At 39.5% G+C, this 228,914-nt stretch overlaps 4 protein-coding genes, 4 long non-coding RNA genes and 3 other non-coding genes across 18 annotated transcripts; 3 read left to right on the top strand and 8 right to left on the bottom strand.

Annotated features, from left to right (window-relative positions):
* Positions 1–19,280: 19,280 nt before the first annotated feature.
* Positions 19,281–66,239, bottom strand: WDR43 (WD repeat domain 43). 2 transcript variants are annotated; one of them, XM_047746085.1, is made up of 18 exons: positions 65,975–66,239; positions 57,076–57,213; positions 54,250–54,371; positions 49,733–49,853; positions 48,833–48,972; positions 43,676–43,778; positions 43,059–43,123; positions 40,908–41,079; positions 38,912–38,998; positions 37,899–38,030; positions 36,209–36,340; positions 29,155–29,241; positions 28,310–28,341; positions 26,866–26,929; positions 24,542–24,655; positions 23,919–23,988; positions 21,017–21,066; positions 19,281–20,913 (listed from the first exon to the last, which is right to left on the bottom strand). In XM_047746085.1, the coding sequence occupies exons 1-18, from the start codon at positions 66,197–66,199 to the stop codon at positions 20,719–20,721; spliced, it is 2,049 nt and encodes a 682-aa protein (XP_047602041.1). In that variant the 5' UTR covers positions 66,200–66,239; the 3' UTR covers positions 19,281–20,718. The 2 variants fall into 2 exon arrangements, with proteins under 2 accessions (XP_047602041.1, XP_047602042.1); XM_047746086.1 differs by lacking the exon at positions 65,975–66,239 and adding an exon at positions 62,419–62,460.
* Positions 37,522–37,597, bottom strand: LOC125110181 (small nucleolar RNA SNORD53/SNORD92). The gene has a single exon (XR_007130503.1). It is a non-coding gene; the product is annotated as a small nucleolar RNA SNORD53/SNORD92 (small nucleolar RNA).
* LOC125110180 (small nucleolar RNA SNORD53/SNORD92) lies at positions 38,353–38,432 on the bottom strand. Its single transcript, XR_007130502.1, has one exon. It is a non-coding gene; the product is annotated as a small nucleolar RNA SNORD53/SNORD92 (small nucleolar RNA).
* On the bottom strand, positions 49,280–49,364 carry LOC125110182 (small nucleolar RNA SNORD53/SNORD92). The gene has a single exon (XR_007130504.1). It is a non-coding gene; the product is annotated as a small nucleolar RNA SNORD53/SNORD92 (small nucleolar RNA).
* Positions 66,240–66,370: 131 nt separating the features above from the next.
* LOC125109270 (uncharacterized) lies at positions 66,371–76,611 on the bottom strand. The gene is made up of 3 exons (XR_007130170.1): positions 75,823–76,611; positions 73,056–73,150; positions 66,371–66,450 (listed from the first exon to the last, which is right to left on the bottom strand). It is a non-coding gene; the product is annotated as an uncharacterized LOC125109270 (long non-coding RNA).
* A 123-nt stretch (positions 76,612–76,734) lies between these two features.
* Positions 76,735–92,373, top strand: TRMT61B (tRNA methyltransferase 61B). The gene is given in 9 exon segments (XM_047746087.1): positions 76,735–77,407; positions 77,410–77,573; positions 82,941–83,043; positions 85,694–85,750; positions 85,753–85,883; positions 90,319–90,410; positions 90,863–91,089; positions 91,796–91,873; positions 91,956–92,373. Coding segments are annotated over 9 exon segments (1,440 nt in total). The 5' UTR covers positions 76,735–76,863; the 3' UTR covers positions 92,000–92,373.
* Positions 92,207–125,408, bottom strand: SPDYA (speedy/RINGO cell cycle regulator family member A). Of its 6 annotated transcripts, none has more exons than XM_047746092.1 (8): positions 125,270–125,400; positions 124,302–124,654; positions 119,201–119,453; positions 116,971–117,029; positions 114,737–114,822; positions 109,817–109,988; positions 99,745–100,039; positions 92,207–92,340 (listed from the first exon to the last, which is right to left on the bottom strand). In XM_047746092.1, the coding sequence occupies exons 3-8, from the start codon at positions 119,433–119,435 to the stop codon at positions 92,252–92,254; spliced, it is 936 nt and encodes a 311-aa protein (XP_047602048.1). In that variant the 5' UTR covers positions 119,436–119,453; positions 124,302–124,654; positions 125,270–125,400; the 3' UTR covers positions 92,207–92,251. The 6 variants fall into 6 exon arrangements, with proteins under 6 accessions (XP_047602048.1, XP_047602049.1, XP_047602046.1 ...); XM_047746093.1 differs by lacking the exon at positions 125,270–125,400 and adding an exon at positions 125,118–125,247; XM_047746090.1 differs by lacking the exon at positions 124,302–124,654 and having other exon boundaries at positions 125,270–125,408.
* Positions 125,409–131,350: 5,942 nt separating this feature from the next.
* PPP1CB (protein phosphatase 1 catalytic subunit beta) lies at positions 131,351–175,302 on the bottom strand. Of its 2 annotated transcripts, none has more exons than XM_047746095.1 (9): positions 175,150–175,302; positions 174,788–174,927; positions 153,376–153,507; positions 151,015–151,245; positions 148,795–148,899; positions 146,141–146,212; positions 140,977–141,128; positions 137,775–137,909; positions 131,351–133,215 (listed from the first exon to the last, which is right to left on the bottom strand). In XM_047746095.1, the coding sequence occupies exons 2-9, from the start codon at positions 174,837–174,839 to the stop codon at positions 133,111–133,113; spliced, it is 984 nt and encodes a 327-aa protein (XP_047602051.1). In that variant the 5' UTR covers positions 174,840–174,927; positions 175,150–175,302; the 3' UTR covers positions 131,351–133,110. The 2 variants fall into 2 exon arrangements, with proteins under 2 accessions (XP_047602051.1, XP_047602052.1); XM_047746096.1 differs by having other exon boundaries at positions 175,079–175,207.
* Positions 175,303–191,781: 16,479 nt separating this feature from the next.
* Positions 191,782–194,791, top strand: LOC125109269 (uncharacterized). Its single transcript, XR_007130169.1, has 3 exons — positions 191,782–191,843; positions 192,009–192,078; positions 194,715–194,791. It is a non-coding gene; the product is annotated as an uncharacterized LOC125109269 (long non-coding RNA).
* Positions 194,792–212,061: 17,270 nt separating this feature from the next.
* LOC125109608 (uncharacterized) lies at positions 212,062–213,887 on the bottom strand. The gene is made up of 3 exons (XR_007130298.1): positions 213,735–213,887; positions 213,406–213,550; positions 212,062–213,083 (listed from the first exon to the last, which is right to left on the bottom strand). It is a non-coding gene; the product is annotated as an uncharacterized LOC125109608 (long non-coding RNA).
* A 6,592-nt stretch (positions 213,888–220,479) lies between these two features.
* On the top strand, positions 220,480–222,201 carry LOC125109097 (uncharacterized). Its single transcript, XR_007130111.1, has 3 exons — positions 220,480–220,534; positions 221,853–221,909; positions 222,134–222,201. It is a non-coding gene; the product is annotated as an uncharacterized LOC125109097 (long non-coding RNA).
* Positions 222,202–228,914: the final 6,713 nt, after the last annotated feature.

Below are 228,914 nucleotides of genomic sequence, written 5' to 3'. Positions count from 1 at the left end.
GAAAGAAGAAGGAAAATATGGGTAAATGCTTATTCTCCCTGGGGCAGGGCAAATACATGGGGTGCAACAGAGTGTCCCAAAGCCTTGAAAATCCTCACACATGCTCACACAATTGGACACCATTAAGGGACAAAGTGAAAGGGTATGTTTGAGGCACTTTAAGCTATGGGTCAAGAAGCCACAAGCCTTACTACCAAATGCCAACTAGTGTGTGTGTGAAGTTCTTTTGTTAAGACATTTTGAGGAGGGTTTTCTCTTACTTGAAGCTGACAGTTTCCTAAATGACAAGGCAACTTGCTTGCTGAGACTTTCTATCCAAAGACTCTTGTGCTAAGAACATAAGTCTTCCTCATCAAGGTGACACCTAATTTAACCCATATGACCACAGATCTCATCTGTGGTGTGGACCTGTGTGGCATGGACAGTCTAATCAAAGATCCAACACCAAAAAGTTGCTGCCCTAGGAGAAAGGCAAGCAGGTGAGAGCTTGACCTCTTCCAGACCAGAGACTAGGGGCAGGCACAGCTCCAGGCTCTGAAGGGAATTTTTCAGTCTGTGTTCAGATCTGCTTCTCCTTACACACTGTGGGAAGGATATCAGCAAAACACACTCCATCCACATGACGTGTGAGTGAACATGAACATGACAGTGAAGCTATGACGTCATATAAGGAACTGTGAAGACATAGGAAAAATGAACACGGGGGAATATGAGGGCTCTGTTGAGCCACTGAAGGGATAACAGGTCATAGTAAACTGGGCTTGGCTGCATAGCCCCAGAGACCAGAGGGCTACTTACTGGACCCTCTACCAAATGGCTTCCCAGGAAGCAGTGAACTCTCTATCCTTAGAGATGTGTGAGGAGAAGTCAGACTGCATCCTTTCAGGATGCTCAGTAGGGATCTAGCCTCCCCACGACCTGGCCTCCCATACCCCAACCCCACTAAGAACACTTATAGCTCCATCACTCTGGAATGTGGGGGAAATGGGAGACACAGCCCCCCTGCATTTCAGGTGAACTCTGTGTTTCATTCTAGCTACATTCTGGAATATAGAATGAGCCTGAAATGTATAAGGAATTCCAGCCTATCTATACCCCAGTTGTGTTTTGTGGAACAAATGTGAATACCCAAAAAAAAAAAAAAAAAAAAAAAAATTTTTTTTTTTTTTTTAAATCCCAGTAAAGGAAGTTTGGGAAATATGAATTCAAATAATGCCAAACTCGTTTCTTAACTAGACTATGTCTCAGAACTTGTCATGTGTTCTATGTATTGTAATGTTCCAATAAGGGGTAGAGTATGTGATTTTTAAATATATATGACCATAGACTTGTATGAAGCAATTTCTAGATCTATGTGAACTTATATCTATTTACTTATGAAATATTTCTTAGGACCAGCATTTTGAAGAACACATGTTACAAACAACGTTCTAATCTGTCTCAAAGTTTCCAGGGCAACTAGCCCAGAACTTGAACCCAACTGAATAACAAATTTGTAATTCAATACGAATCATATTTTACCCCTCGGGACCATCAAGACACATGAGAGCTGCAGAAAGTTGTTCAGATCAGTCAAGGCGTGTATCTCCCTCGCCAGCTGGTACCAGAACACCTATACTCCCCTCCAGAAAAGTCACCAGAAGCCAAAGAGGAGGAAAAACCTTCAGAGAAAAAGATACCTCAGAGCAGATATGAAAGAGAGCTAGGATGTGCCTTCCTACCATCATAAAGTCAATTGAGGGTCTCCCCCACAATCACCACCAACCTCCTCTCAAGACTCTAAAGTACCACAAATGCAAGCTTTTTTGGGTAATCTCGGCCCACCGAAGACCACGACTGACAAACACTTCCCTAAGCCTCCCACCCATTACCTGGAGTGCCAGGCTTCAGGGGTGTTTTCAAAGGCAGGAAGTCCCAGGCCCCGTCCTGCAGTGTCCAGGCCTGGTCCCCAGCAGCCTCAAGCAGTCAGCCAGGGCGCCCTGGTAGGGAGAGAAGAGGAGGAGACACCCACATCCTCTTCCAAGTGTGGAGCCAGCACCGGCTGGAGGGAGAACCAGGCCTGCTGGTCTCTGGGCACCGGCTCCGTCTGATGAGGATGGAAAGAAAAGCCTCTTGTTTCTCACTGTTCCCCTGGGTGACGGTTACCATGGATATGAATCAATTTGGGGCGCCTGTCAGTTGCCCGTTGACTCTAAAGAACGAATTCGCCCTGAACCACAGTCACGCAGGGACACATCCGCCGGACAGTGTGACGCGAGCTCGGGTCCACAGATGGAGGGGGCGCCCGCGGCAGCTGCTCGGGGAGCGCAACCCAGGGCCTGACACGGTGCCCATACGTGCACCCGGGCCCTCGCGGAGAAGCACTGAGCCACCCAGGCGCCCCCGTAATGGTGCATTTAATAACCACAGCCAGCCCTCAGTCACCAGCCCAAGGGCTTTATAGACTCTAGCTCCTTTATCCCCACAACAGTCCTTGGGGGTAAGTACTCTAGGCACCTCCACTTTGTAGACAAGGGAACTAAGGCCCAGAGGCATCACCCAGCAAGGAGCAGAAGGGCCAGGATCAAAAACCAGCTTTTGGGGGGTGCCTGGGTGGCTCAGTGGGTTAAAGCCTCTGCTTTCAGCTCAGGTCATGATCCCAGGGTCCTAGGATTGAGCCCAGCATCAGGGTCCCTGGTTGGCAGAGAGTCTGCTTCTTCCTCTCTCACTCCCCCTGCTTGTGTTCCCTCTTACTGTGTCTCTCTCTGTCAAATAAATAAATAAAATCTTAAAAAAAAAAAAAAAAAAAGGAACCCATTAGCATTAATAATCCAAGTACCCTTGGGACTCTAGTCTTCTAGAATCCTCATCTGCCCCATGTCCTGCCTCACCAGCCACAGAAAGGCTACAGCTTCCAACTTCTGCAGTTGGGACAGGTGCCCACCCTAGCCCAAGACCCTCCGCCTCCAAGTCATCTGTAGCACCCACTGCTCTGTCCCACATCCATCCAGGCAATCAGACCCAACCTACTCAGCTTTCAGGGGGCTAAAACCAGAACTGGAGCATGCCTGGCAAATCTCAAGGCCTGAACGTAGAATGCCGTGCACTGCAAACCTTACAAAACTCCTCAAGTCCAGTTAGACTCCTCCTGAGGCCTCTCTGTACACAGAGTATCCTGATGCTTCATGAAACCCAGATAGTCACTTGTCATTCTTGCTGCATACAGGAATGGCACATTCTTTTGCTAAGATCAAAGAGCAAAGAGCCTGCGTGCTGGTCTTGTTGGAGCTCCCCCAACCACCAGGAGTTGGCCTCATCCACCCCAGAGGCAGGGTGAGCCTGTTGGGGGAACTTTTAAATGCTGCCCAGGACCACTGCTGAAGCCATAACTCTCCAAGGACCCTGCGGGTCACCGGGGCGGTGGGGAGGCAGGGGGGTGGGGAGTTTCCTAGGAAACACATCCAGTGGGCACACTTTCCTTGGGATGTGTGCCACTTAGAGGAGGAGGGCAAAGGTAAACAGGACAAAGATGGCCTCATCTCCACCAGATAGACCCACTGAGAAAAAGGGAGACTCCCGGGTTGGGGGGTGGGGGGCTGTGGGGGAAGACAGTCAACAAGTGACGGAGAGAGCCAGAAAGAGAATGTCTATGACAGCCCAGCATGTCTCGGAGTATGGATGCCAAGTGACCACATAGGACATTTGCAGCCTTATGGGCAAAAATAACAATTTAACTCTTTGAAAAGAGAGTCTCTAATTGGACCACAGATGAAGATGGGGGAACAAACGTACCCTGGGTCAGAAGAAGTGATGTGGTACTTGACGCCCTGCCTCTCTATGGTCTGAAGAGTTTTATAACCTCCCTGAGGGTTTACTGAACACGGGGCCATGGGACACACTAGCAACTTTATTTTACTACATCTTCTCTGCCACCTTCGGAACTGCACTAACCTTCCCATTGTGGATGAGGACACGATACTCGGGGAAGGTAAGGGCTTGCCAGGGGCCTGGGTACTCTGCACTACTCCAGAGCTTTTGCTGGACTCGATTTCTCTAGAGGAAAAGGCATGCCGGGCCAGGCAATGGCTGCCTCGGAGACGGCCAGCATAGGCCACAGAGAGTTCATGCATACAGTTCTTAAGCAGCAGGAACTGTTTGCTTCTTTCTTTCTAACTTTAAAAGATCTACGTTGAGGTAGGAGTGGAAATGCCCTCCACTAGATGAATGGACAAAGAAGATGCGGCCCATAAATACAATAGAATATTACGCAGCCATCAGAAAGGAGGAATACCCACCATTTGCATCAACATGGATGGGACTGGAGGGGATTATGCTGAGTGTAGAAGTCAAGCAGAGAAAGTTAATTATCATATGGTTTCACTTACTTGTGGACCATAAGGAAAAGTTCGGAGCACCACAGGGGAAGGGAGGGAAAACTGAAGGAGAAGAAATCAGGGAGGGAGAAAAACCATGAGAGACTCTGGACTCCGGGAACCAAACTGAGGGTTACAGAAGGGAGGGGGTGAGGGGATGGGGTAACTGGGTCATGGGTACTAAGGAGGGTGTGTGTGGTGATGAGCACTGGGTGTTGTATACAACTAATGAATCATTGAACACTACATCACAAAATAATGATGTACTATAAAAATAAATAAATAATCCAGATTGATAAACAGTCCAGACTTGGACAAATTTCTTGAAATCTGACAATCCCTAAAAAATTGTTCTCTGCCTTTGCCCACTCAAACAATACATTTGAGGACAAGCCCCGTGGGGGCCTAACAGTGCAACATCAAACCTACGACTTCTCTCCCCCAGCTCCATTAAATAAGTCTTCCTCTTGTAAAATTTTACATTTGCAAACTTGCAGACTTTAAAAAACAAAGATGGTTTTCTTCTACACGTGAAATTTCTCAAGTCCAGAGTCTTGCAAATGCCTCCGAGATGCAGTAGGGCTCTCCTGTGAAACTCATGAGCTGTCATAACGCGGACGAAAAATGGACGCCATTTCTCTGGCGCTCTTGGGGAGTAAGTAGCTGTTATAAACCATCGCTGTGGTGGGGATAGTAGGGTCTTATTTTTATTTTTATAGATACATATGCACATAGAAAAGTCTGGAAGGATATATGCTAAACATTACTTCTGCTTCCTCCATGATGGAGGGATTATGGATGATTTTTACTTCAATTGGTATTTCAAGGTTTTCTACAAATGAACACAGATTATTTATATGCATTTTTAAATTACTATAATAAAGACTATGTAGCCACATAAAAAAGATCAATAATCAAAGGTTAAATAAGACTTCTCTTTCTAACATGATGGACTAATATAGACCAGATTTATCCTCCCACAGTAAATAATTAGAAAAACAGATAAAATATATGAAACAATTATTTTCAGACACTGGACAACAGGCAGCACTGTGAATCCTCCGGGAAAGGAAATGGAAGTAGGCAGGCCTGAAGGAAACCTAGCTTTCTGCTTGGAGGCACCTTGAGACCACAGAGTGGGGAAAGGGAACCCCAATCTGGCCGTGTTATGGTTATGGAGATGGGGGTTCAGAGAAGATGAGGCAGCCGGAAGTTGCAAGACAGAGTTCTGGTGGAGAGAGATGTAGGTAGAAAAGCAGCTTCAAACTCTGCCCAGGCATGCCCTTGAGTCTATTGAATACCAAGAGGCTCAGGTGTAGAGTGCAATCCCAGGAGGTCAGACAGAGAGCTACCAAGAAACAGCGAGCAGAGCAGGTCCCAGAACTTACACAGCATTTAAGTTCCACCTCGTCAACAAGGAGAGTCTTTGTTGGTAACTCAGGAGCATTCAGTTGGGAATCCTAAAGGTCACACAATTGTGATGCATATGGAAACCTTGAGCCATCAGTAAAGAAAACAAAGAAAGAAGTAGAGCAGATGAAGTGTTATTTTTAAAACTATTCAACCAAAAGTCATAAAAGGGGGAGAAAGAGAGAACAAAGAGCAAAGAAAATAAATAGAAAACTACTAGCAAAATGGTACACTTAACCCCGGTCATACGGATTACCATGGTAAATGGGCATCATCTAAACACTGAGATCAAAAGGAAGAGAGAGACTGGGCAAAAACAAGACCCAACTACACGCTGCCTTGAAGACATACATTTTCAAATTTAAAGCACAGATAGTTGTGGGGCTCCAGGGTGGCTCAGTTGGTTAAGTGGCTGGCTCTTTGTTTCAGCTCAGGTCATGATCTCAGGGTCCTGAGTTGGAGCCAAGTTGGGCTGTGCACTCCGCAGGGAGTCTGCTTCGGGAGTATCTCACTCCCTCTCCCTTTGCCCCTCCCCCTGCTTGCTCTGTCTGTCTAAAATAAATAAATGAATCTTTTAGAAAAATTCTTCAAGACATAGGTAGGTGAAAAGTAAAAGGATGAGAAAAGTTTTCTATCATGCACAGAATAAGCATAAGGAAACGGGAGGGGCCATGTTAAAATCAGACAAAATAGACATTAGGACAAGAAATGTCACCAGCTGTATGGAGAGACATTTCACAATGACAAAGCAGTCCATTCGTCCAGAAGATATAGCAATCTTAAATGTGTATGTACCCAATAACAAAGCTCAAAATACATGAAGCAAAAACTGGGAGAACATAATCACATTTATAGTTAAATACTTAGTTGAATAGACTTCTTTCAATAATTGATAGGATAAGTAGACTCAAAAAGTAGAAAACCTGAACAATACCATCAAACAACTTGACCTAATATATTTTTTAAAGATTTATTTATTTATTTGGAAGAGAGGGTGCATCAGTGGGAGGGGCAGAGGGAGAGGGAGAATCTCAAGCAGCCTCCATGCTGAGTGGGGAGACTGATGCAGGGTTCAATCTCACGACCTTGACTTCATGAACTTGAGATCATGACCTGAGCTGAGTTTGGAGCTTAACTGACTGCGCCACTGAGGTGTCCCAGCCTAACTGATATTTACAGAACACTCTACCCAAGAATAGCAAACACCCATTCTTTTCAAATGCATAAGAAAGTTTCACTGAGATAGATAAATTTTGTACTGGGCCATAAAATAAGCCTCAGTAAGTGTTCTCTTACCACAACAGAATTAAATCAGAAAGTAATAGTAGAGAGGTGCCTGGGTGGCTCAGTGGGTTAAAGCCTCTGCCTTTGGCTCAGGTCATGATCCCAGGATCCTGGGATCAAGCCCTGCATCGGGCTCTCTGCTCAGCAGGGAGCCTTGCTTCCCTTCATCTCTCTGCCTGCCGTTCTGCCTACTCGTGATCTCTGTCAAATAAATAAATAAAATCCTAAAAAAAAAAAAAAAAAAAAAAAGAGAAAGCAATAGTTGAAAGATCCTCAGGAAAGCCCCAAATATATGGAAATTAAAAATCACACATCTAAATTATCCATGAGTCAAAGGAGAACTCACAAGAAAAAAGAAAAATTAGAGAATGTTTTATACTGAATAAAAATGAAAACACAGCCTACCAAAATTTGTGGGTTACAGTAAAGGGAAAGTTTGGCTTTTAATGCTAAACCAGAAACAACCCAAATCTCTATTAACAGAAGAGAAAAACAAATTGTCATGTACCCATGCAATGGCACAGCACTCAGCAATAAAGGAAACAAACTATAGATAAGTGCAACATCAATGAATCTCAAAAACATTGTGTTGAGTAGCCTTCATTGGTAGACTCAGAACCGAAAGAGAACATTTATATGATTTTACTTACATGAAGCTCTTTGGAAAGGTATCTATTCCACAGTGACACAGAGCCTGTCACTGGTGGCCTCAGATTTACAGGGAGGGAGACATTTGGGATTAACTAAGAAGATGCACCAGGGAAATTTTTGGGCTGATGGAAATTTCCTCTATCTGGATCATGCCGCAGTTATACACGTGTAAATACCTGTTGAAACCCATTGACCTATATGCTTAAAATGTATGCTTTTATAGATTGTAAATTATACCTCAATAAAGGTTTGGTTTTCCTTTTTTTTTTTTTTAAGCTAGCATCACTACTTGTAAGACCATGTGTCATTATCTCACCTCCTGATATGTTACAGTGTGAAGTATACAGTGTCATCTTTGATGTCTAATCAAAACTAGGAAACCCAGGGGCGCCTGGGTGGCTCAGGGTTAAAGCTTCTGCCTTCGGCTCAGGTCATGATCCCAGGGTCCTGGGATTGAGTCCCGCATCGGGCTGTCTGTTCGGCAGGGAGCCTGCTTCCCCCTCTCTCTCTGCCTGCTTCTCTGCCTACTTGTGATCTCTGTCAAATAAATAAATAAAATCTTAAAAAAAAAAAAACCTAGGAAACCCAAATCTGACTTAGTCTTAAGATCTGTGCTGTTCCATACCATAGCCACTAGCCACATGTAGCTATTTCAAATAAATGAATGAATGAATATTAAATAAAATGTAAAATTCAATTATTCAACCATGCTGAATAAATTCTAATTGTTTGATGACCCCATCTGCCTAGTGACAACCCTACTGGGTATTGCAGAGAACATTTCCATCATCACAGAAAATTCTATTGGATAGTACCAAGATGTAACATCCAGATTATAGAAAAAACAGAGTTTAGAAGAATGAGTTATACCCACAACAGAGAAACAATCAAATCCAGTGTGTGGCTCATTCTACAAGACAACTGGCCTGGTTGCTTCAATGCGTTGATATCAGAGAAAAACTAAAGAGGGAAAGGGAAAGAGACTGTTCTAGAGCAAGAGTAACCAAAGAGGACTTAACCAGATCCAATGAGCTAAACTTGACTAGATCCTGGCTTGAGAAAAAAGACAGCTATTAAAAAAAAGTAAAAGGAAATAAGTAAAAGGCATTGAGGGGACAGTTGGAAAAAATTGAATATCAACCAGACATCAGACAACATGAGGGAATTACTGTTCGATTTTTTGGGGTGTAATATTGGTGTTGTGATTATGTTGGCAGTCACAATTTTTAGGAACTTCACAATGAAGTATTTAGAACTGTTGTGACGTCTCCAGTTTACTTTCTGAAAGATGGGCAAAACTAAACATGCCCACAAATATAGAGGATGCAAAATATAATATTAACAATGGTTTAATGTAACCGGTGTACACACAGATAATTATACTATTCTTTCAGCTTTTCTGTATATTTGAAATTTTTATAAGTTGGAAAAAGAAGTGGGAAAAAACTCTATGCCCCTTCCATCACTGCCATAGTGTAAAATCATGGCTTCCATGGACAAGGTTCTGTAGGGCAGACGAATGCTGTTGGTGTATGTATGTGTGATTTTTCTGACTGTGGCTTTATCATTATTACTTTGTGAGGGAATGGAGAAAGGGAAACATCCATTCGAACTTCCTAAGCTGAGCGACTCCCACAGATTGCTGCTTTTCCTGGCAGCTGGCCATTTTGTCAGGCAGGCGCTTGTGGTCCCATAGGGGGCCTGGCGGGGGGTGGGTTGAGGTGGCAGGCAGCAGGCAGATCTGAGAGGCGAGTTGACAGACCAGCTGCCTACTCCATGGCCACTGTCAGGAGGGCCAACCAGCTAGAGACTCAACCTCTTCTAAATTCGGGTTCACATCTGGGTCCCTCTAACAATGCACGTTGCTGGGTTTGAGACCCTCGTGCTCTGTTTCTGGACCTGGACCCCAGAAAAAGAGAGCTGGGCAATTTGCACAAAGCAAGGATGGCACCTAGTGGTTGTTTTTATACTGATGTTGTCCTTCTAAGCTGAGAATGTACCCGGGCAACCGGACAAGGCCTGATGAGGATGGGAGAAAATGCAATGCTCTGGTTCTAAATGCACTCACTGGGCTCAGCAGAGTCAAGCCAGGGCAATAAGCAACACACGTGTGCACTGGACACGGAATGTCGGGTGGGGGACAAGGACCATGTGGGGCTACCTGAGAAAATTTTGCCATAGGCTCTCTGGTCATCAAAACTCATTTTGGTTTCTTAAAGGTGGATAGTCTCCCACACTTCACTGATCAAGGATCTCAGGCCTAAGGTGTTCATGTTGGAAGTTTCTAGAACGCACCTAGTAAGCATCTATTTGCTGCTCGCTTTCGTTGTTCTTGCTTCCTAAAAGACCCTCCCTCAGGCCAGGGTCAGTGTAGTAAAGTCTGATTCTGATTCCTGGTTGGGACAAGTTTATCTCCCCTTTTTCATGACTTCCATGGCACCTCTCTTGTGAAAGGAAATGACACTTACTTTATTCCACTTGTTTTCTCGTTAGTTGTCCCATGGTCTCTCCCTACTCATCCCCACCCCTAAATTATAAGTGCAGGAAGCAGCAATCCCAGGGAACTTCAACGCCGCGTGTCAAATGCAATCAACTGTTTGCAAAGCACTAAGCACCCAGCTAGGGAAGAAGAGAGACACAAAAACAAACCAAAACCAAACCAAACCAAAACAAAACAAAAAATAACCCTTCCCATTGAAGACACTCACCTGTGCAGAAGCCCAGTCCCTCCCTAGCCTATTGGAGTCCTAAACAAACACACAAAGTAATAGCCTAGCAAATATTTTGTGCAAGAATCTTGTTTACTTTGCCCAAACTGGGATGTTCAGCGACACACACTCCTTAAGGAGCAATTAGGTCATTTCTTCCAATGCAATGACCCCAGCCTAAGCAGATAGAAGCAAGAACCACCATTTCCCAATTTTAAAAAAAATCACAATCATCATGTGATATTCCTTTCAAATGGGAAAAATAAATTTTAATGTTAGAATCTTTCAAAATGAAATCAGTTCTCTTAATGTACTGGTCTATTCCAAGCCCCACCAGCTGGTCCTGATGCAGTTTGAAGGCATGTGGTAGTTCTCTCTTACTAACTTGGAAAGTCTTCCAAGATACGCTGGCTAATAAGAGGGAGTTCAAGTTGCAGAATACAGTATGATTCCATTTACATGAGAAAAGAAGAAACTATTTATTTCCTAAGAGCACACCTGAATGTACCCAAAAGCACAGGAAAAGGCTTGGGTGCCTAGGTGGCTCAGTGGGTTAAGCAACTGACTCTTGGTTTCAGCTTAGGTCATGATCTCAGGGTCTTGAGATCAAGGCCCGCAAGGGCTCTGCTCTCACTGGGGATCCTGCTCCAGATTCTCTTCCTCTGCCCCTCCCCCTGCTTGTGTGCCCCTCTGCCCACTGATGCATGCTCACACTCTCTCTCACTCTAAAATAAATACATTATTTAAAAAAAAAACTTGGAGGAACCCAAGTTTCTTTTAACCTAAAATAACCACGCTCCCCTCTGCACGTAACCATTGCAAGTGGCGAGAGGGAGCCAAGGTGGTGGGCACATTCAGTTTAGCCTTATACCTAATGTTTTCATCCTTTCTTATAAGAATGCATTTGTGTTACTTGTCTAATTAAGATTTATTTTTTAATGAGGTGCCTAGAGTAATCAAACTCAAAGGCTGAAGGGAGAACAGTGGTTGCCAGGGGCTACGGGGAAGGGGAGATGAGTCCGTGTTTAATGCGTGAAGAGTGTCAATTTGAGAAGATGAAATGGTTCTGGAGACTGATGGTGACGGTGATGGTCGCACAGTGTGAATGTACTTCCTGACACCGTACTGTGTACTTAAATGGTTCAAGTGGTAAATTTCATACTCTGTATATCCTACCCCAACTTAAAACTTGTTAAGTATATTTTTTAAATGCTCAAACTCTCATGAGCAAGACAACAGCTCAGCTCACAATGAACCTGGCTTTGGGCAGAAGACTGCCCCCCCACCCGCCTTGACTGAGGTGGGCTCCTGGAAGGCACCCATGTGGCGCTGGGCAGTTGGATGTGACCCGGCAATCCTGACCAGCTCAGGCTCCCTGCGGAAAACAGGGGCACACTCCGAGAGTGTCTGAAGAGTTTCATCACGGGGCTGCTTACAATATTGTGGCCCGAGTTAGGAGAAATTGGCCAGGGAGAGGGAGGCATTCTAAGACAAGGCAAAGAAAGCAAATCGAACTTTAAACTGCAGCCAGCAGAGGAGCAAAGAAAGGCGACTGTCACTGGCCTCCGGCTAGAGCTAAGCCCTTGCTACCCCAGAGCGAGGTGCGGAGCTCGCCAGCCCCAGACAAATCAACATCACCCTCCTGGCCCAGACGCCCATCGCCGATGCCAACCAGCTGCCCGCCCAGGAGCCAGGCTGATGCAGTGTGTAAGACTCAGCCTCCCAGGGCACAGAGCAGATGGAGAAAGCTGGAGAGTAGGGCTGGGGAGGCGGAGAATATCCAGCTCTCCTGAAGGTCAGCAGTGGCTGGATTGTAACATCACAACGTGGGCACTGTCAGGCAGCCAAACGACGGAGACTCTGAGGCAGCAGAGGGCGGCAGGTAAGGGACCTCACGAAGACCCTGGCGGCTCTTGCCCCTGCCACCTGCATTCCCTCCCCGAGGTCCAGCCGGCTCTGCCTGTGTGCAGAGATGCTTTGGGCTTTTAATACACCTGTTTTGCTCAAGCTGCCTCTGGTTAAATGTTTGTTTCTTACAACAAAAGAATCCTTTCTTAATAATATGGAAGAATGAAAAGGCAAACAAAGATTTAGGAAATATGTAGGAATAAAGATACCAAAAATAAAATGAAATTAACTATAAAGCTACAATAGTTCAAACTATTGAGTCCTGACCCGAGAGGGGAGTGGACTGAGTGGATGGCACTGAGACTGACGGCTGGAGCACGGGTCTACGGGAGAGAGTGTTAGTGCGTTCGGGCTGCTGTAGTAAACTACCACAGTCTGGGGGGGCTTAGATGACAAATGACACTCACGGTTCTGAAGGCTGAGAAGTCCATGATGAAGGTGCCGGTAGATCTGGTGCATGCTGAGGACCCGATTCCCGGCCTGCGGGTGGCCATCCTCCGTGTGTCCTCACATGGAGAAAGCAGAGAGAGGAAGCAAGCTCTCTTGGGTCTTCTCTATAAAGGCACTAATCCCACCACAAGGGCTTCACTCTCCCGACTTGATTAGCTCGCAAAGGCCCCACCTCCAAATACCATCACATCAGGAATTAGGGTTTCGACACAGGAATTTCAGGACACAAATTCGGTCCATAGGAGACAGTATTCAACAGTGTAGGGAAAACTGATGTGTGTAGGGGGAAAACTAAATTAGAGCCTCATCTCACAGATACACTGAAAAAGAATTCCAAATGGATTACCTGCAGAAACACATTTTACATAGCAACCTAACATATATATACCCCTGAACAATTATTCTCAACTACATGCAACGTACTGATAGATTTTATAGTAATTATTTTTTCTACTTTTAAAAGTGATAGTTGCAACCAACTTTATTTCCACAAGCATGATAAATCACAACCAGTGCCTAGAGAGGTAAATGTGAGGGCGGTGGGGGAGATATAAAAGGACTAAAACAAAATACAAGGAATATTTTCCTAGGGGAAAGTTTTTTTTTTTAACTTAAAAATAAGAAAACTATAAAGGAAAATAGTATCACACAAAAAAGGAAAAGGCAAACTGGGGAAAATATTTGTGGTATAAGTTTGGCAAGGGTTGAGTATCTTTAATATATATAAAAAGCCTTTACAGGTAAATAAGACAAATCTTTTGAGGCAAAGGTAAGAACCTGAACTTGCAATACACTATGGAAATACAAGCAGCTATGAACAAAGCAGGTGAACAGAGATTCATAATAAAGCAGAAACACGAGCATTGCTTGTGGAGCTAAAAAATAAATACAACCTTTTTGGAAAATGATTTAGCAAATTTCTCAAGTCTGAAGAGACTATTCATGTGGAAAGTAACACTATTCCTATACATTTAAAAAGAAATATAAAATGTGAATAAAAATGTTCATTGTAGCATTACTTATAACAGGTTCAGTTCAAGTATAACATGGCGGGATACTAAAACCACAGACAGCATTATTTCAAAGGATAACTAATGATATTATGCAACAAAGAGTAAAACAAACAGATATTAGGATTCCAGGTTCATAAGAAAACTGTGTGCACTCAGGCAAAGAGAAAAAGATTAAAAGTAGGTACACCAACAGTATAAATGGTTATGTTTTATTTTCCTTCTATATGCTTTTTGCTATTTTCCAAATCTCACTCAATGGACGGCACTAGTTTAAAAAAAAAGAGAGAGAGATTTTAAAAATATATTAAAGAGGGGCACTTGGGGTGGCTCAGTGGTTTAAAGCCTCTGCCTTCACCTCAGGTCATGAACCCAGAGTCCTGGGATTGAGCCCCCGGCATTGGGCTCTCTGCTCAGCGGGGAGCCTGCTTCCTTTCCTCACTCTCTGCCTGCTTCTCTGCCTACTTGTGATCTCTCTCTGTCAAATAAATAAATAAAATCTTTAAAATACATACATATATATATGTATATATGAAAGAAAGGAGAAACGATTCATTATACTTTTCACCTGTGGAAGTGGGGAGAGATGTGTTCACCCATAAGGCTGTGTGAATTTCTTTAAAATGCCAGACACAGGGGCACCTGGGTGGCTTGGTGGGTTAAAGCCTCTTCCTTCAGCTCAGGTCATGATCCCAGGGTCTTGGGATCGAGCCCCGCATCGGGCTCTCTGCTTAGCAGGAAGCCTGCTTCCTCCTCCCTCTCTGCCTGCTTGTGATCTCTATCAAATAAATAAATAAATAAAATCTTTAAAAAAAAATTCTCTCTCTCCCTTTCCCCTGCTCTCTCTTTAAAAAAAAAAAAAAATAAATAAATAAATAAATAAATAAATAAAATAAAATAAAATAAAATAAAATGCCAGACACAAAAAGGAGGTTGCCTTAGAACTCGCACCCCATCTCCCTCTCTGTTAGAAAAATGTCTGACAATTGTTCTAAAAACTAGCTCCTCACCAAGTCCCGTGCCTTGGTGTTTGGTGTTCAGTGTCCCCCAGACACTGTTCCATTTGCTTCTCACGGCATTCTTGTCACAGACAGCACGGTTGTTACCCTCCTGTCACACACCAAAAAAGAAAAAATTACGTAGATTTATCATTGCGTCCTGCAGTGTGGGCCCAGAACTGAAGCTTCTGGCCCTAAATTGGGCCCCTCCACAGCATAGCAACTGTATTCACATTTGCCCTCTTTCATTTCCTGGACCTGACCCTATGACAAATTTCACCAACTGACTTTGCCAGTTGCACAACAATGTAAATGTAACGAATGCCACAGAACCGTACACTTAAAAATCTGTTAAAATGCTGCATTTTATGTATATTTTACCACAATAAAAGGGGGAGAGCCACATTTTTGCTAGCATAAATATAATGAACAAGGTCAAAGTTGGGCTGAAAATGGCAAGTTTCTTTCTTAGGTGTAACCGTGTGGTGATGATACCATGGTCAGGAGGAAGCTGTCCCCTAAATGATTAGAATACCCTAATCAGGTGCCCTAAGTGGGTGTCTGAGAAGACCCCAAACACCAGCACTGCAACCACAGTGACTGTCCTGTTAAAAGAAGGATTACTATGAAGTGAGAAGACCCAGAGCGGTATAAAAGGAAGCCAAGTGGGGCGCCTGGGTGGCTCAGTAGGTTAAAGCCTCTGCCTTCAGCTCAGGTCATGATCTCAGTCAGGGTCCTGGGATCCCCCCCCACCCCCGCATCGGGCTCTCTGCTCAGCGGGGAGCCTGTTTCCCTTCCTCTCTCTGCCTGCCTGTCTACTTGAGATCTCTGTCTTATTTAAATAAATAAATAAAATCTTAAAAAAAAAAAAAAAAAAAAAAGGAAGCCAAGATCTCAACGCTACCCATAACACCAGCCGGTAAGACCATCTAATTCACTTCTCTTATTCCAATTCCACCCTCTGGTGCAAAGACAGCCTTCCAGTTATAAAGGCAGCTTCCTCTGCGGCGCTGTGGCTTCCCTGAGCAGAAAGAAGACATGTCACCACCCAGCAAGAACACTCCGCTCCGCTGGAGACATAGAATTCTCATGGTAAATACACCAGATACCAAATTTTTCTTAGAAGGCTGGTTAATGACTTCACTCTATGAAACTGCATCAACTCCAAGGACAAAGATAAAACAAACTTTCCGAACTTGAGAAGCTTTGGCCCAGTTTCAGAGCATCGTGACCACACGGGGCCAGCTAAGGCAGTAGCCAGGTGGCCTCAGACTTCAGGGACCGCACTGGCAGACCACCATGCCCCTTCCCTTCCTTCTAACTAGAAAACACCCATGGTGGGGCCACGATAGAATGGAATGCTTTCATACCTACTTATCCCATCAGGAAATCCTTTACCTTCAGCAGCCAATAAGTAGAATATTTCCTCCCTCTTTGAGCCTCTTACTACCTGCAAACAATATGCCCGGCAATTTTTAAAGTGGTGATTTTCAACTTCCAGGTTTAAGGGTTTGTTTTTTGTCAGAGAGAGAAAGGAGAGCACGCAGAGAGAGGAGTAGATTCCCCACCCAACAGGGAGCCCGATGTAGGACTCGATCCCAGGACGCTGAGATCATGACCTGAGTCAAAGACAGACAATTAACCGACTGAGCTGGCCAGGCAACTCAACTTTTGGGTTTTTCATTTGACCTTCCTCACCATAAGTGTGTTTATAATCGCCCTGTTCGTCTCTGAATGACCTTACTAAAAATTATCCACATATTTATGACAATCTGATCAGAGTACTGCCATGTACAGCCCACCTGGTTTTCTCACAGCAAGGCAGCCAGTACGGTACAGAAGAGTGAACCGCCCCCCTTGCCCTGGGGCTCTGCCAGACTGTGTTCTGATTTGAATGATGCCTGCTCATCTGTCCACACAGCTGTGGCCTCTCGTTCTGCATCCTCTGATGCAGTATACAATTTGGACACATAATGGGTTGGCACAAGGGATGGTGCTGAGGGGCCATAAAAGTGAAGACCACAACATCGGATTAAAGAAACAGATCGTGGGGCGCCTGGGTGGCTCAGTGGGTTAAGCCGCTGCCTTCGGCTCAGGTCATGATCTCAGAGTCCTGGGATCGAGTCCCGCATCGGGCTCTCTGCTCAGCAGGGAGCCTGCTTCCTCCTCTCTCTCTGCCTGCCTCTCTGCCTGCTTGTGATCTCTCTCTGTCAAATAAATAAAATCTTTAAAAAAAAAAAATAAAATAAAGAAACAGATCGTATGCCCGAGTTCCTTCAAAGAAGGGATCAACGAATAGTCATTTATGAAGGACGGACATCATGTCCCCTGCAGCCCGGGAGGACTGACCAGGAACATCACTTACAGTTTAAAGAAATCAGGGCTGAGGGTTGTCACGAATCCAGATTTGAAGAGAATGAAGAGTAAATGAACGCCAATCCTTCCTACCTTATGGACACGCTCTCTTGGATGTGTCTCTCGCAGCTTCTCTTCTCCAATGCTGGGGCACCAGGCCTGGGTGCTCTGCCTCTGTGCCTTCACTCCACGGGAAGCTCATACAGTCTTGTGGCTTTACTGTCACATACATGTCAATACCAAATCTCTGCCTCCCTCTCAACCTTTCTCCAAGTCAACCGGGTATGTATACACATTCCCAATTTGGTATCTATAATTCAGCATGTCTGAAACTCAATTCCTCATCTACTTTTCTAAAACCTGTTCCACCCACAGCATCATCCAGGTGCTCTAAAAACAAAACAAAAAACACCTGGTAGTCTTATTGGAATCCTCTGCCTCTCTCATACCCCATAGGAAATCCCATTAGCTCTAACTTTAAAACAATCCCAGAAACCAACCGAACTCCATGACCATCACCCTGACCTAAGTCACCAACATCTCGTTTGGATTACTGCAAAAGCATCCTACTGGCTTCTGACTGGTAGGATGCAGTCCTTCGATTTCTCAACATAGCACCAGGGTGATCACAGAAGCCAGAGCACAGAGCACTCCTCTGCTCAAACGCTACAACCGTGTTTCACTGAGAGCATGGCTAGTCCCTACAGTGGCCTGAAAGGCCTTATGCAACCTGACTGCTCATTATCTCTGCTAACCTCTTGATGCACTCTTTCTCCCTCTGTTCGTCTCACTGACCTCTCTCTACAACACAATTGCAGGCATGTGCTAGCCACAGGGCCTTTGCTGTTTTCTCACTCCGAACACTCTTCCCCAGATATGCACTTGCTAATTCCCTCATCCCTCCCTATGATCAAATCTTATCATCTCAATAAACTCTAATCTGATGTGTACTTAATTCTGCAACCTACATCCCCCCACACAGACTACCCATTTCCGTACTCCACTCCCCAACCCCAAGTTACCACCCTCTAAAATACTACACAGAATCTACTTACTCTTTATACATTGTTTTTGCATAGATCTCTCCGGTAGAACGTCAGCTCCTCGGGACATAATTGTGACGTATACCAAGCAACTACAAAATCCCTGGTAGGGTTGGCAATCAGTCAATATTTGTTAAATGAACAAAATGTAAAATGGCTAACTTCCACAGGAAACAGCCTTATATAGCATCAATATACCCAGTGTTCGCACTACCAAGATCCTGTTTCTGACCCTCAAACACCCCTGTGCACTAAAACTTCGAAAGTCCCAAACCTAAAAGCTTGACATTTACTTATGTCAAAACATATTTATACTCTATATTCACCTATACCCAAAAAACTACTTCTTACAAATTAATCTCAAATACCATTACCTATTTAGTATTCTTGCTAAAAAAAATTTTTAAGCCAGAATCTAATCATAACAGACAAATGCAGACTGTAAAACATTCTCCAACACAGCTTAATTTACATGGAATCATTTAAACATCAAAATCATCACACACACACACACACACACACACACACACTTAAGAGAATTCTGGATTAACAGAGCAAGAACACAACCAAATACAATAGATAACCCTTGATGTTGATGGAAGGTTAACTTCCCAAAACAAAAGGTTGGGAAGAAAAATTAATCTCAGAAAAGATGACCCCACCCACAAAGAATGTTGCCTGGATTAGGAATGGGAAATATAGTGAAAAATACCCTGAAACCAGCAATGTCTTTGGAACAAACCTAATTAAGCCCTGGATTAGTCGAACCCAAAAAATACTGAGTAAGCAATCACTACACACTGTAGTCCGTGGCTCCCTCATCAGAGTTGGGAAGTGAGACGCAGACAAGGCGGAACCAGGTGGATGAGCACTCTCGTCCTGGCCCGGCGATGCCACTGCAGCCTGGGGCAGTGGAAGCACCATCCAGCCACACGGGGCTGCATCTAAACTCAAAGTTCCTGGTTCTTTCACTGCTTTGCAAATTCTAGGTTTTCCAACAAAACCTGAGAGTGATTTTTAACCTTTTAATGCTAGTGGAGTAAGATCACTTTGACACCTGCACATGAGCCCAAACATGGCTATTTTCCTCTACATACACCACAAGACGAGCACCGGGTAAAGATGAATATTTATTCACTTTACAAAGAGAATGGTATTAAATTGCCATAAACAGTTCCATTTATAGACAAATATAACTGTACATTACACCAGTAGCGGCTCAAACTTGTCTTCCCAAGATGCTTGTGTGGCTCCAGCTCTGTGAGCTGAGCACAGAAATCTCTGTTCTGCCATTAAGCTTAAAAAGTCCCTCAGAGATAATGGTTTTGTGTTTTACATATTCACAGGTGGTAAAAATAAACCTATCTCCCCAGCCCTCCCTTAGAGTTGAGCTTCCATCTGCATGTTCCCTAGAGAGCACTAAACAAATACTGGCTCATTCATTTAAAAAAAAAAAAAAAATTACTGATAATTTGAAAAGGCTTTTGTAGCACACCAAAATACTTATTTATACATACATAAAAAGTCTCGAGTCAGATTTATTATTTTAAAGGTAAACAGATACCCTAACACTGCCAAGAGTGGGTAATGAAAAGGAAGGAAAACATTAAATTACTGAATTACAAAAATATTTTCTTTGGAAAAAAATTCCAACAAGGTTATCATTAATATCTAAAACCAAAGAGAAAAAATAAACAGTTGTTCTTTGATCCATTAGTAATTTAAATAAAAATGAAAACCTCTTCAAAAGCAGCTATAACTGAATTTTTTAAAAAGTTGCAGATAATGAGTATTTCTAAATCTATACACTGATGATTCTTTACAGGCAACTTGCAGTCAAGAAAAATCCTTAATATGGCTAATTCTTTAGTTTTTTAATTACCATAATTTTTTGTGTTTTAAAAAAATATTCCACATGACAGCTTAAAAAATAAGTGGCTGTTTGGGGGAAGCACTCCAAATAGTCAACCTGACTCAAATCAGATCACCATCAGTAATAGACAAGCTAGGGATACTGGTATTTAAGTTTTTAAATCCCAACCGTTTTTACTCTGAATCTTTAGTTACCCCTTCATATTTTATGAAAATGTACCAAATTAAAAATTGTTTTTACTAGTGCCGCTTCGTGTCTGGATCTGATGAAAGATACCAACCTGAGATAAGAGCTGACTCCTTCACAAAGTCCAGGTCTTGAAACCTTACATGGGAAATGTCTGCGTCTTCACTTACGTCAATTCTTGCTATGACCAACCATACTGGGATATTATATTATAAAAATATACCATATATCGGACACTTATGTCAGTACATTGCAGAAAATGTGTCTATTTGCTGTGTAAAGTTTATTAACATTTGAAGGAAACACTCTTATTTACACAGTGAAGTCTGGGGTGCTCAGGACAGCGAGATGGCATGGGAACCACCACGAGGATCTGGAAATGTGCAACGGTCCTTGGCGCCTTTCCCAGAGACAACCCTTCCCAGGAGAACTTGGCAGCACTGGGGAAGGCGCACCAGAGGTGACAGCTCCATCAGCTTGTTCTCCATCCTCATTCTTCTTCACTTTCATTTTCAGGATCTAAGTCAGAATCTCCATTTAATTCTTTCTCACTGGCCACATCCCTGTCCTCCTCCCCGTTCTCCTCATCTTTCTCTTCGGCATCTTCCTCTTCCTCTTCGTTCTCTTCATCAACATCCTCGTCTTTTTCACTTTCTTTCTCTTCCTCATCTTCATCCCAGTTATCCTGGTACGAACAGATGAAGCACGGAAAGCACTCATTAAGGACTCACTTGTAAGAGCGCAAGGGCATAAAGGCAGATTTATGCACCAGGAAACAAGGTACTCACATCAGAGTCCTTCTCTGCAATTTCATCATCTGACTCCTCTTCAGAAGATTCTGCAAGGGGAAAAGCCCAGCCTTAAGTTGGTAATCAACAAGCAGAGGGCAGAGCCCTAACAACTAAACAGTCAGATTCCTGAATTTACTTTTAGAAATACTGCATTCAGCTATCATCCATCTAAGCAGTAACATTAATATTCTTATCCGCATAAAAGTTTGTCTATTATGTTCTTCTATCAAGATCTCACTGATTAGGACAAAGTACCAAAAACCTAACAAAATCCATCTTAAAAAAAACTAAGCCGAGGATGTGGAGAAAAGGGAACCCTTGTGGTAATGCTGGTAGAAATATAAGTTGGCCAATCACTATTGCAAACAGTACGGACGCTCCCCAAGAAATTACAAAGAAAGCTACCAGGTGTTCCACCAATTCCACTACTGGGTATATGTCAAAGGAAACAAAATCAGGATCTCAAAGGGATACACACACCCCATGTTCACCGCAGTATCACTTACAACAGCCAAGACATGGGAACAACTTAAAAGTCCACCCATGGACTGGATGGATGGTTAAAGAAAATGTGATAACTACATTCAGCCATTAAATTCCATTCAGCTATTAAAAAAAGGAAATCCTCCCATCTGTGACAACACGGATTGGCCTTGAGGGCACTGTGTCAGGTGTGTAAGTCTGACAGAGAACAGTTAGTACTGCATGATCGTACTCAGATGTGCAACCTAAAAACAACAAACCAACAGACACAGAGAACAGACTGATGGTTGCAAGAGGTGTGGCGAGTGGGGGAAATGATGAAAAATCAAAAGGTACAAACTTCCAATTATAAGAGAAGTCAGTCCTGGGAATTTAACGTACTTAACAGTATCATACTATATATTTGAAAGCTGTTAAGAGATGGGCGCCTGGGTGGCTCAGTGGGTTAAGCCTCTGCCTTTGGCTCAGGTCATAGTCTCAGGGTCCTGGGATTGAGTCCCACATCGGGCTCTCTGCTCAGCAGGGAGCCTGCTTCCCCCCCACCCCACCCCCCGCCTGCTGCTCTGCCTACTTGTGATCTCTGTCAAATAAATAAATAAAATCTTTAAAAAAAAAAAAAAAAAAAAAAAAGAGAAGAATCTTTTGAAAGCTGTTAAGAGAGTAAAAAAAGTTCTCTGAGCAACTATGTGTGGTGATGGACGTTAATTAAACATATAATGGTGATCAGCTCACAATATATACATAGATCATCAAATCGTTAAGTTGTACACCTAAAAAAATGTTGTATGTAATTATAACCCAAATTATATCTCAGTAAAACTGGAAAACAAATGAGGTCTAAGTAATAACCCAGACATGCTTTTACGTCCTTCAGTTATGTTTTATTATTTTCTCTATAAAGGTTTTATTTCATTTTTTAGATATTAGGTATATATCTAGGTACTTCATAGTTTTGACTACTGGTGTGAATGAAATCTTTTTTTCCTAATACATTTTCTGACCAGGACACACATCAGTAGACACACAATACATTACTGAGACAATCATGCTATTGATTCCTTTCTGGTGATCTTGGTGTCCAGTAAACTTACTTATGTCCGTATCTCATTAACTGTAGATTCTCCTACATTTTCTAAGTTGAAAAGGATAGCAACCGCCAGGGCCAAGGTTCTAGAATTCACTTCTTTCATATAATACTAGGCAGACTATCCAGAAGCAATAAAAGGTACATTATTGTCTACTTGCTGACTTTATGGGAATGCTTCTCAACTTTTGTCTGATAGAGATTAAGGAAACTCCTTTAAATTTGTAGGTTACTCATATTATCAATAATGAGATGAAGACTGAATTTTACTGAATTCTTTTTCTGCATCTATTAATATATATTGTTCTACATTAATCTGTTTATGGTAATTAAACAGATTTCTTGATGCTAAATCACCTTACAATCTTTAAATAAATTCTACTTGGTAATGACATATTATCCTACTTAAGTACTTCTGTAATATTAACTTGCTACTCAGGATATTTAAAGACATTCCTAAATGTTGTTTTCTTAACTGTCCTTATCTGGTTTTGACTCATAAAATGCCTGAACTGCTGGGGCACCTGGGTGGCTCAGTGGGTTAAAGCCTCTGCCTTTGGCCCGGGTCATGGTCCCGGGATCCTGGGATCAAGCCCCACATCGGGCTGTCTGCTCCGCAGGGAGCCTGCTTCCTCTTCTCTCTCTCTCTGCCTGCCTCTCTGCCTACTTGTGATCTCTGTCTGTCAAATAAATAAATAAAATCTTAAAAAAACAAACAAAAAAAAAAACCTCTGTGCCTGGTATCTCTGAGCAAAGGTTTTGATTAAATCAATTCAAAGCCACTGGCTTATTCAAGGTTTCTATTTCTATTTTTTTTAAATTAAAGATTTTATTTATTTATTTGACAGAAAGAGAGAGCAGGAGCAGGGAGAAGGGCAGAGGGAGAGGGAGAAGCCAGGCCCCCCACTGAGCAGAGAGCCTGATGCCAGGGCTCAATCCCAGGACCTGGGGATCATGACCTGAGCCAAAGGCAGATGCGTTTAACCAACTGAGCCACCCAGGTGCCCCTCTAGGTCACTTTTGGTCAATCATGTTTCCTAAGATATTATCTCTTATTATCTAGGGTTTTAATGTGCTGGCATAAAAGTTTGTTCACAGTGTTCTCCTACTTAAATCTCTTCCATACCTAGTGCCCTTTCTCATTTAACTGTACGGTATTTGCACCTTCTCTTTTCTTACTGGATCATATTTTTGCCATGGCTTGCCCACTTTAATAGAAAATCTGACGTGCTATAGTATGATCTTAGTCATGTTCTACAAAATAAGGTAACAGAACTCTTTGTTAAAAAATGAATATTCCAATTCTAGATCTATAGAAATCTCAAGCCTTACCTTCCTCGTACACCAATTTTGCCTTTTGTGCAGGACAAGTCATTCCCTTTGTTTTTTCTGATGCTGTAACCTAAAAGATAACCAAATATTTTCATGAAGCGGAGTACAAGGTTATCTCAAGTATGTAGCCACCACTGTGCTCCACCTTCCCCAACAGTAAACTCATCCTCAACCAGTATGATGGATGACCTCAATACGATACAGATCAAATACAGGGCAAAAAACAAACTTGTCAAATACAAGAATAGTTACTCTGTAAAAGCTGAAAACCTTTTAAGGTGATCAGAACTTATTTCCAAAACTGCAACAATATCCTATATTAAGTTATAATATATATAAGCTCTTATATGTATGTTATAATATATATAAGTTATAAATATCCTGTGACTTGCTATTCTTAGTAGCACAGCCATCCTAACTGTAATAACAACTGAAACAGGACAGTGAGAACCTTTGAGGAAAAGCTGAATCACAAGGAAGTTTACTTCCAGTTAAAGACTGGACCCTGATTTATCAATTTCTTGCTGAAACATGGGGCTTTCGTTGTTCAGGTAAACAATCCTTATTCTTCTCCATTCCTATCACATCCAAAGCTTAGCACAAAACAATCTTGATTTACTCACTTGAGTGATTAGAAGAATAAGCTTTCCATGAAGGTGGGAGAGTTTCTGAAAAGTTTTTACTCTGCTTTCCATTAACTGATACAGTGTTCCCAGCTGGGGTACCAGATCAGGCAACTAGGGGGGAAAAAAGATTATCTCACACTATCATGACAAAGTATAGATAACAGACATATATACAAAGTACAGACAACAGACATACAAATCATGCTCAGATACAACCAAGTATCCAGCCACCACACCACAAACATCTGCTTACACCTCCTGTGGCAGTGGCTGCTTGGGACACACCCCAGTAACATCTTAAACTTTCACAAGCTGACCTTTAATGTCCTAATGGCAAAAAATAGTGTGCTTTTTTAAAATAATGATACAGGCGGGAGGAAGAGGCCTGGGTGGCTCAGTCAGTTAAGCATCTGACTCTTGATCTCAGCTCAGGTCTTGATCTCAGGGTAGAGAGTTCAAGACCTGAACCTACTAAAAAAAGTAAATAATAAAAAAAAATTTTTAAATAAAATATTGAGAGGTCAATGTAATTGAAACACTAAATTAAAAATACCATCACCACATATCTCCCGGCTAAAGAGGGTTTCTTCTGAAACTTAATCTTTGATAGTATCACATGATCTACCTCTACCATAAGCAACCTAAAGAAAGCTTTGCACAGCTTCCAGAGACCAGAAAACAGAGCGACAGAGTACAAAGCTGACCTTACAGTATTTCAAACATACATCCTGTTAAAGAACTCTCTGAACCATACTTAAGGAAGTAAAGCCTCAAATTTGTCCCTCCAGGGGGGGAAAAAAAAAAGAACCCCCCCCTTTGCCCTTTAGCCTTTACTTGCCCTCTGACTACTGACAATTTAGCATAAATAAGAGTTTCATTCAAATGTTAAACTTTAAACAGCAAACACACAAAAATGCATAAAACAAAGTTTAAGGTGATCACATATCAATTGCCATCATCTCTTTTTTTATCTGTCCGTATTCACACAGTAAGCTCCAGGAACAGGGGGACCACAGTATCTTGTCCATTCCTTAAGCCCCGTGCCTAGCAGTCCCTCAGCTTGGAGAAGGTAAGGACACCTGATAAGGAGGAGGAACCAAAGGAAGGTGAAGGAAAAAGCACTGCTCTCTGAGGAGAGAATTCCCGGAGGCCATGGAATCCTCTCCACACCATCTTTCTTTGGTCTACTGTGCCATGACTGTGAACTTTACACAAGTGCTACCTCAGTAGTTCACCCTTGGCTCCAGAAGGGATTTCTCTACAAGGCCTCCTAGGGCTCTTTTCACTTCTAAGCAAATGAATGAGGTTATAAAATAAGTGCTTTCCTGTTCACCCCAAGTCCTGATGCTTGTGGGAATCTTCTAGTGCCCATCGCCCACCACTCAGCCGTTCCACTTACCACCGCCCTCAACTGATCCCAAGATTCCAAACCTAGGAAACCCCACAGCCACTCTTAGTGTCTTGTACCTCCTCTCATTCTATCATCCTGGCAGAGTTCTCCCCAGACACAGAAAGATCAAACTGCTGGCCTCAAAGCAGGTTATCCACTTGTTTCCCCTATTTCAAACTACTCAAAGCACAATGAGCCTGAGACAGAACAAGGGACAGCGACCAGGCAGAGCTGGGTGAAACTGTGTTAACAAAGAAGAGCAATTACTAATTTTCTTCAACTATCCATTATAACCTTTTAAAAAAATCTATTATAAGGTGCTAGGTATTAAAATTAAAGAAAAAGAAAAAAGGGAATTTCTAGCTTAAAATGTAACTGATTTAATGAGCAAAGAACCTAATTCACATTATGAAATGTATGTAAATATGTGTATTATAAAATTTGTGTTTTCTGGTATTGATTAAAATTTGATGTTTCCTCTCTTCCATTTGTAACAGAGCTGACAGCAGCCCCACAAAATGACAACCATTTAATATTTAATTTCATTTTTACCACAAGCTATCTTCTATTGTCCTGGGACAAGGCAGAACAATGGAGAGGTACATACATTGTAAAAATAATTTTGCTAAACAGGTTATACACATAAAAAACACCTAAAGGCTAACATGACAGTATGTTACTTCTCTCCTTTATTTCTCAAAGTTCTCTATAAAATGTATATTACACTTTTAAAATCCAGGGCAAAAAAAGGGCCAGTTTTCAAAAGGCAACAATGATGACATTATTACATTGCACCTGGGATAAAATAAAATCTTTAAAAGCGAGCAGCTGATGGTTGAAGGGCAGGTAGGAGGAGGATGGTTTCATTAACACATCGGTTTATAATCCTTATTAAAGCCAAACTATTCAGCAACTATAGCTGAAGACTTACTGTGGATAAGTAGGATGCATGGACAGTTAACACACATTTTAGCCACTGAACCATTAAAACGGCACTGAAAAAAAAAATCCAAGTAAATGAATATTCATGATTTCAAAATTAAATACAATGGAGTGATAATATTAGATAAATTCAGACCAAGATCTATAAATTGTGCCCTGTAAAAAACAACCCTACTAAATAACCACTGACTTTGATGATCTTCTCGTCCTCCGTGAGTCTATCTGAGATCTGTGAAACAGAATCATCTCTTGGGGAGGAGGGGAGAGTAACATCAACTGAACTGAACAAAACTCTCTTCCTCTAAAACAATTCAAGAATAAAGCCCATGCTTTACTCCAACTGATACCAGGGCAGTAAACTGGGCTCAACTGACTATATTTTTACACCTATCATCTACTCACCATCAAGTACAAATAGCATAAGATTTCCATGCCACATTCAAAGACAAATACAGACCAAGAATGTGGAAGCTGGGCTTAATCAATGAATTCGTTGACTTTTCTTTGTGAGCTCCAAACACGAATGCAGTCTATCAGGGGAAAAACTTGGAAAAGGGGACACCTGGGTGGCTCAGTTGGTTAAGCATCTGCCTTTGAAGCTCAGGTCATGATCTCAGGATCCTGAGATCCAGTCCTGAGTTGAGCTCCCTGCTCAGCAGGGAGTCTGCTTCTCCCTCTGGACTCCAACACCACCCCACCCCGCTCATACTCTCTCTCTCTCAAATAAGTAACATCTTAAAAAAAAACAAAAACAGGGGCGCCTGGGTGGCTCAGTGGTTAAAGCCTCTGCCTTCGGCTCAGGTCATGATCTCGGGGTCCTGGGATCGAGTCCCGCATCGGGCTCTCTGCTCAGCAGGGAGCCTGCCTCTCTGCCTACTTGTGATCTGTCAAATTAAAAAAAAAAAATCTAAAAAAAAAAACAAAAACAAAAACCAACTACATACTGTAGCACTGAGAATACTATACTGTCAGTTTAGGATCTCTGAGATACCAACTCCCTATTCAAATGCTTAATCATCAAATTATTAACAAAAAAGACTCACAAAAATTCAGTCCTACAAAATATTTCCTTAGAGTGTCTTACCAACTACCAGAGGTTTGGGGAGTTTGACAAATGGCAATTTTACATCTGATCAGGACGAGATCATTACATAAGACTAATTCATTACAAGACCTGACAATAAAGCTAGAAAAACTACACAGGATTTTACTAAAAGAAAGGGAAAAACTGTACTAAAATCTTAGGAATAAAAGTCATTCAATTTACAGTAAGAGGGAAGAGCAGTATCTGACCTTACAGATACACAGTCTTACCAATTAAGAATGTGGAGCTGCCCACTATGTAATTTCAAGCCAAAAACTGGTTTTTTTTAAACAATCGCCTCTAAAATATTGATAAAATCAAACCAATTTAAGTCACCTAAATATCTTACCTATTAGGATGTCCCTGCAATCTCTTTGTAAGCTGAGGGAGGGAAAAAACTGTATTAGTGACCGCACTTCAGAGGCAACCCATATGCACCAATTCCCACGATACACACATCCAGGAGAACAAAGAAAATACAGAAAAAATATTTAAAGGGGCGCCTAGGTGGCTCAGTTGGTTAAGTACCCAACTCTTGATTTCGGCGTAGGTCATAACCTCAGGGTCCTCAAGGTCATCAAATCAAGTCCCAAACTGGGGCTCCGCGCTGGGTGGGAAAGCTGCTTAAGATTCTCTCTCTCTCCTCCTCCCTCTGCCCCTCTCCCCAAAAAGGACTTAGGAAATCACTATTCCTAAAGGATCACTAATCCTAAAGGATTCCTAAATTTCCTAATTCCTCAATGTTCAACCAATGTATCATAATCTAGGAACACATTCCCACATGAAGAATAATTACCTGATAAAAATCTAGGTTATAATTTATATGAATGAAAATTTAGAACAGGCAAATCCAGGGACAGAAAATAATCTCTGGTTGCCAGAAACTGGGTAAAGAAGAATGGGGAGTAGCTAACTGGTACATGATTTTTTTTGGTGTGACAACTGCACAGCCTGTGAATATATGAAAAAATGCTGAATTATATGCATTTAAACAGAGTGTATTTTATGGTATGTGAATTTCATCTCAATAAAAAAATACACTAAAAAATGAGGACTAGGTAAATTTTTAGTATATCTATTATCTACTGTGAATACCTTGCTTGCTTACACATTGCAAATCTGCTTCTCTAAACAAGAGATTTTCTCTTTAACTCACAGTGTTAGGACCTTAAAAAGAAAAGAGTATTCAGTTACCTCTTGCAACAATGGAATAACAGCATGCAGGGGCATCCTTAATACAGTCCTCTTAATTAGGTTTAAATTCCTAGTTTGAAGTACTTTCTGTGAGAAAATAAAGGAAACATGAAGATAAGCATATGCAGAAGCTAGACACTAGAGTAAAAACAGTAAAAAATGATTTTTTATTAATTTAAAATCTATTTAGTCAACATACGACGTATTACTAGTTTCAGGGGGAGAAGTCAACGATTCATTAGTTGCCTATAACACCCAGTGCTCACTCCATCAAGTACCCTCCTTAATGCCCATCACCTGATTACCTCATCCCTCTTCCCACCTCCTTTCCAGAAACCCAAATTTATTTCCCATAGTTAGGGAGTCTCTTATGGTTTGTCTCCCTATTTTATCTTATTTTATTATCCCTCCCTCCCCCCATGTTCATCTGTTTTGTTTCTTAAATTCCACACAGGACTGAAATCATAGTATCTGTCTTTCTCTGATTTATTTCACTTAGCATAATAGCTCTAGTTCCCTTCACGTCATTGCAAATGGCAAGATTTCATTCTTTTTGACAGCTGAGTAATATTCCCGTGTGTGTGTGTGTGTGTGTGTGTGTGTCTGTGTCTGTGTATGTACACACATCATCTTTATCCATTCATGTTATCAATGGACATTTGGAATTTTGTATTTTGGCTATTGTGGATATTGCTGCTAAAAAACATTGGGGTGCCCCTTCAAATCACTATGTTTGCATCCTCTGGATAAATACCTAGTAGTGTAATTGCTGGGTCATAGGGTAATTCTATTTTTAACTTTTGAGGAACCTCCATACTGTTTTCCAGAGTGGCTGCACCAGCTTGCATTCCCAACAATAGTGTAGGAGGGATCTCCTTTCTCTGCATCCTTGCCAACATCTGTTGTTTTCTGACTTAATTTTAGCCATTCTGACAGGTGTGAGGTGATATCTCATTGTGGTTTTGATTTGTACTTCCCTGATGCTGAGTGATGCTGAGCATTTTTTCACACGTCTGTTTTAAAAAACCAAACAATAAACTACCAACTGAATTTTAGGTTGGAGGGACTAACTAGACAATGTTATGTTAATGTCTTTGGCTATAAGGAAAGTATTATCTTCAGGAATCAGGACATTTACTTTGATAAACGGGTTACTTTCCTACAGATTCTAATCTTTATGAACAAATTTTTATATAAAATACCTCTAGACACTTAAATACAGTATATGCCACTGTAGAGAAGCTGTCAAAACTGTTATTTTAAGAAATCAGAGACATATCCATATGAGAATGAGCAAAACACACTAATACCACACTTAGCAACGAATCTTTCAAAATTGACAACTTTTGATAAAACTTCAAGCCAATCAAAAGATCATATATAATGAGTGCTTGAGTCAAAATCCTGGGAGGGTGCATCAACTAGAGAAACCCAGTCTCCACCACAGAGGACAGAAAAGGAGAGAGGAGTCCTAATCCTGGCAGGCCTTTCCATGTCTCAAACCCCAAATGCTTCATCTACAGGAAAGGATGAGAAATACAAGGCTTTTCAGGTCTCAAAACCTTGATCTCCCCATTCCTCTTGAATACTTCTATATATTTATTCTTTCCAAAGGGCTTAATTCCCAGAGTAACTTCCCTGATGATGGGCGCATACGGTTTTGGAGGTGGTTGGTACTACAAAAGTTATGCCTAAGATACAAAGAGTGGAAGTACCAAAGAACAAACAAAATATAGAAAACTGGTTTACAGCCTATTTTAACAGTATCCTTTCAGAATTCCCTATGAATTTCATTTGCTTATAAAAATATCTTTACACGAAGCCCTTCTAATAAATCTATCAGGAACTATATAAAAAAACTACCACTAGCATAACTACATAGTTTCTCATGCAAAAGAAATAAAACTTTTTATACACAATCACCAAAGAAATGAGGGATGGAATGTCCTTATTTAACAGTCCCAATTAACCTAAATTTATATTTTCAAATAATCAGAATACAGGACTCAAAGCAAAATATGTTGATTAGAACTTCTACAGTAATTCAGAAGGTATGTGACGATACTAAACATTCCTCAAATCAGCTCATTTATTGTAGCTATTAGTTATCACAAAGTTCCAACAATGTACAGGTTATAGGGAACAATGTGTCTGAACTAGTCTACAAAGTAAGTATTTGAGGTAAGATATGCTCTTAAGATCCTGAATTTCCGCAGGATGTCCACCAACCCATCAGGTTTCACTGACTTAACTGGCTAAGTCGGGCAACTGCCTTTCAGGTCAAGGAATACTAACTTGAACCTGCTGCCGCACATTATGTCTACGAAGCTTAGTTATAAAACAATGTAGGAATGAGGGTTTAAAAAATATCTCCTGGTACCCTAAATACAAAGTGATCATGAAATCTGTTGTCTGAACTGGGACATCTGTAACAACAAAAGAAGTCACTAGTAATTACTGTATCAAGAAAAAAGGTATAAACCAGAACTATCAAAGGCAAACAAGAGTACCTATAGCCTAGGACGCTTGGGTGGAGTTGGTTAAGGGTCCAACTCTTGATTTCAGGTCAGGTCATGGTCTCACCAGGTTGTGAGATCGAGGCCTGCCAGCATTGGCTCCGCACTGGACAAGAAGCCTGCTTAAGATTCTTTCTCTCCTTTTCCCTCTGCCCATCCCCATCTTCCCTCCCTTGCTCTTTAAAAAAAAAAGAGAGAGAGAGAGAGAAAGAACCTCTGGCCTAGCTATTCGGAAGTTAAATCAAGCTGCAAGGCAGAAGAGTTTTTAACAACCTCTCAAGAAATTCTCATGCCAACTAACAACAGCCTCTATGATAATTTTCAAATTTAAAATAAACAAGTAAAAATAAGTTATCCCAAAACAAAGTGAAGTGTTAATGGATACAGAAGTTAACATTAACTTCCACTGAAAATATATTTAAAGAACAACCATATAAACCACAGTTGTAACTAGCAAGAAGATACTAAAGGTTTGGTTTTTTTTTTTTTTACAAGTCTACACTATAAACAAAGCATAATAAACTGTACATGCTTGAAGTACACTATTTAATCAGTCTGACATAAACATTTGTCCATGAAACACTGTAATAAACATTCCATCACCCTCAAGTCTCCTTGGGTCCCTCCACCCCGCCCTCAGGCAACCACTGAACTACATATTGGTCTGCAAGTCCTAGTGCTGTACATAAGCAGAATCGCAGAGGGCACGCACTCTTCGTCTAGCTTCTTTCTCACAGCGTTAAGTGTGAGATTCATCCATGTTGTTGATGTATCAATAATACATTCCTTACACTGCCAGATAAAGAATTTGTTTATCCGTTCATAAGAGGAGGGTCACATGGGTGCTCTCCAGGTTCTGGCTATTAAAAAAATAAAGTTGCTATGACCATTCATGTACCAGTCTTTATATGAATATGTTTCTGATTCTCCCAGGTAAATACGTAGCAGGAAAAAGGCTGCGTCTTAAAGCAGATGAATCCTTAACTTTAAAGAAACTGCCAAATTGTTTCCCAAACTAGCTGTACCATTTTATTTTCTCAACCAACAAGATAGGAGGTTCCAGTTGCACCACAGTCTCACCAACAGATGGAATAGTCTTTTAAATTTTAATCAATCCATACTGGGAATATAGTGTTAGCTCACTGTCATTTTAATTTGCATTTGTGATGATCAATGATGTATAATACCTTTACATGCACTTATTGGCCATTTGAATTCTATTATGAAGTATCTGTTCACACCTTTACCAACTGCTTTTTATTTGAGTCTCATTCTTAAAAGTTTTTTGTATCTTCTGGATATGAATCCTTTGTCTGATGTAGAAATTAAAAAATATTCTCCCAGCCTGCAGCTTGCCTTTCCACTCTCTTAACAGTGTTGTTTCTTTTATCTTTTTTTTTTTTAAGTGACAGAAATTTATTGAGAATTCCTGGGATGGTGGTTTTCACCTCCCCACCTGCAAGGAGGAACCAACACTGCAGGAAATCACTCAGAAATCACAAACACTATCATTTCAAGAGCAAAAGATTTCAACTTTCATTAAGTCCAAATGACCACTTTTTTTCCTATAGTGTTTAATACTTTTTGTGATGCCATCTAAGAAGACTTCATCCGCTAGCGTTTGCATAGATTTTATCCTGTTTTCTTCTAGAAGTTTTGTAGGTTTGGGTTTTACATTTATCTATTTTTGGTCAACTTTTGTGAAGGGCTGAGATGCATTTTCTTCCAAATGGATATGTGGTTAGTTCACAACTAACTGTTGGTAATAAGATTTTACTTTCTCCATTAACTCAATTAAGTACTTTTACTAAAGACCAATTGTGAGTGGCCTATTTCTGGACTCTCGATTTTGGTTCCTTAATCTGTATTTTTTTCCTCACTAATATCAAACTACTTTGATTACTAAAACTTTACCTTGAAATCAAGTAGGCTAAACCCTCCAATTTAACTTGGAGATGCTACTGAAATTTAATTGGGAATGTGCTGAATATACAGATAAATAAGGGGAGAATTCTTCATTTTAGCAGTACTGAATCTTTCAACACATAAAGGTGGTCTACATCACTATATACTCAATCTTTGTTAATTTCTTATAATTTTTTGTAATTATCAATGTAGAGGGAGAGGCATCTTTTATAGATTTACCCTAACTTTTTGGTACTACTATAAATGGCACAGAAATTCTTTAAATAAATTTTTTAAAATCTTAAAGTATTTCTCTTCTGTAGATGCCATAAATTACATAAATGACTAGGCCTCTCTTCCCTTCTTCTCATAAGCTATAGACATTTTCTTTGAGTCAAATTTCCACCTTCTTAACACCACAAATTTAATGTCAAGTTTCTATGTAGGGATTCTTATCCTCACTTCTAGTAGTATGGTGTATCTCTGCCACTGCTCACGTCCTTCATTCTTGTTGTCCTCCTACTAAATTTCATGTATCCCCATAAGGTAATTTTTGGGAATGGGGAAGACTGTTTTTAGGAGGAAAAAAATATGTATTTTTTTTAACCTGTCCCTCTCTCTCTTTTTTTAAGAGAGATGTACAGAATATGAGTGCATCATCTCCTAGGTAAAATACTATGGGAAAATCTCCACACTTATTTTTTTATAGGATTATTTGAAACCCTTCACTATAACTTTTACAGGTTTTTTCCAGGATTCTAGTTTCCAATTACTTCTACTGAAATAAAACAATATATCACCTAAAGATCCTTAATAATGAAAAAATCTTATGTGTAGAATACTTTACAATTTAAGAAGTGCTTCCATAAAGATCATTTCATTTTTCTTCCAACAACTCTATGACACCTGATGACACACGGTCACCTTTGAAGTGCGAAAAGATTTCAACTTGAATCTCTACAAGCTTCTAGAGCCAACTACCAGTGTATAAGAAATATATCAGAGGAACATGTTAAATGATACCATTTATCAGATTAAATTAAATGACCCAACAAAATGGAGTTTTGTGGGAAGCAAAATCCAGAATGTGAGAATCTCTATAGGGCAAATAAATTAGCTTCTCCAAAAAATTAACTACAAGAGGCAGAAGAGACCTCTCTCTCCCATACTGTGTGGACTTCATGGAGATTATGTTTTGAAGAAAGCAAACATAAAAACTTAAGTTTATGAGACAATCAGGGAAATGTAAACACACTAACTGGGTATTTGATGATTCTGAGGAATTACTGTTTATTTTTAGGTGTGATAATGGATTGCGGTTGTTTTCAGAAGGGGTTGTTAATGTGAGAGTTAAACAGAGATGTATTTATGGATAAAATGAGTGTCCCTATGCTTCATTATAACCTGAGGAAGCCTGTGGGCAGATAAATGACACAAGGACAGAAAGATATGGCTAGTGTTGATAATTTCTGAAACTGAGTGATGAGTTCATGGGGGTCCACTCTAGTAATTTTTAAATGTTTTGAAATGATTCTTTAAAAAAAAAAATTGGTAGCTAATTTAGTTGTACTACTGAGAAAGGTTTCAAAGGACAGTTAAGGAGATAATGGCAGATAAGTCATATTACATTTTAAAAACATTGTCCATTATTTTCCATAGCTTATTTTTCACCTAGGTTTCTATGCCATGTTAACCAAAAACCACTTTCCAAATTACATACACTCACAAACTACAAGTAATTTTAAAAGTAATTTTAGAATGTACTGATTTCCCCTCTCATTTTGAAAAAATCACCTTAGACACAAATGATATTCCATTTAGATCAAAATATAAATCAGAAAGACACTATTCATAGGTTACCTGAATAAAGTAACGTATGAATAAAGTCACATCAATACTAAGTGGCACCATAATATCACTGAATCACTGAGAATAAATGCACTTAAGAAAATGTAAACTGTTTTAATCTAATCAGGAAATGCTTAAATCTAATTTTTACACTTATTTTTTTTCTACAGACCACTATTAAATTCTGGAGTCTAAGAGGACTAATTAAGTAACTTCATACAAGCAGTCACCAACTTACAAACACAGAAATAATAAACGCCTCCTTTATACAAATTTCTAGTATTTTTAACCTCTAAATACTTCACAACATAACCCCCAACCCTCTTGAATTTTTCCCCCAAACCTCCTACCCATTGCCAAGGTTCCACCTCACCGCCCCCTCTCACGGCCAGGGGGACATAAGTTTCTGGAATCCAGAGTAAAAACTCAGGAACGCATTTTCCTACAGAAAAAAATATAAATTGTGATCTAGAATGCTGAGTATTATAGTTCAGCTACACTATGTTTATAAAGGCTTTTGTGAACTAAAGCCTAAAACCTAATAACAATTCATAACAGTATTTCTATGAGAAAATGCATTCCAGGTTCAAAATAATTTAATACAATGCCTTTGTAGGTTGGTGACTGTCTGTATAGTGCCACCAAGTGATAAATGTTTGACTAGACTCACAAAATATTAAATTCAAAACAGCTACATCACGTGACTATCACTCTGAGTATGCTATGTCACTTTCTAAGAAAAATTAACTGTGTTAATTCATTTTCAAAACTGCCAGAATACTTACATTTAGCATTTCGAAATCATTACTTTCTAAACCCTGTGTGAGAAGAACTGGAAAGCTATTTGTCTGTGGAAGGTCATCCTTTTCTTTCTTTGTATCTATATCCAGTGCTCCCAAGCGCTCTTCAATGCTAATCTGCGAAACAGAAACGATCTATTAATGTTAAACCAGACAAGGCCTAAAGTTGTTTAGTCAAGGGGTAACTGGGTAGTTCCCAGATCGGTGATTCCCAATCCGTTTCTAGATTCTAGTGAAAAAAACAACTGCCCAAGAAACCATGATTTAAAAACATAATTCATAAACATAGCTATATAAGATTCAAATAAGGCAAGCACCTGGCATCTATTACTAAAACACAAGAAAAGACCTATTATGGAAGAAGCTTTGTCATCAGCGTCAGATCTGCAAAAAGGAAACAAGTATTATCAAAAGGAAATTAAAAATAAAGACAACTATGTTGTTTTATTAGTCAGTTCCAAATGGTGGTTTATTTTCTAGAAGATGCTCTACTACAACTAAGTTTCCTTCATAAATACCTAAAATTTAAGTATAAATAAACATGATTCAATTTGCTACACAAAAACTCAATTGTAGGGGTGCCAGGGTGGCGAAGTCACTTAAGCATCTGACATTTGGTTTCAGCTCAGGTGCTGATCTCAGGGTCGTGAGACTGAGCCCAGCATCAGATTCTGCAGTCAGTGCAGTCTGCTTAAGACTCCTTCTCCCTTCCCTCTACCCCTTCTCTGCCACCCCATGCGCACATGCATGTGTGGGCTCTTTAATAATTAAAATCTTAAAAAAAAAAAAAAAAACCTTCAAATATAGAGAACTGATCTCTTATTAAAACAAAATAACCATGTTCTGCCAGCCTCTTAGATTAAAATACAAATGTTCTACAACTACCAAACCAAATAGATAGGCTTTGCCAAAGCTTCCTATTTGGGTTATCTTATCAAAAAAGGCAGGAGGAAATTAAAGAATTGGATCTAGGCCAAGCTAAAAAAAGTTGGCACATTATTTTTAAATACAGGTACCATGCTATTGAGAAATAATTTTTATGAATACCTATTCAGCCCCAACCCCCCAGCCAATAAAGACATTTAAAATCGCATAAAGAAATAGAACACTCTTTCTCTAAAGATAGAACAGTTAAAGCTCTAGATCATTTAGGGTGACACACATGAAGGGCTACAGAGACAAGTACAGTAACCACAGGAAGGAAGGTTTAGGGAGTTGAGAAAAAATGAAATTTATATGCACTTTAAGAGGTTATAATGACCACTTCTAAAGACCAACTATCACTAAACTAGCCAGGATTGCTCAGACAGCCAAGAGAAGAGGCATCACTGATAGTCAGCGACATGCGAAACCCAATGGAAATCATCACAGCAAGTCCTGGCTTCTTGTATTCAATTATGTGGTCCAGCTGACCACTGACAATGGCCAAACAGCACCCTCTGTAGTTAGTGCCAATCTGTCTTCTCCCTTAGCCTTAGAAGCGACCAAGTAAACGTCTCACAGACTACAATCTGGAATTTCAGAACCTATGCCGCTGGGGATGAGAAAGAGGATAACAGCAGCAATCTCAGTGAGTTCCTTAAGTTCCAAGTTTGGCTCTATCCAATATATGTGCTAGGGTCTCACAAGTCATCTTAAATTTCAAACTCAAAAACTGTAAAAGTGATTGCATTACCTCATTCTCCCCCAATTTCCTCTTGCTCTCTACTTCCTCAATTTGTGGAGGAGCAGGCTTGATAGCTGCATGATGACCAGGTACCCCTGGCACCAGAACTTTTGCTTCAGAATTCACCACTGGTGTTCTCACCTGTTGAACACGAACAGCGGGGGTGTGACAAAAAAATGTCTTGGTCCTGGCAAAATTGAGCCCCAACGAGAAAACAGCAGCTAAAAGGTTTTTCTACTGGAAAAATCTAATATAACTTAGTATGTTATGAATTAAAGATAAATTTTAACTGAATGTTGGCAAGTAAGTTTTTAAATTATAATCTGAAAGTTCATAATTTTAAAGTTTTCAATACCAAGTAAGAGTAAAAACCAGGAACATTTACAGATTACAGATTACTTAAAAATGTTAGAGTGAAGTTGTATGTTTTATGACCACCTCCAGGAATCCAGCTGGGCCAGAAATGCTCAGACAGCCAAGAGAAAGGTGTCATCTCTGGAATTCAGCCAGAAGCGAAACCATATATGGATGTCATCATGGCATGTCTTGGCTTTCCTTTTCTCATTAAACTGCCGAACATATGATATCTACATGTAGATACCATGTTACATTCAAAATAAAGTATCAAGATAATAATCTTATACAGTATTCAATTTCAGACCACTAATTCTAGGCTTTATTCCACCCTTAAATATAAGATTCCTCTCAAAGCTATGCTCCTTTAAATAGTGACATCAGTAAAATAATTTATCGATAAAGGTGATATTTATTTAATGATCATACATGGGGGGAGGGGCTAACTCCAAGGCCTTAAACTTCTACTCATTGTCTATTCATTCATGTATTCAATATATCAAGAGCACAGAAACAAAGTGATTTTATAATCTCGTTACCTGAAAATGATTCCCACCAATTTGTCAAGATTATAAAGAGGATATTAAACAGTCTAAACATAATGTTATATTATAATTCAATTTACCCAAATCTCTCTTTTCTCAACTTCTAATATGAAATGCACTCACCTTTGTTACAGCTGTTTCTACTTTGGGGGCCCAGCAGTTTGAAATATCTCTTACTAAACACATATGAGATTCTTTGGAATTTAAAGCCTGGGAATATAATTTCAAAGGGGGGGGGGGTAACAAGGGAGGAAAAAAAAAAGGAATGTCAAACAAAGCAACTGGGAGTAACATGAAAAGCAAATTCCTACTCATGCATTTTTATAAAAATACAAAAAAGTGCAGAAAGGTTTCCCCAAAACTGAGCCACTCAGTCTGACCACCATTCAGACTGCTGATGGCAGCAGAGAAAAGTGGAAAAACTCTGAAGATATTAAGCATAATGTGTACTTTCTTCAGTTATGAGCTGCTCAAATTTTTCACATGTATAGCTTTAAAAAGATCAACAGTCTTTTAAAATGTGACACATTTTAGGGGTGCCTGGTGGCTCAGTTGGTTGAGTGACTGCCTTTGGCTTAAGTCATTAACCCCGGGGTCCTGGGATCGAGCCCCACACTGGGCTCCCTGCTCAGTGGGGAGCCTGCTTCTCCCTCTCACTCTGCTGCTCTGCCTCCTGTGCTCTCTCTCACTCTGTCAAATAAATAAATAAATAAATAAAGTCTTTAAAAAAAAAAAAGGTAACAGATTTTAAAGAAAACATTCCCATCTGTCACCCTTGTAAAGAACAGTCTAGGCTACAGGATGCCTGTAGTGCCTGGGTGCTCAGTGGGTTAAAGCCTCTGCCTTCAGCTCGGGTCATGATCTCAGGGTCCTAGGATCGAGCCCCGCATAGGGCTCTCTGCTCAGCAGGGAGCCTACTTTACCCCCTCTCTCTGCCTGCTTCTCTGCCTGCTTTTGATCTCTGTCAAATAAATAAGTAAAATCTTTAAAAAAAAAAAAAAAAAGGCAGTCTAGGCTAAAAAAGAATGGCCCTACCCTAAAACTTCCTACTGCTATACTTTTCACAAGCAGGTCAAACACAGCACTGCTAAAGAAGAAAAATGCTCTAGGGTGGACCTCTACATCCTGATGTGGTACTGAACGGGGGACAATCAGACACAGCAAAGTACATGATACCCATACCCCTGAGGCTTTAAGGTTATATGTAATTCTCTGTAACCATATAACAAATCCATATCCGGAAGGACACAAAACAAGCAGAAAACAATGGCTTTATGGGCAGAGGAGGCTTAGGGAATCCACATATGGCAAAAGGACTTAGGTGTACAGCTTAACAAGCCTGTCTCTTTTTTTTAATTAAACCATAACCATGTGTTAAATTTCCTAAATGCAAACAGTTAAACTCAACAAGAGCTTAAATTTAAGTTTTAATTAAATGCGAGTTTAAATTAAACTCAACAGGAGTTTGCTTGGGCATGTACTATTCCACTCATCATCTCCCAGAGGGCCTTACTGAGTAAAAGCAGTACAAACACAAGCTGAAGAAATCATCTATTGGACATGCTCAAACTCACTGGAAGTCTTCAAAGAAAATTTCTGTAATCAAAAAGTTAAGTGACTAAAATGACCCATTACATTTCCACAGAGAAAATTCAATGAGTACTGTTACTAAGGGCTCTTTCATTAAGATTTAGCTTTTGGGTAACTGGGCAAAATCCACTCATACCTATGCTGATCAGAGTATTTGCCACTAGGGACGTGGAGCTACTGAGCACTTGAAATGAGGCTATTCCAAACTGAAATGTGCTTGTTAGTGAAAATATACACCCAGTATCAAAGACATAATACCAAATAAAGGAGAGAAATAAAATATCTCAAATAATTTTTCATACTGACTCAGGATTAAAATATTTTGGATAGGCTGGGCTAAGTAAAATTAAATACATAGCTCTCACAAACTAAAATAAACCACTCAATGGAAGGTCCTTCAGTTAAGGGAAAATACAGGACTTCTTTTTAAGGATTCCAATAAGCAGACCAATGAATCGTTTTGAAATCATTTTTTTCCCATGGCCTTGCCGATGCTGCATTGCTCTGCGCCAGAGTAGCATTTACGTACCACTCGCTCAATGACGGGCTGAAACCAATTGCCATATACGAGCAACAGTGACATTTTGTCTGAGCAAAAACCAGCTGCTAGAATAGGGATGGGTTTTGGTGTTGATTTCTTGCCTTTCCCAGGTGTTGCTATCTGAATTGTGCAGTTTGAAGTCAAAGGCTTTTTGCAGTATCTACAAGTGAAAAAAAATTAATTAGAAAATTTGAAGTAACACCTCACAAGAATGCTTTGAAGTTGGCATCAAGTCAGGAAATGTAACCTTCCTGTGGCCTCCACACTATAACCGTGACCAGGGTCACCACAGCAGCAGTGTTGCTGTCAAGACCTCACTATCATATCTGCCTGGAGACCACATAACCTTCTATCCCACTGTCAAGCCCCAAAAGGGGCCCAAGCTCCAAGTGCTCTCTTGCTGCCTTGAGCTTGAACCCTAGATGACTCTCTACATGTGTTCCAATCAGCCCCATCCCCAATTGTTTCCAACCCCCAGAAGCCTCTCTATGATCTCTGCAATACAGTTCGGGGAGCATCCCCAATTGTTTCCAACCCCCAGAAGCCTCTCTATGATCTCTGCAATACAGTTCGGGGAGCAAAATTATCAGCAAAGTGTAATCAACAGAATCTCATCCTCAATTTCTTCTCTAAGGGTTTTCTTCACCTTCTCGCTCTACGCTATCTCATCAGGGCAAATCTCCCAAGTTGCAGCTGTTTTCCCTCCATACTCTTTGTGTCAGAAACCTTGGACATGATTTAAGTGTGTTCCTTGTTCTTCACGAATATTTTAAGACAAGCAGTCTCCCTCTTTCACCTCTATAACCTTGGAAAGTGTTGTCACCAGATACCAGCTATCCCCCTCTCCTGCTGTCACCCAGTGATTTCTGGGTCACTCCCCCCCTTATTTCTTAGAGATTCTAGTGGCTCCACTGTCATTCCGTCCAACATTTTAAGTGGTCTCCATATCCACCACACAGGTTGATTATCTTTCTGACATACCTTCCTCCCAGTTCCGAACCCTTCCCACCTCCAACAACCATGGCCACTCACACCATACACATCTTATCACCATTACGTACACCGCACTACCCCTATCTTTCCAACTCACTCCCCTTAATTAAGCGGACCCCACAATCATCTCTATCCAGGACTTCTGGCCTCTGCTTTGGCCTTTGATCCCTCTGTAGTCTATTCTCAACACATCAGACAGGAAGACTTAAACCCTAATGTCTTAACACTTAGGTTAAACCTCATCAATCTTCTGCATAAAAGCAACGGCTTACTACTATTGCCCAAGGAGAGGGGTCCAAGTCCTCACTGCAGCCCACTACTTCTGGGCCCAAGTATATATTCCACATACACGTAACTATGTAATTAAATGCCTCAAGTGTTACACACAAACTGTTCACAGTAACCTCTACTGAGCATAATTCAATGGAGGGAGAATTAGGCTTTATAATCAACTGCCTATACAACCAAATGTTTTAAAATAATGTTTTATGTTTTCGTAACTATTTTATATTTAAATAAATTGCTACACTAGGATTGTAAAAGGAAGGATACCAACTTCACAAAAAGTTGAAACCATTTTAAAATTTACATGACTGAGTCTTAGATCATGTTTATAGAGTAAAGCAAAGATTGGAAAACTTTCTATAGAGAGCAGATATTTTAATTTTGGGGGGCCACATATGGTCAGACTGATTTCACCCACAGATCAAAATTTACTGAGCCCTGGTCTATGACTACTACACATCCCAGCAGCAACATTCCCTTCTATTCACCAAAATACTAGCATTACCGTGCTTCACTGATCCACATATGTATTACCAAAGTTAGAAACTAAGGTCTTACCAAGATCACAAGCTAAGTTTTCCAAATGAACCACTTTCTTTTTAAAATGTATTATTAGAATGGCCAACATTTACGAAAGCATGTATTGTAAAACTACTTTACTAACCACAAACATGAAGAAATGGTCCATGACTCCAAAAATTCGAGTTCTTACTGGGAATGTATGTACTCATACGGATAAAGAATAATGCTTTCAAAATAATCTAACTGAAAAGGAATATAATGCAAAAAATATTGAGGTGGGAATAAAAAGGAGTAACAAATTAGAAAAAGAAAATAAACTTGACTTGAGAAATTTCTTACCCATTTAGTATGTGTTCAAAAAGATGAACTTGACCATCTCTGCAAACAACAGCTAACTTGACAGGCTAAAAGAAAAATTTAACTGATTACTCTAATGGGTTAATATACTTCAACCTACTCGAACGGATAACTGTTTTAGTAACTTACCAAACTTCAACTATTCTTCCCCCCTCCTTTAAATAACCATAGAGAAAGTTAGAACACCAAGGTTGCACAACTCCTGCATTTAAAAATCAGACTGTCATCAAAATGACAACTGGAGTTGTTGTTGTAAAGCTTAGAAATAAAAGTTTAGGGGAAGAAGAGAATAGCCTGCAAGTCAGAGGAGCAAAGTCACTACTACCAAGTGCGGAGACTGACAAAAGGGACTTGGCAGGTCCTGCACAGCAGAGCAGTCAGGATCGCTGAAAATGCCTCTGCACGCTGACCCCTCCCCTCACAAGTGCACCCTGACGATTGAACGCTCACTCTGGACAGTCTAAGATTTTTGTTATATTTTCTTCTCCCTCCCTCATGTCCCCTTCTTTCCCAAATCATTAAATCATCAAAACACTAATTTTATAATAATACAATTTGTGAAATCCAAAAAACAAATTCTCAAAAATCAAGCCATTTACCTCTTCCTTATTTTCTGACAAAGTCAGATCAATATAGACAGGTTCGTCTGTAACTGTAAAAGACATCACTGCATTCTTTTCTTTGTTTTCTGACCGGACCTGCCTAGATAACAAAACCAATGATTAGATAAAAAGAAATTAAAAAAAAAAAAAAAAAAAAAAAAAAAAAGATGAGCGCCTATGGGGAGTCACAGCATTAGATTCACCACAGCTTTTGCATCTTGAAAGCCAAGTAAGGGGACTACAGATCAAACTTAGTGACCCATCTGTGTCACTGCCATTTAACACGGCTGTAGGGAAAAGAAAAAGCACTAATGCATTTATGCAGATTTAAACAATGAGTAATGTTCTCTATTCTTTTTCATTAATCTATTTGCCTATCTTTTTTTTTTTTAAGATTTTATTTATTTATTTGTCAGAGAGAGAGGGAGAGAGAGCGAGCACAGGCAGACAGAATGGCAGGCAGAGGCAGAGGGAGAAGCAGGTTCCCTGCCGAGCAAGGAGCCCGATGTGGGACTCGATCCGAGGATGCTGGGATCTTGACCTGAGCCGAAGGCAGCTGCTTAACAACTGAGCCGCCCAGGCGTCCCTCTATTTGCCTACCTTGATGCCAATACCATACTATATTGTTTATTGTAGCTTGTTAAGTCAGGAAATCAGGCAATGTGAGCCCTCCAGCTTTTTTCTGCTTTTTCAATGTTGTTTTGGTTCCTCTAGGTTCTCTGCATTTCCATCTGAATTTTAAAATTAGACTGTCAATGCCTACAAGAGTCTTCGAAGATTTTGACTGTTCACACTGAATCTATAGATTAATCTGAGGAGAATTTATATCATAGCACACGAAGAAAAGAGTCCAGAAATAGACCCACAAATACATTTACCCAAATGATCCTCATTATTTGTTGATTCCTTGTTTGAGAATTTGTCTACTTGCTGAAATTTATTTGTACACCCCCAAAGCAGTATTTGTGGAACTTCCAAGGTCTTTAACAAGTATGTTCAGAGCAGTGAAATTAAGAGTTGCCAACAATGTTAAACAAGGCTATATGCTCTTATTTCAGCTCTCATACTATATAGTAGTATTATAAGTATTACTTAGAATACTTAAAAGATTCTTTCTAGTGCCAGTTTTTTTGCTTTTATTTTTTTGTTGATTTCACTGTTTAAAATATCCCCCAAGTATAGTGCTGAAGTGCTATCTAGCGTACTTAAGAGAAAAAGCTGATATTCCTTATGGAAAACAGCTAGGTAAACTCTGTTCTGACATGAATTAATGAACTATAGATATATATATATATATATATATATATATACATATAAAATTATTGTGTTGTGTATATGTATATTATAGTATGTGTACATAGTTATAACACAGCAAGTTTTGTATGTTTGTGTGTGTGTATAAAATGAAGTATTTTTAAACAGAAACACATAAAACAAAGTTACGTATTGATTAGATGACAAAGATGTGACCGACGCTTGCAGAAACCTAACCCTGTATTTCCCAGATGAATAAATAGTTCAGTATCACCAACTCAGTGCTCATGAGGATTTTATACAACATAACTACTGCAAATAATGAGGACTGTATGTGAATACCCATGTATATATGCAAAACCAGTTCACTGTAAATAGTCTTTTCAAAAAATGGCACTGGACCACTGGATAGTTTCAATACCAAAACACACATTTCCTTTCATTCCTTGGGAATGCAAATTTGTGCAGCCATACTGGAAAACAGCATGCAGGTTCCTCAAAAAGTGATCCCAGCAATCGCACTACAAGGTATTTACCCAAAGAATACAAAAATATGAATTCAAAGGGATACATGCACCCTGATGTTGTTATAATAACAAGTATCTACAGTAGCCAAATTATGCAAACAGCCCAAAGGTCCATCGATTGATCAATGGACAAAGATGTGATACACACACACACACTACATTCAATACGGAGTATTACTCAGCCATAAAAAAGAATGAAATCTTGCCATTTGCAATGACATGGGTGGAGCCTGCTTAAGATTCTCTCTCTGCCCTGCACCCACCCCCTGCCACACACTGCTCTCTCTCAGGAAAAAAAAAAAAAAAAAAAGGAGTACACTTGTGATGAGCACCAGGTGCCATATGGAAGTGTTGAGTCAGAATATTGTACACCAGATTAGTATTACACTGCATGTTAACTACATACACACTGGAATTTAGATAAAACTTCAAAAAAAAAAAAAAAGAGCCATGCATCCTTACACCATCTACAGAAAATAAAACAGACCACAAAATCAAATTTAGGGCTTAAAACTAAAACTTTCAAGAGAAAACCTTTGTGACCTTGGATTAAGCAAAGATCTCTAAACATGATCTGGACTTCATCAAAATTAAAAAACTTCTTCTCTTCAAAAAGATACGCTATATACTAGGAGAAAATATTTGCAAAGTGCATACCTGATTAATGGGTTTATATTCAGAATATACACACAATTCTCAAAACTCAGTAAGAAAATAAACCCAATAACAGACCAAAATATTTGAATAGACACTTCATCAAAAAACATATCCAGACAGCAAATAGGCACATAAAGATTCTCAACATCAGTGGTCATTAGGGAAATACAAATTAAAACCACACTAGGGTACACACCTATTAAAATGGCTAAAATTAAATGAGTACATCAAGTATTGGTGAGAGTATGAATTCACACTCTTAAACACAGCTAGTTAGAATATAAAATGGTATTATCACTTTGAAAAACCTTGACAATTTCTTTTTTCATAGGCCCTATGCTCAAAGTGGGGCTTGAAGTCACAACCCTAAAATCAAGAGTCATGTGCTCTGACAGAGACAGCCGGGCACCCAAATTTGGCAATTTCTTAAAAAGTTAAATATACACCTATCATATGATCCCCCCCCACTGCACTCCTATGTATTTATTTACCCAAGAAAAGCGAATCCTATGTCTATACAAAGATTTCTACACAAATGTCCATTTATTTGTAATGTCCCAAACATGTCAGTAAGCCTGGTGACCAGAGTGGGGATGAGGATTGTAAAGGGATATGAAGAAACTCTTAGGAGCAATGCACCTGGTCACTGTCAATTGTGATAACAATTTATGAATATATACATATGTTAAACTTCATCAGATTGTATACTTTGAATATGTGCTATTTATTCATAACCCCTAGAAACAGGAGAATGGTGGACCCCAGGTCCTGCAGAACAAGAGAAATGGAGAGAGGCTGTTGGTACAGCCTTTCATGTACAAACCTTTCATGGTACAAACTTTCAATTATAAAATGAGTAAGGTCTGGAGATCTAATGTACAACATGGCGATTATAGTTAACAATACTGTATTATATACTTCAAAGTTACTAAGAAAATAGATATTAAAACATTCTTGCCAGGGTCTGGGGACTGAGCCCCACAATGGGCTCCCTTGCTCAGCAGGGAGTTTGCTTCTCCCTCTCCCTCTGTCCACCCCTGACTTGTGTGCATGTACATACGCACTCTAATAAATGAAAAATAAAATTTAAAAGAATAAAAGACTGAAACACCTGAGTAATATCAGGAGGCAATGGTGGTGTATTTTAACTTTCTGGCTTTACTAATACATAGAACTAAAAGGAATTATCCCAATAGGCACATCTCAAAATCCAAACCCAGGACAGAAAACCAACACAATGTGATTATCAGAGGCGTAATTAGGAACTACGGCTCAGATGATAATTCGAAGGTGAACAGAGGTCCACACTGGGCCTCATGAACCTGTCCCCACCCAACTATGTCAGGATTATGTATCTGATGAGGCCCACTTCTATTTGAATATAATTTGGTGCAAATTCATAATAACTTTATATGGTCAAGAACATCCTCAAATGATTACTAAGATGAGAAACTGCATGTTGTTTAAATCTCCATTATTAAAAAAAAAAAAAAAACCTTTACCATCAGATCTCATAAAATCTAAGAAAACTCTTATTTTTCTTAAAATTAAAAACTTTCTGATAGCTGTTTAATACTAAGTTAATTTTTACTTTTAAAAGTAGTGTCAGGGGCGCCTGGGTGGCTCAGTGGATTAAAGCCTCTGCCTTCGGCTCAGGTCATGATCCCAGGGTCCTGGGATCGAGCCCCGCATCGGGCTCTCTGCTTAGCAGGGAGCCTGCTTCCTCCTCTCTCCTCTTTCTCTGCCTGCCTCTCTGCCTACCTGTGATCTCTCTCTGTCAAATAAATAAATAAAATCTTTTAAAAAAAAAAAAGTAGTGTCAGGTTTCACTCATAGGTGGAATATAAGGAACAGAGCAGAGGACAACAGGGGAAGGGAGGGAAAACTAAATGGGAAGAAATCAGAGAGGGAGACAAACCATGAGAGACACTTAATTCCAGGAAACAAAAGGTTGTGGAAAGGGAGGTGTGAGGGGTATGGGGCAACTGGGTGAGGGGCACTAAGGAGGGCATGTGATGTAATGAGTATTGGGTATTATTACACAACTAATAAATCTTATCAAAAACAAAGTACTATAAGTTGGCTAACTGAATTCAAATAAGTAAGTAAATAAATAAGTAGTGCCAAGGGTGCCTGGCTGACTCAGTCAATAGAGCACATGACTCTTGATTTTGGGGTTGTAAATTCAAGCCCCACATTGGTTGTCAACTGCTTAAAATCTCAAAAAAAAAAAAATTTTTTTTTAAAAAAGGGAGTTCCAAGGAAAATCAGGAACAGCAACCATTGCAAAAAGCAAAAAAAAAAGGGGGAGGGGGCGCGAACTGGGGATTTTCATACAAAGCCAAGGAATTAAATGTCCTCAGTAAAACATCAGTAAGTAGACATTACTGCTAACCCAGAAGTCCTATCTTCTTCAACAAAATCAGAGATTATCCCAAATTTTTTAAAGAAGGTTATTTATAATTTGCCCAGTCACAAAAATATTCAGACTGTTCTACCTCTAAACAAGCAAAGAGGAGGTTCTATCATATAATGATCCTAAATTTTTCTCATAAAGATCGGTTTTTTAGGCAGGCTCAATTCTTCATTACCAGTCAAGGTAAATCTAACACTAAATACAATAAAGTAAGACTCACATTCATCACTTGTATTAACCATACAAGTTGACACATTCTTTCAAGGCAATGCTACCTCCCAGATCCAAAAGACTACATACCAGACATTGAGTAACCGGTCATGTACTGCTCCAGACAAGAAATAAAGACCAGTGATTCCATCAAAGGGCTGGCTCTCATTAGGAGGTCTGACAGTAGTGAAGATGAGTGTCGAAACTGGTGTTGCATGGCCTGTGAAGTGCTGGAGAAAGTTAAATCTCATTTAGGAGAGGGCACATTGCAGCAAAAAAATTAAAGAGTCCATGTGGACCATAAGCAATATGTATGATCCATATCCGAAATCAGAACTCCAGATAAAGGTAACAGCTAAATTTAATTCTGAACAACTGAGGCTATTTGTGCTACATTCTCTCACTTTTAAAAATTCCATCTGAAAATACTGAAAAATCACAATGTCTTTCTCTTATGGTCCTACCCACAATCTTTCTTCCTTCCATTTTTGCATTAAAGATCCACTTAATTCCATCCATATTTAAAGGGGCGCCTGGGTGCTCAGACACAGCCAAGGAATTGTAGGTCCTCATTTTACTCTCAGTGAGTCGAAACCACAATTTTAGGGCATCATCACAGCACCAAAAGTACACCCCTGAGCACACTCAAAACATAACACTACATCTCCGCAGTCAAATACTATAAATGTACTACATGCTGAAGGTAAGCTAGAAACCAAAACTATTATCATTACACAGCAGAATAAAAGATTTTTAATTCAAATTCTACTTATTTGTTCTACTCAAATGCACGTGAAATGAACACATCTAACTTATTTAGTACCAACAAACCAGGTTTGGAAACTAACTTTTATCTACTGATTCTATTACTTGATATGCCTGAAAACAAATCTGTATTCTTAAAACATTATGCTACAGTTCAGACTTACTGCCCTGCTCCATACTTACTCTAGATGACTGTTAGGTTTACAACTAATTTGATTCACTCACTCTGTAGATTTCTTTGGTCTCCAAAACCCACAGTTTGATTGTTCGACCAGCTGAAAGCAACATCTTTCCATCTGGGCTGATACACAGGGAGCTGACACTGCTATTGTCGCCTTTCCATTTGCTGTTTCGTGAAGAGAAACAAAAACGTCTCAATGAATAGGGAGAAAACTTTACTGAGAGCAAAAGTATAGCAAAAAGCAAATCAGGCATTAAAAATATCACTTAAGGTTCTATGCCACATTGCATTCCTTAAAAGCCTGTGTCAAGTGACTAACTGTGGGCACTAAGGTAAAGCCTGCCCAATAAAACAGAGATTCTCAAGAGGTTCCAGAAAATGGAAGAGTAAGAGTTTTAAGAATGTAAAATGGGCAGTTGTGTGTCCTGTGAGGTATACATATATCTATCTTCTACATATGAGGTAGATTTTAATACCCCGGGAACTATCCGGCTGTGTACCAGGACCACCACAAGTCCATTGCATCCCTTGGAAAGGACTTCCAAAGCAGTTACAAACCACAAATCATAATGGCAAAAATAACCTGATTTAAATAAATAAAACTTCTGTACCACAAAGTAAGTCATAAATTTAAAAGCAAAAGGCTAAGGGCACCTGCGTGGCTCAGTTGGTTTAGTGTCTGCCTTTGGCTCAGTTCATGATCTCAGGGTCCTGGTATCAAGCCCCGCATCAGGCTCCCTGATCAGCAGGAAATATGCTTCTCTCTCTCCCTCTCCCGCTCCTGCTCTACCCCCTTGAGTTCTCTATCTCAAATAAATAAAATCTTTAAGTCAGTAAATAAAAACAAAAAACTTTCTAGCAAAAGGCTAGAAAATATCAAAAATATATACTTTGCGAAAAGGATTAATATTCAGAACACATAAGCTCTATATTCAAGAACTAGCTCAAGTTAAAAAAAAAACTCAAAATAAAAAAACACAAAAGATATAAACAGGTAATTCATACAAGAAATTCAAATTGTCAATAAACATGAAAACACTCAACCTCACTAGTAATCAAGGAGATGCAGCAATAGCGTAGACCTTTTCCCTTACCCTTTCCAGCTCCTAACACTTTGACAATTTCTCATCAATTCCCAGAGCTTCTACATTTTATAGTCCCTATTCCACACCTATTCACTTAACATATATATTAAAAAGAAAAAAAGACAGGATCACCACCTGACAAGCTTCCCTGAATCCACCTCCCCAGTCAGCACTAAAAGGCCGGGACAGAACTAACACCACTGCCACAGCTCCCTCCTATCCCCCATTAAGAACTGTGCAATTTACAGTGTAACCTCCTACACTGGCATCACCTGGAGACTTACTAGGCTTCCAATTCCCAAACCCCAACTGGACCTACTGAATCAGCTCTATCTGCACAAGTAATTCACATGCACACCAGAGCATGAGAAGCTCTAGATTAAAAGATTCCTCTCTAGGAAATATGACTGGTGCCAAAGTAAAAACCCACACATACTGACATTTGAAGGCGTCCCCATCACTCTACAAATGAAGCTCAGCAACTGAGCCACCCACCCACACGAGCCTTCCAATCAGCTTTTTTTTTTCCCCAATCAGCTTTTTAATGTTTCATTTTCAAATAGTGACAGGCAGCCATCCTCAGTCATTCGAAGAATGCCTTAAACAAAAGACAGAGGCTAAAATCAAATAAAAATCAAAACACAAAAACAAAAACAAAAAACAAGAGGGAGATGATATAAGGAATAAAAGAAAAATACTTTAAATCCTATAATTATCTTCAGAAAGTTAGAAAATATTATATCCATGAAAGAAACATGGTGCAATAAAAAGAAAACGGAGAACAAAAACAAAGCTCCCAGAAGTTAAAAATATGGTTAGAGAAATTTAAAAATTCCCTAGATTTGGAAGATGAAACTGAGGCCATCTTCCCAGTAACAAAAGAAAAGGACAATAGGGAAAATAGGAGGGCATAAACTTAAGGGATTAGCCCAGGATAAAACATCTAAGTAACAACAGGTTGCACTTAGAGAAAGATCAAAGACAACAGAGGGGTGAAATGGTCAAACACATACTAAAATAAAAAGAACACAAACTCCCAGGCTAAATGGTCCCTTGAGCGCCAATGTAACTCACTGACTAAACATAAGGACAACTAGTACTGACAGCTAAAAACCAATGAACCAAAAACAAATAAAAAAATAAAAATAAACCAATAAACCAATGCTTCAAAATCCTGAGGGAGAATTATTTCCAACCTATAATTATCTTCAAACTATAAATCAACCATGAGGATACAATAACGGTGCTGGTAGACAAGCAAAATCTCACGAAATTTACCATCTGCATACTTTTCTTAGGAAACTACCCATTGGTGTGTCTTACAAAAAAGAGGAGAGTAACCTAACAAAGAGAAAAATGGGATCCAAGTAATAGAGGCTCCATCTGACAAGAGAATTTTCAGGATGATAATGAAAGAATGTCCCAGGATAATCGCTGTTCAGCAGATCCTGGAGGAAAGCGGAGAAGTCCTCCAAGAAACAGATGAAACTGGAGGGAAGCTGTCAAAAAACAAATGTAACTGATTAATGGATGTGCCCCAAAATAACATGTTACTGTGAGAGTGGAGCTAATGATAAGTATATAGGAAACTAAGCAATGAACAAAAGGTAATTATACACCCCCAAGAAAATAAGAGTTTTATGCCCAGAAATAATATAAACCTGGTAGAGTACAAGGCTCATCTATAATAATATTTAATGTAAACAATGACTAGCCTGTCATCAAAAACTGTAATGTACCAATACTTGGAGAACAGAGAGGGGAGAGGCTAGAGGCCGAGAGCTAAATCCTCATCTTCCACAGCAGGAAGTCAACACATAGTACCTAAGATGGAACACAGACTCCATTAACAGCAGCACAAGAGTAACAAGAATGAAGCTGGGAACACAATACCATATGGGACCGTACTGTGGATGAGAGCTCAGGCTCGGATCCAACCTATTTCTCAACTACAGAGCACACCACACAGCAGGACAATTAAATCCAACACTGTGTACAAAGTGAACAGAGCCTTGAACACTGGTAGCCCCTATGTGAAGGACCTGACATTATGAACTCTCATCCAGACAGCATTTTAAAAATACAGTTCCAAGGGCCCCACCCCAGACCGAGTGGGGGAGAATCTGCACAGGTGTCTCTGACAGTCATCAGTGGGAAACTACTGCCACAGGTAAACGGAGAATCACACACTTACTCTAGGCAGATGACCTGCTCATCCACACTTCCTGCCCCAAACCCCCTTCAAATTCTGAGCCTCTATCACCACCCCATCTGCTGGGTCTTGCCTTTCATGTATTATTTCAAATTCAACTTCTCTGAAAACTCAAAACCATTTTGTTCTGAACTGTAACTCTATTCACCTAGGAAGTTCACAAAGCTGAAAATGAAGAGCTACATTTAACCTATTTCTGTTACTTAATACCCCCTTCCATGCTACCCAAATGTTCTTAGTTGGTATCTTCATTCTCACTTTCTACTCTTATCATCCCACACTTGAACTACTACAACAACCTGGAACCTGGCCTCTGTGCCTTGTTTTGTTTTGTTTAATGACTTCTCTGCCTTTGAATCAGCTCCTTTCCATTTACTGTACACAATACTGGCAGAGCACCTTTTCCTAAAGCATTATCTTGGTGACTTTATTCCCAAGACATTACCTTCAGTGGTGCTCTCCTGCTTATGACATAGAATCTAAAACTCCAAGAAAACAGTTTTAATGCAGTAGAAAAACACTGTACCAGAATTCAAGATAGTATGAAAGAACTTCTTCCCTGCCACTTATTAGCTTTAAGACCGTGAGTATCATTATCCTTCCTAGTATCATTATCCTATCCTTCCTATCCATCCTCATCTGCCTAAGTTGAACCAATTCAACATTCACTGAACAACTACTATAAAGCTTATCACAGGATTAAGTGCTTGAACCAGAAAAGTAGTCTGAGATTTTTATCTATGACAGTTAAGGCCAGACTCTTAAAATATTTTGGCCCATATCCTCTACCAGCCATTATTCCCTAGTATGTAAATCCTCTAAATATTTTACTTCCCTTTCTCCTAGCCTTTAGTCTTGTCATCTCCCCACCACCCTTCCCCCCACTCAAAAGGATTCTCCCACCCTCTTTATCCAAATCTTACCTCTCCTAGAAGGCCCAACTGAAATCTCTTTTCTTCCACCAGGCCTCACCAATGCTATCCAACTCATTCGACCAGTACTCGCATGCCATCTTACGGTATCTCTTGTGCAATTATTTTACTCTTGTATCATTACTTAACATTCATGTATTAAAATCTTGCATGCCTGATTTGATTAACAATTCCTTGAAAAGTCTATAACCTCTTTAGTATCTACGTTCCTCTCCATGTCCAGTATCAAACTTGACCTACCGCCAAGAACAGTCGATTGGTCCAACTCTAATGTGTTTCCAACAATAACCAAGTTACCCCTCCAGTACCATGGAACCCTCAATATTACTCACCACTTTACTTTGCATGTCTGTGTATTCCATTCCACAATATATTTATCATCTGAACAACTATACAAACAGCCATTGTCTTGATGCCACTGTATGCAATTAACCTTGTTGTCATGTCCACCACTCTACAGATTTAAAAAAAAAAAAAAAAGATTAAAAGAAAAAAAAAACAGCCTGATATAACATAATTACACATCCCAGAATCATTACTAACAGTTAACAAAAAAGTCAGGCTTTAACCTAACTAAAACCACCCTAACCTACATCTATCCATTTTTAATATCAAAACTGAAATAAATCATCCATAAATTCATCAAATGTTAACTTTCTCTTCTCTGCCGAAAAAATACACTTCCACATTACAAGTCAAAGGATGCTAGTTTTGTTTGTTTTTTAATGATTTTATTTATTTATTTGACAGAGAGAGAGTGAGACAGTGAGGGAGGGAACATAGGCGGGGGACTGGGAGAGAAGCAGGCCTCCCACTGAGCAGGGAGCCCAGTGTGGAGCTCTATCCCAGAGGACTTGAACCAAAGGCAGCCTCTTATCAACTGAACCACCCAGGTGCCCCAAAGGATGCTAATTCTAAATGCCACTTGCTTTTGACAGGTATGCCAGCACTAAGATAAGACAGTGGCCAAAGTCTGTGATTTACAATATACTATTACATCTAAATCCCAAAAAAGCATGCAAGGTAGGTTATAGAATACCCATTCAAGAAATGAGAAGTTCAGCTACTTAACCATGACCACATAACTAGAAGAAGTCAACCTCAGGATAGAACCTCGGTTCCAAAGCCTGATCCCCTTCTACTTCACCAATCATAATCCCAACATCCCTTATTCTGATCTTCTTGCTTATTTTTTAATACACTCATTCCCTATTAAAGATTTATGTATAATCCCATGAAGTACCAAAATCTAAAAAGGAGTTCTAGGGGCGCCTGGGTGGCTCAGTAACTAAGTGTCCGCCTTTGGCTCGGGTCATGATCCAAGGATCCTAAGGTCGAGCCCCATATCAGGCTCTCTGCTCCACAGGAAGCCTGCTTCTCCCTCTACCATGCCCCCTGCTTCTGTTCCCTCTCTTGCCATCTGTCAAATTAAAACAAACAAACAAAAAACTTTAAAAAGGAGTTCTAGGTTTCATTAGCATTATGTCCACATCCACAGTAGTTCAGTAAAGCACCTATCACATTGCATGGATTGTAGGCACCTGTTCACCACAAAAGATTGATCAAATCAAAGGATGGGCTCCCAGCTACAGTGGGGTAAAAGCCTGCATGAGGACAACACTTGACTTGGAGAGGAGGGAGGAAATAAGAGAAATTCCCTTACTATCTATACCTCTAAATGCTTTAATTCGCTTTACAGTTGTATTTTTATAATATTTAACATGAAAATAACATACTCTGAAATGCAGATTTAAAATCAGATAAAATTTTTCATATATCAAATCAACGGGGCTTTTGTTAACGTTATTGCTGTTTTAATGGGTATATCCAATGGCGGAAATAATGCTATTGGAATACAGGTACTCTTTCCATTAGTGACACATAAAATTAGGAAAACTTTCAGAAACTATTTGAATACCATGCATAAAAAGTGTTACTCATTAATTACAGGTCAGTAATTTTGGGAATCCATGTAAACAGCAAACAAAATGTGTAACAACAAAAAACTGGAAGGCTCCTTAATGGTCAATAATAGCTAAATCACCAAGGGACTATCCAATTTAGTGGACTTTAGGCAGTCATTGAAAATGTTTGTAACTAGTTCTTGACAAATACGAAAACTGCTCATGTTGTAATTTAATGGAAAACATCAGGATACAAAATAGATGAGAATTCAATTAAACATATGCACAATGAAATACACACTCTATTAAACATCTCTTGGTGATATAAGAATAATTTTTCCCCTTTTCAACATTAATGTACTTTCAAACTATCTATGGAAAATGTTACTTAAAACAGAAAACATTGATTCATATATACAGAAACATTCCTATACAAAGACAGAAGTTCAGTGAACACCAAACAAGTAATATAACAGACAATGTCCGAAACAAATTATGCTAAGTTAAGTCACTGCCCTGGAGTGCCAAGCTCTCACTCTGCTCTGTGATGCTGGGGCTAGACTCCACAGATCACACTCCTGCTTTGCCAGCTAGATGGCCAGTAGGCACCGCCAATAAGTGGTGCTAGAGACAGACAAGGCTGGAAGAGGAACGAGGGACTTGTTCCATCCTGTCTCCGAGTGTGCATCAGCCCAGCGTTTCTTCATCCCAGCAGAGCAATCCTTTTGGTAGAAGCTGAACTCAATATGCAACTGTTCCAACACCTGAGGAACAAGACTCCCCTTCCTTCCAGGACACCAGCAGTCAGTTAAGAGCTCTGTCCTCAGAGGTCTGGCCCCCAAGCCCATGGGGCCACTCTTCCACAAGGGACCGCAAGCAAAGAGAACAACATCTGCTCCTCAAAGGTTTGCATTTCAGCAGTAATTCCACCTCCCTCATTTGTTCCCTAGAGGTGGTGAGCTCTTTCCTGCAGTCAGTTTGTGGTACTTAGAACGCTTTCTACCCTTTATTTTAAATCTAGCCAACAGTTCTTCATATTCTCACCTGTAACAAGGATTATGTTACCTATTATATTAACAAATATTACTGTTCACAATTTTAAATGTGGGGGCAGAAAAATGCCCTGTAATAAAGATCCTACAACACTATTCTATTTTGTTTTTAAATCTCTAATGATCAGTTTCCCCATTTCTTTTATATACAATACACACACACACACACACACACACACACACACACTTTATCTATACTTACTATCAATTTACTGTGTAATTCTCCTTTTACTGTACTGTATAATAAAATACTACCAACTGCTGTACCAATAGCCAACAAGTCAATCTGGTTACTCGTTCCTATAGCTTCTGATTTCCTTTTTTTCCTCTGGGGACTTTCCTGGGGGGGAAAAAAAAAGGTTCATTTTGTATTTCAAACACAAGACATCATTAATGCATAAATACAAATGCCCACTAACCCACAAATGAAATGTGACTGCTACCAAAAGACATTTAACTTAAAGATGGGGGGGCGGGGACAGATAACTCACTCTCAAATGCTTTCTTTTTCACTATTTGGGGGGGGGAGAATCACCCCAATGGAAAAGAAGAGCTTATAATTCTCTGCCCCTGTGCCCTACCTCTCTGGAAGGAACGGGACAAACAGGACATGCTCCTGGTATTCTCTTAAAAGGTCCAAGCAGCCTCACTGCTGCTTCTACCTCTCAAAAATGAGCCACTTGTGACAGGGCCAAGTGAAGTCTCCATTCCCAAGCAGAGACTACAGATCCATAGCCAAAACCAATATTTCCCCTTTTTCCTCCTCATCTCTCCTGTGTTCTAGCTTCGTTCTCAGGAAAGGGAACTCAAAACTTGTTTTTATAAACACACATTTATTTCAGTCTCAGTCAAAAAACAGTTGTAACTAGTGGAGCACAGTAGAAGTTGCCCTAGTGTGTGAGAATTACGGGTTAGTCCGAAAGTTCCATGCGGTCTTAAGTGATCCTAATCACTTACGAGGCACAAGTTCCAACCTAGTGTCGAATGCCACAAGACTGCTTTGATTTGCTTCAAAAACGGTACTGAAGCTTACAGTCCAAAGACAATCAATGATCACGACTTCAGGGTATTACATCAAAGTTTACAATACTGAAAACATAGAATTTAAGAATTTCTTTACCACATGATGTTTTTTAAATTAAAGCTTGCCAGCCTGTGCTTTAGCATAAAGCTCTGAGATATCCATTCTTTTAACATAAAATTGACCATTACCACAGGAAAAAGAACATTTTCTCATTTGTGCAAGATCTTTGCTCTACAGCACAAAGCAGAAGCCCAGGATATCTAAAACTTTGCCTAATCCAAAACACACCAGTGAATTTATGATGTTACAAGTGTATAAAGAGTATCAAGGAGTAGAGATGCCTGGGTGGCTCAGTCTGTTAAGCATCTGCCTTTGGCTCAGCATCCTGAGCCGGAGTGTCCCGCACTGGCTGGCTCCCTGCTCAGCGGGGAGCCTGCTTCTCCCACTGCCTGCTGCTCCCCCTGCTTATGTGTGCTCTCTGACAAATAAATAAAATCTTTAAAAAATATATATATTTAAAAAAAAAAAAGAATATCGGGGTGCCTGGGGGGGCTCAGTGGGTTAAAGCCTCTGCTTTCAGCTCAGGCCATGATCCCAGGGTCCTGGGATCGAGCCCCGCATCGGGCTCTCTGCTCAATGGGGAGCCTCCTCTCTCTCTGCCTGCCTCTCTGCCTGCTTGTGATCTCTATCTGTCAAATAAATAAATAAATAAAATATTTTTAAAAATAAAAGAGAAAGAATATCAACAAGTAGATTTAGAAAGCATTTTCCATTTTGTTTTCATTTATTAATCTTATGGAGATGTTACATTTGAAAAATTTTATTCACTTGACACATTAAGGTCAACAAAAAGTGAAAATATTTAACAAAAAAAGTAACTTTCATACAAAGAAAATTACACATTTTGTAAGTCTTAAGAAATACATCTACATTAATAAACCCCAAAAAGAAGTTATGATTAAAAGCCAAAGTATGAGAGGCACCTGGATGGCTCAGTCAGTTAAGTGTCTGCCTTCAGCTCAGGTCATGATTTCAGGGTCCTGGGTTCGAGCCCCACATTGGGCTCTCTGCTCAGCAGGGAGCCTGCTTCCCTTCCTCTCTCTGCCTGCCTCTCTGCCTACTTGTGATCTCTATCTGTGTCAAATAAATAAATAAAATCTTAAAAAAAAAAGTATAAAAAAATCCGATGGTCTTATCAGTAACCCTTAATTTCCCTGAACCAGTGAAACCTTAGCACAAGCAATGTCCTAGGTCCCACCTTCAGTTCAATGAATTTCTAATGCCACCTCTGAATGACCCCGCAAGGCAGATATGGTTTCAGCACAAGGTTATGAACACAAACGCCCATCTCAGGCAAGGGCAGTGGGGGAATGTATACCAACCTCTTACTACATTTCAGCAGAAAACTCTTCTCTGAAAGATTCTAGAAATTATTTCTCCAACTCCTGGTTTTACCAAATCAAGTTAAAATCATTTCACACTGACGTTTCTAACGTGTGAAACATAGGCTGGTCCAAATATGTGTATGCTTTTCTGCAGATACAAATGCATCTGTCTTTGGCTCAGGTCATGACCCCGGTCCTGGGATCGAGTCTCTCATCGGGCTCCCTGCTCAGAAGGGAGCACGCTTCTCCCTTTGCCTGTTGCTCCCCCTGCTTATGTGCTCTCTCTCTCTCTCTCTGACAAATAAATAAATGAAATCTTTAAAAAAAAAAAAAAAAAAAAGGAGCACAAAAAGGGGCACTTGACTGGCTCAGTGGGAAAAGCACCAACTCTTGATCTTGGGTTATCAGTTCAAGCCCCACACTGGCTATGGAGATTTCTTAACAAAATTTTGAAAAATTAAAAAATAAAAAGCACTAAAAAACTTCACATATTAATCATTAATATATTCAAACCCTAATTTCCCTATCAACAAGATCTGTGTATTTTGGGAGAAGCAAGCAGAGGCAAGTGGAGGAGCATCCACAGAACTTATGCCCAATTTTGAGGATCAGTGGTCCAAGCCTAAATAATAACACAATTAATGCAACTCAAATAACTACTGACTCAAGCATATTTTTGCAGAGCTGGACCATCTTTTTAAAAATCACTCCCCAGTGAGTAGGATGAGCATGTCTGAACAGGTCACCCAGATTAGTTTATATAAGCAATGTGCATTTTAGTAAAATCTGTTTTAAATATTACCCCTTACCAAGTATTTCTGAAACCAAGAATTTAGTGCTGATATTTACAGATTATGACAGACCTTTGTCAGCATTTTCTTTCAGAATCTGTTGCTCCTGTGATCACAAACTTCAATGACTCCCCAGGGAAGAATAAATCATTGTACTGGCATCTGCAATTTGCCTCCAGACCACCTTTCTCAACTTTATTTCCAATTTCCATCTTTATATTACATTCCCTAATCACTAACATCTTCCCATTTTGCTTCTGCTTTTCCCTCAATTTGGGAACTGCTTATCCCTCAACTTCCTTTTGGTTAAAAATCTATCCATGCTTCAAGGTCCACCCCAACTCTCATCTCTCTACAAAAACCTCTTCTATATTTTTATGTAAAGACTTTATTTTAGAGAGTGCACGATACGGAATGGGATTGGCAGAGAAGGAAGCAGACCCCCACTTAGCAGGGAGATCAATGCAGGGCTCTATCCCAGGCCCCTAGGATTATGACCTGAGCTGAAGGCAGATGCTCAACCAACTGAGCCACCCAGCCCCGCCCCCCCCTCCGCTTTCTCTTAAGGCACACATCATACTGTGCTCTGTATTATAGACACGGTATATCTGAACTGTCCACTTCTTCTTTGATGTGTCTCAATCACACTGTTTTACTTCCTCTGAAGTACCTAGCACAAGGTTATGTGCACACTCATTATACATATCATGTAAATACACCAAATAATGAAAAGGGTAGGCTAAAACTTTAGTTCGTATCTGTGACTAAAAAACTGGAGTTCCTAGAGGTACCAGGAGTGAAGACCCAAAAAAATGTGATTTTTTTTTTTAAAGATTTTATTTATTTATTTGACAGAGAGAGAGAGATCACAAGCAGGCAGAGAGGCAGGCAGAGAGAGGGGAGGAAGCAGGCTCCCCGCAGAGCAGAGAGCCCGATGCGGGGCTCGATCCCAGGACCCTGAGATCATGACCTGAGCCGAAGGCAGCGGCTCAACCACTGAGCCACCCAGGCGCCCCAAAAATGTGATTTCTTTCAAGAGTTTTTTCAGTGTGAAAGTTGGACTAGGCTAAGCAATAAAGAGCAGCACCATGGGGCACCTGGGTGGGTCAGTCGTTAACCAGCTGCCTTTGGTTCAGGTCATGATCCCAGGGTCCTGGGATGAAGCCCCGCATCGGGCTCGGCTCCCTGCTTGGTGGGAATATTGCTTCTCCCTCTCCCACTACACTCCCTCTCTCGCTGTATCTCTCTCAAATAAATAAATAAAATCTTAAAAGAAAAAAAAAAAAGTAGCACCAGTATGAAAAAAGTTTATCAGAATTTGATCCAGAAGGCAATCAGAAGGCTGAGTGAATCTCAAGGGGTTAAGTGCATGATTTACAAAAGCAAGACATAGGGCAGATGTGGTGAAAACAAAGAGGAAAAAGGGAAAGTGCTGAAAAGTCTGAATCTGATCAAGTAAGCAATGACTTTTTAGACTAAGATCCCAAGGAAGAAAAGTTTACATTGAGAGCCAGTACATACACTCATAAATATATATATACATATAACTGAAACCAGCTCCACAAAAAACTTATCCTTTCCATGCAAAATATACTCATTTTTTTTACACTCATTTTTTTAACTCTATCACAATCCACTAAATCTGTTTCATAATGATCAAAACCTAATTTTGAAAAATCCTGACCTCTAGACACTGAAAATTATGCCCAAGTTTCAAGTTTCATTCTGCAAGTTAGTCTCCTATGCCTTTTCTTGGCCCACCTTACTGTCACTTCTCTGGCAAATGTTTAAGTCATGGGTAACAATGAACAAAATGTGTGCATTTTACATGTAATTACATAATATTTATTATCAAAAACAAATTCTAATAACCAGGACCTTCTATTCCTGCTAATAGGATCTAATCTGCATACTTTTCCTTGTTTTGAAGTCTATATACTGGAGAGACCCTAAGATACAGCAGCGTACATTCAGGAATACAAAGAGACTGCACCGTATCTCCAAGGGACAGGAATGGGGATACTCAACTTAGATTCTTCCAAGAAACATTCTTAATGCTACTGGCTTGCCTTGTCTTGTGTCTGAAATGCCATGTGCTTCGTTTAACAAGAACTAAGCTGTGTGAGATCATTTTAATTGCAGTGACAGCAAAGCAGCATGGTAGCTGAGAGGAGACAAAGTCTGTTTCTTCAGGGCTATACACCAGCTAGGGAAGGAAAGTAGAAAAGTTTTGAGAGATTTTAGGGGGCAACGAAATAGGGTCAGTTACTAGGTGGGGCTCAGGCACTTATTTTGTGGCTTTGGCATATCATTTAACAGCTCAGCTTCAGTTTACACACACACACCTGAGAAGCTTTAAAAACAGCATCCATCTATAGTCCACCCATGTGTCTCCTTGCACTTTTCTTATTATTTGAGGTCCTCTTCCCCCGCAGGCTCCATCAACCAAATGAAATACTCAGCTATTTAATATGTACAAAAACCCTCCAAAAACTACTGTGGCATAAATGTGAGGTATTATGATCATTCTTGGCCAAGAAAACAATATGATTTTTCTAAACATCCAGGAACCTCTACTTTAACTCTTATTACCCAAGTAACCAAGCACTAATTCATTTTATTCCACTCACAAAGTAATGTTCACCAAACTTTGCCCTTGGGTGACAAATTGCCAATTACTGAAGCAGATACAGAATACTCTTACAAAACGATTTACGCTGAGGAATGTAGTAGTAAATTATAAAAAGAGCCCAAAGAGAATGCTCACGGTATCATTCAATAATAACACCTAACATTTACTACGCACTTACCACACCAGTCATATATACTGCCTCTCTTAATTCTCAAAGGACCATGAAAGGTGGGTAGCATAATCTCTACTTCATGTTTGAGTAACAAAAATCTTAAATTGTTGGGAACACAGGGAACACAGGAATAACATCCTTACCAAGACTCATACTCTAATCCTCAAAGATTTAAAATAAATAAATTTAGGGGCGCCTGGGTGGCTCAGTGGGTTAAGCCGCTGCCTTCGGCTCAGGTCATGATCCCAGGTCCTGGGTTCGAGCCCCACATCGGGCTTTCTGCTCAGCAGGGAGCCTGCTTCCTCCTCTCTCTCTGCCTGCCTCTCTGCTTACTTGTGATTTCTCTCTGTCAAATAAATAAATAAAATCTTTTAAATAAATAAATAAATAAATAAATAAGTAAATAAAGTTAATAAAATGAGGGCATCTTAAAACTTCAGTGGCAAGGATCCCAACCCAGGGACCTGGGACCAGAGACTGAAGCAGCTGCTACACATCGCTCTTCATTTTCTAGCTTTTAAAAAAAAATCACGTGACTTTATAATTTTATCCTGTAATAAATGTGCACATTTAAGAGAACCACTTCTCTGGGGCGCCTGGGTGGCTCAGTGGGTTAATCCGCTGCCTTCGGCTCAGGTCGTGATCCCAGGGTCCTGGGATTGAGTCCCACATCGGGCTCTCTGCTTTGGCGGGGAGCCTGCTTCCCGCCGCCCTCCCCCCTGCCTGCCTCTCTGCCTACTAGTGCTCTCTGTCAAAAAAAAAAAAGAGAACCACTTCTCCCTCTAATCTTCAAGTAAAATTGATGTTCTAGAAGGATATATCCCCAATATGATGAGGATCAAATGTCCTCTCTACATTCCTCCCAGCTCTCAATTCTGTGACTCAAGATCTAGGGTTACAGTGTAAGAACAGTGGACCAGGAGTCAGAGGACCTTGATTCTAATGGTCCCAGTCTCTTTACTGGTTACTAAAGATTTGGTGAAGTCACCTGGAACTTCCTTAGCTCTGACTCTCAGTTTTTAAACACTTTATTTCAGGACATTTCATAGAGCTGTGTGGCTAAAATGAAAACATGCAGCTAAAAGAATACTGAAACCTATACAAACTTTTTTTAAGTAGCCAAATTCTCATTTTTCAATGAGGCCCTCTAAATTAGTAACTTGCTCATTGTGACAAAAGCAAGTTTGAGTTGAGTCCTGGATATGAAACCAAATCCAGATATTTTTCTACTATTTCAGATTGGTATACAAAATCCAAAACTCTGACTTTCAACAGGAAATTTAAGATTAGGTCAAAGTTTTATTCCTGAGGCATATCATGTGACTTAAGTCAACAGAAAAGCAAAGGGGGAGGGGGCAACAAATTTTTACTATCCCAATATTAATTATTATTTGTTGTAGATAACGGAACACAAAGCTCTAAATACTTGAGTTCTAGTCCTGGTTCTATTTCTGGTTTTTATGCATGCTGACTAATTTTCCAGAGTCTCAGTTTCTTCTTCACAAACAAGGCAAGAAGATAGCCTTTATCTACCTGCAAGGACTAACCATACAAATCTGAGATACTAATAACAACACTTGCAGCACTTACATACACTAATAAATGTTCCGACGTTACTAACCACGTTCACCTTCACAACCACTCTGAGGTGGGTACTATCCCCCCTCCCTGTTCTACAAACCAGAAACTAGAAGTACAATCACCACTATGAAGCCAAACCTAGATTCAAATGGAAACAGCAGAGCTTGGATCGATGCATCTAATCTTTGCTCCACGTATTCCCCCAGCATCAGTCTTAACATCTCTTTACAGGACTGTTAAATAGAAACACAGAAAATTTTAAAAAAGAAAAATACGCAGACTGCTGTAACTTTAACAATGGCTATGGTTTTGTTTTTTCCCCCGAAGTCCAAGTTCGCCTTGACTTAAGAGCCCTGATAAAGGTTTCTTCTATTAACTAAAGTCACTTCATCTAGAAACTAAGAAACTCTATCTTAAGATCTGAAAAATACCTAAACATACTCACCCAAAGCATAGTTAGATGTACCCCTACTTTCAACCTAAAAATTTAGCACACATTTACCGCACACTAGTCGGATGGGAGTTAAAAATCTGTCTTGAATAGCTTTTGAAGTTTTACACATAGTGTCAGCTAAACACTCAGGATACCTGTTCTTCCAAATCACATTAGACTGATTCGATTGCCTACCCTATACCTGTAGTACCACGTGCAACTGCGTTAGAGCAGACGTGGTCGAGTGACTCCACAGTGAATGACATCTTACCTGAGATGGGGCCCTAACAGAAAAGCCTTCCCTAACACGGCAATGTCCTGTCTCAGAGAAACTTCACCTGAATTCACATTCATTACATTAAACCGGCTACTTCACTTTACCTCCACATCCTAATGCAGACTTCAGACTTGGCTAAAAGGGGGTGTATAAAAGGGAGAGGTTTAAAAAAAAAAAAAAAGCATAAAGTTTCAAACGACTGAGAATGGAAACGAGCCTGAGAAAGTCAAGAGTTTCAAGAGTGAGAATACCACACACTGGACGTGGAAGAGAACACGTGGTGAGCCTGCACCCAAGGGTTCGGGGGTGGGGGGGGTTGTCCGGAAACAAGGAAACAGACTTATTGATTCCAATCTCCTAAGGCAAAGCCGATGAGCTAGAGAAATCGGAATAGAGTACTCCAGCCCCAAGAAGGGGCTCTGTCAAAATCCAGGACGCTGAAAAGCACATGTTGCTGCGCGAGGCTTCGCAGAAAGAAGCCGCCCTAGGGAAGCTGGGGGCCTACGCGAACATGGCGGCCCCGGCGACAGCGGGGCGCGGGGCGCAGACCGCATGGAGCCAGTCAGGAGGGCTCCAGCCTACGGCCCGTCCAATAGGGCCGCGCCCTCTTTCGCTACTCTGCGGGCAGGCCGCACGCGGGACTGGGGAAGTGGACCGAGTCCGCGCCGCCGCCGCCGCACTCCGTGCCTCCTCACCCGGGGCCTCGGAGGGCCGCGCGAGATGCCGGGCCACGCGCCGTCTGACCGGGGATGCGCTGAGTCCCAGTCCCGGCGCACGCCCGCCCCCCGCCGTCCCTCCTGCTTTACCTTGGCCTGCAGTCGCGCTGGCGCCCAGGCCAGGCAGGTGCAGGTACCGCTGAGGTGTGCGGAAGGCACGTACTCTTGGTGCAGCCTATTGTTGGCGGTCTCCCACACTCGCAACTGACCGTCGGCAGACGCCAAAGCGAAGTAGGCCTGGTTCAGCGGGGAGAAGGCGCACGGAACCCCTGCCGGGGACAGGGGGTCGGCAACACCACGGCCACCCGCCGCCATTGCTGCCCTGGCTCCGCGGCAGCCACGTGTTCGTCTGTGCGCATGCGCACCGGCGTGGGGCGGGGCCTAGAGGAAGGAAGTGGGGCGGAGGGAGAGCAGAGACCCGAAGGAGTGGCTCGTCGCTTCTCTAGCGGGCGTCGGGTAGGCCCAACCTGTGGACGGTGGCCTGGAGGGCTCAGTGCTAATTTGTACTGGTTGGAGGAGGAGACGTGTGGAGGGATGTGACTGCAGACTGGAGAGCAGGCCCGTTACTTTGAAAAAAAAAAAAAAAGAAAAAGAAGAGAAATAAAGAAAGAAAGAAAAAGGTTGGGTTTTGTTTTGTTTTTTTAATAACATGACTGAACTAAATGTTTAAGAGACAATCACTTATAGCGCCGTGATTGTGGCAACTGTTTACATTTTTCTTAACCACTTCCAGGCTGTAATCATGTATACATATAACAATTTATCCAGTCATAGTAGTGTGAAAGTAACGGTGGGATCTACTGTCCTCCCACCCCCCATTTCGTCAGGATTAATCCCGTTACTACATCAAATAGATAATTTGTACGCCATATTTCACCAAATCTATGCATTGTGATTCAAGAAGTGTCAGATTAATAATATTCTGCCCACAGTTTATTGCCCAGCAAGAAAGACAAAAAAAATCCACCCTCAGGGATATGGGGAGACTAGAAACTTTTATAGCCAGGGAGTGCCACGGTAACATTTGTGTTTTAGATTATTTGTAATGACAAACATGTACATGTTTAAAAGGCCTCCTGGACTCCACGGAGATGGTAAAGAGGCAAGAAGGAAAACTGACACAATATAGGACAGTGCTGGTTCAGACTCAGATGAAAGCAGTAAAGGTGGGGAGAAGCACCCAGATTTCAGATAGAATCTGAAGTTAAAAGTCAACAGGGTTTGCTAAATGATTGCAAAGGGTGAGAAAAAGACAAGTGAAGGATGACTCCAAGGCCTGAGCAAACTCATGAATGGTGATACCATCAGCTAGATTGGGGAAATGGGTTTGGTTGGAGTGGAAATCAAGAATACTGTTTTGGACAGTTAAGTATGAGTATGCTGAAATCCATGTCAAGTGAGGGAGCTGGGGGCAGCCTGTGCAACCACCCCTCCCTCAGGACCCTCACTGGCCCCTACTGGCTATGGGCTCCCTTGCTCCCCAGAATGGTGGGGGCTGGGACCGTGAAGGGAGGGGGCAGGTGACAGTGAGGTCCTGGGGGACTGGAGTTGGCTACAGAAGAAGATCACAAAGATGTAAATTTGGATGCACTAGCATACAGATGCTATTTGAAATTACGGGACTAGCCAGATCATGTTGGATGCAGGTATAGACAGAAAAGAAAGCTTAGCCCCAAACTGTGCAATCTTTAGAGGTCAGAAGGAGGGGAAGATCCAGCAAAGAAGATTAAAAATGGGTAGGATGAAAGCCCAGGAAAGTGAGATGTCCTGGAAACCAAATCTTTATAAGGATTCAGGAAGGAAAACTTGATCAAAGCCATGTCAAATGCTGTAAGATGAAGACTGAGCATGAACCAGGATTTGGCAACATCAAGGTCATTGGTGACCCTTCAAAAGCACTTTAGGGCACCTGACTGGCTCAGAAGGCAGAGCATACAACTCTTAAACTCGGGTTATAAATTCAAGCCCCACGCTGGGTATGGAGATTATTTAAAAATAAAATCTTAACACACACAAAAAGCAAAACAAAAGCATTGGGGTGGGGGACTTATTATGGAAAGTGGAAGAGAAAAGGGGATGTGAGAAAGTACAGAAAAGGGATTTTCAGAAAAGTTTTCAAGGATTTCTGTTACAATGGAGCATATATGAGTCTGTATGAGGAAAGTCGGAGCTAGAGTATAAGTAGCCATAAATAAAATAAAAGCTTATTGCACTCACAGTGTGTCCAGTACTGTTCTCTGTTTTATGTCCATTAATCCATTTAGTCCTCACAATAGCCCTGGGATGTAGAAACTATGACTATCTCCGTTCTTCAGATCACAAAACTGAGGTATAGAGCTGAGCAGTGGAGGAGGAGCTGGATTTCTAACCGAAGTCATCTCTGGGTATGAACAACTTGACCCAATGAAACTATATAGAGTTCACGTAGATGACCTTCAATACCCAGAATGTCATTCCTTGACCTCCTTCCTTTCAATGATCTTGGCCTCTACCCTACACCAGCCACTTATTCCCATGGTCCTATCTCAGACCTTATCATTACAATAGCTGCACTCCTGTCATAGTCTCAGTTTTCCCACACCACTATAACCACGGACTCCTGGCTTTCCAGCTTGCTCCCTTTGCCAACTTCCAGGCTCCAGGCAATCCTTCTATCCCACCCAACTGTCAAACCATTGATCCTAGTCTTTTCTCCTACCCTCCCCCCTCCTCCTTGATGGCTGCTCTTGCCTCTAAATTTATCTTAATCTCGATCATTGCAACCCTCAAATCCCTTGCCTCTTTCCCACATCATTGTCCTTCTGTGGTAAAAGTGCAAGCCAGGTCAAATCTCTCTGCCCAGAAGCAGCTGAAAGCAATGAGAGAAAAGTCACAGCTTCCTATTATGACTCTTACCTACTCTAAATTCATGGTCACAAACTTCATGTGGAAGTCAATGCTGCCAAGTTATCAGTTGTTTCCTGGCCCATTCATACTTCCATTCTTCTCCTAGATACTGATTCATATCTCTCTTCCTACCACTTCAAACCTATCCCTCTCTCCCTGCTCTCAGTGAATGACTGTGCTTCCTATTTCTTGAGAAAATAGAAGCCATCACAAGAGAACTTCCACAAGCTTCCAGTACCATGAACTCTAACCAAACTGTACTCCATCACTCCTGCCACTCCAGATGGATTTTCCATGCCCCTAGAAAAGGCGACGCTTCCACATAAGTTCTAGATCCCATTATTCCAAAAAGTCTTTCCTCTATCTACAAGCATCAATTTTACTTCTCAGCTTAATCCTTCTCATTAACATATAAATATACTGGTTTTTTTCTTTCTTCCTAAAAAATAATATTTCCTTTATCTTACTTCCCCCTTTAGTCACTCTCCCAATCTTTTCCTTCCTTAAAAAAAAAAAGGTAGTCTAATTTCCTTTTTTTAAAAGATTTTATTTCTTTATTTGACAGAGAAGAGAGAGCACATGCGTAAGTAGGCAGAGCAGTAGGCAGAGGGAGAAGGAGAAGCAGGCTCCCCACTGAGCAGAGAGTCCAAACCTAGGCTTGATCCCAGGACCCTGTCATGACCTGAGCTGAAGACAGACACATGACCCACTGAGCCACCCTGGCACCCCAGTAGTCTAATTTTCTTAATCTCTCTCCTCCAATGGGACTTTCATCCCAACCCACCACTACCCCAAAATTCCCAATAGGGCCACCTCTAACCTCCATATTGCTAAATAGGTGTCCATTCTAAGTCTGCCTCTCATGTGACTTGTCATTAGCATGCCTGCCTTCCATGACTTCACACCTTTCTGGCTTGCCTCTTATTTCTCTGGCTCTTCTTCTCAGGTCTTCTCTCTTGGTTCTTCCTTATCTCTTACTCTCTAACATCAGAGTGCCTTAGGTAACTTCTTTACTTGGGCAAGGGACTTTCCAGAATGAAGACTATACATTTTTCAGCTTTCTCTACAAATTGTGAGGCCATATGACTAGCAGCCAGTACAAAAATGTCTTTTTTAAAGGTATGCTATTCTTCATTGCTTTTTTCTTCTTAATTCCTGGAACTCATATGTTATGGCCAATAGCTAGAGCATCCATGATGGATTTTGAGGAGAAAACAACATGGTGAGAATAACAGAGCAGCAAGACAGAAGGAACTAGAGACCCTGAAACATGATATAAGTCCTGCACCAATGCCTCGGACCTCTTTTATACAAGAGAAAATAAACATCCCTGTTGTTTAAACTACAGTATTTTGGGTGATCTTACATACAGCTGAACCAAATTGTGCTCATTATTTTATATCCTTTGCCTCAGTTGGTGATTCCACCAGTCATCCAGTTAGCCCCTTGAAAAAGCCAGAAATAAGCCCTGTTTATTAACCAATTCCATATCTCACTTCTGCCCAAACACATCTGATCAATCACCAGATTTTGTTTTTATCTCTTAAATAATTCTCTATTCAATTTCCTCACCTCCATCCAATTCTAACCACGTCTGTTCTTATTGTGCCTTGTCACTCTCACTGGAACTGCCACCAACGCTTGTATTGGTCTCTCTTTCTCCATGCCAGTCTGGTGGTATGATCTTTGTAAATATTAATCTAACCACTCCACTTCTCTACTTAAAATCCTTCACAGGGGCACCTAGCTGGTGCAGTTGGTTAAGTGTATAACTCTTGGTTTCAGCTCAGGTCCTGACCTCAGGGTCCTGAGATCATGCCCACATTGGACTCCATGCTCAGCGAGGAGTCTGCTTAAGACTGTCTCTCCCTCTGCCCCTCCCTGCCATACTCTCACTCTCTCTCTAAAATAAATAAGTGTTTAAAAAAAATACTTCACAATCTTGCTGGCACCTATAAAAGAAACTCTATGCTGTTTAATATATTTGGATTACAACTACTTAAAATCCTTCACAGGGGCACCTAGCTGGTGCAGTTGGTTAAGTGTATAACTCTTGGTTTCAGCTCAGGTCCTGACCTCAGGGTCCTGAGATCATGCCCACATTGGACTCCATGCTCAGCGAGGAGTCTGCTTAAGACTGTCTCTCCCTCTGCCCCTCCCTGCCATACTCTCACTCTCTCTCTAAAATAAATAAGTGTTTAAAAAAAATACTTCACAATCTTGCTGGCACCTATAAAAGAAACTCTATGCTGTTTAATATATTTGGATTACAAAACAATCTGTAAGCTGGTGCCTGTCAGCTCCCCAACAACATCACTCATTAGACCCTCAACTGCTTCTGGTTTCCTGCCCTTATCATACCTGTCATGGGTCCTGCTCTTTTGCATAATTTAGGCTCACCCAGGTCCCTCTCTGCCCCAATTCCAGCTCTCATCAAACTTACTAACAATTCAACTTTTTATTGTTGTAGATAAAATTGTAGAAAAACCAATGATTTTTATCCTAAAAGGTGTTAGATACTACGATCTCTAATCCTTAACAAAATATTTGCAAATCAAGTCAACAATATACAAAAAAAAAAAAAAAAAAGATTAAATACCATGATCGATTGGGATTTATCCCAGGAATGCAAGGTTGGTTTTACATTCAAAATTCAAAAACTATAATGTACCATGTTAAGGGAATAAAGGACTACAAATGCATGATAATCTTGAAAGATAAAGAAAAAGATTTTAACAAAATCCAACACCCATTCATAATTAAAAACAAACAAACAAATTTTGGGGGTGCCTAAGTGGCTCAGGTCCTGATCTCAGAGTCCTGAGCTCAAGCCCCGTCAAGTTCCAGGCTCAGCCCAGAGTATGCCTGAGAATGCTCTCCCCTCCTTCCCCTCCAGCACCCCCCATTCCTCCTCTGACTCATACTTTCCCTCTCCCTCAAATAAACAAACAAACAAACTTTTAACAAAGCAGGGACAAAAGGGAATATCTTCAACCAGATAAAGGGAATCTACAAAAAAACCACAGCTCACTTCATACTTAATGGTGAAAGATTGATGCTTTCCTCCTAAGATTGAAAATTAATGTCGCATCAATTCTATTCAATATTGTACTGAAGGTTTCAGTTAGTGCAATAAAGTAAATAATGATGATGATGATGGTGGTGATAGCATCCAAATTGGGGAGAAAGGAGTAAAAGTATTTGATTCACAGACGATTATAGAAAACTTCAAGAAATCCACAAAAATCTAAACCTAATAATTAATGTACCAAGATCTCAAGATACAAGATAATATATAAAACCAGTGATATTTCTTCATTCTATTGGTGGACAATCAAAATTAAATTGAGAATGACTCCATCTCCAGTAGCACCAGAAAAAATAAAATACTTGGGGAAAAAAATTAACAAACGTTCAAGACATATATTCTAAAAAGTATAAAACATTGCGGAGAAAACTTAAAGGAGACCTAAATAAATGAAAAGACATTGCATGTTCATGAATTGATAACTCAATATTGTCAAGGACAGTGATTTCTACTCAGTTTGTTCTACAAATTCAAAACAATTCCTATCAGAATCTTAGCAGGACTTTTTGTGGAAACTGGTAATTCTTTTTTTTTTTTTAAAGGAAATTCCAGAAGTTAGTTTTTTTTTTTTAGATTTTATTTATTTATATGACAGAGAGAGAGAGAGATCACAAGCAGGCAGAGAGGCAGGGGGAAGCAGGCTCCCGCTGAGCAGAGAGCCCAACGTGGGGCTCGATCCCAAGACCCCTGAGATCATGACCTGAGCCAAAGGCAGTGGCTTAACCCACTGAGCCACCCAGGTGCCCCTGGTAAATTAATTCTTATGCGAAGTGAAATGATTATCTAAAGAAGAACAAAGTTGGCGTCCTCATACTACCTGATTTCAAAACTAACAATTAAGCTACAGTATCGAGGCAGTGTAAGAACTTTTAAGATGTACTCTCTTAGCAACTTTCAAACATGCAACACAATATTAATAATTGTTGGGGCACCTGGGTGGTTCAGTTGGTTGAGCACCTGCCTTCAGCTCAGATCATGATCTGGGAGTCCTGGAAATGAGCCCTTTTCAGGCTCCCTGCTCAGCAGGCAGTCTGCTTCTCCCTTTGCCCCCCCGCCCCCACTCATATTCTCTCTCTCTCTAATAAATAAATAAATAAATAAATAAGTAAATCTTTAAAAAACAATATTATAACTATTGTTACCACATTATACATTACATCCTCAGGCCTTACTTATTTTATAACTAGAAATTTGTACCTTTTGACCTCCTTCAATTGATTTCTTCCGTTTCTAATATACAACAGTAAGTCCTGGAGGAGTTCTACAGAAGCCAGATTCGAGCTCAGCAGTGACTGGGAAAACAAGTGAAAAAGCAAGAGAAAAGCAGTTATATTTTCAGATTTAAATACTTATCTTTCACTAAAGTGTAAAAAAATTACGGGGCGCCTGGGTGGCTCAGTCATTAAGTGTCATGACTTAATGACTTAATGACTTCAGCTCAGGTCATGATCTCGGGTCCTGGGATGGAGCACTGCATGGGGCTCCCTGCTCAGCAGGAAGTGGACTTCTTCCTCTTTCCTCTGTCCCTCCACCCTGCTTGTGTGTGCTCTCTCTCTCTTTCAAATAAACTAAATCTTTTAAAAAATAAAATAAAATTTAGATACATGTAAAGATATACAATGAATACACAAGTATTAAATATATTTGGGTCATATTTGCATGCTGAATTATTCAGTATAGTCACTTAGGTATCAGGACTACTGGTTTTCTCATTCCCTACTTTCTTCATTTGTTTATTAATATTACAAATATTTATTTGTTATTTAATATTACAAATATTTATCGAGGGCACATTTTGTTCCAGGCACTATGACGGGCAATGGAATTACAATAATGAATTAGACACAGCCCTCTCCACAATCTTATCCTCCAACTTGGGAAAATGGTAAATAAAGTGATTTCATTTAATCTGACATGTACTGTGGAGGGTTGGTCTGAAGACAGGATATACCAGGAGAGGCACTTCTCCCAGTGATTTGGACTTACGGTAAGCTCTCATTCTGGTGAGGCTGATAGCTGAAGGATGAGGGAAAAATTACACAAAACACAAGAAAGAAGCACACATAAAGAGGTAGAGGAGCACATCCGTGGAATTAGAAGTAATGATCTAATTTGAATGGAGATTTTAAAATGTCAGTCATTAGCCAGAGTACTTCTTGACAACTATTTGGGTTTTAAAGTAATTGCTCAGCTAAATGCCACTGGAAGACAGTGTCTTTCTGACCTTATAACATAAACATGATGAGTTGATGCTGCCTCATATTGTCAGATAACAGTTTCAGAGTGCAGGCTGATTGTTTCATAGGGAAGACAGAAGGAAAAGGAAAAGTATAGCCAAAAATAGAAAGGCACATATAGTGACCTTTTTCTAAGAGCTTAAATGCTCTGAAGGATCATGAATAAATAAGGAATAATTATGTTTTTCAACATATGTTGAACATTTTTCAACATATTTCGTTAGATGTGTATAGGATAAAACATAACATCCTGTCTTATTCAAACAATATAATGGGATGCCATTTACTGTTTATAGTTTATCTTAGAAATCAAGAGATGTAAGTTTTTTCCCATTTTGTCAATATATCGTCTTCTTTCCAAGTCCTACTCCTTCTGAAATAATAGCCAAATATCATTTAATCATCTTTAAGAGATAATAAAGTAGGAATGATAAATTTGAAAACCATTAATAGGGCTTAGGATTCAGAAAGTTCAACTCAGGCCTTCATTTGACAGTAAAATAAAAAGATTGGTCATAAAAACTTTCTTTAAAAAAATCAAAACCAGAAATGAGACCTACAGGTGGAATGGCGGCAAGAACAGTTTCTTTATTCATTTTTAGGACTGAAAAGAGAGAAACCCTGATAATGGATTTTTGTGATGGCTGATGTTTTAGAGAGCACAGTTTAAATCTTTTTTTTTTTTTTTAAGATTTTATTTATTTATTTTTTGAGAGAGAGCATGAGCGAGGAGAAGGTCAGAGGGAGAAGCAGATCCCCCATGGAGCTGGGAGCCCGATGCGGGACTTGATCCCGGGACTCCAGGATCATGACCTGAGCCAAAGGCAGTCATCCAACCAACTGAGCCACCCAGGCGTCCCTAGAGAGCACAGTTTAGAAAGTACTAACTTGTGTCTTCAAAAGTGATAACAAAACTTATTTTATTAAATTTAAACTGAGCCCATAGCCCTTTGAGCATATTTTGACTTTAACTCTAAATTCAGTGGTACTGTTGGACTGGCCTTTGAGAGGGGGTGTTGTAGTACAAAGAGCATGGGCTGCTGAACCAGACTGACCTAGATCAGAAACCCTGTCATGCCATTTGTCAGCTATGGGATGTTGCCAAAATCATTTAATCTCCCTGGGTCAGTTTTCTTATGCACAAAGCAGGAATACTTATTTCTACCACAGGGTTGTTGTAAATTTAAGTGAAGTTAAGTATCTACTGTGCTTGGTATTGTCAAACCCTCAATAAACTTTTGCCAAGTGAATTAATATTAAACAGGTAGTGATATTAATGTCAAATTAGACTTTGGACTCTAAAGATAACTTTTTCTGGCTTTGTTTATTTTAGGATTAAATCAATTTGTTTTTGTTTAACTCTTTTGGGTGGGATGCCAAAACCTGGAATAAGTGATTTAAAAAAAAAAAAAATATATATATATATATATATATATATATATATATATTAGTATTTATTTATTTATTTATTATTATATTTATAGAGAGAGAGATAGCAGGGGGAGGAGCAGAAAGAGAGGGAAGGGGAGGCGAGGGAGACTGATAAGGGGCTCAATCCCCAAGACCCTGAGATCAGGACCTAAGCTGAAAGCAACAGTCAGGTGCTTCACCGACTGAGCCACCCAAGCATCCCTGGAATAAATGATTTTTAAACAGATTTAATTTAAAAAAAATTAGAAAATGCAGATAATCTTTTTTTTTCTTACACAACAAATTAATTTTCTCACAGTTTTGGAGCATGTTAAGTCGAAAATCAAGTTGTCTGCAGGTTTGGTTTCTTCTGAGGCCTGTCTCGGTTTGTAGATGGACGTCTGCTGCCTGTCTTTAGCCGATCTTCCAAGCGTGCCTGTGTTCTAAACCCCTTTTCTTATAAGGACACCACTCATAGTGAATTAGGTCCCACATAATGACTTCACTTTAACTTAATTACCTCTTTAACCCTATTCCCAATACAGTCACATTCTGAGATACTGGGACTTCAATGCTGAATTTTGAGGGGATTAAATTTAGCAATACCCTTCTGCCCTATAACCCTGTTTTAGCAACGGCTTTTCCCCTCCTTAAAGAAGATTCTGTTGAGTTTTAGGGGTAGTAAAAGAATTAACTGCTATATTTTAATTATTAGAAACAGTTCTGCTAAATAAGAACCCAGTGAGTAACTTCAGTCGGCCCTCCTCGACTCCCTAAGCCTGGGGTGGCAAGCAGACAGTCAGAGCCCAGTCGAAGGGACTTGCTAAGGCTGGCGGGGGAAGAACTTCGCAGTCAGTTGGAAAGGAACGGGGATCAGCGGGTGGCCCTTCCAAAAGGCGACAGTCCAACCCATCTCTGGGCTTTTCAACTCCTACATCTTGGGGTGACCATGTGACGTTCCTCTTTCTGATGGCCAGCGAGCCGACCCTGGTCCAGGACTTCAGTTTACACAGCACTTTGACAGGCTTTGTCTCTCTTAATCCTCCTGTCCCCAGCGTGAGGCTGGTGGGGATTTGTCAGCGGCCAACTGTTTACTCTGCACACATTCCGAAGGAGAAAATGTGCCCCTGCCCCGGAGTGTGACTCACTCCTGGGACAGTTACTCCAGCGACACCCCGCAGCCCTTGCGCCCCGCCACCCATTAGGACTACCCCGCCCCCTGAACGCATGCGCAGTTTGCGGAGCTCTTCCTGAGAAAAAGCGGCGGATACCCTGACGGCTGCGTCAGTACGTCCAGCGGGGGAGGGCCTCGCCCGGCTCTACGCCACTTGTGTGCGACGGCGCCTGCGCCGGACACCATGCTGTCAGCCGGCCGGCGAGGTCTGGTCCTCCTCCGGCTGCGGCGCCCCAGGAGGTGGCTAGGGCTCGGAGCTTCTACGTTCCTGCGGGGCCTTGAGCGAGAGCTCTTGGAGACAGCCCGGTCACTGTGTTGCGAATCCTGTCCTAGAGACGCACGAGACGGAGAGGGACGACGCGAAGCGTCACGGAGGAAAGCCCCCAGCACAGAGCCTCCATCTCTCCCTCTGCGCGTCCAAGGCACTGGGATCAGATGTCTTTCCTCACTGGAGGTCCTCAGACAGACGACGTCGCAAGAGGAGTCACCCTCTCAAGAGCGCGAAGACTCGAGCGGACACCAGGGCCAGCCCGGTCCCGTCCACCAGGGTTCCGGGGGTCCCTTGCCCGCCTCCATGGCCCAGTCCGTGACTGGGGTAGAAGAGCTTCCTGGCTCCTCTTCCTACCCAGCTTCCAGGGAGGGGTCCTTTCGCGCTGGGGAGCTGATCTTAGCTGAGACTGGGAAGAGAGAAACACAATTTAAAAAGTTATTTAGGTTGAGTAACGCCGGACACTAAATAGTAGCTGGGGGAGAGTCCCATTCTGCGAGATCGTGGGAAAGTTTCCCGGCCAGATACTGACGACGACTTCTGGTAAGCAGCTCATGCTGAGGAGGCCGGCACTGGAAGACTATGTATTACTGATGAAAAGAGGGCCTGCCATAACGTATCCTAAGGTAATGCGGTGGGAGTTAGGTGCGTAGTGGTTCCAGAAAGAGCCCAGCTACAGTCCTGATAAATGTGCTTAAAGCACATTTCAGAACATTTAAAGTTTTTATTCTCAGATTAAAACAACAACAACAACAACAACAATGGATGGGACTTACATATGTTATGATTGCGAATATTAGGAGGAAACAGCCACCTTTTACTTTTATTCTGGGAGTGTTGACTCATCCGTAAAGTGAAAAGAATATTGACCTAACGTATAGAGTTATGTTATGTGACCTAATCAGGCACTTATGTTTGTCCCCCATGACCCTTAAGTTTGCAAATTCAGGATTCGAGAATGTTTAACCCTTTGGTACCATTACGGAAATATTTTAATCATCATTTAATTAAATAAAGCGTGTTACTAGGTGTATGTTTCATCAATGGTAGATATGTTACTGTGCATTTCTCTTTAGGGAAAAAATAGTTTTCTATTAAAACAGCTAACATTAGGGGCGCCTGGGTGGCTCAGTGAGTTAAGCTGCTGCCTTCGGCTCAGGTCATGATCCCAGGTCCTGGGTTCGAGCCCCACATCGGGCTTTCTGCTCAGCGGGGAGCCTGCTTCCTCCTCTCTCTCTGCCTGCCTCTCTGCCTACTTGTGATTTCTCTCTGTCAAATAAATAAATAAAATCTTTAAAAAAAAATAAAATAAAACAGCTAACATTAAACACTGAACATACAAGCAATATTCTGTATAATAAATTAACTGCCTAGTTTCTTGTTACAACTTCATATGAATCATCCATTGCTAGGTTTATTTCAGTTTTTTAATCACAGTCACAGTCCTTGGATAGAATATTCCTTTGTAATAATTCCTATCCCCAGATGAAGAGACATTCATCATTTATTCAGCAAATAATTATCTATCTTTTGTAATCAGGGTACTATTATAGGGGAGGTATGGTGATGAGCCCCAGTCCTGCTCTCAACCTGGATGTTACATCCTAGAAGGGGTGACAGAGAATACACAAGTAAATGAAAGGATGAGATAATTTCAGGTAGTGCTAAGTGCCATGAAGACAAATAGATTAACAATGACATGCTGGGTGATCTGGGGGAAGAGAATACTTTGTCAGATGGTTAAGAGAAGCTCTCAAAAGAGGTATGTTAGATAAGAAACCTTATATAAGGAGTACGCAGCCATGCAAAGATCTTGGAGCCCAGTGTTCTCACAAAGGGAAGAGTAGTGCAGAGATGCTATAATGGCTTGAGTGAGTTAGGTGAGGGGGAGAGTGGTATGACATGTGGTTATCCCATGTGCATTGGGTACTACTGGAATGTTCTAAGTAGGAATCCAATTTATGGTTTTTTTTTTTTAAAGATTTTTATTTATTTATTTGACAGACAGAGATCACAAGTAGGCAGAGAGGGGGAAGCAGGCTCTCTGCTGAGCAGATCCCAGGACCCTGGGATCATGACCTGAGCCGAAGGCAGAGGCTTTAACCCATTGAGCCACCCAGGTGCCCCTCCAATTTATGTTTTAAAAGATCTACCAAGGGACTAAGAAAATCTTTTTTTGAGGCTTTAGGCCAGGGGGGGTACCATAAACTCTTGACAGAAACTGTCTTTTTCTTATTTTCTTTTTCCTCTTCTGACTGTTCAATCTAGCTCCCAAAAAAAACCCCAAAAAACTTTCATTTTATCTTGCTTCCCCACATCTTTTTTCCTCCTCACTAGACAAAACTGAGAGAATAGTTGTATTTTATAAAGTTATAAAGCTGAATCTTTAGTGCACTTTCTGCCTTTCCATTTGTTACAGATAAAAGTCACAGTGCTCCATTCTAAGGAGGAATTTACGTATGTAGGTATGCATGTATGTATGTATTTACTTATTTAAAGATTTATTTCTTTGAGATAGCACAAGTGGAGAGGGAGAAGCAGGCTCCCCGCTGAGCAAGGAGCCTGATGCGGGGGCTCCACCTGAGCTGAAGGTAGATGCTTAACTGACCACCCACGTACCCCCTCCATCCTAAACAGGACTTTAAATACTAGATATTCTAGGTGTTGACTTCTCTTTTTATTTCCCAAGTGGTGGCTATAGGAAATTTGACTTCAACCTTTACAACTTTGAAATGCTTTTTAAGAGAGTACCTCAGTAGGGGTGCTTGCATGGCTCAGTGGGTTCAAGCCTCTGCCTTTGGCTCAGGTCATGATCCCAGGGTCCTGTGATCGAGCCTGGCATCGGGCTTTCTGCTAAGTGGGGAGCCTGCTTCCCCCTCTCTCTGCCTGCCTCTCTGCCTTCTTGTGATCTCTCTCTCTCTGTCAAATAAATCTTTAAAAAAAAAAGAGAGTACCTCAATTGACTTGAAAGCTGGTCTCTGTGTTAGAATTACATAGTTTTGTCTTAATAGTAAAAGTAGATCTGTGGAGTAATTTATTTTTTGTGGGAGTAATTTCAAATAAACTTCCTAACAGATACTTGTGAAATGTCAACATTTCACATTGGTCAGTATCAAGCACTTTTAGGTTTGGAGTAGAAATATAAATGGAAACATTCCCCAAATTTTATTTTTATTTTTTTAAATTTTAAATACTTATTATTTGAGAGAGAGAGTGCACGTGTGGGAAGGGCAGAGGAAGAGGGAGAAAATCTCAAGTAGACTTAGTGCTGAATGCAGACCCTGACATGGGGCCTGATCTCAGGAATCTGAGATCATGACCTGGTGGGAAACCAAGAGTCAAGACGGTTACCTGACGGAAGCACCCAGACGCTCCCACTCCCCCAAATTTTTAAAATTAATATTTTCTGCTGATATGCATGATTGTGGCACTTAACAGAAGAACAAAGGGAGAGTAGAAATTGTTGCAACTTAATGAAGCCTAAGTGCATCCTACTTACTAAATCTTTTGGCTGAGGGTTAGATTATATTACTGAATTAATCAGGAAAGAGATTGGAATTCATGTTGAGGAAAAAATGGAAATTTGAAAGGGTTGTTGTTTACCTGAAGTCCATTCTGGAAAACAGCATGGAGGTTCCTCAAAAAGTTGAAAATAGAACTACCCTACAACCCAGCGATCGCACTACTGGGTATTTACCCTAAAGATACAAGTGTAGCAATCTGAAGGGGCACCTACACCCAGATGTTTATAGCAGCAAGGTCCACAATAGCCAAACTAGATGTCCATCACCAGATGAATGGATAAAGAAGATGTGGGGTGTGTGTGTGTGTCTATGTTTCTGTATGTGTGTGTGTGTGTGTGTGTATATATGTATATATATATATATATATATAATGGAATACTATGCAGCCATCAAAAAATGAAATCTTGCCATTTGCAACAACATGGATGGAACTGGAGGGTTTATGCTAAGCGAAATAAGTCAGAGAAAGACAATTATCGTATCATCTCTCTGATATGAGGAATTTGAGAGACAGGGTGGGGGGGTCATGGGGGGAAGGGAGGGAAAAAAACGAAACAAGATGGGACCAGGGAGGGAGAAAAACCACAGGAGACTCTTAATCTCAGGATTAAGAGGGTTGCTGGGAGGTGTAGTGGGGAGGGATAGGGTGGTTGGGTGACGGACATTGGGGAGGGTATGTGCTATGGTGAGTGCTGTGAATTGTGTAAGACTGATGATTCACAGACCTGTACCCCTGAAGCAAATAATACATTATATGTTAATAAAATTTTTTAAAAATGCAGAAAACTCAATAGTAGAATGATAGTTTGTAACTCTGGAGGACTCTCCCAATAGCTTTAAATCCCTTTTGGGAAGACGTAGGGAAATGATTAAATGCTAACGTCCCCCCTCCCCAAGTTTTGAACTGAAATTGCTAGAATATATATAGTGAAATCCAGTCTAGAAAACTCATCCCATTGATACCATGTAACCTGAATAGCAGGAAGCAAAAGCTAAAGCGTGCTTAAGTTTTTATTTCATAATAGTTGGTTCTTTATTTTATGTGATCCAAGAAAATAGAATCGCCTTCTGCAGGACATTCCACTGTTAAAACTACCCAAGCTGCTCCTACTTCTGTGTGATATTGTACTCCCTCCGCACTCTACCCCTAGGTGCCTGGCATTTGGGAGATGTTATGTATGTCTGAAAGAATCAGCATTTGTGAATGAAACTTTTGGACTAATATATCTTAAAGATTATGTGTCTGTGTATCATTTGGCCCAAGCCTTAGCCCTGCATTTCAGAAAATACATTTTGGCTTTTAATTGGACAGCTGTACCTGTTGAACATTTTCTTATGCAACCAAACCTATATTTAATATACAATTTTTTGTGACTCGACAGGATCCTAGAAATCTCTTTAAGAATTTTCACAGCAGCTTTTCCCAGAGAAGGAAAAGCTAGTAAAACTTACCAGATGTGCTGCTTATTTATTAACAATTTTCAAAGGTTCAGATGGAGTGGTGTTGAAATACATGCTAATGTTTAAAATTTTCTCTATAACAAGTGGTATAGTGTTAATGATCAACAGCGTGGTCTCTGTGAGTTCAACATCCATTTTACTCCTGACTTGTCCAGTTAATTCCTGGCTGTGTAACTTTGGGAAAATTACTTAACGTCTTTGATTTGTCTTTGTAATGGGGAATGATGATAGGTTTCTCATATTATTGTCCTGATTAAATAAGTTTATGAAAGCAATTTGTATTCTTAAAGAAGCCTGGCACATGGTAAAGTTTCAATAAATAGCCCTTATTATTATTATTATCCCTGATACTCCTGTAACAATTCTTCAATTATAGTGTTTGTGAAATAGGTCCTATCTATCACTGGTATTCTAATGCTAAATGAGAAGTTCATTTCCTTTCATACAGAGATTATGTAATACTTCCTAACCGGTCTTACTGGGTCTAATTTTTCTCTTCTCTAGTATATCTTGCATTTCCCTGTCAGATTAATCTTCATAAAATGCCATGTATATTACCTTGGTGACATGCCCCAGTTACTGACCAGGTCAAGTTCAAGTGCTTTAGCCTGGCATTCAGTTCTCTCCTTTTCTCTTCTTCTGAGATGAGGAAACTGTGTTTATTCTACCTCTGTTTTCTTTAATACCATTTCTACTTCGTGATTGTTTCCTTAAATTCTCTGTGTCTTTAAGCGAGGGCCTTCTGCTGATACCACGATTCTCTGGGCTTCTATTGCTACGTACTGTCTATAATTTTGGTGTTATGCTGAAGTGCTGCTTTATTTGCTAATTGATTGCTGAATCTCTTATTTCGTCAAGTAAAATATCAACTCTTGGGTAGGCTGGGCCAGATTTTAATACTCTTTTTCACTCCTTTCTTTTCCAGGTCTAACATAGTGTCTGATAAGAGTCTGTGCTTAGTACATATTTATTGGACACTGAGTCACCCATACTATGTTTCAATCATAGGATATGAGTATGATACTGTTGATGATGGATATCCACCCAGGGGATACTGTTTTGGAAGCTGGCTCAGGCTCTGGTGGAATGAGCTTATTTTTATCCAAAGCAGGTAAGAGACCGAGAGAAATGAGCTGAATTTAGATCGGCAAAGAAAACATTCAATCTTTCATAATAACAGAAAATTAAGTGGATAAAGATGTCTTAGAAAATATTCACATAACTGTGATGGAGAGCATTCTCCTTGAAACGAAATGCAGGCAACTGTTTTTCTTTCCACCTTGTACATTTCTTCTAGTCATTCTCTCTCTAAACCTCTCTCCATTTTCTGTGCTTTCTCTTGTGCCCTCCATGTGTTTTAAGGCATCTTTTTTTTTTTTTAACTGAACTTTTTACTGGGACATAACATAGCTATAGTGCACAGATCCTAAGTGTGTAGACCTCGAAGAATTTTTAATATAGTGACTATACTCAAGTAGTTATCACCCAGATGAAGACAGGGACTGTTGCTGCATCACAGACATGTTCTCATGTCTCCTCTTAGTCATAATCGATTCTCCCTAAAGGTAACCACTGTTCTGCCTTTTACCATCATTGATGAGTTTTGCTTGCTTTGAACCTTGTATAAAAAGAATCATACATTATGTACACCTTGAATGTGGCTCCTTTCAACATTCTGTGAGAGTCAGCCATTGCGTGTAGTGGTAGTTCTTCCCTTTGAGTGGGTGTGTAGCTACTCCATTTTATAAACAAATCACAGCTTTTCCATTCGGTCGATGGGCGTTTGAGTTGAATATTATGAATAGTGCTGCTGTGAACATTCTTGTATTTGTCTTTTGGTTCATATGTGTCCATGTTTTTGTTAATAACAATTCCAGGTGAAGATTCGGTAGGAGAGAAGATAAAATGTAGAGGGCACTCAGCTGCAAAGTCTCTAAAAATTGTCAGTTGGTAAATGTATTGCTTGAGGGCAGCACCTCATCAAAAATCAAGAGGCATACAGTAAACATAAATATCTAATTGATTATTGCTCCTGTTGACTGTTTAATTCCTCTGAGTGTCAGGATTGCATTGGCTGCTCTGGCTGCTGGTGCAGTTGTTCTTCCTCGGTTAATGACGGACCACTGAACAGTGACCGCACTCTCTGTGGGTACATTTTTTTTTTTTTAAACCATTCATGTTCTCTTTAATGCATTCTTTTTTAATAATAAACTTTGTTAGAGCTGTCATAGGTGCATGTGGGTAGCTTGTATAAAGAATACCGATAGAAATATACAGAATTAAACTTTTTGTTCTTTCACTTAATGGCATCACATACAGACATAATCCAGTTTATACTAGGCCAGGAAATTCATTCTGGCCTCCTCAAATCTTTTTTTATTCTTTTCTGTACATAGTTAAAGGCAGTCATTTCTTTGCAATCAGTAACTGAATCCTAAATGCATCTGACAGAGAGAATTTATAAAAATCTGTGGGAGAGGAGGAGCGCCCATGTTTCTAACGTCTACAGTGTCAGAGTGTCATGGTATGAATAATCCCAAACTATGAGCGATCGAGAAATTACTGCTATTTACCTTTGCGATGGATTTTTTTCCTCCATAATTTTCTTTTCCAATTATTTAGCATATGCTATTGTTAACATTAAATTCTGTCCCTTGAGAACATGATGAATTGCAGCTGGAGTTTTATTTCAAAAGATGTTCTAGAATTTAAATTTTTCATTAGTAAACTGTAGACTTACTGATCTAGGACAACTTCTAAATGATATCAAATAACCTCAAATAGAGGTGGGTGGGAAATTAATCGCCTTTAATTAAAATGCATAGTCTTCTGCAGAAACTATGCCAAACAATTTAAAAGTTCTTCAGACACACACAAAAGTACAAATATCTTTTAAATATATGAAATGCCTAACATCCATATTAACATCCATAACAAAAGAAATGAAAATAGAGCTACCCTACAACCCAGCAATTGCACTACTGGGTATTTACCCTAAAGAGTGTAGTGATGCGTAACATAGGTTAGGTTTAGGATTAAGGCTAGGGTTCAGGGTTTCATCCACAACAAAAGAAATGTAAATTACAACTACAATGATAAAACTATATTTAGTTTTTAGATTGACACAGGTTAAAAGTTTGAAAAGTTTTTGTTGGAGAAAGTATGGAGAAATAGGCACTTTACTACATTGTAGAATATAAGTTGATATTTTTTTTTGGAAGATAATTTGGCAATTTCAAAATAAAAAAGTCACATACCTCTTGAGCTTGTAATTCCATTTTGACGACTTTGTCTTTTCATGGATACAAAGGTTTAGGCAACAATTTTCATTGAATATTATTTGTTAGTAGCATAAGGCTAGAAACAAGCTGAATGTTCATCAGTAGATGACCAGTTAAATAAACTATGGTATAGCCATACCATAGTAGCTCTTAAAAGGAATAGAGTAGATTATTAATCACTGAAATAACACTGGTAAGTAGGAGGAAGTATAGGACAGTATATACAATACATGTATGTTTTAATGTGTGTTAAAAACAGGGAAAGACACTTGGCACTAGGTATCTTGCAAAGAGTAAATACCTGGTATTATGGTTCCTCTGGAGAGGAAAATTGATTAAGGATCTGGGATAGGATAGTTTTCTAACCTTGAACTATTTGAATTATTTTTTCACATTAATGTAATACCTTTGCAGAATATTTTTATATTCTTTATGAAATGGTACAATACAGTGAAATATTATAAATTTTTTTTAATTAAGTTGGATCACAAGGACGAGTCATAAGTTTTGAAGCACGAAAAGACCACCATGAATTGGCTAGAGGAATTATAAAAACTGGTGTGATTCATGGAAAATGAGTCATGTAGATGAGTGGCCAGACAATGTGAATTTTATTCATAAGGATATTTCAGGAGCAACCGAAGACATAAAAACTTTAACATTTGATGCGGTAAGTTTTCTAAAGTGGGTCCTATGATATCTAATACTGACAATGTAGAAAACAAGGATCACACTTCCTTTGTGTGGAGGATGCTCTTCCTTTATTATTTGCCCCATTTCTGTCTCTAGGAGTAGGAGGAATATTTTCCTTTAATATTATGGTACGATTTAGAGCAGAGAGATATGCTGAATCAGGTGCCAAAGCTGTTAATAAGTGTGGGGTAATGACCAGATAGTAAGAGGAGTAGTTGAGCATCATGAACCGCAGCATTTCTAGGATAAAGGAATAATAATTTAGGAGCAGCTTTGGGAGCATATCCCAGTACCTGACCTCATGTTGTGAGATTTGTGGGAATAAATAGCCCTCATTTGTTGGGGAACAGGCAAGAGGCATCTTTAGACAGTTAACATGAGGATGTAGATGAGTGTTCATTAAAGATACTGAGGTTGGAGGCATGTATTATGAGCATAGCTCCAGAAGGTGGAGTGGATGGATTTGTGAGGAGGAGGAACAGTGAGAGGTTGAGTTAGGGAGAAGAAATAGAGTAGTATGAAGATGAAAGGATAGATGATGAAGGAATATTTAGGCTGACCAGTGATGGTAGTGATGTGGGACATGGAGGCATTTAGTTGGCTTCAGAGGTTCAGAATTCTAATGTAAGTTGCCTTATCCTTGATGATTCCATTATCATTTCATAGCTTGGCACTACAGACTGAGACCTAGGTTGTCTTTGCTTTTTTAAATTGGCTGTTGGAAAGTAGGATTACTTTAGGACATTTATGGGGAAACTAGTTGAAAAATGAAGTTCAAAGAGATTTTTTTAATCAGGACTGGTTCCTATCTTGAATATTAATAAAGTCTGTAGTTTTGGTGACTCAGATTCCTGGATAGAAAGACCATAGTTCTTTTTCCTCATCCTTGTTTGGCTTGCATTTACAGCTCAGTAAGGGACAGAAAAAAGTAATTTCTTTACATAGACCATCCATCAGAATGTTACAGTTACCTGGAAGGTTAATTGTCATCAGAAGTTTGCTTGATGATCATGAAATACAACAAAGGATTTTAATGATACCATTGAAGCTTTGTAGAAACCTGTTGAACCATCCCTGATCTAAAAGAATATTCCGTACCAGATTTATCTGATGGACTGTCTTGAGTAATAGTGTCATATGATTGCCAGTATGAGAAATTAGAGGAGGAGGAGCCATACTCCTACCATCCAAAATGATGGTTAAATTGAACAAATAAGGTGTTAAACCACAAAGACAGAGAACAAAAGGAGAAAAAATGGCTAATAAAATATTTTAAACAAAATTTAAAAAGCCTAACCATCAGAAGAATGAATGGACAAATGGAATACTTTAAAATAGTGAAATTTAACATAGTGAAATAAATGTACTATACCTACATCAGTGTATCTCAGAGACATGGTGCTTAGTGAAAAAAAGCATTATAAAAGAATATGTATGGAATGGCCACACATATGTAAAATTTAAAACTATGCAACAGGACAATGATTACCTGAGGAGAGAAAGGGAGAGAAGAGGAAATAAGTTTTGGCGTCCATTCAGTCTGGTTTACTTTTGGGCTCCCATAAAAGCCAAGATGATCTTAGATAAGTTACTTAATCTTTCTGTGCCTTAGTCCCCTCACATATTAAACAGGAATGATAATAATAGTTCATATTTCATAGAGTTGTTAAGGATTAAATAAGATACTTCATATAAAGTACATAGAACAGTACCTGGTGTATAGTAAGCATTAAAGAAATATTAGCTATGATTTTCATCATTATTATCTCTTTCCTTTTCTCTACCTGTTTAAAATCTATTTTCCCCTCAAAGTTTAGATCAAAGATCACCTCTTTAATGGAATGTACCTTACTCATCTAACCGGGGTTTATCCTCATTTTCTGAATTAGTGAACCACTGTTTCTTGATTCAACAAACATTAAAGACCTGTTATGTGCCATGTACTATGCTAAGACAGAAATGAATTATACATTTAAAGGAGCTTTCAGTTAGAAAATAGACATATAAACAATTACTGGAAAGACTCTGAAGCATGGAACACCATGGCTGTAGAAATTGAGTATCATGAGATGAAGCTGTAAATGCAGTCTTAAGAGGCTACATAATGAAGAACATTTGTATGTATATTAAGCTAGGGCATAGAGACATTTTCTTTTCTTTTTTTTTTTTTTTAAGATTTTATTTATTTGACAGCACAAGTAAGCAGAGAGGCAGGCAGAGGGAGAGGGACAAGCAGACTCCCTGCTGAGCAGGGAGCCCGAGGCAGGGCTGCATCCCAGGACCTTGGGATCATGACCTGAGCCGAAGGCAGCTGCTTAACCAACTGAGCCACCCAGGTGCCCCAAGACATTTTCTTATAAATAATGAGAACTACTGATGAGTTCCTGAGTGGGGGAGGAGAATGTCCAGATTCCTATTTTAAAGTAATTCATCAGGTGTACAATATAGTGATTCAGCAATTCCATATATTGCTCAGTACTCATCAAGATAAGTATACTCTTCCATTTTAGAGTAATTCTGGTGGAAGAATAAGGCTGTGAGTCTATGTAGAGACCTATTGTAATGTTACGACAAGATACAATGAGGCATTAGCAGCAGGATAAATTTGAGAAAAACTTAATAGGTTTGTGGGCCTGAGTAATTTTAATCCAAACAGAAACAACAAAATCCCACAGATTCTCAAAAGAGAATTCAAGGTAAAGAAAATGATGACTCCCAACAAGTTTCTGGTTTGAGTGACTGGATGGATGGAAGTATTAATGGAACAGAGAGTATTCAAGAGCTTTGGCAAGTTTCTTGGTTATGTGACTTTTGGTCCTTGTCAATAACACAAACTATAGCAGAAGAAGCCCATTTATGTTTATCCTGTTGACCCTTTGATTCAGTCATTGAGATCTTTCCTTGAAATCTAATAGGCATTTTAAACTCCTGTCCAAACCTGAATTCTTGATTATTTCTGCCAAGCCTGCCCCTCCCATGGTCTTCACCATTTTCCTCATTAGAAAATGACATCTGTGTTCTTTCAGTGGCTTGGGCTAAAAACACTGGATTCATCCTGACTCCTCTTTCTCTGGTATCCTACAACCGATCCTAATTCTAATTGGCTCTATCTTTTCAAAAATATATACCCGCTGGTTATCACATCTAGTGCTCTTTACTATTTCAAGTCACCATCATCCTTCCTTGCCTTCTCCTGGTCTTTTCTATGTGTAGATTTAAAAAATAAGTCAGAATGTACTTATGCCACTGAATTGTATACTCACAATTCATCTCTTACCATTTCCCCCCTTTTGTCTCCACTGCAGTGACAGTGGCCTCCTCAGACTCTCCAAGTATCCTTCAGCCTCAGAACATTTGTATTTGCTGTTCTGTCCATCTGGAGCATACTTCCCCCCTAAATTTCCATAGGGTAAGCTTAATCATTTTCTTCAGGTCTCTTCACTGACCAGCCTATGTATAAAATAGCACTTCCTTTCCATTACTCTCTATCCTTCATATCCTGCTTTATAATTCTGTAGTTCTTCATGTCACTTATCCTCCTCTGACTTACATATTTATTGGATTTTTATTTAATGTCTGTCCCTTTACTAGAATATATGTTCCCTTGAAACGAAATAGAATATAAGCTCCTGTTATATCCTTACTACTTAGCAAATGCTTGGCACATGGAAGGTACTCCATAAATATTTGGTGAATGAATTAATAATGAATGATGACCCATTAATACTATTTGAAAAAACACATAAATAACGGAATAATTTCTAGTTTAGTAACTATGTTGTGTCAATTACTCTTAGCTTTCTAGAGTTATCCATCAATAAAAGCCACTTTATTTTCTATTTTGACCAAATTTATTTTTGTTTTAAATGAGTTTGTTTTTTAAATTTCATTTACTCATTGTATTCATTTGGCATCTTTTATGAGTACAACCCTGTATTCTGCAGTTGGATGAAGAATAAAGAACTAAGGGTCAGGATTCTTGCATTTTAGAATCTCTAAAATTAATACTCATAACTTTCCTTTTGAACATAGGAATACATATTTGAGATAATGTGAATTTCTGTTAACAAAGCTGAACTAAAGCAGTAAAACTTTATTTGTATTCATGTGCATTTGTATATATATGTGTATATTAGATATAGCTGAAGAAAGATTCCTGTATTATTGATATTGCCAAGTACAAGACACACCATTATGATTTTCATGTAGTTAAGTACTGTGACACACTGTATAATAATAAGGGCGCCTTTTTGAGAGCAGCAAAATGGCAGCAAATAATACTAGAGTTAAAAAAAATGAAGATTTTAACTAGGTGATTGCTTTCCAGAAGTATATCATTTTACCACAGTAAGAAAGAAGACCTGTACTTTGTTTAACCAGAACTCAGTCTGATTTGCTTTCTCCCCTGACAGGTAGCTTTGGATATGTTGAATCCTCAAGTTGCTTTGCCTGTTTTATACCCAAATCTTAAACAGGGTGGTGTGTGCGCTGTATATCTAGCCAAGTGAGTAATGTGGCTATTCTTCTTTGTACTGTGATTTTAAACACACTTTTGTTTTATCTCAAGTAGTTGACTATAATGTTCATTCTGTAACCGAATTAGGTATATACGTCATCTTGTAAAACTGTTATGAAATGACGTATGTGCCAACAACACATATCGCTGTTGCAGTCACCCTTTACCTGAATGTAAAATAAGATGCAGATTTCTTACAATTTCGAAAAAAAGTTTTTAAAGTTAATGTGAACAATAATGTTAAATCATAGTCTCTGTATTTTTTTACTTAGTATTCTATGAAATTGCATGTTATGTGCTCTAACTTGCATGTTTATATTTCCCCCTTGGTTTAACAATAGCATTTAAATTTGGGTTAAGAGGTATAGTGAACTTAAAATAAGTATCAAGTTATTATTGTAATAGAAATTTAAAGTACTTTTTTTTCACTTTTCTAAAAGCATCACACAGGTTATTGAGCTTTTAGATGGAATTCGCATCTGTGAACTTGCTCTCTCATGTGAAAAGATAAGTGAAGTAATTGTTAGAGATTGGTTGGTTTGCCTTGCAAAACAGAAAAATGGAACTTTAGCTCAAAAAATAGAACCTAAAATCAACACAGATTTACAATTACATTCTCAAAAGAAAATCAGAATTGAAGGTGAGATGTTTCAAGAGGATGACACTGGTGAGCTTCAATTTTATTTCATACATGTTTGTAATAATAAATGGAGAATAGGTTCCTGAGTGTATTGACCAATGATTATAAAACTATTTCTCAGGGATTTGTTCTTTTTCTGTAGAGAAATTGAAATGTATTTATTCTGTTAAATTAAAATCTTTAAGGGACAGAATAATGACTCTTCTTGCCTTTTATGTAAAACTCTGATACCTTTGAAGTATTGAACTTCTTATAGTATTAATATTTTTGTATCAAGGAGGTTGGCTTATGAAATACTTTAAATATATTAAAGGATATTTTAAATTTAGGTCAGTGATTATTACTGAAGGGAAAGAATTTAATAGGACCTGATATGCAAATAGCTAATGCTCCAATAAGCAACTTCCAAGATGCTACTGGAATTCCTCAAAGAGCTAAATTTAGGTCCTTGTTGTGTGTACACACTATAAAGGCCATGAACAAGTTTTCAAATATCCATTGATTGATGATATATAAGCTTATCCATTTGGTTATAAAACCGTGTATGTTTATCATTTAATCCTTGACAAATTGTTTCTGTAAGATAACTAGCAGAGTAGCTCCAAAACAAATGCTGAAAAAAAATGTCTGAGAGAAAAAACTTAAAGGGGCAGTAATTTGTATTTTAACAATTTTATGAACAAATTCTAAGATATTTTATATAGCTTATAATATATATTTTGTTCTACAACAGAAGAATCACATTCTGATTTTCCATATGGATCATTTCCCTATATTGCTAGACCTATACACTGGCAAACTGGTCATACAGGTGAGTGAGGTTTTCAAGCCATATTAAATGGTGTTTTCTTCTAATTTTGTAATGACCTTACTTTTTTCTCTCCTTAAATTAGCTTTTCTTGTCAAGCTGAGGAAGTTTAAACCACAACATAACTGAGTACCTCAGATGACAGCAAGTGATTTGAAGATGGAAAAGTGTCAAGTATATTGTGAATCACTACTTTCATAAGTTGGAATTATTAGCTGTCACTATGATTTGTATAACTTTTACATATAATTTTGAAAAACAAAAGCTAAAGGAAGATGTGTAACATTTCAAAACTGTTTAAATGTCCCATTTTGACACTTGTCTTGTAGTTTATTAGACATTTTGTAGTTAATGATTCCAAGTTGGTTTAGTTGAGCCATCTCATTCTTCACTTCCTGTAAACCACTCCATTGATTTGTCTTTCTTCATAAAATTAGTTTTCTTTTCTTTCTTTGATTGATGGTCATTGGCTACCAAAATAAAATATGCATTTTAAGATAAATTTTATGTATCTGTATATTTTAAGTACATATTTTAATGGCTTTTATCTGTCTTAAAAAGTAAAGAAATCTGGGTTATAGTAAATAATAGGAAGAAAACTGATAATGATATAACCATCTTAGAAATTATAAGGAAAGTTGTAACAATTCTTGAATCTCTTTTATCCTTCTCAGAATCAATTTAACTCGTTTGAAAAAACATCAGAATTAATTAGGGGTTTATTATTCATATCAGTTATTTAGCATTTACCAGGAGCCCTACATTGTTTTAAGAACTTTATGAAATTTTTTCATTTAGTATGTGTAGGTTATCCATATTTTAGGTTATCCATATTTTAAGGTTATCCATATTTTACAGATAAACAAAAACTTAGAGTGGTTAGGTTATTGTTTAAATATAGATGTTTTATAGGTTTTAAAGGGTAGTGCCTGGGTGGATAAATGCTGCTATTCCTGGGTTTATCCCTTAGGCTGGAGCTATTTAAAATAATATATATATTCTAAATAACATTTTACATATTTTTCATTATGTGGAAAATTTTAACGTAAAAGCTCTGACTTTTTAGACTATATTCTAAAAAAAAGCCTAGACATTAAATAATCACACAAATATAAAATTAAAATTGTTATAAATGCTCCAAAGAAGTACAGAGTAATATTGTAGGGACTTTGCTCTGGTTAAGTAATTACCTGTGCAAGTGACAATTGAGCTGAAACCTGAATGGTAAGTACAAGTTAATTATAACAGGGAAAATGAGTACAAAAAGCCAGCAATGCTGAGGTTGAGTGAAAGAGACCAGAAAAATAGGTGGGGGTCAGGCCATGCAGGATCTTGTAGACCTCTTAAGGAGTTTATTCATGCTAAAAAAAATAGAGTCTCACTGAACGATTTAGTGAAGTGAAGGGTAACATGTTTAGATCTGTGTTTTGAAAAAAAAAATCACTCTGGTTGCATTTCAGGAACTGACTGAATCATAAGCAGAGTAGTCTTCTGGTGTCATCTTTCTTTCTTTTTTTTTTTTTTAAAGATTTTCTTCATTTATTTGACAGTCAGAGATCACAAGTAGACAGAGAGGCAGGCAGAGAGAGAAGGGGGGAAGCAGGCTCCTTCCTGAGCAGAGAGCCCGATGCGGGGCTCGATCCCAGGACCCCGGGACCATGACCTGAGCCGAAGGCAGAGGCCTTAGCCCACTGAGCCACCCAGGCGCCCCTGGTGTCATATTTCTTAATGGTAATTATATGAACACTCATACAGTAATAATGACTTTATAGTTTTCATTACATTGCCAGATATCTAGAAGCTCTGAAGTACATTTTAAGTTCTGTCAAATACTTCCCTTTTGGGGTGCCTGAGTGGTGCAGTTGGTTAAGTTTCTGCCTTTGCCTCAGGTCATGATCCCAGGGTCCTGGGATCAAGCCCCATGTGGGGCTCCCTGCTCAGTGAGGAGCCTGCTTCTCCCTCATGATCCCCCTGCCTGTCCTCTCTCTCCCTGTGTCAAACAAGAGAAAGGAAGGAAGGAAGGACGGACGGACTTCCCTTTCTTCTGCCCTTCTATTTAATCAGTAATAAAATTCTGTCCTTCATGTATTGTTTTGAATGCAAGCTGTAATTGTTCTACTTGGAGAAGGGACTGGGTTAAGAGCAAAGAAAAGTTGTACCTTCTACTCCTATTTCTTTTCCTTTTTTTTTTTTTTTTTTTTAAAGTAGGCTCCATGCTGGGCTCTGGGCCCAACGTGAAGCCTGAACTCATGACCCTGAGATCAAGACCTGAGCTGAGATCGAGTCAGAAACTTAACCGTCTAAGCCACCCAGGTGCCCCATTCTATTCCTATTTCATTATGTTTCTGTTTGGTACACTGTGCTCAATAGTTGTTGAACAAGTCTTCTTTAACAGTGTCCATTCTAATATTAAGCTAAACTGAAAATCAAACTATATAAGCAAATAAGCATTTATTTATATGGTTGTAGTTCAGCTTAAGCCCTTTCTCCATGTCTCCACTAGAACATTAAGCATGTTTGTAGTCTTGCTTATGGGACAGATGAGGTTTTCTAAAGTTAGCTTTCTAAATTCACATTTGGCTGTCATCTATCATACTGTAAACTCCTCCAGATTTGTGACTGACTCAACTGTCTTCCTAGTACCTTCCAGAGTTTCTACCTTTTCCACTCAGTAAATGGTCAGTAAAAGTGTGCTGATGGCTATAAGCCCATACTTGATCATGTATTGTTTTATTTGTTGCTTTGGTTCTAGGGAGAGATTTAGGCATATAGCTCATGGACTATGGGAGAATTGGAAGTTTGAACTCTGTACTTCAGAGGCAGTAGGGACTCCTGAAGGTTCTACAGTCAAGTAAAAGGAGGTGTTTTTTTTTTTTAAATTAGTTTGTAAGCAGCATCTGAGTATGTAAAGGAAGGGAAAAACAAGTGAATTAGAAATTTCACAGTAACACATAGTATACATTATGAGTTGATTGGTAGTAACATACAACTTTGAGGTGAGGGAAAGGCAGAGATGTAAAAAATATTGTGAAGGAATAACCAGATGTGCTCGTGACTCATTGGATGTAGAGAGAATGAAGCTATATATTTTCAAAGCTTCATCTGCTATTCAGAAGGCGTTTCCCTTCCTTTGCTGGGCAAAGCAGGACTTAGTCAATGCTCAGCTCATATATTCCTCTAAAAAGTCTTTAACAAGTCTCTCATCCTACAAAATTAATTCTGGAATCTTTGTGTTCCTAAATGTTGATCAATTAGCATTGATTAGTAATTAGTAATTACTAATTAGTAATTAGTGATTAGCATTGCCCTGTTACATCATTAATTTATAAGCCCTCATTATGCCTTCATTAAGTATTAGGATGTATGATGTATGACTACATCATTTGTAGTGATTGAAATAAATAAGTTCAGAAAAGGATTTTTTTTGAGGAAAAATTATTTGGTTTTAGATTATATAAGAGTTGCAATGTCCCATTCCTGCCTATGTGATCCAGGAATAAGATTTGGCATATGCTTTTTTTCCTTTGGCTTCACTCTAAAATCTGAGGCGTCCTCTGCATATTCATGTTTCAGATTAATTTAAGTGTCATCAGGCTTAAAACAGCATAAGGTAAAGAGAAAGTGTCATTTAGTGTAAAAATAGGCTATATATTCAGATAGAACTGGGCGCCATCTTGCTGTTTTTGTTGTTGCTGTTGTTTTACCTTACAGCTGTGACTTTTCTGAGTTTGTTTGTCACTAAAAAGTGTGTCATGATGCCACTTAAAGATTTCTTGAGTGGGGTGTTCAATGTTAAATGAGACTACCTTTATAATATGCCTGGTACATGATTGGTGATTGTGAGGTATATAAATTCGTAAGGAATGCCTCATTTATCTCCCAACCTTGTCAAAATGACAACTGTTTTGTTCCTAATAAATGTCGTAAGCATGTTTATGTAAAACTTGTTTTTTGAACATGTTCTGAGAGAAATTTTTAAAGGCAAAAAAACGGGTTTTACCTGAAAAGCAAGAAGTTGCTTGCTTGTGTCTGAAGACAGAAGCATTGATAAGCATCTACTGCTATATTTTAGCACAAAAGCCTGAAGTAGCTCTTTGTGTCTCTTGTAGAATGATGAATTGAGTTTTCTGCAACTGCAAACCGTTAGGTGATTCCAACCACCTCATAGAGACTGAAGGAAGAAAATTTTGCTAGCAGAGGTCACTACTGGGAATCAGCAGCTGCTAAGGCACTAAGAGACTGACCACTGCTCCCGATAAGATTGTGTTACCCTTAATGCCCCCAGACCCCCAAAAAGCTCATTTCAAATTATACCTACTGAGGGAAAATGAATGTATATTTACTGGTCAAGGGTATGTACGATCAATTATTTTTCTCTATTTTGTCTACCCTCTGTCATCCTGAAACAAAAGTTTTACATTTAACTTTAATACTCTGAACAAAAGAAGATTGAGTAAATACTTGTTCCTTCCTGTACAGGATCTGTATATATCCTAAACCAGGGATAGGATAAAAGCACAGTTTCATTTATAACTCCCTTAAGTGTTCCACTTCTCATACACAGTCCCTCAAAGTCATGCTCTTTTTTTCAAAGCAAACTGACTGGCAGAGCCCCTTCTTCCCTGGGTGCACTGTGCTTTCCTGTTGAGATACAAAGTCTAAAATATAGTGTTACTACTCTTGATATCTAGTCTAAGTAAACCATAACTACTCGTGTTCTGCTTTCTATAAATATCTGTTCAAATTGAGCCTAGAATTTTCTCCCAATTCACTCCATACAATCTTTCATCAGGAACTTGGTTCTTAGTACTTTCACCATCTCCTTAGTTCTTAGTAGTCTACTAAAAGACTTCTGTGGCAGCTTATTTTCACCACCAAAGGTGAAAAGATTTCATCAAAGAATTTCATCAAAGGGGGTAGTAGAGCATAAAAGGAATTCAGGCTGTAGTCTAGAGTCAGACAGACCTGGGTTCAATTGTCGCTCCACCACTTTGGGCAAATGATTTAACCTCTCTAAGCCTCAGTCTCCTTATCTGCAAAGTAGAGATAATAGTATTTATCATAGGGTTGGCTGTGAACATTAAGTGAGATTATCAATACAAAATGTTTAACACATTGCCTGGAACATTTTAAACATCTAGTAAATCTTATAAGAGTCAAAGAGTACAGGTAAAAGTTGCTGGGATAGAGGGGAAGAATGCTAAAAGGCAATTTTTATCTTATAATTTAGCCTATGGTATATCCTACTTACCTTCACATACAAGTGAACCAATAAAAATTATGCTTGGAGGTGTTGCAAGGGAAGAGACTAGACAGTCAAATTTGTTTAGTGATTACTAAGGCCAGAGAATGGAACAATGACTGAGATGTGATTCCTACCTTGAAGAGTCTTAAGAGTTTAGTTTCTCTTTTAATAAAACTTCAGTAGCCACTGTTAATCTCATAAGGATACAACAAAAATAAATATGTGATATTTTGAAATAATACAGGTCTCATTATAAAATTTAGGAAGAACCATAAGAAATCTCAGTCTTATATCTTACATGGGTGAAAATCTAGAAGGGCTTTATAAGAAGTAAAAGGGATCACTGCTAGTAGAGTATTAATGAGAACTGAGAAGTGTCAGAAATACTCTACCTTTATAAATATAATTTGAATGAAAATTATGGTGTGATTGAATAAAAGTATTTCTAGTTCATATGGTTATTTTCTAATTAAAGTACCATTGTTCAAAGTCATATAAATCCCAACAAAAATGAAATGTGCAAATATATTATGATACTTATACCATGTCACGATTAAAAGTCAGGTTTCCTAAGACTAATGATATGGGGAAATGCTTTATGATAAAGTGAAAAAAAAGCAAGCCTAGATATAGTATGCTTCTAACTTTTTAAAAATAGAAGATAGAAAAGTATATAGTATCACAGAACTATAATGATAAAAATAGGATGGTATTTGCATAAAACTGACCCACAGAGAAATGGAACAGTATAGAGAGCCCAGAAATAAACTCATGCATATATGGTTAATTAATTTATGACAAAAGAACCAAGAAGTGGGAACAGATAGTTTCTTCAATAAATGGTGTTTGGAAAACTGGGTAGTCACATGCAAAAGAAAAATTATACCCATGCACAAAAAAATCAACTCACAATAGATTAAAGACTTGAATGTAAGACCTGAAACCATAAAACTAGAACAAAATGGGAGACATTCATCTTGCCAATGGCTTTTTGGACTTCACACTAAAAGCAAAGGTAACAAAACAAAAATAAATAGCGGGATTACATCAAATTAAAAAGCTTCTGTACAGCAAAGAAAACCATCCACAAAAAGAAAAAGCAGCCTATGGATGGGAGAAAATATTTACAAGTCATATATCTCATAAGGGGTTCACGTCCAAAATATATCAAGAATTCCTACAACTCAAGAGGGAAAAAAAACAATTACAAAATGGGCGGAGCCAATGAATAGCCTTTTTTTTTCCAAAGACATATAAGCCAACAGTTACACAAAAAGGTGTTTGACATCACCAATTATCAGGGAAATGCAAATCAAAACCACAGTGAGAGATCATTTCATACTTGTTAGAATGGCTATTATCAAAAAGATAAGAAATAACAAGTGTTGGTGAGGATTTGGAGAAAAGGGAACCCATGTACACTGTTGGTAATATTAATTGCTACAGCCACTATGGAAAAACAGCATAGAGTTTCCTCAAAAAATTAAAATTAGAACTACCATATGATCCACCAATTCCACATCTAGGTATCTATCCTAAGAAAACAAAATCGCTATCTCAAGAAGATATCTGCACCCCCTTGTTTGTTGTAGCACTTGGCAACAGTCAAAACGTGGAACAACCTAAGTGTTCATCTGCTGATGAATGGATAAAGAAAATGTGTGTATGTGTGTGTGTGTGTGTGTGTGTGTGTGTGTGTAGACTATCATTCAGCCATATAATATTGGAATGGAATATCATTCATCCATAAAAAATAAGGAAGTCCTGCCATCTGTGACAACATGGATGACCTTGAGGGCATTATGCTAAGTGAAATACTTTAGACAGAAAAAAATGTGTGATCTCACTTATATGTGAAATCTAAAAACAAAGCAAAACAAAAAAATGAACTCACAGATACAGAGAATAGATGGGTGTTTGCCAGAGGTGGGGATGCACAGTGGGCAAAATGGATGAAGTGGTCAAGAGATCCAAACTTCCAGTTATAAATCAATCTTGGGATGCAATGAGCAACATGGTTGACTATCGTTCACAACACTGTATTGCATATTTGAAGGTTACTAAGAGAGTATATAAGTTCCCATCACAAAAAAATAATTAAACTATGTGTGGTGATAGACTTTTAACTTATTGTGGTAATCATTTCACAGTATGTCAAATCATTACGTTGTACACCTAAAACTAATACAATATTATATATCAATTACTCAATTTAAAAAAGTGTATAGCAGAAAACCCATACTTAATCACTGATAAAGCTGGTGAGATTACAAATAAATTTATTTTTTTTGAAACTTATATTGAATAAAACATTTCAAAGAAAATGATTCAGGCTCTTCAAATACTTAATACTTCAAAATACTTGAGACTCATGGTATATTAGGCTTCAATTTAACATAAGTCACAATAAAAATCTTTTAGTGTAGGTAAGCTACTACAAAAACAGATATGGACACAAGACAAAAAGAAACTGAAAAGGAGAAGACTTTCAACACTAATTTAACTCATTGTTCTAGTATATAAAATTATTATGTATCCCTGCCTGTAAGGACCGACCAAAGGTCAATAAATAACTTGGACTTGTTAATAACTTACATAAATCTAATTCTGACATAGTACTAAATCATACCTTGAGAATAGCTATAAGCTTGAGAAGGATCGACTACTATGTCCACTGAGAAGGAGCTGTGTGATTCCTGAGAATGTTTCTCCATCACCTCTACTGTATCACTGGATGAAGATGATGAAGACAATCCCAGTCTAACATATCTTCCTTTTTTACCACAGAGTGAACAATCTACTGGTGTGGCACTAGGTCCCCTGGGCAGTTGAACTTCATCTCTGTTGTAGTTTCTAACAGCTCCACTGTGATGCACAGAGCGTTCCCGTTGCCATATATAATGGGTTGGAGCAATAGCCATAACCTACGATGGAAAGCTTTCTTTTAGAATTTTATAAGACTTTAAAATTTGGTAAAATTAAGTACAAAAATATGACTCACAGGCAGCTGTCTTTAGATCTAAAAACCTAAATTACTTGATGTTAAAAAAAAAAAAAAAGAAGGCGGCAGCATCTCCAGATAAGGCAGTTTTACCTAAAAGTGATTTCACTGCTAGGATCCTTAAGATAATACAAAGTACTTCAGTTATTTCAAATATTTCAACCTTCCAGGTTTTTCAGTTCTGAATATTCTAAGTTTGGGATAGATAATACAGTTAGTCCAAAACAAGATGTAATTCTTAACTTTGGAATATACTTGGTTGAAAATAACATTGTTAAGTTTTCTAACTATGTATGTTAGGCTAATCTTAATATGTTTGCAATTATGGCAAGGGAAATGGTGAATAAGAAAATGGACATATTCTCTGTTCCTCAGTTTCCTTATCTGTAATATAGAGAGAATAATAGAGTCTCCTTTAGAGGGTTTTGCAAGAATTAGATGAGGAATTAATTATAAAACACTTAATATTCGTTGCTACGTGTTGGGCATTATTCTTCAAGGCTAGATAAAATACTGCCATTTGAGTCAGGATGGACTTAGTTCCTTAACCTGGCTCTGCCACTTGCTAAGTTGTTGGCAGTATTGGGCAAGTTACTTAACCTTTCTGAGGCTCAATTTCTTCATATTTAAAATGAGGATACTATCTGCCTCATAGGGGGGTTAGATATGTGTAAAATCCTTATCACATAGTAAGCAGCTGGCAAATGATCATCATTTAAGAAGTCAAAGTAGGGAGACATACCTACATATTTTGACCACTTGGGTGTCTAAAATTTCTAAGCAGGGTGTTAGAATGTTACTACTAAGCAAAATTGTTCAGTTACAGTTATCAATGATCAAAGTAAATGACAATTTTAGAATTTGTTAATTAGGCAGTGCCTTATTAATGCCTAAACCAGTGATTTTCAACTTGTTTCAGGAGCTCTGGGTTTTCATAGACTGTGTTAGAGGTCCCAGGATGTGCGATGGGAACACCAATCAAGCGGAGAACCTCAATTTAGGGATTGGGTATAAAATATCGCTTGGAAAGAAAGGAAGCTTTTGTTGTTAAAAATGAAAACCTTAAAACCCCCAGATTGAGACCAGTCCACTTAAAAAACAGGGTACTTGTGGCCTCCCCCCAAATAATGGCATAAAGAATGCTAGCTATGCTAATTTTTAAAGTATATTTTAGGATTGAATTTATTTTATAATCCATTTCTTAAATCCTTCAAAAAAGTTTTCAACAAATATGTAATAAAATAAAGTAACATTTTTTAAAAAGTAGATGTAAAAATATTAATTCAACAGTATTTCCATAAAAATATAAAACTAGGTTTATCTATTTCTTCCTCAACACTTGTACATCTATATTTCCCAATTTTGGAATGTCCTCTCCCTTTTGCCTTAGTATTGCTTTTCCTTCAATGCTGAGCATAAGTCCCACCTTTCTAAAAACTCCAGTTTTTAGATCGTACTGTTTTATTGTTAATGCTACATTAGGACTTTAAGCATGTGTCTAGTACTCATATATCGTTTTATGAATATAACCAATCTACTGAAAGCCCTCTGGGCAGGACTAGTCTCATACACCTCTCTATCAAATAAATGCCTTCCACACAATATTATGTAGTCATTGTATATTTCTTATTGATAGATGAAAATAATTAAGAATTAGAAGCCACTGACATTATAAACTTCCAACAACATAATTTTTTAAAGAATCCTATAGCAAACTCTAGTGAGAAGAGCAGAGAAAAATAGGAAGAAAAGGGCACAATATAGGTTTAGCAAACCATTCTTTGTATAACAAACTAGGTATCATTCTCTCTGCACACTAACCCAGCCAGAAAAATGCATGCACACATACTTGTATACTTTTAAATATGTTTGCACGTATTTTATACATACAAATATTAGAATATTATTGTGATAACAGCAAATTGCCAGGAAAACTGTAAGAGGGTCAAGAAAGCAGGATTTTAGTCTTAATTTTATTAGTTCTATGACCTTGGTCAAATTACATAATCTAGGCTACAGGTGTCTTTTGTATAATGAGAAAACAGGTCATTTACAGTCCTCAAATTCTGTGATTTATGAAAGTAACTTCTTTGAAGCATTAATACATTAATAGCACTTGAGCTACTATAAATGTTACCCTAGTTTTTACTTTACTGTTCTGTCATTCGTAGTGATTTTTTTTTGTGTGTGTGTCTTTGATGGGTGTTCCAAAATTTAATACTTGGTCCTGTTTTTCTCTCTATATTCTACTTCTTGGTGATCTCAAAAGATAGTATAGTGTAGGTGTTAAAAACACTGACTCTGGAATCAGACTGCTTAGGTTTGAATACTAGTGTGCTGCTTGACTAATTGTATAAACTTAGAGAAGTCATTTAGCTCCTCTGTGGCTCAGTTTCCTCTTCTAGGGTTATCTAGCTAGCTGTAAGAATTGTTGTGAGAGTTAACATACATGCAGTACCTAAAACAGTACCTGACAAGTGCCCCCAAAGTATTAACATTACATTTACCTTGATCTCTTATCTACTCTACCAAGCTTTAAAAATCACTTATATGTGATGACTCATACTTCACTCATACGTGTTAACCATTCAAATTGATTATCCAAATATCACCTTAAATTCATATGTCTGATACCAAATTCCTTATTTTCCCAATAAACCAGTTTCTTTCTCTTGTGATTCCTATTTCCATTATGGAACCCATTACCCTTTCTGTTCTATGGATTTATAACTCTGAAATCTCACTCTCCCGTGGGCCCTATATTCAGCTGGTCACCAAGTAGTGACAAGTATAATTTCTTAATTGACTTCTCTTTGGCATCACTATCTTTAGCAGTAGGTTTATACCTTTCTTCCTGAACTACAGCAAGTTTAACAGTTTCCAGTACCTTCCCTATATTGGGTCTCTGCTACATATGGTCACGGGATTTTGTTCAAAACTGTTTATATCACATCTCTATAAATTCTAGTCTGGAATCAAATAGTAGCAGACAGACATATCAGTTCTGATGATACTGTGCCATCTAGGACAGAATATATCACAACATAAGAAAAACAGAAAAAAGCTTCCTCTTGATAAAACTGCCACCTTCCATCATGCATAAACTGACTGGAATTAGAATCTCATTCTCATCAGATTGGCATATTCCATAATCTATGAACGAATCTAGAAATTAAGCTATCATCAACCTAAATAATTTCCACCTCAGAGGAGCTAATCTCCAAAAAGTTAAACTGATTGTAAAATGATAATAAGATCAGAATAAATAGGGAAGTTGTCTTTACTCTTTTCTGGAGAAGCCCTACATATATTTTTCAATATAATCATACCTCATCTCTTTCCAAAAAAGGATTTGAGGCAGCTGACAAAAAGTAAAAAAAAAAAAAAAAAAAAAAAAAAAAAGAAAGAAAGAAAGAAAGAAAGAAAGATCATTCAACTAGGACCCAAAAGGAAAACTTTGGCTAAAGGGAGCAAGCAGACACGCTCATAGTAAAGATTGATAGAATTAATGTAGTTAGGTATACAACTTGGCTCTTAGCTTCTTTGCAACAACCAAGGTAAAAAAAAAAAAAAAAGATAGAGAGATATGAATTAAAAAATTTATACTATCTGAAAGGAGGAAATAAGTTTTTTGATAGTGGTATATAATGGGAAGAGTGCCAAATTTAAGTACTAGCTGGCACTACCACTTATTAAATGAATGACCATGGACAAGTTACAATCCTTTTAAGCCCTAGTTTCTTCATCAGAGAAATGGAGAGAATACTTATGCTACTTCAGTCCTTTTTAAAAATGCTATTTAATTCCTGAGATAAAATAACACAATAGCCATAAATGTGTTTTCCAAATTAACCAATATAAGCAGCGGGAAGCTAGCTGTCAGAGAAAACAACACTGGGAAGTCATTAAATGTGAAGTTCTTGGTTTGCCACTCAACTGACGTATGATCTTGAGTAAACCTCAACCTCCTCAGTCCTCAGTTTCATCAGATGTCAAATGAGAATTCTACAACCCTCACAGCTATTTTTGTGAGGACAAGAATTTGTATGAGGGGCGCCTGGGTGGCTCGGTGGGTTAAAGCCTCTGCCTTCGGCTCAGGTCGTGATCTTGGGGTGCTGGGATCGAGCCCCGCATCGGGCTCTCTGCTTGGTGGGGAGCCTGCTTCTTCCTCTCTCTCTGCCTGCCTCTCTGCCTACTTGTGATCTCTCTCTGTCAAATAAATAAATAAAAATCTTAAAAAAAAAAAGAATTTATATGAAAATATTTATGAATTTGTACAGCATAATGCAGATGTAAATTATTGTAAGCCAGTTTGTAAATACTATCATAACTTGGGTTTACTTTAGGATGAGACTAAAGAAACGGGTTGGCAGTAATGTCCATACCTGGCTCTCATTAACAAATGCATAGAATACTTAACTAAATTTCTAACAACATGTCTTGCCACTTTAATGCATCAAACCTCAGGGCAAGAATGATATAATACTTCTTGATAACAACCCCCACAACACTGAACTTGAGTCTTACTCCTAACTTAGCTGTTAAATGAATAGTTAAGAGAACAGGATAAAGTCCAGGTAATTTCCTTTCCTATATACCACCATGATTCAACTGGACCTAGTTGAAATCGCCGTAAGAAACCCTATCTATGTGCCCCTGTTGTAACAGGCAGTGCTAAATCAGCCCAGTGAAGAACTTTTATAGTTTCTTGTTTTTCTACCACACAGATAAGAATGTATGAAAAAGAATCGCAAGCTTTACATTCCATTCACTTTGTCAGTCAGCAGTATTTACTGAGTACCAACTATATGCCACACACTGTTCTAGGGACTGGGGAGTACAATAAGAAAATAAAGGTCATGCCCTCTTGGAATTTATATTCTAGCAAGGGTAAATAGACATTAGCAAGATAGGTGAAACGGAATATATTATATGATGATTATGTGCTATGAAGAAAACTGGGAAAAGAAATACAGAGGAATAGTGGGAGGTACCACTTGTTATTTTAGCAGCTTTATTGAGCTATAACTCAAATACCATACAATTCACCCACTTAAAGAATACAATGGCCTTTAGTGTATTCAGAGTTGTACAACCATTACCACAGTCAATTTTAGAATATTTTCATCACTCCGTAAAAAAAGAAATCACACCCCATTTTTCCCTCCCCTCAGCCTCTGGCAACCTCTCATCTACTTTCTCTTTGGCTTTATTTTAGACAGTTCAGCGAAATGGAGTCATACAGTATGTGGTCCTTCGTGACTGGCTTCTTTCATTTAGCATAATGTTTTCAGGGTTCATTCATGTTTTAACACATACCACTACTTCATTCCTTTCACTTGCCAAGTGATATATCATTGTATAGATATATAATATTGTTTATCCATTCATTTGTTGGACATTTGAGTTTTCACTTTTTGACTTTTATATAATAATGCTATGAATATTCATGTACAAGTTATTGTGTGGACATAGCTTTCATTTCTTTTGTGTGTATATAACTAGGACTGGAATTGCTGTGTTGTATGGTAACCCTTTGTTTAGTCTTTTGAGAAACTGCCACACTGTTTTCCGAAACAACCACACTATTTTAAATTCCCACCAGAAATGTATGAGGGTTCCATTTTCTCCATATCCTTACAACACTTGTTCTATTTGTCTTTTTCATGATAGCCATCGTAGGGGTTGTGAAGTGATATCTCCTTGTGGTTTTGATTTTAGGCTTCCTTGATGGTTAATGATGTTGAGCATCTTTCCATGTACTTTTTTGCCTATTTGTATATCTTCTTTCAAAAAGCCTTTTTGGATCCTTGCCCTTTTAAAAGTTGAGTTGTCTTTTTATTGTTGAGTTGTTCGGGCTCTTTATAAATTCTAGATACAATCCCTTATTAGATAGATAATTGGCAAAAATTTCCCCCTACTTTGTGACTTGTCTCTTCACTTTCTTTATGGTATTCTTTGAAAGACAAAAATTTTTAATTTTGATGATGATCTCTATTTTCTTTTGTTGCTTGCACTTTTGGTATCATCTCTAAGAAACCTAATGCAAGATAATGAAGATTTATCACTACACCTTCTTTCAAAAGTTTTATAATTTTTAGTTCTTATATTTGGGTCTTTGATCCATTTTGAGTTAGCTTTTATATATGATGTGAAATAGAGGTCCAACTGCATTCATTTCCATGTGGATTTCCAGTTGTCCCAGCACCATTTGTTGAAAAGACTATTGTTTCCCCATTGAATTTTCTTGGTACCTTTGTCAAAATTCAATTGACCATAAAAATGAAGGTTTATTTCTGGACTCTTCAATTTTATTTCATTTCAGGAGATACTACTAGATAGAGGGTGGTAAGGAAAGGTTTCTCTGAGATGATATTTAAGTAGAGTCTTGAATGAAGGAGGAAGCGAAGTACACTGATATCTGGGGGAAAAGTATTCCAAATTAAAAAAATCCTAAAAAAAAAAAAAAAAATCCTGAGCTTGGAATGTCCTTGTTGTGTTTAAAGAATGGCAAGGAAACCAGTGTAGTTGGAGGGAAGTGAGATGAAGTAAAGAGGTAAGAGAGTTGGCAGACCAGGTAGAACCATGATAAGGGTTTTGCCTTTTACTTTATGTGAGATGGGAAGCCTCTGGAGGATTTTGAGTAGAGGAGTCATGATTTGACTTGGTTCTAAAAGATTTAGTCGGGCTGGTGTATGAAAATAGACTACAGGAGAGGAAGATTATAAGAGAGACTACTTGGAAGGTTATGGCAATAACTGAGGCAAGAGGGAAAAAAGTAGGGCTTAGTGGTAGAGGAGGTGAGAAATGGTAGGATGCTAGATTATTTTCTTAAGGTATGGATGTTGGAAGTGAAGGACAACACTTTTTTTTTTTTTGGACTGAACAACTAGAATGATGAAGTTACCATTTATTAACATGTGGAAGCTTGTAGGAGGAGTTAAGTTTGGAGGTCTATGTGGGGGAATCAGAAACTGGATTTTCAGCATGTTAAATCTGAGGTATCTACTAGATAATGAAATATAGATAGGGAATTTGATATGCACATCTAGATTTAGGGAAAAGATCTGTTGTCAGTGTTGAAGCCTTGAGAGACTAAACTTTTCTGTAAATCTCATTACACAACTGAGTTTACAGCGATCCAAAACTTTTTGGTCTTTTACATATACACCATTAAGCCATACCATTCTCTGGCTGTTTAACACTCTGATGCCAGCAACTGAAATAACCCCAGCTCTAATCATGTAAATTAAGTTGCTGCAGTTATAATGCAAGTCGTTCTTAGGAGTGGGTGGGCAATCTGCCATGAGGTGAGCATTACGTAGCCCAGCCTCTTGCCTCTGGTACCCACTCCATGCTCTTAGCTGGGTATACCATGGGGCTTGTTTACTTTGGAAAAATCAGAGTGTTCAAATAAGGCCTACTATCATGTCCACGATGGCACAGGTGCACAATTTATCCTCTAGGGAGGTAGTGATAAAAAACAGCAATATAGGACTCTTCCAATGCTCTGTAATTGGAATGAGTTGTTTAAATCCTTTAGTGAGGATCCAATAATATGGGGAAGGTACACACACCTGATTTTTCATGTTTTTCTTTTGAATTCAATTCTGAAAAAACTTGGCCTGCTACTCAGTCTTCTTGGTTATTTTTGAATCCTTTCATTTCCCCCAACATTCAACAATCCTTAGTCTGATCCACAATTATGCTTGCTTTCTAATATCTTCATCTCATTAATATAATTAAGAAAGTTAATTCTGGAAAGAGTTCTATGATGCACCTCCAAAATAGTCCCTGAAGTTTGACACTAATCCATTAATTGACTCTTTTGGCCTATCATCATTTAACTGGATATGACTTCATTTCATTATAACATTATCTAATTCACATTTACCAAACTTCACTGAACTAGTATAGGTTTACAATGATCGCTGCCTTCCATTTAATTTTCTACTCTAGAATATTCTTTAGTTTGAAACATTAACTCTTTTCTTTAGTGAAAACAGAATGTTAGATAAAATAACCCATCTTTTGTTTTTAAAAATTTTATTTAAATTCAATTAATTAACATATATTATTAGTTTCAGAGTAGAGTTCAGTGATTCATCAGTTATATATAACACCCAGTGCTCATTATATCACGTGCCCTCTTTAATGCCCATCCCCCAGTTATACCTCTGCCCCACCCCCACCGGCAACCCTGTTTGGTTCCTATAGTTGAGTCTCTTATGGTTTGTCTTTTGTCTCCCTCTCTAGTTTCATCTTGTTTTATTTTTCCCTCCCTCGCCCTATGATCCTGTTTTGTTTCTTAAACTCCACATATGAGTGAAATCATGATAATTGTCTTTCTTTGATTGACCAATTTTGCTTAGTGTAATACCTTCTAGTTCTATCTATGTCATTGTAAATAATAAGATTTCATCTTTTTGATGGCTGAGTAATATTCCATTGTATGTATATGTGTATGTATACATATATACATACACATCCATACCACATCTTCTTTATCCACTCATCTGTTGATGGATATCTGGGCTCTTTCCATAGTTTGGCTATTTCGGACATTGCTGCTACAAACATTGGGTTGCAGGTAACTCTTTGGATCACTATGTTTCTATCTTTTGGGTAAATACCTAGTAGTACAATTGCTGGATCATAGGGTAGCTCTATTTTTAACTTTTTAATTACATTGTTTGCTAGAGTGGCTGCACCAGCTTGTATTCCCACCAGCACTATAAGAGGGTTCCCCTTTTCCCACATCTTCACCAATATTTGTTGTTTCCTGACTTCTTAATTTTAGACATTCTGAGTGGTGTGAGGTAGTATCTCATTATAGTTTTGATTTGTATTTCCCCGATGCTGGGTGATATTGACAGCATTTTTTTCATGTGTCTGTTGGTCATTTTTATATCTTCTTTGAAGAAATGTCTGTTCATATCTTCTACCCATTTCTTGACTGGATTATTTGTTCTTTGGGTGTTGAGTTTTATTAAGTTCTTTATAGATTTTGAATACTAACCCTTTATCTGATAAGACATTTGCAAATATCTTTTCCCATTCTGTCAGCTGTCTTTTGGTTTTGTTGACTATCTTCTTTGCTGTGCAAAATCTTTTTATCTTGATCAAGTCCCAATAGTTCATTTTTGCTTTTGCTTCCCAAAATAACCCATCATTTAATTTTTAGTATCTTTCTGTTTTATCTTAATAGAATCTGGCACCAAAGAAACGTACTTTATGTATTATTCTACATGAAAAGAGGTACGATTTTTAACATATTTAAATTTTAAAAAATTTTAGGCCATGCAGTTTGCATTTCAATCTTGGGAACTTGAAATTTCACAAGCTTTATTTAATGGAAACTATTATTCAGCTCCAAATGTTATTAACATATTTTGGAATGTGCACACTGCTCTTTCCCATATATTTGTGATCTTTTAGACTACAGAAACACAAACAAAAATACTTACTACAGAAGTAGGCTGCTCTGAAAAACAAATGACAATTTTTAATTATTGTGGTATAAGATTAAAACATCAACATTGTAATAGACAAGTTGTACTCATGGTAACCATCAGGGTTAACAGCCTACTCTTATATATATGAAAAATGAAATATTAGAAGCACATTAAAAAACAAGACAAGGGAAATTACATAAAGAGAAAACCGAGACTACATATATAAAGTACTTAAAAAATCTTACCTCCTCACAGCATCGCCTGCTTACAATAGCCCTATAGTCAATTCTATCCCAGAGCTGGTCCCTTAACTTTAAGAAATTAGGGAACAATTTTCTCCAGTTTTTCCCTAAAGCCCATGGAAAAATTTCATATTTGGATTCTTCTTCATCTTCTTCAACTGTATTAGCCAGATACCTAACAAAAAAGACCAACAACTCAAAAAATAAATGGGAAAAGGACATGAACAGGCAGTTCACAGATGGACAGACAGACATACACACAATCACGTCTAAACACATAAAAGACATTCAACCTTACTCATAATTAAAGAAATGTAGGTCAAAAATAGAAATAGAGTGAATTTTACCTTGTTGAGTTCTGCATATTTTTGTATTCCTATAAATCTTGAGCTTTGTTCTGGGATGCAGTTAAGTTAGTTGAAACAGTCTGATCCTTTCAGGTCTTACTTTTATGATTTGTTAGGTGGATCTGGAGCAATGTTCAGACTGGGGCTAATTATTCCCCGCTACTGAGGCAAGACATTCCTGAGTATTATACTCAATACCCTGTGAATCATGAGTTTATTTTGGCTGGTGGGAACAGGCACTATTTTCAGCCCTGGGTAAATGTAGGGCACTGTTCCCTCTAATCTTTTGTTATGCTCTTTCCCCACACCCAGGTAGATTCCTTATACACATATGGGAATCTGTATCATCTTAAATACTTGAGGGTGATCAGGCATGCACAGAAGCAGGAAAACATGACCCATAATAAAAAGAATCATCAGTCAAAACTGACACATGTGAGAAATAATAGACATTAAACAGACAAGGACATTAAAGCAGTTATATTTATTCCAGATGTTCAAAAAGATAAGGAGACACATTCATTGCACTTCTAGAGATGAAAACTATATGTACAATGAAAAATACATAGAGTGGGACTGACAGACTAAATATTGAAGAAGAAAAGATCTGTGCACTGAAGACGGCAATATAAACTATCCAAAATGGACACACACAGAAAAAGAAATAAAAATAATAGAGGTGAAACTGGAGTCCCTAATGGGTACTGGCTGGACAAAAAAAAATTTGAAGAAATGGCTGAGAAATTTGGGATTTGATGAAAGCTATAAAATATTAATAAGCTCAATGAACCCCAAAGCACAAAATATGAAGAAAATTACAACAATGCACAACATAATCAAATTGTTCAGAACCAGTGATAAAGAGAAAATCTTAAAAGCAGTCAAACAAACAAACAAACAAACAAAAAAGACATGTTAGATAACACAGAAACAGAGATAAGGACAGAGATTTCTCACTAGAAACAATGAAAACCCCATAGATGACTTTCCAAGAAAGTTAATTACAAAATACCTAAGAAAACAAGGCACCATAAACTGAAACAGACCCTGAAGTGTGAAGATACTGAAGTAGACAAACACCAAAGGAAAAAAGTTCTTAAAAGCAATAAGAAAGGAAGCCAAATGATCCCAAGTGGAACATTTGAGATGCAAGAAGAAATAGTAAGCAAAGATGTAAGCATGTGGGTTAATGTAAACATTCAGTGTATAAAACAACAATAACAACAACAACAACAACAACAATGTCTCTAAGGTTTTGGAGGGCTTTATGTAGAACTACAGAATTGCAAAACAAGAGAATATAAGTTGAGAAGGGGGTGACTGGAGTTAAAATACTTAAGGTTCTTGATTAAAAATAAATGGGATAGAGCTTCCTGGTAGATGAACATGTGGAAATCAGATGTGCTGAGAGGGTATGGAAGCTCCATGCCCTTTTTCCATACCCTGCCCTATGCATCTCTTCCATCTGGCTGTTCCTGAGTTACATCCTTTTATAATAAACCAGTAATCTAGCAAGTTAAAAAAAAAATAAGTAACTGGGATAACTGTTAAAAGACCAGATATAGGCTGCATAATTTCCTAACAAGTAGAGGACAAAAGGTATCAAAAAGTAAAAATTTTAAAAATCTCAATCAAAAAGAAGCTAAAAATGGAGTGGAAAGAAGAAACAGAAAAAGTGGGACAAAAGACAAGATAGTAAAAAAAAAAAAAAAATCAAATATATAAGCAACAATAGAGTATCATTCTGTAGCCAAAATGAATGAGCCAGGGCTACTCATATCAGTATTAATGGATCTCAAAATCCTAAAGCAAAAGAAGGAAGTTACAGAAGAACAGAAAACATGACTACTCTACATAGTCATTGTAGTTTAGGAAAAACTAAACAATATATTATTTAGAGGTTTATACATAGAATAAAGAAAATCAAGAAAATTACTACCTGTGGAAGGAAGGGGGCCCTATCTGGGAAACTGCACTGGGAGCTTCTAAGATTCTGCAATGTTCTCTTCTTGAGTCATGGGTACATGAGTATTTGTTTTGCTTTTTCTTTTAACATACACACATATATACACTTTATCATACACTCCTTTTGTAGATATTTCACATCAGAGATTTCCAAAAGGCACAGAAGTATACAGTACACTTCTATTTGGGTGATATATACACTGGTTCATGTATAGAAAATTATTTCTAGACAGATACATATAAAATGTTAATTATCCTTGAGGAAGGATACTAAGGTTTTGAGATATGAGGAAGACTTACTTTTAATTGTATATCCACTTACGTCCTTCAAAAAAAACTATATGCATATTCAATTTAGTTATATTAATATAAAATTCACCAACATATTACTTTATCCTCCCTTAAAAAATTGTACATATATTACCTTAACATAAAGCACCTCATTGTTAAACCCATTCAGTTATATGAGTCAAAACATGTCCTCTGAAATTACATAAAGTAATTCCTTACTTTAGTATCCCTGACAGTTCTTATTCAAAGGTAGATAGAAGCCAGAGGTTGGCCTCTTTCATGCTTATTGACTAAGCAAAACATAGACTATCTATAATGTACTATGGTTCTATGAAATCCTGACTACATTGTAATTCTATTCTAGATTAACAATTTTTCAGGCTCATATGATAAAATATCTGTATTGCATACATGTAAGTTGTCTTCTAATTTGAAGTAGATTTTCTTTTTTTTTTTTTTTTGGTATAATAGTTAATTATGTTTATCCAAATAAAGAATTAAGAACATTCATATGTTAAGGATGCAAAAAAAAAAAAGATACACATTCCTTGCCTTTAAGAAGCCTATAGTCAAGTAAAAGAGGCAACTAAGTATGTACAAGAGAATATGGAATCATGACAATAAAAGTTCAGAGTGTTGTAAGAATACATAGAAGGGAAAAGAACTCGAGTTAGAACAGCGGCTAACTGAGAAAATATTTACTGAGACCTATTAAGTCAGGCTATACACAAATTATGATTAGATACAAAATGGAAATTAATAATCCATGTTATTTTTAACATGGAACTTATTATGCAACATAAAATGCAACTGCATATACTACTACATAGTGTAAACTGACACAGCGCTTTACTGTGTCAAACAGTAAAAGATTATTTTACTAAAATATCAAACATCCAATTTCAGGAATCTGATAAGAATTAAAACTAAAGCTTCTTCTGGTTTGCTTTTAATTTTCAGGTGGGGAAAAACTACAAAATAGATATTGCATCAACATACAGATATAATATTAAAGAGATATGTAAACAGTAGCTAATCACTGAATTTGGTCATTGGCAAGTTACACCTGAATTTGCACCTGAGCTCTGCCACTACTACTTTTGTGAGATTGGAAAGTACTTATCTTCCTAAGTCTCAACTTCCCTATCTGTAAAATGAAGATAATTAAATAATGTATTTCATAGAGAGCTTATAAAAAACATTTTGGGATATCTTGCATATAACATTCAGTATTAGCTAGTACTATTATATTCCCACAATTTAGCAATCATCACCAAATGTTATAGAGTTCATTTTTCCTCATGCTTGGGGAAGTATGTCTTTTGAACACAAGAAGAGATCAGTTTCTTCAAGTCCTATTCACACTTTGAGTCTGAGTTAAAGACTTTGAGTTAAAACTCACTCATCAGTGCTAACAGTTGTGCTATTCACCTTAAGTATTCATATGTAGTTCCCTAGTTAAGTCCTTTTAATTATATCACACATTTCCAACTGTATTATATCTAGGTAGTGGGTAGAAAACGTTTTGAGATTGAGACTGATTTTCTTAAATTACATTGCTTCTAGTAGAATTCTGACCTATAGATCAGAAAGCCATGTTATTAAAAACCATTTAATAGACTACAAAGTTAGTATGAACTGTCTAATACAAAGTCAATGGAAGAACTGGAAAACAAACCATATTCCTTGGTCAAAGTTCAGTGTCTTAAGTAAAAGAGTTAAGTCATTTCTAAAGGTATCAGATATGAATAACTTCTGTTATAGACATAAATCTACAATTAGTATGTCTACAGCATTTCCACAAGCTGTTTAATGTAAAAGGACAATGATGATGATTTTAACTATAAATTTACTGGAAATTTCAAAGAGGCTATTTTTGTTTTTAAAACATAACTAAATCCAAAAGAGGAAAATTTGGGATAATTTATATGGAACACTCTGAAAACGTAAAAGGTAAAAAACAAACTTAAGTGGAATACTTAGGCATCTAGCAGGATAAGATCAGTGAAAAAAACATAAAAATATCCAATTAAAGTAAAAAAGTATGTCTTCTATATATAAAGGGCCTGTTCAAAGATATATATCAGGTTTTAAAAAGCCTCTGTTTATTTTTTATGAGTTACAATGTTAACTTTATTTACTTATTTCTTTAAGTAGGCTCTACGCCCAATGTGGTGCCCAAACTCACAAACCAGAGATCAAAAACTGCATGTTCTATCAACCAAGCCTGCTACTGCCCCAAAATAGCGTGTTTTAAATAAGGTATCACGTATATTACAAATAAGAACCACAAAAATCACTTAGTAGAAAGCATACTTACAGAGCAATAAAGAAATTTATCCTGGTATGCTCATTTATAGTAAATTTAGCTCTCTTGAAATAAACAAAGGTCATAGCCAAAAGATACTATAAGGAAAAAAGTAAAAGTTAATATTAATGTTTTGCTTTCATAAGTAAAATGGCTTTAAAATAGTTATCTTTGAGATGAGTAATAAGCTAAAAACAATAAAGCATGACTTATTTTTATTACAGAACTCCCTACTTATTTGGGTCCTTACTTTTTGACTCCTGTAGTCCATGTACATGGTGAGAAATAGTTCTGAACCATTTATCATGATTAAGATTAGGAAGAACTCCTAAATTTTATTTTTGCCAATATTTTGTGAACTAAAAGCCAATTTTTTCCTACCTTAAATCTCAAATCCATAGAGAAGTTGAAATAATAATAAAACAAATAACCATATATCCTTTGCATAGATTCACCAATCGTTAGTATGTTGCCACATTGGCTTGATGCATATATCTATACAAAAACTTTTTCCTGACTCCTTAACTGCAGACATCCGTACTTTTTATTTATTGGTTGACTGAATGACTGATTGAAGGGTGGCAATTTTTAAACTGAGGTATAACTGACAAAGTTGTATATATTTAAAGTTTACAATGTGATGATTTGATATACATATACATTGTGAAATGAATACCAAAGTCAAGTTAATCAACACATCCATCACCTCATATATCTTTTTTCCTTTTTGTTAAAAACACAGGATCTACTCTCTTAGCAATTTCATATACTCACTTTTTAAAATAACCTTTTGAAAAATAACTTCTAACCAGAAATTGGAATACATGGCTCTATTTTCATTGGTAAACAGTGTTTTCCAATCTGTTTGTTTCCAATCTGTTTCCAGTATCTAGGCTGGTATTAGGACACTATGCCAGGTCCTATCTATCCAAATTAAAAACAACTTATAGTACTGATGTATTAGATTCCCTCTCATAAAATACCTATTTATCCTATCTTCATAGGATTAACTACAAAGGTTATTCCAAATTTTCAAGGTACTTTCAGTAGAGAACTCTTGAAATAGTGTTGATACGGTATGCCAGTTAGTTACTTTAAAAGCACTGCCCCCTGCTGTCCAGCAACTTTAATTACTGTAATGCACTTACTGTTGAAAGCTCTACAACTCCACATGCACATCTACATAGATATTTTATATGAAGGCATTACTGCTATTTTTTTAAAATATTAGTGACTTTGTGAATATGTTTAAAAGGATTTCATTTTCTAGAAATACATCATCTTGAAAAATTTATGGACAAAATATTAGGATGTCTGAGATTTGCTTCAAAATAATCCAGTTTGGGGAAGAAGGATTGTAGGAAACAAGCAGAGCCATGAGCTGATGATCATAGTAGCTACATGATGGGCACATGGAGGGTCTTTGTTCTATTTTCTCTACCTCAAGATATATGTTTGAAATTTTCCAAAATTAAATTTCCAAAATTAGAAATTAAAAAAACAAACTCTAATTTTATCTTTGCTACCTTAAGCTTGAAATAAAAAAGTTTACATCAGTATTAACTTAATAAGTATTTAATCATAAGCTAGTCTTCCATTCATCCCTTTCCCATTGGTTGTTACCTTAAAATTAAGTGTGATGTGAGTCACAATGAATTTTCTGATATGACTACTTGGTCTAAGATGGCATTTGCAAAGCTGAAATCATAACTGTTCAGCTAAACCTAAAGAGTATAGAAATATCATGGTCCCTATGTATGTAAGTTAGCATCATGATGATCTCTTATGAAACACTGATTCTTAAAGAACATAATAAACTAATTTTACTCTATGAAATTACTGGGATTTGTTTTATCTAAGTTACCTACAAAATATCAGAATGTATAACAGACTTCCTTAGTGGAATGAATATCAGAATATTCTTTCTCCACAGCTTGAAAAAAGGAGTAATTCTGATCAAAACGTATTAAGTCTATACTCATTCTTATTTCCAACCAAACAAATATGGACTTAGGCCATTTAAATCTCATCAGTAATATTCTACAATTTCTCAAGTATAAAGTAAATCTCTGACATATGCTAATTTCAAAAACTAATGTGTAAGGACTTCACTTCGAGGGAGCAATGCAGGTTCTTTTTCTAACCTTAATTAATATGATTAAAAATTCTTATAAGGCTTTTTTAAAGTTCTGATGGTCTAGTAACATAATAATGCCGATTAATGATTACACTGTTAATAAATTTACCTTGTCTGCAATTTTACAGCAGCAGTCCATCCACAAGAAATCTTGAATTAAATCGTCATCTACAACAAAAGATAGCTATGACTTGTCTTTTAAAAACAGAATCCTTTTGAAGAATTAACTTCTAGATAGAGGATTATAAATGGTGCTTAGAAAGCAAACAAAAATGACCAGACCAGTGTTGTCTAAAATGTAGTTTGCATTTCTTTGGTAACCATGGCAAGCATTGTACAAAAAGCTACTGCTTTACTCTTGCGTTTCCCATCTGATTTGCTCAGACTGGAGGGTAAGTGTTAGAAGTGTTTGATTTCTTGACTATCCCAATAGCTCTTTGAGAAAGATGTCTTGGGTAACTCTAGATTAGCTCTGTATGACTTCCCAAAATCTATCTTTACTGGTGGAAATGGAATCTGACAAAAGATAACTCAGTCTTTAGTAAATAATGACTTAATATTACTTGTTTTATTCTTTCTACTACTTTCTCCTATTAGATCTCAGGGTATTTTTAGTTTTGAATTCTTCTTTTCATCTCCTATTTATCTCTGCCCAATTATCTATTATCTAAATACCAATGAAAATCTCTATATAAAGAAGATTAATAATTTATTAGCTATTCATAATTAACATGTAATTTTGGAAAAATGGTATTATGACAAAAGATTAACAAAAATACTTTTAAAAATATGCAAAATTAGGTCAGAAACACTCAATTTTAAAAGGCTAAAACATATAGTCCCTAAATATATGAGTAGTTGTCGGAATATAATCTGAGAAAATCTGCTTTTTCCCATTCACCCCCTTCATTTTAAGTTAAATAACAAACAAAACATACTTCTTTATACTCATTTTTACATCCTAGAAATATCAATATGCTCAAATATATGGAAATTCCAAGAATAAGTACCATTTTCTTAGACTAATTAATTTCTTCTTAATTTCATTTTTTAAAAGTGAACTCTAAGCCCAACATGGATGGTGCTCTAACTCACGACCCCAAGATCAAGAGTCAGTTGCATGCTCTACTGACTGAGCCAACCAGGCACCCAACTATTTCTTAGATTACTTACAGTAGAGCCAGGTATTTTCTCTTATTTCTCATGATCAGTTACAAATAATAAAAACATTTGTGGGTAATGGTTTTGCACTAGTCTTAAAGAGAAAGGGAAACTTATATTAACAACATTCTAGATCCTGACAGGGAATATTCTGGTAGTTCAACATTTTTCTACTTACACTACTTACATTTTTTTTCTTCTTTTTTGCTTTTCTTTAAAATCTTAACCAGCTTGCTCACCTTCCTTCCTTCCTTTCTTTCTTAAGATTTTTGTCTTCTGAGTAGGGCAAACACTCTTATCCCAACTCTCTTATACACTTCTGCCTGTCACCTGCATCTAATAGACTATGGTATCTACTTGACTTGCTTCATTCCTACAGATATTTACTAGATTCATCTATTCTACTCTTTAATCTGTATACCTTACTACCTTACCTTAAAAAATCTTCCCTTTCTTGGCTAATAGAAGTAATATAAAGAAATTTCTTTTTTAAGAAATTTGTCAGCAAGTAGTATTGTCTCGTGATCTGAGCAAATAAATTTAAACTCAATTTCATTATATGAGCATGATGATAAAGCATAATTTTTAACAAGTTCCCCTTATGTGAAGTGCCTGGCTAGTTCAGTTGGAAGAGCATGCAACTCTTGATCTTGGAGAATGAATTTGAGCCCCATGTTGGGTGAAGAGAATACTTAAATAAAAATAAAATATTAAAAAAAATATTCCCTATATATAATACTGAAGCTTCTCGAGGTTGACCAATCTTCCCACTTTGCTCAGTTTTAGCACTGATAGTGCTGGGAAACACCTCAGGCCTAATCAAACTGGGTGAGTTGGTTCATCTGAGACTTCACGTAGCTATTTTACTTAGGTCACACAAAACTCATAATATGAACTTGAATTGCCCAGAATTCACATTTGACACTTGGATTTAAGTAGTCCAGAAGCTAGATGAGTCTGAACTTCTAAATCAAAAGCAATCCGGAATAACAAAAACCCAACATTAAAACAAAACCAAAAACGACCTAAGTAAAACAAAAATAAACTGGTTGGAGACACAAATCTGACATAGAAAATAACACCCTCTTTGATTATTATGAAAACAGTAAAGTAGACCTTTAGATTCTCTCTGTTTTAAGTACTTTACAATTACCGCTATTAAAATATTTTAAACCTACCAAATAACTTAAAGAAAGCAGTCATTTCCTGACGCTGTATAACGAGACAGGGTCCTTTGGGGCGTTTAGACTTGTTGCTATTATGTGCATTTTTTTCAGATGCTGGCCAACTATCTTTAAAAATAGGACGCTTCAGATTAATGGGTTTTTTAGGCTGATGTGATCTATTTGACCCTGATTTTACATGAACAGTGACAGTAGGTGGTGTCTCACAACACAGTTGATTATGTCTCATTTTGGTTTCCCAAGGTTCCTGTAAAAATAAAACATATAATTATTTACCACACTCTTGTTCATTTCTATATAAAAACAACTAATCAGATGACATTACAGATGCATTCATATAAAGTGTTACTGAACTTGCTACTAAAATGTTATTTGTGACAGTGACCCACGTAAGACATTGCTTTTAGAATTCAGTGCTAAGAAATGCTATGCTTTCTTTGGGTAACTGATATACTTTCTCTTCCCAACAGTAAGATCCTGTATACCATTTTTCTTTGATGGCTAGGGACCCCAAAACCAAATTTGAAAATTAATTATAGGAACTATGCTGAGTCTATAATCTATTTGTGGTATTCTTTTTTCTTAGTATTTTAAAATTCTGCTTCTATTGACATAATTTTATCATATGGTTATTATATATGCCACTTAAAATTTTTTATGGAAAAAGGCAAACTATTTCCAGAACTAAATCATTATCATATCAAGTCTTATATTGAAAGCAGTCCCACACAAAATATTTTTTTATTGGTTAATTCCTTGATACGTTACACAATTCACTTACTCAACAAGCATTTATTGGTATTTACTGAAAAGTTCAAACATTTCTAGCAAAGAAATGTAGGGTATATGTGCTTTGAGGGAGTCTCATAAATTGATCACTCTAATTTTTAAAGTTGTAAGTGTATGACCATATTATTTGAGTGATTGATTATAAGTGTACATGAATGTACAGTGTTATAATCCAACAAAATTAGAAACAAAGTTAATTCATCAATACTTAACAATATGCATAATCACTACCATGTTTGGTGGTAATCAGTTCACATAATTACTACAGTTAGTATTACTTTTGTGGTCAAAGTATTTATAGAATAGGAAATGGAGATAAGCATAGGCAAAGCAGGAAACTACTCTAAGACCCTAATGAGAACCTCTAAATCCATAACTCACGGTGACCCAGGCAGCCATGCCTCCCTTGGTGTTCAAGGAGTTAGGTACAGATTCTCCTTCCTGACCCTCAGAAACTTCCCTGCTGAAGGAAGGAATGGAAAGTAAGATTGGATATAGTAGGGCTAGATCAGCAATGTCCAATATAATGTGAGCAACATATGTAATTTTATATTTTTTAAAGCTGTATTCCATTAGTATAAATAAGCAAATGACCTGAATTTTAGAATTTTATGTAATCTAGTATGTCTAAAATATCAAATATCAATTTAGTGTGTAATCAATATAAAAATTAATGAGATATTTCACAAACTTTATTTTTAAACCAACTCTTTGAAAGCTGGTATGTATTTACACATACAGTATATTTCAATTTAGCTGCTAAATTTCCAACAGTTAGAGTGAAATGTAGTCCTACCAAAACAATAGTGTATAAGTAAAAAATATTTTATACTCCTCCAGTAATTAAATAAAAGTAAAAATTCTTCAGTTGCACCATCCACATTTCAACTGCTCAACAGCCACATGTAGCTAGTAGCTACATATTAGACAGCAAAGTGCTAATGAAGATAGAGGAAATTATATTCAATTGTTCTATAATCGATTCTCCTTCCTCTGTTTCACTCTCCTCCCCTCACCTCATCTATCTTCTTAGATCCTAAGGGCCAACCTAATTGAAGGCAATTATGGAGTTGGGGGTGCTACAAACTCCACAGAAAAAGGAATGAGTGAGAAATTATACCTTGAGACTTGCGTAAGAGCTTTCTGCTCTTTCCTACTGACCTCATTGGAGATACAACTGGAGGTCTCATCTGCATCTTTTTTTTTAAGTAAGAGCAGCCTTACAACTAGATAGAAAGAATTAAATTTGGGCTTTTCAAACTGGGGTGAAGGGGCTAGGCTTGGGGATGGAATGTACCAGAATATAGAATAACTATGGTATATCTCCCAGGAGGTAAGTTTTACTCAATATTAAGTAAATAACTTAAAAATAGTGTTGTTATATTAGGACAACCATGGATATATTGTGAAATAGAATGCAAATAGTGTCAATCGAATAAATATGTTCACAGTATAGCTTTATACTATTCCACTAAACCCTTATGTATGTGTTGGGATACTTCAAATAAAATTTGAGGAAATAGAGAAAGAACTGTGTGAAATTCCCCAAACAGAGATTCATTGAAGTTAATCAGCAAACACTGGCTAGAAAGTTATGGAGGAGCTTAAGGACAGAAGCTATCAATGGTACGTTCCTGGTCAAATTTCACCTTGAGCTAGTTTAGTTTAATTTAATTTTTATTTATTTATTTGAGAGAGAGAGAGAGATCACAAGTAGGCAGAGAGGCATGCAGAGAGGGGAAGCAGGCTCCTTGCAGAGCAGAGAGCCCAATTCTGGGCTCGATCCCAGGACCCTGAGATCATGACCTGGGCTGAAGGCAGAGGTTTAACCCACTGAGCCACCCAGGTGCCCCTAGATAGTTTTAAATTTCGTTTTTTATTTAGATATAATGAGAGAATAGAGTTCTCATGGCAAGTAAGAAGAAAAGAATTCAAGGCAAATAAAAATATGAGCCATTTCAGGGGGTATCTGGGTGGCTCAGACAGATAAGCATCTGCCTTTGGCTCTGGTCATGATCCCAGGGTCCTGGGATCAGGCTGTGTCAGGCTGCCTGTTCAGCAGGGAGCCTGCTTCTCCCTTCCCTCTGCCACTCCCTCAGCTTGTGCCTCTCTCATGTGCTCTCTCAAATAAATAAAAAAACTCTTTAAAAAATATATGAGCCATATCAGGAAAAGCTAAGAGACAGGGAAGGAGGAGGAACTAGGAGAAACTATGCTCATATGGCAAAATCCTTTAATGAGTTTTTACATAGACTCCACCAAGATGAAAATAATCATACCAGAATTCACACTTGAATAGGATATCTTGGATTTTTTTTAATAGACCACAGTTAATCTATAAGCAACTGAAATAATTTTTCTCTGGGGGTAATATAAAGAGTGGTAGGGGTGGTGGTTCACAGAACCATACAATAGTAGTAGTATTTGGGGACTCATGTGGCTATATGAAAAATCTAAGAGCAATATCCAATGGCAATTCAGGGCAGGCAGGGAAAACTTAACTTTCTTATAATTATAGTCTCACACTAAGCACTTAATATGTGCCAGACAATGTGCTAAAAGCTTTACATGCATTTTCTCACTTAATCCTCAGAACTTTCTATAAAATGGGCATTATTTATCCTTCTTTTCTTTCTTTTTTTTTTTTGAAGATTTTATTTATTTATTTGACAGACAGAGATCACAGTAGGCAGAGAGGCACAGAGAGAGGAAGGAAGCAGGCTTCCCGCTGAGCAGAGAGCCCGATGTAGGGCTCGATCCCAGGACCCTGGAATCATGACCTGAGCCGAAGGCAGAGGCTTAACCCACTGAGCCACACAGGCGCCCCTATCCTTATTTTCTAGATGAGAACTTTGAGGCTTAGGGAAGAAGAAAATTGCCCACGGACACATATTTAGTGAGTGGGAAAACTAGGACTTGAATCTGGAACTGTTTGACACCAAAGTCCCATATACTTTAACCACTAAAAAACTTTTAAAAAATTAAATGAAGTCATGTGTAAAACACTTGACACATGATAAGCAGTCTAATACTACTCACTGTCATCTTGCCAGGAAACAAAGCCAGCTTATGAGCTTTTGCTTTATAAAAATTTAAGTCTAGCATTTGCATTGTAAATATGCACGTGACTCCGTGACTTAGTGGTTAAATAAGCCATTGTTTCAGGGGAGAAAGATGAGTTTATCACTGTTTTGCTAAAATGATTCCTAAAAAAGAATCCTTATTGAAATGACTATAGCATCTTTCCTTATCATAACCACAAAACTTATATTGTTAAAAAACAATATAGCAAATTGAAGAAAAATATTCTGGCAAAATTGCTGGAAGCTTTCGTGGGGCTATTATAAAACCTTCATTATTCTTATGTTTTAAATTTTTTTCTAATTTATCACCTAATGGTTATAGAATACTTTTAGACACAGCCAAGCTCTAGGTGCTACAGTCTAGTAAAATTACACAGCACCGCCGTTTCGATAAGTTGATATCTGATTAGAAATCCAACCCATTAGTGAATAAACCAAGACATTTCAATTAAGTGGTGGGAATAAATGGAAACTAGACTGAATAGGATGACAGGTGATGTGTTACAAAAGGATGTGCACGAGGTGTGAACATACGCTCCTCCCCTTTTCTAAATGTGGCAATCACTGGAAAGAAGAAAATGAAAAGCAGCTAGAAGAGACAATAATCAAAGGAGAATTTTTCTTTTAAAGACAGGATTCTTTTTTTTTTTTTTTTTTTAAGATTTTATTTCTTTATCTGACAGAGAGAGGGAGAGAGAGAGAGCACAGCATGGGGAGCAGCAGGCAGAGGGAGAGGGAGAAGCAGGCTTCCCCAAGCAGGGAGCGCAATGCGGGGTTTTGATCCAAGGACCCTGGGATCATGACTTGAGCCGAAGGTAGCCGCTTTGACTAAGCCTCCCAGGTGCCCCGAGAGACAGGATTCTTAAGTGTGGCTGAAGGCAGAAAGGAAGGAGGAGCCAGTTGAGAGTATATGTTAAAATACTGGAGAATAGACCTTTACTAAGACGGGATTCTGTCTAGCTATGTGACCTTAGGCTATTCAACTCCTGGGAACACCCATGTCCTCACTTACGATATGATACTAGAAACACCTGTTTTCTTAGAACCTGGTACATACTAGTATTCAATAAAAATTAATTATTAGATATTGTTAATAATCCACATTTCGTAGGGTTAATGAGCAAAGGAACGATATGGATAGTGCCTAGCACAGTGCTGAACCCTTAGCAAAAACTCGAAATACAGCAGTACTATTATTTTCTTTTTTTTATAGGTAACGGTACCTTTCAAGGAAAGAAGAGTCAGAATATGACAGACAGCCGCATTTCATCTCCAGTAATAAATATAATTTAAATGTTAAAATTGTATTGGTGACAGAGATCCTAGGTATTATAAAATGCGCTTTTGTTAGAGAGTAAAATTAGTTAACAGGCAGAATCTCAATTTTGACAAAGCATGGGTTTTTCGGTCTTCAAGTGTTCAATTACTTCACAAGTTTCTGTTCTAAAAATCGAAGCTGGCTGGCCTGCAGCCGTGCGGGACCGGGCGGGAAAGGGCACCGCGAAACCGGGAGAAGGGCTCGGGCGGAGCACGGAGATGCAGCCGCTCAGATCCCGCGACTACGGTGCGGTGGCGCCTGGGCAAGAAGACGTGGTGAAGGCGGCCGAAGGAGAAGGGGCGGACGCAGAATGACACTGGCCACCTGGAGGATAACGTTGGCCGGGGCCGTCCCCGCCCCCCACCCCCGGGCCTGCCCCGCCGCGCGCCGGGGGAGCCCGACCGCGACCAGCAGTCCAGGCCCGCGGCGGGAGGCCACCGCCCCGCACGTGCGAGCGCGTCGTCCCTCCGTGGCTCCCGGTCCGCAGCAGGCCCGCGGCCTCCCGCGCGAAGGCACCGCGCTCGCGAAGCCCCCACAGAACGACGGAGGGGACCGGCGAGCTACCGAGGGGACCGCGCCCGCTCGCCCACGCCACCGCTGGTAGCCGCCTCCCCTCGCCGCGCAACTCCGACCTCGCGCTCCCCGCCCCTCTCCCCAGCCCAGGCCCCGCACGCTGGGAGGGCGTGTTCCCGTGGCGGCGAGGGAGCCTGAGGGGACTCACGAGCGGAAGCGCGTAGGAAAGGGGCCGCGATGCCACCCCGTCCTCACACGGTGGGCGGCAGGGCCCGCTGCCAGAGGGATGGAGGGACCAGGCGCAGCCGCAACTGGAGGGTGGCCGACGAGGCCCGAAGCCAGGGCGCGAGCGGAAGATACCTGCGAAAGCGTGCGGCTGCGAAGAGGGAGCCGGGCCGCGGGACAGCCTCCCCCGGACGCTCTGAGGCCTCAGGCAGTTGCTCGCCACTCGCTCCACAGCGGCCACTACCCGCTCGGAGACCTCCCGCCAACCCGGAGCGAGGCTCGTGCAGGCCAATCAGCGCACAGAGCCGCCGCCGGGGGCGGGGCCCACCCGAGGTTGCGCGCGCCTCACTCCAGCTGGAGCCCTCCCCCTCCCGCGCGGCTGCTGCGTGCGGAACCCCTGCTGCCAGCTGACCTACCTGGCGGTGCGGACCCTCTGGGCCCGGTCCTGCCAGAAAGCCGCCACCCTCCCAGACCTCTTCTGGCCTCCTCTTGAACGTTTATCAAAGTTAGGATTGTATTCGAGCCTTTTCCCTTCCCTTCCGTTAAATGGAGAGGCCCGGCGGAAGACTTCAGGTCTTCCCAGCTCCTTTCTACCTCACAGCACCAAGCGGGGCGCCTTGCGCGCGCGCGCGCACACACACACACACACACACACACACACACACACACACACTAGTAGATAATAAAGAGAAACGTCAATAGTAGGAGGACAAAGAATCAGAAATTAACTTTGCAGCAGCAACTGTAATGCCCAAAGTTACTGCTACGTTAAATAACTGTATGAACAGAGAAAGAGATCACTTAAAGAAATGTGTGAATACCGTGGCAGTGGTGGTGTTACACGATTTCATTGAATCTACCGTTCTAAGCTGTAAATTCTTCTACAGGAACCTTTTCATTTTGGTCTCATTGTAGTCCTTGGCCAAGTGCCTGGGATGTAACTGATGCTTAGTAAACGCTTGTAAAGTTTAGTAAACGCTTGTTTTCATTCTAAATATATCTCCCCACTTTTACCCACTGATTCTTTACTCCAGACTTACATACTTGCTTTTCTCAGAGCATCTCTTAACTTTCTTCTTTGAGCTGGCATATATGGTGCCCTCTTTTTCACCTTCATTTAAATTTTCTGTCATATATCCATCCTTTAAGACCCAACTTAAGCTTTCCGCCCATCATCTGCGTACTTAGTGCAAGACTGTGCCATTCTTGAATTCCTGTAGCACCTTCTAAAGCTCTGATTTTTGCAATCTTTTTAACCAGCTCTTTAATAAAAATATTTTATTATGTGTACATATGGATACAATTTTACATAAATGGTGTTGCATACATACTTAAAAAAATGGAATGTTTGATATGTACAAAAGAATATATATAGTAACATATATGCAGGCAGCAGAGCATGAAACAAAAACTGGAGAAGCCACTGCCCACCGAAAAAGGATGAACCTAACACCCAAGAAATAGAACATAATACTGATGAGATCCTGTATGTTCCTCCTCCTCCCCTTACTTTCCTTAAGAGGTGACTTTGGTTTTTCCCATTCCCTTAAAATTTACTGGTATCTTTAAACACAGATTTTGTTTGTAAATTTAATACTTTGTATTCTTCATAGTTTAAGATTTTAAACATGCTAATGCAGAAATTGTAAATATTTTTTATTGTTGTATAGAATTCTGTTCTAGGAATATACTGTAATTATCACCATACTCCCATCAATGATTATTTGGGTCATTTTTTGCTACCGTGAAAACTATGAGCCTTCTTGTACGCAGACTTGGTCATCAGGGCTGTGCTTCGGTAAGACCCTGTTAGTTATAGCTGGTACAGTTTCTGATTAGTTGGGTGGTCTGACTGGTTGGTGCCCATGTTTCAAATATTCAATCACTACTGCTTGTACATGCCCCATGGTGCATGCAGCATGTAGTTTTCCTACAAATGCTTTGAAGTGAAAATGATGGGTTTTAGGGTATACAATTTGCAAGATTACAAATGCTAAATTCAATTTCCAGGTAGTTGTACAAATTTTATTATTTTTATTTATAAATAATCTATATGTACAATGTAGGGCTCAAACTCCTGACCCTGAGATCAGGAGTCACAGGCTCTACCAACTGAGCCAGCCAGGAGTCCCCAGTTGTACCAATTTTAAGAGTTCCCATTGGTCTACATCTTGCCAACTATTCATTTTCAGACTGACTAGATTATCTCTTAAAGTATGTCATAGAGAACACCTTTGGATTTTCTTTTCAACACACTTTTTCTGGAAATATTCTACTCAACCTCCCAAACCACTTGGCTGCAAGGACAACAGATGTATTCATACGTATCATCACTCTTCTTCAGTTGTTGGGAGTCATAAGCACCTTTCATCCAAGCTGGGTCAAATCCTCTTCCTGGAATTTACACTAGCACCCAGAATTCATTGTGGCTGACTACTCTCTTATACTGGAAGCAATACAACTCCTGAGAAGTATCAGGATGGTACAATAATCAATCTAACAAAAGGACTGCATTAAGTTTTTCTCTAGAATACGTTTCTTCACTGTACCTCATTTTTTTGTTCCTTACTGAAAATATCATATCTTTCCCCATACTTGCTTCTATGATACAATCCTTATTTGTTAAATTGAGGCAACAGCCTTTCCACTTTCAAGTTTAGATTCCTAATTTTAAGCGTTCATAAATACTAGGCGATTTTTGAAAGACAAAATGTTACACTATACCACTTTCCTAAAAATGTTTGAAGTAGCTCACAACAAAGGTGACCCTAAGGTCAATTAAACAGAGAACCTAGACTACAGAAAGGGGGAGGGGCAAGAAAGGAGCTATAAAGATCTTGGCAATTTTGATTCTGAACAAGAGGCAATTTCCCGGGGCACCTGGGTGGCTCAGTGGGTTAAAGCCTCTGCCTTCAGCTCAGGTCATGTTCCCAGGTCCTGGAATTGAGCCCCGCATTGGGCTCTCTGTTCAGTGGGGAGCCTGCTTCCGCCTCTCTCTCTGCCTGCCTCTCTGCATACTTGTGATCTCTATCTGTCAAATAAATAAATAAAATCTTTAAAAAAAAAAAAAGGCAATTCCCCCAATATGCCTTTCAGGTGCTACCTGGGAAGTATTTCTTTAAGTAACTGGACACAATTTCTCATGCTTTTAAAATTAACTATTATTATTATTTTGAGAAACAGAGTGTGTGAGTTGTACGGAGAGGAAGGTGAGGGAGAGAATCTTAAGCAGGCTCCATGCTCAGTGCAGAGCCCCACATGGGGCTCAATCTCACGACCCTGAGATCACGACCTGAGCTGAAATCATATTGGACACCCAACCAACTTAACTACCCAGGTGCCCCACAACTTCTCATATTTATCAATATTTTACCAAATGAAGATGAAAGTTTTGATAATACACTGAGGATAAATGAAATTTGGAACTGTTAAAAACAAGTTCCGGGGCATTTTTTCTTTTTGGGCTTTTTTCTCCAAAAGATCAAGGTGTCAAAACACCAAGTTTTGAAACTCATTTGCATTCATTAAAAAAAACAAAACTTGCATGCCTACTACAGGCCAGGCACCACTCTAGAAGCTAGATATACCAGCAGGAAAAAAAAAAAAAGAGAAAAAATCTTTGCCTATATAAGCTTACATTCAGGTCACAATTAAACTGATTGTCTAAGGGCCAAATACAACAAATTCTTAAAGGGATGTCCAATATACTAATTGATCTGTACAACGAATAATTGATTTTCTTTAAAAAATGGAATAGTTCTTTAAAAAATGGAATAGACCATAGTTTGCGTTAATCTGTCAATGAGCACACCCAAAGAGTTTAGGAAACTCAGCTGATGAAAGATTAAGGTACTTTATTCAAAACAGGTGTTACAGTACAGTAACAGAAAGCTTTTAACCTAGATCTGTGATATTATCAAATTAACCTCAGTGGAGTTACCAGGCCCTAACTAGACATGGGCTACAAAACCTGAGGCAATTATTCTGGGACATAGGGACTTTCTTTTCTTTTTTTAAAATATTTTATTTGATAGAGAGATAAGAGAGCACAAGTAGGCAGAGTGGCAGGGAGAGGGAGAAGCAGGCTCTCTGCTGAGAAGGGAGCCTGACACAGGACTCAATCCCAGGACCCTAGAATCATGACCTGAGCCAAAGGCAGCCATTTAACCAACTGAGCCACCCAGGTGCCCAGAACTTGTTTTTAAAACTTTCTTTAGTTAGAAACTACACAACAGCTACATGTTGAAAGTTGGGTCCTGGGCTTCACACATTTTTATGAGATAATAAAGTAGGTTATTAATTTTAATTTGGTAAATTGAGTAGCTTCATGAATTCTACCAATAAATGATTTCTCAAGTAATTCCATCCCTTACACCTGCATGAGAGAGTTAGAGAGACCTGAATGAGAAAGTAAATCACAGTGACAAAGAAGTTTATAAGTCAACTAATATAGGAGGTGGTGGCTGAGGAAGTTAAGTTTTGACTTTTACAATTTTCTAACTAGGGAACTTGTTTAGAAATTTTGGAATGTACAGGTAAAATCCAATTTTAACAGATCAAAATTATTACACTGAATCTAAATTTCACTTTTGTTGAATAAACATTTTAAAGAGAACAAAGATAATAAAACTCTGTGTATACTTACATGGAATCGGTTTATGTCTTATTTAACTCCTGCTCATCTTGCAAGGTATGAAAATCCCTTTACCACTTTAAAATTCCTTTAACCCTTTCTTAGCTGTTTAAGGAAATTACAAAACACTGAAAACTATTAGCAAAAGGGACACAGTATTTCTCAGTGGATGCCACTGGTATACTTAGGCTATTTAGTGTCTTTTCAGGCACAGCTTTGATTCAGGGATGGATTCATAAGGAAAGAAGGAGGGGGGTTAGGTCAATGTAGATAGACCAGAACAAACCTGACCACTTTCCTTCTCTAAGCACATTTTTAGTATATAGATGTGAAAGAAAATAATTGTTCTTTTGGTTCAAGAGTTATGGTTGCCAAGGAGACAAAGGAACAAACATACCTGAACTTATAAATGATGATACTATTTCAGTTCCTTGGCTCAGTGAATACACTTTAATGTTCTTAAGGCATACATCTCAAGATGTTCCTGGTTTTCCCTCAGATGAATTTTTTTTTTGAAAGGCATATATATATCCTTTCAACACCCCTAACACTTCCAATTAACTGACCACCTTTTAAAGCTTTAAATTCTTCTTGCTGGTATCCTGACTCAACATTTTGCACAAACCAGTCTTGATGATCATGATTAAATTTGTGCCTAGGCAAAATTAAAACGAAAAATGTTGAAGTCTCAAACACAAGGGGTAGCACAATGTAGTTGATTTTTTCCAGTTAGGAACTAACAAAAATATAACCTGATAATCTGTGACCCATCACACTAGCATGTTTAATTTTAAATGTCATGACATTTGGATTAAAGATAAATTTGAACATAGAAATTAAAAATCAGAGAGGAAGAATGACATAAATTAGTGACACTAGACTTACAGGGTATTTTTCTCTTAAGAAATGGGAGTTTTATTTATTTGAAGTAGCAGTGTTACCAATGAGATAATATTTATAACATTATATGATAGAAACTTTTAAAGTGGTTTTAAGATGGCCTGAGTAGTATTTTTTTTAGTAATCTCTACATCCAACATGGGGCTCATACTCACGACCTTGAGGAATGAGAATCCTATATTCCTCTGACTGAACCAGCCAGGACCCCAACTGCTTGAATAATTTTTAAACATAAATTTCTATCCTTTAAATTTAGTGACCAATATTAATATGCTTAATGACTATTTTTTCATATTCAATACTGACCTAGATGAATTATTATAAAAACCCAGTAAGCTGAATTCAAACTAATATGTTCTAACACAGAGATTAATAAAAGACTGCCCTGTCTCCCACCAAAGATTTATTTTTCTAGACCTGCTTCACTATGGCTATTAAGAGTACATCTAAAATTCTACTAGAAATTGCTCAACTTTCACTCCAATTAGGAAGATATTTAAATCACATTACATAAAAGCCCGTGTAACCTAACCCAATATATCACATGTAGTATATGAACACTTCCAGAAAAGAATCAACTCGATATATGTCAGACATTAAAATCTGTTTGAATAGAATGTGTGTCTAAATGTCTCATTGTAAATGGGGAAAAAAAAAAAAAGGAATAAAATGACCAGTCAGGCTTCATATCAATTAGACAACTTTTACTAAATGAGAAAACTACATTTAAAATGTGCTTTAAAACAAAATGGAATTAGAAAAAAAGACATATGCATTTGAAAGAACTTTGCACTGTGCTGAAAATCAAATCTCTTGCAGTAATACAATATGCCAATTCATAAAATGTAAGTTAACAGAATTCTCAACTGAACATTTTCAAAGACAATATTAAGGTCAAGAATTTCACATCAATGGTAGCACATATAGAAGAAGGGCATTATAAATATGATGTCCATCCCTATGAAGCTTACAAATTTGACAATACTCAATAAAAGCTTTTAGAATCACATCTAAAAGGGTCGCATCCAAAGAATTACAAATCTGTGTCCTGTAAGTTCTCCTTCTAAAACCTTTATGTTGACTTTTCTACTCCTTGTCATTTGTTAATACTAACCCTTTAAAAAAAGAGAACAAGAAAAGAAATGCTGCAATAAACCCTTGATCATGTACAGAAATTATTGCTACTATAGTTCACTACAAAGCATGTCTATACAATATTGTATGAACTTTGATCATGAAAAATCAGAATAAAAATCTTTAGTGACATAAGCCTTACAATCGTATACAACATTCACATGGCAATATTAGACAATTAAGCACCCAATAACCATAGTTGACAAAATGTCCCACTGACCAGCATTCATTTAAATACATCCTTCGTAAAGAGGGAGGAAAAGAGATAGTGTCAGCTTTCCAAGGCTTGTCAAAAAAGGATTCTCATGTTCTGTGAATCTAAAAACAAATAGCAACAACAACAACAAGAACAACAACAAAAAACCAAAACCAAAACCAAAACCAAAACCAAAAACAAAACCAATGCAGGTGAGGGTGTTACCAGAAAGTTAAGCATGCCAAAAGGTGTTTCGTGCGAATTAAAACCTAAAGCCAAGGTACCACATAATCACATTACCAACTAGTTGGGTAATACTATATGAGCCTTATCTTAAAGTTAAATGAAATGCTACTGCACGATAGAGCATCAATAAGTTAAAAATTAGAGTGCACAAATCCAAATCAGTGGCAATTTCTGTATAAAGCAAAATATTCACTATCAGCTGTAAAGTTTGCCCAGTCAAACTGTCTGATTCAATCACTGGATTGGATAGTTTGCCTGTTTTTTAAAAATATCAATCTCTAAAATTCCTTTTTACTGTAATGAGGCATAAGTTTTCTCAGTAAGATCAAACAGGTACATAAGTAAATAAGCAAGGGAAAATAATAGTTGGTGAATGTCTTTAAAGCTCTTCCCACATTTCACTTGAAAAAAATGTTCAGGGAAAAAAATTTAAAATATTTGCCATTATTCTAGCAAAAACAGAACAAAACAAAAAACAAGCCCAAAATAATTAAACAACCAAGCAACACTAAAACCACATTACACAGATGGATCATCATGCTTTCATCTGGTTTAACTATCACATCTAGTTTAACTGGGATGCTTTTCAACTTTAAAAATTGTGATACGTGAAGATGTAACTTTTAATGGGTAATTTTGAATTTGGATTTAACTTTGCTGAATATTATAACAGAGTATACTTATTACAATACAGTGTAGCACATCTTTCTATTAGAAAAAAATTTAAGATCCTTTACCCGTCTCCTTAAGTTAAAGGTGTGACATCATAAAGGGTGTCAAATGGCTGGATGGTTTTACAGTGCACACTTATATATCATGAAGTATGTCCTTAACAAATCTGATGGTTTCTTTACAGAATTCCTTTCTTCACCTTTTCTTCGGTGGATTAGCTGTTCGAGGTGGAGTGACAGGACGTCCTGAATTCAGTCCACCATACTGGTACTTAGCTTTCTTTTCAGATGGTTTCAATATCTTAAAGTAAATAATTTATTAACAGTGTTATTCTTTCAAAAGCAGTAAGGTAAAGAAAATTGTTAGGAAACTGGACTTTTCAAGAAATAACAAATTGTAAATAAAATATTTACATAATTACACAAATTGCAATAGAAGTACAGAAAATAACAGAAAAGTTTCATGAACATTTCTCACATTTAAAAAGTTTTCATAGATAACTAAATATCTGAATATTGCTATTATTTGTCATTCTGTTACTTTAATAACAAAAGCTCAAGCACACAAATCCTATCAACTTCCCAATCCTTTATGTTAAAAAATTTTTTTTTTTTTTACTTTCTTTATTGTGAAAGAGAAAGAGAAGGTGTGCACATGGGAGTTGGGGGTTGGGTAGAGGGAGAGAGAATCTTAAGCAAGCTTCAGTCCCAGTGTTATCACCATGGAGCCAATGCAGGGCTCAATCTCATGACCCTGAGGTTATGACCTGAGCCAAAATCAAGAGTGGGACACTTAAACAACTGAGCCACCCAGGCACCTTAAATTAAAAAAAGGGGGGGGGGGACAGAGAAGAAGGAAGGAAGGAAAAGAAAAGAAAAAGAAAACGAATTTAATTACTGTATCTCTGTGGTGAGTGAAGAACACTTAGTTTATGAGTCAAAAGATCGAGCTGGCTACACATGGGAAAAAGTGCTCAAGATCACTCATCATCAGGAAAATACAAATCAAAAGTATGCTATCACCTCACACTTGTCAGAACGGTTAAATTTAACATAGGAAACAAGATGTTGAGAAAGCGGATGCCCCTTACACTGCTGGTTCTGGGAATGCAAACTGGTGCAGTCACTCTGGAGGTTCCTCAAAAAGTTAAAAATAAAACTACCCTACAACTCAGCAATTGCACTACTAAATATTTACCCAAAGGATACAAAAATACTGATTCAAAGGGATACATGTACCCTGATTTTTACAGCAGCATTATCAACAGCCAAATTATGGAAAGAGCCCAAAAGTCCATCGACTGATAAATGGATAAAGATGTGGTATAGAAGTGGAAAAAAGACAGTCTCTTCAATAAATGGTGCTGGGAAAACTGGACAGCTATATGTAGAAAAATGAAACTCGACCATTCTCTTACACCGCACACAAAGATGAACTCGAAATGGATAAAAGACCTCAACGTGAGACAGGAATCCATCAGAATCCTAAAGGAGAACATAGGCAGTAACCTCTTCAGTATCAGCCACAGCAACTTCTTTCAAGATATGTCTCCAAAGGCAAAGGAAACAAAAGCGAAAATGAACTTTTGGGACTTCATCAAGATCAAAAGCTTCTGCACAGCAACGGAAACAGTCAACAAAACAAAGAGGCAACCCACCGAATGGGAGAAGATATTTGCAAATGACAGTACAGACAAAAGGCTGACATCATACTCAACACACACAAAACAGACAATCATATCAAAAAATGGGCAGAAGATATGAACAGACACTTCTCCAATGAAGACATACAAATGGCTATCAGACACATGAAAAAATGTTCATCATCACTAGCCATCAGGGAGATTCAAATTAAAACCACACTGAGATACAACCTTATACCAGTCAGAATGGCCAAAATTAACAAACAGAAAACAACATGTGTTGGAGAGGATATGGAGAAAGGGGAACCCTCTTACACTGTTGGTGGGAATGCAAGTTGGTGCAGCCACTTTGGAGAACAGTGTGGAGATTCCTCAAGAAATTAAAAATAGAGCTTCCCTATGACCCTGCAATTGCACTACTGGCTATTAACCCCAAAGATACAGATGTAGTGAAAAGAAGGGCCATCTGTACCCCAATGTTTATAGCAGCAATGGCCACAGTCGCCAAACTGTGGAAAGAACCAAGATGCCCTTCAACGGACGAATGAATAAGGAAGATGTGGTCCATATATACTATGGAGTATTATGCCTCCATCAGAAAGGATGAATACCCAACTTTTGTAGCAACATGGACAGGACTGGAAGAGATTATGCTGAGTGAAATAAGTCAAGCAGAGAGAGTCAATTATCATATGGTTTCACTTATTTGTGGAGCATAACAAATAACATGGAGGACATGGGGAGATGGAGAGGAGAGGGGAGTTGAGGGAAATTGGAAGGGGAGGTGAATCATGAGAGACTTTGGACTCTGAAAAACAATCTGAGGGTCTTGAAGGGGCGGGGGGTGGGAGGTTGGGGAAACAAGGTGGTAGGTATTGGGGGGCACGTATTGCATGGAGCACTGGGTGTGGTGCAAAAACAATGAATACTGTTACCCTGAAAAGAAATTAAAAAAAAAAAAAAAAAAAAGAAGAAATGTATAGGAAAATAGTATTTACAGATTTTAGTCAGTTACCTTACTGAAATATTATGTTTTTTTCTGAATTTTGTAATATTTTTCAGAATTTAAAATTTTGTATTTTTTTATCTTCTTATTCTAAATAAATATTCTTTCTCACCTGTTTTGGAAAAAAAATCAAATCAAATCAAATAAAGGTTAAAAAAAAAAAAGATCTGGTATAGATATACAGTGGAGCATTAGTCAGCCAAAGAAAAAGAATGAAATCTTGCCCTTTGCAATGATATGGATGGAATCACAGTTTATTATACTAAGCAAAATTAAGTCAGTTTGAGAAAGACCAATACCTTATGATAGAACAGCGGAACAGAGGGGCAAGGAAAAAAAAAAGGGAGACAAGCAAACCATAAACCATAAAACAGACTCTTAACTATAGAGAACAAATTGAGGGTTGACTGGGGGAGGTAGGCAGAGGGATAGGTTAAATGGGTAATGGGTATAAGGAGGGCACTTGTTACGAGCACTGGGTGTTATATGTAAGTGATGAATCACTAAATTCTATTCCTGAAACTAGTATTATACTGTACATTAGTGGACTCTACTACTATTTATTTAGAGGGTAATCAGTCACAAGCTCTTTAATCTTACTTTATGTGTAGATCTTAAAAAAATGTATTTAAATATTTTACATACCATGAAGTCCAACTTTAAAATATACAAATCAATGATTTTTAAAATACTTAAGAGTTGTGCAACCACTGCTACAATCTAATTTTAGAGTTTCTATCATCCCAAAAGAAATCTTGCTCCCATAAGCAATCACTCCAGATTTCCATTCTCTACTCCCCTAACTCCCTTCAACTCCAAGGAAATACTAATCTTTCTCTACTGATTTGTCTTTTCCGGCTATTTCACATAAACGAAATCATACGTTGTGACTGACTCCTCTCACTGAGATAATGTTTTTGAGGTTCATTCATGCAGTAGCATGTATCAGTGCTTCATTCCTTTTAATTGTCAAACAATATGGCATTTAATGGATATTCCGCATTTTGTTTTCATTCTTTAGTTGATGGACATTTGGGTGGTTTCCACATTTTGGCAATTATAAATAATGCTCCTATGAATATGCATATACTTGTATTTGAGTATCTCCCTTCCATTCTTTTGGGTATACCCATGAGTGGGTTTGCTGGGTTATACAGAAAGTCTATGTTTAACTCTTTGAGGAACTACCACACACTTTTCAAAAGCAGTTGCACCATTTTACATTCTCTCCATCAATGTATGAAGGTTCCAATTTCTCCACATCCTCACCAATACTTGTTATTGTCTGACTTTTTTACTGTATTTATTCTGTGTTAATAAAGCTTTAACCTACATTATACACAGAAAATTTCAATATTTACACAAAAAGTGTGTAGAAAAGATCTATGAAGCATTTCTGAGGACTATTCAGAGCATCACAGGATCTCAGTGAAAAAGAAATTAATTCAATTCTACTATGCTAAATGCTGAAGGATAAGGTCTAGTTCCTATGCTTAAATGAGGAGTCACATATTTACACATATCAGCTGTACTAGCTGATAGAAACAGTATAATACAATAAAGGGAAAGAAGGATAGGAAAGCCCCTCTACATTTAGATAAAGAGAAATATAGTACATGCATGAGAGGGACATAAAACCCTTTGCAAAAAACCAAAATACTCAAGTTGTTTTAGTCTGTGAACAACAATGATTTTAAGTAGCAAACTATAAAGCCAGAGTTGGTCTGTTTCTTGCAAAAGTAAACAACATCTAAGTTACTAAATGCATTCACATTCTTTTCGTAGGTTAAGCCCCTATTCCAAGAAGTGATACTGGAATTTAACAATTCAAACATCTGCATCAAGAATGACTAACTTAAGTTCTTCAAAACTCTAATGTTTGATATATACCAAAATGTCTGGAACCCTTGTGAATGAAAACAGAAATCTCTAACAAATCTGTTATAATCACTTAAAAAAAAAAGATTTTATTTATTTATTTGAGAGGAGAGAGAAAGATTTGAGAGACAGATCATGAGCGGAGGAAGAGGGATGGGGCAGAGGAAGAGAGAGAAGCAGACTCCCCACTGAGCAGGAAGCCCTATGTGGGGCTCCATCCTAGGACCTTGGGACCATGACCAAGCTGAAGGCAGCTGCCCAACTGACTGAGCCACCCAAATGCTCCAGATAATCACTTTTGAATAAAACAGATTTATATATATTATATCATACCTGAAACGAGCACATCAAAGTTTCATCCACACTCATCATTCCACCAGCATTATCAAACTCGCCACAGTAATTTGGGGCTGAAAATAGGGTTACCAATTGTCGTTTAGCAAAAAATTCATATCCGTCTTCTACCACCTGTGAAAGGAAAGGTCAAAGAAAAAACTCACTTATTTATAACTAATTCTCAACTGTCTATATTATTTATTGAGATTAGTGCAACAAAGACCTAAAAATAAACACTATTTTGTTTTGGGAGCTTGATTTTTAAACTTGTCTTAGAATACTAAAATTGGCATGCCTTTTCTATAATGGCAAGGATTTAGCTTAAATGAAATAATACATTTGTGATAACTAAAATGTTTAAAAACTATACCATTTCTAAGGCTCTCCATATGCTAATAAGTACAATATCTACCAGGACTTTGGATACCAAGTACTTCTTAGATAATGGCATTATATCACAACTATGGAATCCTTAACTCTTTAATGATTTAACATGATTTCTAGAATCTGTTACCAACTTATGAATGATTTAAACAACTTATGTTTCTCAGCTCTACAAATCTGAAAGTAGACACAATGACACATAAACATTTTATATTTATTTATGGTAGGCAAGAATAATTTTTGAAGTCTTTTAGGCATCCTTTGATTAAGCAAAATTATCTTATAATACTTGCTAATGAGAAAGCACCTCTAAAATAATTTACATTTATTATTTATTTAAAGATTTTATTTATGAGAAAGGGGAGAAGGGGAGGAGGGAGAGAGAGAGAGAGATTAAGCGCCCATGCACAAAGGGGAAGGAGCAAAGCGAGAGGGACAAGCAGACTCTGCACAGAGCTTGATGTGGGGCTTGATCTCAGGAACTTGAGATCATGCCCTGGCTGAAACCAAGAGACACTTAACCAACTGAGCCACCCAGGCTCCCCACAAATAATTAAAAATTTAAAATAATTCCTACCTTAGTATCAGATAAATGCTCCTACTGTAATTATATCATGGTAGAAATTAGGTATTAACCTTTTCTGTTAAGATCTTGGTCACCTTATCTACTCTAGATCAGCCATACACAGTGTTTGGCATTTAGTATATCCTTTTAGATCTTAGTCTGCTTTTTCACTTATTCATCACACATTTACCAAACGAACAGGTTTATTGTAAAAGGATGTATTTGTAGGTTGTGGTGTTTCCCAGCATTAAGTCTCTTAATTTTAGAGATAATATGTTTGACAATAGCAGAATACGATTTTGGAAGAGTCTAGAAAAAGACTGTCCAAACCAACGGAGTTCAATAACTTGACTTTAAAAAAAAAAAACCATTGTCCATTTCTGTAAAGATGAGTGAATGGAAATTTATAGTTGAAAAATCTGATTATCAGTGGGTATCTTCTTAGGAAACTTAGCAGCTCTGCACTGTTCCCTAGTAGTAGGTTTTATTAGTCCGTTAAATCATAAATACAATATTTACCAAAAGGAAACTGCCAAAAGCAAAGGATTTGGGGATGGACTTCATTTCAACAGAACTAGGAAATTCTACTAGGAAAAAGGCATGTGACACACAACATGCACAGAAAATGAAAAGCCAGTCATCTTTGTTTACCCACAGGATCACATAAAGAAGTAGTCAGGTAAAGCATCCCCCAAAAGGGAAGAATTATGGAATGGCATATACCTAATAAACTCTGCTTTAACAGGCAAAGAAAAAACAAGGAATCTTTAAAAGTATTATACTTAGGGGCACCTGGGTGGCTCAGTGGGTTAAGCCGCTGCCTTCGGCTCAGGTCATGATCTCAGGGTCCTGGGATCGAGTCCCGCATCGGGCTCTCTGCTCGGCAGGGAGCCTGCTTCCCTCTCTCTCTCTCTCTCTCTGCCTGCTTCTCTGCCTACTTGTGATCTCTGTCAAATAAATAAATAAAATCTTAAAAAAAAAAGTATTATACTTAAAATTTCAAATACTTTCAGTACTTTCAAAAGTAGCATGAAAAAGTTTATAAAAATACCTGTCGGTGAATGTATTTCATAAAAATTATATTTCAGAGGGCATGAAGACTTGATATATTAAATCATTAAAGTAAGCTTTGTTAATTCATTTATTCAACTAAGTTTACAAGGCAATGGATTTTTAAAAGTCAAAAAGTTACAATTTCCTCCCTAAAGAATATATGTACAACATAGCAATGGGGGTAGACATTAAAAAAAAACCCAAAAAACCCACAAGTAAACCTAAACTGTATATATAAGGTAGAATTCAATAAACTCTCATTTACATACCAATTCAAAAATTACTAGGATTCTGTTATATTTGTTTCATTCATCCCCCTTTTCTTTCTGCTGATGTGGTTTTTTTTGCTGTTGTTGTTTGTTTTTTTAAAATAATCTCAACACCAAATGTGGGGCTCGAACGCAACAGGCTGAGATCAAGAGCCACATGCTCTACTGACTGAGCCAGTCAGGTGTCCTTCTGCTGATATGTTTTAAAGCAAATCCTAGACATGTCATCTTACCTCTATATACTTGAGCATGCATTTCTGAAAAAAGGACATTCTTCTTACACAATAATGCTATTTTCACAAAGCTAAAACGACGACTCCTTCATATCCAAGACCCAGTCTATAACTGAATTTCCCCAACTGTCTCAAAAGTGTCCTTTAATACTACTGTCACTGGATTCTTATCTAAAATACATAAGACATGATATTAAAATGGGATCAAATGTTTCTAAGCTTCAGACAAACACCAAAAAAATCTGTCAGCATTGCAACTCACTGCAAAAATGTATTTAGTTTGAAACATTTCCTCCCCAAGGGTGAAAAATGGTTAACAAATCATTAGACTGCTAATTATGAGATCAAGGTATAGGCTTCACCTCTCTTACTACTTTCCTTATATAATTAGCTTTCTTGGATCTCAGTTTCCTCAAAAATAAAAAAAGCAGATTTGTGCGAAGTTAGTATTAAAATAATCAAGTTTTATGTATATATTTATTTAGTTCGTTTTTATTTTTATTTATTTGACAGAGAGAGAGAAAGTGAGAAAGGGAACACAGCAGGGGGAGTGGGAGAGGGAGAAGCAAGTTTCCTGCCAAGCAGAAAGCCCGATGCACAACTCGATCCCAGGACCCTGGGATCATGACCCAAGCTGAAGGCAGATGCTTAATAATTGAGCCACCCAGGCCCCCCAAAAGTTTTATATATCATACCTGATGAGCTCGACAAATCAAGTCTAAATCATGACGATTCAGAAATTTACTGACTACATCAGCTCCAAAAGTGAAGGAAACACCACGATCATTTTCTCCCCAGCCTTGCACATCCTTATCTGGGTCAGACCACAGCAAATCACAGAGCAAACCTTTAAAGAATAAAAACATGGCAATGAAAAAACAAAGTTTATAAAATAAAGTGTATCTGTATTACATTTCTTCTATCACATTTCTTCTTGTGTCCTTTTACCCTTTAATAAATAGTAACAATCACTTGCTCCCTAATATCCCAGCCTACCAAATTTAGCCATGCTTTGCTAGCCCAACCATATTAAATGTAATTTTGCCTGGCTGAAAACAGCACTTTCCAACTCTTTCCACATATAGGAAATGTGTTTATGGCACACTCTAAGTATACAATGTATGGAAAAGGCTGTTCATTTTTGTACATAGTTTCTCCATGTGGATAAGCAACTGACCCAGCAGCATTTCCTGAACTGAGGCTATTTACACTATTTCTGGGTGCCAACCTACTCAATTAATCTATTTTACTTATTCTTTTTTTTAATCTGTTTTATTTATTCTTAAGCCAATAAGATAAGAAAGCTTTTAAACACATCTTTCTATTTGGTAGGGGTTGTATCTCCACTTAGTATTCTTCTTCAGGATTGTCTTGGTTACTTTCAATCCTTTGTTCTTTCACATACATACTTCCGAATCACTTTGTGTAATTCTGTGAACCCAACTAAGATTTCACTGGAACTGTATTTGACCTAATGATTGAAAGAAGAAACATTTTTTGTAAAGGTCTGGAGGACTTAAATGAAATACAGATGAACAAAATCAGAACAGATCGCTGGCTTTAGTTCTGAGCATTTAAGAAAAGAGGTCAGAGCTAAAAATATTTATCTGAGTATCTTCGTCATACTCACTATTGTGTTAGTCTTAGGAGGGACTCAGACTACCTTGGGGATGACAAGTGAGAAGACTAAGAAATGAACTCTAAGAAAGCAAACATTTAATATGCAGGCAGAGGAAGGAGAAAGGGGAATGAGAAAAAAATACTGGGAAGGAATAATCAAAACAAAAGGAAGAGATTAGAACAATAGAAATCTCCTGAAAGGGGTAAGAATTATCCAATAGTAGGAAATGGTTAAGATTCAAGAACAACGAATAAGTGGAACAGGACAAAGACCAAAAAATGTGCCATTTACAATTTTATCAGCAGACCTTAATGAAAGCAGTTTGCTGACGGATGAGAAGAAAATGGTTAAAAGTCAAACTATAGTAAGATGAAGAGGGGGAGATATTGAGATGATGATATTAAGTACTTTTGTAAGAGCTACAGTGCTAAGGGAAGGAGAAATCAGTGCTAAGGGATGATCTGTTTGTAAAATAAGCCAGTTTCAAGATTTTTTTTTTTTTTTTGGTAATTCATGAACTTCATAATACAGGTTCTATCAGGAAAGAACTTCTTTTTGGGTCATGATATAGTTTGTCTTAATAGAGGAATTACTAAAATACCTTGTAGAATTGGTGGCAATGTACTCTTAATTTCTATTACTATTTTCTAAGCTCCTGGTATGATGCCTGACAAGTCCACCAGCATACAAAACCCACAGGGATGGTCTAAATTTACAAGCTCTTTCTGATTTTTAAAGAATCACAAACTGATTCTTTAAAACACACACACACACACAACCCAACACACCACCAGTACTCTATAATGATATTTTTTCCAGTTTGTTTCTACAGGGGAAGCAATGAACAAGAGGCCAAGATATTAATCTTTAATTTTAAGGTGACAATAAAACTAGAATGCAGTTGCTTTCCAAATTACTTGGGAAATATGACAGTCTGGATGTATATAAAATCAAACAATGATAACAACAATGTGGCATTTTTCAACCTTAACAGAACCAAGACAAGAATCTCAGAGTCAAGGTTCAACATTTTATAATTCAGTTCTGAAAGAACAAGCATCATATAATCATTTGGCTGTTTTTAAAAATGTATTAATTTATAAATTAAACTTCTGAAGATTACCGAGAATACCAAGAGTTAAAATGTCCATTTTCAGCATTTCAAAAACTTGTTTCACCCTTGAAAGTGACTTATGTATGAATTATACTAACAAAATCTGAAGATGTAATGACTTTAAATATGTATTTATATTGTACCTTATTTAAAAAACAAATTTTAAATAAATGGCTATTATTTATTTTTTTAAAAGATTTTATTTATTTGATATAGAGAAATCACAAGTAGGCAGAGAGACGGGGGAGTGGGGAGCAGGCTCCCTGCTGAGAAAAGAGCCCAATGCAGGGCGGGGCTCGATCCCAGAACCCTAAGATCATGACCTGAGCCAGAGGCAGAGGCCTAAACCCTCTGAGCCACCCAGGCGTCCCTATTTATTTTATTTTTAAATTCCATGATCATTAACTTACAATGTTGTATTAGTTTCAAGTGTACAATATAGTGATAAAACGTGCCCTATTATTATTTAAATACTAGTTTCTATTAGGTTTAATCAAATGTAGTCTATAATTATAATCAAAATCTGATAAAATGCATGTTTTCCCTTTTGTACTCAACACAAATTGTTACTTACACAAATTAGTCATGAGGCAACTTACTACAATATGAAATGCCAGTGGCTTATTGACAAGAGGATCTATACATCTGTTTATAATGGTTGATGTTTAATCATAAGTAGCATTTTGAGTGATATTATCAGGCTTTCACTACACTGAGCAAAACAATGCAGTCATACTTGAAATCAAATAGCCAAATGCATGTTCTTAACAGTTCAATTTAAAGGTTTAGCCATGTTTTGCTTAGGTATTCTACTCATGAATATTTTTTAATAACTACTTTTTTATAGATTCTGGATCATATGAGTAGAAAATGGAAAGAAAAAAAAGAGTAGGAAATGTACTGAGTAACAATCTAGTTCAGCCTTATTTACCTTTTTTTACCAGTACTTATGAGTAATCAAATCCCCTTTATAAAACTACCAATAAGCAATCCTCTTATCATGTGCTACAAGACTTTTGGTTTTTCATTTACATGATCTTAATATACAAAGAATTTCTAGACCCTATGGCATTCTAGACCCTAAGGCAAAAGAACTTCTAGACCCTATGACACCCTCATTTTGAAGATGTTCAAGTTTGTTGAGAATTGATGAATATAATACATAATGGTTGAGTCTGATTACACAAATAACAATGGGATAATTAATACATTAATGTAATTTATTTAAAAAAAAGTCTGGTAGAAACTGAAAGGACAGTTTTGCTTATGTTAATGCCTTTTTTTTTTTTTTTTTTTTTAATTAGGCTCCATGCTCAGAGTAGACCCTATTCGTGGCCTGAACTCAGAATGCTGAGATCAAGAGTTGGCTGCTTAACTGACAGGGCCACCCAGGTGCCCCTGTTAATGGTTGTAATAGTAAGACAGTGTGATATAATAAAAATGCATTTGGTCTTTGTTCCCATTCTGGTGCAGAGCTCCTAAAACCTCTGGAATTTCCTGAGTGACAGGGATATCTTTTGTTATTTATAAGGAGCCCCTTTCCACCACACTGAATTTATGCTAATGAAATGATTCAGGAGCCCCTAAAGCCGTTCAGGATGGGGCCAGTCAACAGAAAGACCAAACACATGATTAGAGGGTTGGAATTTTCAGCTGCCCCCTCCCTCTGGAGAGGAGGCTGGAAATTGAGTTCTATGAAAACTCTTGAGCAACTACACTTGGGAAGCTTCCAGTTGTTGAGCATACTGATGCCTAAGAGTGTGGAAGCTCTTCACCAACCAATAACCCCTCACCATACCTTGCCCTATGAATCTCTTCCACTTGGCAGGTCCTGAGTCGTATCCCTTTATGATAAGCTGATGAATATAAGTAAAGCATCTGCGGAGGTAGTTGTGGGAATCCCAGAATTTTGGCTGGGCAGTAGTGTGGGTCTCCAGAGAACCCCACTTGGGGCTGACAACCTAAGTGGGGGCAGTCTTGTGGAATGGAGCCCTTACCCTGTGGAATCCTGGGTAACTCCAGGAGTTAGTGTCAGAACTGAATAAACTGTCAGACACTCACTTAAGAGTTGAAGAATGAGGTGTGTTGTGGAAAAACCACATACATTCAGTGTCAGAAAATGGCACAAAGGAAAGTATTGATATTTTCAGCAAAAGATGAATGAAAAGCAGAACAATCTTACTGCATTCAACTCATAAGTTTTCATAGCATTTTATGATATGAATGCCACGTTTAGTACACATCTTAGTATGTACACTAGCACTTAACTATGAATAATTACCATTTAAAAGCTAAAAGAAAAGTTAGGCAACTGTGCCCAGAATTTATTTATAAAATTACATTAGCCCCATCTATTAATCAATACAGAGACTTATCCTCAACTGGAACTTATTTGCTTTTGTTCTGACTTGCTTCACTTACCTAAGAGTTAATGAATGTCCGAAGAGTTAATTTTCATTATTCTTTCACAAATTTTTCATAAAACTCACCAAGTATCTCTACAGCTTTCTGAACTCTACAAATTTGAAATACAAAAGATGCAAAAAATAACAGAAAACTGCTAGATAATTTTTTAAAAGGCAACTGTATTTTCAGCTAGGAAAGAAAGATTATTTGATTTAAAAATTTATTAAATTCTAAAAAATCCTTTAAAACATTTTTTAAAATTTATTCTTTTTAAGTAGGCTCCACACTGAACTTGGGATCTGAATTCATGACCCTGAGATCAAGAGTTGCATGCTCTAACAACGGAGCCAGACAGGTGTCCTACTTTTGACTAATTTTTAACAAGTCTTTGAAGGATATAACCAATGCTGATATGAATGAGGCCAATGACAGGAAGGTAAGGAGAATCAATAAGATCTTTTGTGATATTAAGTCTAGCAGAACCATACTACGGTTACATATGAAATTTAAAAGTACTGCACCTTGGGAAATAATTAGTGGGAAGTAAAATATGTTACTGCAAGTAATCTCTAATTAGCTTATTGATGATTTAAAAAGCTCTTACTATTTATTATATAAACCAATCCTACTTACACTAAATATAGAATAAAGTACAAATATTTGTTATGTAAACATTTTACATAAAACAACTAATTAAAGTTCTCTGTATACACTCAACCTGTATCAGGGACATCAGTGGGTCTCATAATTCTCCGAATCTGCTCCATAGATTGCAGGTCTGGTGATAGTCCTATAAATAAAAGATGAGTCATACTATTGACATCTAAGCAATTTTCACTCAAATAAAAAAGCATTTAAAGTAGATTCACTATATAAAATTAAATATACTTAAGGTGTTGTTTTTTTTTTAACGTTATCCCACTTTATATAATTGAACATTATGATTAGGATCCACTTTTCCTTACCAGGGTAATGAAATTCCCTTTCATTTCAAAAGATTTCTCAAGGAAAGAAATCTTACCACTCTTCTTTCTTTCCAACCATTCCCTGACCTCCCACAGGCACATATCCAATTTCAATACTTTTTACCACTTCTATCACTTCTTACCACCCAATATTAAACATGTTTTCTTCCAAGTTTAAATGCCTTATTCTATCCCATAAGACCTTCCTACATCCCACTCCAACATGCTCATTATCTTCATAAAAGCATCAAAAGGATAAGCAAGAAAAAGCACATGAAAACACTCTGCAATCTTTAGAGTAGTACATAAATGTAAGCTAGTATTTCCTTTATAAATCCAAGTGCCATTACATACTTCTACATTTCTATTTTTAGCTATACCAGTGTGCAAGAGCTACAATTTCCTAAGTGATTAGTATCTACTATAAAATGTTTCAATTAATAGAGTGATTTATGTTCTAGCAGAGAATAAATCATTTTTTTTACCTCAGGCCCAGACAAGTACCATCTACCTTTTTCAACATTTCCCCACTTAATTCTTCCTGCATATTGACAAAAAACTAATTTTCTTACAGTATTTTTTTTAAAAGATTTTATTTATTTATTTGACAGACAGAGATCACAAGTAGGCAGAGAGGAAGGCAGAGCTGGTGGGGAGAAGCAGGCTCCCCACGGAGCAGAGAGTCTGATGTAGGGCTTGATCCCAGGGCCCTGAGATGAAGCTGAAGGCAGAGGCTTTAACCCACTGAGCCACCCAGGTGCCCCCTTACAGTATTTTCATTAAATTATTTCCCTATACAAAAACCCAATATGGTAATTAAACCATTCAACAAACTCCTGTGCTCAGTATTCAAATCTCTATAATCTGATACATTATCATTCATCAACATGTACTTGACGTTCTAGATGGGCCAGTCCTCACAAATTCCTTGAACTAGACAACATAATAAAGACTGTCTCAAGTTCTCTTCACCTCTCCAAAGTCTACTTACCTTCTAAAACCCACACTTCCATAAACGTCTGCCCAACAATTCTCTCCCTTTCCAGACTTCTTAAAAATTACTCACTACAAATACTTTGACATAATTAAATCCCTTTCATCATACAGTATCTGTTTTGAAATACACTTTATCTTTCTCTTAAAGATTTATTTTATTTCAGAGAGAGCGAGAGAGCTTGTGTGCATGGGGGGAGAGGAGGAAGAGGGAGAAAAGCAGATTCCCTTCTGACTGTGAAGCCCCACATAGTGCTTTATCCCATGACCCTAAAATCACAACCCAAGCCAAAACCAAGAGTCAGACACTCAACTGAGCCATCCAGGTGCCCCTGAAATATACTTTTCCTTACTCTTCTGGAAATAGACGTTTTGTCAACAGGTTTTTAATTTCTCAAGACAGCCAGATCAAACACAATCTGTATCTTTTTATGGCACCTAGCCAATTGCTAGACACATAATGTTAGTTTCTCAAATGACCTTTCATATATGCTTATTTAATAAGTCACACAAAGTAACTTATTATTCTGGGGCACCTGTGTCGCTTGGTCAGTTAAGCAACTGCCTTCAACTCAGGTCATGATTCCAGGGTCTTGGGATCCAGCCCTGCATTGGGCTCCCTGCAGGGGCCTGCTTCTCTCTCTCTGCCCCACCCCACTGCCCGTGCTCTCTCTTCCTCTCTCGGTCTACCTCAAATAAAATCTTAAAAAGAAATAACTTATTCTATCAAAAAACTGTATTAAAGATGAAAGTCGACACATTACATAAAGCTCAGAACTCTTGGCATATTGGGAATAGTAAACCCAATTACATTTGGATTCTGATGAAAGGTATTTAAAATAGGCAGGAAAATCATCACGATCCTCTTATTTTTACTGATAGTAGAGGTATCCTTCTGTCAAAACTGAGGCAAAGGGAAAACTTTTTTTCAAAGAAAACTACAGTTATCCTCCTCACATGTGAAATTCTTAGAGACAAATACTGAACTAAATTTTCATTTTCATTATGTATAAATAGTCATAAATCTCTGGTTACTAAAAGATTTTAGCCATGTTTAGAACAGTTCTAATGATTTGAGTTTCCACACCTGCACTGCTTTGTTTTCCCACAATATGCATCTTAGTTACTATAGGTCTTTTCTTTTCTTTTTTTTTTAAAGATTTTATTTATTTATTTATTTGACAGACAGAGATCATAAGCAGGCAGAGAGGCAGGCAGAGAGAGAGGAGGAAGCAGGCTCCCTGCTGAGCAGAGAGCCCGATGCGGGGCTCGATCCAGGACCCTGAGATCATGACCTGAGCCGAAGGCAGCGGCTTAACCCACTGAGCCACCCAGGCGCCCCACTATAGGTCTTTTCTAAACAATGTTAGGACAGTAAGAAAAATCCATAAAGCAAGTTTATGGATTAGTTTACCTCCATGACAACAGAAGATCTTCTCATCCACAATGGCAGCTATAGGCAGACAATTAAAACAATCGGTGAATGTCTTCCACAATTTAATATTAAACCTTCGTTTGCCTGTGAAAAGAATAAGCAAATAGAATAAATAAATCTATTTTCATGTTATCTCATAGCTATAGGATTATGAATAATTTCAATTTTATTCTTTATACAGTACTTTGTTTTTTCTGTAACAAGTACTTCTTATACACTTTTAAAAACTAACTTTCAGCACCTTCCTGTAAAGTTAAAAAAAGCCTGCAAGATTGTGCTACGTATTTTATGGAACAAATATATCAAACCCTTTTGTCTTTTAAGATCACTATAATAAAGCAATTTTGAAACAGTCTAATAGACTACTAGTTTTTCTTTTCCATTCAATATGCACATTCGTTAAATACCTACCCAAATAAGCAGAAGTGAGAGGGTGCCTCTAGAGACTGTCCATTTTGACTCTAATGCACTGAGTAACACAGCATAAATTTATTGCCAAGAAAGGACAATTTCCAAGTGCCTGATTGGTATCCACTTCTGAGTGAATTACAATTTGGCACTCTTACAGAAAGTATAAATAGAGACACACAAAGGCTATAATTTTCCTGTAGTCTAGTATAAAGAGCTACAAAAAAAGACAATCTCAAGTGTATGTTCACCTTTTTAGAGTTACTTGATTTTCCTGAACTGGACAGTAAGTTGCAGCAACTAACCCAGGGGACAGAGGAAACACATAAGCACTAATTTCCTAAGTTTTTATGCCATAACTTGCCACTCAATGAAAAAGTACAACTAAATGATTAGTATCTACTATAAAATGTTTCAATTAATAGAGTGATTTATGTTCTAGCAGAGAATAAATCATTTTTTACCTCAGGCCCAGACAAGTACCATCTACCTTTTTCAACATTTCCCCACTTAATTCTTCCTGCATATTGACAAAAAACCAATTTTCTTACAGTATTTTTTTAAAAGATTTTATTTATTTATTTGACAGAGATCACAAGTAGGCAAAGAGGCAGTGTTTAAACTCAAAAGCAGTGCTCAAAAGCAGTGTTTAAAAGCCATTCTCAATTTCATTTGATGTCATTTCTATCCTTGAGGATATTCAAGTACATACTTTATCCTTAAGAATGCACCTCTACTCCTGATACAGCTTTAGAAAAGTGGTTATAGTCAAATGTACTATAATTCACTTCCTCTCTACTGGTCTGATTTTAACAGTTGAAACCATACATTACACTTTAGAAATAAAGATGCAATGCAAAATGAAATGTGGCATCAGTCCTATTAGAACACAGCTCCAGGAGAACAGAGATCATCTGTCCTGTGCACTGCACTACATTCTTAGTGTTTAAAGTAGTGCCTGGTATATAACACTTCCTCAAACATCAGTTAAATCAATGATTATATAAACCAAGGATAGGAGTTTGAATAGGACTCTACCATATTTAAGGTTGGAAAAAAGCAAAAATAGGTACTGATGGAGAATTCAGCACCAAAAAACAATAAATTTGAAAATCACTTAATTGGTTCTAAATTATAATTAACCAAACATATACTCTTTCCCATGGTCTAACAAAAGCAAAAGGCCAAATTCAAATGTAGTAATTTAGTAATAACATTTGGGAAAAACTACTACAAAACACAAATCAGTGATTTCTTACTGATGAAAAAGAGTACAGTAAGATACACCAGAGTAGTTAGTATCCTTATCTCTAGGTTTATAGGCATAGATTAAAATTTCAATACTAAACTTCAACTTTTAAATAATTTCATACAACTTTTCAATATTTCTTATGGCACAGGGCCAATGAGAATTTCCATCATATCATTAAGAATGCTGAGAACTAAAATCTTAATGGACACTAGAAAAGTAGAGGTTATTATCTATAGTGCCCTCTGTTTCACGTGGATATTATACTCTGTAAACTAATTACACGTGGGTCTTTCAGTTGTGTAAGCTGCAGTCAACCTGAAATAACACGACCAAGGAGAGCCCAAGGAACCAGTTAAATTAGTAACATGTTTCCCAGTTTCAAGGCCCTCTTCCATGAAAGACTCTTCTTGGTCCAATGCTTGATAAATTTTATTTTTTAAAAAACCTGAATCAAAGGAATTTTTTGAACTGGAAAATTCTATTAGGGAATATTAAGGAATTTTCCCATTAATAAAAAATAAATTTTTATTTTTACTTACATTCATCATAGAACCCATAAATGCGATTGATGCTAGCACACTCATGGTTTCCTCTTAACAGAAAGAAGTTCTCTGGATATTTGATTTTATAAGCCAATAGCAAACAAATGGTTTCCAAAGACTGCTTTCCTCTGTCCACATAATCTCCTAAGAAAAGATAGTTGGCTTCTGGTGGGAAACCTCCATATTCAAATAATCGCAGTAAATCTGTATACTGTCCATGAATATCTCCTGAAAATAGAAAAAGCCAATTTTAGAACACTTGGTTACTGTGGGAAGCAACTACAAACGATTCCCAATGTTTACACCCTTGTGTAATCATCTCCCCTTGAATGTGGGCTGGAGCTGGTGACTTGCTTCTAACGAACAGGATATAGCAAAAGAGGGGAGGGCTGTCACTTCTGAGATTGGGTTATAAAAGATCATGACTTCATTCTGCTTGTACTCTTCTGTCTTCTCTCATTCCTGATGCAGAAGTCCGCTGCCCTACGGAGAACACATGGCAAAGAACTGAAGGAGGCCTCTGGCCAACAGCTCATCAGGAACCAAGTTCTCACAATCCACTGGCCCTTAAGTAATGGAATCCTTTCACTGAGCCTTGAGATGAATGCAGTTCCAGATGACACCTAGATCACAGCCTCGTGAGAGACCCAGAACTAGAGGAGACAGCTAAACTGTGCCTGAATTCCTGACACACTGAAACTGTGAGGTGATAAATTCATGTAATTTTAAGGCATAAAATTGTGGAGTAACCTGTTATACAACAGATAACTAATACAGTTACCCTTATTAGCTGGTAGTTTAATAAAAGTTACTTTGTTATACCAAAAAGTGACACAAGTAGCCAGAATTCAGAAATATTTAGTATGACTAACTTCTATTACCCTCAAATTTTTCGTATCAAAGCATCTGAAAGAGTACCTTAGAATTTGAATCATTTTAAGATGTTATAAATAACTACATTTGCTTCATTTAGAGTCACAGAAAAGACTGATCATTTCCAGAAAAAAAAAATTTTTTTTTTAAAGATTTTATTTTTAAGTAATCTCTATACCCAACATGGGACTTGAACTCACAGCCTTAAGATCAAGAGTTGCCTACTCTATTAGCTAATAAGCCAGCCAGGCTCCCGTCCACAAAATTTCACGCTACTTCTTTCTTAAAAGTGATACACTAAGTTAATTCATGTATTTAACAACTTTTCCTTAGCTAATTTCTTTTATTAGTTAGGTATTATACCAAGGAGCACCAAGCACATTACTTAAACACAGAAGAAAGCAAAAAAAAGTATTTAAAGAGCACATCAAACACCTGCAGTTTACAAGGTATGAATGTTGATCACTAAGAAACATGCAGGACAATGAAAATTTTTACATATAGAAATAATTTTTGATTGAGAAAAAGATGACAATTAAGTCCATAAAAGCTACTTCATAAACACTAACAGCCACTACAAGTTATCAAATCAAAAGCCAGTATGATACATTACTTACCCCACTTTCCATCATTATGTGAACTACAGAAAAATACTTTCTATACAACAGTTTTTTTTTTTTTTTAAGATTTGTTTATTTATTTATTTGACACAGAGAGAGAGAGATCACAAGTAGGCAGAGAGGCAGGTGGGGAGGGGGGCAGGCTCCCCACTGAGCAGAGAGCCCAATGTGGGGCTTGATCCCAGGACCCTAAGACCATGACCTGAGCCTAAGGCAGAGGCTTAACCCTCTGAGCCACCCAGGCGCCCCATATACAACAGTTTTTCTGGCTATAACAATGCGATCACTCAACCCAAGGTTATGAGTTTTTGTTTTTGGACAGAAGCCACTGTAAGACTTAAAAGTACAAATATAAACTGTAATATCATCTTCAAAATAAAATCATAACAAAGGTAGAACATCATAGATACTGCCATACTGACCCCTAAAACTCTGTCCTTGTGTTTTTTTTTACTGGTATATCAGAATGCCTATTTTTCTACACCTCTGACAACACTGGATTATCAGTTTTTGACATTTTTTAAAAAATCTGACTACAGTTTGGGATTTGTTTTTAAATTGCATTTCACTAATTACTAGTGAGGCTGAGGATCTTACGTTTATTGGCCATTTGAATTTCTTCTAAAATCTGTCTTTAAAAAAAAATCTATTGTATTGTCTTTCCTGTTTCTAAGAAACAATCTTTCACAGCAATCTTTGTAACATCATTTTATGAGTTTTAATTTTTATATTTTATGTAATCAAACCTATCCATTTCTCTTAAACATAAATTTTGGAATGTTCTCTCTAGATTACCTTCAATGTAAATTCGGGAGGAAAAACTGATATTCAAATAGACTGTCTCCAGCTCTACCTATTTACATACCACAAATTTTCAGCGGTGCTTCCAACTCCAAAAGAATAGGCTGGCTGAGAAAGATTTCCCGAGACTTGATACATAAGCCCCGAACTTCTGCTTCAGTCATCTGCACAATCTTTCCTGGACGACATCCTCGTACTGTTAAACAATAAGTAAAATGGTCAGTTTTTAAGAATTTATCTACAAAATAATAATCCTTAAAAAAAGTCATGCCCATAAAGATCAAGAAGGTCACACAGGCAGCAAACTACCAGATACCCTATGGTGTCCTATGGTTAACAGTAAGACTATCCAGTGATCTTTGGCTTCCATCTCTATTATTGCTGGTTCCTGATTATGTTCCTCAAGGCTGCTGCCACAGAAACGCAGTAGTCCTCTTTGTTCTCCAGGGGCCAACCTCTCACAGCCTAAGAGATCCAAAGGGTTGCAGGGACAGCACCTTTGAGGACAGCATACTCTCCCAGCAAAGTCTTACATTTAGGAAAAGCCCAAAATCCCATCATTAAAAACCAGTGATTATGAAGAAAGGGAAATTAAACAAAAAGTAGCCGTCGGCAGGTGATTTCGTTTTTTCACACACTTCCTTGGAATATTAGAAGCAGGCCTAAGAACTAACCATCCCCCCCCCTCCATTTTCCAATCAAAACAAAACAAAATTTAAATGGTACCAGACAGTTATTAAATTTTAATGATTATGTTTACAGTAGGGCATTATATTAAAAAACTCTAAAAGCTATTTAGATGGAGAAAAGCTACTTTTCAAATGAATGAGCAATAAAATCCATGAACTAATAAGTAACTTCTGGAATGGAGTGGGGAGGAATGGTACATGAGGAGTTCCTTATTTGCCCTACTGAACTGAACTTGTAATCATTGCCTCTCATCATTATCTTTTCCACTGGCTCTCTCTAAATAGACTCCTAGCTCCCATTTAATCTTAACTGAAAAAGGCATTTAAAAAAAGGAAGCAGAGACTGTATCTCTATGTCCCTACCACTTCCCACTTCCAATTATGTCCACACATTTCTTGTTAAAAATTGCTGATTCTTTTGTAAGGCTGAGAGGTTTAAAAAAAAAAAAAAAAAAAGACCCCCACAAGCAAAAGCCATCCATGTAGCTATTCCATTCATACAGTAGTGTCTAAGTAACAGAAGGGACAGAGACATTGCTGAAATGTGCTTTAGCAAATATGACAGTTAACAAGATCATCCCTGAAATTCAAACATGACCAGCAGAACTGCTTTTATTATGGGAACTTTAGCATAGCTTCTGTATTAGTACTAGCTCTCAAACATCAATTATCTACTTCCCAGGGATATCTGGATTTTTCTAAGACCAAAATGGGCACCTTACTTTGTACTTTCCATTAAGTATCTACAATACTAGCTTAGATTCAATTCTCTGTAAAATTCTTAACCTTGGCATTACGTTTTAAAAGCATGGGAAATGATGGTTACAAAATATAGCCCTATCATCAGTGCATCAAGTACCTATCTACTTTTTGGCATACTAAATAAATAGTATTTTTCTCAAAGGACTAAAAATCTCTCGTTGATTTCAGATGACAAATATTTACCTAAAAATAATTATTTAAAGGTAAGAGCAATGGACAAGACAAAGAAAATACTTTTGGCTCCTTTTAGAAAAATTTCTACAATTTCTGTTATGATTCTGTAGTAATAAAAACACTTTAGGTTACCAACATTTAGTTGTAAACTTGATGACAATCATTATTAAAACCAGTGTGGGTCACTTTGATGTGACAATTTAAAGTGTCTAAATTATAATGGTGAATACTTTATCTCATATTTGTTTTATTTTCTCTGTAAATTATGTATTTAATTTTGATCTCCCGAGTAAGTAATTTACACTAAGGTGTACTTTGACTAACATTTTTACAGAGCTAAAAATGGTTCAACTTATAAGTCATTCTAATCCATAGAAACTAAAAATTTACCCAAACAAAAACATGCCCCCATGAAATTTCACTGATTTTGAAATGCATGTTTTTCCCTAATTAAAGATCTATCAAGTTAGGAGATGCTTTGCAATCAGTAATTTCTTACAATTTTAATTGGCAGTCACTTTAAGCCTTTCAGTAGCATATAAAACTAATAATGCCTTTCATAATCAAATCACTTCTAAGAGTGGATGAAATGCAGTTAGGGAATCTAAGCATTTTTTCTAAAGGTTAGGCATTTGACAAATGGCCAGATTTTAGTTCTAAATTAGCTAAATTTTGGGAAAAGATGGCAGCCAGCTAATGGCAATCCCAGCTGTCAGTTCAAAAGTCCTACTCCCTTATGTACTCCCGCCAGTTAAGTACACCCAAATTTCCAAAAGCATTTCAAATTTCTCCCAGTCATCTGAAAAAAAGTAGTAAATCAAGGCAGTCTGTTACAAAGCAGAACTAGATCACTACCACAATATCCATGAGACATTCAAGAATTTGGGTATATGAGCTCAGATGCAAGTATCTAGCTGGATTATGAAGATACTAAAAATCTGCACAATTCATTAGGTACAAAGCAATTTCACATCAATCATCTCATTTAATCCCTTTGATATCCCAAGAATTAGAAAGGGAAGTCATTATCTATTCTATACATGAGAGAGTTAAAAACCTTGTACAAGATGAGGGAGCCCAAGTTTTATTAAGAGTACAGACAGTAAAAAGCAGCAGAAAAAAATTCAGAACCAGTCTTCTAACTCAAAACTCTTTCTCCTCTACTACCACAAAAAAATTTTTAGTCAATAGTTTACAAGAGAAAAATTTCAGCAGGTAATAATTACAAGCCAGGTAAAAACACAATTATAGGGCGCCTGGGTGGCTCAGTGGGTTAAGCCGCTGCCTTCGGCTCAGGTCATGATCTCAGGGTCCTGGGATCGAGGCCCGAATCGGGCTCTCTGCTCAACAGGGAGCCTGCTTCCCTTTCTCTCTCTCTCTCTCTGCCGCCTCTCTGTCTACTTGTGATCTCTCTCTGTCAAATAAATAAATAAAATCTTTAAAAAAAAACCACAATTATAGCATACTGTTTAGAAAATACTTTGAAGTATCACACATATACAGTACAGTACACTAACATTATGGGCATTTACTCAATAAATTTTAACTATGTCTACACTTAAGTAGCCATCATCCAAGACACCTGTGTGGCTTAGTCAGTTAAGCATCTGCCTTCAGGTCAGGTCATAATCCCAAGGTCCTGGAATTGAGTCCCGCATCAGGCTCCTTGCTTGGCAGGGAGCCTGCTTCTCCCTCTGCCTGCTGCTCCCCCTGCTTGTGCCCTCCCTCTCTGACAAATAAGTAAACAAAACCTTTAAAAAACATATTAAAAAATAAAACGTAACCACTATCCACAGGCAAGATACAGAATACTTCCAGCAGCCCTGAAGGCTCCCTTATACCCTTAACCATACAATAATAATGCCCAAGGTTAGTATTTTTACCTTGTCAGTATGATTAATCTGACCCATTTTTGAATTCTGGATAAACAGAAATATACAGAGTATATACAGTATATACTCTTTTGCTCATTGAAATCTACCCATTTACTGTGTTCAGCAGCCACCTAAAGTATTGCATTGTATCAAATACCACACTGTATTTATCAATTCTACTGGGTCACTTCTATTTTGGTGCTATTACAAATGCTCATGAATATTTGCATATATTTCTCTGGGGTATAAATAAAATATAGGAGAACTGCTGAGTCATAGGGAAGGGTCAGCTTAATTAAGAAGTTGATATAGCCAGCTTCCTAAAGTAGTTATACCAATTTACAACCCACCAACAATGTTGCTCTACATCTTTACCAACACTGGGTGGTATTAGTCTTAAATTTTAGCTGTTTTATTGGGTGTATGGTGGTATTCAATGAGACTTCAATTTGCTTTATCCTGGTAACTAATGTTGAATATCTTTTTATGTGCTTAATAGATCATTTAGAAATCCTTTTTTGTGAAGTTCATTTGGACCGTCTCTTAAAAAACTGATCTGTAGAAATTCCATGTCCCAAATGAATCTTTTGTTGGAGCCATGTATTAAAAGTATTTTTTCCCAGTTTATATATTGCCTTTTCTCTCCCTCATGCTTTCTTTTGATGAAGTTCCTTAAAGATTAATTTATTTATTTGAGTGGGGGAGTGACCATGGAAGGGGGAGGTGGGGAGGGATAGCGGAAGGGAAAGAGATTCTCCAGCAGACTCCCTGATGGGCTCTATCTCATGACCCTGATATCTTGACCTGAGCCGAAATCCAGAGTCAGACGCTTAACCCACTGAGCGACCCAAGTACCCCAATAAGTTCCTTATTTTAATACATTTAAATCCATCTTAGTTAATTTTAATCAATCTTTTTTGGTCACTGTGTTTTACATCTTGTTCAAGAAATTTTTGCCTCCTTTAAAGATATCTTCTTATGTTTCCTTCTAGATTCTTTAATGTTTTCTCACCTATCTTATTTGATAATCCTTGTGTCTGGTTTGAGGTAAACATCAAGTTTCATTTTTATCCACACAGATATCCAACTGATTTAGCATCTTTTATTGTAAAAACCACCTTTTCTCCACAGAACTGCAGGGGTAGTGTTGTAGAAAAATCAGGTGACCATATACACGAATGGGTCTATTTCTGGAAACTCCATACAGTCCCATTATCCTGTTTATTTTTACATCAGTACAACACTGTCTTAATTATTGTAGCTTTTTATAAAGTCTTGGTATCTGGTAATAAAAGCATTCCAACTCTGCTAAGATTGCCTTTGCTAATCTAGGTCCTTTTGTATTTTCAAGTATGTTTTTAAATTGGCTCTTCTGGGGCACCTGGGTGGCTCAGTGGGTTAAGCCTCTGCCTTCGGCTCAGGTCATGATCCCAGAGTCCTGGGATCGAGCCCTGCATCGGGCTCTCTGCTCAGCAGGGAGCCTGCTTCCCCTCCTCTCTCTCTGCCTACTTGTGATCTCTGTCAAATAAATAAACAAAATCTTAAAAAAAAAACCAAAACCGCCTTTATAAATAGATAAATACCCTGGGGATAAAAATATATGTTTATATAAATAAATAAATAAATAAGCAGGCTTTTCTATTTCCCCACACCCCAACTTGTGGGGGTTTTAATTGGGAATAAGTACAGTTCAGAGAGAATTATCTTAACAATTTTGAGTCTTCCAATCCATAAACATGATATCTCTTTTATTTAGGTTGTCATTTGTTTCTCTCAGCAATGTTTTGTACTGTTTATGTAGTAGTCTTGCACATTTTCATTAAACTGAGTTGAGGGGGCACTGCTGTGTAAACATGGTTTCTTATTTCATTTTCTAATTGTTTGATATTAGTATCAATTTCACTGATTTTTGAATACTGACTTTGTTTCCTATTCTAACAGTCTGAAGATCTCTGGATTTGCCAAGTAAACAATCATATCATCTGTGAAGGCAGTTTTACTTCTTTTCCAATTTTTGTATCTTTTATTTTTCTTCACTGAATTGGCTAGGACCTCCATGACAATGTTGAAAAAACTGTGCTAATAGTCTTCTTTGTCTTGTTCCTGAACTTAGAGGAAAGGGCATTCAATATTTCACCATTATGATAGCTACAGTTTTGTACATACTCTAGTTTGCTAAGAATTTTTATCAGGAAAGGTGCTAAAATTTATCAAATACTATATATTCTCATCTATTGAGATAATCATATAATCCCCCATCTTACTCTGTTAACATGACTTATATTGAGTATTTAGCTTCCCTTGGATTCCAAGAATAAACCCCACCAAATTATGACATTATCTTTCTTATTGTAAGATTCAATTTGCTAATAATTTGCTCATGATTTCTGTAGCTATATTTATGAGACAGTGGCTGGTCATTTCCTTTCCTTCATATCTGTCAGATTTGGGTATTAGGGCTGTGATTTAAAACAAAAACAAAAAAAACCCCAACAAGTTGGGAAGTGTTCTTTTTCTGTTTTCTGTGACAGACTATATAAAATTGACCTAATTTCTTCTTTAAATGTTTAAGGTCAGTAGTGAAATCAAATGGGCATGGAATTTTCTTTTTGAGAAGTTATTTCAAGTATAAATTAATTTTAACATATATAAGACTATTCAGATTTTCTATTACTTGTGTCAGTTTTGCCAAAGTGAGTTTTTCATCTAAACTATAAAATTTATTAGCCTTGTTTACAAAATCTTTTGTCTTTTAAAATACATAAGTATAACTTTTCTCTAAACCACTTGAGGATAGACTGTATATATACATCATGCTCCCTTATCAGTGTATTACTTCCTAAGAAAATTCTCTTACAACACAGAATAAGTTACCAGATTCAGGGAATTTAACACTGATATAAATCTTCAATGTGAAGAATAGACTACAATTTTAATAACTGTCTTAATCACGTCCTTTATAGCATTTTCTTTGGCTCTTGCACAGAATTCAAGCCAGGATTACATTATTGCTTTCAGTTGTTCCAAGTCTTCACTCTCCATTACTAGTCATGTCTCCTGTATCTTTTTTGATATTGGTAATTTGTTTTCTATTTTGTACGTTATTAGTATTTCTAGGTTTTTCATAATATTAATCTCTCAACAACTTTATTTTAAAAATTTATACATTTGCTTTTCATTTGATTCATTACATTTGATTTCTGCTCTTATCTTTATTATATATCTTTCCTTCTACTTTTTTGGGGGTTATATTTGCTTATTTTTCCATTGTCCTGAAATAGAAGTTTAATGTTCAGACTCCCCCCAACACACACACACACACAGCTATAGATACCCCTTTAAGCATTGCTTTTGCTGCAATTGCACAAATTTGACATGTATTTCGTTATTATTCAGGTCAACATATTCTATAATTTTTTTTTTTAAAGATTTTATTCATTGACTTGACAGAGAGAGATCACAAGTAGACAGAGAGGCAGGCAGAGAGAGAGAGAGGGAAGCAGGCTCCCTGCCGAGCAGAGAGCCCAATGCGAGATTGATCCCAGGACCCCGAGATCATGACCTGAGCCGAAGGCAGTGGCTTAACCCACTGAGCCACCCAGGCGCCCCACATATTCTATAATTTTTAACTGTTATTTCTTTGTTTGCCAGTAAGATATGTAAAAAGACACTGCTTATTTCTAAATATTTGAGAATTTTCCAGTTATTTGCTATGCTACTGGTTTCTAGTTTATCATTAGTGAAATCAGAGAATCTGAGACCTTGTTTCTTTTAAATTTACTGAGATTTGCTTCGTGGTATATCATATGGCATATTTTAGTAAATGTTCCATACATGTATTTTTTAAAAGATTTTATTTGTCAGAGAGAGAGAGAGATCACAAGTAGGCAGAGAGGCAGGCAGAGGGGGGTGGTGGGAAGCAGCTCCCCGCCAAGCAGAGAACCTGATGCGGGACTCCATCCCAGGACCCCGAGATCATGACCCTAGCCGAAGGCAGCGGCCTAACCCACTGAGCCAGCCAGGCGCCCGATGTTCCATATATATTTGAAAAGTGTGTATATCCTGTAGTTGTTGGGTAAAGTGTTCTATGTGTGTCAATTAGGTCAAGTTTACTGTGTTGTTTAAATCGACTAGATCCTTGATGATTTTTTCCCTTTGTTTTATTAGTTACTAAGAAAGAGGGATTACTTAATCTACATGCTTGTGGTTTTGTCTATTCTAACCTTTTGGTTCTATCAACTTTTCCTTTTTTGTGTTTTAGATCTATAAAATTAAATACCTAAAAAATTTAAGATTGTTATATCTTCCTGCTGAATTCATTCTTTTAACATTAATCAATACCCTTCTTTCCCTCTAGTGATACTTCTTGCCTAACTTACTATTGCTGACATATACAGCCATATATAGCCAACCAGGCTTCTTTTGGTTAATATGTATATGATGTATTTTTCCCACTCTTGTACTTACTCATTTGTACCCTTAAATTTAAAATATGTCCCTTGAACGTAGTAGAATTGATCTTCTGGGCTTTGTCTTGACTATGTACTCCTTTCTTATTTACTATAATTACAGACGAAGTTGAGTTAAGGTCTACCATCCTGTCACTTGCTTTGTTATCACATGTTCTTCATTCCTTTATTTCTCTTTTCTTGCATTTCTTTGGAATAATCAATTATCTTTAATTATTCCATTTTCTCCTCTACTAGCTTTTTAGTTACATATTCTTTTTCTTTTGGCAGTTACTCTAGAGATGACAAATGTTATTTTTTTTAAAAAAAGATTTTATTTATTTGACAGAAAGACAGCAAGAGAGGGAACACAAGCAGGGCGAGTGGGAGAGGGAGAAGCAGGCCTCCAGCTGAGCAGGGAGCCCATGTGGGGCTCCATCTAATCGCAGGACCCTGGGATCATGACCTGAGCTGAAGGCAGATGCTTAATGACTGAGCCACCCAGCTGCCCCAACAAATGTATTTTTGACTGAGTTATCACTTTCTAGCCGTTTGTTCTATAGCTATCCTACATTGCTTCCACACATTTGAAACCTTACAAGCCATAATTGTTATTTTAAATAGTATTAATATATATTTACACATATTTATCCTTATTGTTGTTCATTTATTTCTGCAGTTCTTTTCTGGGATTTTCTTTCAACATGAACTTTAATACTTTCTAGTGCCAGTCCAAATCAATACATTTTCTCAACTTTTGTGTCTTCATTTTGCCTTCACTTTTGAAGGACATGCTCAGTGTATTTAGAATTCCAGGCAGCATTCTTTCCTTCCCTTCAGCAGAATGAGAGCCTTTTCTGTTGTTACCTGGTGTCTGTAGTTCCGAGTGATGTATCAACCACCACTGCTCTCCTAAAGGTACTGACTTATCTCCTCTGGCAGCTTTTAAGATTTTCTTTTTCTTGATTTTTAGCAGTTAAGTCTATGACGGGTCTCAACAGGGTTTTATTTGTATTTTTGCTACCAGAATCCACAGAGCTTCTTTAATCTGTGTTTTGGTATCTTGATCAGTTTGGGAAAAACCTTGGTCAATATTACCTCCAGACTGTATCTCCTTTCCTCCTGGGACTCCCCCATTATGCATGCTAAGCCTTTCAACTATCTCCTGCTTTACTTCCCCTCCATTTTTTTCTCAGCACTACCTAATTTCTATACAACTTTTTTTTTCTAGCTTACTACTGCCTCTGTTTCTAGTGTGCTAATAAGCCCAACTCTCAAATTCTCATTTTTAGCTCATGTATTTTTCTTAGTTGTAAAGTTTCCAGGACTCTGGTAAAATTTTCCATCACTTCTTATCTTGAGCATATTAAATCAGTTACAGTCTCTCAGTGATAATTCTAACACCCGAATTATCTATGGATTTGTTCCCTTTTTTCCTCTTGATTTTTGGTCAGTTAAGCCTGTCAGCAATGTCCTGTACATTTTGCTGAATGAAATATCTGATTATGAATGAAAACTGTGTAAGTTCTAGATGACAATCTTCTTTTTAGCAGCAGTAGGTAGAGTGACAATGATTTACATTTTCTTGAGGGCTATGGTCCACTTGAGGGCTATGGTCAATCTTAAGGAATGGCCATGATGGGGTATCAACAGAAACCTCAGAGTGTAATATAGCCTCTCTAACTTGGCAGTCTTCAATTTTTACCTCTGCCACTAGGGTAATGCTGGAATCTCTACTCAGAATTTTAGCTTTCTAGTTACTGTTTTCTTCTGGGTTTCTTAGAATCTTTTCTTGCACGTGTGTACCTTAAAAGTCAATGACTTTAGGAGGGCCAGACTACAGATTTTAGGGTTAGAGTTTATGTGGTTCTCTCCTCTTTCAGATTTATGTTTCAACTGTTTTAATGGCCTCAGACATCCATCTCTCCTCTAATCCAGTAAAACTGCCACGTTTTGTTTGGGAACTATTCCCCTATACCTCCAGGGAAAAGAGCCAGAGTGACTGGTGAGCTTACTGGTGCTTACCTTTTCTCAAAGATTGAAACCCTCAAACATTTTTTGGGTTGGTTGCTCAAGTAAATATAGAAAAGGACACAAAAAATGATTAGATTCTGATGATTACATATAAAGAAATTTAAAGAATATATAAAGAAATTTTAAAGAATACCTTGCAAAAGGCCTAGACACTACAGGCCCTAACCCCATATTTTACCAGTCTAATTCAATCAGTCACACTATTTTGGTGGGAGCATTAAAATCTCCTCCTCCTGATAGGTTATCTTTCTGCAAAAACACGTCTACATCAGGAAAGGGGGAAAACATGAAGATCCGAGGATCAAATCCAGCCCAATGCCTGGTTTTGTGAACTGTTATTTATTTTTTTAAAATGGAAAAAAGGCATAAAAATTATATAACATTTCAGTGTCCATATATAGTGTTTTACTGGAACAGAACAACTCTTGTTATTTTTTTTTCTTCTTCCCACCGTTATGTATTATCTATGGGCCCTTTGGTCATACAATGGCAGAGTACATTAGTTACAACGGAGACTCGGTCAGTGTCCATATATAGTGTTTTACTGGAACAGAACAACTCTTGTTATTTTTTTTTTCTTCTTCCCACCGTTATGTATTATCTATGGGCCCTTTGGTCATACAATGGCAGAGTACATTAGTTACAACGGAGACTCGGAGACTCGGAGACTGGGCATTCCCCCACTTCACACAGCTTCTTATGGTACTACAAATTTCAGAGATACAGTAATAACTCAAAAGTGTCTTCAGTGTCATGCTTGTTGCTGTACTGCAACATTTTGCTTTTAGTACTGCAACATTCTGATTTTATTATAGTCATACTAATCATGTTAAATCAGAAAAATAGAATGCAAATGTTACACTTTTAAAGCACATTGGAGTGTGGATTATTTTGTTACTGAATTAGATGGCTAGGCATTGTATTTGTAATATTACAACTGTGCTTAAAAATATGTATATATGTATGTTCACATTACCAGAATAAGCACTCATCACAACATCCCCATTTCACAAGAAAGCAACAATCAGAAAAAATTAAAAATTTTAAATAGAATCTCATTAAAGCAGAATCTCTTCACAAAAATAAAAATGAGACTGCAACCGAAGTTAAGTTTCTAACTGGCTCATGTGTTAGCAAGAGAGAAAAGCCATTTACTAATGGTGAGTTAATGAAATCAAGTTTGATTGGAAAAGCCAAAGAAATATGTCCCGAGACAATAAACTTATTTAAGACTATTAACCTTTCTTTAAAAACAGTTCTTGAAATGTTGAGGACAATGAGAGCAACATCAATAACCAGTCAAAAAAACAAAACAAAGGATTTTGAGTGGTCTTCCTTGGCTCTTGGGGAGTTCACAGATACTACCGATACTTAGCTGTTTCTTATTTGGGGAGCCAATACTGAATTAAGTGACTGAAGTTAGCATCTATGAATATTTTCAAGAGAAAAGCCTGGGTGGCTCAGTCTGTTAGTGTCTGCCTTTAGCTCAGGTCATGATTCCAGGGTCCTGGGATCAAGCCCCACATCTGGCTCCTTGCTCAGCGGAGAACCTCCTTCTCCCTCTGTCTGCTGCTCCTCTCTATTTGTGTTCTCTCTTGCTCTCTCTCTGACAAATAAATAAGGTAAAAAAAGGTAAAGAAGCCAAGAAAAAAAACAAAACGAAGAGTGATGGTGGCAAAAATACAAATGGAACTCAAAAAAACCTAGTTGGACAATTTTACAAAGCTTATGAAAATTTAGGGTGTCTATAGTCTATGAAGCAATTGATCAGCAGAATGGCATTTAATTTTTTGTTTTTGTTTTTTTTAGGGGGGAGAGGCAGAGGGTGAAGCATAAAGAATTTTAAACAGGCTCCCAGCCTAGTGCAGGGCTTGGATCTCATGACCCTGAGATCATTACCTGAGCCAAGACTGACTTAACTGAATGAGCCACCCAAGTGTCCCAAGAGAAAGATATTTTAATCGATCAGGTATTGTTGAACCAGTGGTATCACTAGTGAATGTCATTAGTGTTCATGAACTTAACCACTGTCAGTTCCATGGATATTTGTCAGAAATAAAAACGGAGTATCTTGAATTGCCTCACCACACAGCAGTATGATGGCCTAATAGTGATGGCTTTATTTTGATTTTTTTGAGCTCAGGGCCAATACTGAAATTTTTCTGAATGACAATAATCACTATCACTACTACAGGGAGTTTTATAAACTAAGATTTTGTTGCAAACCTGATGGTGTTTCCTAATAATTCAATCTAAAATGTAAGGCAAAAAATACTTCCAGGCAAAACATTTACTGTGGTAATGCATTTTGATAACTAATGCTGCCTGAATCACAAGCAAATGTCAGGGCTGCTTTATACACTCCCAGTGCTGTCAAAAGTAAAAACAGGATATTCATTTCCTCACAGATTTGCAATGAATATATTTTCTAAGCTCAAACCACAGTTCCAACAACATTCTTTAGATCTCAATGCTAGTGCAAAATATATCAACATCTATTTAACAGTGTAGTTGAGGAGCTTCTATCTAGCCCTCTAGTGGAATTGATTTGTGTGCAATGTGATGACATGCTAAAAGGCAAGTATCAAGAGGGGAGTAATAGAATTCTATCAATGCTTTCCAAATGATGACTAAAATCATTAACTAAAATCATATGCTTGTGGATTGGTATCAGTACTTGGCAGTACCTATCTGTGTCAAAAGATACCTTCCAAGATGAAATACAAAGATCTCATTACAGATCAGCATTAACAGATGAACACTTGCAATCGAACCTCAATTAAACAAGTTACAATCTTCTCCCAAAAGAAATCCCCTCTTCCTATGACTACACAAATTGTACTCGTTATATTTCAAGTTTCGTATTCACGTAAAAACTTTTTCAATTCAGGTCTTTTAAGTTACAAATGGTATGTGAAATACAGGTGTTTTTATGCATAGTTTGTATAAACTAAATTTTATGTTTCAATAACCATGTGCTATTTTTTCCCAGCAAGTTCTAATAACTGTCTTCTCTAAAACAGAAAGGATGCCAGGAAAAAAGAAGCAACCCCACTACTATCATGTTTGCCCCACGAAATCTTAGTAATCTTCATTAACCTTTAATATTTTAATTCACACTTACTCTACTCTATCCTGTCCTCCCAAAATTACTCAAGGATATATATAAATCAAAAGCAAAGTTAACTTAAATCCAGACCTCTTAAATTTCCCAAAATTTTTTTTTCTGTAGGATGAAATGGCAATTTCACCATTATTTAGCACATAAGTCTCCCTTTAAGCCACAAAAAGTAAAAAAATTTTTAAAAATTTAAAAAAGTAAAATTTTCACAAGTGGTTAAACTGTGGAATTTGGGTTTTAAGTAAATGAATTAGGCAGCTGTCATAATTTCAATTTAAGTCTCCTGATAGGAATAATTAATGTGGCCTTCAGGAGCTCTGTGCAATACCTCAAACTGTAATACTGTGTATATACATGAACGTATTTTTCTGAGAAGGCCTATGGCTTTCATGAATTCTCAATGGGGCCTGTGAATAACCATAAGTTAAAAAGGGATTCCATGGGCGCCTGGGTGGCTCAGTGGGTTAAAGCCTCTGCTTTTGGCTCAGGTCATGATCCCAGGGTCCTGGCATCGGGCTCTCTGCTCAGCGGGGAGCCTGCTTCCTCCTCTCTCTCTGCCTACTTGTGATCTCCGTCTGTCAAATAAATAAATAAAATCTTTAAAAAAAAAAAAAAAGAATGCCCTCAAGTAATAAAAATACCAATTTTATTAAATCAACACTGTTGAGTATGTCTTTTTAATATTCTGTATAATGAAATGGAAAGTATCCATGAGCATTTCTGCTACATACCAAAGTGCAATGGAGGTCTTTAAGAAAAGCACTCGTGTGACTGTTTTAGCTCCAAGCCGATCTAGCCACATTTTCCACAGAAGATTTTTATTGTAAAGCACAACTGACAAACTATGGTTATTTACACTTAGATATTTAACAGATACTATTGAAAATGAACAAAGTGAGCCTGTCATATCAAGGGAAACAAGTGACAGCATTTGTGTTAATGATAAAACCCAAGCTTTCAAGTGAAAATTAAAAATTAAAATTTTGGAAACCTTGTACCTAACACCATGAATTTGACAGTGTCTCCATACTTAAAGACTCTTCAGATATCTTGTAGTATTAACAATTATGATTTTTTAAATATTGTGTTAGATGTGTCAACGTTTGAACATCTGAATAACTTGGTTTAGCTGGTATTTCCAAATGACCAATGCATGTGACAAAGAATGTGTAAGATACATTTAAAGTGCAAGATCACTAGATTTTCATGTAAAGTAACAAAAAAACTCACTGATATTTCAGATTCCACATTACAACTAAGCTTTAAGAAATTACCACTTGTTGATTTTTAATATAACATGAAAGAATACCCACAATGATCTAAAAAGACTACTACTAAAATACTCCTTCATTTTCCAACCCCGTATCTGCATGATTAACTCCTATAAAGCCAGACATTCGAGAGATTTAGTGATCACTATTTTTGTTGTTTTAGAAAGCATTATTTATGCTGATATGTAATGGGTTATTATTTATGAATGCATTAAAAATAGGTATTTTAAAATTGTTTTATTTCTAATACAGTACTCATTAAGTCACATAAATAAAAGCTCTTGTCCTCTATTCTTTTTAGTAGTATAAAGTGGTCCCTGGACTCAAAAAGTTTGAAACCCACTGGTCTACTCCCTAGCTAAAAGGAGGCATCCAACAAATCTCCTTAAATTACCTTTCACCACCGTGTTCTGCCTAGAAGTATCTCTGTCCCTCAACACCAACACTAGTATGCCAAACCAGATTACCAACTCTGGATGACGGAAATAGGAAAGAAGTGTTTTACACATACATACACATATACGACAAAAGTGGCTTATGCAATTAACATAATATAGAGGACAAAATATATGTTAGATCCTCACACAGAATAGTCTTCTCAAAAATTACTATGGGGAGTGTTCAGGGCTCAGTAGCATAGAGAGTCCTCTATTACCTCTTTCTCAGTTCAGGTTTATACTAAAGAGTAACCGCAACTAACTCTCTGAACTTTTATTATGTACCATGAATTGTTCAAAGTGATCTATCTGTTCGGTCTCTAAAGATATATTATGGAAGTAGATATTTAATACCATCCCCAATATGCAGAAGAAACTAAGCCAGGGTTGAAATTAAAATACACGCAGAACCTGCACCCTAAGCCAGTATAAACATGGCCTCCCACTGTATCAATACTGATGTATCTTGAGCAAATACATAACTGAGTGAACATCTGATTATCACTCAGGATTAGCTACTGCAGTTAAGGCCCAATATTCATAAAATACATTCCTTATGGTCACTGTATAATGTAATCTTTCTCTCAGAAGCCTCGTCATTTTCTCTGATAACTTTGGTTCAATTATTTGATAAATATTCAAATAACATAGTTGAAACCTACAAATACCTATGAAGTTTCCTTTTCAATTTACTAACTGAAATAAAAACTCAGTATAACTGAACTATAACATTCAAGAAAGCTATATAATAGATGTCCTTAAACTTGATTTCTCTCAATCTTGAAAACAGTAGGTAAAACGAGGGGAAAAGTTAAAGGGTGTTAGACAAATACTCAAAGCAAGAAAATGCTTTGGTCAACCTCTGATTGACTAGACGGGGAACTTAGGGATATTCTGATGAACATTCTGGGAATGAAATTCCCTTATGGTGAAATAAACTGTATCAAAACCTCCAAATTACACAGTGTCGGCACATATCATGATCCAAGGGCAATGTTCCTACAATTAGACAAAGACCTCTTACTTGTCCTTACACAGATGCAGGTAAATTTGGGAAGGCAGAAAGAGCCTCGAGGCCAGGGATTTTCAGGAAGATATATACACCCTCAAAAATCACTCTGCTAGACATGTGAACAGAGTAAAGGCAGAATAAAGGACAATTGCTGCTGTCTTTTTACTACTTTTTTCTACTGCATTACAAGTATCCACCTAGTCCAGGGACTGAATTCTTCCATCACTAGGAAAAGACTGGCTACTGGTTATTTATACTTGTTTGACTTCAGAATGAGTTTCTGTATTTTTATTCTTCTACCTCTGAGTGAAGAATAAAGACTATTTCCACTAAAGCATTTTCAATTTTATCTAACAGATGGAAAGCCTCTGTTGTATGGTGTATTTCAAAAAACGAGGTGTAAAAAAAAATTGCATTCCACCTACTAATAACCAAGACTTCGAAGGCAATCCAATTCAATCCTGGGGAAAGGTTGAGGTTGTACAAGAAAAGAGATGGGAACCCGATGACTTTCTCCTTCCTATATTCACTGATCCTCTATGTTTCCAGGGAAAGTAGGCCTTGAAAGGGTTACTTACAGCTGCTAGAAGGGCAGTGACTTCTGTGCCAGGATATAAATTTGTATCCACTCAAAATTAAATTCTAGAAAATTCAACTGAGAATTCCCATCATCCACTGCCACACCACTGCTAAACCTACTGCATTTACAAACCATTTCTTCTCTTTGCATCCCTATATTCCAAGTCTTTCAGGATAACCTTTGTTTCAGAAATACTTAAATGATTTCAGTTATTATTTCCAGATATCTCAACATATATACCAATATTATTCTACCTCTGTTAGAATTGAGGACACATGCCTCCAGAATGTCAACACCGTTAAACAGTAAACATGGAAAGTAAGATAGTAGAGGGGAAAAAAGCCTACTAGATACAATTTGCTATTTTCCCCATTAATCCTAAATTTTAATATATAATCCTAGCTCTAGATTCAGATGTAAACAGATTTCTAAATCCCAATGAATTTGAATCTTGGATTTAAATATTTACCAGAAAAGCTCCAGCTCTGCACTCAAATAACAAAATGAATATAGGTATCCGTATCAGTTTTTAAAAATGTTCCTCCTTTATATATCCTCTACCTTCTTATCCAGTTAGAAGCAACAGGAGAGAGAAAGTATTCCTCAGATGATCTTCCCTACTCCCCAAACTGCTCTTTTCTAACAGACCTGGCTTTGGATCTATACACAACACTTTCCCTGCGGAAGCTGAGGTTGCCAGGAGCAGCTAGACTAGCACTTCCTTCAAACCACCTCAACTTTAGACTTCTGGTTCATAATTAAACAACTTAATTGCGGGGGGGGGGGGAGTGCTTTAAACAGTCTGGCAGTTCCTCAAAAGGCAAACATAGAGCCTTACTGTATGACCCAACAATTCCATTCCTAGCTGTATACCCGAGAGAAGTGCCCACACAAAAACCTGTAGATGTTATAGCCGTATTATTCACAACAGTCAAAAAGGGGAAACAATTCTAATATCTGCCAAGTGATGAATAAATAAAATGTGGCATATTAATACAGTGGAGTATCATTCATCCACAAAAGGAATGCAATACTGACACATGACACAATATGGATGAATTTTTAAAACATGAGAAGAAGCCAATCACAAGAGACCACATATTACATGTTTTCATTTATATGAAATGTCTAGAACAGACAGAATCCTAGAAACACAGAATAATGGTTACCTAGCGCTAGGAGAGGGCTGAAAGGAAAAAAGGAGTTGGCTAATCACAGCAGGGTTGTGTTTGAGGGGGGGTGGTGGTGAAAATGCTCTAAAATTGTGGTGATGGCTGCACAGCTGTGACTATACTAAAAAACATTAAATTATACACTTCGAATAGGTGAATTACACAGTATACGAATTATAGCTCAATAAAATTTTTATTTAAAAAGAGAGCTTTAATGTGGTTTTATTAATCTATTTCATTTAAATCCATTCTTTTTTTTAACCTTCAAAAGGACATGTAAGAAAGCTTCCTATGTGCTTAGTCTGTCTCAGCCTAACAGAATTTTTAGAGTATGATCCACAAGAAAGGAAATGATCACAGTTTCACAAATTCAGGCATATATACACATAAAGTATATATACACATATGATATACATAATAACATATATGATACATATAACAGGCATGTGTTAATTATCAACTGGTACAAATGAGTCTGTTTTTTTAAAAAATTTTATTTATTTATTTGAGAGAGAGAGAATGAGCAAGCGAGCAAGCACAAGAAGGGAATGGTCAGAGGGAGAAGCAGATTCCCTGTGGGGCAGAAAGCCAAACAAGGGACTCGATCCTAGGACTCCTGTATCATGACCAGAGCCGAAGGCAGTTGCTTAACCAACTGAGCCACCCAGGTGCCCCACACGAGTTTTAAACACCTGGATGAAGTGTGGTCGGGAACAGAGCTCGTGGGAAGCAATTTCTCATCCTATCCTCTTCCCAAAGGCATCAATCTACTCAGTTCATTTCACCTCCTCCCAAAATAAACACAACATTTCTAATGCGAATAAAGTTTGCAAGGTGATTATGCTATACTCCCACTGCCATCCTAACTCCTTTTGGAACTAATGATCAAAGTAAAAAGCTTTCACCGGGTTTTCCAGGACACCCAAAGGAACTAGATTTAATTTAAAGAACCGGTCAAGAGCACTATTATAAGCCACAAGAATGTGGTAACAGGGTCACTATAGGCGATAGTGTGGCCAGCATCTTTGGTTTTTAGTACCAAGTAAAACCTACCCCAATACACTGGAGGAATATGCACTATTCACACAATAAATTAGTACAGTGCTTTGCATTAAATGACAAAAATTTTTAAATGTTCTTTTTTTAAAGATTTATTTTTTATTTATTTGACAGACAGAGATCACAAGTAGGCAGAGAGGCAGGCAGAGAGAGAGGAAGGGAAGCAGGTTCCCTGCTAAGCAGAGAGCCCGATACGGGGCTCGATCCCAGGACCCTGGGATCACGACCCGAGCCGAAAGCAGAGGCTTTAACCCACTGAGCCAGCCAGGCGCCCCCAAAATTTTTAAATGTTCTAAAGACACTTTGAAATTATTATCATATGCCCACTCAAAAAAAAAAAAAAAAAACAAAAACCACAAAGCAACTTATAAAATATAGTTACTGAAAGTGTTACAGCTGATTGGCAATTTGATATAATGAAAAAAATCAAGAGTATGTTTTGGAATTACAACCAACATTTTAAAATGAGATGAAGTCCTGCTGATGTCCCCTAATGTGGAGGCATTCTGACCGAATTTTAACTTACATGTTTATTTAATACTTTAAAAAAAAAAAATCTAACTGTAGCTACTCTGCTAGACAGCTTTACAAAAATACCATCATTTCAATCTGAGTTAAATTTAATGAGCAAGTAACATCACTGAAAACCAAGGCAGACAAAAAAAATTTTTATTTGAAGAATAAAAATAATTACTTTTTAGAAAATCCAAGTCTGTTCTGGATGTCTTTGAATAGGTCTAGATTTTGGAAGGGGAAAAGAAAAGGAGTCTGCAGAATTTAAGAATTCCAAGGAGGTACCGTCAAACTAAATATACTTCCTGGGATTAAGAAGCAAGGAATGAAACTCTACCGATGGGAGTGTGCTGAATATATGAACGGAGAGGAGGGTGGAAAAGCCCAGAAATCACTTTAGACTGGGAGCTCCTTGTATTTTCTCTTTGGATTCCTGGTGACTAGCATAAAGCAGGTCAATAAATGCTTGCAAATTTCAAACGGGAAAAGTCTCCACTAGACTTCTCATTCAAAAGAAAAAAAAAAAAAGGGTGGGTGTGGGGGGGGGGGAACATCATCCAAAACCAGGACCAATCATTTAATTTGAATTCACAAAACTAATGGAATCACTCAGCATATCCTTTTCCCTTCATATCTTTCTTCCAATAAACTTAACAAGCCACTAGTGAAGTTTCTGAGAATCATTAAAAAGAAAAAAGTGCATCTGACTCAAAAGATTAAAGATCAAACATTTAAAAACATATAAATCTCCTGTTTTATGCATATAAAGTATACAATATATAAGTATGAAAAATACAAGGAAAGAAGTTGAGATGCAAACACCAGACTTTTTAAAATACTTAAATTTACAAATCAAGCCTGGACTTTCTCCAAAGTTACCCAGACATTAAAGATTCTAAGTGGCTTTATTTCCCTCTTGGAACAATGCACAATTACAAAATACAATTTTTTTCAAAACAAACATCTCACAGACCCAGCAAGATGTTCACATCTGTTAAAGTCCACCAAGTCTTAAGCAGTGAACACTGACTACAGGCACCAGGGGGCCTCCCAGGAATAACTTGATAGTAAAGGAAAAGGTAAGAGTTCCTGGCAAAACTTTGCTTCTTATCCAGTCTTAAGACTGCTGCAAAGCTTTCACATCTGGAGCAAATAAACTGTAGTTTGTTACACAAGGGGCACACACTGAACTGATGAGATACCGACACATCCACTGAAAAAAGGAACTAGCTCGCCCCCCTCCCCCCGCCAAAATACAATCTTCTTAGATGAATTTACAAATATAAGTATATACTGCGCTTTCCTATTGTAAACAGTTACCTTCTGGTAATCTGAAAGCAATTAATAAGTGCATATGCACTCCAGAAAAGACTACATTTTCTAAAAGCGTTATTTTCTTTTCTACACACTCAAAAAGCAATTAGTGGTGATGCAAATTTTAGAGTAAAGGGATTCACCGATAGAACACTACGATTAACTCTGAATATTATCCCGGTCTCTCCATCTTTTCCCTTTCCCTCAATCCCCCACCCCAACATAAAACTGTTCAATAAAAACAGAAGGACCCGGAAACTTCAAAAGCCGCAAAGACTAATGCCTTTTAAACACGAGAGCGTTCACAATAGACCTTTTCTAAGTTTGTGCAGAAATTAAATCCCGCTCAAACCCGAAAGCTAATCCCTTCAGCAAACGCGTCTACATATTTCTTCTTTCTCGAGTGCATCTTCAGCTCGATCAAACTGTTTTACTCCTTTTTTTCCCAAGCCAAATAATAAATAGGTTCTCAACTCCCGCTAATGTTAACGTATCCTTAAACAGAGTTCGTCCCACAGCATCATGTAAAAATGCAGAAGACATCCAACAACTGTCTCAACGAGGTTTTTATAATATTCACTCCCGGAACAAGAATCGGAGGCAGCCAAGGGCAATGCACAAAGAGAACAGAGAAGAAATACACGTTCCACGGACATACAATGTACAGAAGCTCGCATCCTCGCACCCTCCTTGGGAAGGGTCACCCAGCACCCTTGGGCTCCTCGCATCTCCCGGCCAGGGCGACGCCGTGACGGTCCCCGAGGGTCCGCGGGGACACACTCCGCCGGGCCCGGCCGGGCCCCCCCCCCCCCCCCCGCGGGGACAGCCCCTCTCTCATTGCCTCCCACGGACCGTGTTCCTGGAGGCCGCTCCCCCCCGGCCAAGCAGCCTCTTCGCCCCCTCCTCTGCTGCCGCTGCGGGGCGGGAACGGGGTCCCCTCGGGTTTCGGCGGCGGAGAGAGAGTGAGGGCTGAAGGGGGCGCCCCCTCCCCGCGGCCGGCCGGGCCCCGCACTCACCCTCCAGCAGTCGGGTGATGAGACTGTCCACGTTCAGCTCCCCGTCCGCCATCTTGTCGGCACCAGACGCTCCTTCCCGGCAGCGGGAACAAGGGCTTCACGGCCGCGGAGGCTGCGGCGACGGCTCGGCGCTCCCTCACCTACAAGTCACGCGGCGTTTCGACCCCGGTTCCAACTCCCCCTTTTCCCCGGGCCCTCCCCCCACCCCCTCCCCACCAAGTAGTGGAGCGCGCGTACAGTCGGAGGCACACGCGAGAAATAAATAAATAAACAAGTGGGGCCCCCACGAACCGGGCCGCGTCAGACCCAGCCACCACCTCCTCCTCCTCCTCCACGGCACCGCCCAACTCCGCAAAGCTCACCAGCGCCGCCGACGGCCCCACCCGCAGCGCCACTCACTGCACACCGCCCTTCCCCGCCACCGCGCCACGCAGCCCTCCGCGCAGGCGCACGGCGCACGCCTCCGCGGGCCCACCCCGCCGACAGCCCCGGCCTTCGCGCAATCGCACTGGACTCGGTTCTCCCGCCGCTGCCGCCGCTGCGGCCTTCGCGCAGGTGCGTCGCCCTCCCTCGCCACTCCCACTGCGCCGAATCGCCGCGGTGGCGCAGGCGCCCCAAGGCTGGCGGGGTTTGCTGGGATGGGGAAGCTCCCATTAAGCGGAGAGCCTGTAGGCAGTGCTGACCTTCCCGCTTCTCAGCGTCCCTGGCCGGCGCGCTCCGCAGGCAGCGTTGTTGGGCCTTTTCCACCTCGTTTTTCTTTTCTTGGCTTCCTTCCCTAGTTTTGCAAGCAATTCTTCATGTTTCCGTTAACCGGGAAACGTGGGCTACATTGCCCATCCTGGAAACCCAAGTTTACGTGTTTGGGAAGTCAGAAGGGGTTACTGTGCTGGAAAAGTTTGACATTGCAAATAAGGGATTTTATATATCGTTCCACCAGGCTAGTTGCCCAAGTACCTGGATGAAATATTTTAAAGTGGGCTCTGGAACGGTCAGCAATAATATTTCACATGGGTACTGCTCTCTACCTTCTGTATCCTGCTTCCACACATCTTTCATCTCTGTCCACTATGTGTATACTATTTTTCCCCAGTGCTTTTTTGTTCTTACTTCCATTATATTGCTTAATCATCCTCCTTTGTAACTGATTATGGATTTATTTCCTACACTGGATTATAAGCTTCTACAAGGTAGACTCATCGATTATCTGGCACATGGAAGAGAAGGACAAAGAAACATGGAGGTTCTGAAAGGTTGGTTGCCCAGCTGTTCTATGCACCACATAATTCTGCCTCTAGAAAGGCAGGAGGAAGAGTAGCCATGAGAACGGTCTAGGCAAGCAAGAGTTTTTGGCCTGTTCTAAAAGGTGGTCAGATAAAGGTCTTTACTCACTCCTCAGGTATTTGTACAGAAACTCCGACAAGGCGCATTCCCAGGCTCAAGGCAGTGCTTTTCCCACTCACACATCACGAATACTAGGTAACATTGAGATTCCTGTATTTGCTCTGGCACTGTTCTAAGGTTTCTACATTATCCTATTTAATCCTTAAATCAGCCCTATGAGGTAGGTACCATTCTCTCTACTTTGCGGATGGGATTAATTGATGTACAGAATGATTAGATAGTAGCCCCAAATTACACAAGTAACTAACAGATCTGGGATTCAAACCCAGGCACCTAGTGCCAGAGTTTGCACTCTTAACAATTGTGATATAGTCCCTCCTGGTATATGTAAGCTGAGTTTCTTAAATATGCATGTTCTATCTCACAAACTTGGAAAATAGAAATCATAGGGATTTCTTTTTGTTTTGTTGTTATTGTTGATTTGGAAGGCCAGGGAGGGCGCTTTGTCCAATCAAGTGCTTTATAATGGCCCAGATGACTTACAGAGCAAGGATTTCCTAATGCCTTTTTTTCTTCTTCTAACTTTTCCTCTATTTTGGAATTTAGCTTGTACGTTGATGGTGAGCATAGAACAGGTGGTGATCCTGTCTGGAGTAGTTTTCACAGACTTTTATTGCCAGTTCATCTTGGGGGCTTTTAGGGGTGAAGAAAGGGCTCATCACATCCTTCCTTATTCTGTTAAAGAACATTTTTTATACCCTGTTTTATTCCAGAAGAAGGGATTTAGGGTAGCTTATGAAAATATACGCAGTAGGATAAATTAAAAATAAGTACAAAAAAAAAAAAAAAAGGACAAAAGAAAACAAACTGGGAAAGATAAAATAAAGCCGGCAGTTTTGAATGCAAAATGCATGGTGTAAGGTACTATTGGTTTGCTAGAGATAGGCCACAAATATAATTCTAAGCTTTTTAGCAACCAGGGAAAAGATCAGTTGCAAGTGGAGTAAGTATTCTAGCTTAGTTGGAACTGGGACTTGAATACACTAGCTGTGAATTTGGATGTCACTTTCCCAGATCTCTTCCATGAACCTCTTAAAGAGTAATGCTTGGGAACAAGTAAGTGACTGCTTATCTTCCAGTTTTCATGGGGCCCATGAATCCCATGAAAAAGAACTTTGAACCCTGGCCACAATTAGGGTTTAAATACATACAGGCATATTGAATGGACCAGGACACCCAAAGGAAACTCTATTGAGCAAGGAGAAAGTAAGCATCTGAAGAGAAATCACCACAAGTGGGGCAAAGAGAGGCCAGTCCTAGCAGAGTTGTGGGAGTCAGAAGGAACTGAAGAGTGGTTCTGAGTACTGCTTGCAGACATCCCCTCCTCCAGGTTTTCTAGTGCTTTGGAACCCTGGAAAGGAAAGGGCGAGTATAAAAATGAAAGAGCTAGGGGCGCCTGGGTGGCTCAGTGAGTTAAAAATGAAAGAGCTATATCCCTAGAGGTCCAGCCAACTTTTCTGTGGGATCTCCTTCCAAAAGAATTATATAAGAATTCAGATTCAGAATTCCTCAGGTTTTGAAGTTTAGCTGATGCATATACTATATATTACTTAACACCCCAGCAACTTCTGGGGCAGCTCGCTATAATCTGAAACTTTTTTTTTTTTTTTAAAGAAAATCATGAATATTCACATCTTGTAAGATAAATAAAACTACATTATGTCTCATATCAGTACAGGTCAGATTTGCCATTAAAGTAGCTCCCTCCCCCCACCCCCCGCCGAAATAAAAATGTATGTATTGAAGGAAATTTGGAAAACAAAGATAAAATATAAAAATCACCTATAATTTCATCAGCTATAGATGACCACTTTCTTGTCTTATACCTGAATACAATCCTAGTTTATAAGATTGGGAAAATAAAATAAAATTGGGATCATGCCTCACTTCCATTTTATCTTTGTTAAATGAGTTTTGGTGCCACATTTATGTGAAACTCAGTTTTCAAAGTTTATTTGGATTTTAAAACATGGATAAGAGGGGCTTCTAAGGTGGTTTGGTTGGTTAAGTGTCTGACTCTTGATTTCGGCTTAGGTCATGATATCGGGGTCATGGGATGGAGCCTCATGTAGGACTCTGCTCTCAGTGGAGAGTCTGCTTGAGATCCTTTCTCTCTCTCCCTCTGCTCTTCCCCCTGTTTGCACTCTCTCTCAGTCTCTCTCTCTTTTAAGTAAATCTTTTAAAAACGTGGATAAGAGATAGAGGACAGAGGAAGAGGTAAGAGGTGGAGATCTGGAGACTGGAGGAGACAATGCTATAGGCAGTAGCAACAGAGACAGTTGGAGCCACCATGAAGTTCAAGGGTAGGTGGCTACCAAGTTGAGAGAAACCCCACCTGGCAGATATCGACACTAAGGAGACCCTTGATGTGAATGTGAGCACTGTCCTATTGGCAGAATGGAGGTCATCAGTTAGGGAAACCAGCAGCTTGGAAGAAGAGACATGAAAAGGCTGCCAGCAATGTAACAGACATTGGTTGGACCAGGTACTGTGGTGGGCAGAAGCCCTGCAGAGCACCCACACCTGGAAGCTGGAAGACTTTAGAGCAGGGGACTGATAGGTAGTGGTTCTAACTACATGTAGGAAATTGCCTCTCAGTCTTTCTGAACATGTGGCAAGACTCGCGAAAGGGATCTTGGTAAGGTCCTGCTCCTTGTTAGATCAGGGTGCTTAATCTCACAGATTGAAGCGCAGATGATCAGCTGGGACTCCCAATCCAGGGGAGCTTTAGATAGTGGTGCGCTGGACCTGCCTACACTGGCTTGTGAGAGTCAGTTGTTAAACTTTTCAGGAATTCTGCAAGCCAGTTGTTACACAGAGCCATTATTTTAAAATTTAATTGTATAGACTGACAAATTATACTAAAAACAAAGGTAATAATTACTCAAAACTCATCATGTCCTATTTATTTTGCTACATTTCACTATTATGTATACTTTAGTGGTTGTTTAAATTTATTGTATCTGTATGGGGGAAATACTATGCAATGATATGCCACTGTGTATCTCTTATCCAACTCCATGTTCAGTGACATCACATTGGCCATGGTAGGAATATTTACCCCAAGGAAATTAGCAAATGCTATGAATCTATATCGATTTCTGCCACATAGTTTGTTGTTAAACATTTACCAGTACACCACTGGGCTTGGGAGACATTTGGGTTATACATGACAATATCCTTGGGTAATTCTAGGAATGTCTGTGGAGGGAAATTAGACTTCCTGATATCAAGGGACTTGGGGAATCATAATTTGGGGTATTAATAACATCATGATTTTATATGTACTTACTAACAGAAAATGCCTGGGACCCATCAGTGCCCATTAGAAGGGCAGACCAGTACTCAGAGGATCCCAACCATCACTATGCTGGGACCAGAGAGGTGTCCCTGTGGATTGTCCTTAAAGAAGGCACTTTGGAACATAGTGGACAGCAGTGTCATTATTCCTTTTAGTAAACACAGCATAGACTTTCTTAAGAATATTTTCTATGCCTTTCAAAATTGGCCAATAGCCAATAAAGTGTGAAAGTAAGTAGGTTTCGGTAGCAAAATGTGGAGGCTTGTAGCGATGTACCCCTCTTTGCTGCCCTGGCTAATCCAAAACAGCTTTATAAATGAATGAATTGACAATCATTGAGCTGGGCTGTCCTTCCATAAATATGATTCCTCTTAAGTCTTTAATAAGTCTAGAGTGGCAGCAAGTTCTAAATTTTACTAAATATAGCTTGAGGGCAACCATTCTGTATATATAATATCAAATATTATAGGCTTTTGTAGTCAACTCAATCCAAGGATATTGAGAAACCATACAAGGACACGTACATCAGGAAAGGAGCCAACCCTTGCGATACAGAGCCAGGCTCAAGTCGTAGACGAGGTCAGGGGCAAGATTTTTTTCTTAAGATTTAGTTGTGGTTTTATTTTATACACATATGAGAGAATAACCAAGTACCAAATTTATCAGCCAAGTCATAAGGCATGTCCTCAGTTATTTTAGCCCCCCAAATTGTAAAGCCAGGTTTAACCAAGTGCCCTTGGCCAATAACTGCCGCCCCCCCAGTTCTGATCCCCGGACACACACGTGTGAACTCTCAGTGGAGCATTGTCTCTTAAGCTGTTTCTGATATAACGTTCATTCTAAAATGGTTGAAAATAAATGCCTAGTAATTGAAGGAGTTAACTCGCTATATAGAACGATTAACAATAAAACAGTGAGAGTTGGATGGGCAGCTACCACAAAGGAAGACTATTTAATTTTTGAAGAGTTGACCTGTGGTCCTTATTTTTCTCTTGTAATTAGATTACAGGGCCAGCTGTCTATTTAGGTCACTCCTACTTGGTTACAATAAAACCATGTCATCTGCATATGTGAAATTGTTTCTCTTTAGGTGCTCTCCCATCCTGTTCACTCAAGATATGAGGAAATAACTAAATGTGTTTGTAGGTGAAGAAAAGGATACAAAATATGTGAAAGTTTGTTTCAAGTGATACAATTTAAATGTTTTATTTCTAATGATGGCCACTCTCCTCATAGAGCAAATCTGAATTTTGTATGAGTCACCTTTTCAGTTGGAGAGGGTTTACTTCTGAATGGTTTCACAAGTCTGTTTCAGTTGGTTTTGGTAAATAAAACAAAGCATTATTAGGTTTTCTAATGTAGTTATAAATTGAATAGCTCTCCCCTAAAACCTTGTTAAAATTAATGGCATGTATCTCTTAAAACTAAACGCAGATGTGTCTGTGAGCTGTAAAAAATATTTATTGATCCAACACTGACAGGTCCTGTTATGTGGGAAACACTGGTTAAATAAAGTATTTATGAATTATTATTCAAATCTTGACTGAAACCAAATCTGGTCTCTTATAAATACTGTAAATTCTTAATTGAAATGTCCTAATGGTACTTGTTATTTAAGGAAATCTTAGAGTGAGTGGACCTTTAAAGCAAAGTGAATAATGAACCAATTAAGTATTTATGAAACATTTAGTATATTTGATTCTCTACTGAAGACATGATCTTCCCAACTGTGAAGTAGTTTACTGACTATGTGGGGGAAATGACCACAAAATGATTTGGATAGTGAGACAAGCTGTGGCTTGGAGGTGGGAGACAAAATAGCTAAATAACCTGAGACGGAACTTTCTTTTTCTGAATCTTGGCTTTATTACCTACAAAATTAGTTCATTAATAAATGATTAGCAACGTTTCTTCCAGTTCTAACGAGTCTTTAATTCTAAGACATAAAAATGTAACCAAAAATGTAACATAATATTGTACAGGCCGTCCCCAACTTAGGGACTGGATCAACTCCAAAAGGTCAATTGTTTGGAACACAGAATATATTTTCCCACAGAGACTGTGGTACAAATGGTGGTTAAATTCCCAGATCGGTCTGCAAAATCAGTTTAATCCTTAATGTAAGTGTAGGAAAGTATCCATGGTAATACAGACTCTAACCACCAATTATAACAAAGTTTATGGGGAAAAGCCATTGAGGATTCTAATTTGGCATAGCAGAAAACATCTATCAGTGTTTCCCACTACCCTGTGCAACAGGCACAAAGACAGTTCCTGTTGTAATTCACAGGCAGACCTGGGCCCTAAATTTGAGACTGTCAGCATGGAGAGTGAAGGAGCCTGGGATACCTCTGATCCTATAAGAAGATGTGGACTGAGGACAGTTCATGGTGTATAGGGGTTTGGTTGCCAGGAAGGAGTTGGTTCCAAACCAAAGGAAAGGGAATGTAAGGGGGAAAAGGGAGTGAACATATGTGCTGGGAACTTTTTAAAAAAGAATGTTACTATTGATCTCACTCACTTTGTGATTGAGGAAGTTGAGACCTGGGAAGGTTAAATTGCATTGTCTTAATAATGAAACTAAAACTTGAATCTGAAACTTATGATTCTTAGCCCAGATAGCGATCTACTTCTCCCTCCCTCCCTTCCTTTCTCCTTCTCCCTACGTCTCTCCTCTCTCTCTCATTTTTACTTGAAAGCAATGGCATTTGCAAGGACCTATTCTTTTCATCCCCTCTTCCCTGTGCAGGACTCACCTAGAACCCTACACCTTCATGCCCGTTCTCATTGTTGGCAGCCTGGCCAGCAACCTGCACAGCAGTTTTCTGTTTTGCCCCAATGTGTTTTAAACAGAGCCACCAGCTCGAAGAATGTGGTCTGGGTCCAGTGGCTGCCATCTGCTCTGATGGCAGGGTGAGTGAGCTCACAGCAGGCTAGGAGTGAGAAGAAAGTGGGTGATTTCACAATGGGTGGCAGTCTTCAGAGATGAGAAGGAAGGAGGGGTTATTTTCAGCCAGAGCCAGGGGAAGGTTGGAGTGCCTACCCCGTACACCTGAGGAGTGTTCCTATAATCAACCCTGATGTGTCCATATTCTTATACCAGGCCTACAGACCTAGGGCTCAGGAGTGTGGTCCAGACCCTAAGCTTTTTAGAATTCCAAAGAGGGAGAGGGCAATGAGGTCAGGTAAGGCCTCCATACACGTGATGCAACCAAGGGACATGAATAGGGTGTGAAGTATTATGGGGTTAACTTCAGTGTCTTTCAAAGAAAATGGCTATGAGCTTATTGTCAGGATCATCTGGGAACTTTTTCAAAACACCACTACTGTTTGATTCCCCTCCTCCCACCAAAGAAGTCCTATTTCATTCTCAGCTTTGGGACCGGAGGCTACATATTTTGAAACAATGCCCTAGGGAATTCTGATAGGAACCCATGCATACCTCCTCCACTTTTCATTTGTATAGATCTCAAAAAATAAAACAAAACATATCAAGGAGACTGATTCAGAAGAACCAAGGGAGGGCTCTTTGGGCAAAGGGATCATTTCTGGTAAAGTTCGAAAAGTAGAGGGAGACAGGAGTACCTGGGGCAGAGGTAGTGGTAGGAAACAACATGGGGTAATTAAGATGGGCCAGCAAGAGGGAACTGGAATGCTGGGCCAGAGAGTGTAAACCTGAAGCTGTTTGTAAAAGGAAATGATTATGTATTCACTTTTCAGTAAATATTTCTTGAGCACCTACTCTGTGCCAGGCACTGTTACATGCTGGCTGTACAGCTGAGAACAAAAGTCTTTTCCTCATCAAGTTTATATTCTGGTAGAGGTGGTGTAGGGTGATCAGCCCATCCCAGTTTGCCTGGGACTTCTGGGATTTTAGCACTGAAAGTCCCTTGGCCCAGGAATCCCCTGGGCAAACCAGGATGGTTGGTTCCCTAGGAGATAGACGGTGTGTGAGTATAGTGGTAAGGGTCAGGATGAACAACAAAGCAGGGGAAGGGGCTGGGGATAAAGAAGAATGTACTTTATTTTTTTAAAAGATTTTATTTACAGGGACGCCTGCCTGGCTCAGTTGGTTGAGCGGCTGCCTTCGGCTCAGGTCATGATCCCAGCGTCCTGGGATTGAGTCCCACATCGGGCTCCCTGGGGAGCAAGGAGCTTCTCCCTCTGCCACTCTGTCTGCCTGTGCGCTCTCTCTCTCTCTGACAAATAAATAAAATCTTTAAAAAAAAAGATTTTATTTACATATTTGACAGATAGAGATCACAAGTAGGCAGAGGCAGGCAGAGAGAGAGAGAGAGGAGGAAGCAGGCTCCCCACCGAGCAGAGAGCCCAATGCAGAGCTCGATCCCAGGACCCTGAGATGATGACTCGAGCTGTAGGCAGAGGCTTTAACCCACTGAGCCACCCAGGCGCCCCAAGAATGTACTTTAGATAAGGTGGTCAGAGAGGATCTCTCTGTAGATGTAACAAATGAGCAATGATCTGAACAGAATGAGAGAGAGAGAACCATTTACACATTTCAGGGTGAGTTGTAGATGGGTGATTATTTCTGGAAGAAAGTACCACCATGTAAGGGCTCTGCGGTGGAGACATGCTTGGCACAGATGAACAACAGCAATTTTGGCAGAGGAGCTGAGAAGAAGAGTCAGAAGCAGAGAAGGGCTGGATAGAGTGAACCATGTTAAGGACCTAAGATTATATTCCGAACATATTGGAAACCATTGGAGGGTTGAGAGCAGAGGCATGACCTAATCACTCAGAAATTAGGGTTATAAGAGCGGAAACAGGAGGAGCATTTAGGAAGCAACTTCATTCAGAATTCTTAAAGAGTTCCTTCTTAAAATGTTTGATCAGAGCAATGTCACTGGAGTAAATGAGCCTGCTATCAGAAGACCAACCTGGGCAGGACTGGGCTGACCCCACACTACCCTACAGGAATGGCCCTGGGAATGAGGAGGAGGAAGCATCCAGAGTTACCTTGGAGATGGGGTTAGCAGAAGTTGGTGGTGCAGGATTTACAGGGGGATGAAGGAGAGTGGTGGATTGAAGATGATTGCTAGCTACTCTTCCCCATGCTAGTTTTCCAGGCTTGAATTTCTCCCTCAGTTGTCCAGATCCAAACTTCATGGAAGAAAAGAACGTGTTATATACTCTTTTTTTCCAGAATGAGGAAGGTTCCATGACAGAGTAGCAAGAGCGGGAACTTGGAATCACACAGACCAGGGCTCACACCCCAGGTCCACCACAGGCAAGCCTCACCCCTCAGGCAGCTCATCTAAGTTCTGGGGACCTCGGTGTCCCTGCCAGTAAGATAGGAATGATGATGCCTCTCCGGCCAAACTAGTTGGAGCACTGAATGAGCTCGCACTCAGAAGAACCAAGTTCAGGACATGGCGAGCCCTCAGTCTGGGTTTATCCTCTCTCCTTGTTTGCACCTTTGGAGTTGAGTATGTATGCCTACCTGCTTTCAGAAGTGATCAGTATTTTATAAGCCATTTTGTGCTCTTTGCCCCCTCCCCATCTCCCCAGCCCACTCATTCCATGAACATATTTCTGTGTATTGGTGGGGCCCAGCCCCATTTGGTCCCTCTTCTTCATTCTCACTGATACTCCCTCTGTGAAAATCTGCCTCTCTTGGGGCGCCTGGGTGGCTCAGTGGGTTAAAGCCTCTGCCTTTGGCTCGGGTCATGATCTCAGGGTCCTGGGATCGAGCCCTGCATCGGGCCCTCTGCTTGGTGGGGAGCCTGCTTCCTCCTTTCTCTCTGACTGCCTCTCTGCCTACTTGTGATCTCTGTCTGTCAAATAAATAAATAAAATCTTTAAAAAAAAATCTCCCTCTCTTTTCACTTGCGCAACCACAGAAACCTCCCTGGTCTCACCCTCCCACCCACACTCTCACATCCTTCAGGCCCTCACATCACCTTCAGAGTAAAAGCCAAACACTAAGCAGCACCTTGCACAATCCACTTGCCTCTGCCCACTTTGCCATATTCTGTCCTCCCTGATTTGCCCCCGCCTTTGGCCTGCCCTCCACCCTCCACCCCTGCCAAGTGCACATGTTCATTCTCAGTGCTCCCATGGGGCTTTGCACCTACTGCTACTTATCTCTCCATTATGTCTGTATAAAAGGGTGATGGTATTTGGTGCAGGGGTTCAAAGTTCATGCTCTGCAGCCACCCAATCTCCATTTCATTCCCAGCCCTGTTACTTATCAGCTAGGCCTAATGAGTAGGGATTAATTTAAAAGATGACGCTATTTCCCGATACTAGAATACTTGACCAAGTTATTTCATCATTGCGCTTCAGGGATAATGATAATACCCACCTCACAGGTTGTTGTGAATTGTAAGAGTTAATACATCTAAATCACTTAAATCATACCTTCTACATAGTAAGCCCTCAAGACACATTGACTATAATTATTACATCTGTCTCCGAGTTTAAGTTCCATGAAGGATGAGACTAGATAGAATTCTCTTTTTAAAAAAATCTTCTATCTCCTCTTAATAGTCCTTCAAATGTTTGTTGAACAAAGACCTAAGCAAATCTTCTTTGAAAGACTTTGTCCCCACCTTTGCTTAGCTGTTTTTGCCTATAACATTTGGGCTATGTCCAAACTTTTGTTAATAAAAAATGCAGTTATTAATATTTTTGTCAACCTTTTATTTTCATTTCCATTATTCCCCTGTAGTATATTTCCCAAAGGGGAATTATCAGTTAATGAAAGGAACAGTTTTATAGCTCTCTTAAGTATTATCAGAGTGTTCTTCGGGAAGACTTGTTCAGTGACAACTTAAATAGGAAACCAGTGAAACAATGGTTTTATTTTTCTGCACAAAATATTATGCAGCCATTAAATAACATGTTTCTTCACAATTTAACCTCACTGGGTTTTTATCATTTCCACTTACTTTTGCTAGCTTAATAGGTGGGTAGTGATACATTAATGTCATTTTAATTTGCATGTTTGACGAGCCTCTTCATTTTTCCAGATGGTGATTTACTACAATTATAGTCAAATGTGCAAACTTTTGATTCATTCCCCTAAATTGCTTATGGAATATAATTAGATACTGGTCATACATATTTGAATCTATATATTTGTATCAATTACCATCAATATATTTTGGATGGGAAGATCCTATTGTTTATATTTAACATAGGTATTTTTCTTCATTCTGTGTTTTCCTTTAAATATATATTTTATGTTCTGATATATTTTGTTTGTTTAACTTCATCTATTTTGTCTCTATCAATGGTATCCATTAAGTAAAACAGCAGAATATTAGGCTTGGAGGAACTTTACTGTCATGGTTCTTATTCTTTTTATGGATGAGGGTTCTGGGGGCCCAAGAATCTGACTGACTTAATGCCACAAAATTGTCATTTTTTAGGTAGCTGAAACCAAATTTTCTCTAGTAGCTGGGGTCAATAGAATGTTTTCTAGTTTTAAATAAAATCCCTGATACTCCTGTGTTGAATGGGATTTGCTTGAGCCAAAAGAAATGTAAATGTAATGTCAAAATACTCAGAGCATGAGAAGAAACTTTTGTTTAACACCTTCTGTCAACTATGTACCATACTGTCTGTGCATGTGTGTGTGCCCGTGTGACTAATGTGTTGATGGATATCTGCAAGTGGTAAGGAAGAAAGCAAAAGAGAGAGAGAGATGGAGAGAACCTTTAACTCTTCTCCTCAAGAGTACTTCTAAACAGTGGTCCATTTGCTCTGATGTCTACAGTGATGATTATCACAGGGTTTTTCAAACAGTGAAAAATTAGAAATAACTTAGTGCTTAATGGTTAAGAGTTAGTCTAGCTAGGGTGGTTTCATAGAGTGGAATACTATGAAGCATTATAAATCATATTGTAAAAGAATATTTAGTGACAGTCTTAGATATACATAATCTATTGTTAAATTTTTAGAAAGTGAACAATAATGAAGGAAGGTTTAAATATGTGAGGTTATATATCATGTTCATGAATTGGAAAATTCTGTATTAAGATATTGATCTTCTCCAAATTAACCTATAAATTCAATGGACTCCTAATAAAGATCTCAACTATCTTTTTCTTGGTGGGAGGGGGTATCATGGTTGTCAAAGTTGACCAGCTGTCCCCAAAATATATATGGAAATGCAAAGAATTCAAAATAGACAAGAAAATCTTGAAGGGAAAGAGCAAATTTGGTGGGTTTTACCATCAGATTAGAAGATGTAACATGAAATTACAGAAATTAAGATACTGTTGTATTGGTGCAAAGATGGACAAACTAGTAGAAAAGAATACAGAGCCCAGGAACAGACTCACACATATGAAGGAGAATTGTCTTTTCTGTAAATGATTATAGAGCAATTAGATATTTTAATGGAAAAAATGACCTTTACTTCATACTATACAAAATGGGTTAACTGGAGATGGATCAGAGACCTAAATGGTAAGACAATAAAGCTTCTGAAGAAAGCACAGGAGACTGTCTTCGTGACCTTAGGGCAGTCAAAGACTTCTCAAACAAGATACAAGAAAAATTAACCATAAAAGGAAAGATCAATTAAGTTGGATTTCATTAAAAGTAAAAAGTTTTGTGGAAGGGTAAAACACAGACAGAAGATATATATATAGATCACATATATATATGTATGTGTGTGTGTATAATATATAAATATATACATATCTAACAAAGAACTTGAGTTCTATAAACCAATAAGAAAAAGACAAACAAGCCAATTTAAAAATGGGCAAAAGACTTGAACAGGCATTTCATGGAAAAGGATGTCCCACAACATCTGAAAAAGTGTTCAGCCTCATTAGTCACCAGAGAAATGCAAATGAAAATCACAATAAGATATCACCTCATACTCTTCAGAATGGCTAACTTTGAAAAGACTAAGAATATCAAGTGTTGGGGAGTGTATAAAGTGGAACTCTCACACATTGCTGATGGGAGCTATAAAATGTACAATGAGTTTGGAAAACTGGCTCATCTACAAAAGTCAGGTCTAACTACCCTATGACTTAGCAATTCCACTCCTATGTGTATACCCAACAGAAGTGAGTGCACACGATCACTAAAAGCATGGACAACATGCTCACAGCAGTCTTATTTTTAATAATCAAAATTTGGAAACAAGCTTTTTTTGTTTTTAGATTTTTTTTTAAAGATTTTATTTATTTGACAGACAGAGATCACAAGTAGGCAGAGAGGCAGGCAGAGAAAGAGGAGGAAGCAGGCTCCCCGCAGAGCAGAGAGCCTGATGCGGGGCTTGATCCCAAAACCCTGGGATCATGACCTGAGCGGAAGGCAGAGGCTTTAACCCACTGAGCCACCCAGACACCCCAAGCTAAATATCCTTCAACAAGGGAACTGATTGGTAAATTATAGAGTATTAACTTTGTGGAATTTCAGACAGCAAAAATAAACAAAAGCCAGTCCACTGCTGCATGTTAGCAATATGGATGAACTTTATAGACATCAAAATGAGTGAAGGGGTGCCTGGGTGGCTCAGTGGGTTAAACCTCTGCCTTCAGCCCAGGTCATGATCTCAGGGACCTGGGATCAAGCCCCGCATAGGGCTCTGTGCTCAGCGGGGAGCCTGCTTCCCTTCCTCTCTCTTTGCCTGCCTCTCTGCCTGCCTCTCTGCCTACTCGTGATCTCTCTCTGTCAAATAATTTTTTTAAAAAATGAGTGAAGAAAGGAAGACATGAAAAGTGTTTACAATTGCACTTATGTGAAATTCAAAAACAGATAAAACAAGTCAATTTAGAATTTACCTATTTACCTATACCTACAGGGATACTGACCAGGAAGTAGCAAGTGAGAATTTTCTGGAGTTCTGGAGAGTCCTTTATGATGTCTAGGTGGTGGTTAAATAAGAATATACTTAAATAAAAGTGTGTCTGTATGTATATATAAGATTAGTACACCTCATTCTCTCTTTATATATATATTATGCTTCAATAAAGATTATTATAGGACATTTTAACTTTCTTCTTTTTGCCCTGGGTTCTAAATGTTCTCACCTTTTTCTCAGCTATATTTTCCAAAAAGACAAAAAACCAAAAACAAAAACGAAATGAAGACATGATAAATTGTAACAAGAGAAAAACAGAAGTTATTTTTAAAAGCTAGAACTGAATCTCAGCTACCCATCCAGATTTAGTGACTTGAGCCCTGGACCCAGCTAAAAATAGCTCAGGGACTTACGAGCCTGTGACCCGGGAGCTGGGCAAGGTTTAGCAGTCCCAGCAAGCCAGTGAAATTGGATGGGGCTAGGCGGAGCCTCTCGCGGCTGGTAGGCGTGGCTCTCAGCAGGCTGTTCAGATCACACCTGCCATCAGTAACTGGCTGTTTCTCCCACTGCACACCAAGAGCATAGGCTTCCAGTTTGCTGCGAAGGGGAAATGAGAGGGAGGAACAAGAACCCACACTGACTAGAAGGGGAGAGGTCCAGCGTTGTAAGCACATTGGACAAGAAGGAAGTCAGAATAGCTAACCTAGGGTATACCTTCCTTTGCTCTTTGCCACGTTAGACTTTTAATTTTTGTTTTTGCAAGCATGTGTTCATTTTTCTACGACTCAGTTTTAAATGTTATGCTTGAGTTTGAAGAAATTAGTTGCAGAACTATTTAGATTGCAATGATGAGAGAAGCTCCCTGAGCGGTTTTACTGCTGAATCAGCTTAACCTGAAGAATTGACTTCATTTAACCTCTTCCTTTAATGTGCCCAGCTCAAATACAGGAAAGACTAGTAATTATCCGTGTCATGGGGATATTTTGAGGCTTAATGAATGTTTATAACCTGCTCTAAAGTATTCAGATGAAGAGACAGTTGATCGGAATGGTGCTGCAAAAGTTCCATTTACAAACTCTGACAAGTTGCAAAAATGGTGTGTGGTGCTGTGCTTCCGAGGGAGCCGACCTGGTGTCTCCGAGATTCCACCTTATTTCATTAGAATCACTGTCACTCCGCCCCTTGACTCAGGAGGGTCTATTTCTACATTTTGTTCATTTGTTATAGGAGAGTGTAAATATGAGGGTAATTCATAACAAGGGACAACATTTAGGGAGATGACTTTAAATAAGTTGGTATGTTGCTGTTGTCAGTAGGCAGAGAAATTTTAGCCCCAAAGTAAGATGCAATCTTATCTTTTCTTTTCCTTTCTTTCTTCCCTTCCCTCTTCTTTTCTTTTCCTTCTTTTCTCTTTCTTTCTTTCTTTATCTCTCTCCTCTTCCTCCCTCCCTTCTTTTCTCCCTCCTTCCTTCCTTCCTTTTGGAATTGAACTTTCAAGACAGGGCTAGGAGTGCCAAACCCTGAGATCACATAGAATCTTTAAGTCAAACACTGTAGATGCCATTGGAAGGCTTCTCCAAAATAAATCCATCCTGCAGCATGGTTTGAAATGGCTTAGGATACTATCTTTTTCATCCTTAAGAAGCAGACACCCTGAAGACACCCTGAAATCTCATCTATGAAAAACAATCCGAGAGAGGCTGCTAAGACTGTCAAGAGCATACTTTTCCTTATTACAGTAGCCAGTAAACTTGGCTTTGCTTGATAAAAAAAAATTTAAATCTGTGATCAAACAGGTGTAGTGGGCTGAATAATGACAGTGAACCAACAATAATGTTGGTGGGAATAATAATAGCAACCATGTATTGAGGGCTTACCAGGTGCCAGACATTGTTCTGAGAGCTTTACATGTCTTGACTCACTTGATCCCAGCAATAATCCTAGAAGATAAGACCTATTATTACCTCTACTTTACAGACAAGTAAACTGAGTCTTGGAGAAGTCAAGTAACTAACTTGCCTGAATTATACAGCTTAGCAGCTAGCAGTATTTTCAAGACACCAATGTGCTTACACCAGAAATCTAGTTAAAATTAATGTTGCCAGCCCAAGACCAGAGATTTTGATTCAGATGTGTGGGACGGGCCTAGAAAATAAAATTTCTAGAATTTTTAAATTCTAGAAAAATGCATTTCTAATGAACACCCAAGGCAAATTTATTGTAGGTGGACTTTTGACCACCCTTTGGGAAACAGTGGCCCAGGCTTCGAGAAATGAGAGGCTGGGAGTCAGACTTTGCCAGTGTTTGTCCAGCAATGGCCTTCCCTGTCCAGCTGAATAGTAGATATTTGCGTAGCTGGGACTGTATGACCTCATAGTGAAAAAAAGGCTGTATCAGGCTGCCATTGGTTAATGAAAATAGCCCTTTGACACATCCAACTTGATTTGTTCAGCTTCCATATTTAACATTTAACCTTCTGACTTTAATTTGATTTCTTAATACATTCTCCTACCATGTGCCGACTAACAGACATGAATTTCAGCTGGTAGTTAAAGTTTTCACAGGTAATGAATAAATGGTGTTGTGCTTTATTAATCAATCCATTATAATTCTGGTTAATGTGACTCAATTCTCTCCTGAATGGACTGAGAACAATGAATTTATGAACCTGCAAACCTCAGAGCCAACATACATTTTAATCTATTAATCCTGATTTATCCTTTCCTTAGCAGACACACATCACTGAGCTGGAAGATACATTCTGAGACAGAATGTTGATACCCACATCTCTCCAAAAGGGTACGTTTATTAGGTTTAATAAAACAATTCCCCAAAAGTCATTCACATGGCTTTCATCTTGCAACTCATCAAAAATTATTCACATATCCTTCTATCCTTGGCTTTTAAACATCTGACTACTGAGATATTGAAGGGTGAGATAATTAATTTTCCACATCCATGCCCTTTTGCTCTTCTCAAATGTCATCTGCCTGATTTGAAACATGTATCATCTGGTAAATCTGGAAAAGACACACAAAGGAATGTAAGCCCCATTGGATCAAGAATCTTCTATTAGGGGTTCCTGGGTGGCTCAGTCAGTTAATCATCCGAATCTTGGTTTTGGCTCAGGTCATGATCTCAGTGTCATGGGATCAAGCCCTGTGTCAGGCTCTGGGGTCAGTACAGAATCTGCTTGTCCCTCTCCCTCTGCTTCTTCCCCTGCTCTCTTTCTCTCTCTCAAATAAATAAATAATTTTTTTTTTTAGAATTTTTATTTGTTTATTTGACAGAGAGAGGGAGATCACAAGCAGGCAGAGAGACTGGCAGAGAGGGGGAAGCAGGATCTCCGCTGAGCAGAGAGCCCGATGCGGGGCTCGATCCCAGGACCCTGAGATCACGACCCGAGCCAAAGGCAGAGGCCTAACCCACTGAGCCACCCAGGCGCCCCATAAATAATTTTTTTTAAAAAGTCTTCTATTAGATCATATTTTCACTCTTGTATCTACAGTGCCCAAGAGTATGCCTAACACAGGAGAAATAGATGTTTGGGGAGGAAAAAAGGAGAAGAGTGGGGAAAGCCATTTCTCATCTGAGGCTGATTCCAATTGTCAGAGGCATCCAATCGGCTAATTCTTCGCTTAAGAGTAAAATATTTTTATCCACCTCCTTTGGAAACAAATCAGAGATCTTAAAGACATCTTGACTTTATTGCATAAGACTATTTAACAGACGTTTAAAAAACATGAGTTACACTGAGAGTCTTTCCTAGGTTTTTGTCATCATTAGCTCCATCTCAGTAGTTACTCCAATATGAGATCAGGTGCTTGGATTCTGGTAGTTGAGTGTCAAAGTATAATAAAAAACTGTTATGCTAAAAGGCTTTCTTTCCAAAGAGTTCAGAGATACCTTTTGGCAATCAATGGGGTAATAGTAAAATATCTTCCCATAGAAATAGGAAATGAGGGTGCCTTCTCAGAGTTAAATCAGTAAGACACACACACACACACACACACACACACACACACACACACAGATTATAAGTTGACTAAAGATGTAAAATGATTGGTAACCCCTGTAACTGAAGAATTCGGAAACACCCATAGCTTTAGGATAATTTTAGGATGGCAAGCACCAGAAGGTGACTGTTAATTTAAAAAGCCTAAAGCTGATCAATTGTTTGGAGAAAACCTGGATGAGTAGAGATGGTGGGCAGAGGTGCTGTCAGTGTATAGCATGGAAGACCTAAGCCTGAGAAGCCAGAAGTTGAGGGCACCTTCCCGAATACTGTTCAAGGGAGAAGAGGCCTTGGCCCAGGGACTTGAGCTCTCAGGTCTCTCTGGCAAAGGGTAAGTCATGTACCCACCTCTCCTTACTCATATTTTATGCTCTAAGTACAGAATTGAAATCATTTTGTTTCCTGTCTACAGGGAGCAAATACACCCCAGTCTGCTGATAGAAGGGTCCATCCACTAGCTGGTTGCATTTATCATTAAAATGGAATACACTTTATTTATTTATTTATTATTATCATTTTTTAAGTGAGTGCCAGACCCAATGTGGGGCTGGAACTCACAACCTTGAGATCAACAGTCCCATGCTCTGAGCTAGCCAGGCACCCCCAAAATGGGACACACTTTAATTTTGGCTATACAGCATTCTCTGTGAGCTTGGGTTAGTGTGAAGCTGCCCCTGAGGTAGAGGTTGAGGGCAGAGTGACTTGTGTTGCCTCCATACTGCATGACAGAGAATGGGCCAGAATTTATATTGTCCTGTGGTGGGCTGGCTCTGAGAAGATGAGGGCTGACCTAAGCTCTGTTCCTTCTCTCAAGTTCACCAATCCCATGCCTCACATGACTTCCTGAGGAGATAGTGAGGGAAAGATGAGAGGCCAGTACTGCATTCCAGCTGGACGCAGTCTCTAGAACTACAAGTTCTCAGTAGAGGAGCCACAAGTACTCTAGTCCATGCGGTGACAAACTTCTGTAAAGGACCAGATAATGAACACATTAGGCTTTGCTCCTTGAGGAGACAGGTGAGCTCAGAAAAGGGAACACAGATTGGAGGGGCCCAACTAAACAGGAGCTATTGCCTCTTAGAACACTTGGGAGAACTAGGGTTATCAGAGCTAAAGCTGTGGGTGGGGCAGGGCAAGATGAAGCTTTCTAGAGAACACTGAAGAGAAAATACCCCTTGGACAGGAATGAGATGAGCTCAGGTAGTTAATTGGTGGAAAGAACCAGATCCAAGGGTCTCTGAAATGTCTCGTAAAGTTTTTCAAGCTACATACTCACTCTTCCATGGATCTGTAACTGACTGATTCTGTTGGGTTCTGTCAGTCCTCTACCATTTATCTGGGCAAAGGGATCCTCCCCAAAAGCTTGGATAAAGCACCTAAATTGCAGCCCAATGAATGAATTGACATCATTTTGAAACAGGATCCTCCAGCTACAAATGACTATCTGTTTCCTTGAGGGGGGACCAAGACTTAATGAACCAGCTTTGCTGTTTGGGGTAAGTTTAGAGACAGTCTAAATATATTTTTTCCATGATAGTTTTTTTCATTATATGTTTTATTCTTTGGAATTTAAATCACTTTAAAAAAATTCTCTATGCTGTACTTTTTATCCCTGTGACTTATTCATTCCATAACTGGAAGCCTGTACCTCCCACTCCCCTTCACCCATTTTGCCCATTTCCCTACCCACCTCCCCTCTGGAATCTATAAATAGATTCTGCATTTAGAACATGAAATCTGAGTAAGAAGAGGTAGGTAGATGATTGATCAAATTCAAAAATATGCAGATGAACATATAAGTGTAATTGACCAGAGGGGAAACCAGGATCACAGAGCAGTTGGGGAGTTGGGGGGAGAAATGAAAATGGAGCCTGGGTTCTGGGTTCTAATCTCTTCTTGTCACTCTGCTGCAGCAATTCTCAAATACTGCAGTGGACCAGGATGGGTGGGAAGCAGCTTTTCAAGCTGCGTAGTTTGAAAAAGCTCTTATCCCTCCTTACCCGCAGTTGACATTCACTTATCTACAATTCATCTTCTGTTGCTTTGGATCTTCTTGAAACCTCTTCAAATAAAATTTAAAAAGGCAAACCAAAACAAAACAAATATGAGTCTTATAACTCGAGCTAGAGGATGGTTCTCCTTATTTAGAAGCAGCCAACAGAAGAGCTATAAAGAACAGAATGATTCCTGAATCAGCAAACCCCACAAGTTTGGATGATGCAGAACCGAGAGACTGTGGCTGGGATCAGTCTCATTCCCTGGCAAGAAGCCTCCCAATAGATCACAAGACAGAACCATTTTAAGGCCTCTCTCTTCTAAAATAGAAGAGGGGAGTGTGTCAGACTTGTATTTCTTCCGAAAGGAATCAAGACAAGTAACTTCTTTTAGAATTTCAATCTGTGGCAAGTAAGTAACTTGAGTAAAATGATGAAACCAAACCGTTCTCCACCAAATGAGGGTGAGTCGAAGGTGTCCTGCGCTTGGCAAAACCCACCTGTATTAACACCCCTCCCACCAAGCGTAAGAGGTAGCTGTTGGGCTTTAGGTAATGTTTCCGGAAAACGTTAAGAGGAGCCTGGAATAGACAAGGGCTGATCCTGACATCAGCATTATGGAAGTATTGTGGCTACACCAGTCTAGCTATTAAGCATCTTACCTGAAATAATATGAAACTTAGAGTCATCAAGTAGAATCACGTACATTTTGAGTTTGAATGGACCCTAGAGAAGTTATCCAGATGGAAAAACCAAGTCCCTCCTCTGAACTCAAAGTGTTCCCCTTGAGAAGCCCCATTGTCTGAATCCTCTAGATGGGGCTCCTTGACCCCAGGGACCGTATTTTTTATCTTTGAATTCCTAACACCTAGCTCCGTATCTAGCACTTCCCGAGTGTCCAATGATGTTTGTCAAACCAATCAGAAGGAGCAAAAGTGTAAATCCTAGGGAAATAGGATATAAAAATAAATAAAAATATAAAGGAAAAATCCTTCTCTGATCTCCTAGGGCATGGCAGGGCAAAATCAACCCCAAAAAGCAAAAGTAAGCTTGACCTCAGCGTGTCTTTTTTTAGGTGAACATCGCAAGTCACAAGAGCATTTCCTGGACTTCCCAGACCTATCACTTCTATCATTGCCACTAACAAAGCTTGCTTATTTTGTCTTATTTGAGTATGAGAATGAGTTCATTCACAATGAAGTGCCCTGCTTTAATTACAGCAGAAATAAAAATTGGGCAGACAAGTGATTCCCATTCAAGAATATCAGAAAGTTTCACTCTCGAAACCTGAGGTATTAAGGGAACATCAAAACAACACTGTTGGAAATTAAAAGTACAGGTTATTTACTCATGGAAAAAGAGTCATTGTAATTCTATCCAATTTATGATTATAATCGTTTGTCAAATTTAGTAACTGTTGGGAAACAATCATATCTTTTCTGTATCTAAATTATTTGGTTCTTTTCTCTGAAAAGAATGAAAATACTATGAGTCCTTAATTTCAAAAGCACAAAGAATTGTGCATTGCATATTTATAAGTCAACCACAGGACAAAGGGAAGCCATAAAGAATTAAATATCACATTCTCTTAAGAAATACTTTTTTTTCAGGATTACATAAATATCTTTGCACTTTTCCATTTTCTTTTTGAAACCAAGTAACCCTATGACATTTCAAACTGAAATAACTACACATGCAATTTTTATATTGAGGCTAGGATGACTTTTTTTTTAGATCCAAGTGTAATTAACCACACACGGCATATTATTCATTGTCCTATGACCTTTGTTATTTAATTTCATATTCTGAAAATGTTTGTTTCTAAATTTAGTCAGGAAAATGAAGAAATGTCATGGTTGCTTTGTCAGCTGTACATTACAGAGATTATACATAGAATTTTCAAATGTGGATGTTTAGAAAATATATATTGTTTGCCTGCTTTGACATGTGAAAGATTTAATAAAGCCTGGTAATTTGGATTTATAGGGGAACTCCCCATCCAAGGCTCAAAAGAATTCTAAGTAACAGTAAAGGGAAGTGCCTGGTAAAGTCAAGGAGAGGAGGGGCAGGTCTATTGCCATAGGGACCAAGAGCCAGTGGCTGTTGTTGTCCCCCAAAAGCCCCACTGCACCCCCTCGCTCTCTCCCCTCTCCCATTGTCTCCAGAGACCATGATGGGGCAGGTCCAGATCTGGAGTTCAAAAAAAATTTTTTTTTTAAGTTATACAATCCCATCTTTCAAACAAAAACAAAACCAAGAACATAGCCTACACTACGCATCAGGGGACAGGGAGCTGCTGTGGCTGATGTGGCATTTGGAGATAGATGTCCAACACACCACCAGAAACCAGCTCACCTTCCCCGCTCTATGCTGGCTGCCACTCCCCAGGCTGGAGCCATGGGAACAGTGGGACAGATGGTGCCCTGTGCTTGGTGCCCCGACAAGGGGGCTCCTGAGGGCTACAATCCAACCCTGGCTCCTCTTGCCATACACAGTTCCTTGGTTCAGGGTGGCTTTGACAAGGAGGAGAAGGTATCTCTCATATTTCATTTGCCTGAAGAGGATATGGTTTTCTTCCTAGTACAGAAGTCTGAGGAACTGGCAGGGCCCAGGCGCAAGGCTGTGGGTGTTTTTGAGAGAGCTTCTGACCCCACTTCTATCCTGATATTTTTGGCCCACCTGTCCTTGGGGTTGTGGTGCTCCTAGGGTGAGGAGTCCCCAGATCTGCACCAAAGAGCAGTATCTTCTTGGCTCTCAGGTCCTGAGCGGGAGACTGTCTCTCAGCCCAGCAGCTTGGCCTCAGCGCTGCACACCCCCACCCCCAGCCTCACTGTGAAGTGGGATGGGAGGCTCTGAATGGGCCCTGCCACGGGCATTGGGAAGTCTGAGTGCCTGGAGCCCTTTTCTGCTCATTCCTTGGGCTCATTCCTTTCTCTTCTCCCCCTTCTTCCCTTCTCTCCACATCTTCACCCCAAAGGAAAAGACTCTTATTATTATTATTTTTTTAAGTTTTTTTTTTTTTTTTTTCATTTATTTGACACAGAGAGGCACAGCAAGAAAGGGAACACAAGCAGGGGGAGCAGGAGGGGGAGTAGCAGGCTTCCTACCAAGCAGGGAGCCCGGTGCTATGCAGCGCTCAATCCTAGGACCCTGAGATCAGGACCTCAGTCAAAGGCTTAACGACTGAGCCACCCAGGCGTCCCCAGGAAAAGACTTTTAAACCTTTCCCATCTCCAAGGGTGTGGGGGCATGGTTCATTTTCCCTTCAAGGTGAATTTTAAGTGTGCTCAGAGAATTATGACCACCCAAAGGAATTCCTGAAATTTTTATTTTTATTTTTGGAGAGAAAGGCATAGATTTGAGCCACCCCTCAAATTCCCCAACTCATCCATAATATTTGTCTGGATGACCTGGACCACTCAGGAAGCAGTCCAGACAAGGGCACAGATGGAGGCCCACACACCCCATGTCGACACATTGACAATTTTAAAGAGAGCTAAAAGATGTTAGCTAAAATGTGTCATTTCCTTCTGTCTTGACAAATCAATGACGAAATCCCAAAAGCTTTACAAAGCTATGGTCTTTATATGATGAAAGTTGGCAATATACCAAAGATGAGTACATTTAGTTATTTTGCACATGTTTGGATGAGCTAGAGACATTTTGTATGAGTAACAAAAGACATAAATAATTCACAAATCATTTATTTATTCTACATCTATTTTATTTTCTTCATTTCAGCAAAACCACTAAATGTGTTGTTACATATTTCCATGTACTTTGTGTTCAACTGATAGTAATATAAGATTAAAAATAAAGTGTAATTGTTTTCAAAATGTTTAAAAATTGAGTGTATTTTTATCAAATTGTCAATAAAGCGACTGGCCATTTTGAAGTTATAATTACTTTGTATGTTTTCAAAAGTTATTATTTGAAAATATTTATGTTCTCTATTGACATTAAAAGGCAAAATAAAAAAAAGAATACATGAATGCACCAACGTCTTAAGTAAAAATATTTAAATATGGCGGAACTTTTTTTTTTTTTTTTAACTTTTAAATTTAACTCTGTGAGGGGCATGTGGGTGGCTCAGTCAGTTAAGTGTCTGCCTTTGGCTCGGGTCATGATCCCAGGGTCCTGGGATCGAGCCCCGAATTGGGCTCCCTGCTCAGCGGGGGGCCTGCTTCTCCCTCTCCCTCTGCCTGCCGCTCTGCCTACTTGTGTTCTCTCTCTCTGTCAAATAGAGAAATAAAATCTTAAAAAAAATAAATTTAACTCTGTGACTATTTGAATCTTATTAAATACATTTAATATACAAATTAAATTATTGCCATCCTAGTATTCAATATCCATCTGGTTTTCAATACAAAGAATCAGCCTTATGTTTCATGCATGCTACAGCTACATTTATATATTTAAATTTTAAGAGTGATATGAATTGTTTGCCGTTGAAGAATATCCTCCATCACCTCTAACACCTGTTGCGAATACCATCTCATTGTCCAGTGCGTGCAGGAACGTGAGACAGGACACAAAAAGAAGCAAGAACAGAGATGTTCAGCTCTCCCGGCTAACGCTACTTCATTATGCAAGAGTGTATTACATTCACACTCTTTGAGAGAAAGGATTTGACAACTTAATTAATTTGTCTTCTCTTACCTAGGCGCTTCCCCTGCTCAAATCTTTCCAAAGCAGTTTTTATTTCTCATATCACCAGCAACAGAGCCCATGAACCTTCTCTTGTTTAGAAGGTGTAGGGCAAGAGAGAGGTCCAGCGGTGTTTCTGTGAGTCCTGGTTGGCGTTATCTCAAGAAGACATGTTTAGGGTCCTGGGGAGCGCTGGGCCAGCATGGCGTGATGGGTCCCAAGGGCCAGAGGCACCCATGTGTCCCTCAATCCATCTAGTGTGTGTGTGGGGGGGTAAAATGCAGTGCAGAGCAGGGCTCACTGTGGTCTGGTATCAGCGTGGTACTACAAAAATCCTCCAGTATTGGCATTCAGAGGCAGATACGCTTCCACAGAGATCCTGCAGGGGTCCCTGCATGGCTCCGTCAGTCAGACATTCAACTCTTGATTTTGGCTCAGGTCATGATCTCTGGGTCCTGAGACAGGGCTCCGGGCTGGGCATGGAGCCTGCTTAAAATTCTCTCTCTCTCTCTTCCTCTGCCCCTTCCCTCACCCCAATTGTGCACCTGTGTGCACGCATGCGTGCTCTATCTCTATTGATGAAAAAAAATCAAAGTGCACGTAACAGTTATGCTAAAATTTTACTTCCCATTTTACTGTGAGAGGAGTACTTTTTTTTTCTTTCCTTTCTTTTTAGTCTTTTCTTCCCTTCCTTTCCCTTTTGTTCTTTCCCTCTCTCTCCCCTCACCCCTTCCCCAACACATATTCCCAGCACAAATCTAAACTGTTCTGGGATCTACTAGTCAATTTGATTTCTGACCTTGGTACCAGATTCCTTCCTTCCTCTCCTCCTCCCTCCCTCCCCTTCCTCCCTCCCTTCCACCTCCCTGCCTGCCTGCCTTCCCTCATTCTTTCCTTTCTCTCTTTTTTCTTTTTGGTTAACAGTCTAATTGAGATATAATTCACATACCATGCACTTTATCTATTTCAAGTATACACAACATTTTTTTGTATGTTCACCAAGTTGTGCAACCATCATCACAGTCAACTTTACAACATTTTCATCATCCCAAAAGGATGATAGTCATACTCATTTGTAGACACTCTCTATCCTCCCTGCTCTTTACCGTCCCTTCCTTGACCCCAGACAATCATGAATCAAGTTTCATCTCTATAGATTTGCCTATTGTGGACATTTCATATGATTGGCATCCTATAATATGTGGTCTTTTGTGACTTTTCCTTCACTTATGATGTTTTCAAGGTTCACACATGTTATAGCAGGTGTCAGGACGTCATTCCTTTTTGTTGCTGAATAATAATCCACTGTGTGGATAAACTACATTTTATTTATTCATTCTTCAGTTGATGGACCTCTGAATTGTTTCCACTTTTTAGCTATTATGAATAATGCTACTAAAAACACCCGTGTGCAAGTTTTGGGTGGACATATGTTTTCATTTCTCTTAGGTATATACCTAGGAGTAGAATTACTAGGTCATATGATAACTCTATGGGTAACTTTTTTTTTTTTTAAGATTTTATTTATTTGACAGACAGTGATCACAAGTAGGCAGAGAGAGAGGAAGAAGCAGGCTTCCCGCTGAGCAGAGACCCGATTCGGGGCTTGATCCCAGGACCCTGAGATCATGACTTGAGCTGAAGGCAGAGGCTTTAACCCACTGAGCCACCCAGGCGCCCCATCTATGGGTAACTTTTGAGGACTGTCTTCCGGAGAGGTTGCACCATTTTATATTCCCACGGGCACTGCGTGAAGGTTCCAATTTCTCTATATCCTTGCTAACACTTGTTATTGTCTGTCTTTTTTAGTTTAGCCATCCTAGTCCGTGGCAAGTGGTATCTCACTGTGAGTTTGATTTATATTTCTCTAATGGCTAATGACATTGATCGTTCTTTTTAAGTGACTATTTCCGATGAGAAGGAAGAAAAGTCTTTGTGAATGCTCTCACTCAGTGCCTTGCTTATGGTATTTAGAAATGAATCAGGGGTGCCTGAGTGGCTCAGTCATTAAGTGTCTGCCTTCAGCTCAGGTCCTGATCCCAGGGTCCTGGGATGGAGCCCCGCATTGGGCTCCCGGCTTGGCGGAAGCCTGCTTCTCCCTCTCCCACTCCCCCTTCTTGCGTTCCCTCTCTCTCTGTATCTCTCTCTGTCAAATAAATAAATAAATAAAATATATATTTTTTAAAAAGGATGAAATCAGCTCATAGGACAAACATATGGGAAGGGACCTGGGACCCAGGGCATGCTCCTGTTTACCACACAGCTCACCTGCGGTGCTGGGTGTCTGTTGCTTCCACTGTCAGAAAGTCCTGATCTTTAGTGAGAACTTTTTTTTTTTTTAATCTGAAACATTTAGTCATTAGGTCTACCTTTGCTGTCTCAAGCAAGGCAAGCTTTCTCTTCACCCTAGCACTCTTCTCCTTCACTTGACTCAATCTGTCCACGTAGTTGTAAAGACCAGTGTTGGCCATCCACTAAGCTGTTCACTTTTCCTTTCCATTTGAGTTCCCGTAATGGGGCCGGAGGCTGGTACGTGGACCTGGCCGTGGCAACTTCCAGGCTGTGGCAACTTGGCAGGGCTTCTCAATGGAAGTCCTGCAAGTCCGAGGGTACAGACCAAAGGGGAAGAAAGATTTGAAGAAACATTCTGAAATCACCTTGCTTTGTTTCTGATGACTAAACTGATTTTGAAATTCCCAAGAATTTGAAAAAAGGGTACGTGAATTTTATGTTTACTGGAAGGGAACCCATGTTAAGAAGGTGTTAGAATGCAGTCTATAAAAACAGAGGGTTGACCATCCTGTTTCCTGCATTAAAAAAGATGCAGTTAACTCATTTCCCTCAGCCTGGCACACTGAAAAGGTGGCCGCCGTGGCGGTGCTCATGTGTGTGTGTGTGTGTGTGTGAGTGCCAGTTCACCCATCTCCCCCCCCCCCCCCCCCCGCCGCGCCTGCCCATGAACCTGCTGTTCCCACTCCTCTTCCTGTTCAGTTCTATGTTCTCCCTCCTCAGACCTCTGATGAGGATTCTCTCTCATGCTTCTCTTCAAACTCTGAAACTCTGTGGGCAAAATGCCCTAATTGCTCCTATTTCTCATTTCCAAATGCCCACACTTCCTTTCTTGAAGGCATTGTGTCCCATTCCCCCTCTCTTAGAGAGACCCCATTCTTCTTTTACTCTCTGCCGCCACCTTTGGAGTCTGGACTGCTATGTGGGCCTCTCTTCTTGTCTCCTCGAGTTCCAGTCTCTTTCTACCCTGTGCCATGGCTGCCATGTTGATTTTCTGGAATGATAGACCCTCCTTTCCTATGGAATTAGAAAGCTTTTAACATTCTGAACCTCTTACCTTTGGTGGGGGCACTTCTTGGCATGGTTCTAGCCCAGCAACCTAGTAGCTACAAGTGGCCTTTATGTGTGGGTGACTAGACCCTAGGAATGGCTCACTGAATTCCTTCCTTTTCCCTGGAATGCACAGAGCCAGTGCACCTCTCATAGCTTTTACACTGGGCTGTTCCCTCTGGCTGGAATGCCCTTCCAGGTGTTTTCCTTGGGCTCACTCTTTGACTTCCATGACTCAGAGCTCAGATAACATTCCTCTGAGCCCCTTCCCTGATGACCCTCAAATGTAGCTCCGGGACGGAGGGATTTCTGTCTGCTTTGTTCATTGTTATATTCTTAGCACTTAGAACAGGGCTGGCACATGGCAGGCACTTGAAAAATACCTGTGGAGTTATTCGAACAAAGCAGCTTCTACAAAAAGGACTGGGTTGCATAAGTTGTGGCATTCTGTGGACAAGATAAGAACTGAGGAATGAACAAAGAAGGGAGGAGCAAAGAAGAGGAGAGAGGACATGAGCCCTTGCAGTGTGGAGGACAAATGTGGGTAGCTGGAGACAAAACAGGGCATGGGGTTTGGGACCCTGTCTCCACCATCTCCGATGTGGAAAATAATGTGTTGTGATTAAAGCCAAATGCAGTTTTCACTCACAGACAAGGACATTCTTGAAGACATCAGAAAAGGAGACAATCTCTCCCCCATCCCTCCAGCCGCTCTCCCTCAGTTTCCAGGTATGGTCACCAAAATAAAGAACGGGCAGATAAGTGTCGATTCCCCCTGCATTTTAGGTGATTCCCTCGCTAAAACTATCAGCCAAAATGGAATCCAAATTCAAAGGACCCACATTATCTAAGTGGTCTGAAATTTTAAAAAGCAGTCTCTTCTAAAGTGCACATTATTTCCTAAGACTCTTGGGCTACTCACTAAAGTGCTTTTGTTCACAATGGAGCGAATTACCTGTCGTGGTAGAAACTGATCATTTATAAAGGACGCTCCCAGCTCAGAACCCCATTGTGCAAACATGCTTGATCTTTTTTTGCCAAACTGGATCTTCTGCTTCCTTTGCCAGCTAAAATCAAATGGATGCATTAGGTCACGGCATTGATATGAAAGTTTTCACCCTTGTTTTTCTTTCTCCTTTCTTACCCCCTTTGTATTACGTGGTACAAGTCAGATCCTAATTACGAAAGGGAGGAACTCCCGCAGCACACCGAGGCTGAGCAACATGGCTCATCTTGTTTCGGCTTCTCTCAGTGAGAGCCCAAGGGTGTTAGTCACATGACTGTTTAGGATGTGCAACCGTCTGAGGCTCAAATGACATCACCAGAGTGAATTACTCTGGGACTTTGGAAATCTACAATATGGGATTTTCCAGAGAAAATGAAACCATCAGCTTTTTTTTTTTTTTTCTTTTTAACTGCTCCCATCCCTACTCCCCAGGAATGCAGTCTTCTTTTTCTAGTGGCTTTGCTTTTATGTCTAAGAGGAACTTGGTCTAATTTCTCTTTTTGGTACGTGAAAGTGTCACAGAAACTAAGGCTCGATAGATGTGCTATCATTGCCCCTACTAATGTCTTAATTTTTGTTTCTCAGATAGCTATCCAGCGCTTTAGATATCTGTATGTGCTATTTTCCCAGATCTCTGGATTTTGGTGTATAATGTTTCCTCTGTCTGTCATGACCTTCTCCTTGGCTTTCATTTCAAATGACTCTTGCTACATGAATTTTATTTATTCATTTATCTACTTATTTATTTAGATTTTATTTTTTTTATTATTTATTTTTATTTATTTATTTGTCAGAGAGAGAGAGGGAGAGAGAGCAAGCACAGGCAGACAGAATGGCAGGCAGAGGCAGAGGGAGAAGCAGGCTCCCTGATGAGCAAGGAGCCCGATGTGGGACTTGATCCCAGGACGCTGGGATCATGACCTGAGCCGAAGGCAGCTGCTTAACCAACTGAGCCATCCAGGCGTCCCAAGATTTTATTTTTAAGTAATCTCTACAGCAAACGTGAGGCTTGAACTCACAACCCTGAGATCAAGAGTCCCATGCTCCACCAATTGAGTCCATCAGGTGCCCCTCCTCATAGGTGAATTTCATTTTATTTTTTATGTATTTATTTTTAAAAAGATTTTATTTATTTATTTGAGAGAGAGAGAGACATAGATAAGGAGAGAGAGCATGAGCAGAAGGGAGAGGGAGAAGCAGGCTCCCCGCTGAGCAGGAAACCTGATGAGGGGCTTGATCCCAGAACCCTGGGATCATGACCTGAGCCAAAGGCAGATGCTTAACTGACTGAGGCACCCAGGTGCCCCTTCTATGTGAATTTTATTTTATTTATTTTTAAAGATTTTATTTATTTATTTGACAGAGAGAGACCACAAGTAGGCAGAGAGGCAGGCAGAGAGAGAGAGAGAGGGAAGCAGGCTCCCTGTTGAGCAGAGAGCCTAATGCAGGGGCTCGATCCCAGGACCCTGAGATCATGACCTGAGCCGAAGGCAGAGGCTTTAACCCACTGAGCCACCCAGGCGCCTGAATTTTAAATACATGTGTTTAGAGTTCTTACATATCCCTGATGGGTTTAAACCATTATCAAAATGTAGTGACTCACTTTATTTCTAATAGTGCTTTTTTTGTCTTAAGCTCATTTGTTTGATATTAATAAGAGCCACATTAGGGTTTTGTTTTTTTGTGTTTTTGTTGTTGTTGTTGTTGTTGTTTTGGTGTTTGCCAGCTCTGTCTTTTTGCATTACTTCTATTTTCTGTCCTTTTGCATCCTTAGAGTCCAGCAAGTCTCTTATAAAAAGGGTATCTGGATTTATAATGTTTTTCAATGTAATATTTTCTGTATTTTTAAGAGGCCAGTTTTGTCCATTTAAATTTATTGTGATTACTGATAATTGATTATTTGGATTTACTGCTATAATCTCATATCTTGTGTTTTCTGTTTGTACTGCTTTTTCTCTGCTTCCTGCTGTCCCTCTTTTTCTAGTGTTGTAATAACCTTCAACTTCACAATTCTTTCATTTTTGTAAACAAGTTGGATGTGCTACTCGTATGGGAGGATTGAACTAGAAGGTTTCTGCCTTCTTGTTTCTTAGAATGTCTTCTTTAATATAGACAGATAAGAAAATTCTAGAGGATATGTATGACTACTCATTGTATTATCAAGAAAGAAGAATAGCTAAGAGAACACCTGGAGAAAAACTCTTTCCTAACAATTCTCACTGGGTTCTAAAGAAGTTTAACAGCCAGGTAGCTGGTTCTCAAAATGATGAGTCAACATGTAGCGTAATGCTGGATACAGTAAGATGGAATCTATGTAATATGTCTGCTTCCAGTGTGAGGACGGTAGCTAAGGGCAATCCTTGAGAGTTTGCCATGCCTGTACTATCTGCTGTGTGACTGCATGAAGAAGCAATTCTCCCAAGATTTGTCTCTGTTGAATTTACTAAAAGACCTTCATTCATTCAACGTGCCATAATGGTATTTGGCCCTCTCTTGGCTAGAAATCTAACATAAACAAACAGAAAAGGGAGTCATTAAATTGTGGCAGGACTCAGTTATAATTGGACTGCTCAATGATCCAGGATATGCTTACATCACTTTTTAAGATTATCATTTAAATACAAATACATATTTTTAACATATTTATTTTAAGCTTTCCTTTGTAGTATCTTTTTTTTTTGGACTTTTTTTCTGGAAAAAACAAGTATATCATAACATTTTAATAGCCTAGAGTCTAGGGTTTGAATCCTGATTCTTCCACAGAGTACTCATGTGATCTAAGACAAGTGACTTGATCACACTGTCCTCATATTCTCTGTGAAGCTAATAAAAAATCTACACATAGGGGTGTTATGAGAATTTGATCAATTAAAACATAATAAATTATGAGGGTTTTGGCATAAAGTTAGTACTAAAAATAGTAGCTATTGTGATTTTTTTTAATAAATAAGTGATTTCTTGGAGTCACTCCTGCCCCTTAACATAGAATAATATCTCCTGGGTTGGAGCTGGAACTAGGGAATAATTGATCTCTTTCCTTCAGAGATTTACTGAGCTGATATGGTGGAAATCCCTTTGAAGTTTAAGATACTCTAAAGGAGGTCAAAGTGCTACTTATGCGTGCTATCCTGAGCCAACAGATATCATGGATATTGGTAAACTCTCTGTTTCAGCAGATGTGTCCTCCTTGATAAGGTTGTCATGACCTTATGTCCTCAAATCTTGATTTTCTCTCCAAACCCACTTAGAAAGCTATCAGGCACCATCTTGCCACTAACCTTCTCATTCTCAGGAATCCCTATTTCAAGGCCTAGAGGGAGTCCTGTCCTCACATGCTGAGTTAGAATTGGGAAATCATTTTCCTATAGCATGTGACTATTTGCAGGTGATATGTACTATCAAACTCAGTACTATTAAAAATGGGTAGAAAAAAACCTTTGGGACCTACCTGAGATTCTAACGTCTTTAAATAGCATGTTTCCCTATGTGAAATATGTTTTCAGTTCCAAATAACTAATTTACAAATAAAATATTGGAACATAAGCCATTAGGAAAATGGGGCTGCAATCCTGCACCTCTCTCTCTTTTTAAAAGATTTTTATTTATTTGGGAGAGAGACAGCACAAGGGGAGGGAGGAGCAGAGGGAGAGAGAGAAGCAGACTCCTTCGCTGAGCAGGGAGCCCGATGTGGGGCTCCATCCCAGGACCCTGAGATCATGACTTGATCTGAAGGTAGATGCTTAACCAACTGAGCCACCCAGGTGCCCCAATCCTACACATCTTTTATTCAAGAAAAGGAAGGAACTTCTGCCAATAACCTGAAGAGTATAAACAATTGAGCACTCTGCATTTTTCTAAAATGGAATTTAGGGAGAATAGCAGATGAATGGTTTCTTGCCAAGAGCAACACTGGCTCCTTAGTGGACACCAATGAGAGGGATGTTGAGTTAGGTTTGATCCCATAGCCAGTCCTGTGCTCTTCCATATCTGGATTCCACATTATTCCTTGGAGAGTCTTCCTCAGAGGACAGAAGACCCCTTTCCTCCCAAGCCTTTCTGGAAATTTCTGAGTATTGCCTAGAGAGGTCCTCTCTATCTATACTCGTTTACCCAAAATTGCCTTGGCTCTAAGCAGCTCCTAAACTCTTTCCAAGATCATTCTTTGTCCTTCTGTCACTCTTATCTCCGATGTTTGACTGCCCTGGGCATGGATCTCTCACTGATCAGTCAGTTAGCAGGTAGATGCCAGGAGTCCACTGTTGCTCAGAATTCCTCTAGGCTCTGTGGGTGTACAGAAAAGAAAAAGACAGGATCTCTGCTCTTAAGGAACTCACAAACTAATTCAGGAAGCAGAATATCCTAGATCTTAAAATACAGGATTCAAATTAGGCAGCCCTGATCTGAGTCCCGGGTGCACCATTTCTTAGCTGTGTAATTAGGGTCTCAGTTTTTTCACCTGTACGATGAAGATGATAAAAGTAGCTATCCCATAGTGTTGTCATGAGGATTACGCTGTGAAATGCAGCACTTAGCAATGCCTGCAGAGTAAGAATGCAATGAATGTCAGCTCTCATCATTGTTACCATTATTCAAAAAGTCTGAGATGGGGTATAGACTAGTCTGAGTTATGTAGGAACCTAATTAACACTTTCCCCAGTGCCCTCTTTAGTCTTCCCAGACCTGGGGGAGGAAATGCTTTCTTGTGGTTCACAGAAGTGGACAGGGATGGACTAGTGGGAGAGGGCCCTTGGGGGCACAGTGAGGAATTGCTCTTGACTTCCTGGCGAAGGCAGTCTTCCTGTCTTGGCTCAGTTCTGCACCCAGCATCTTGTTGGGCTTGGAAACCAAACAGGTGACACTTCCTCTGAAGAACTTGCCAGCCAGGTGGGGATTCAAGATGTACATGCAAGATGCATATTTAACATAATAATGAAGGAGCATCTTAATTAACAAGATATGTTAACTCTGATAAATGTTTAAGCAAGAAATGCTTATTGGTGAGTGTAAATTCTGGACTTCTGGGTAAAATTTTCAGAACGAGTTAATAGCACCCATACCTCTGTGGCAAGCACCACAGAGACACCCTTTTTTTTTCCTATCCTCCCCCCACCAGAACCTTGCCTCTTGGTCCTCTTTGTGTGTATTGGTGTTTCTCTCCCCAGAATGTGGTCTGTACCAGCCATGAAACACAATTCTGAATCTTGCCCACAGCTTTAGTGATTTTGGATCAAAGGCTGGAGTGATCTGCTCACGGACCCCCATGTCTGTTTTCATTTTGAAAGCAGGGACTGGCAGAGTGATGAACCATGAAAGCTCTCCCTTTCAAGGAGTCCGGTTGACTTTAGGTGACGGCTAACTCTAGCCTTTGCAGGAAAGAATGTTTACTTTGCAGGTTTAAGGACAAGGCTGGCTTTCTGGGAGTGTTGCAATGAAGAAATTCAGACTGAGACCTCCTTGGACCTCCTCCCTAGCAAAGCTGCTCCAACCGGCACGGTGAGGGTAGTACCACGGAGTTTAGGATTTGGGTCTGAGACAGAGCTCTTGTCTGAAGGTTTTTCACCAAATGTCTGTGTGATTTTGCCTTCTGGAGAAACGGGTGTGTTCAGCAGCAACTCTATCTCCTGGACTCATTCTCTTAGTTGTTTCTGAGACTGTGAGAAGAAAAGCAAAAACAAAATAAAAAACAGGGTCATGATTCTACAGTCGTTAAAAATGTCCTTATGGAATTTGAAGGCACCATAGGGATCATCAGCAGACAGGAAAAACTGAAGCCCAGAGAAGGCAAGTGTCTTCTTCAAAGTCACACAGCAAATGAGTCAGGCGTAAACCCTGAAGCCCAGGTTTTTCAGCCCCTGGTCCTCTTCTATCATTATTCTACTTCTGTTGACAACCATGGAGAGTTATTTCTTCCTTTTGTTGGACTCTTCCTTCTTCCCAAACCCCCTCAAAAAGCTGAGATGATCCAGGAAATCTTAACTCACTTCCAAAGGCACTTTGTTGTCTGTTGGCCATGCTGTATGGCTTACTGTTTCAATTAAGTTTTTTGACATTTCATAGGAAAGTATGCAAATTACCACTGACTCTAAATAAATCAGAGTTTATTCAGGGTTTATAAATACGGACAATCTCGCTTTCCTCTCATTCTCTCTTTTTCCTTGGCTTTCTTCCCTCCACTCGCCTCCGTGAAGACACTTTCTTTTTTTAAGGCTTTACTTAGGATTCATGTTTAATTGTCATCCTTTACATTTTCCTTCCATCCTGTCTTTATATTACCATCATTAATAATGACCTGTGTTGTCACAATTTATATTTTTCAGAATTTTTTGTATATTAATTTTGCGATGTAACTCTCAGCTTTTCTAATGAGGAGGAGGGTGCCGATAGGACTAAGTAGAGAGACTTTTGAAAATGTGGGCAGGGTGTTTATGAATGTCTGGGCAGTGGAATATTTTTGTGGCATGGTGGGTGTTTTGAACTCTCTGGAAACTGCAAGCAAGCTCCACACATACGCCTGATGGAAGTCCTCCAGGCTTTGGATAACACAGGAGCCTTTCAGAGGTCTGAACTGAGTCCAAGTCAAATTACAGCCCAGTGTGCTTGTGCTAATGGAGGCAGAGCAGATCAGAGGGAATGACACCGATCCGGGACCCCCAGGAGCCGGGTGCTGGGTCTACCACGAGCACTAGCTTCCCGTCTATCCAAAGGGATAATAATAGCTCTTACATCATGGAGTTCCTTTGACCATAAAAATATAATAATGTCTATAAAGTGCTGAGCACAATGCCTGGCATGTAATAAACATTTATTATTTGTAGGAGGCACTAATAGGCTTCTGGGGGAACTGAGAGTCACCAGAAAAGGCCTCCATCTAGGCAATGAGATACTAGGGCTACGGCCAGAGGCTTTGAAGTTAGACAGCTGGCCGTAGATCTCAGCTCTAGCATTTTCCAGCTGTGTTATCCCGGACAAGTTACCTAACTTCTTTGGGCCTCAACTACCTATCTCCTAGTGCTGTTGCATGGATTAGCGACACAGCCTGTGTGCAGCTCTTGGCTTAGTGCCTGCCACGTAGTAGATGCTGGATAAATGGGGGTTATTGTTCCAGGTCCTTCGAGAAAGGGGCCATGAGAAACTGAAGGCATGAGGCAAATAAGACAGTTGTTAAACTGGGAGAGGGGAGGAGTTAAAAGAAACTAGAAGAGCAAGAGCAACCTCTTTGGGGGCCTATATTAGTCTCCTGTGGCTGCTGTAAAAGATTAGCACTAACTTGGTGACTTAAAACAACGGAAGTATGTGCGGGGATGGGTGAGCCTGGTGGTGGGTATTAAGGAGGGCATGTATTGCATGGAGCATGTGGTACATAAACACTGGATTTGGAACACTGGAAAGAAATAAAATAAAATAAAACAGAAAAAAAAAGAAGTTTAGTTTCTGAACAGCTATTATGTGTATTGAGTACAACAGAATTGGCAGAATAATGGGTTATTTTATTTAAAAAATTTTTAATGAAAATTTAATTTTAATAAATTTAACAAACTGATAAAACAAACAAACAAAAACAACAGAACTGTGTTCTCTCCCAGCTCTGGAGGCCAGAAGTCTGAAACGAGTCTCCCTGGGCTGAAATCAAGGTGTTGGCTACAGAGGCTTCAGGGGAGAATCCTTTCTTGCCTTTTCCAGTTTCTGGTATCTCTTGACATTCCCTCCTTTGTGGCTGCATCGCTCCAGTCTTTGCCTCTGGCGTCCCATGGCTCTCTCTCTCTCTCTCTCTCTTCTCTCTCTCTGTGAAATTTCCCCCTGCTTCTCTCTCACAGGGACACTACAGTGGCATTGAGGGCTCACCTGACGAATCCAGGATAATCTCTCCATCACCGGATCCTTAATTTAATCACACCCGCAAAGGCCCTTATTGTTTCTTAGAAGGCAGCATGAGGTTCTAGGGATTGGGACCTGATCTCTCCAGGGAGCCATCATTCTGCCTCCCTGGGGGTCTAACGCCCCCACGGCTGGGCGAGGATTCCAGCTCCCTTTCCCCTGGAGTGAGGCAGCAGGGACTGGAGTGTGATGAGGAGTGAAGGAGAGCTGTCACCAGGGCAGAGGCAAGATGAAACAGGGCAGAGCAGGGACCCTGGAGAGGCTGGTGGGGATCACGTGGCCTCAGGCAGGCTGGCGTCAGCGGAGCCATGGGGCAGAGTGGAGCTCAGCACCAGGATCTGGGCTGGGGCACGTTCCTGGCCTCCAGGAAAAGGCCTGAGTCACTTGGACACCGGCCAAGGGAAGGAGGAGGCCAAGGCTTGCCCGACTGCACTGGTGGGTTCAGAGCCATGGTGGGGCCTCAGGCAGAGGGCCCTTGCCCAACCTCTCTCAACAGGGGGCCCAGCTGAGCCACACTGACCAGAATGCAGTCCCTGTCCTTGAGAAGCTCACTTCCTGGTAGGGGACGCGGGCATATTAAAAGTGACCTATTAGTAATGCACACATACCTATGTGGGTCTGAGGAAATGTATATAAAAAGAACAGCTATTCTACTTGGGGCCAAAGAAGGATGGATCTAGAAAGTTTCAAAGAGATGAGACGGTGGGTCTTAAAGTTCCAGAAGGAGTCTTCTAGGCAGAGGTGGACATAGTCAGGTGGAGGGATAAGGGGCACGTAGTGGTTGGGGAAACCAGTCATGACTTTCCGTGTTTCTTGATTTCACCTTGCTATAAGACAAGTGGCTCCTTCCCCACGTCTAACCAGGCAATCAAGCACCGCAGGGTTTTCAAATCACCGTGGAGCCACAATATAAAGCAGAACTCTGAAACTGGAGTGAGAAGACACAAGCTCAAATTGTGGTTTTGCCCTTGACTCATCCAGTGACCTTGGACAAACCACAAACACCCTCTGAGGCCCACTGCATTGTCTGTACGATGAGGGCAGTAATGTCTTCCTCAGCGGATCATTTTGGGATTAAGTAACACAAGGGAAATAGTCTGAAAATCCAATTAATGTTGGTTTCCCTCCCTCCTGAGAGGGAAGGCAGTTAAGCCCAACAGACCATCACCAGGGCAAACATTCTTCCTGCCTGGCCTGGGAAAATGGGGTTACTTAATACCTTTATGGGCATCGAAGGTGTCCCACCTTACCATAAACTTAGACTTGTTTTCTCAATCGTATTTTCTTCCCTGTTCTTGCCTTTACTCATGCTCACACGAAAACACTAGGGAGGATCCACTTGGTCCTTTCACACATGCATCCTTTTCAATTTTGCTGATCTGGGACTGCTCACGCCTAAAAAGAAGGGGGTCTCTCAGTCATGGTGGCATTAATAAATAAACACACATACTCTTGACCTCAAGGATCAACTATCACACTCCATCATCCTAACTTTCTGGAAGCAGGGCCAGTGTCCTCCACCATGGGTCCCTTCACCACCTCCATCATGCTCAGGTCCAAGATCAGCACCATGAAAAACCTGCAAAAGCTTCCTCAGGGGATTAGTTAAGAGTATGGATTTGGAGCAAGAGACAGCCTGGCTTTAAGTCTTGGCTCAGCCATTGGACCTCAAAGTCTCAGTGTCTTCTTCCGTGAAATGCAATATAGATACTCAGGAACACAGACAGGATTTTTTTTTTTAAGATTTTATTTATTTATTTGACAGAGCGATCACAAGTAGGCAGAGATGCAGGCAGAGAGAGAGAGAGGAGGAAGCAGGCTCCCCGCTGAGCAGAGAGCCTGACTCGGGGCTCGATCCCAAGACCCTGGGATTACGACCCGAGCCGAAGGCAGAGGCCTCAACCCACTGAGCCACCGAATTTTTTAAGGAGTAAGCAAGATATTTCTAAATTGGGGCACTTGGGTGGCTTGGTTAGTTAAGTGTCTGATTCCTGATTTCAGCTCAGGTCATGATCTCAGGGTCAGGAGACTGAGCCCTGCATCGGGCTCCATGCTGAGCGTAGAGCCTGCTTAAGATTCTCTCTCTCCCTCTACCCCTGCCCTACCCACCCCATCCCCTAGCTTGTGCTCCCACACACACTCTCTCATAAGTAAAATTAGATAAATAAATAAGTAAGTAAGTAAATAAATAAATAAATAAAGCAAGCCCCAAAAAAGATACTTGTAAATTACTCAGCACTGTGTAGGGCTACTATCAACTGGGCTGGAAGGGAAGGGTTGGGAACAGAGAGAAGCAAATGTTATTTAGAAAGCCAGGAGGAGATGGAATGGTAAAACCCTGTTTCCCACTCTGCCATGCCTTCCTGTGACTGGAGCACAGGGGCAAATCCAGGGTGTTGTGATCTCCTGGGAAGGCAGCTGGTACCAGAGGATTTCCCCAGAGGCCTCTTTTTCAGGGGCTCCAGTGGGACCTGATAGTCCAGCTCCTAGAAAGCCATTCTCTTGACAAAGGCAGTACGTCTCCAGGAGTTCTCTGATAAAGCAGAGAGATAGCAAGTGAAGTCATTAGCATTGTTGCTCCAAATATTGAACATCTCTCTGGAACCTGAAGGAATGAAGTAGAGGGCAGGTAACTTTGGACAGGGGAAGTGGAGTGGATGGATAGATGACCTCCAAAAATACGCCCACGTCCAGAAGCTGTGAATATGACGTCTTTGGAAAAAAGAGTCCCTGCAAATGTATTCAAGTCAAGGATCCAAAGATGAGATCATTCTGGATTATTCGAGAGGGTCCTAAATCCAAGAAGTGTCCATGGAAGAGATACACATGGAAGAGGAGAGAAAAGATACAGAGGGAAGCCCTGTGAAGCCCTGTGAAAAGGGAGATGTGTTGTGTCCCCCTACCAGGAAGTGAGCTTCTCAAGGACAGGGACTGCATTCTGGTCAGTGTGGCTCAGCTGGGCCCCCTGTTGAGAGAGGTTGGGCAAGGGCCCTCTGCCTGAGGCCCCACCATGGCTCTGAACCCACCAGTGCAGTCGGGCAAGCCTTGGCCTCCTCCTTCCCTTGGCCGGTGTCCAAGTGACTCAGGCCTTTTCCTGGAGGCCAGGAACGTGCCCCAGCCCAGATCCTGGTGCTGAGCTCCACTCTGCCCCATGGCTCCGCTGACGCCAGCCTGCCTGAGGCCACGTGATCCCCACCAGCCTCTCCAGGGTCCCTGCTCTGCCCTGTTTCATCTTGCCTCTGCCCTGGTGACAGCTCTCCTTCACTCCTCATCACACTCCAGTCCCTGCTGCCTCACTCCAGGGGAAAGGGAGCTGGAATCCTCGCCCAGCCGTGGGGGCGTTAGACCCCCAGGGAGGCAGAATGATGGCTCCCTGGAGAGATCAGGTCCCAATCCCTAGAACCTCATGCTGCCTTCTAAGAAACAATAAGGGCCTTTGCGGGTGTGATTAAATTAAGGATCCGGTGATGGAGAGATTATCCTGGATTCGTCAGGTGAGCCCTCAATGCCACTGTAGTGTCCCTGTGAGAGAGAAGCAGGGGGAAATTTCACAGAGAGAGAGAAGAGAGAGAGAGAGCCATGGGACGCCAGAGGCAAAGACTGGAGCGATGCAGCCACAAAGGAGGGAATGTCAAGAGATACCAGAAACTGGAAAAGGCAAGAAAGGATTCTAAAATCAACACCTTGATTTCAGCCCAGAGAGACTCGTTTCAGACTTCTGGCCTCCAGAGCCGGGAGAGAATGCATTTCAACTGTTTGGAGCCTCCAAATATGTCGAAATTCATCATGACAATGGCAGGAAACCAAGCGAGTACGTGGAAAACCCAGGGCAGCGCAGAAGGAAGGTGTGAGGCGTGTCAGGCTGCAGGTGTGAGCTCCAGCACCTGGAGACGGAGAGAGGCTTCTGGAGAAAGGCCCACTTCCAGTGGCTCTGGCCTCAGTGTACTCCACCTCTGGACTTTCTCACCTCATTCATTCAGGAGCTTCTGCCAGTTTTGGCAATGGCAAGGACAAACTAGTATTTATGTAGCCCTTACTGTGGGCCTGCCAAAGGCTCTGAGCGCCAGGCCGTGAGCCAGGCAGGCGGGACTCCGGCTCTTGAGCGTTCCCGTATGGTGGAAGTGTACGGGCCCTGGACCTGAGTCTTGGCTTCTGTTCCTGCTGCGGCTCACGCCTGGATTTGGCAGTGGGGTTGTAGACATGCGGTTCTGACCTTCACCTGTTGCTCTACGTGTTTTCAGCTTCTGCTATTTCCTGGGCCCTGCCCCTCTTCCATCCGCTCCTTTCCCTTTCCAGGGTTGGCCCTGGGCTCCTGCTGTAGGCCTGGCCCGGCCTCGCCCTTCCGGATCAGGTGACACTGACTGCTGTATCCGGCCAGCACCCTGTTGTGGCCCCATCCCAGCTTGTGAGTCTATTTTCTGGCCTTGGATCCTAACTTCCTGCTTCGCCTCCAAAGTGTAGCCTCACATTTGGTCTTTGCATTCAGTCACTGCTCGTGCTCTCCTGATTTCTGACCCTGAATCAAAAAGGGGTGTTAGTAATTTGGAGTCATTGGCCTGCCCCACCTCCCTGGGTCTAGGTTGCTGGAGCACCCAGAGTAGGTTAAAGAAGGTCAAAACCAACCAAACAAGATTTCTATGTTGTTGTGATCTTGAGATGAATGCCAACTGCACCAACAGACATTGACATAGTCACGGTGCTTCCCAAGTGGGGCACGCTTGGCTGTTTCTTCCTTATGCATTACAGCTTAGCTCAGGTTAAAATAGCCGCACTTTGTAGACAGTAAATGATCTTTGTTCAAGGAGATCTATTTATTTTGGTGTGTCTAACACAATGACCAGCACATACTGGTCTCCCCAACTTTCTCTTCAGTTCTCTTAGTCTCTCTTCTCTCTCTCTCTCTCTCTTTTTAAAAAAGTTTTATTTAGGGGCACCTGGATGGGTCAGCCAGTTAAGTGTCTGCCTTCGGCTCAGGTCATGATCCCAGGGTCCTGGATCAAGCCCCACATCGGACTCCTTGCTCAGCAGGAAGCCTGCATCTCCCTCTCCCTCCGCCTGCTGCTCCCCCTGCTTGTGCTCTCTCTCTCTCTCTATTGACTAAATAAATAAATAATCTTAAAGAAAAAGATTTATTTGAGAGAGAAAGCAGGAGGGAGGGGCCGAGAAAGAGAGAGAGAATTCCAAGCAGACTTTCCACACTGAGCACAGAGCCCAGCTGGGGGCTCAATCTCACCACCCTGAGATCATGACCCTGAGATCATGACCTGACTCATAACCAAGAGTCGGAGGCTTAACCAGCTGTGCCACCCAGGCGCCCCTCCTCTTTCTTGCCAAAGGGCAAGAAAAGGTGAAGGTGAACATTTGAAATCTTTCAACAAAAGGAGTGTGTGTCTAATGTTTTTAATAATCAAACTGTACCTCTCTTTAGAACACATCGTTCTGAATGTATCTTTCTGTTTATTGTCCTGCAGCCTATGTGGCAAGGGAAGGCCTATGTGACTTTTACCCTGTGCCTGTAAGTACCAGACACCTAGGCAGGTATTTTGCAGATATTATCTGACCCAAGGCTCACAACTATCTCCAGAGATAGGCTATTATCTCACTTTATAGAGAAGGGAATTGAGGCAGCAAGTTCATAAGAATTGCCGAAGGTGACACAGTTGGTATTGGGAGCTTGAACTTGAACCCTTAAAGGAACACAGGTGCCCTAACACAAAAGGAGTCATAATAACAAAATGCTTTTTAGAAATCAGCTGGGAACATAATTCAAACTGTAGTCCAAAACATTCGGGGCCTGTTATCTCTTTGCTGGAAGGAGGGCTGACATAGGTTTTCGAAACCTTGAATTTCTTTCTTAATGGAGGCTTGTAGGTTTAAAAGGAACTGTGGTTGTAGCTGGAGGTTGCCGCCTGCAAGTCTGCTTTTTAAGACTGTGTCTTGCATTAATTAACATTCCCGGAGCTCTTTAAGATGTAAAGATAAGAGATGTCATAGACATGACAAATATGACTACAATACTACCCTCAAGGGAGGAAACATTCCAGAGACATTTCCAGGGCCTGGCTGATGTGTACGTGGGTCCCAGTGGCCTGCATGGGAGGGGAAGGCCCGGTGCTTGGAATCAGACCTCTTCTCTTTGGAGATGCATGAAAATAAAATTCTGCAGGGAGCATTTCAGTGCTTGGGCAGAGGGTTCTGACCGTCCTTAAAGGATAAATGCTCTTTGGGAAGTATTAGTGCTTATCTGTAACTTTCACCTGAGTGGGAAGGAATTTCAGATCAGGTCCAGACATCAGGTTAGGTTAGAAGGAGAGAAGAGCTGAGGACCTCATGCCAGCGGCTGGGAGGAGGGAGGCTGCCCCAGGTTGATCAGACAAAAATGAAGTCGAAGACCAGCTCCACTCAATCCTGCATTTTGCTTTGGGTTGGTCCTTGGAAGTAGGTAGTTAAGGGCCTGGGTATCAGCCCACATTTACGCACTAACTGTACATAAAGTTTAGAACCTCATAAGTAGTTGGAAACTTCGAGAGAAAGAAGATAAAAGCACAAAGAGTGAGTCAAGGGCAGAAAGGTATTTCAGAAATTGAGTTGAAATGATTTCCCCACGGCAGGGCTGAAGACAGGGACCCAGACGAAGCAACGACAGATCCGCATGTAGTGGGAAGAAGATTTAGAACCATCCAACATGCCTCGATTATCTTTGACAAGACACAGAAAATGCTCTTGTTGCTGTGTTTGCTGGGATAGCTTTACCCTCCTGACAACACCCCTCAGAGACAGTACTGTTATCCATTTTGGGGAAGCCGAGGTCCAGAGAGGAGAAGTCACATGTCCCAGGTCACCCAGTTAGCAGGTAGGACCCTGGATCCTGGTGTTCTGTCTCCACAGCTGTCCTCTTCCTCACTGCTTCCTGCAAAGGTCATTAACACTGATTTGAGGAACCCAGAGGCATGAATGGACATGGCAGAGAGAACCCGAGCTGTGGAATCAGCACATCTGAGTTTGCACCCGGATCCAACCCCCACCTGTGGCATTGCCTTAGCAAGCATTTGACCTCTGCCTTATGTTCACTAGTTATTGAACGGGCTGGGAGCTCCTGCCTCTTAGATTTTTAGTGTCCTATTCACCTCGCACCAAAAATAAAATCAGGTGATGATGAAAAGCATCATAGTCCATTGAGTAATTACTATGTGCCAGTCCCTGTTGTAAGCACGATTCATATATTAACTGCTTGAACCCTTCCCACAATTCTGTGAGATGAGATTACCTTGGTCCCCATTTTGCAGGTGAGGACACCCACACACACAGGGGTTATGTTGCAGAAAGCCCCTTGGGAATAAGTGTAAAAGTTCAATAAGAAAGGCACAGATAAACCCCTGGGACCGGGGCTAGGGAGATCTGTGAGGACCGGGGCGGTGGCCTTGTGCCCACTCTGTGTCCCTCCCGGCTTTGCTCAGGTGGGAGCTCAGCAGGTAATGTCCTCAGGGATCTGTTTTTTTCTTCCAGGTGCTCCCTGCCCATGTCATTTCCCCCAGTGGTGACTCTATCTCCAGCCTATTCCTCCATGCCGTCTGGTAGCTGCAGACCTTGTGACTCAGTTTACCTTTCCTGTTAGGATTTGTTCTCAATTGGGTCTTGACTCCATCATCCCTCACAATCCCCACCCCTCCAGGACCCCCTGTTTCCTGTCTTTCCTTCTAGTTCCAGGCCACCCATCACTTCCCCACCTTCGCTTCTCAGAGTCTGATCCTGGGAGGCAGATGGTACTGGCTTCAGCTCCCTAAGCATTTACCTCCAGGAGTACCACCTTCCCACCATCCCTTCCCCCTCCCACGCACCCCCCCAAGCTCTAGGGAGTCTGCGTGCCAACGTGGAAGAGGGAGGTTGGATGTGATTAACCTTTCAGAGCACTCTGATTCCAGGCAACTATTATTATAAAGGAGCCCGGAGCTGGCACGTGCTGATCCTGACCCAGGGAAGCAGAGTCCGAAGGATGCCTGCCTGGAGCTCCCTGTCACAATAAGGCATGTGGCTTCAAGGTTGAATTCCAGGGGCAAAGCCGTCCATCCAAGGCCTTGCAAAGGAAACTGAGCCCTTATGGCTGGCCTTCCTGTTCCAGTGCAGCTCTCTCCACTCCACCCCTACCCCTGGTGTGTTAAGAAGCTACATGTGGTGGTAGTCAAGTCACTGGATGATGGGAGTTAAAAAAAAAAAAAGTCACTTCGGTTACCGGGGCAAGGGCAGAGATACCGAAAGCCCACAGGCCACGCCCTTAGGACCGGTGAAAGAGTGATTGGGAGCTCGGGGCAGTGCACCACGAAACAGCGCGACGCTTCCCAGTCTCCGAGCGCGGGCACAGGCGCACTGCGCGCAGCCGCGGTGAGTAACGACAGGTGCACTCGCAGCTCCCGCTCAGACGTGGCGGAGGCCCAGAAGCTTCCCTTCTGGCTTCGCCGCTGCCCCTGGGACTCCCGGGGGACTTCCCGGAGGCGGAACTGCGCGCCTCCCCGTCCCTCCCCGCAGCGGCCCGGGTAGGGCGAGCAAGGCTCCGCTTTCTGGGCGGGAGGAGGGAGCGACCTGCCTGATCACACCCACCTCCCCCAAAGCTCCTTTTAGCGCGGGCTGTTCCACTTTCTCTGTAGCTTAGCAACCTGAGCCCCTGACAACTGATTTACTGAAAAACAGCTTTACTTTCTTGAAGCAGGTTTTCTCTTTTCTTTTCTCTTCCTCTCTCCTCCCCTCTCCTCTCTTTTCCTCCCTCCCTCTTCCTTCCTTCCTTGGTTCTTTTTTCCAAATCATCAAAACCTTGACTATAACAAGGTCCTTGTGAATTCCTCTCAGAGATTCAGAGATGCTAATTTCACTTTTTTTTTTTTTTTTTTTGCATGCACGGACTCCTGTACATACACCAGCTCTCTCCCTGACCCTCGCATCTCACCCCAGTCCTTTCTCCACACTGCATCCACATTGATATTTCTAAAGCTCCGTTCTGACAAGCTCCCTCTCTTACTTAAAAGCCTTGGACAGCTCCCAGGAGATATATTCTCCCCTGGCACTCCAGCAGCTGGCCCTGTCTATCTTTCTGATGTCACCCCATCACCTCACTGTCACACCCTCTCTACCCCACCAGATTATAATTCTCTTTCTTGCCTCCATGTCTTTGCATATGCTGTTCCCTCTGCCTGGAAAGCCTTATGTGGGCTTACTTAGCTGTGAGATGTTCTTTAAAAAGTCTGCCTAAACATGGGTTCCTCTGCGAGCCGTTCCCAACCATCCTCCAGTCAGCACTGACTATCCCTTCCTCTACTTTAATGGGTTATATATACGGACCTACACTGAAAATGTCCCCCCCCCCTTTTTTTTTGGTGGAATCGTCACTAGGCTGTGAGCTCCTGGATGGCTGGGAGTATTTTTCATCCTCCAACATGTCCCCAGTGCCCAGCACAGGGTGTGACAGGTAGCCAGTTATCCATACGTGATCAGACGAGTGAGTGAGGAAGGAAGGATGGAAGGAAGGTGGAGGGAAGAAAGGAAGGAAGCAAAGAGGGAGGGTAGGATGGAGGGAGGAAGGACTATATGTTGGAAACAAATGACTGAGAATCCAGAAGCACCATCCAAGGGGCAGAGGAATGAAGCCCAGGTGGCATCTGGTCACTAGAATGAAGAAGCCACTATGTGACTTCTCTTTGATTCCCAGGCTCCAACCTTGTGGGTCAAAGGCAAAGCAAAGTGGTCTTCTGGAGGCCTGGCTCAGGTACCTGGTAGGAGAAAATGAAAAGCCAAACCAGCCCTTTTGCTCCCGGACCTATTTCTTGCCTGTCTCTTGCTCTGCTCTGAATCACAGGGGGCCTGACCATGGAGGCTTCATGTCAGTGGCTTCTGGCTGGGCTTGCCCACTGGACATGTTGAGGGGGAGACTGGAGGGTGAGAGGAAGGGAAGTGACAGTATCTCTCTCAGCCTCATGGCATTTCTTGCAGTGACTTTTTGAGTCTCTGGGTCCTGCCAGATAGGCGTGCAGCTATCAAGCTCTGGACAGGTGACCCTGGCCCCTGGGCTCAGGTAACTCTGCCTCTCCCTGTTTTTGTCCTTCTCACCCTCAGGGATGAGAGTCACTTCCAGCTGCTGGAGGAGGCTTGGAGATCCTTCAGCAAAGCCTCAGCTCCTCAGTCATTCATGTAACTAACTTCCCGCATTACACCCCTTGTAAATATCCAGAGTGCTTACTCTTGTGTGGGCCCTAATATACCACTTTTGTTTGGTGACCACTCTAGGGGGTATGTTCACCAGTATTGCACTGGAGGAGGTGGTGTATTTATTTTTGTCTTTTTCTAGTTGATTATGAGTGGTAAGGTGGTATGGTGTATATGTTTAAACCAGGTGGGGAGAGTTGAGTACAATTGTTTGGTCAGCCAGACTGCACTGCTGCTCAGTTTGAGCTCTGGGGGCCTCTGTGTAAGTTTGGTATCGCTTAACAGGCCCTTGGACTTCAGTGACTCTTCGGGAGCCCTGTCCCCAGCCCCCTGCTCCTGGGGAGATATGGGGGTGGGGCCTCAGCTCCTGAGTTCCCTTTGGGAAAGTGTCATAAAGGGGGACGTCAGGGGAAGGAATAAGAAGTGTGGAGAAGACCGGGAAGGAAAGAGCGAGGTGGGGAAGAGAGAGTACAAAGGTCTGTTTGTATACAGTGTTTTATGTAGTAGGGCTCAATTGGTGTTTGTTGAATGAATGAAAGAATAGGGGAAGTGGAAGAACAGGTGGAGAGTGTGTGGGTAGCGCTGGCAGAGCTCTCTGGCCCTCCGGCTCCATTCCCACTGCTGTCACCTTGCTTCCGGGCTTCCAAGTAGCTCCCCTATGACAACAGCTTCCCAACTGGTTTCCTGACCTTCAGTCTTCCTGACCACTGCTTCGGGGGACTTTTCCAAAATCACAATCTCAGCAGCTTGAGCCAAATGCTTTAGTGCCTCTCCGACAGGTAGTGATGAAATTCTGTTGACTACTTACAAGCCTCTAGTACCTACTTTCAGTCTGGACTTTTCATACCATTCCCTGCTTCTAGAACAGGTGAGGGGATAGTTTACCTATAAGAGATGTTCCTTACCCTCAGTCCTGATCCCTAAATGTGCTTCCTTGGTTTCTATTTTTGTCCTTTAAAAAAAAATTATTTATCCATTTGAGAGAGAAAGAGAGAGTGGGAGAGAGAGGAGCCCAATGCGGGGCTCAGTCTCACGAGCCATGAGACCAAGACCTGAGCTGAAACCAAGAGACAGATGCTCAACCGACTGAGCCACTCAGGTGCCCCATTATCTTTGTCCTTTTAAGGCCTGGAAGCCAGCTGTGATTTGAGACTGGGTTAGAGAAATGCAAGTTGGGTACCTGAGCTCAGATCTGGCCCTTGACACTACTGTCTGCTCTTCTTCTTTCTATAAATTCCTTTGGCTCTTTAAAAGTCTAGAATGGTAGCCCCAAGCCAGGAGCCTGGAGTTCACTCACAGGGGTTCCTCCTACTCTGGGCTCCTGAGAGAGAGAGAACAGAGAGAACTCCTGAGGAGTCAGGTTCTTAAGGCACAAAAGGGCCAAGCGCCCCCCCTCCTGCCCCCTGCCCTGGACAGGCTTTGTTCATGTTCAGCTTCAGGATGCTTGCTGCCAAGCTCTGTGCGCCAGAGCAGACGTGAGGTCTGGCTCTGGGCAAGGGAGGAGGAGACAAATGAATTCCATGTGCTTCCCCACTCCCACGTGGTATAGCTTGTGACTGCATGGGAAGTCATGCTGGGACTTGAAGATCCTTTTGCTGGCTTTGCTGGGAGAACTAGAAGGTGCCTAATTCAACCATACTGCTCAAGTTCAATGCAATTAACGTTTGCAAGTGCACACAGTGTGGCATGGGGGTTTTGCTTTGCAGAGACCTGGGTGTGAATCTCTGCTCTCCTACTTAGCAGCTATGCAGACAAATTACTTAATTCCTCATTTTCTTCATCTGTGAAATAGATGATACCTTATAGAGTTCCGAGTAGTTTGCATCTAATAGGACTTCAGTAAAAGGACACTGTTATTATAACTGCTACTTATTAGTTTATTAATTATTTGGGACCTCTTGGGGCTAGACTCTGAGCTTAGATCTCAAGGCCACAAGTACAGGCTCAGGGATAAAGAGGATCTTGCCAGTGCTTTAGGAAGCTGACAGTATAGAGCAGGGATGGGCAAACTATGGCCTGTGGGTCAATTCTGGCCTAGTGCCTTTTTTTATAAATAAAGTTTTATTAGAACACAGTCATGTCCATTGAGTTGCATACTGTCTATGACTGCTCTCGTACTACAAGAGCAGAATCAATTAGTTGCAACAGAGACCATATGACCCATAAAGTCCAAAAGAGTTATTTTTTTATACATTTATTTGAGAGAGAGAGGGAGAGAGTGCATGTGCGTGAGCGGGGGAGGGGCTGAGAGAAAGGGAGAGAGAGAATCCCCAGCTGACTCAGCACTGAGCATGGAGCCCAATGCAGGGCTCGATCTCATGACCCTGAGATCAGGACCTGAGCTGCTACTGAGAGTCAGCCACTTAACAGACTGAGCCACCCAGGCATCCCCAAAATCATTATTATCTGGACCTTTATAGAAAAAGGTTGTTGACCCCTATGTCTGGAGGAGAAGATGGATATAATCAGGATGAAGCCAGTTTCGGGAAAGGTGTGAGTCATTTAAACTGATGGCCCCCAAAAAGAAAGAATCCGTTTTGACTTGGGTAGGCATCAGGATTCTTAAGCCAGGCTTTGAAGCCTGAGAAGGAAATTGATCCTCAGAGCCTTGGAGTGGGGAGGAGTGGGAAAGGACGTCAGGTTGGAGAGCAGACATTTTACAGGAAGTTCATGCAGTAGAGGATGGAAGAGACTAGAGATTAAATGGCTAGCCCAAAGTCATCCAGCGTTGGAGGCCACAAGTAAAGGCTTGTGGTTCAGAACTTGAACCTGGTTCAGGGCCTTGTCAAGTTTACATTAACTAATATTTAGATAGCATTTCATAAAATACAAAATGCATTTACACATATTATCTTATTAATTCTCATCCCATTAAGAGTAGGTATGGCTAGTTGGATTTTACAGATGAGGGACACTTAAAGGGATTAAGAATCACTCAGCCCAGAAGTGACATTGCTTGGCCTTGAATCCACGGAAGAGGTCTGTGACTGTGGCAAGGGTAAAAAGCTCGTGCAGGTTGGAACTCTGTCACAGGACAATGTCCTGGGTAGCTGGTGTATGATGTAAATGACAGACTCAAAAATCCAGATGAGGTAACCTTAGTCCTGCACACCTTGTAGGTTATTCAGAATTCAGTGTCTTTAGTAAGATCTCTTGTGTGCATGTACCGAGCTGGATGCTGGGAGAGAAACCCAGAGAGGTAGGAGACTCCAGAACCATATTGGCCTCCAGGGACTGTGCGGTTAGTTGAGGACACACCCTCAAAGTGCCACAATATTATAAGACCGTGTATGCCAAGTGACCAATGGTGCAAACAAGGGCACGGGAATTAGAGGCTGTACCAAGAAGTGTCGGTAAAGGGTGTGGGGCTGATTCCATGCCATGGGTTTATTCGGGTGGCCAACTTCTCACATCGCAGAGTCCTCATAAAACCTTAGAACTTCAGAGCTGGAAGGAACCCTAGTTCTATCAGTTTACAGATAGGAAAACTGAGTCAACAAGAAAGGATTGAGTTGCCTGAATCAGTACTGGATAGAATTCAAACCCGCGTTTCCCTTGGAAGTCCAGGGCTCCCTCTCAGCATTGTTTCTCTCTTTGCTTCTGAATTAACTCCACAGACTTCAAGCTTCCTTTTCAAATCTATACTGTAGATATGAAAACCAAACCTCTGATGGTTATGTGATGCCCTTTTTTCTCTTCTCTTTCTTCCTGGTCATTTTTAATATCTCCATGCTACCGTCAGAATAAAGACCAAGTTTTATCATCCGGAGAGGCTGTTGAGGATAAAGAAAAGGGAGTGAGATCTGGCCTCAAACTGTCTGGGTTTGAACTCCTGCTGTACCACTTAATCACTGTGTGACCCTGGCAAGTAATACAACCATTCTGTGCCTTTGTTTCCCCATCTATATAATGGGTCTCCTCCCAGAAATTACCTCAGAATGCTGTAAGGAACAAGTGAGATAATTTATGAATAAAACAGAGATTAGGATCTAGTATCTAGTAAATGCTCAATAAAAGGTAGCTAAATTATTGTTATCAGCCTGGTATTTATCTGCCCCTGGAGTTGAACTCCAGCCCATCATCTCTCTGTCCTGGCCTCCCTAAACAGGTCTACTTACTATCTTTTATTAGCCTTGTATCATTTTGCCTCCTGAGCTCTCCTCTCTGTTCCCCTTCTCTTCTCTGCATTAAACTCACCCTCTTTCTACTTACCTGTTTTACTGGATACCTTTGAAGGCCCAGGCTCTGTTCACCTCTTCTTTCTTTGAAGTCCTACAGTGCTCAGCCTGAACTCTCCTGTGGAGTCCCGCTGCTGTGACCCATCGTGTGGGCCCATAGTCAGCCATTCCAAGAGGACAGGTGTTGTGGGTTCACCTGGTAATTCACTCCCAACTTTGCACATGGAGGGGGGCCGGCAGTCTTCATTAATCGAGTACCTGTGATATGAGGAGACCTTTATCACACACTCGGGACACAGGATTGATGAGCGTCCTCTCCAACCTCATAGTGTGGAGGGAGACAGAGTCTCATATCTCATAGCCAAGTACTCAGCCCTGGAATGGAAATGGGACCACAGCCCAGGGGAGTCTGTATAGGGATGAAGTCATGATGGGATGATGTTTGAGGGTGATGAGGAACGAGGGTGGTAGAATTGAAGAGGGAGATGCCAGAGTCGTTATGCTAGAAGGGAGCATGGATCTGGGCACCAAAGGACAGGGATGGGTTAGAGCTGGCTCTGGGCTTTCCAGCCTAGAACACTGATGGTCTCTGTCTGAGAAATAGCCGAGCCTGGCCAGGGCCACTGTGAGTAGGGAACAGTGTGAGGACCCAGGACCCAGCTGAAGGAAGGTCTGTTGGTCCATCTTTAGCCTGCAGACACACTTGATAAGGAGGAAACTCATGGCTGAGGCTGGGGCATGGCAAGTGGACTGACGGCCAGGGAAGAGGGGGATCTGGGCATGTGCTGGAGGAGTGGCCGAGGAAGAGGGATGGGAGGCAGCAGCCAGGCCAGAGGGGCCACAGGCTCCTAGAAGGGTGGCTCAGGAATGGGCTCTGAGTGTGGCCACTTCTGAGAGTGCTCTAGGCACTTGAGGACGGGGTGGGCTTTTGATGGCCCTGCTCGCACTGGGCAGTTTTATTGTCAGAAACAGGGAAGTATAGGAGGGGTGGTTCACTTTTGATTTGGGGTGTTTGGGGACAACAGCACCCTGAGTCTGAGACGCCATCTGCAAGTGCAATCACCGGCGCCCAGAAGACTGCTGGGAGATACGTACTTGAATTCCGGAGGTTTGGGGGTCAACAACTTTGAAGAGGTAGCCGACGCTGAGGGAGTGGGTCCGTCCTCTGAGGGAGGGACCAGCAGGGAGGGAAGAGGGCTGAGAACCAAAGGGACTTGGGGGTTGGCAGAGAGGTCCCCAGGGAGAAGTTAGAGTGGTAGGATGAGAACCAAAGGAGGTGTCTTGGAAGAAAAGCCAGAGTTTGAGAAAGCTTCCTTGACTCAGGAGTGGGCCTACTTCCTGTGGCAGTTCTGGGCAAAAAGTCCATATTGGAGGAATGACCACATGGGCTCCCTAGTCCACTCACTGGTACCAAGTGATAAATCAAGCTGTTCAAGGTAAGGAGAGGTGGGAGGGGCCCACGAGGACTTCATAGCAATTTAATTCTATGCAAATGTCAGAGCTGACCAACAGCAACATCACGGAGGAAGAAGCTCCAGGGGCGTCTTCCAGTGGCCCTAACCCATTGCCTTGTGAGAGGGAGCAGATGCGGATGGTGGAGGGGAACATAGACAGTGAAGACTCTGAGGGAATAACAGCACCAAGAACTCCCTTAATGTGTGGGGGTCTGGGGATGGGAGATAGAGAGAGACTGGCCTCCGGGAGCTTCCAAGAGAGAATGCAGTTAGTAAGGGAGGCCCAACACCACATGGAGTGGGACAGGCGACACCAGACAGGTATAAAATATCCGGTCATTCCAGGAGGCGGGGTGGGGTGGGAGGCTGTGGGTGGGCCAGGGAAGCCCCCCAGAGGGCAGGATTTCAACAGGTGCAGCCAAGGGAGGGTGTTGTATGTGGGGGACCAGCACAAGGAGGGGTGACACCAGGAAGGTAGACTGCAGTGAGATCATAAAGGGTCCTGGGTATGGGGCTGAGGAATTCAAACCGGAGCTTGGCAGTGGGAAGCAGCCACTGAAGGTTTGGGGCAGGAAACATACTGACAAGGACATGATTCAAACTGGCTTTTAGAGCTCAGAATGGAAGTCCCACCTCCTATGGATTGAGGTAGGAAGTGCCTGGCACCAGGGAGCCCTTCCAGAAGGTGGTCACTATAGTCCAGTGATCGTTTTCCTGAAAAGGACCTGGAACCACCTTGCCACCCTCCTCGCTGTGCTGACCCTCACTTGCTGTGGCCGACAGGGCTCCTGATAAGAAGGCCAGTTTACATAGGCTGGTTGGGCTGACGTGTCACAGAGAAGCAGGGTCCTCTCTTGTGCCCTGACCTTATCCAGTCACTTCTCCAGGGGCCGGGGTGGAGGTGGGTGTGTGTGGATCAAATAGCTGCACCTGGCT

This window comes from Lutra lutra, chromosome 9 (genome assembly GCF_902655055.1).
Source record: "Lutra lutra chromosome 9, mLutLut1.2, whole genome shotgun sequence".
NCBI lineage: Eukaryota > Metazoa > Chordata > Mammalia > Carnivora > Mustelidae > Lutra > Lutra lutra.
The sequence above is the reverse complement of the archived record's forward strand: the minus strand, read 5'-3'. Positions and strand labels throughout refer to the sequence as shown.

What these genes read in the sequence shown, in the direction of transcription:
- WDR43 (XM_047746085.1), bottom strand. Translation starts at nt 66,199, where the DNA reads ATGGCGGCGGGTGGCCGTGGTGTTGCCGACCCCCTGTCCCCGGCAGGG. An exon ending in TAGAAACAGCTGTAACAAAG is followed by an intron (nt 38,031 to 38,911) that starts GTGAGTGCATTT and finishes CGTGTTCAACAG; the next exon opens with GTGAGAACACCAGTGGTGAA. An exon ending in TTGCAGAGAAGGACTCTGAT is followed by an intron (nt 20,914 to 21,016) that starts GTGAGTACCTTG and finishes TGTTCGTACCAG; the next exon opens with GATAACTGGGATGAAGATGA.
- PPP1CB (XM_047746095.1), bottom strand. Translation starts at nt 174,839, where the DNA reads ATGGCGGACGGGGAGCTGAACGTGGACAGTCTCATCACCCGACTGCTG. An exon ending in TTATGGGTTCTATGATGAAT is followed by an intron (nt 148,900 to 151,014) that starts GTAAGTAAAAAT and finishes TTCTTTTCACAG; the next exon opens with GCAAACGAAGGTTTAATATT. An exon ending in CACTGATGTCCCTGATACAG is followed by an intron (nt 141,129 to 146,140) that starts GTTGAGTGTATA and finishes TATTCTTTAAAG; the next exon opens with GTTTGCTCTGTGATTTGCTG.
- SPDYA (XM_047746088.1), bottom strand. An exon ending in ATAAATTTCTTTATTGCTCT is followed by an intron (nt 109,989 to 114,736) that starts GTAAGTATGCTT and finishes CTTTTTTGTTAG; the next exon opens with GTATCTGGCTAATACAGTTG. An exon ending in AGCTTATAGCTATTCTCAAG is followed by an intron (nt 92,341 to 99,744) that starts GTATGATTTAGT and finishes TTATTTTGGTAG; the next exon opens with CCAATGACCATCAATCAAAG.